This window comes from Brienomyrus brachyistius, chromosome 13, assembly GCF_023856365.1.
Source record: "Brienomyrus brachyistius isolate T26 chromosome 13, BBRACH_0.4, whole genome shotgun sequence".
Taxonomy (NCBI): Eukaryota; Metazoa; Chordata; class Actinopteri; order Osteoglossiformes; family Mormyridae; genus Brienomyrus; species Brienomyrus brachyistius.
The window spans coordinates 17,916,572-18,197,175 of record NC_064545.1 but is presented as its reverse complement, the minus strand read 5'-3'; the positions used below and the strand labels follow the sequence as shown (position 1 = coordinate 18,197,175).

The following is a 280,604-nucleotide window of genomic DNA, read 5'->3' as shown; positions in this document are numbered from 1 at the left end:
ATCAAAACACAAGCATTTAGTCTAACTTTTAGTGTCTTTCTAATAGTCTTTAATCTCAACCGAAGGAACACAAAGATCAGAGCACAGCAACCTGCAGAAAAAGCCAAGTAGAACGAAACATACACTCCACCTCAATAAAGCTGGGAGGGAACAAATCTGCAGTATTTATGTAGTATGACTATGAGAGCCTGGGCAGAACTCCATACAACAGAAATGTTTATTTTGCTTTTACTATTTTCTTGTCTATTACTTTTGAAAACTGACCTCAGTTCTAACTACCTGCCTAAAACTACAATGATCTACATACATAAGAACCAAATTGCTGACTCTAAACATTTATCAGTATAATAATTACATCCATTTTTATATTGAACCACAAACCAAGACTATTCATTAAACACTTTGCAACTTGCAATACGCGGCACAATTTCATTTCAGCTTCACCATATAAAAAGCTGCGGATAAGGAACCTTTTTAAAAGCATTTAGTCAAAACCCTGGTTCCTTTATTGTTTTCAGTCTGTCTGTTAAGGTTTTCGGTTTTGCCCTCAAAGCTAATCTTTCCTCTTAACTTTGTTGATGGGTATGTCCAGGGTTCAGCTTCGGTTTGTGGGTATGTAGGCATGATATGAAGTTGCTTTCAAATGACTTTGAAGATATTTAAATAACAATATTTTTTCAGTTTCTGTATTAGTGACTTGTGATTTGTGCTGTTCATTATAGAATTCTGTGCATATATACTGTTTTTTTTTTGCTGGCCCCACTATCCTGGAATGGTACCTCAGAGAGTTAAGTCATGATTGATCCTGTCTGCTAAATCCTCCATACCATGAAATTTGTGTACATCAACTATCTGTCAGAAACTAAGATATGGCAACAATTAGGAATCATATGGGAAATATGTAATATCATACCACACATGACCTTCATTATGAAAATATATATGGAGTGGTTTTGAAGTGGTTTTGCTTGGCTAAACAGTACAGTATGCGAGTCTCTGTCCACCAGCTCTGGAGATGCCAGTAACAGGGATGGAAAATCATGAAAGAGCCAGAAAACCAGAAGGCTGGTAGGAGCTCAAAACTCAATCTTACAGGCAGGAAATGACTCGTCTTGCATGACAACTGTGCTGCTGCTGGCCAGAACCATAATGTTGAGATCCTGCTGCCTCTCGTGGGTTTGCTGGTACCACTCTCGGGTCACCTCCGTGTCATGTGTGGGGATCAAAGTCACCTGTGTACAGAGGTTAAAGGTCATTGTGTGATTTTCCATGCAAAAGGCATCGCAAGAAAGTTTCACACGGAAAGTGAGCACGTCTGAGGAGAACATTAAAAACTGGCGATGAAAATACGACAAAGTAACAAAAAGGTACTGAAATAATAACAGCAGAACTCCTACCTGGAGGTTGGTGCCCCACTGGGCCTTGCCATCCAGCAGCGCGTCCAGAACGCTACGACTCGGCTCTCCGCAGCTAGCGTCATTCCCGGTCACTACGTAGTAAGAGGAGCGCACACGCTTGAAAAATTCTTGGTCCACGTTCTTGGCACTGCAGTGATTAGGGATGTAGGCCAGGTCCACGTAAATGGGCGAAGCAGAGGACAAACCAGAAGCCGTTTTCTGAGAGCTTGAACCTAGGATGCAAGGAATAGATTGTAGAATATAGATTTCTTAGAATCATTCATTCTTATCATTAAACCCCTAAACCTAACTCTAACCCTGAACCTAACCCTAACCATTGTGTTTCATGGTATTCTACATTGCTAAATAGCAATATAGGTGATGAGTATAAAATATATTGGTAATACTTTCTATGAATGCCATGTCTAAGAATCTATTAACACATTCATAACATATTATGATGCATTCATAAAGCATATTAAACATGGCCATATTAATAAAAAGGCATAATACATTATAGACATGTTTATTTTGCATTATGAATGCTTTATGAAGCTCTCATCTATAATGCAGTATAGATACCTTCATAAAGCTATACAAAGCATTCCATACCAATAATGCACTATAAAGGTATCCATGTCAGCGTCACTGGAGCTTATGAAGTATTATAATCAATGTTATAATGCATTATGTCAGTCAATAGAAGATGCTGTGATGCATTATTAATTCTTAGAACCGACCCTGATAACATATTAAGAAGGTATCTATAATGCGTTGTACATGACAGCTTCATATGTTACCAATATATCTTGTTGCTCCCACCTGTGCTGTTTTTCACACCATTGACCAGTCCTTTTCCTGGGTTGTGGCTGGACCTGTATGTCTCGTCCTTGTCCTCGCCTCTGGATCCTTGACTGTCATGTGTTTTGGATGGTTTTGATTTCTTTTCTGAATCTTGTTTTTTCAGTGAAGACGAACGTGGCAAAGAATCCTTAGAAACTTGCTTGATAGGGGTGAGTGATCTCTTCGCCTTTGTTTCAGTTTTACGAACTGGAGAAGCAGACTTTGGCTTTCCAAGTGACTTTCTTAAGCCTTTGTTGGTCTTTTGGTCCTTTTTGAGCAACTTGTCTGCATAATTTTGCTGATTAGACAAAACCTCTGGGTCCACCATGCATACATCAGGGTGTGGGGGATGGGGTAAGGGGTCCTTCGGGGGTACAGGTGGGGGGTCATGAACCCTATGAGAGGATCTTGGTGAGGGTAAATGGGGGTTTCCTCCACCAGTAACTGAAGATAATCTATCTACTGGGAGGTGTTCAGTGTCTTCGTCTGAGTCTAGATTGCCTTCAGCGGTGATTGATGGACATTCTTCAGTCTCAGGCGGCACATCAGAGTCTGACTGGGAGGGCAAGGATTCGCTTACTGAAGTGGGCGGAGTCTCCTCTCCAACTATGCCTATGCCAGCTGCCATAGTGCCAGGAAGGTGTTGAGATCCACTGCCATCTCCAAATCCACTGGGGACATGATGGTCTTCCTGTTTGCAGGACTTCATCATAGAAGTGTTCTTTTGGTGGTTATCATGTTCCTGTGAATGGTGGCTCCCAGGATCATCATCTTCATCTTCACTGGAAAATCCATGTGGACTTGGATTAATGAAGGAGGGTGATATCTCTCCTTTGCGGTGTTTGTACTCAGAGGATGAATAAACAGTGGAGGTTGAATAGTTGTAAGAAGAAGCCCCTGTACAGACATCCTGAGGAATTCCAGAATCCTTTCCTGATTTGCTCAGTGCTTCTGGGAAGAAGGAGGAATGAAATGTCTGATTGGTTGATGCCAAGGTTAGAGGGCGTGGTGGACAATCAGACTCTTGGTGTTTGTCCTTGGCTTCACCTTCCTCTTTGTAATGCATTGTATGAGCCCCTGGACTTGCCCCGGGCAGTTTCTGTGCTTCTGGCTCAAATCTTCTCATTTCTGTCTCCTTTTCTTCCTCCACAGTCCTCCTTGCTTCACACAAACCTGATTCATTAACACTGGGTCCTTGGGCTGTGGCTGATGGGGCAACGGGTGGGCTTAAGCTGACCTCTGTGGGCCCATTTGCTGTTGATGATTGCATGAATTGTTGGGATGGAGGTACATAAGAAATTGGTTGATGGGGGGAAGCTGATGTCATCACATCGGGGCATTCTTTTGGGCATGAAATAGTGAATTGCTGCTTTGCGAATGCATGAGTTTCTTTGCTCTTATCTCCAGCCTCCTCCAAAAGGTATTTATTATCCAAACCTTCTGGCTTCACTGATGAAACATCATGAAATACCCGTGCTGATTCCATCGCTGAAGACTGCAACAAGTTGGAGTAAGACTCTCCAGCACCAAACCGGGAATCATCAGTCCATTCAGGGTGATAGAAGATGTCAGCATGTGGTCCCTTCTCCTTTATGGTGCTTGTTGAACTCTGTTTGTTGCCATCTACAACATCAGTGATAGGTGGGAAGGCTTTCACTTCCTCAAAAGGACTAAGTGGTGAGAATTTGGTGAGGCTTGAGGTGGACTCTGCAGTTGTGGTAGCCGTCATCAGCTTTTCAGACACCTCCAGGTATTCGTCTTTCATTAAACCCCCAGAACTTGAAAACGGAGAATCCATCACAAGGGAGTGTTCATCTTTGAAAGAAGAATAGTCTAGAGCAGCGCTGTCATAATCTAGCTTGAAGGAGTCTGAGACAGTGGCAGGTGTTTCTAGCTCCTCTCCAAACTGACGACTGGTTGAAAGAGAAACTGGGGTAGAGGAGGAGTAACTGTAAGATGAGGAGGAAGAGTACGCTGTGGCAAAGGAAGTGGTGTAGGTAAAACCCAAGGGGTCAATGTCCCCTGCTTTCCTACTCTCAGGTGTCTTCTGCTTTTCAGACTCAGCATCTTTTTCATTGTGGTACTGCTTTTCTTCACATTGTTTAATTGAGTGGTCAGAGCTGTAACTTTCCAGGTCTTTGGTACCTAACTGACTGCCAAGATCAGACTCTTTGCTGTCTCCATAAAAAACATATTCTGGCCTCTCTTTAAATCCCAAGGATCCCAATTCAGTGTAGCTTCCAGTGAAGAGAGAACCAGTATCAGCTCTTCGTTTCTCTTCAGAAGCTTCAGCTTTTGTGTGTTTCATACTGCTGTCGCTGTTGGACCCAAAAAGTTCTGATGAGGAAGATTTTGGTTGAAGTTCAAAGCTGTGTTCAGGCTTGCATGAGAAAGTCTGCCTACTATCATCACCCTTCATTCCCAGGTGTGTTATTTCAGCAGATTTACCATACGGGCTTACAGATTCCTTCTCAGATCTCTCCTTGGAGCCTTTTTCGACATCGGAATCACTGGCGTCTTCTCCTGTCCTTTCTTCCTCATCGTCATCCTCCTCTTCTTCATCTTCACCCATTAGTAATCTCATGTCTCCGCTTATTGGGGCTTTTTCTTTCTCAAAGTGGTGCATCATGGACTGGCTTGAGCAAGTGTACTCGGATGCATGAACACCTACATGCTGCTCTGGGGGCTTCTGGGATGTCTTACTGGCAAGGCTGTCAAATTGAGGGTTTGGAGTGGAAAGGTTTTTTTGCCCAAGAGAAATCTGACTTGAGGAACTCATGACATCAGTATCAAATGGGTATTCTTTCCTTTTCTCTGAGTCAGTAGTTTCCTCCACTTTCACGATTTCATCCTTTCTGGATTGATTTTCACTGACACCATACTTCTGTAAAGTGTCCACTGAAGGCTGAGACTCCAAATCACGTTGTTCCCATGCTGATGATGACTGTTCTCTTTTGCTGTCCATGCCAGAGAACAATTTTTCAGTTTCATTTTTTACTTCTTGTTGCTCTGGTGAGCCGTCTACTCTTTTCACTTTGTCTAGATTTGTGGACGTGTCATCAGGGTACACTTGCTTATCAGTTAAGGCAAATGGGTATGGATCGATTTTTCCGGCTTTTTTATTTTCATACATTTCTGTGTATGTGAAGCTCTTGACAGATACATAAGGAGTATCTTGTCTGACCTCCTGTTTAGACTCTTCCTGCTTGAATATATCATAGCCATGATCTTTTTGTTCAAGTGAGGCACAAGGACTTAAATGAACACCCTCCTTAGTCTCTGCTAAGGGTGATGAGTATAAATAGTCCCTGCTAACTGATAAAGTCTCTTCTCTGGGAGAAGATGACAGAGAAAGTCCAGTCGAACTTTCAGATTTTCCCAGGATATCTGACTGTTTAAGTGTCTTGTTGTCCTCACCACCTTCTGACAGATCATGTCCACGTGGGTGCTGGCGTTCCTCCTTAAAACCAAATTCATAATCCTTCATGATAGGCTTTTCATCTGAATAATATTTTAATTCACTGTCACCCTGCTGCAAAAGTTTAAAATCACCTTTGCCTGGAGATTTTTGTGCTGTATGTGTTTCTTGGTAAAGACACAAAAACTGTGATGAAGTTTCCTGTTCAGTCCCTTTTTCAAACTTTGCCTCGTTCCCTGTTTTCTCATCTGTTTTCACAGTATCACACATTGTTTCTTTGGCACGATCTTCCCTTTTGTCTGAACCTGGTAATTTGGGTTGGGCGGTTCCTTCACTGTCCTTTTCTTCTATATATGAAAATTCTAAATCCGTAGACACAGTATCACTGAAGGTATAAGAAGTAGACTGGCGGAGTGCAGCGTCTGATGTAGCCTCTGTCGTATTAAGCAATGCACTTTGGTCTCGTTCCGCTGAATTTCCATGTGTGTATGTAAACAGTTCTTTATGATCAGCATGGAGTGACTTTTCCTTGAGTGGTGATTTAGCACAATGGTCTAGTTGACTTGTTAGGGCACTCTGGGAATAAAGATTTGACGAGGAATCATATGTTGGTAAATCTAATTGGTTGGACTCTAGTGATAATGGTCTGGACCCTGTTCCACCTGTGCATATAACTTCCTCTTCTTCATCTGAGTACAAATCCTGAGTTTCATGTTCTTTACCTATTAAAGAGGTATCCATTGTGGGTTGCAAGTAAGAAGTAACAGAGCTTTTGTCCTCTTGACTTTTTTCTGCTTCTCTCATTTTTTTGTCTTTGGTGGACTCCTTACTCTCAAGAGTGTCATCCTCATCTAGGAATCGACTCTCTCTTTCCTCAGTGTATTTAGTTTTATTGTACACTCTGAGCTCCTCATAGGAATCCCCTTCTGTCTCCTCATCACTTTCTTCAAACATTATCCTTTCCTTTATGGTGCTCTTTGGTAGAGAATGTGATGCCTTCACTTCTGCATCAGACTTTGTGTCTTTGTCTTTCTCCTGTTCGTGTGCGATAGGTGTCTGCTTTGTGTCTTTTTCCAATGCTAGCCCTTTGTCCAGACCTGGGAGTGATGAATGCTCGTATTGGTCATATTCCTGTAGGCTCTGGCCAGTCTTTCCATTCTGATCACCACTCTCATATGTTGTGGTGACCCGTTGTTCACATTCTGTCTCCTGCTTTGTGTGCTGTTGCTCGAATGGCGATTTAATCTTCTCCCCTTCAGGGAACTTCTGGAAAGATATGGGACCTGGACTGGTTGGTCCAGACTGTGATGGGGAGGCCATTTTTATGGTGCTGTCCTCTGGGCTGAGGCATCTTTCCTCAGTCTCCGGGAAAGGAATGGACTCTTTGATTGATGAGGCAAAGGAGGGTGGAGGAGATATCCTTGAGGAAATTGCCATAGCATCAGCTTTGGAAAAAGGAGCTTGAATATCAATTGGAGAAGAAATAGGTTTTAGCTCAGCTGCAGCTACTGCAACTGGTTGTGTCAAGGATGATGCAGAAGCTTCAAAATCTTTCTCTGTATTGTTAAACAACAGTGGGGATGCATATCCTTCTTGGAGCTTGCTAAGTGGAATGTCCACATTAGGAGTTTGGTCCTCTTCTTCCTCCTCCTCTTCATCTTCCTCATCATGTACATGTATGGTATTTCCTCCACTCTCTGCCCCATGCACAAAGGGTTGGTATTCCTCAGTAGGTGGTGATTTAAAACATTTATCCTCTTCTAAGGAGGAAGTAGGAGAAATAGTCCCTGCAGAGTGTAAGTACTCTTTTCCCTGGGTAGCTTCGGTGTGAGCAGATGATGGAATGCTGTTGACCACATCCAGAAGTGATGAGCTTTTGCCAGTTTCAGTTTCCGTTTGGGTTGCTGTTACAGATGCCACAGATTGATCCTCAGCAACAGAGGTAGCAAAAGATGACAGCTTATCACACTCTGTGATGGAAGCAGCCAAAGAGACATGCTCCTCTTCTGCTAGGGGTGCTGCAACAATGCTGGTACAGTAGATTGCTAATGCAGGATCTGGACCTCCCATAAAACTCTTTGCTGATAAATTCCCTGCCACGGGCCCAGCTGTTGCTTTAATCTCTCTCATGCCATGGATGGCATCATAGGAACCTGGCTGATCAGGAACAGAAATGTCATAGGTGCTCATTTCATAGTGCAGATGTGGTATTCTGTCTTCGGTCTCCTCATGAATTTCCTCATCGGAAAGAGTCTGTTCAGTTTCAGAATATCCTGGAATGGTCTCATCCTGTATAAAGGAGACATGGTCTCCTGCAGTTGTCACACCGCCTATGTCAGGCAGATACAGAGTCTCGTCCTCCTTTCTGGCTGTATAATGCTCCTCTGGAGGAGGCGGAATATTCCAGTCTTTGTCAAAATCCTCCTCGTCTTCATTGTTAATTTTCAGCGCTTTATCACTTGTATTTATATTCTCTATCTTTTTAGCTTCTGCTTGTCCAACTGCCGTCGTCTTGTCCTCTAAATCTTCCTCAAGTTTAGCCTTCTTCAATGACTCTTTGGTTGTTTGAAATTCATATTTTTGTATTTCTTTATCCTCATTAATTTTCCCCAGTTTCATGTCATCTACCTCAGCTACCCTGACACTTTCCTCTGGTTCCCCTACCTTCATATCACTCTTTACTTTCTCAGACTTCATGGTTGCATCCACATTCTCATATTTCTCTTCATCTTTTGATGGCTGCTTGTGTGAAGGCTGCTTTGCCTCAGATAGGGATTCTGCCGCATGTGTGAAATCAGACTGAGGGACAATTTGCTCTTTTCCGGTCTCGGTAGGAAGGCTTGTAATTTCAGCATCATTTACAACAGCCTTATCGTGAACTGATTCGGCTTCCTGTTTTGAAATTTCATCTCTCTTAAGTTCCTCAAAGTCCCTGGTCAGATCTTCTGGAGAGGAGACAATGGAACGACTCTCCACTGTGGCTGGCATTTCTGATAGTGATGGTGTCTCTTCAGCAGTTAATGCTTGATCAGTGGCTTGTTCCTGAACTGGTTTACCTTTGGTTTTATCGGTCTTGGGTTTCGTATGACCCTTAGCCTTGTGCAGAGTCTTCCTGACTTCCGGGGTGAAGGGCTTTAGATCAGGCTTGGTGAGCTTCCTAAGCTCAGTCTTAGCAGTGTCCTTCTTTTTGTCTTCCTTTACCTTGACGTCTTTTTTCTCATCTTTTTTAGACGTGTCATCTCTCTTAACTTCACGCCTTTCCTTCTTGATCTCCTTTTTTTCTTTTTCCTTCTTCTCATCTATCTTAGACACCCTCTCCTTAGTTGGCTTTTTAATTGACTTCTCTTTCAGTAGTTTCTTTTTTTCCAGCTTTCCCGGGTCAGATGTTTTCAGGGGTTTAGTAATTTTATCAGACTCTTTCAATTTCTTCTCTTTCTTTTCAATTTTGTTTTCCTTTGCGGAGTCACTCTTGGTTTCTGATGCATCCTCCTCAGCTTCTTTCTTAGAAACCTTAGCATGTATCTTAGGGGATGATTTAAGGCTCTCTTTGCTATCAGTTCTGTGCTTAACCTTTGTCTGCTTTATTACTGGTAAAGGAGCCACAGAAGATAGGTCCTTTTGGGTGGCAACTGGGTATCTCAAAAAATCCAAGTGCTTTAGCTTTTCAAGTCCCTCAAATATTTTGTTTTGTGGGGCATTGCCAGGAAACAAGACTCTAACAATCTTTTCTGTGGGGCAGGCAGGGAGCCACACGACAAGAGCAGTGACCGATGTCAGGTAGGGAACAGATATCTCTGCCTCCTTCCCAGTGGGAAGCACAATGCCGGTCTTTGCCTTACTATTCCCTGCCCATTTTTGCATTAGAAACTGCATTTCCTTGCTGTCCTTCACTGGGTTCAAAACGTACATGTCTAGTCTACCTACACCCAGTTTGTGGAAAAGTGTAATGGGCTCAATCGTATTGCTGACCACTCTGAAGAGAGGTTCGGGCTTAATTCCCAGTTTAGTGAGGTACTGAAGTGTGAGTGAAGCCTCTTCGATGCTCCGCTTCACCTTTAATGTTGACTCAGACATTCGTAGCTTCTCTGGTACATTGAAGAACACCACTCCTAGCTCTGGTGAGATCATATTCTTCATCCAGTCCCTATAGGTAGCAGAGCCTTGAGAGTGCTCCTCATCCTTCTCGGCTATCTTTCTCTGGAGGAGTCCATTAATCCCTGGTAGATTGTCTGCACCAATGTGGGTAAGAAGAATGGAGTCAATGCGGTCCAGGTGTCTGACAAGCTTCCAGAAGCATGCCTTCCGTTCAGATCCTCCGTCTATCAAAATGTTGAAGCCATTTACAGCAAACAACGCAGAGTCTCCTCGTCCTCCAGGGAAGATGTAGCAACATGGCTTGGAGAGCTTCAGAAACCCTCCAGAAGTGGGTGGCTCTAGGAGGTCAAAGGGTGACGGGACATCCACCGTCTCCGAGATGTACTCCGTGAACTCAGTAACGCCCTCCATCACTGGCAACACTGGTTCCGGGTTCAGTCTGTAGTCCAAGAACTCTGGGATGAGCGAGCTGTGTTGCTTTAGCGAGCTCCAGCTCCCCTCTCCTTGACAGGACAGTGTGAGCTGGGCCCGCTGCTCTGGGTCTGAACTAGTCAGTAGGCCACTAACCTTCAAGGTGGAATGAAGAAAAGAAAAAAAACATAATCAGTTCAGCATACCATTTCAAGAGTTTGTCTTTTTTGTTGTTGTCTATATTACCATTTAATTTAAACACTCATTCCAGACTGCTCTTAAAGATGTGTACAATTAGCAGTGCTTCAGATTTAGAGGCTACATTCTGTCTAAGCTTGGAGCAAAAGCACGTCGGTATTACCTAAAATACTGAACAAATACATTTGAGTTAGTTGCGTCTCACCCCAAGATAAGAGAATATGGCAGAGAAGCGCTGAAAGGTGAACGGCCCACTTTGCAAGATGAGGTCACCAGTTGAGTCTGAGCTCTGGCCACTTAGAATCAGTAACTTGTGAGCAGATGAATCACAGATCAGGGAATGAACCTGTGTTGGTGGTAGGCAAGAGTTGAGAGGGACGAGATTGTGAAGAAAATAGCAGATCGAGCCACTAAATCTTTTAATCTATTAAACGGCTTTGTGCATTTTAATTAACTAGTACTTTCACTGACGATTTCCAGCAATAAAACATACCTCAGAAACAACTGTATCTTCTGATGGGTTCACTAAGACAACAGTTTCAAGAGCATCTCCTTTATGATGTAGCGTTCTTTGGCCTGCAAGAAATACAAAGACAGTCAGACAAAAAAAAAACTTGTGTCCCATGTCGTCTACCTAGTCAGTGGTGAGTACCTTGTACTACCATTCGGTTTGGTGAACGCCCCCACCATTTTTCAGCAATATGTCAGCATGTTCTTAGAGATGTGCTGAACATGTGATAAAATACCTTTATTCCCCAGATAAGATCTATCAGGCAAAGCTAAAAATATGTTTTGTAGAACTTGAGAAATGTAAATTCTATATGAATCAATTTCTTTTATAGACCAGCCCTACTTCAGTAAAGGAATAACTATATTTCTTGGTTTTTGCATTTTTTTTTATTCCCTCCTATAATTGTTCTTCCTAAAGGAGCACCACTGCAGGTTATCTGGTCCACACATGTTCTGAAGGCATCTGAGGTGCTCAAATAGATGGTTCACGTCTGCTCCTATTTTTACACATCCTGATCCTTCTTAACCCTTTGTAGTGTTGATGTATCTGACATCAGCACTGAGGCAGTCTTATCTCAAAGAACAGGCACTGCACCTAAGTTAGACCCTTGAAGTCAGCCTTGGAAGAATAGAGACACCAACTTGAAAAGAGTGGTTTGTACCTTCAAGTCCTTACCAATCATAAAGTCTGTAGTCTCTGAAAAACCCAAACGGTTAAAACCTTGCCGGACCCTCGTCTTTTCAGAGTTAGCTATTGCAATTTCTAATTACAGAAATTAGTTTTTAAAAATGCTATGGCTATTGCCTTATCCTGGATACGGAAGGGCTCCATTATCTGAACCCCAAGGGAGGAGACAACTTATTACCATGTTTTATCTAGTGTTTTAGCCTTCGGTTGCAATTAGGCAAAGCAGGATAATCCGCCTCCACAAAATGTGCCAAGTCACAAATTATGTGTCTGAAAGGAACACAGAGGTTCTCAGCTTGAGTAGTTTAATGTCTCTGGATTTCCAGTGCATCCAGGGGTACCCAATAGCAGATTCAGGACCATTTTTGATAGCCAGAGTGGAAAAGGGACACAAAGGCCTTTGTCCTGGGCTGCTTTTGCCACCCACCAGCTCGGTCCTTACAACCCCTTACTATTCCATACCAGCTATGGTATTACGTTGCCTTTGATTTTATTATGGATATGCCTTCCTCTACAGACCACATAGTGATGCGGTGGATCAATTTTCAAAAGCCTGTAGACTAATTCTATTACCCACGCTATTCTCGACAATGGAAGCGACTGAAGTTCTGTTCCATTGGGTTTCATCTATATAGGATCTGATTTGACATTATTGTTGCTGGTAGGAAAGAGCCAATGGCCAAGCGCAATGGCAGTGACTTATGTGATATAAATAGTGTTGGCCCAGTAAGGAGTACTATGGCCACAGATTTGATTCTATGTGTACCGAGTCTGCACCAGCCACTCGAGGGGGAGGGGAGCTAGGGTCCTGCTTTGTGTGCATAAGCTTCGGAAAACAGCAAAGCGTTTTCACAGTGTCAGGAGCATCTGCTGATGTGAGCTCTGTAAAGAGAGACTTGCTAAATGAGCCACAGTTCTTCCCAACACATCTATCAGTTAAATGGTGTGTGAAGACAAGCTTTCAATTTTCTCAGCTTTAATGCCACAACGCATGAGAGCACACGAGGTTAAATTCCAGAGCGACGTCTGTGTCATAGTTAGCTCCAGTTCCAGAGCGTGTAGCGATATTTACTTTGTGTGACCTTTGCATCTGCACTGCCCATCAGCTGATTAGACGGAAATAACTCCACAGAGAACAAAAGACTTGAAGGACGACGTGCATCTCAGATGACAGAATATGTTCTATATGATCACTGTAGTTACAGGAATAGTCAGGAACACATGGAGAAGAATGAACATGGAGGACGACAGTGAGCAGATTAAGCAGATTTTGCCCTTTTACTTTTTATGATAGGGTGTGTCATGTATATTAAAATGGTGGCCATTTTATTTGCAGATTGTAGTGTTTAACAAAGGGAAGATGTAGTTATTTTTAAATCGGTTTCAATCATTTATTTAGAAACAGAATAAAGTCACAGCACTTTTCCATGGCTCCCAGTCTGCCAGGAAGGTTTGTTTTCTCCAAAAGTTTGATGTGCAGCAGTAAACCTTGGTGGGGGGTATGGGGAGGGGGGGGTGACAGTGGAGCCCTGTGATTAGTGAGATCCCTAATCCACTGTCCAGGGAGAGAGTGCACAATGACAGATGAGTATCGAACCATTGTGACTAACCTGCCACAGCATAAGGGAACTAATGGTCTTCTTTGGACCTGAGGAGTGACATCACCGTGGTGGGACACGCCATGCCCTATACGATAGCTACTAGGGCTGACTGTGCTACTGTTCCATGGGGAAGCCATGAGATAAAAATGGCCCGTTTGATGGCAAAAAGGGTTCCTGAAATTCCTGGAGAGCGACCTGGAGAGGCCATCCTCTCCCTCTTCCCTCTTCACATCGCCAGTTAAGAGACAAGTTCATAAAGGAGAATCAATGTGTCTGGCATTACCTGGACCAATTTGAGGTCATTTTCCTTTATTTTAACACGGCTGGCTTTTAGAAGACTTCTACCAGAATTCAGTCCATTCTGCACAAGAACTTGGCAGCTGTAGTTTTCTTTCCAAGCAACATCCAAATTAACACAACAGCAGGTGCTGTCCAACATGTCTTCTTAAAGTTCATATCTGCTCCTCATATTTGAGCAGGTGGTCTACTGCCATTTACAGAGATCTCTTGTTTGCAGATTTCACCAGCTCAGTTAGCTCTGCACACAGTTCTTGCAACAGCACCGCCTCTTTCCAGCTAGAGAACGGAGCTCTTTCATTGGTTGTTGCCATAGGGACGGTTGCCGCCAGCCCCGTCACACTGACCCAGTCTCCGTGCTGTCAGACGCATTGCAGCATTTCTGTGCAGGCGGAAAACAGCTCGCTCCACGCCTGTGGAGAACAGCATGCTGCTAGCGCATCAGCTGACAGGCCGGTAGCACCCACATCCCAACCAGACAAACTAAATTAAGCATGATATGCCAGTGAACTATGTTTAACTGCAAAAATCAGAGCAGTCTGGCCAATGGGGGGCAGGTCATTCTCTCCACAGCCTTCAGGGAACCTTAGTAGTGAAGGAATAGAGTAAAAACAAGGGAAAAGAGGAGGGCATCTACTGTAGGGAAATTATCCAGCTAGAACTCCCCCACCCTGAACTGTACCTGCATTTAACCAGGGCCTCATTGGCCGGCTGAGACCCTGAACTGCACCCAGCCGTGACTCCACCTTGCTGTGACTCTGCCCATCTGAGTCACAGAACCTGTACTGCCTGCAGATGTAAGCCTTACAGTGAGGTGTTAATGAGCTATAGTGCAGTATGCCTTCGCTAACTACCCCCAGTAGGGGTAATTCCCAAGATGCACCAGGGCACCACAAGAGCACTATGGTGATTCGGGACTCACCAGGTAGCTGAACCAGACTGGAAATAATCGCCGTTTACTTGGTGAGTAACAAGAAAGTGCAGCTTGTTAGATGTGCAAAGCTCATTCATATGACCTGTGCCTGTCCAGTATGAGGAAGCCTGAGAGGTTCTCATTTATGTCTGAGACACCTACAGCTGTGCCTGTGCTTACGCTCTCATTAAAGCAGCCCTGTCGACATGAAGCCCTCAGGAAGGGCCCTTTCCCTGAGTTATGACTCCATGTCTCCTTGTGGGTAAACTCCATATTAGCTTTCCGTCATATCGTGATATCAAGGTAGAGTATGGAAGCGGTATCATTTGTGCGAACGACTCCTTTATAGCTAAACATCAGTTTATTAACACTTGCACAGCCTGAAGCTAAAAACGTAACGCTGTCTGGCAGAGAAAATAAGAAATGCCCTAGAATATCCTCGGTGTTCATGCCTTTCCAAACTTCCCTGGGACTGAGTGGATGTGTTTTATTAGCTGACCTCTGCCATCCATCTGATCTCAAGGACACGCCGACGAGCCGCCCTGCCATGTAATAAGGGGGGGGCTGGCAGTCACATCTTTCAGGGCTCCGCCAAGTCCTGGGCGACGAGGGAATCTCTGACTTCGGTCCAGTCAGAGATGCTGAATGGTCAAAATGTTACTTTGACAAGACGGCTCATTTCCTCGGGAAACTCTGTCAGCGAAACAGACAAGGTCCCGATACATTTCAAACATTACATGGTGTCATTTTACCAGAGATTTTCCATGTTACAGCAATGGAAACAGGTGCTGACTACTTATTATCTGAGAGAGATTTGGAGATATTCTAGAGATGGGGCCACATGCAAAATCATGCCAATTAATTAAAAATAAATGTACATATAAGGCAGGGGTTATATGATTAACAATCAGTATGTATTTTCGTGACACGGCTGGCTCTCACCCCACATACACATTTGGCCCTCATGTACCAACCCTCAATCACATTTTGGCTAACGCTGGAGATTCAGAACAGCCCCAATATGGATACAACGATTCCTTTAGATGTTCTGATGAATCCCACGGGTTGCCACACATACAGTATGACGAACCTCAAGCCATTTTCTTGAGAGCGCTTGAGTGCATATCCTCCAAGCTAACCCCCAAAAAAACACAACGGAATACCAACATAACTTTAGCATCTAAAGAGCAAATATTACATAATTAATTAATGAGTTAGTTTGAACAGATTAATATCACAATTACATTTTTTGCAGTGCCTTTACGCACATTAAAACAGTGATTGCTCTATGGTGCCATTCAGTTACAGCACACTCATAACTAGATCTGGTGCTGTCAGAAATGACAGTGTTGTATTCCCCGGACAGCCCAATCATTTGGTCCAGCTATCTAAGCCATAGTCATCCCAAACCCACTAACCTGTAGAATTTCTAGAATGCCTGGAAGGATCACCTGGAAATGTCAAAGGTAATATGTCAGTAATACTTTCTGTCAACACCATGCCTATGAGAATTTATGAACACAGTTATGACACATTACAATGCATTGATAAAGCATTATAAACATAGCGCTAAATATTTATAAGAAGGCATGTGATAGCCATGTGTTTCATGCATTATGAATGCTTTATGAAGCTCTCATCTATTGAAAAAGCAAACTTAACATTTGATAACACCATAAGCATTGTTTCATTTCAGATCTAGTGGCCAGTGTAGTTTTTACGCCGTTTCTATTAATTTATTTACAATGCAAAGCTTTGAGGAATGCCATTTTTAACCGTTTTTTCCATCTTGGTCTTTTGCTCTCGCAGATAAGCCCACACATTGCCTGCTTTATCAAACTCTGCCATACCATACATTTTACTTTTAAATTAGAGAAAGACCTATACTTAGCAAATATGTTTTTCTAACTGCCTTGCTCGCAAAAAGAAACCGAAGTGATATATTGGATAATATAGCTGAGTTTTGCTGTTTTTATATATGCAATACACATTTTTGTCCAAAATACACACTGGGGCTGCCTGAGCTTGAAGGTGGAATTCATTAAGCATTTCATTATTCTGCAGAGCTTTCAGTGGCTTGTGCCTCTATACATCTTGTAGTCAGGCACATAGTCACACAGCTAAATTATGGGTTTGATTACCCCCCACCCTGAACTGAGGGGACCCCCCCAGTCAGCGAAATCTACTTCAGGGGCGAAGTTAAAGCACCTGCTACAGTATAAGTAATCTAGCTCCTCCATAACAGCTGCAACATTAAATCGATGGCGCCGTTAAACTGAACAAGGCGGCTCCATTTCTGTCAGAGTTGATGCCATAGGCTGCATCTTCCAGTTTAATTCATATGTAGTTTTTGGCCCCCCAGTGCTAACAGGAATGGCTTGGAGGGAAGCCGTCACTGAGAAGGGAGCTTAACCCGGCAGCCCTGGACTGGACTCCTAGCTGTAAAACAACTCAATTTCCTCCTGTTCAGAGGCGTGGAGCTCTGGCTGCGTTCACTTCTGCAAAACGCCGGGTCACACACATGAAACGAAAAGAGCCATTTGCACGCCATTTGACACCAGGCGATGGGTGATTTTCACCTGCTCATGCGCCCATTTCACACCAGCTCGGCAGTCAGAGAATTAGCTGTCATTGATGTTGCCCTATCGTTATTCCGCAGTTTAATTTAGTCACACGTTTGCCTAATTAGGCATACATTAATGACCCTCATTTTTGGAGGGTTTGCATTAATTAGTAAACTACCTCCCCTGCAGAAAAATTAATGCATTAATCAGTACCTTCATGAATGCCTATGATACCCATTCACTCATACGGCAAAAAATTTCCCTGTTACTCATTAAAAAGTAAACAATGGGGCAAAGTGATGTTTGCAATTAGACACAAAGGGCCCAATTTAAACAATCTAAAGCACCTGGTCTGAAGCACATTGGGCAGGTTCCACTTTTGCAATTTTTTTTCCTTTTTTTCTTTTTTTCCTTTTTTTCTCCTTTTTTTCCTTTTTTTCTTTGCTAGTTTAACGGCAGAAAAATAGTTGCTGTGTCAAGCACATGATCCAAAAGGGTTATACTAATTCTCCTAATTAGTCATACTATCAACCAATCAGGCATCTCCCACTCCCTTTAAAAGCCAGGTGTGCTTGGACCTTGGCAGATTGCTATTATAACAGCAGCTTTGTAAGGCAGCTGACTGATATCATCTGGAACAGGAAAAAGAATTCAATAAATATTGCTCAAATATGCTTTTGATTATTTTCTAAAACTATTATTTATGTTATTGAATGCTATAGAAATTTTCACCAAATGAGTTTTACACAGCCAGCGTATCCTGGAATTTTCAGAAGGACGTTAGCATTTTGAAAGTCTATCGTTTACTGCTCAAAAGTGCAACCACTTGCCTGAAAACAGCAATGCATAAAGAACGGCCCTGACTTTTTAAGACTGACACATCCATGGGCACTCAGATGGGCGCATACATTTGCTATTTAAACGCCATGGGCGACGGACAGGAAAACGACAACTGCATCAGGTTCATGCTGGCAAAGACATTAGTTTCATGCCACTTTGTGCCTGATGCAAATCAGGGCCCAGGAGTTGTATAAAAGGCATTAATTTTCCTAAAATAGACATATTTACACTAAGATATAAAGGAAACAAATTTACATATATGTAACAGTTTTATTACTTTGCAAATAATCTGTAGGGTTTGCAAAATACTTCAAAGCTTCTGATGCGGCTAATTTTAGGTTTATAATAGATTAATATAGATTTGCTGTAAGATTTCTTGCGTGAGCGGGAGAGTCTGAAAGTGTGAGTGTCACGGCGGATGCGTGAGAGCTGGCAGGCCTGTTATATACATGTCTTGTTCTGACAGCATTTCACTTGTTTTGATACAGCAACAATAGAGACCGCGAGCGGCACTGCTTGCAGGGCTGACACTGCACACGAGGCATGCAGTACACACTGTAAATCTGACTTTCCACAGCTGGTACAGCTGGCATGTTCCTCCAGGTATTTTTTATTCAGGACTTTTAGAGAATATCTACAGACTCCAACATGACAGTTCCGTATGTAGTTCTGAACAGCAGCTCACAAGTAGTTTACAATCCAGGTAAATGTTTTACAGTTTGAAAGATATATTTGTAGGATTTGCTTTGTAACTTGAGTCTTACATGCTTACAAAATACTATATATACTATATTTATAATAATCTAATTATTCTACTATTAATAATTTTAGTCCAATTAATAGCGTAATAATAAATTACTAATTAACTAAACCCATGTACTGTATGGGATGATTAATTAACTGACCAATAATATTATCATCATATATCTAACAAGAATATTACAGAATAGTAATATATAAGATATAGTTCTGAGATCAATCAGACACGATGTTACAGATCCTGTGGTATTTCTGAATCGGTTGCCTCATTTTCCTCAGCTGCAGAAATTTCTCAGCTTCATTCCTTCCCGCAAAGATAGCGGCCCAGTTTTTTTCCTCCTGTAATCCAGGTCATATGAGCTGGGAAGGACCATAAGCTTCCGCTTCTAATCTCCACCAAGCTTCACTGCTAATTGAGGTCACGCCTAAGGGTGTCGTCTCTGCTGGGGCCTGGCCATCTCTGGCTCCTTGCTGGCCCAGTTGGAATTGCCAGTGTACATATGCAGATATATGCCGACTCTTTACTTGAAGAGACAATGGTAACACTTTACTTATAGCTGTCATTTAAATGCATTATTGATACCTTCGTAATGCGTTATAACGGTTGGTATAAGAATTAATAAAGCATTACAGCATCATCTTTTGACAGACATAAGGCATCATAGCGTTGATTATAATACTTCATAAGCTCCAATGAAGCTCTCATCTATAATGCAGTATAGATACCTTCATAATGCTGCACACAGCATCCTTAATGCTTATACTGACTACATGCATTATGAAGGTATCTATAGTGCATTATGGATGAGAACTTCATAAAGCATTCATAATGCACAATACACATGGCAATAATTTATTTATACAATAGTAATATTTACATATTTATAGCCATGTTTAAAATGCTTTATAAATGCATTAATATGTGTGGTGAATGTGTTCATAGATTCATATCCACACTGCATTCATAGAAAGTGTTACTGAGACATTTAATTCCAAAGCTCCTGAATTAGGGTCTAGTTCGATGCCCTAATTCTAGAACACAGAGGCTGATGACTCTTTGTTGCTAATCGCAAGAGAGAGAAGGAGCTGCGACTGAACTGGATAAAACCCAAACAGGACAGTAAGTCAGACCTGTGGGCTGCTGCCAATGAATATTCACTGGGGGAGAAGAGTCAAGGAGCGAGGCTATGAATAGGCCACAGAACCATTTAACTGCAGTGATGTCATTACGCCAGAGAAGCAGGCTGCTGTCTGGGCCGGTAATGAACTCGGAGCTTTGCTGCTGGGGGGCCCACAAGCCGCCCAGGGGATCTGCAGTCAGATGGGACCAATCGCCATGGTGATGCTACTGGATCCTGTATCTGTTATGTTCAGTTAGGGAGGATTAAGTTTTACAGTAACACCTCACTTGACGGTGCACAAATACTTAGCAATAACTCCATTACTACGGAAGCACAAATCATGAATAAATATAGTAGCTACTGGAGATAAAAGATGCATCAAGATTCATTAATAACGAACATGAGATCAGTGTTTCTCATGTTACTCTTGTTCCTTCAGTAGTTCAAAAAGATTTAACAGATATAGTAACAAATATAGCAACTGCTTGAGATAAAGGACGTTACAATCCATTAATGATGAATAAATATGAGATCAGTATGTAACTAATACTTACTTTGTGGTTAATTGATACTTAAGTAATATCATAACACATTATTTGTGTCCTCAAAAAAGCTGTAGATGGCAGCTGGAAATATGTCACTGTGTAAATTGGCAGTACAGCAGATGATTAAGAATTGCAGGTTTGGTATGATGGATACAGCCAAACATTTTCATGAAGTACGTCTGGGTGTGGCTCAGAAACAGTAGGCAGGCCTGAGGCTGGACTGCTGACGCCTGGAGCAGAGCTGCCACATCTCACGTTACATGTCTGAAAGCTCTGAGCTCCACAGCCCGCAGGCTTGGGCTCCATCAGCAATCCATCCCCAGTGCTCAGCCGAGCTCATTTAATGGGAAAGATGCAGCGCAATTAGAAGCTCGGAGTCGCTGCTTGATCAATGACCATCCATCAGGATGTCAGAAGTGCAAAACCGGGATATATTTAGGTCAGAGGTGAAACCCGGGGGGGTCATCTGCAAATTAAAAATAACAGTAACAAACAATTAAAAAACTGTCAGTCAAAAGGCTCATGCAGATGCAGAAAGTGGCCTTCAGGAATCAGTATTTATTTATCAATAAATGCATGCATAAAGAAACGCAGGTGCAATCAGATAATTCGAAGATACAGTCAAACTTAGAGTAGCTTTTTAAAGCCCGAGCTGCACATGATGTCACAAGAATCACTAAAAATATATTGCCTTCCAATCTTGCTTATGTAGCATAATGCAAGCAGGAAGCATTCGTTAAAATGGTGCAGTGTAATATTAATAATAATATTGTCAAAATGATGACAAAGTGAAAAAGGACCACGAGCTTAGTTGCTGCCTTTGGACTAGGATGAAAGTGTAGAGGGTTAGGGTGTGGCGTTACATGGGCTTTCAGGTAGCTCATGTCAGCCCTATTTTACACTTACTGGCTGTTTGAAATACTGGCTCAATTAATTCAAGCGCAGTAAAAGACATCACACTCAAATGTGGTGGATAATCAGGCTTGTCCAAATAATCTAAGTCATGCAGAATATGTGCATGTTACGGTGTCAGGTTTATTACTGCGGAGGGAACACACCTGCTCCACACAAGTGTTCTGTTTTTTAAAGGCACAGAACAGACGTGAGCGCGCCAGAACAGTCCGCTTAGAGCAGGCAGATTCTAGAGCTCGCATATCACCTGATTGCACAGTGGAGGTGAGTGACCACAGCAATGGAACAGCACTGTGTCAGCCGCACTCCTCTACATGCAGGCAATCAATAAAAGTAGCCCTGTGATTTATGGTAAGCATTGTTATGATATTATGCATTTAACCTTAACATGTAATGCATGTCATGTGATGCAGAATTCTTCCATGCTAATGGCTTGATGTATCTGCCTAGATCAGTCAAAACCCAGGCCTACCCACAATCCCTTGATTCCTCATCTATTACATTCTGACTTTAGTACCTCCCCCAGATGAAGATCCCCACCCACGGTGTGTCAGGGTGACCGCCGTTCACAAAGGACACCTCCCGCTACACACACTCCACATCTGCGCACCTCGGCAAGGTTGTGCTGCTGGGCAGGGATCCCAAGTGGATATAAAAGATGCAAATCTCAAGCATGGGCTTCCAGAGGGGAGAGACTGGTTCTAAGGATATTTGACGGGGTTTTAGCATATCTGTGATGTTGACCTATTGCAGGCAGCTCATAACAGCTGAAATTCCTATTTTTAGAGATGTTTGGTACAGCGACAGCAGTGATTATAACATGCCAGTAATTCCCACATTTCCAAAAGGCACAGTAATGTGTGCGTACGTGCACGTGTGTGTGTGTGCCTGTGTGTGTGTGTGCGTACGTGCGTGTGCATTTCCTGTCATCGAGAGTCAAATTTGATCTGCAGCTGACAATTGGCTCTGCATTTTTTTTTCATTTTATAGGAAAAACAAGGCAACGACCCTCCTTTTATGTTTTATGACATTCAAAACGCATAACATGATTCTTTTCTTTCATGGAGTATCGTTCAAGCAAAGTAATGCTGATCGGAAACTTAAACAGCAAATAGGTTAACTGGACTGTCACAAAGCTTATATATTGTTAGAGAACAGTAAGCGTATACGTACAGAACCAGAGATTTTATAAGGCATACAGTGTTTTATTGATAATATTATATTTCCCATACAAAGCCAGCACCACACAAATTGATTACAGGCAAGAGAATAAAGCGATATCTCATAAAATACCAAACACCCCAAGCAAAAACTCAGCCGACAGAAATCTCAGCTACCTGATTACATTATCCACATTCCATACGCCTGCAGATATGACTGATCAATACAGGGATTTATGCGAGCTTGGCTTGCCAGTTCCCTCACTGGGACTTCATGGAAAGCTCATATTTAAAATGAGGTCATGTACCCCAGCCTAATCTGAGTGCCCCCTGGGTATAGTGGAAGGGACCCTTTCGCACAAAAGGCGTCATATAACTGACTGATGCCCAATATTTGCGGACGAGTTGTGTTTCCTTTGCCACCCTGTCGGGTTCACGTCCTCATATCCATCTGGTGAGTACTGTCGCCATAAAGGCTACGTTCACTCGCTTTTCCGTATACGTAACCCTGTCTGATGCTTTTACTCCACAACAGCATCACTCTTTACAACCTTAATCTGGATCATTTAAAGCAAAATATAAGTCTAAATATAGTCTAAGTTTCAACCGTATCTTGGTCGGCATTAGATAGGCTCGACTAGCTATCTGATTATTTGATTAATAGTTGCACAATAATGCACACTAGTCTCCCCGTTTAACCCAAAAACGAATCGCATCTAAAAGCACCAAAACAACACGTCAATAAAAAAAAATGTCAACATATAATACGAACATGGTAAACAGAATATATATTATGTCCCTAAAAGAAAATGCATAAAAAGCCAAGGATTACGCTACACCTGCCATCATGCTACTCCCGACAGCCTGACAGCTTCAAAATTGCATAAGAAACAGCAAAACGCAAATAATTCATCACAACGAGGGATGCAGCAGCGCTGTCAGGGACATGTCATCGACTTTGCCGGCGGTCATGATGCAGCGCGGAGCGGCTTCAGCGAGCCTGCGATGCATCGGTACGTACCGTGACTGATGGCGAAGCGCCTTTCCAACGCGCAGTCGGACGCTGGGAGAGACCCGTGAGATGCTCGGATCGCGTCAGCCTCTCGCCGAGGGAGGGCGGGGCCCCGGAAGGTCGCAGCCGAGGATGATCGGACGGACAGACCGGGATGCGCAGGCAGCGCCGCCACGAAGCGCCGTCTGCAGGCGAATTCCAGTTGCGGTCCGGGGCGGGGCCGCGCTAGCGCTCTGCGCCTGTTAACCCCATCAGGCTCGCATCTAAAGACTCATTCACCCCTGTTTTCCCGAAACATTGCCAATGCAGAAGACAGACTCGACCTGATAGTGAATCACTGCGATGGAATATTAACATCCACGCATCTATTAGTTAAAAAATTAAGTGTATTGGTATTTTATATATAGGCAAACACGCCCGCATCTTATTTCTCATATATATCATATATAAGCGCAGCACATTTTGAATGAGGTCAAAATTATTGCTCCTTTCTCTAATGGAGATTAAATAGTGAGACTTTGGCACCATATGAAGGCCAGTCTCAAACTGACAGAGCCCTTCAAGCCCAAAATGAGGAAATGAGAAGTAAAATACTCCACAGATGATCCATGCTCCAAGACACCCAGCTTTTACTGATAAGGGGGAGATGCTGCTTTGCACTGGAGCCCACCTGATTTTTACAAATATCTACTTCAATCTGTGGCACGTCTCACACGACCACTGAACAGTGTCCGCCCCTCTAATGTACATCCTGCTGTCATGAGGTCCCCCCCGCGTAGATTAATATGCTTATATACTGCACAGTAAACGTTTCTGCAGTGTGATGCATATGTACTCGACCAATGAGATGCTTTTTCACTTCCTGATCACTTCCTCCTTTTTTATAAAGGAAGTGACATCATACTTCCACACAGGGGTACTTTCAGATGAAAAATGGCGTACGTTTAGGGATGAGCCGCAGCCAGGCCATCTCCTATCCTGTGAAGTAGATATCGGATTTTTTCTGCCAAATGATGATTCAGATTGATAGTGGGTGTGTAGAGGCCAGGGCACGGCAGAAATGGAGAGGCTGTCCGAGGCTTTGTGACCAGTTGTCTCTCTCTCAGCAGCTGTGGGGCGGGGCCACACGTCAAAATAGCATCTTACAAAATAGCAAGTTACATATTTTAATGTTTTGCTTGTCAGTGAGGCACTATTACAGAGACTAATGTATAAGAGTGACTATTACAATGATACAGGAATGATTTACAGGAACCACGACTGCCTTATCAATTCAAACTCAGAATTGAAAGTATTCTTGTCGTTATTCTCCAGGATTTGCTCATTTTCACGACGAAGCCCAATATTTGTGTTTGTTTCTCCTACTAGTACTAATATTACATCTTTAGAAGCATATTTCTCACTTAAACATTGTCCAGATTTATGCCCCCTGGTGCTGTTTTGGTATTTCTTTGTTCCTGTGCCCGAGCCGATTCCTGGACAGCTCAGAGACAGCTTTGCGTACGCCTCCAGTGCCCCACCTTTCCAGCCTGTTGGCCACGACACTGCACCAAGTGGAGGAGCTCGCTCTGATTGGAGGAACCGTATGTCAATCAGTAGCTGGAACCTAAAAACCCTTGGTTGACCTCGGTGAGCCCGCCCACAGTGAAGTGATGCTAATTATGGAATTCCCAGTCAGCCAGATAACAAGGCAGATGCTCAAATCCTTGGCCTAAGCTATACAACAAAGACTCAGGCTTTGAAGAAAGGCTACACGTTTCGAGGCTCAACCCAACATGAACAGAAGCCAAAAAGGGTTTAAGTATCTGTTTCTTTAGCGTGTATCATCAAAGATCCATTGTTTCTGCTCCACATCTTTCCCGAGGCTGAACTGTGCTTTGGGCTGTAAACACATGCCGCCACACCCATTTCCCCCCCCCCCCCCCCCATGCATTTAAAAACATCCCAGCTATTTTGCCATGTCTCACTCCCAAACAGCAGGTGACTCTGGTCACGTGACTTGTCTGAAGGGAGAGTGTCGTGTTTCCCAAGGAGGCTGCTCAGCCTTGTGGAGTCTCAGCTGGCCCCTGACCTCTAGCCTCGAACCCATTAATGAGCCAGCCCACCGCCCCCCTGCCCCACCCCCGACTCTGACTCTGCAAACCCACGTTCTCCATCCTGCACTGTTCCTCTCCTCCTCCAGCCCTCTTACAGGCATGTTTGTTTGAAAGAGGAGGGTCTTTGGGGGGGTGGGGGGCAGGAAGAGTATGTCCCTCACCCTCTCTCCTCTTTATTCTTTCAAACGTTGCAAATCCAGCAGACATGCAGCCCTGTTACACTGAGCTGACGCACACAGAGTGCTGCGGCCGTTTGCATTACACTCACGCAGCCACTTTCCCACACAGTGCAGGGACCGGGATCAATACCACGCTCTCAATTATTAATAAACCTCAATAATGCGTGTAACTGACCTACCTCCCTAATGTAGCCGCTGCTTAGACCACATGCAGCTACATGCACCGGCTCCAGTCAGAACACAGAATTATCATCCCTTATTATAAAAAAATGTGTCAAATAATAACGATTAATTTGTGAGGGCATTAAAGAGATCTCAGTTTACTAACATTATAAATAACATTATACCAAATGACGATCATGAAAGCTTATTGTTTTCCCGTCTCCAGATTCGGACCTTCCCCTGGAAGAAATGGTCGCATCATTACAGCTCAGGATGGTCAGTTTACCTCAGTATCCATCCAACTAGACTTGCGGTCAGAGACGTTCGTTAGTGCGGCAAAGCCCAGGCTGCAGTGGGAGGTGATACTGCACCCCAGACCTTCATGGCCAGGTGGTTCCTCTCATCTCTGAACCCAAACCTCTCAACCTCCCTGCCGAAGCAGAATCTAACAGAGGTAACGTGGGATAATGTGAAGTCCGCTGCAGCCCTGCCCCACTGTGAGAGAGCTCTTCCTGCCGTTCCTTACCAAAAGGGTGCAGGGTCTCCATTCTTCTCACTTCCACATTTGTGCTTCATGTTCACACCGCTGACATAAGCCCAGGCAACAAAGAATGACCAGCATAATTAACGCGTCTACTTCCGGCTGAACGCTGTCTGTCTGACGGGTACCAGCTACGTGCGCATTGGAAGGTGACCTTCTGTTACCATAGGAATGACCTTTAGCGCAGCAAAACCAACACAAATGATGTCACTGATCAGACAGTGAGCAACCCTCTAATATATTCAGATGCTTAACTTTCACCCAGATGTCACGCACTGTGACATCACTGAATATTCATTTACAATTTGAGGCTATTAAAAAAATGTCTCCCAGCACTTTTTACAATATCATTTTATAATAGCATTTATTCAGTTCCATCCAGTGTGGTAGAAGATTGATCCCAGACCTCTAGGCCGCTAATCTTGTCTTATTCTGACACTGATCGCTGAGCTTCGCGAATGAGCTTTTTAAAGTTATCAGCTGTTTTCCGACACATGGGTAGCGCGAATGAAGAGGGAGACGCACTTGCGGATGTCACCCACCAGAGGGTGCTGTGCTGCCTAGTTCGTCCCATCCGCTGCTATCTCGTATTTGTTAATGGTCATTTACCATATGCTAATTCGATCCATTTTCCCTCGTAAATACATGTAGTTTAATAATGAAGAAGGGCTGAATTTCTAAATTCCAGTTGACATACATGTGTATGCTGATGCTATGTAAACTGCAGTTAACATCCTTGACCAAGTTCCAGTTGATGTTGGTATTTACCTGAGAACAGGTGCGGCTCATCATAAGCCACGTAGGACAGAAAACCTACTGGACAGGAGCCCTCCAGGATCAGAGTTCCCTGATCTACATGTTAAAGAACTCACAACAAAACTGGAATATTCATTAATGCATGTATCAATCTGTTGTGCTATTTCTCAACAGTTTGGCTGAACTGGACAAACAAGCTTGATTAGTTGATTGTCCTTTGCCTGATTCTATTAGCTACCAGCAGGGGGGTGCTACTAAAAAAGCTGGGCCCCCAAATCATATGATTTTGGCCCCCCAACCAAACCAATCAAATTATGTTCCAAATTTTTTAGGGTCGCTGTACTAACCTTACGTTGCCCCCAGTTGCAGGTCAGAATCAAGCAGATAATATGAATTTTGACGCCATGAAAGTTTCTAGTTTAAGTCCCTGTGGATTTTTTTCTTCTTTCTGGGGGGGCTGATTGTCCTGTGCAAAGGAATGTTCAGCTGTGTAAATTGGAAAACGTGTTGGGCTGCATGAAATCATCGGCAAAGCAAATTACAAATAAAGGCTTGTGTGTTTATGTGTTTATGCCAAGGTTTCACAAAAGCACAGAAAACAATTGATAGGAAGTCGCTCAGCCGGACTATGCTTAGTGATTGACGATGCTGTTTTACTGAAGCTGCTGTTCGGAGATTTTTCACTTGATTCATTCTCTGTACCTTCGTAGCCAATAGGAAAGCGTCTGTGAACCGTGTGAGGGGCGGGTCTTAACATCACACTTGGCCCTAGCCTGAGTGTTTCGGGAGCTTGAGATGTACTTTGCAGGATTTCTGCACGCTGCTAATGTGTTTAGGGAGAAAGTGCTTGCGGTTTGAAATAAACAGATCTGTCTGTTAGATCAGCTTCCAAAGCCAGTGTATCAAACTGTGAATAATTCACTGAATCGTCAGTTATGAGTAACTTTCGCAGCAAACAAAGCCTGTTTACATCCTGCCTGCGAGGCAGAGGCTGGCAGTGACGTGCTTATCGTGTTTGGTCATGGTGAAATCGGGCCTGTTCAGAGAGCATCTCTGAGGCACACAGCACAGGCTGTGCAAAATGGAAGGAGGGTTTTTACTTCACTGGGTAGCGGTGGGGGGGGGGAGGGGGGTTTAATTGAGTTTGTGGCGGGAGGTTAATGCTGCATTCTATTTACCTTGGAGCTGGGGGCTTAAGTCAGATCTGGGAATGACGTCACACCCCAGTGAACCTCGTTCCAGCACAAGAAGTGTGGAACAGAGCCACTGGTTCCGCATTTCAGCCATAACTGCCATTAGGGTGTGAAAAACAGTGAGATTTTGCCCTTGATGATAAAAATGTGCAGATGACCTCAGCAGTCAGGCGCTGAAATGTTCACCTGTGATTGGTTCTGTGCCGGTGCCGTGCAAATGTCAAACTCCTCCCCATACGGTCCAACTCAGCAGCGCCTCTTATCGGGCCTTTTATCCTTCTCTCCGGTGCACTCGCGCTCTTCTTCAAACCTCATTTCCAGCCACATTTATGGTGTGATTTAGATATTAAGAGGCAAGGCGAGGGGAGTACGGCAGTGATGGCTCTTTGAGAGGATGTGGCAGAGGTGAGTCACTGTCCACGATGAACATGGACCCTCACCCCCTACTGCTTTGTTGGGTCTTTTAAGATAACTCAGTGACTCATTCACTTTTCCTTGATTAACAAAGACTTGTTTTTATACCCAATTTTTTTAAATAAATATTTCTTGCTATTGGTTCTAGGGTATGATTTCACTCTGCTGCACAACCTAATCATGCAGGCCCATTCTGTGCGGCTGTACCACAATGTGACATGTGGCTTGGTGCTGACCCTGTCCCAAAGAGGTGACGTTATCTGAGAAGCCATAGAACTGCGGGGGGGGGGGGGGGGGCGCCAGAGCCCCAAGTCAATGCAATCTGATCTTCTAAGATCATGCCCTTCATAGGTCCTGGCTGCAGACCTGCTGGAGACAAAACAGCTGAGATCTGATGCTGCATACACCTGCACCCCCCACCTCAGATGTTATTTTCCTTATTATTCTTTATGCACCAAGGTGTTTTTAAATAGGATGCTGTAATTCGTAGCTCTCGTGGCACTTATCATTAGTAACCCTGGGCAGCCATCTGCTCTGATCACTGAGAGGGGACAGAAGACTCAAGCAGACCCACGAACGTCCAAGAATGTTCTCTGAGGCCATTGTTGCCCAAAACATGGTCTCACATCTTGCTAGCACCACATCTCAGACGTCACTCAACTGCAGCCCTAAACATCCTTTACCAGGCAAGATACCTTTGAGCCCACATAATCTTATCTAATAATCTCTGCATAGTAACCAGAGCTGCTCAGGCAGGAATCCTCACAGCCTCCTGTGTTTTCACACAAGGCTGCCAGCGCTTGGCGCCACCGTCAATGGTGATGCAATTTAAGGACACGTTTCTGTCAGTTTGCGCTCCACAGCCGATGGATTGAAAGCCAGGGCGACTCACCTCTGACCTCCGCGGAGAAGTGGGCAGAATGCCGTGTCACAAAGAGCTGCAAGTGCTGGTCCAGGTCACAGGAGGCCAGGCTGATGCCCCACGAGCGGATTCCTGTAGGAGTCACAGAGTCAGTACAGTGGAAGCCAATGTCACAGACACAGCCAGTTCTAATAGACATGTGGTCAAGACACTAGGCTGGTGTATGTGTGTGTGTGTGTGTGTGTGTGTGTATGCATGCATGTGTGTGTGTATGTGTGGGTTTGCAAGTTGTCCTCAAAGTGCAGTAAAACCTGAAATTTCCCTACTTTCGGGGACATCTTTTGAGGTACCCATTTGGATAAACTCAGTTTTATAAAAATCTGTGAATGCAATCCAAAAAGTAAAAATGCCAAAAGTCTTGTATTTGGGTTGGTTACTTATGGTTAAGGTTAGGGATGGGTAGAGGTTAAGGGTGTCGTGATTGGGATTAGGGTTTTTCCCATAGAAATGAATGGATGGTCCCCATTTAGATAGGTACACCAACTTGAGTGTGTGTGTGTGTGTGTGTGTGTGTGTGTGTGTGTGTCTCTGCAAGTTGTGAGGGGTGTGAAGGACAGTCAGCTGAGTTAAACTCAGCATTCCAAGCCTTACAGGTGCCCTTGCCAGCTGCACAGTTTGTGTTACGGGTTTTTTTTTCCATTAAGTCAATTTATACTACGGGACCGTTGAATGCTTGAATCTGATTGGCTGACGAACGTTCTGAGGTGTGCAATTATTTTCAGAGAAACGCACGGCGAACGTAGTTCCAGGCAGCTCTCTTGACCGCATTACAGTTCTATATCACTTCGCATAGTTAACTGTAATAATATTGCAATAAATAGAAAAATGCAACGAACGAATAAATAATTAAATGAATAAATATACATGCACAAGCTTTTCTGTCTCATTACTGCAATCACACGTCCTTGCACACGCACACTACGGTTACACACTCACACAAAAACGTGTTGTCAGCGCTGCCCTGACGATTTTATCAGTTAGCCTAGTGTACCAACTTAAAGGCTACACATGACATTTCTCACTAGCGAGGTAATAACAGCGCTGCATCTTAAAGCAGACTTACAGTTTAGAGACGGTACTTCAGAACACTGTTTAGGGACACACAGAGGTAGCCTAATTCATACAAGCTCTCTCTCTCTCTCTGTTTCTCTTTCTCTGTCTCTCTCGCTCTCTTTTTAATAACTTCATTATTAACTGCATTAGTCTGCTATCAACGGCTCAAGCCTCCATTGCCAGCTTTAAAATTACGTTTTGGAACTAGCAAAAGAGTCGTTGGATGAGATGCGGAAGAAACAATCCTACTCACAATAGCGATTTAAGTAGAAAACCCGGACGGATCCCTTGAAATATATCATCTGATCGATGTCTTGAGGTGTGGCAACCGTAGTATAAGCGGAATAATTGACTCCGGACCGTTGAATTATTAGAAAAATAATGCACACCCGACGCTTCGCGTCGTGGCCGCATCACCACCTCGGGTGTGCATTATTTTTCTAATAATTCAACGGCCCGTCGTCAATTATTCCTTACTTAAAATGTAGCCTTAAACTTTATCCTGCAGGCTAACCTGTGCTACAACAAAAGGACTCATTCTCTTTGCATAAATTGTATACGTTGTGAACTTGAAATGCGTAAATGAAGTGAATAATTTAAGTCAGAGAAGTCGCTAAAGCGAAAGTTATGCATATTACGATTTCAAAAGTAGTTTAAATTTTATGCTATAAATCAGCCTCAACGATAGTTGTAAACATTTCTATAGTGACTTATATGTTTATCACACCCTTGGAAGCTGTTGCTGTTGTGAAGTCCTTTGAGCGTTCTAATGAGGATCCATTAGCTAAAGTGGGGGGGTCCCCTGAGATGTGACTGTGCGGTGTGGGTGGATGGTCAGCATGTGCACTGGGTTGTTATGAAGCAGCCGCAGAGGGGATGCCAGCCAATGAACAGCTGTGCTCGGTGCACTGGGACACATGAGTGGGCTGCTGTGCGATGTGGGCGGGGCTTAGACTGGGGAGCTCAAAGGGTGCTAAACTGTCCTTGTTGAAAGTTTGTGGCAACGTGCAAATGAGGTCAGAGAGCCGGCCGATGTTAAAATGAAACCACAGCAGTGGGCAGGAATGGGAGACAAGGCTCTGAAAGTGGGGCACTGAGTCGGATGCCACATCTGTAACATGTGTCTTTGATTTCGCCATAAGCCTCTAAAATGGACGCCAAACACCCACAGGGATTTTACACAAATTTCGGAAATCTGGCACATTTGCCCAGGGAATTTGCTCATAAATCCTATGGTTGTAAAGATTTATTGCCTTCCGATTTGAATACAGACGTAACCATTTACTGTGTCACATTACAGGTTTATATAATCTATATTATATTCTTATATAATATACTTATGTAAACTTATATAATGGAATTTCATCAGACAGGATTGAGAAGATAGCCTTAGTCAGACATTGATTTTTCAGTGCAATAGTGAATTAAATTAGAAATTGATCCCCCCCCCCCCCCTTTTTTATGGTGATATCAACTTTAAAACACCCTGGACTCACACTCAGGTCTTCTGGAGCCTGGAGACCCATCCTGGAAGCACAAGGGGCTTCTTTTCAGTGAAAGAACCTTCTCACTCAGCATTGTCACTCCCTCACGGTTTGAAACCCACAGCCCCGGCTGCGATGCAAGAAAAGTTTGTGCCAGGTTGCACAGCTTGACCCCATCGCATGACGTGTCATCGCTAACGTCAATGAAAAACGGTTATTTGAGCAATTAACAAATATTTGTCATACCTGACCAAGGACTAGTTGGTTAAAATGTATGTATTGATCAGGTTACGCATCTTAGATTGATTTATGCAGCGTATTTTAATTAACGTTTAACTCTTGGCTTCGTGGTGCATGTGATGTAGGCAAACTGCGCTACGGAAAACCCTTTAGATGATGAAGCTCTGATGAAAGAATCGAGGAAGCTCTGTAACTCTGCTGCAACACACGTATCACACTCACCCTTGTGCAGCTCACCATAACAGAGAGCTCCGTTATAAACACAACATGGACTATATAACCGCTGCTGTTTATGATCCACAATTGCAGATAATGTTTATAGGGCGGCTTGGAACCAGAATTAAGTTTCTGTGAGCTGATGCATAAATTTCACCTGTTTCAAAATAATTTCATGCGCATACACTGTACCACGTCAGTACTGTTGTCAGTGGAGCTATTAATGCAACGCAAGCATAACATTCAGTCTGCTTATATTAGCGCAACTTTGTTCTGCAACGCAATGTCTTTTAATTACAAAAGATGGTTAAAATCTGACTTCATTTTCGCCCAGCACTAGCAGTAAACGCCTGACATAACTTACTACATGATGCACCTTCAGAATAAAATGTGTCGCAGTTCGCTTTTAAGCAAGATTGGGTGATTCCAGTCCAACACCATTCTTCCTCATAGCAAAAAACACAGATTAAGTCATACCTTCATAAACGTGTTATCATATGCACACATTAAAAAACATAGTTAACTTGTAGTTACATATAAGCGACATTTTATAGGTGCCGGGAAATGTGGTTTGCATGAATTCCAAACAAAATAAGTAAATCTGTTTTGAATCTTAAAAGTCTCAATAAAACTTCGTATATACGAATGTCTTAATCTTAACAAGTATTCATTTATTTCATTAGTGCAATGACACCCCCTTCCTGCAGCAGTGCCCCATCTCGATAGGGTATCAGGAGGCCCGCTTCCGAATTTCACACGACAGGTTCAACGGATCGAATGTTTTGGTAGTTGCTTCGACAGTAATACCTGCCAGTTGTTTTATTGCATTTATTCCAGTCACGTTTTAAGATGTCAGAGAGCGCACTTACCCTGTTTAATGTGCTCTTTCACTGCCTGTAGCTGATGGTCGGTCGCGATCTCCCCGATAACGATAAGCATGCAATAGCTCCCTTCGCAGAACGGCGGTCCACGGCGTCGCTGCTGTCCAGGGTTCTGATCGGGATTCTGCGGTTCCTCGCTATCCAGCCGCGCAATGCCTTCGCTCTCTTTCACATCCTTCGCCGCAGCTTCGGAATGAATCTCCATGGCAACAGCACCGGGAGCCGACGCCGGGCCCACATCTATTTCCATGACAACTGCTGCCACGAGTACGGCGAACGAGGCGAGATCGGGGTGGAACCTATGGGAGGGACGCTCACATTTGGTGCTAATAGACTCCTCTTGATTGGCCGAAAGCCCGTGCCGGTGCTTGATGTCATTGTCAGCCAATCGGGTTCCCAAAGAGGAGGTGAAAAATCCTGCAACTGTACCATTCTGCAGATGAACTGCGTCTGTAATACCGGCAAAAAATGTTTTCAGAATTTTGGGGGTTTATGACATTTGTTACTCTGGAAGATGTTTATAGTTACTGACGTTTTAGGTATTTGGTTATAGAATCTCATTAACATACTGATTACAGTAAGCTGGTATTGATCAGTGTAGAGATAAGTTAGGACTTACTGTGTTTGTCACAGCAGTTCTCCTTAGTATTCTACTTACAGTAGTCATTCGGCACATTGGCTGCAGATGCCACGCATGCAGATCACCCATTCTGATCTGTTACAGTGTATGAATTTAAATCAGTGAAAGGTGACACATTGTTGCTAGATTTCCAAGGCCGGGCATCACTGAGAGCCTAAATAAGGTAGGGTGTCATTCCTATGATACAGCCCTGTGGTTCTCCTCCCTTATCCTGGAGATAATGGCCCTACACTGCAGCTCTCATGCTAGGTTGGGCATCTATCCAGCAGGGGGAGAGGTGTAATGGGCAAGGAGCATGAAGTGGAGAGTGAAACTGTAAAGATTCACGGTCTTCACTGGGTGGTATCTAAGCTACAGAAAGTCAGACATTTGAAGGAAACATTTACTAGTGAACCACAGGCAAGAATTTCTATATAATTTTGTTCTTTTTGGTTACAAACTCCTTAAAGTTAACAATGACATCATTAAAACATGCTACCAACATGCCTAAGTTTTATACTTACACAGATGATGCCACAAAACCAGCAGTTGTATGGTTCAGAAAGGACGTTTCGGAACCAATGGTGGGTGGGATTACTGTGACCTCTTGAATGAATTAGCCAATGTGGGTTCAGTTTATTGATGATTGACAGCACAGTTCACAGCATAATTTTTTTGCATTGCTTATGTATGTGCATAGTATGGCAAACAGAAATGCACAGCAAGCACATCTTCTCCCATAGCATTGATTAATACCTCTGTATTTTCCGGCTGGCTGACCTGCAGCAATATTAGTTACTGTTGTAACTGATAGCTGTGACCCATGCTATGGTGCACAGCATGCTGCAGCTATGCAGCCACATCCTGCTCCTCCATGAATCAGCACTTCTGATCAAACACACAAGCCCCTTTGACTCCCCCTGGTGGGTGAACTGTCACACTGTCTGAAAGTATTTTTTTAGCACAGAGGTGCAGGAAGTAAGATCAGGGCTGAATTTAGGGGACTGGGGCCCCCCAGACTACCTACTGCATAAAATGCTGTAGTAACAAGCAGAAATGAAATGTGGATCTTTACAACTGGGGGGTCTGGGCAATTGGGGGGGGGGGGGGACAAATTTGATCCGGTCATATGAAGCCCTGGAGATCATTGTGCATGCGTGATATAATATGGATATGACATCACCCAGCCCTATTTTTAACCAGATAAATTAGTATTACATTATAAGGAAAAACCCTTCTTGTTTAAACGAGATACATTTATTGCTTAGATTGGCAAGTCTTAGGTGAGCAGAGCGTCTCAAGCCTCATGTTGTTTTTCTAGTTTTGGCTAATTCTTTTGGCTCAAAGCCACCGTGAGGATGGTTCCCGGCTGCTCACTACAACCACGTCCCCTCACCCGAACCAGCTCTCCAGTTTTCAAAGAGCCGTAGTCAGACTCTGCAAATTTCCTTGTGCATGAAGTTGGTAGGACCGGTCTGGTTGGTGTGAGGTGTCATCTTGGTATGCAAGGCTAGTGCTGACCTGCCCCAGCTCTCCTTGGTTGTTTGTCATACAAATTCTAAGTGTGGCGTGTTCAATTTGGGTAGTTACTGCAACTATTGTGGCCTCTAACTGTATACGCCGTTCCTGTCTCCCAAGCAGAGATGTGATTGGATGGTTAGCTGACATTTTAGAAAGCGGCTTGAGGTTCCAAGATACTTAAGCAAAAGCGTGTTGCATGGCAAGGGCCCTCCAGGAATTGGCAGCGTCTCGCTTGGTTGGGGAGTTCAAGTGTGTGAAAGTAAGACACAACTGACTCTGTGTGAGTCCAGAGATGTAAGAAAGGCAGCCCTTTGTTAAAGCGGTGTGCAGATGGGACACTGAGAGAACTGTGCAGCGAGCTGAAGCAGATTTGAAGTTAAAGGAGATGGTAGGGGGTGAAATACAGCTGAAGAGGACTGGGGTTACAAGTTAGATGACCATTCTGGAGCAAAACAAGGGAGGCAGATTAGATGGGAGGCAGATTAGATTAGAGGCGAGGCAGCATTGGGTAGGTGTGCTATGGTGGCTGCTTCACAGGGATAGGCCAGTGGTTTAACTGGGAAAAGGTCAGTGGCTTAATTGGGAAAGCCTCAATAAAATGAAACTTAGATGGAAGGAGGTTTGGAATATGCAGGAAGGTTGGCTGAGGTTTCTTATGGGATCTATCTGTGTGCAAGTGGGGGTCAACTTAGTGTGGCAAGCGACTGGAAATTCTTTGTAGACCTTAATGCTTGACTATTGGTTCCAATAGAAATTATGATATGTATTCTACTGCCTGATATGGTTTTCTGGCCATGAGTCAAATATGTAGAGTATTTTATAGATTTAACACTGCTGAGGAAAAGATCAATTAAGGAGGCATGTCAGAGAAAAATAAAAATCCAAATATGCAGTTTGGGAGGTGATGCTGCTCAAATAGTGTGGCTGTATCATGTTAGGGCAAAACAGATTTGCGTCTAGATCAGTGACGTCACTGTTTTTGACGCGCTTTGCGTTTTCTGTTAATGAGCTACAACAGGAACCTAAATTACTGATTAATGCTATGGAAGAAGCAAGGCATTGAATATGGTTTGGTGACGGGATAGGACCGCTAGGTGATCGCTCTTCCCTTTCTTTTCTCCTGCTGGCAGTGTGTTTTATGGAAATAAAGTATTTAAAGTGAAGGCAAAAGCTTGTCAGTTTTAGTATGGTTTAGCTGGTAATTGGTAAGTAGTTGTTGATCAGTTTTAATGGGTTTATTTATTCTATAGATTTTATTCTTATAGCGGGACGAATTCCATCAGGAATGAGGGTCAGACGCACTGCTGAAACTGTTCCGGCGTAGTTGGCCGCAATTTGAATAAAACGCCAGTTTATTGGGGGTGGAGTACCTGATGACCTTGGTCATTTTCTGGGTTGCAGATACTTAAGCAGAGCCACGTCTTTTCTGTAATGCAACACAGCAGTTGCATCAAAGCAGGAGATTTAGGCAGCGAATATTAAACCAGGCATTTACAGCATGTTATGTGGTTAGAGGGTAAGCGTCCCTATCCCGGTGCTGTGTGGGTGTGTGACGGCATTGCCTGATGATTTACACACGGTTCTTAAATCGGGCAAACTTTCCCTTTAGGCTTTTTAATGAACTGCCTGCTACGCGTATATATTCTGGGTATATTTCTGCCGTCGAGCGTGTAAGAAAAACGAACTTTATTAAAGTAATGTAGAGTCACCTGTACGAAGTGTAGTGTGGATGTTATATTTCAAATTAAGGCTTTCACTAAAACTGTGAAGTATGTACTCCAGGACAAAAGGCAGGGTTGTTATCGTTAACCAAAATATTTCCGTATACAAGATTAGAAAATAAAAACTACAACGAAACTATAAATATTGCTTCCTAAACTAACTGAAGTGGAATAAAAAAACAAACAACGTTTTTAAATATTTAGCTAAAGTAATTATCTTTGGGCCTCTCGTGCAATGCACTTCAACCATAGTAGTGCAATTGGCTATTTCAACATGGCATTTTGTAGTAGCTAGGAAAGTCTTCCCGTCTATCCGGAGAAATAAAATTCCTAAAACATAACTAAATAGACAAACATCTTAAATAAAAATATACCGAAAACTAAAAACAAACTGAATTTGAAAATAAAATTGAGAACAGTATTTTAAACAACTATTTTTAAAACCCCGCAGCGTCACAGTACAGCGTTTTATTTTAATTTGCAGTCACATGGGAATCTTTATAATCATGTAGCCAGGAATCATATAAATGCCAGGATTCCTGGACTTTCTAAACCACCCTATCCTCAAATGCGTTAGCTATACTTGTTTTCAATCGGAAAGTGCCCAAGCAACAATACATAGCAGCATTGTTCAAACGTTCGCGTCACCCTAAGACTATCTGATGAGCCAGAATTATTGGTTGAATCTAAATACCAAAAAAGGTGATATTTGTGGTCTTGGCAATACCGTTCTAGAGACATTTCCTTCCAAGAACGATCTCGAAAGTAGAGGGAAGGATATTTCCATCTGTGAAATATTTCTTAGTTGTATTATTTTCAATTATTTGTTTTGACAGATGCTTATCTGAATATTTTTAGATGTAGGTACTGACAAACATGCTATTATTGTGGTGGTTTATTTAATTGTGTATTTTACTGGCAATTTCAATTTAAGTCACACAAAATTCTATATAAAAACAGTAAGTGTACTGTATGTAAACGATCAGCCTCCTTATTGTATTCTGTTTTGAGAGTCGGCATACGTAGCTGAATCTAAAGATTAAGCATTCAGTGCAGCGTTGTCCCATCATTTGTTTTGCCACTGTGTATTTAATATTGTTTGTAAATGATTCTCCAAGAGCAGCAACACACAAGATGTCTGGGAGAGATGATTGTGAAGGACCTCCGGCCTCTGTCCATAGTGGAGGACCAAGGTTTCCGGGGATTTGTGAGGGCTCTAGACCCAAAATATAAACTCCCTGGACGGAGGTATCGTACTTACCACTGATATGTGGACCTCAGTGTCCACAGAGGCATATTTGAGCGTGACATGTCATCTTGTTGGAAACTGGCAAATGAGGGAATTTGATTTGGAAACCCACACTCTCCATGTGCAGCATACAGATAATATCAGCTTAGCGCAGCTAAAGCAAATCACGGAAGAATGGTGCATAACTGAGAAGGTGGTTGCAGTTGTGACAGACAATGGTGCAAATACGGTTGCTGCAGTGCACAAGGCTGGATGGAGGCATCATCCATGTTTTGCACATACACTGAATTTAGTAGTAAAGGACAGTGTAGAAGCGGTCCCAGAAGTGGTGCTGGAAAAATACAGTGCGATCGTATCCTTTTTTCACCACAGCACAAAGGCCACAGAGAAGTTTGGGGATATTCAGCAAAAGTTAAAAGTGGCAGAACACAAGCTAATTCAGTCAGTAGATACCTGCTGAAACTTTGTTTTTTTACATGCTGGAGAGGTTCTGTGAGGAAAATGAAGCTGTGAGCAGAGCCCTCTGTCTTTTAGGGAAAAGTGCACTGTGCTTAAATGTGGGAGAATTATCCCTCATCTTGCAAACAGCTGATGCACTATGTTTCGGTCTCCAAAGTGATTCCACTCGTGTCACTCATTCACAGGGCTACAGCAGCCTGTGAACGTCAGGGCAGCTCCCTTGCCACACAACTGGCACAGCAATGCCAGCGCAGATTCAGGAGTAAAGACAATGTTGAGGTAATGAAAAAGCGTCTCCACACTGAAATGCAAGAAGTCTCAGACAGGACAGTCAGCTCCAACTTCAGGCTCAACACCTACTGTTAGTTCTACCTCAGGGCCTTCTACCGCAGGGTCTGACCAGAGTCCTGCACCCTCAGGTTCAGCTGCAACAAAAGTGTGGATACGGACAGATTTTGACATGGCCAACATCACCGGTCAGCTGCCAGTGATGTACTCATTGAAATACGCCGGTACTCAGAGGAAGAATTGAGTCCCTGAGATAAGCATCCACTGGTTTGGTGGCAAGAACATGAACAAACCTTCCCATCCCTAAGCAGACTTGCAGTGTGATACCTGGGAATTGTTGCTTCTTCTGTACCTGTGGAGAGAATCTTTTCAAAGGCAGGAGAGGTTATGAGCAAAAAAACGCAGTGGACTTAAAGGGAAAAATGTAAATATGCTGCTGTTCCTAAACAAAAACCTGTGGATGGGGGAAAGTGTTTTACATTTTTTTATTGAAATGTTCATGCAAGTTAAATGGTAAGATATACATGTTCAAATAACTTCAATTAACAATTTTTCAGTTTTTTCTTGTATGAAAACATTTTTTCATTTCACAATTAACACTATAATGCATGTAAATCATTAAATTATTTATTCTAGTTAAATGGCAAGTTGTAATTATTACACGTTTTGTCTTCTGACTGCCGGTGTCATGTGACTATTTTGGTCATAATTAAACAAGAACAGGTACAGTGTATTCATTATGAAGCTATAATTTGAAATACATTTTTTATTTTGACTTTACAAACACATTAAACTTCATCGATACCAACCTGAGTTTTACTTGGTATCGGATCGGAAAGGATATCAGTGGTATTTGCACATCACTACTCAAAAGAACATGGACAAGGAACGCACCAATTTGGATTGAGACAGATGTGTACTTGCTGTTCCACTATTATACGCCCAGCTGATTACTCCTGCTGTAATTTTCTTAGCTTTTTTGTAGTATATAATTACGGAGGGGACCCTGCGCAAATTTTTTTTTAAAAAAGTGAAAATATCTCGTGCTCACGCAAAAGAGCATTTTATTTTTTTGCACAGGGTCCCTTCAGGAGCTCTATATGTAACAAATGACACATAATCGAAATATCCAGTATACGTGACTAATTATTCCTGGTATGATTACATGTGCTTAATTTTTAAATCAAATAGTTTTTCAACAAATGCTATATCAGGTGTTAACCAGTACAGTTCAACACGAGCCAAAAAAGAAGTGAAAAACAGCAGGAAAATCCTGTATGACAGGAACAATGGAAACATTACTCTGATTAAGGTAGTTGAGTTATACTTTGCACCTTCTTCCTCTGCCATAGTAACAGCATGCAATGAATCATGGGATTGTGTGGAGTTTTATCGTCCTCTGTAGTGCGGTTCTTTTAGTATTGGAGCTACACTTCGGCAATGGAAGATGACGTAAGACGGTTGCACAAGAACACAAGTACGGTCAAGCAAGCAAAGCAAGCAAGCAAATTTATTTTTATATAGCGCATTATCACAACATTACATTGTCTCAAAGCGCTTTACAGCATCCTCACCCAAAGCCCCCAGTGAGTAAGCCATAGGCGACAGTGGCAAGGAAAAACTCCCTAGAAGGAAGAAACCTTGGGAGGGACCAGACTCAAAGGGGGAGCCCATCCTCCAGGGGCCGGCAGGGATAGTCAAATAGAGAGATGGTTAAGTGCCAGAGATGGGCCAAGTCACATTGTCCCCAATAAGATTTGGGAAATAACTGGAGAGCAAGGAAGATGACAAGCCAATGCCGATGCCGAGTCTTCTTCCAATTGCCAGGCAACCAGAGGTAAGGCAGCGGGTCATACATGGAAGATCAGAACGGCGAGCTGGATGCAGGGACGTCACTGGTGGTGGCGACGTCACATGTGGCCGGGTGTGCTGGATATCTTGATAGATTGAGGTCTCCAGGCATCACCCCCCAGGAGGAGTAGGGGAAATAAAATGTACAATTAAGCATAGTAGAGGAGGCTATTGGCAGTGCTAAAAGCTAGGTGAGTACAATATGAAGTGCAATCTGCAAGCTCCGGCAGATATGGCTATGGCAGCATCAGTAGGAGGGAGAGGCAAGTGGGAATGCAGGCATGGGGAGTCCCTGAAATGTCAGCACTCCAGTTCCACAAGAGATTGCGAAGCTAGAGTGACAGCACTGACAATCCAGTTCATCCAAAGCCAATGGCACCGATCCCCACCCAGCTCTACACCTCACACTACAGGTCTGACTGGGAGTGAAGAGTTAGCTAGGGCTAGAACTAGTGTCCCTACGCTAAACTAAACAGGTGTGTTTTTAGTCTGGACTTGAATATTGAGAGTGAACCTGAAACCCGCACATCCGGTGGAAGACCATTCCAGAGCTGAGGAGCTGTGTAGGAGAAAGCTCTGCAGCCTGCCGTAGCTCTTTCTACCCTAGGCACTAACAGATATCCCATGGCTTGAGAGCGAAGCAAGCGTGGAGGGTTGTATGTGGTCAGCAGATCACTAAGGTATTCTGGTGCTAGGCCATTTAGTGCTTTATAAGTTAATAGCAGTATTTTATAGTCAATTCGAGACTTAACTGGCAGCCAATGAAGAGAGGATAAGACCGGTGTAATATGATCAAATTTTTGATCTCTGGCTGCAGCATTCTGTACCATCTGAAGTTTATGCAAGGATCCAGACGGGCAACCCGATAAGAGGGCATTACAGTAATCCAGTCTGGAACTTACGAAGGCATGTATTAGTTTTTCTGCATCATTAAGTGAGAGCATCTTACGAAGCTTGACTATGTTCCGTAGATGATAAAATGCAGTTCTAGTAATACTTCTTATGTGAGCATCAAAGCATAGATCTGAATCGACAAGAACGCCAAGATTTCTAACTACCATGTTAGGTTGTGTAGGAAGGTTACCAACGTTGAGGTGGTGAAACTTATTTCTAGCAGCCTTGGGACCAATTACCAGAACTTCTGTTTTTTCTGTGTTTAACATAAGGAAATTTTTTGCCACCCAGCACTGGATATCTAATAGACAGTCTTCTAACCGAGATAGCAGTGATATATCATCAGGGTTAACAGATATGTACAACTGTGTATCATCTGCATAACAATGAAACCCAATACCATGATTTCTAATAATGTTACCAAGAGGTAGCATGTATAGGGTAAACAGTAGCGGGCCCAGGACTGATCCCTGTGGGACACCATATTCAACTTTTGTGGCCTTGGATGATTCATTGTTCACATGGGCATACTGATAGCGATCAGACAAATATGAGCGGAACCAAGAAAGTGCTGTCCCTGTAATGCCAACTACACCTTCTAACCGGTCCAAGAGGATATTATGGTCAAGTATGTATATTGAGATCACCCCCTATGTCTTGCAAGGTACTTATTTTCTGAGCAATACACCTAATATGTAGAGTACTCCACCGCTCAATTATAAGGTGTTAATCAATCTTTATATTGTACCGCCGGCGAGACGGCCCCTTATAGTTGGTAGCCATTGGTATTTCCCGGCATGTTTTGTGTAATGTTATTGTAAACATTTGTGTTTTTCACTTTTGTTGTGTGTGTCATGTGTGAATACTGTCCGAACCTCGCGTGTCTCTGGCCATTAGGTAACTAACCAGCATGTGTTTGCCTTCCCATCCAGCATCAGACCTCCCTGCGTTTCCCTGTTATGTCGGTCGGCGTGGTGGTTGTTGCTCTTGTTCATTTTAAGGACTGTAATTTAGCGGGCTTGCTCTTTATTTAAAGTCGTCTCCTCTTGTTTCTGCCTCTGTGTTGCATGGGTCTACCAATAATGAGTAAATACAGCGTAACGGTTTTGAAACCGAGACTGAAACCGCGATATAAATGCTCCAGAACCGCAAGTTCCCCCCCCCCCCCAAAGCTGCTGCTACTGAGCTCTCATTACGTTCCTAATGAACATTTTTTTCATTTCACAATTAACACTATAATGCATGTAAATCATTAAATTATTTATTCTAGTTAAATGGCAAGTTGTAGTTATTACACGTTTTGTCTTCCAACTGCCGGTGTCATGTGACTATTTTAGTCCAATCATCATAAACTATCGTGGTAACCGACTGCAGGCACCTTTTTGAGCGATGTTGCTAACCAGGTGACACTCATCTGGATCTGGTTGATTGCGAAAAGTTGTTCATGGCCGGTCAAAATTTTTTAAAATACATTTGTTGACCAATATCAACGGGAAAGTGTCCAAGCTGCATTGGTCACCAACACCTGCGGGACAGCATTGCTGAAAAAGTTGCCCTTTATGTCGTCACCGTAGGACTATGTAATGCGCCACAGTTACTGAGTGAATCTGAATACCAAGAACGCAAAGACTGTACTTGAGGTCTTGGCAGGACTGGTCTTGCGACCTTGCCTTCCGAGAACAATCTCGCAAGAACATGAGGACAAAGAAAGCACCAATTTGGATTGAGACAAATGCGTACATTATGACTATTTATGGAATGTTGCCAAGATTTCCGACACCAGTTCCTTTTATGATTGTGAAAATATGTAAATATAATCTGTCTTCTGGATTAGACAACTGCAGCGCTCTCTTACCAGGCCTAAGAGCGCTATTAAAAGCTAATATCGTAATCCTACTACTAGAGTATTGACTTCCCATTTCACCAGTCCTCCAAACTACCCATTGGTAAGTTTTACCTTTTTAATGTAACATATTTAAAAATTCTTATTAAGTTTGTTTTCTTTTGTCAGCAGAAAGACTCACGTGTCACTAAGCTTCATTAGGTTTCTCCCAACACCATCATGTACTAGGATTTTTTGAGAAAATCTCTTTTTTTTCATTTGTTAGTGTCAGAAAAATGCATCTTTCAGATATTGTAAATGACTACTTGAATTTAACATGCGAGAATAAGAGACCCGTCAGAAAGATTCGTTAGAAAGTCTATGAAACAGAACTATGATCAGGCGGAACATTCTGGTCTGAAACCTTCAGCTACATCAGTAGCTCTCCGTTGTCGTTTTGGCTCCCTACCCTTAATGTGTTTCTGTTCCGGAGCCTGCGTTAGACTTGCTGTTTGTACTGATTAAGGAATGCTTGCATTCAGTAGTACTGGTATCCCATCGGGAGCGTGTGTCGGCTTTGTGCCGTCTGCTGCCTGGCATTGACTGGAGGACCCCACCTGTCGCAACCCTGAACACGATATGCAGTGGGATTACGGAGGGACATTATTAGTTTAGTAGAATAGAAAGCAGAGATTCAAAAAAGCAAATATTTTGTAATCTCATTTTGGAATGAGATGCTATGTGAGGTCATGTATAGTTATAAATGGGGAAAACTGGACCACATAACTCTCGCGTGTATTGCGCGTCTACTCTCATAGTGCTCACGAAAGTATATATCAAGTGTGGTTCATAACAAATCCACTAGATGGAGCTCTCGACCTCTGTCTATCGCCTTCCCAGTGGGGGGAGTGCCGAATTCCATAAAAATAAATAAAGCACGGCGTTATTGTGAAAAGAAGCTTCATTCTCTAAACTGAGTGTATGAATGATAAATAATAAATAAATCATGCAATTTAATATTAATTTGTTCACTTTTTGCTTGTCTTTACAGATAATATCACAAAGTAAGTTAGGGTATATCCACTAGTGCTGTCATTAGAAACAGGGCAGAAATAATTTTAAACCTTTGGTTATTTCTTTGTTCTGCTCTTATTTGCGTCAGTGTGTTGCCACCCTCTTGTTTTGTGATGTTTGTGAATGCAGTGAGATTTTTTTTGCTTTGTTTACCTAGACATCTGTATGGAACAACTACTGCCTTTCACCCTTTTGGAGCAGAAATTATTACAAACTATGGGATAAGTGATATTGGCATTGTGGTGCTTCTAAACTTTTCTTCTCTCTGAGCTTTTCATAATTTTTGGGTCATGCAGTCTCAGGCTGTCATAAACTTCTGCTGAAGTTCCTCTGCCTCTGACCTTGAGCTCTGGACCATCAGCTCGAGAGACCGCACTGACGCAGCGTTTCAGTTCTTGTCATGATTTCTCTGCTATGGTTCTCTCTGTCCATGTGAAGGAACCAAACATGTGTGTTACCTGGGTGAAACCAGTAGAAACTGGAATATAATTCATTAATGATCACATAATTAGTATCATAAGTTCCTGAATTGATCCCCGATCTGCTTCCCTTGTCTCTTGAGAGGGACGCTGAAAGATGAGATGTGAGGACGCTGGATCAGGAACCTTCCTAGCAACAATGCAAAGCTTGAGCTCAGCCAATCAAGACGGTTCTTCTCTTGCCCCTAGCAACCTAGGATTAGCTGCACTATGAATATTAGCAAATGCCTTCAGTAATGTTTCCACATCATACATGCCCCTTAGAAATGCATATGATCTGCTACATTAAAGTGTATTTCTGTATTTTTTATAATCAAAATGTTTGCTAAAAAATATTGGCTCAAATTGCCAAGAAATGGCTGTTTAATGGTGTAGAATTTAATAGGTATTTTAGTAAGTCATACCTGAACATTGGTCTTTGCTCGCCGATCTAGATATTGACCTCACTCTCGATTGTACTTCCCCCTTTCCTGCTCGGTATGCTGGCCAGTGCGTTTCTGTCCCCCAAGTCTGCTAATCTCCTCTCAAGCCGCACGCCATTTTCCAGAAAGCTTTGCTCCTTTACAAAGATTTGAAAGAAGGGAACCATCAAGTGTGGTGGATGTGCGGCTTTTGTTTTAACACCTGTTCCTTTTCTGGGAACTCCGTGAAATCAGTTCGTTTTTATATAACTTGAAGTTGAATGACAATAACTAGCTGACAGCTGTGAGAGGATAAGAGGCTGGTTCATGTTTGAAAGTCTCACAGGCTGCGGACCTTGTGAAATTTTCTGAATTAATGATGTACGGTTGGCTGCAGTCTTCCAGCAGGAAGTAGATTCTTTAAATTGGATGCAGCTGAGCTAAATGCAGAAGTAGGATGAGGAAGGTCTCCAAGTGAATGGGTGACCCCTCGTCAGTGTGGTTGGTAGCCATTTAGGTACCGTGGTACTTGAAATGTTCCTCTCCTTCATATTCTTTGCTTCTACTTCTGCTACCATCTCTGTCCTGCACTCTCTCTTTTGCGTAAGGGAATTTGTCTGGAATTTGTCCTGCTGGAATTCTGAAATCATCCAGTCGTCCTTTATGGGAAACGTCCAATGCTGCAAACATCCGAGTGTATCTCAGTGTGACTGCAGTATGCATGGCTCTGCTAGGTTTCCGTGTGTGTAGTTTGCATGTTCTACCTGTGTTATCGTGGGGGTGTCCTCCAGGTACTCCAGTTTCCCCCCCCCCACAGTCCAAAAACTCGCTGAGGCTAATTGGAGTTTCCAAATTGCCCATAGATGTGCATGTGTAAGTGAATGGTGTGTGAGTGTGGCCTGCGATGGGTTGGCGCGCCATCCTGGGTTATTCCCTGCCTTGTGACCGTCGCCTCTGGGATATTCCCTGAACCTCTATGACCCTGAATAGGACAAGCGGTTTCAGAACATGAATGGATGGATGGATTTCTGCAGATGTTTTAGTTTGACTGCAGTTAATCTAGACATTTACAGATCTGAGATGTCATGATTCTGTTGTGGATGTTGTCCCTGCAGTCAGTGAAGGTATTTGTGGACGGTAGTCATGCAGTATGTGGTGGTGGTGTTGTTGTCGTCACACTGACTTGACTGACAAGCAGGCAGCGATATGTCACCTTTTTGTGCGTGAGATTGGTGAGTAAATGTGTTGAGTGCCCTTTAAATTGCTTCCTGGCCGGCGTGAGTCACCTAGCTATTAAACAGAGTGCTGCGGAGCTGGACCCACCTGCTTCCAGGGTCCGTGAGAGCTGTCAACTCTCATTAGCAGATTAGCTTGTTTTCCGTGCTTCTGGTGCTCAGGTTCTGGGCTTATTCTCGCTAGACAAACACACATCCCGTGTAGCTTTGCGACTCATTCTTCAACACTGCACAGGAAGGATACTTTGCTTGGCCACGAGGACCACAATTAATTCTCAGTGTCTTGAGTTGGTGTTAGATGGGTATGAAGCTCATTACGTGGATATTTTTCACCGCTGTCACATTAAGGATCATTGCTCGTGTATATCTCTCTCATGGAGTTTCAACCCAGACCTGTACTGTAACCACTGGGGTTTTTTACATGTCCTCCAAGATTCTGAGCTGACATTGAGTACTGGTGACATAAAATGATATTGAAATAATTCTGTGTGAAATAAATGACCACAACTGTTAATAATGGGTTTGTGCATGCATATGCATGCAGTCTCGCTTGAGTTTTTTATTTATTTGTTTTTTTTAATATGCATTTGATTGTCTTGAAACTCTGCACTGATTAAGGGGTAGAAGATGGATGACATTCGTTTGTATAAGTGAGTTACGGTAATTATTAACAAATGTTGCACTTAGATTGTTGGCACAGTTGACTGACAGCTTGATAAACAGGGACACGAGTCCCTGTGATTGGCTGAGGGTCAGGGTTCTATATACTGAGAGTCCCCTCTGATGCACCTGGGAACGGAGCAGGCGAAGAATCTTATTTGCAGCTAATGGTACCGAAATTCCTTCACATTTCTGATTGGAGATGAAGCTGTCTGTGTCAAGCACTGGGACTCTCACGACGACTTTGTTTAATTTGATAGACAGTAGAGAGGGAGGTGACAGGGTCTTGGGCTGAATTTCCACACAGAAAATGAGTCAGCGGAGCTCCTGGGACGGATTGCACCCATGCACTCATTTGTTAGTACTTCAAAAAAGGGGAGATTGACTTGACCACCTATTAAAGGTAAATGAGCGCCACATCAATATGTGTATCTGATCAGATGAGCACATTCATTCTGCTTTTTATCATAAGACACTTCCTTTAAGTGAAGGGGAGCGAATGACATCAAACGATGGCTGCCCATTTTTTGGAGGTAGTAATTGCCTCTGACTTTTAATTAAACACACGAACTTCCTGTAGATTACCTTCAAGGCAAATGCTTCATTTTCTGAATTCACTGCAGAAATGATTTTGCTACTGCTGAAGAGCGATATGCAAAGCAAAGTAAGTTACTTGCCCGACAGATACTGATAGCTACACTGGCAGTAGCAATATCACTAAGATTGCAGTTAATAAATAAAAAATATTTTGAGTTAGGGCTGGTTCTAGCCTTTGTGGCGCCCTAGGCAAACTTATCTAGGATATTATTATTATTATTATTATTAGAAAATTCCTACCGGCTGTTGAACAGTGGAATTACAGATTTCCATGACATTGTACGTCATTCGCAGGTGTCAGGGAGCTGTTGTTAAGTTTTGGGAAACTCCCAGAACTTCCAGAAGAAGTGAGACATCTGGCTTCAAGAGGCACGAGCACTTTGTCTCGGAGGGTGACACTAGGCTGCTGCCTCTGTTGCCCATACGATTAACCGGCCATATTATCAGCGGCAGTAAATACGGCTAAATGCTCTTTAAGTGGGATGCTTGCATGACTTGTGTTTTTTGCCTGATCGCAGATTGGCTGCTGTTGTAATATATTAAGCAAAAACCTTAAGATCAAACCATTACTTCTAGGCAGGATTTACATTTATGGAGGAACTACCCAGCCGCTGGAACCGTACATATAGAAAATCCACAACCATTCTGTGACCCGGGGATAAAGGAATATTAAATTAACCACCTTAAGGACAAATAAAACAAGAAAGCACAGATTTAGATTATGCGCAAACGCAAGCCTCTTGCTCTTAGGATCTACCAGCCTTGCCGCCCCCTGGGAAACAGCCATAAATAGCAGATGCGCGTAACCATATTGATATCAATTCGCTGTAACATTTAACCCAAACCAAAGCCAATCCACCAGATTTTCCCATTCGGAATATCATTGATGTAAATTAGGAACGATAATGGTCTCCCTTCTTTCTGTCCCTGTTCTCTCATCACACTAAAACCACCATCTTTTAAAATCCTCCATCTTACTGAAGCACAGAAACTGAACCATCTGTCATTATTTATGCAGTGCACCTGTTGCCAGAACTTCCAGCACCTTGATAACTTTCACTTCTTTTCTTACAGACACACTTTAACATATCAATTCATACCTATACCTCATGTCTGGTTTATTTCTATTGGGGTTAAATGCAACCTGCATATAATTCATATATATTTTGACATGGGGGGGTGGTCTCCCAGAAATTCCCATCTCGGGAAAAGCAGGATCCCAATAATGTTGACGGATCAAACCCACGTCAGATGGAACTTTTTATCTCCTGAGTTCCAAGTTATTTTTCGTGTGTCTGGGATGCTTCCCATCCATATAAACATATAATTGTGGCCAGTGTCTATAGGACAGGGATAGCAGAGATTTATGCCGTGAAGATGCATAAAATAAGGTCATATTTAATGTTTGAGTAATGAGCTGCTCATATTGTGCGACATTTGTATAAACTGGGTCGAATGAAATGGAAATGTATGCCTTATTCTTCAAAACAGGTTATGTCCAGTACTCTCTGACTTGTGACTCTTTATGCTCAACTGGTTGGTTGAAACAAAATCCTGGTCTGGATTTGTACTCTCTGGACCTGAAATCTCCACCTCTAGTTATGTCACATTTCTGAAGTGCTGCGCCTACTTTTTATTTCAGAAGTGTGCTGAAGGTCAGACACAGTTTTTGAACTAAGCCTACTGGCAAAGATATCAAATTTAATCTAATTGCATTTACTTGGTCATCATTAACTCAAGCCGTTAATGAGGCCTCTTTCGTAGACACTCGGTACAGATGAAAACGTTTCCGATTCATAGCGAACAGCACGAAATGAGTGATTTTAACAGATGTTAAGAACGGTAAAATCTGTGAAAATTAAAACTGAAAGCTTATCATTATAATGATAACATTTTACCGGATTGTTTGAAGTGTGTGCAGGAAGGCTATACATAAAAGGTGAATAGGCTGTGTTGCGTACAATGTAATAGTGTATAATACGCATGGCCGGTCAACTTATGAGGGGGCGCCGACTTGACAACCAATTTCACTTTGCTTTGGATGCAGGGCGTACCTGTTACACCATATTGTGACCGTCGTAATGTGTGACACTAGGAGCGCTGTTTCACATACTGATGACGAGCCCTCTATGCAAAATACACAAAATAAAACTTTCTGATTTGTTTCTTTGGCGTAAGATAAGAACATTTAAAAAGATAGCTATCCTGTCGTTTTAAAACATTAATTTATTTTCGATCTGGGTACATGAATATATCCTTTGTCGATACTTGTATAAAAGCGAACGATCGTGGAAATTGGTCGCAACATCGGCTATATGTTTTACAGCTCAGAATTAGCCATTCTTTTAGCCACCTATATAATTCGCGAATGCTGATTTTGAAAGAACATTTAGAAGAGATATTTGCAATCAGATCCAGAGACAACGCTAAGACACACAAATAAGAGGACGGACCAGAAAGTGGAAACGCTGCTGCCTTGAGAAAGTAAAATTAATTGCGGTACATTGAATGAAAAAGGTAAAATAGTAACGGTACGTGAAATGCGCAGATGGCTCGTTAATGTGAACAGTTACCTTGTGTTCATTTCCAACAATATGTGAAACAGCGTCCCCTGGAGTCACACATCACGACGGTCACAGAACATGGTGTTACACCTGCAGTGGTGCTCGCCTGGGGCGCACGTCGGTTAGGACGGTTCTTCTGAATTGGCAGATCAAAACAACTCATTTCTCTGCGTAAAATTCACCGAACCGTTTCGTCATATTAAACGAAATGTTGTATTCTCTCATTTCTGTTTTTGCAGCATGAGTTTTATATTAATACCATACATCTGTGTTTTATTCACGAATATGTATTTTTAGTAGTAGTCCCACCATTTCAACCCTCATCCAATACTCGTCTCTCTGTACACCGGTTATTATATATTATATTGTTCTGAATTGTTCTGAATTTTGTTTACTCCGATGAATTCAGTGACGACACAGACTGTTTTACAAAACAAGGTATCACATAGTTTAATACGTATATTTTTGTTAACTGATTTTTCCAGCAGTTTATCTGAGGCTGCTAGGCGTCTGACGGCTGCAATATCAAACGCGTCAGCATCACTATAGCCATGTTTATGTAACCTAAAATATTGATATAAACAATGATTTAATATATAGATATATTTTTAAAATACAATTAAGGCGCATTCCAGCTTAATCTTTCTCACAAACACTTAAGCAAGAAAAAATTGCAGAACGCCCCCCGTGGACAGTCGCACATCTTTCCGATCCTCGATCCCTTTCTCACCGCGCACTGCTCACCCACGTGGCACTGAGGGATGCAGAGGAAACAACGTGAAAAAGAAAGAAAAAACTGTTGTTAATAATCAACCGTATTCTCTGCTGCAGTTCTTTCCGTTATTCCGGTGCCTGAAGCTATTAAACGTACACTACTGGAATGACACCTGTGTATTCAACCTGTTTAGCAAAACATACATGTTTATGCAAACTCATGTTCATACCGTGGGAACTTGTCCGAATTTCTTTTCCCACGGTGAAATGCGTTGGCTCTGTAGTTTTTCCAGAACTTCTTGTAGAGCTCCGAGCTGTTCAAATAATAACCAATGCTTAAATTAACGATTTAAAAAGACACTTTAGTAAACCACTTAACGAAAAAGCATTTTACATTCACATAGAATCAAAGCATATATGCCGTATATAGCTTGGCAAGATAATGGTACCGAAAACTTACAAGCTGCTTTTCGTTGGTCAGATTCGGACTTTTTGGGTAAAAATCCATTAAAGCTCTAGTATCAACTTCTAATTCCTGATCCGAGTCGTTCGTTTCAGCAGCGCTGGCGACGGACAGCAACACTGCGCAGACAGCAACGCCCGTCCATAGTCTGGACCTCTCCATGGTCCTGCACGATAAATGGTTTAATGCCGAGGTGCGAGAAGTTCTGCTCTTCTCTAAGGATCTCACTTGAAATACCCGGTCTTCACGGTCCCGTTCCCTTTTATCCGCTCCACATGTTTTGTCTTCTTATTGAATTGGTCGCCCCTCCTCAAGCACTGTTTATTTTCTACGTAAGAAAGGCTGAATGACTCATTGGGTAAAGTTTTTTTTTTTTTTTTTTAATGGTTGACGTATGTATGTTTGGGAAAATGTTTTTCAAATCCTTGCCATTCACAAAAACCATAAAAGACACATGTGACAATCAGTATTGACAATCAACGTTTTTTTTTAAACCAAGGATCCCAAAATGTACTGTAAATACAAGCAAGTGACACCCTGCCGCAAATGAAGGACCCCTTAAAAACCTAAGATTTGGTCTGGTGGAATGTCCCCCTTTAGCTCTGTCAATGAGATGATGATGCCAACTGATGACAAAACGCAGCTCAGTATCACCCCTGGTGAGTGACCAGCAAGAGTGGAAGGTTTAAGATGACACCTGGGTCAGATTATAGCTTCTTATGCAAACCTGTCCTTGCTATCCTAACCAAACCAAATCTGATTTTTCTGTAAATGAACGCCAAATTCGTGAGCTTATACATACAAGCATAGGTCTATCTATCTGTATGTCTGTCCGTCTGTCTTATCTATCTAATCTATCACCTGTTAATTGATCAAGCCAGCTGACTTTTCCCTGTAAATCTTAAATATCCCTCCAGTCCAGTGTCCCGATGTGAGGCATTTCAGTTTCTCCAAACTGAGTGTTTTCCCATTTTTCTTATTGCTGACATTCAGTTGTGTTTGAGGATCCCTTGCTCAAATTCCCAGCTCCTGAGTTTCGTCATTTGAACGTACTGTTCCTGATACATGTAGTATCGAATTCTGCCTGTCATTTTGTTTTACTATTTTCTGATTGTGTGTCGGGCTCCGGCGCAATAAACGGGTATGGATTGTCTCGCACATGGACCTCAGTCTGATGCATCGCACCATCTGCCTTTCGCCTGACTGACTCCATCTCCCTTTTTATTCTCACTGCCACTTTCTTGTCTCAATGAGGATGCCAAGTTTTTAAAAGGGGAACGGGTGGCTTTAGGAAAGTGTTACTATATGATTATTTGCTGATTTTTTATTTATTTATTTATTTATTTATTTATTTATTTATTTATTTTTGGGGGGGGGGGGGGGGGGGGGCGGGGCACTGTGTCTGTGGGAGAAGTGCCTCATCATCACCGGCAAGGGAATTCGACCAAATGTCTTTTTGCAGAGGTTTGTTTCCAGGGAAATATTCGAAGTAACCATGCATGACTAACACTACAGAACATTGGTGCAAGCTCACCAGTGTCAGAAGGCAAATGAGTTGGGGAATTCCCTGCTCTGGGGCCTTGTTTCTCCCACAGCCAGAAGTTGCACTGCATTCCTGCTGATCATTGCGAGACCACCTGCTTGCTTCTGCCGCAGAGCAGATTCGAGAACGAGTGCTTCTGTAGCCTGTCCAGTAAACAGGGAGTAATGTAATGTGTACAGAGGTGGCACACATCTCTGAAGACAGCAGTTCATGTTTTTAACCGACTAATATGACGGAGAATTCCTCACGTACAATATGCATTTATGCTTGCTGCAGTCTGCGTGTCTCGCACAGCCACGGTATCCTTTACTCTTAAAGTACCTCGCCTCTCCTGGTTCAGCACTGTGATCGATGAGACTGTCTGCAGTGCCTTCCAGTGCTATTTCTGCTAGTCTTCAGAGAGGTGTATATAACGTTCGAAAGCTTCACGGAGGATCCAGGGAGATGCAGCTTCCAGTGCATCCAAGGAGGAAATTTAAAGTGTGTTTCTGTTGTACCACAGAGCAAAGTCTGCTCCGTAACTCATTCTAACAAGGGCTTAGGGTACTGAAGGTAATTTAATCAGTGGAATTATGAGAATTTGTATCATTGTCTTATTGACTCGGGCATTGCCGTTGACTGAGCATTAGACAATTAATCTTGACATTTGTTTTTGACTCTGAATATATGGTTGGACTTATCCTTGTATTGCCACCAAAGGAAAATTGTCTTAAAAAAACATTTGAAGGGGAATAGTATGCAATACTAAGCGTCAACTATGCAATATCTGTTAGATCTCTTTGAATGACTTTATGACAAAATCTGAAAACCAAATTCACATAATGGAAGCATTTTCTTCCTTCGTTTCTGTAATTGTGATCTATCCTGGGAAGCGGTCAGAAAGGCAAACATTCTTTAACGGGCAATAATGTTTTCTTAATTAATTTAATTAATTAATTGTTTTAATTAATGTTTTTTTGCCTTCTGTGGGACACTGTGGACAAAGCAGTAGAGCTCTGTCATCCTGTGTGGTTCAGGAAGTGACTGAGCAGATTGGGAGTCTGTGTAAAGCTTGAGAAGAGCAGGTCTTTGAAGTCCGTACCCACGAGACAGGGGCCCTGTTGTGCTGCATGTGCTTAAAATTTATTTTCTCCTTTAATTCTCCATCTAAGATCACAGCTGTTTCAGGAATTTAGTCCCTCTTTCACCCAGAGACAGTTCGGGGGGCACAGTGCCCCTGTGACAACATGCATGGCCCACTGCAACCCCCTAAACACATATGCTACTTGCGTCTGAAATAAATGTATTATTCTTGCTGTTATTATCATTGGCGTTTATATATGTGGGCTAGAATTGTGTGCCCTGCGAATTGGCGAAAGACAAACGTAATTATGCTTGTTGACTTGAAGGACTGTTAACGTGGGTGTGCCGGGTGGTCGAGGCGCTTCAGGTGGTGAAAAGCGAAGTTAACGACAGAAAAAATAATCAAGCTTGGGGAAGAAAGACAGTCTAAGCAAGAAATCGGAGTGAGTTACGTATTTGTAAAAACAGTATAATGTAACAGCAAAGCGTTGGATAAATAAGTTACCAGTTTCAAAATTGTCTTTCGCTTCTTAATGCTGGCAATCTAGTGTAAATAATACTCTTGTTAATACTTGACATTAAGGTCAAATGCATCTGCCCCCTCCCCAAACAGAACAACTGGTGTTGGGCTCAGCCTAGGTGTTGAACCCCTGCTGGGTGACCAGTCTCTGGATACAAAGCAAGACGCCACACCGGTGATCTATTCATCTCGCTGCAGGGAAGCTCGGTCCGGTCACAGAGACTTGTCTCTTGACTCGACTCAGCCGACTTCGGAGGGGGGATCTTCCCTTTCAGCTTCTTTTATTTTGCACTTCTAGCTAGAGAACAGGGGAAGGATCACATGATACAGTTTGATTTCCTTTAATACCATATATAGTTGATAAAACATTGAGTGTATCTATTAGTACCTGCTGTTGCAAAGCGGAACAAGACAATTGGACGTATAGGCACATATGATTTCGCAACATCTATTTCGCAAGAGTTTCAACTGAAACTCTGCTGTTAATATGTCAGCAAGAAACATGTTCATGCACTTTAGCCTGCACTCTTTCCTGAGCGATCTAAGTGCCACTCTGCAGACTTGCAGGCGATACATAAATGGCAACAAGCATCATTTCCAACACTGGCTTCAGTCTAGAACCACCCTCTCCGATCACATTACCCAGACTGAGTAACTGTACCATAATCATCCAAACTGATTGCATGGGCCTGGATTCACCAGACGGACAATACTTCTCCCACCATCTAGCCAGGAATTCATTGAGGCTGGGCTCTCAAAAGACTAAGGACATTATTAACAAGGAGGTGGATGCATACAGTAGGTAACTCTGCTGTCTGTTCAATAAATGATTTTTAAGGAAATACAGCTATACTAATTATTAACTGAGAAGGAAGTGGTGTGGTTTTTATTTCAGCAGAAATGAACCACTCTTGTGAGCCATGAGTCATACCAAAAATCACCCAGTTTCACCTCAGTCAGCTCAGACTTATCTGCACTTTACCCATGCAGGACTAACTGCAAAACCAGCAATAAAAATTCCAACTTAGATGGAGGGCTTTGGGGTAGCGGAATGGGGAATATTCACTATTTAAGCGAGGAACTGGAAACCAGACTGAACATAGGTGTAGGAGCGTTAATATGCTTGTGATAATTTTGAGTTACGTGTTGATTTGGGTTTATGGATTGAAAGTGTAGTCTTATGTTGATGATGGAGACTATAACTAATTAATAAGTCAATGGAGGATGGATCCACACAGTCTTCTCTCTCACACTATTGCCCTTTGTTAAACAGAAAACTTTGCATATACTGCCGTATCATTTAATTTAGTAAATAGTATTAAGTTAAGCGAGTGGTCTCGTGTATTTTCCCCTTTTTTGTTCTGTGGATCGGATGAGAGAGAGAGAGTAAAAGAGTCAATCCAAGACTGTATTTTCAAGATTACAACCTGCAGTAGGAGCAAACAAATGATGCTGGTAAAAGTGTGTGTTGATGATTACTGTGTAGAACAATGATTCACAGAGCAGGAAGTGGCCCTGTGTGTGTGTTTCTCCTCTGTTTTTTAGAGGTAGCACTTACTGGTCCACCGTCAGACCGAACACACACCATCATTCGCCGGGAAGACATGGATGTTTCTCAGCTCCACTGGAGTCCGCTGGAATACAGCCTTCCAGACTTTGCCCACAGGTTTCAGAATTTCCTGCCCATGGTCGTCAAGGTGACTGCAGGCTTTCTGGGAAAGCAGGAGCTGGACAGCATCAGCCGGGACACGGTGAGTCCCGGAGACTCGATCGCTCTGGGCAGAGACGCAGCCCTGGGACCCTCCTGCGCTGTCCTGTCCTCCTATAACACAAACTAATCAAGTTGGTAATTCAAAAATGGGTCTTTAAATTAGTTAAATTTGCCATTTTTCTCAAGTTATTAACACCATTATCAGAGTTATAGATATTAATGGGTCCTTCATGGAATTGTTCAGGTTTATCTTCTGAACTATGCAAACATGCAACAACAAGCTATTTAAATTTATGTAGAAAATAAACCAACAAAGTGGTTCTTTTGATCTAAGTAGCTAGGCCCAATAATGCAGTAACCATGATGGATCGCTAACAATAGCGGAATGTAGAAAAATCAGCTTCAGGCTATAAAAATTGATTTTTTTTTTCCAGCAAAAAATATCTTTTCTTTGCCCTCTAGCCAGAAGATGCACATCGCAACAAAATTTTAAACATTACTGGAAGAAACAAAATGTAGACATAATTAAAATGCTAAAAAAAAAAAAAACTACTTCTAGGAGGTCAAACATAATCAAATCTTCTGTTAATGTTCATGCAAACAGAGTTTCACATTTCCTGAGACAAACATGTCATTTGAATATCGGGAGGTTTTAAAGCTATAACAAACAACTCTCTTCAGGTAATACAGGTGCACTCCTTACAGTCGCAGAAAAGGGCTGTTCTGGAAGCGAAGTCTGGAAGAATTCTCTCCATCCCTGTCTCCATCGCCTCTGTTTTATTCTACGTCGTCAAGCAGAATTGCCAGTGTGGTGAGTTACGCAGTGCAGCTCTTTCAGAAGCTGGGGGGCCTGGGATCAGTAAAGACATCAATTGCTTCACCCCCCCTTGGAAGTAAAAGCGTTTTGCACGATGGTCCCAGAAGTCGTGACACGTTGGTGTTTTTCGTTGTGGTTTTGGGGATCATTTAGCTCCTCATTTAACAACTCGGCTTCATCTTGTTTGGCAGATGTATTAGCTTGCAGTACCAGTCAAAAGTCTGGACACACCTACTGAAAATCATTTGTATTTCAAAAAGATAGTGACCCTAAGCACACCTTGAGGTTATGTAGTAAGTGTTACCTTCTGACCAGGGAGAGAGATGGAGTACTGTGACGGATGCCCTGGCCCCCGTAATCCTCCAGCCAAACCTTCAATACTATCCAGACGTTTATTTTCGCTCACAATTTGTTAAGCAGATTTGTAGTACGGCTAAAATATTGATGAGATGCGTTTTGTGACACACAACAGTTAGTAAACTGTATAAACTTGGTAAATCTTTGTTTATTAAATTTGATTAGCGGGGCACAGCATATAATACTGTTCTGGTATACTATAATTTGGTATACTTCAGTGCCATGTGTACTGTGGCGGAGCACACAACATGATAGTTTTGGTATACTTCAGTGTGATATGCACTGGAGCAGGGAACACCACATTATACAGTTTTTGTATACTATGGTTTGGTAGAGGGGTGGCATGGTGGTGCAGTGGTTAGCACTGTTGCCTCACACCTCTGGGACCCAGGTTTGAGTTGTGGGATTTCCTCCGGGTACTCTGGTTTCCCCCCACAGTCCAACGACATGCTGAGGCTAATTGGAGTTGCTAAATTGCCCAATAGGTGTGCATGTGTGAGTAAATGGTGTGTGAGTGTGCCCTGCGATGGGCTGGCCCCCCATCCTGGGCTGTTCCCTGCCTCGTGCCCATTGCTTTCAGGATAGGCTCCAGACTCCCGCGACCCAGTAGGATAAGTGGTTTGGAAAATGGATGGATGGAATTATCTGTCCTACTGCTTTAAAATACATAGTCCTGCTGAAATCCATGCGTAGTGATTGGCTGATTGTTGCACACGGCACACTTTTACGTGCACATGCCCAGGAAGTAGTCTTGGTTTTGGCTGAATCTTATCTCCTAAAACTGACTTTGTTAAACCAGTTTTGTGATGTAGGCTCCAGATGGCTACATCTGGAAGCTGGATGAAGAAATGTCAAGAGTTTGCAATGCTGCCGTCAAAGCAAAAGGGGGTTATTTTTAAAGAGTCTAAAATTTGAGAAAATTTCAAGATGTTAAACAATTCTTTTACTTATTGCAATATTTGATATGTATTACTTCATTGCTGCGAGGCCTTTTACTTTAAGGTGAATCATATAGCTAGGATCACTGTCTTCCACACTTTTATCCTCTACGCTATCAAGTTCCTGTCCACTGAGCTAATGAACTCTCCTACACTGCTGTCCTCTGAGCAAATCGCATCCCTCCTTCTACCCTCTGAGCCAATGAGCTCTCAGTCACACTGTTGTCTCCTGACCTAAGGCATAACTGAGGTTCCCCTTGGTTACTGACAGCTGCTCTCTCCGGCAGATGGACCACTCAGCCTGCAGGCAGTGCTATCGTCCCATAGTCTGCCTGTGGTTGTTCAGCCGGTGACTCCCCTCAGGCTCCCTGCCTCTTTCGCGACCTGCTACGGCAACCAGTTGCAGACACTGACTCTCTCAATAACCTATGAGGAAAAATTTCTCCTAGGTCATCCGCTGGACATGACAGGTAGGTTGCACTGAATCTCCAAAACCAAAAGCATCATAGCATAATAACCAGAGTCCATTGATTAATTGTTAAGAAACACACAATTTTGGCAAACATCCGACTACCTACAGAAGCATGCCCACTATTCAAACTGCACTGTTTAAACATTTATTTAAACCAATTTGACTTAACGACAGCTTAAATCCGTCTTTGTCTGGCCATGATTTCAATTCAAGATTCAATTCCAACAAATCACCCATACGATAATTGATGGAATAAATGGGGGGTGGTAAGAGTGTTGAGTAAACTATGAAACAAACAACAACAACAAAAACGATGCCTCCCTTAATTGCCTTCTCTTGGTCCAGCTTGAGCTGTGATGCAGCTCACACACTTTTAGCATTTCGCTGCTTCTCTAGCCCCTAACAAACTCATCCACATGTCAGCACATGAAAACAGGCACAGATTAGTTATTTATGAGTAAGAGGACTTCTGTGGGTGCCACTACTCAAGGCTACTGATAACACTGTGTTCTGACCCAGACCGGAGCTCTGTCCTGTCCCTGCTAACACTAATGATGTCTTCTGATCCAGACCGGAGCTCAATCCTATCTCTGCTAACACTAATGATGTCTTCTGACCCAGACCGGAGCTCTATCCTGTCCCTGCTAACGCTGTGTTCTGACCCAGACCGGAGCTCTATCCTGTCCCCGCTAACGCTGTGTTCTGACCCAGACCGAAGCACTATCCTGTCCCCGCTAACGCTGTGTTCTGACCCAGACCGGAGCACTATCCTATCTCCGCTAATGCTGTGTTCTGACCCAGACCGGAGCTCTATTCTGTAACTGCTAACGCTGCGTCCTGACCCAGACCGGAGCTCTATCCTGTCCCCGCTAACGCTGTGTCCTGACCAGACCGGAGCTCAATCCTGTCCCTGCTAACGCTTTGTTCTTACCCAGACCGGAGCTCTATCCTGTCCCCGCTAACGCTGTGTCCTGACCCAGACCGGAGCTCTATCCTGTCCGCGCTAACGCTGTGTCCTGACCCAGACCGGAGCTCTATCCTGTCCCCGCTAACGCTTTGTTCTGACCCAGACCGGAGCTCTATCCTGTCCCCGCTAACGCTGTGTCCTGACCCAGACCGGAGCTCTATCTTGTCCCGGCTAACTCTGTGTTCTGACCCAGGCTCCCTGCTGACACAGACCCCGCTGGTGCTGCCCATGTACATGAAGGAGGTGTGTGTCTCTCTAGCAGAGCAGCTGAACCCCCAGCAGCAGGAGCAGTTTTTTTCCAACTGTGCAGCACAGGAGTCTGTTATAGAGAGTCTGAGCCACAATCATCACTTCATCTTCCAAGGTGCGCCAACACTCACAGACATGCAGGCAGACAAATTGGACTCCTTATTGACAAATCGGACTTCTTTTGTCTTTGTCGCCAAAGAAAATAAAAGCAGGAAAAGATGTTAAAAGGCTGTATTTTTAGGAATTTTTCCTACAGTGTAAGCATTTTTCCAGGGGTTTGGTCTAATCTGGATGCTTTATCAACACCTTTGGCCACTGAGAAAAACGTGTTCACACAACTACCTGAAAGGCCTGTATATTTTACATTCTCACACTACATCGAATTCCCCTGTAACTATGTCCAATCTCTTTTAGATATAACTTTCCTGGAGAAGTGTCAGCTTATTGAAAATGGTGGCATATATACTGAAGTGGAACCGATTTACATGAACCTGGATGTGCAAGAGGAAAGCATCGCCCTTTACCAACATCTGGTGGATTTCTCCCCACTGCAGAACCCACCAAAGCCCCCTGTCCCTTTGCGAAAAGCAAAGCCCTCACTATAGGCTGAGAGGCATCGCTGACACCAGAAGGTACGCTGTGTGTCAGTCAGTGCCAGCCCTTGGCATGTGATGTTTCTGTTTTGCATGTTCTTCTGAGATGTACATATGTTCTTCTGAAATGAGGTTGCCTTGCACCTCTGGGATCAGGGTTTGAGTCTCTGCCAGGGTTCCATGTGTGTGGAGTTTGCATGTTCTCCCTGTGTCATCATGGGGTTTCCTCTGGGTACACCGGTTTCCCCCCACAGTACAAAAACATTGAGGCTAATTGGAGTTACCAAATTGCTCCTCGGTGTCCATGTCTGAGTGATGGTTGGTGCTCCATCTTGGGTTGTTCCCTGCATTGCGCCCATAGCCTCCAGGATAGGACCCTGAGTACGATAAGGGGAACATGGATGTATGGATTGAATATATTCTTCCTTGAAAAGGGCTATATCCGTCATTAGTGTTTGAATTGAGCCTCATTTTCTCTGTACCTCGGGCTCTATATGTCTTATATATTAACAATGAACTATCCTCCTTTGGTACATCTTCAGTGCTTTTTATCAATGGCTTACGAGTTGTTCATCGGGAAAGAAGCACGGCTTAGTCCATAGAGATTGGCCCCAGGAGGGCCACCCCAATGTCTCCTCTCGAATTTTACGCTGCGAGATGTTTTCTGAGTGGGCCGGCCCACACCGTAACCATGACGAATGTGAGCCCAGAGCCAATTGGGGAAGCCTCCAGTTTTCTCTGCTCCGCCAACTCCCTGTCCGGCACTCGCTCCCAATAAGGATGGAAATAACCGTGTTTGTGACCCTCATCCGTGTTCGATTTGTGAATAAAAATATAAAAATATAATATAAAAATACAGCTGCCTTTGCCCCTCTGAACCATATTTTATTTATCTCCCAAGAAATGCAGCCATAACAATGAATCTCACGCCCATTGTCTACTGCTCATTAACAAAAATAGCTGTAATGACATTTTCTGCACTGGCTGTGCTGAGTTTTATTTGAGGAAGCGCTCAGTCTGGTAATTAAGGCTGCGAGGGGCTCATTAGAGTGGTTATTAAATGCAAACCGTCTGTGGTGTTGACTTCCCGCCCGTGGAGCTGAAATGTCACATGCTGTGTCAGAAAGTCGTGTCACCGTGTGGTGGACACACAATAGAAACCACACTCTATTTTTGTTGTACTGTTTTTCAGTAAACTTTGCTTCTCTTGAATCTGAGATGGACTTTTCTGCAGTCTGACTAAATGCAGTACATATAAACTTAAAGGTGGGGGAGCTTGTACTTGTTTGTTCACAGTTTTCTTAGAAACTATTAAACTTCCTGCTCATGGTTATATATCCAGCTGTACAAGTATAATTTGTTTAGTATTACTTGGCAGCACTACAATAAGGCCAGAGTCCATTCCAGAACACAACCTGAACACAATTCCAGTCAGTCATGTTCGCATTATTTCACAATGTAGAGGCCTCGGTCCCCATAAACTGCCTGTCTATTTACTATATAAAGAAACATGAATACCCAGAAGAGACCCACACAAATGCAGAGAGAAAGTGCAAACTCCCATGCAAAGGAATAGATCCCACTTTCTTAAAGGTGCAAGGCCACAGGATCATCTACTGAGCGATCATATCACTCTCTCATAACTTCATATAAATCTATTGTCAGTGGCCATTTGTCCAACCTGGGCTGTCTATCTCAGTCATCAAAAAAATGGCATCGAACATTTCTGGAGAGGGTCCGAGGCCATAATGATGTAGCTACGTTGTAGGAATGTACATTTTCTTAGCATTTTTGGTAGGTGGCATGATTAGGTTGCAGAAATCTTATCAGTTAATACACTGTAGTTGGATAGGGGTGGCAGTACGGTCAAATGAACTTAATGGGTGTCATGATTAAACTAATTTGTCTAACCTCAGACCTTCAGATTGTTTGCTTGTTTTTTTGTTTTCCAGTTTATTTCTTCAGTTTCGGTGGGAATTTTCAGCAAAAACATAAGAAGACATTTTTCTCTTTCATCCACCCAGCGTATCATGGAAAGAAAATAAACGAGACGACATTTATGACAAAGGCTTGCCGTCAACTTCGCAAAATATCCGCCGGGATTAAAAAAAAATGCTTTGTGCATGAATATAACTTAATAAGCTTCAGAAACTATCCCTACATGAGAGCAAAGTGTGACCTTTCATTTTTTTACACTTTTTTTTTTTATTCATTTATTTTCATCAAGCAAGCACTGAATTGGGAAGGTGATGTGTGGCATGTCACATGTTATGTTATCGGAATGACCAGGATGCATCTGTTCTCTAATAAGTAAATGTTACAGCATGACTGCTCAGACGTAGGGGCTGTTTCGCTGCATGTAGGGAGTGTAATTATGTATATCTTCCTATAATTGAATAATCTATCATTACTATAAGTTCTCATTAATTAGGCATTCATTTTTTTCCTTTATGTATTTGGATGGACCAGAATATGCAGTTGAATGGATGTAAATAATGAAATCATTCTGATTTGAAAAATTGCCTGTGAAGAACTTGTAATGAATGAAAGTTACATTTACATAGCACTTTTTCAAACACCCAGTGCTTTACAGAACCAGTAGGAAGCCGCTTCTGCCACCACCACTGAGTGGCCCCCACCTGGATGATGTGACAGCAATCATTCTGCACCAGGACACTCACCCCACAGTAGCTAAGGGGGCAGGAGGAAATTCACCAATTAGATATGAGAGATGATTTGGAGGCCAGATTTGATAGGGCCACAGTGGGCAATTTTAGCCAGGAAATCAGGGTGTTACCTCTACTCTTACGCAAGATGCTCAGGGATCTTTTATGACCTCAGAGAATCTGGACCTCGGTTTTATGTCTCATCTGGCCAGGTCCAAACCCGCTCAGCTTCAGGTGGATTGCCTAGTCTGAATTGCAGGTGGTATGGCTGCTAGCTAGAAAGCACTGAGTCCATGAAGTCCAGCTCTACTGAAGGCTCCGAGGCTCGTTGCTCATTTTTGCAGAACTCAGGGATTTCCAGCTGGGTGAAGCAGATTTCCATAGACTGAGGGAAGGCATATCATGATGCCATGAGTCAGCCCACAGTTCAAGCATCCCTGGGATCTCCAACTGCTCCCAGCCAGCCTCACGCATTCCTGGGCTAGGCCAGTACTGTTAACTTGATCCCTTGAGAAAGACTCTGCTTTGACTCCACGCCCTCATCGGTAGACCTCGTTGACAGATTGACACAGTTGTACATCCATCTCTTGCATAACGCTGAGCCACCAGCCAAGGCTCTGCTTGCAGACTCAGGGCTGCTACAGCCTCAAATGCTCACATAACATCTCGAATGGTGTGGAAGAATTGAGCCGGTAAGTTTGTGTGGTCTGTGGGAGGCTGCTATATTGAGCTGAATGACTAAAGCTTGTTTGACACCAGTGTGGGTTCCCAAGACCCCTGAAATCCCTGCTCTCTCGGAACACGCCAGCTGCTCGGAAGCCGCTTTTCCGTGGCGGCTGAACAGCTTAGTGCGGGAGTGACTCTGGGGGTTTTATTAAGCAGGCTGATCCCGGCAAGCAGGGTGGCAGTGGACCGGAGGAGACAGCCAGCCAGGGACTAAACACGACCTCCTGATTCTGAAGCATGACATCGGTCAGCTCCACTAATCTAGGAATGGTACACACATTGGCAGGAAGGATAAATGGATTGGAGATGACTTTTTGCATCCATTCTAAAATAATGCTTTGCAATCCATACTCGTCACTCTTCAGGACCACCTCTATGTTCTGTTGTTTTGTTCCTGAACGTATACATTTGCTCCAGCACCATCAACCAAGCTCATGCTTCTTCTCAGTATAGCTCTGTTGTTATTGAGAGAACTTGGTCACAAGAGAATCCAGCCCACTGCCACCTGTAGATTTGCACATGTTACACATGAACAACACAGCATATCAAGACGTGCACTGCCGTCTCTCTGGGATGGGGATGGGGATGGGGGGGGGCAATAATCATCTCACAGTGCGTGGGAGATAGGTGTGCACTGCCATCTCTCTGGGATGGGGGGGCGGCCTGTAACCGTGTCACAGGGCAAGGGAGATACTGCTATACACCAGGATTGGGATCTATAGGGAAAAGATGCTAAGAGCTCTCCGTAGAGGCATTTATGTAAAAAACTTGAACATGAAGGTTAAATTCAGTTTCTCGAATGCTGGATTTTTTTCTGAATTATTTCATCTAGTTTTTCAAATTCAGGGCCGTGTTGCTTTATTCAAATTGCAGCTACAAAGATAAACATCTGTGCAGTATGCTTATTTTGGCCCTGTAAGTGACATCTGTGATGGACTGCCTTCATTAATGACACCATACCCAGAGGCTGCGCACTTGAGAGGGGAGATTTAACATGTTGATGGTGGGAGTGCAGACGGGGATTTGGGGCTGGAAGCTGAGACAATGCCGACTTTCTCCAGTCTTCTCATGCGCCTTCAGGTATATTATGGTTCTCAGGCCAGGTTTGGGCAGATACCTTGTTTTCACTTCTTTTCTATGCCCACAGGAAAATGCTGTAGTTTTCTTGTGCATAATACTTAAGGCCCATTATATGTTAGCATATGTAACAGGGAAAAGAAAGGGACATTTTTATATTTTCTTTACTTTCTGTTTTATTTGACTGATGTGGTGTGTATATTTCACCAAAATCCCTCCTATGTTTTCTTATTTTAAAACTGGCCCTAGTATTGGTAGTTTTACAGTTGGTGTAATAGCGCCCCCTGAGGGTCAAAAGGGTTTGCACCACGTTATTCACGTACTCCCCCCAGTCTGCGTTCTACCTGGCTGGGAGAGGCTTGGTCTGCACCAGAACACAAGCCAGTGTGGCCGAATTGCAGAGCGGTACTAACACAACTGCAGAGCGGTACTAACACAACTGCAGAGTGGTACTAATACAACTACAGAGCGGTACTAACACAACTGCAGAGCAGACCGGCTGCGTATGTCCAGTATTTCAACCATCCACTCATCAGTCCATCCATCCTGGAGACAGAGCTGACACAGAAAGCACAAGACAGCATCAACTGAGCCGCTGAGTGTGTGCAAGTGTGTGCCCTGGGTGAGCCGCTGAGTGTGTGCAAGTGTGTGCCCTGGGTGAGCCGCTGAGTGTGTGCAAGTGTGTGCCCTGGGTGAGCAGCTGAGTGTGTGTAAGTGTGTGCCCTGGGTGAGCCGCTGAGTGTGTGCAAGTGTGTGCCCTGGGTGAGCCGCTGAGTGTGTGCAAGTGTGTGCCCTGCGTGAGCAGCTGAGTGTGTGCCCTGGGTGAGCAGCTGAGTGTGTGTAAGTGTGTGCCCTGGGTGAGCAGCTGAGTGTGTGCCCTGGATGAGCAGCTGAGTGTGTGTAAGTGTGTGCCCTGGGTGAGCCGCTGAGTGTGTGCAAGTGTGTGCCCTGGGTGAGCCGCTGAGTGTGTGCAAGTGTGTGCCCTGGGTGAGCAGCTGAGTGTGTGCAAGTGTGTGCCCTGGGTGAGCCGCTGAGTGTGTGCAAGTGTGTGCCCTGGGTGAGCAGCTGAGTGTGTGTAAGTGTGTGCCCTGGGTGAGCAGCTGAGTGTGTGTAAGTGTGTGCCCTGGGTGAGCAGCTGAGTGTGTGTAAGTGTGTGCCCTGGGCCAGACCAGCACTCCAGCAGTACTTGCATGTTAATCTAAACACCACTCCATGTAGCCTATAACCTTTTACATTGCACTGCTGGCTTGTTATACAGGGCTGGTGTTTCAGGCATATGTCATTGTTAATCTTCTTTGCTTCTCAATACCATTTTATGTTCCTCAAGTCCCCGATACGTTTTCCACAGAACTATGAGCCCAAAGCTGATCAAAGGACTCATGTTTTATCCTGCTCAAATACTTCATGAGAAGTTCAAGAAGTTGGCATCTTTGAAAGCAACTAAAATCTACTGATGAAAATTTAATCTCCAGAAGACTTTATTCGGGGAAACTCTTCTAAAAAGGGCTTCCAAGTTTCATCAACAATTTTTCGCTAAAATGTATCAGATGAGCGCAACACAGTCTCACAGAAGTCTATTGCAGCCAGACAGACAACCATAATACCGACATCAATAGATGTGTAGTCTATCATTTCTGGAGCAGAGTTTCAGTGTGGAAAGTAGTAATTGGTGATTATGTAATTACACCATCTGATCATTTATTTCCACTGGGAACCTAAGCCTGGAAGATCATGGACGGGACACCACAAAAGCCTAGATGGGGCATTCATGTCCACAGAACCACTCACCTTAAACTTATCGCTCCCTGAACTGCGACATCATCCTTGAAAGTGGCAGGAAATTAGAGAAACCAGAGGGAACCTCGCATACGTCATGCTGTCCTTCCTGTTAATCACCGCAAATTAATTTGCAGTAACAACGCTCAACAGGCAACCCAGCATTCAATAGAAGTGCGTCCGGCTATTTGCACTGAAGGGGGGGGATGCATCAGAACTTAGCCTAGATTCCGTGGAGGAGACGCCACTCTGTGCACCTTCTGTGTTAATGCATTAGTCATTATGATTCAAGTCTGACATTTTGCTATAGTTACTGAGGCATAATGAGATACACAGGCATTCTAAACTAATGCTTCGTAATCCATACATAGTTCAGCGTCTGATGTTCTTTAGGTGTTTTTTTAGTTTAACACACGCTGTTTACTTCAACCAAGGCAAAACACGCATGCTGTTTGGGGATAGTGTTCACAGTGCTGTTGGCGATGTGCAGCTATTTGCTCCGTAAATTACATTCTTTTGCTTCGACATCTTGCTTCTCTCTTGATGCTTGGCTTGCAACAGACGCCTCGATGCTTCCTGGGGCTAATTACTTCTGGGACTGAGGATGATGGATTCCACACATATTTCCATTGCGATCTGCAACCGTTTTTTTTCAAGCTGCTCATTCTGATTTTCTTGCCACCAAAGTATGACAAAGGGGTGTTGCTGTCGGTGCCCTGTGGGCCATGCTTACGCACTTTGCTGGCTCGCTCTGTCAGAAAAGGAAGCACTGAGTTAGGCTTGATGAAATGAAGTGGCCAGACTGAGCAAGGGGTGTATTAATGACCTCGCTCACCCGCAGATTTACCTAAAAAGGTGACTGAGATGAGAAATGAAACCACGTACTTTTACTGAATGGACTGTAGTCTTTCTGCCAACACTGAGTGGAATGTGTGAGGGCTACCACTGCAATTAGGATTGGTATTAGGTTTAGGTTAGAGGAAAAACAGTTTTCCACAAGTTTCTTCTCTAGAAAAACAGGTGAAGCCAGAGCCATCTCATCTGCTTATACCAGCCCAGGTTCTGTTGCCTTTGTTGGGGTTAGGATTAGGGTTAAGGTTAGGGTTCAGGTTAGGGTTAGAATGCAGATGATAGTATATTGCCATGTTATTTATGGCTAGCTTAGCTAGCTTGGGTTGGAATCAGGGGTAAGATTAGCACTGAAGATATTGCTGACATTTAGGTACGTGTCCAGGTAACTGCTAGGGATAGATATTATGGTTAGAACTAGGGTTAATTAGGGTTTCGCTTCGAATTAGAGTTTCAACCTTTTTGAATTCTGCAGTAAGAATATAGGAGCTGATGACCTATAGTGCAAAACAAGATAAAGTATAAAAGACAGCAAACGTTGTGCAGACTAGTAAACGCCATGCAGACAGTTCTTTAAAAGTACACATCGTACACAAACAGAACATCATAAAATAGAATGTTACCTTAATAATTAGATCAAATTTAAAATTAACTGTAAAAAAAAATGCGCACAAAAATTGTGCCAGACGTTTATTACAGCAAAGATGGGGGGGGGGGGGGACTTCCTGACGTGCTGTGACCGGGGGAGGTGGGGGTGACGTCAGGAGGAGCCGTTGTCGTGCCTGATGACAGTCAGGGAAGATCCCCAGTAGCGATTCGTAGCACACTATGGAGGAATGAGCCATTGGCTAACAGCGCTCCAACATAGCGCCCCCTGGAGGGGATGGCCAGATTGGTTGCTGTTAAATTTTGCCACCATGTTCTACTCCATTACTGCCTCTAGCAGGTCCAGGGTCAGTCCTGTGATGGAGCTGCCTTTCCTGATGAGTTTGTTCAAACATTTGGCATCACTTGAATTGATCTTACTTTTTCAGCACATCACAGCATGGAAAAGTACACTGCTCACTACGGACCTAGTAAAACATCCTCGGCATCCCACTACACACATCCTCCTCAGAAAGCAGAGTCTGCTCTGGCCTTTCCTGTAAAGCGCCACTGTGCCGTTCGCCCAGCCCTGTCTGCTCTTCAGGTGGAGCCCCAGAGCCTTGTAGGTCTGCACCACCGTCTCCTCCTCCCCCTCATTGGTGACACATTTGAGGGGCCCTTTGTGACGTCAGAGGTCCACACCAGCTCCTGTGTCTCACCGATGTTCTCCATGCAGGTTGTTCTCCCTGCACCACAAGACGAAGTCCTCCTCTAGTCGCCAGTACTCTGACTCACCTCCATACGTCATACAATGCAAGAGTCGCCCAAGAGCGTCTATGGATGGCAAGAGCCGTGATACACGTCGGCCCCAAAATTCCAGGAAGATTTCTATAGACTCCAACCAATATGGTGTGACTGTGGTGCAACTGGCATCTTGTCCAGGGTTTGCCCCAACCTTGTGCTGCTTGGGATTGGATCCAAGCCCCCACAAACCTGTCCTGAACTGTGAGGATTCTGGGAACTGAAGCTCATTAAGTTTGAATTTAATCAAAATCTGTCCGTACATTATTAGAAATTTCTAAATAGTAAAATTAAATACTAATTGCTATATGGAAGAAGAGCTTAAAATACGCCTAACAAATATTGAATCCCTTCACAGAAACTTCTAGAAGCCTTTCAGCTTTTTGTCAGAACTTCAGTCTCCAGCATCTATCAGATTTAAATGACATCTTGGAAGAATCATTAATAATTTGTAGTCTTTGCTAATGAAAGGAATCATTGGACAGCAGCTTCATGTTTTACTTTATTGTGAGGTGGAGGTTATAGCTGCAAGAAGGAATCACAACATGAAGAGGTGAACAATGTGTGAAGAAGCCAGCAATGAAAGATAGGTGAAAATACCCAAAGCAAACCATCAATCTATCTATAGCAGTGTGTCTCAATCTGGTCCTCAGGAAGTCACAGTCCATGTTTCTGCACTGGGAGCTGGGAGGGAGCGAAAATGTGGACCGACTGTGGGTGTCCAAGGACCAGATTGGGAAGCACTGATGTATAGGAATGGGTAAGAGGCAATGGCTTCATCAAAGAATACATTGATACTCAACACATTTACCTGAAAGTCAGTCGCTGAAGGATTCAGAAATCTAAATTAGAACAGTATTTTAAGAGATTTTGCTGAGATAAACATGCACAATCTTCCAGCAACAGCCGGGAACAATGATTTGCCTTCCAGATGCCGCAAGGATTAGACTCCACCTGTGTTCAGGTATATTTATCATGATCATTCAGGAGATGGCAGCTGCTCCTGTTAGCCTCCTTCAAACTGTCATGCATCTGAAAGCAGAGTCGAAAAAGCACAGCAAGGAAATTTCAGAAGACCCTTAGAATGGTGTTGCAAAAAGTCATGGATCCTCAGATGGGGGCTTCTGGGGTCTGTGGAGCAGTTGTAGGGGGTCCCTAGTAATATAAGGGGCACCTAACTTTGGTTTGTTTTCATTTGGGGATACCTAGTATAAAATGTCATATAGGAATGGTTGGTATTGGGGTTCGGATTAGGGTTAGGATTGTGGTTAGAATGAGGGTTAGGATTGTGGTTAGAATTAGGGTTAGGATTAAGGTTAGGATTAGGGAGAACCAGCGCTGTAGCTAGAAATTCTGGGCCCCTTGACAATATGTTAGCTTGGGTTGTATAATGTCAAGGTCCCATGTATATATATAATTTGCTTTTGGGGGGGAATCCTAGCAGACCTTTAAGCGGACCCCCGGCAGTGGGTTACCATGGTCCCCCCACTCCAGGGTATCCACCCCCCTCTGATGCACCTGTGCGGTACCACTAAGACCATGCCTAGGCTGTGCTTTGTCTCCATCCCGGAGGGAAACATCCCAAAGCGCTCCACCCCGAGTCTGGTACGGAGCAGATTCCGGAAAACCGGGAAGAGAGTCTGCCTGACTGAGCTAGAAGAGGAAAATATTCAAAAATTTTCTAAAATGGTAGCATTTCACTCTGTCAATTTCTAAACAAAAGTGGTGCAGAATCTCAGTCCATTTACTTAGAATGTTCTGGCCCGGTGCCTGTCTGTTTATGCAACCAGCCATTTCCTGTTAGGTTATTCTGAACTGGGTCACAAGGTGGAGGACGTAACCACTATTGATTTCCACGCTGACAAATTTTAATGAATAATTTTAGAAACTGTTACCGGTTGCTGTAGTGGTTCTGGTGTTGCTTTTGATCAAACATGCCCCAGATCGAGTGAAAGGCAGCCGACGAGGAAATCGACATGACATGAAAGGGGCAACGCTCCGGGGTGATTGTGGCGTGATCAGAGAGATCAGCTCGCCTTCAAATGTGCTTCTTTGCCTGGTGAACATACTGCCATGATGTGTACACACATCTAAATGACCTTGCATGAACACCTGTAGGTGGAGGAGACATTTCTGGTCATACCCACGCGATTCATTTCTAATGTTCTGCTCCAGTTACACGGTAACATCCCCATTAAAGGAGGGGGGGTCGTCTTTATTGGTATACAAATGTGTATGACAAAAAAAACATATTAAAACAAAAAAAAGAGTAGGCCAGATACTAACTTTGGTTCAGCAGCGATAACAATACAACAAAAAGGGAGGGGTTTGCAGGACTCACTTCAGATGCAAGTGTGACTTTCATCTTCTGCACCACAGTAAAATCAAGTCACACCTCTCAGTTTAACGCGTCGCACACTGTCCCGGCGGCAGAGCTGTGATGCACAGCAAACCAGCTTAAATACTGACCACACTTTCCCATTTTGTTTTTTATTGTTTCCTAACGAGCCTTCCTGCAGCAGGGCCTACAGTCATAAATACATTTTGGGGTGGGGGGGGTCCTCCTCCTCGTTAGATTTCACCAACCGGGGGGGGGGGGGGGACAAATTCGGACATAATTTCAGTAACTGGCCACATGCCTGATCAGCCACAAACACATTTCTGGGGGATTCAAGGCCATCGTTTTCACTTGGTGACCGTGCGCCTGGCCCCCATCCACACCTGCATCCTACTACTACCGCTACACACCACTGAGCAGCCGGTTATAATAACATAACAAACCGCTAACTATACTTAAAAGCCATTGGGCAGGAATTACAAACAAAAATCACAACTTCACAGATTTAAGATACTTGTATTAAATTGTGCAAAGTATACATATTTATCCAAAGGTACGCAAATAGCCACTACTTTCCAAGGCAGTGACAGATGACAAATACACTAAGATGCATAACTTTACATTATTGTTTGCACAGCTTTTATGTGCTGAGGTTCTAACCAGTCGCCACATATTTCTCCTGTTCCCAGAATCCTCTAGCACTCGTTTCTGACCAAACACAGGAAGCTTATCCTAACAGGACTTAACCAAACTGACTCCTTGACAGCTTCTTAAGTACTACCTGCTTCACTTAAACGTTCTTGTAGACAAACGTGTTAAATAAATGTAAATGTTACCACTGACTAATCAACAGTCAAACCACAGAGGGGCCATAGTTACACAATGCCATCTAGTGTCTATTAAGAGTTACTGCATCTGTATTCGTCTGCAGAATCAATTATGCATTATGTTTTTTGATGCTTGTTTCAAAAGCAATGCTTAAGCAGATTACAAGTCACATTGCTTAGAGAACAGCAAAAGAGGGACATTACGCTGGAGCAAGCAATTTTAGTGGCTGATTTTAAGTATGGCTAAAGAATAATGTTAATAATGAATTTAATTAAGACACTGTGTGTGGAGTTTGCATGTTCTCCCCATGTCCCGTGGGTTTCCACCAGGTACTCCTATTTCAACGCACAGTTTTGCCTCTTCTCCCCTTTCTAGCTACCTGCCGTCTGGCATGTACATCTCCTAACCAACTTAGTGATGGACCCCTGACTTTGGATCCATCTGTCTCTCATTCCATCCAAGGCAGCAGCCTCTCGATTTGATCATCGCAGCCCAAGTTCCTTAAGCCAGGCAGTCTCAGAGAGGACATAAATGTCTAATTAATAAGCAATCACAAGCCAAGGTGTGGTCAAATGTCAGGATGATGTAAGACTTCGCTGTACCTGTCAGAAGTGGATGTAAGACTGCAGAGTTTGGGTTTGGGGACAAGAGGTGTCTCACATCAGGCCAGGTCATGCTAAGGGACTCCAGCAAGAAAATGTGCAATTAAATAAATATTTTTGCTTGTTGCACCTGAATAGTGGCAGAATGGCCCAGGTGTGTACAAATCATGCTTGACAGGATTTCTGGCCCTGTGGTTTTGCGTGACATTGCACTTTGGTTCCTCTGTCATGAACCTTAAGTCGTGTCCATGAGGATGCAGCAGGCGGGGGCGGACCCCTGACTTCCTGAATGATGTTATTACAGGACACCTCCAAGTAAATAATACCAAAGGAAACAATGAAGCACTTTTGACTTGTGCTCCAGGAGAGAAGGGAATTCATCCCACACAGTTAGCCCACACACAGGAAGCCAGACAGCAGCACAAAGGCAGGGTTCAGCGCTGCTGTCAGACGCCGATGCTGATAAACAGCCTAACTTCACTTGCAGGGGAAAACAAGCTTTTCCATTAAATCATCTGAAGCGTGTCCTGATATCTAAACCAGCCCAGAACACCAGGACAATGGTAAAGCTGGGGGGTTCTGTAAATCTGCTGGGTGTCTTATGGGTGAATCCCAAATGTTTGACCTCCCAAATATGTACTTCAAACAATATCCCCCTACCCCAGCTCATCCACCCCCACCCAATCTGATCACTATAACTGAATTAATTTCACTCCCAAACCTGCTTTGAGAAGAACATCCCCCAGATCACAAGCTAGACAAACATGTCCGAGTCAGGCCTGTCCCTTCTTGATGCTGAGAACCAAGACAAGGCTTTCCACCAGGACCAGGGCTGCTTGTATCACTACTACAAGCACATCCTTCTGTTAATAAAGGAGCCCCGGTCTTTTGTGTTCCTCGTGTCGTGGAGTAATCAGTGCTAATTGGAATGAGATCCCAAAAGCACTGGGCTTCTGCTGAACCCTGTGCAAAATCTGATGCTCTCATATAACATATAATACCTCCCCCAAAGCTGATGTTTCCACTCCGAGACGAGGTCACGGGGAGCGTCACCTGTGCTCATTGTCGGCGTGATAGAATGTCTGGATGTCGAATCCCGTGACGTTTTCTGAGTCATGTCTGCTGAGCAACAACACTGAGCTCCTCTGAGTCCAGAAAACCAAAACAAATAACTCGGATAATGCGGGAGCCTCTCTTAGTGATGATACGCCATGTTTCATTCATTAAAACTGAATCAGAATGTGACCTTATCCTGCGCAGGGTAAATGAGAATGAATCCTGTGACTGAAAGAGCGAAGGGCATCCAGAACAAAACCATGGCAAAGCTGTGCTGAAGCAGACTGAGCTCCAATACTATTTTGTTTTGGGAGACACACTGCAATGGGTGGCAGTTCGCTTTGAGTGTGAATGAGGGTATTTCAGCGGCGAGTACGATTATATTGTTTACTGACCGAAGGAGTCACTTATCGAACAAAACTGGAATCCAGCATGTGAGCACAATGATCCAATTCAGTGATTTAAAAACAGACGTTCCCAGAAAGAGGGGATGGGGGGGGGGGGAGGGGGGGTCGTTAGTAGCAAGGGGACAATGTCATAGCAATTACATCTACAGCTGACTGTCAACAAGCAAGATGAATTAATGAAAGGAACAAATCAAGTGACCAAGATTATTTTGTCCGCTTAAAACAACTAATACTTCTGAAATGGCAAAGGTTTAGTGATTAAGGGAGGGGAATTGCATGTTGGGATACTATGCGTCCGGGTTTCCTTGGACACGTCCTCTTTTTGGGCTCCCGTCCAGGCATCCGAGCGGTTTTTCAAAAAACGGTGGTTTGTCCAGGTTTAACACTATAACCCGTATGACCCAGTGTTGCAAGTCACACTGGAGTATCAAGTGAAGGAAAAAGCACCAATTGTCAATGTACGGCAGCTACTCAGTATCATCACAGTGTTTACAAGGCTCGTGCACACGTTTGCTTTATAAAGTAAATGATATGCACGGCCCTACCTGTCACACTGCACAGTGACGTCACCTTCCGGAAAGCACTGCCACTGTGACTCTTCATTTTTTGTTTTCATGTGAGCGGTGAATCGTTTGCTTGAAGTTTAACAAACTTTAGCTTAGCGTTCTGAAACTTTTGTTGAAAAAGACTTGTATATGTGTTGTGTCAATTGTGTGTAGATTGTATAACAAGAGTTAACTGTAGGGTTACTGTACGTCCAGGTTTTGCCAAGCGGGAATTTCCGTTTTACAGGAACTCGTTAATAGATAAACTCATTAATACACTCATTAATAATCCCTGGACATGTCCTCTTTTTCATCCCACCAAATATAGTAACTATAATATTGAGCACATTGGTATTGGTGTGGCGCACTTATGTCCTGGAGATACATCATTTTTAATACCGTTTGAGCTAAACATCTGATGTGACTTATTATTAACCTGATCTGGAGTCAGCATTCCTCGCACTATGTGAACTTTGACTCTCTACTACTATCTTGGGATTCTTGACTACAGAGCTAATTAACTGAGACCGTTTATTCTTCATGTGTTTTGCTGTCTGCCTCTGACCTTGCTGAGTCCCCCGGTGTCTCTGGAGCATTTGCCGTCTCTGAAGGTGGGGGCTCCCAGCCCCTGGAGTCGCTTCGGCCTGTAAGCGATGACTCACGGGCAGACCCTGAAGTTCGGCTAACTCTCTCCAAGCGGCCGCAACTTTTAAAAGGTTCTTTTCAGTTCTGGTCAGCACATCATTTTCTTCAGCACACTGGAGCGAGAGGTGAGAATGAACTGGAGGATGTTGGATCTCACCTCCTGTGCTGTGACGTCAGGAGTACTTCAGATACGTTCGAACGGACAGTCAGGGGTCCCTTAGGGTGGTTCAGTACAGAATCCATGATGTCCGTTACCAGGGCTGGCTAAGTGCAGAAGTTTTTATCTGTGCCAGTTGCATTTTTCCTCAAGTATATTGCTGGATATTTTTTCTGGAGCAGTTCAGTTTAGGTACCAAGGCTAAAAGTGCTTCTGATAGTCCAAACAGCAACCTTCAAGCCCTTATAGCTATACTACCAGCTGCCCAAATAGCTTACAGCATGCATGTGGAGCTTTCAGTGATCTTCAGGGAGGGAAGTTTTTAGACTCTCCCTGGACTGCTAATTAACACTGAGCGTAAGAAACTCCTCAAAGCCGCCATGCCACCTCCTCCCCACCTCCTCCACTTCCCAACAGCCCAGGTGCGGCTCCCTTCTTGGAGCTCAAAGTCAAATCTCTCAATGGTCTATCTACTTGAAGCACAGATTAACTCACATTTTGAGAATTCTTCCTTATTCAGTTACTAATGCCTGTCTGTTCTTTGTGGACTGTGTCAGACTGCTTTATCTGTAAAAATGTGTGAACACATGAGTACAAAATGAGTGTGTGCTATATCGATGGGAGGCTTTGGATTGGGAGGTGTCGTTCGAGTTATGACTCGTCTCCCACGCGTCTCTTAGGCAGATTATATCGATACCCTGGAGTGACGGGGTGTTTTATTCATGTCTATGTGTTTCTGAGAGTGCGTGTCCTGCATTTCCATACATTGTGGCTGTGTAGCTGTACCATGTTTCCCTGAAAGGGAGTGGAGGCCCAGTGATCGCTCGCCCACCTCGTGGTTACGGCTCCTGTCGTGCCCATCACACGCTGAGAGCTATTCTCGCCGCCTGACTGTTACTTCCTGTCCCAGCACTCAGTGTCAGGCTTATGCTGACTTGCTAATACTGTAGCAATGTGCTAAAAGTGCTCTCTCTCTCTCTGTTGTTGTGAAACAACATGACAATCATGAAGACTTCTGCACAGTTCTGTACATTATCAACTAGGAGGTCCCCTTGGATGCAGGTCAGCTCTCATTTATCTGATCTATAGATGCACTGAAAGATAAGAAAACCCACAGAACCAAGTGGACTTCAGGTCTTCACCGCATTGCTGCGTCTGGAGTTCTCCCAGGATCCGTGGATTTCCAGGAGTTGAAGTTCACTGCCGTAAGCATCTCGCGCCGCTCATCTATCAATGCCCTTTTTCTTGAGCTTTCCAGCAATGTACCCATTTCTTTCTTTTGGCATTTGCCTGTTGTGACTGTGTAAGATGGATGGCTAAACACAACTGCAGTTTTTTGAGTGGCACGGCATGCATTGCTGCCCCCTGCTGGAGGAAGGCCGCCAGTACTTGCCGATCGCTTGGCCCCACACCATTCTAGAGCGCATGCTTAGTCACGTCCTCCTGGAGCCTGATGCTAAGCTTTCTTGCCCAGGAAGAAGAGTCTTGTTGCGCTGCCTTGTGGCAATTTGGGGCAACAGCCAGAAAAAGAAGGCTAGATTCTGCGATCTGGCCACCCATTACTCTCTTTAAAAAGCTCTCATACCTTCTAAAACCCGAGATGAACAGCTTATAGTTCAGAAACAGACACTGGTGCCTCAAATGAACTTGCTACAGTAACATTTTTATATAGTAAGAATTAAAATGAGATAGGTTAGCACTCCATCTTGGGTTGTTCCCTGCCTTGTGCCCCTTGGCCCCCGGGATAGGCTCCGGACCCAAGTAGTTCCAGAAAATCGATGGATGGATGGATGGAATTAAAATGAAGAACTTTTAATATGACCAACTGCAGTAGGGGAGGCAGTTTCTGTAGCAAATAATACAGCAGACTGGGTCACTATTACAGCCAATCGGAAGACAGCTAAACAGGAAACAGCCAATCAGAAGACATCCAATCAGAAAAACAATGAGTCTGAAAGATCATTACTGTTATACCTCCGACATTCTACTCCCTTTATTTAAGACACATGTTTCGTCATGTATTTATAATTTCACAGGATTAATGTAATCTTTTTCATATTTACATTCAAGTTTAATAGTTTTCTGACAATCGATATCTAATTTTTAAACATTAGTAATGTTTAAAAAAATTCACCTCCTGAAAGGCAAAGTTTAGGGGATACACAGTGCACAGTGGAGCTACTTTGTAACTGTTTGTGTCAGAGTAAATCACTGCGGAGATACAGTTTATAACAGTGATATGAGTGTAACACAGCAGCAGCGATTATCAGTGAGCGATAAACACATTAATGTCATGTGATTCCTCAGGTCTGTGCGCCGTACAGCGGTCGGTGGCCCAGAGCTGCACACAGCCCTCAGTAGGACTGACCCAGCAGCTCCATCATACGACATCCATCTCTGCTTCAGCTGCGCAGCGACCGCAGTTTCTGCGCAGTGCCCTTGGGTGTGCGCAGACACCCTGCATCCCACCCACTGGCTTTTTCCCTCGCCGCATGTGGTCCTCGCCACGCGCGCCCTGTGTGACTCCGTGGCGTTACCTCCGCACCCGCCGCCCGCCGCCTGCATATTCACACGCTGACTGCTATGTGGCACCGGGCCGCGGAGCGCCCGCAGATCCGTGCGCGGCGAGGCCGTGAGGCCGACCCCGGCTGGCCGCAGCACACAGGACCCAGCAGCAGTCCCAGGTACAGCAGAACGCAGGCCCAACAGGAGCTCAGCTTCACGCAGAAGGTGGACCAGCTGCCCTGGGTGAAAGTGGTCTCCAGCACAGCCGACTCGTAGCTGTGGGGGTAAGACGAGGCGTGGCTTTTACCCAAAACCTGCACCCAGAGTTCCACCAGCCTGGTATTTAACAAGAACAATTAAGGTCAAAGGCTAATGCACACCAAGTCCATATTTTCTGTATGTGTGTATTTAATCCATCATCTGATAAATATCGTTATACATAGAAACCTTGCCCACTGAGCCTGCTGCATTTTATTGTTCTAAAATAGCGAAAATTCGCAATATGAGACAAAATAGACTCCTCTAGCAGTGAGGATAATTTTGTGGTCCTTTCACATCTTCTGAGAGGGAAAAATGAGGAAAAAAAATGGGTCCATCTGGCCAGAAGGCATCAAGAGCATGGAGAATTTGAGCATGGAGAATCGATACAAGCTGAGGTCAGATTTATTTTTAAACATGCAACACTTTCAGTCGAAAAATACAGACTTGGTATGCAATGGCCTTAAGTGTGCTGCTCTCTTGTGAAACAGAAGATCTTTTCATAGGGATCTTCAGTCCATGTCTGCAACCACTGCACTCAACTTACTAACGGGACTCTACATCCATCCACGTGTCGTCCAGACTGCTCATCCAGTACAACATTAAAGTCAGAGGTGGGTAGTGGGTACAGAGAGTAAAAGTCTTGATCTGGCCCTTTTACTCTCTGGACCTGAATTGTCCACCTCTGGTCACAGTGAACTTGGAACCAGACAGGGTCACCATGGATGGGAAGCCAATCCATCACAAAGCACACATTCACATACAATAATCACACATCGTGGGCAACTTAGAGACCCTTCAGAATGCATGGTTTCCGACTGCAGGAGAAAATGTACATGAACAAACAGAGAACATTACAGACACAACCAGGGGCACCAGTAATATACAGTCAACAGAAAATAGTTTTTGGGCTGTATCCTTACATACCAATGGTACCTGTTTCACACCTAAATCCCATAAAAATTGGCAGGATAACCCTTCAAACTGAGTCAATAAAAGAACCTTGAATTATCCAGGTTTTCGCTTGAGTGCCAGGCCTCACAGCCTGAGGGACATACCCACCTGAACCAGTTGGTGAGGGTCATCATCACATAGAGAGATGCCAGGAAGAACACAAAGTGGAAAAAGAAGTAGCTGTAGGTGACCCGTTGATTCTCGTTGTGAATGACCCTCTGGCTTCCTTGAAAACCTTCATGCACCTCAAGCACCACAGCTGCAGGGAAGCGAGAGAGCAGCCCTTTAGGCCAGGACATAGCGGTGGAATACTGTAGACAGGCAATAAAACAAACCATAGAGCAAGCAATTCCAGAAATGTCTACAAATGCCTGTTCTTACCTGATTCCTGAGCTACTGGTTCTTCTAGGTAGCAGAAACAGCAAGTGGCCTTCTATAACGGGCGGAGGATTTATGACATTAGGAGGATGTCCCCATGGCCTGCAGGCGGAATGACAGTGACCACTTGCCGAGGGTGTTTACCTTGAACTCGTAACGATAAACTTTGATCATCCAGAAAGGCCCGAACATCTGAGCCAGGTAGGAGGCTTCGTTGCTGAAGGGATGACAGGGGTAAAATTGGTTTCATGGGACACATCAGCCTTTGAGTCAGACTAACCCTGCTTCACTGTGTGTCGGGGGACCCACCAGGCAAACAGCACACAGCAGTACATGATAGCCGCCCCAATAATGGCGACAGCATTGCCCTCCTTCTGGATGCCATCTTGGTTCACGTTCGGGTGACACACGGTGATATTTGTACCCTCGTACACCACTACAGACACAGAATACAAATACATCTCAATCGGTTCTTGCTCTCTCAAATGCAAGCAGTCGACGGGAAGGGGGGAAGCCTGCCGGGAGTGAATATCTTCCCAGGCCTTGGTACCTGTGTCTGGGGGGCGACTGGAGAGTGCCGAGAAGGTCAGGTACATGACGTAGCAGCTGATGATGGACGCCTGCAGCAGGCCGGAGCGAGGCTGCCCTGGCGATACCAGAGATGGGGGGGGGGCAGGTCAGCAGGCGAGGGGGTGCAATGGGATTCAGGGTCTGTGATAGTGAATGACTCTGAGGCGTAGAAACAGTGGAACGGGGGAACACTGTGGGATTAATGAACCTCATTAGCAGATGTGGCCCTCAGAAGTACGTCAGGAATACAAAGTTAGGTGGGATGTTTAAGTGGCTTGGACATGGAATGGAATTATTAACTGATATGTGGAGAGTAAAAGGATGTAATGTGGAGCTTCTAGTGCCGTCCACCCAAACGAATGGGCCACATAAGTCCCCATTATGGCTGAATGTATGTAAATGCATAAACAGGTTTTAATGCCTTTGTAGAAACTATATCTCGTAAACTACCGAAAACAGTTTCAGGCGCATGAACACAAAATAAATATGAGTTTTCACAAGTGTCTACATAAGACCACAATGTTTTTCAGTTTTTCGCGTTCGATTTTTGAACGGCTGCAAATTCTTCATTTCTGTAAAATGAGAGTCCTTAGGAAGTCCATTGGCATGTGTGTGTAGAGACAGCAGGGGGCGCTCACTCCTCTGTACGCAGGGCGTGACGGCGAGGAAGGACATGAGGCTGCAGAGGCCCAGGTTGGTCCACAGCAGGGCCTTGTTGAGATAGCAGGCGGCCGGGTGCGTGTAGTACTGGTACATGAAGTTGAAGGCGGAGACGGCTATAGTGTAGAAGAGCAGGGTGGCCAGCATGATGGCTACATACCAGCACTTGTTCTTGGCAGCACCCGTTAACCTGGGAGGGGGGGCAGCAGGTGACACGTTAGCTGTGAGCATCTCGCAGTGCAGGCATAGGAACAGAGACCCTTAATATTATCAGGGTTCTGCTCATATATACACACACACATACATGCATGTATTGTGTATTTTACCTATGCCTTCCCACAAACCCACAAGCTAGCCCCCACCTCATAAACACCCCTCCCAAACTAGCCGAGCCCAAGCACCTGCACCCGCAGCTGTGCCCTTAAACCCCTCACCAGTTCTTATTCCAGGTGTGAGCGAAAGCTGTGATGAGGATGAGCTGGATAATGATGAAGGCCAACCCCCCCACCACTCCAATGTAGTGCCAAGCTGAGCGGGGGAACAAGAACGGAGAGACACTGAGAGGTAGGCTGAGAACCGCCGGGCAACAGGCTCCGCCTCAGCATCATTACATTCCACGTTCTAACACTCTAGAACCTTACATGGAGTGACCCATTGCGAGCAACAGCTATCATTCATTCAATAACGAGAGTTGCATCTGTATAGCAGAACCTCTTTGAGACAGAACCACTAATGACTATCAAAAGAAACCAAAATAAGCTTATGAGCACTAACCCTTCCCCAACATTGAAAAACCTTTTTTAAAGCATGATTTCGCGTAATATGTTTGGTTATATCAGTAGTTCTCATACTTCTTTCGGAAATCCCAAGCAATTCCCCATTTTCATTAAACTCATCTTCAAGTGCACAATTAGCCAGAAGTATAACGATTATGTATGTAGAGCCTCAAGGACTGGCCTGCTGTCCCACGAAGGTTAGGCTTTCGTTAATGAAGGATACCGGCAGTCTGACTTTAATAATTGTAAAGATGTTCTTTAGTGGCTGATAAGCTTTAGCATTTGAAAAAAACTGCTGAAAATATTAAAAGAGATGCAGCTTAATGAATCTGTCGAGTTCCTTTCATGTCTTAAGAAAGTCTCCTCTTTATAAGCTTCACACTAAAAAGGCAGGTTTGGAATTAGGAACAGAGGTGTGGATCTGGGCATTGCTGTGATGTATGTCTTGTGTGAGTGTGCGTGTGCATGTGGGTTATGTATGTATTACATTGTCGGAAACAACCGTCCTCACAATGTGATTAATATCTGTTGTTTTGACATTGTGGGGACCACTTTTTCAGTCCCCAAAAGGGGAGACTCAGTTTTATAAATTGACAGCAATCACCCATCCATGTAAATGCTCATCCTATTCAGGGTTGGGGGGGCAGAGTCTATGGGAAGAAGGCAGGGGTCAATCCAGGATGGGGCACCAACCCATCACACACTCACACGCACTAACACACTCACACGCACTCACACACCATCCACTCGCACGCCAGTCACTCACACGCCAGGGCCTCACACACGCACACCTACGGGCAATATGGTAACTCCGATAAACCTCAGTATGCTTTGGGACTGTGGGGGGAAACTTGCACACCTAGAGGAAACTCCACAATCACACGGGAAAGACATGCAAGCTCGACACACATGGAGCCATGGCGGGGGCTAAACACCAGGCCCTAGAAGTGTGAGGCGACAGTGCAAACCACTTCATCACCACGCCACCATCTGACAGTACTCAAAGAATGCCAAAAGTCCTTATGGTTAAGGTCAGGGCTGGGTAGGGTTGTCATTGCTGGGATTAAGGTTTTTCCCATAAAAACAAATGTATGGTCCCCACAAAGATATGAATACAAACGTGTGTGTGTGTGTGTGTGTGTGTGTGTGTGTGTGTGTGTCACTCACCATGCAAGAATGAGTCTGTGGGGATGAAGAAGGCAGCAGTGCACATAGCCACCAGGATGAAGAACTTCAAAAGCCAGAAGCTGAAGGTGATGGAAATTAAGATCAAACTCAGTGAGGAGTAAGACCCAGTCCTGACAAGACGAGGGATGGGGGGGGGGGAATCAACTGAGAACAACGTTCTGCATTTTGATAGAATAACCTCCAGCCCCATCCATCGGAGCACAAACAAAAGCTTCAAGATGGATAATGAGGTTGTCCCAGTAACTGCTCCTAAGTCCTTAAAAAGCCAAGTGACTGACATGAACATGCCGAGGTGTGGGGTGCTACTCAGGGATGCATTTTCCCTGTCAGGCAAACACTTTTCACTTGACTTTTCCTGATGTGCTTAAAGTTCCTGTTACTTACTAATGTTCTCTTCACACGTTTGTAAATAACTTTTAGATGAATGTCAGACAAAAAAATCCAGAATTCAAGGAGAACTGCACACCAATAATAATAATACATTTTATTTAAAGGCGCCTCTCCAGCACAAAGAAAAGTAAAACCACACACGATTAAAACAGCAGGTTAAGTTAGGGACTAGGAAAATCGCAGGGTGAAAACAATCTTAAACAGATGGGTTTTGAGCGCCGTGTGTAATGAACTCCTGGGATCTGTGGACACTGTCGAGTTTGATTTTAGAGCTGAAGCAGAAGGTCAAGTGCACATAGGAAACGATGCTGTTTGTTATCCTCGATCTATAGAAATGTGACTGTAGAAGCTGTGTGAAGTTGCCCATTGCTAAATGGACTGGGAGCTGGCGATGGTACTGACCCGTTCTGGATGAGGGCACGGTAGCTTTGGCTGGACCTGACGTCGATGAGGAAGAGCGCCATGAGGAGATGGAAGCAGGCGGTTCCGAAGCAGACCCTGTATACCGCCGAGTATCCCACCAGAATCTGACAGTCCTCGCTCCCGTGGGCACGGCCGCACAGCAGGGTGAAAAAAGGCACCTATAACACACACACACACACACGGACACACACACAACCCTTACTTACTGCTGCATATTCAGATTCCAGTATATGTCTCCCATTTTATCTTTTATTACAGCAAAGATAGTTTGCACGAGGGACGGTAGCTACAGTATGTGTGACTCCTTGGGCTGCACCACTGTGGGTGGAAGGTCGCTGGTTCCAGCTCAGCAGTGACAGAACAGTCACACATTGGTGGCCCTTGAGCGAGGCCTTTAACCCCCCTGCTCTCTGGGTGCTGCAAGCCCCCTTCCCCATGGAGATTAATAAAGTGTTGCTATTCTCTAGCCTAAGCATTTAGTTACCAGCAGAAACAGCCAGGACACAGTAAATGAATGAGAATACTTCAGTTCAAACACCTGCATGCTACACGAATTAAGCCATTTATTCTAAAGTAAGAGAAACGCTGTTTATCTCTGCTTGCCGTTGTGTTCCGAGGGCGTTGCTCCCATATCGAGCCTTAGTGCTACCTGTGATTGAGGGAATCCTGTCGCAGGAGAGGAATTAGTTGGATCATTACTGAAGGTGACTCGCCGCAATGAACGAGACATTTTAATATTCACATCTGCGGCCTGCAATGGGACAGTAATGACGACGGAGTCGTGGCTGATATTCAGATGAAGAGCTTGCAACTCTGTATGCCAGCATTACGTGTTCAGTGAGGGGATTTAATCCGAGCCACAATGGTGCACTCAACCAGTCGATCACGATCGTCAACATGATCTCACAGATTTTTGTAGTCGATTTGGATAATCCCACCAGAAAAGACCAAGGGGGGCACCCCCAGTCTCAAATGTAACCTCCAGTATTTGGTAGCCCCCCCAGATGTACAACACTGTACAAAAATCTTAGCCAAAGAAAATGTGTAAAGCTATTTACCTGGGTTGTAGGTGTATTTGTGCTCAGAACAAAAACACAATTTAACAGAACTTGTATAAATTTACAGTAACACCATAAAACCTAACAAGAATTTGTTCTCCAGAAAGTCAATGACATCTTCTTGGTTGGCTAGATGAACACCACACCGCTTCAGTTCCCAAACCTCTCCTCAGGGGCACCTCAGCCATCCCATGTCTTCGTTAAATTTCGTTACAGCTCACTAAATTAACTTAATTAGTTAAATAACTTAATGAGGTATTGATTAAGTAAATTGGGTTGGGGTAGTGATCAAGTCAAAAAATACAGTTTTGCACAGTTGCAGCAAATACTGGGGTGGTTTTGAAATGGCCAAGCTGACACACTCTGACAGACTAATATCATAGTTTTGCACCAACATGAAGATCATTTAAATATAATTTTCTTTGACTGCCTAAGACTTTTGCACAGTGCTATTGCTCTAACTGTGAAGACGGTTGGAGACCACTGTACTCAAATCACTTTCCTTCCCTTTTCACTGAATCTGCTGGTATCTGCTGCTGCTGATGACTGTTTCACTTAAGCCACCTTTTGAAGCTAAAAACAGGAACTCACGTTCTGGCTCACTGCCTCTGAGACGGTCTTGGAGAACATGAGGCAGGAGACGGTGCAGGCCAGGACGTGGAACAGGGTGTACATGAGGCGTGTGCTGGTGGAGGACTTGATGGGGGGGCAGCAGGAACAGCACAGAGAGCAGGGGGCCGGTCCACAGCAGCAACATATCTGAAGAGCAGACAGAGGGTCGAGGCTCAAACCCACAGAGCATGGAACCTGGGGTCCACCCAGACCCCCGCCCAGGTATCTTCCGGAACATTGTTAAGAATGCAGTGATGACCAATCATGAACAAATCATCTACATATAATTTAAAGCAAATAAAATTTTATTAGTAAAAATTGAATTATATACATCTTAGATTAAAATCAAAAATGTGATATTTTTTTTAGGCAAATTGATTGATTACTCACTGAGTGACGCAATCTCATAGCTACCAGTCAATTGTAATTTTAGACTGTATTTAACGTAATGTAATCTCTGGCATCAGTTAAATCCCAGCATGCTACCTGAAGCAAAATAGTGTTTTGTGAGGTGAGCAGGTATTCAGAATTTACAGTAATAATGAAGAAGCAGACAGTTATATCTGCATTTTGTTTTAAATCAAACACACAAGTAGAGATGATTTTAGCTACCTAGAGTTAAACTAGAAGGAATATGATGGGTAAGCATGAAGAAAATGAGCTCAATCCATTAGTATGTAGCTCTGTATGACTTCTGGAATTTCTGCAATCAGATGCTAGTTTATATTTATATTTAAATGCATCACTTTGCAGGATCTGCTCTGTATCTGTCTTCCACGGCCCGTGAGCATAACTAAACCTGACCAGAAATCTGTATGGTCCTCTTTTACACCTGTAGAAGCGAGTGATTTTAGGGGAGGAGTCTGCATGTATAAACATACATGTAAGCCACTCAGTTTCTGGACAGCTGGGCTAAATCTAAAAACCACAGGACGCAAACCTTCAGTCGAGACATTAGCCAGATCAATATTGGTCCATGCAAAGCAAGTCTAGGACTGGACCAGTCTCTCACCTGATAGGCCACCATGTGGAGCATGTAGTTGTAAACACCACTGCGCTGGTGCACCAGAAAGGAGGACATCGTCATCCACAGGAACAGTCGTTTGTGACCCCCCCCCCCCCTTAGGTAAGGTGTGAGCAGGTGGGTTGCATCACCAAACGAAACGGACATCAGTCAGCATCTCCGATCCAGATCCAAAATATGGTCCCTCACATTATCCATAAATGATGTTGTCCAGCAGATTTTGGAAGATAGCTGGATTGTGAGGACGTCATACTCGTCTTCCCCTCCCTGGCAGATTAACAGCCTCTGCAGGAAAACTGGACTTCAGGTGTCACTCGCTCCGTGCATCCGGGAAGACCTTAACCAAAAATCCGGAACGAACACAAGCCTGGCCTCCCTGCCCCACCCATTCTCCTCCCCCAAGGAAGATTAGCCAGCTATGGCCTGAGCATCATGTCTGCCCATCTGTCCCCCAAAGCCCCTCCCCCACAAGCACTGCTACCTTATTGGCAGATACAAAATCTCAGTGAGTGTTGACAAAGTTTTAGTACCACTTTGGTAAAACAACATAACTGCCAATTAGGAGATTCTGCACAGTATTCAAAAGAGGTAGTAGTCAAAAGAGGAGCCCCACTGTTTGTCAACAATAGGCCAAATTTCAGCCTCTGCATCCAAAAATCACAGAAAAAACTCCTTACTATAACTTATTTTCCAGTGACCATGTAGAGTGTCTGATTATTTTGTTTATATGTGCCCCAAGGTGTTATGGACAGAGGTGTCCTGTTGTGTGACCACACTGCACTGACTAGGGACTGTGCAGGACACCGGATTAAATATGGGTCAGTGTACAGGGAAGCCTGTAGGATAATCCCACTTTTTTCTCCTCGGTCTTTTCCTGGATGACCCGTGTTCCAGTCTGACGCACTAATCCATCTAGTAGATGCGAGGGTGTGGGTACGCCTTGCTCACACATTCACCCAGAGCTGGACATATGCTGACCAAGAATGTGCAAACACGCACCTATTTTCTCAAGGCTTCTCCGCTGCTGCCTCTCACTGTTTCACACAGCTCGAAGCACTAGACCCTGTCGTTCGCTCACTGGGTTTGTCGTCAATGAGTTCAAACATTTGTGACGCTAAACTTAGGACCTAGCTACTGTGTGCTCCTGACTCTCAAGTTCTAAAAGCCAATTAACAGATATCAATTATTGAATTATTCAAATAAATTCTATTAATCATTAATATGTATTCTTAAACTTGTACATCACTTTAGACAAATAAAATAAATGTAAATACCACCACCCTTAATAATCCTGAACAGGAAGCAGTAGCGCCGCATTAAAGAACTTCCCAAACACACCATGTATCTGTCTTTCTGACCCTTGCATTGAGCTGACATTTATGTACGATAAAACAAAATGAATGGCTTACAAATACACCATGAGACCATATACTCCTACTGTTCGGCCCAGGATTTAATATTAGACCGGTAATCTTCTGACAGTTAAACCACTACAGCCATGAATTCAAATAAACCAATTAAGGGTCTAAGTAGCCACACATGACATCAGTTTGTTGTGAGACAGAATAGAGTAGAATAGAATGGAACCTTTATAATAAAGCTAAGAAAGAAAAAATAAATTGTGTATATATATATATATATATATATATATATATATAGTTAGTTGAAACAAATGCTTGGTCTGGATTTTTATATTCTACCTATAAACAGCCAAAGTCACTGGCTGTAGGGCAACACGATGGTCAGTGAAACAAATAACAGCATTGCTAATGAATCTGCAAATTGCAAGAGACAATCAGTCTGTAATTACTATTAGAAACCTAAAACAATCTTCAAGCAAAATCACAAGATCAAGTGTCTGTAGCTGTGGTGTATTTGAATGATTTGCAAAAAGTGTCTTTCATGAAGATCAAATTGAAGCTTAAGCAAGCCAGACACGACCAAGTCAGAGATTCAGTTAATTCACGTAACAAATATGCAATACTGGTAGTTAATGGTATTGTGCTTTGTAAGTTGCTAACAGCGTTAACAACTACGCTTTTGGGTAACGGGCCCCTGACCGCACATACACCATTCGGTTCTGGATCGTGAGAGCACACGATAACGGTGTTCCCCACATTTCTTTCCGAGTTCCCGCTCAGCCGGCGATAAACAGTTCCGCATTTCCACATGCAACGTGGCTGAGGAGGGGGACGTAGAGTTAGACCTGGACGTGGAGGAAAACTGCACTGGAAAACCAGTGGGAAAACCCCGAAAACATGACAGTGGGGCTGCCAATTTGGAGCGAGTCACAGACTATGCATAAGAAAAAGAAATATCCAGCTCCGATCTACAAACGGTAGACGCCAGTTTTGTGGCACTAGAAACAGTGGTATTTCGATTGTGATCGCCAGAGTAAATAAGAAATGGTCTAGAAAGTAATGCAATGTTTTGTATTTAATAGTAAAAAGGATTTACAGTAGTTTTTTTTTTTTAAGTTTTCAGATTTCCCCCTACAATCAGTAATATCCGCTATTACATTTTAGATTATATTGTTAGTGTTTGGTTGATTCATGAATATGTAAATCACAATATGAAATTAAGAGTGCCTTTTCGTCGTCAGGCCATGTCAGTGATCGGTGACAGACGATCGAGAGAACAGAAATCAAAACAGGACCGGTTAGTCGTTTTTAATGTTTTTACCTATTACTTTTTACACTAGGTATTTTTAGAGAATGTAGTGCCCCGCCTGCCGTAGAGTTATACAATTTGCGAACGTTTTGTTGCTTTTATAACATTCCAGGGAGAAAGAGCTAGCCAACGTAATCATTAAGAAGGAAGACGTAGAACTAATCGTAAGCACACCACATATTTATATACTTGTTTAGTCTGCGGAAAGAGACACCCAATGTAATCCTTAAACGTGATCTCATATGCACTTCTTTGCACCGAATCTCGATTAACAACACGCCTTTTGCCGGTGTTATGCCCTAAACTGCCCCCTGCCACGGATTGCCTCCCCTGACGTTATCGCTCCATTTAAAGGCACAGTCGCTGTCAACCGCAAGAAGGGACTGATTTAGTTGCTAGATATTTTTGATACTTTGCTGGATCCATTTTACTGAAAATTTTCTTCTATTCTGTCGTCGTATAATATAATACGGCGTTTAACTTCATACTCTGCACCGTCACGCTTGGAAATGAACTGTCATCGATCCACAGACCAAAAGTCACCAAAATTTCACCACTCACTCTAAACCCCATGTGTGCAATACAGCTAACAAGTCGTTTTGCAAGTCGTCCAGCCATTCTAGCTGAGGGGGCATCTTAGAGCAGGCCACCTTGCCACAGAATGCCCTCCCCCCCCCCCCCCCCCCGTCTAACTCTGGCTGGGAAAATCCCACATGCGCCAAACTTGCACCAGTTACTCATATTTGTCCCTTATTTGTGCTGTAGAAATTACTTTGGGCAGGGTTTTCCACAGTATGTAGATGTGATTTATGGTAATGACCATTGAATGCAGCCCTTATAATGTTCTATCTGTAATCCAGCCTCAGTCATGATGAATCAGGCGTAGGAGGTCGCTGCCAGATACCCCAACACTACCACCGTGATGCTGGATGTCACGAGCCAGCAGAGCCTCCTTGAGTCTCTGGTCAAGGACCATGATGTTGTTATCAGGTACTGGAGGTACCTTGAGACTGAATACATAGGCTTCGGAAGTCGCATGTATGAAGATGTTGGAGATGATGGGTCTTCTGTAGTCTGCTTCCTTACCAGCATCACACCATGATTGCTGAACATTGCATGAGGAAGAAGGTGAATCTGATGACTGCCAGCTATGTTTGTCCTGCCTTGAGAGAGCTTCAGAGTCAGTAGGATGAATGAAATTTCCATAAAAATAAAAATGCATAAATGTTGTTTTTTGCATGAAGGAGTGTAATTGGCTTTAAAATCTATGCATTATGATTGGGTACTTATCACCATGTGACCATGCTGCAGTCCCCTTGTCGTTCCACCTGTCTTTTTGCAGTGCAGAAGAGGCTGGCATCACCGTGGTGTGTGAGATGGGGTTGGACCCGGGCATTGACCACATGCTGGCCATGGAGTGCATCAACCAGGCCAAGGAGGAAGGGTGCACTGTGCGTGATGTCTCTGGTCCTAACAACTATTGGTGTCCCTGAATGTTTTTTATATGAGCAAAGCTTCATGCAGAGTTGGCTTCAGCTGTCTGGCGCATTGCCAACATGGTTGAGTAATACAGAGATGTACAAACCAGAGAGATCGATGCCTTGTGTGTTCCTCCATTTCTGCAAAGTGTCCTTCATGCCCTAGTAAAACCTAATATGTGTGCTAGTTGTATGCTGTTGCCTCTGACTTTGACATGCTTGGAGACGACCCCATCCCTTGAAGCTGTCACGAAGCATTTGGAAGCCAAGCTCCATTTTGGTAAGGGTGGGAGGGGGTTGTCGCTCAGCGTTTGCATGCTACTTTGTGTGCTAGTGCTTTAAGAGTTGGATTTAAGGCGTGTCCATGTTGCGCGCCCAGGATAGGAGCAAAGTACCAGAGGTCTGAAATATGGAGACGTGTCATTTATTTTTGTGTGTGATGCCTTGCAAACGATGACCCTCAGAGATCACTGACCGAACTGACACTGTGCAATATGTAAAACGTTTTAGAATCTGTAATGCCTGGTCTTCAGAGGAGGTATTTGTGTTAAGTCTCAGATTAATTTGAAAATGTTAATAAATGGAATGTGTATATCTTTGTGTACATCTATCATGTTTTTAATCTATTTTGTTAATTTTACTTGTTATAAAGATATCAACCTTTAGTACAACAGATGAATTTATGTGCTTTAGTCAGACTGTCGTATACTTAGTGTTATTTCATAAAGCATAATAGGTCACACTGAGTGACCGTGCCTGAGATCGAGGAGGTTGTTAGTTCAAGCCTCAGGCGGAGTAGTATCTGTAATGTCTTCGTCATTACATTTGCACTGAACGCAGCATTAAGCGCATTTTTTTAGTAGAATTTGGAGACAAGTGCCGTCTGTTTATGTCTGTTCTTTTGATCTATTACATTAATATTCACATGCCTGTAGTAGATAACCTTTCAGAGCTGCAGTCTGTTTTATTTGTATTGTGGTGCCAGACAGGCATAGTAAGGAGGCGCGAACTGACACAAAGTTGCTCCTTTAATGTTGTCCTTAAAAGGATCATACTTAAGGAACAGAACAGCGACACACACAGCAGGCAAACGGGGGGAGACCACACACAGTAGCATAGTTACACAATGGCTAGGGACGCAATAGGATGACGTACAACAGTGGTAAGGATACACATGACAATATGGAAATACACTATATTGCCAAAAGTATTGGGACACCCCTCCAAATAATTGAATTCAGGTGGTCCAATCACTTCCATAGCCACAGGTGCATGAAATCAAGCACCTAAGCATGCAGACTGCTGCTACAAACATTTCTGAAAGAATGGGTCCCTCTCAGGAGCTCAGTGAATTCGTGATAGGATACCACCAGTGGAATAACTCCATTTGTGAAATTTTGCTACTAAGTATTCCATGGTGAACTAATACTGGCATTATAACAAAGTGGAAGAATAACAGCAACTCAGCCACAAAGTGGTAGGCCACGTAAAATCACAGAGCGGGACAACACATGCTGAGGCACACAGTGTGCAGAAGTCACCAACTGTCTGCAGAGTCAGTAGCTGCAGACCTACAAACTTCATGTGGTCTTCAGATTAGCTCAAGAACAGTGCGTAGAGAACTTCATGGAACGGATGTCCATGGCCAAGCAGCTGCATCCAAGCCTTACATCACCAAGTGCAATGCAAAGCGTCAGATGCAGTGATGGAAAACACGCTGCTACATGGTTGTTTCTCAAAGATTGGGCTTGGCCCCTTAGTTCCAGTGATAGGAACTCTTTATGCTGCAGCATTCAAAGCCATTCTGGACAATTTCATGCTCCCAACATTGTGAGGACAGTTTGGGGATGGCCCCTTCCTAATCCAACATTGACTGCGCACCAGTGCACAAAAGTCCATAAGGACATGGATGAGTGAGTCTGGTGTGGAGGAACTTGACTGGCCTGCACAGAGCCCTGACCTCAATCTGACAGAACACCTTTGGGATGAATCAGTGCGGGGACCCCGAGCCAGGCCTTCTCATCCAACATCAGTGCCTGACCTCACAAATGCTCTCCTGGAAGAATAGTCAAAAATTCCCATAAACACACTTTGTGAACAGCCTTCCCAGAAGAGTTGAAGCTGTTATATCTGCAAAGGGTGGGCCAACTCCATATTAAAGCCTATGTATTAAGAATGGGATGTCATTAAAGTTCATGTGTGTGTAAAGGCAGGTGTCCCAATTCTGAGGGGGCACATAGCAAGTTGAGTCTGAATCGGATCCGGGTAAAAAGTTGCTCAGAAATCGCCACAGATGCGTAAACCACATGTGCTCTGACCCGTACGTGTATGAGAGTCAAAATTACGAAAAGATTAGTTCTAACTGGGAATGGTGAGTGGCTCAGTGGGCTAAGTCGCTGTGCTTGTGATCGGAGAGTTGAGGTTGGAGGTTCAAGCCCGCCTTCAGCAGGATGGTTACAGGATGGGTCCTTGGATGCGCTGGCTGACCCTGCAGTGTGGAGGAGTGTGGTGTGTGTGACAGAGAGTGTGTGTGTGTGTGTGTGTGTGAGAGAGAGAGAGAGCGCAGGATCAGTCAGTGTGCTCAAGGGCCTATCCCGCTGAGGGCAGGCTTGAGCACGCTGACCTGATCACAAGCAGAGAGATTAGCCACTCACCAACCATTTTGAAAAAAAAAAAGCTATTTTTTTGGTGAATCACATTCCCATCTGTCTCACTGTGGTCCCTCCTCCATCTCTACAGCCCCACCTCCATCTCTGCAGCCCCTCCTCCATCTCTGTGGCAACTCTACCAAGGCTGGATTTGAACCTGCAACCTTCTGATCACAGATACAGAGGCTTAGCCTGCAGCACCACTCACCAGCTCTACTTGCATGCTGTTTTTCGTATATATGTTTTTTATTTCCTTATCTTGCCAAATAAAGAATTCACACACATGTACCACCTACCTCTTCTGCCAAGGCTGGGTTTGAACCAGCAACCTTCTGATCACCGATACAGAGGCTTAACCTGCAGCGCCACTCATCACCCCTGCTTGTGCATGCTGATTTTCGTATATATGTTTTTTAGTTCCTTATCTTGCCAAATAAAGAATTCACACACATGTACCACCTGCCTCTTCCGCCAAGGCTGGGTTTGAACCAGCAACCTTCTGATCACCGATACAGAGGCTTATCCTGCAGCACCACTCATCACCCCTGCTTGTGCATACTGATTTTCGTATATATGTTTTTTAGTTCCTTATCTTGCCAAATAAAGAATTCACACACATGTACCACCTACCTCTTCCGCCAAGGCTGGGCTTGAACCAGCAACCTTCTGATCACAGTTACAGAGGCTTAGCCTGCAGCACCACTGGCCACCTCTGCTAGTATGTACTGATTTTCGTATATATGATTTTTTTTTTCCCTATCTGACCAAATACTGTCTCATACATGTAGCACCTGTCTTTGCGAGGCTCGAACCAGGGACTTTCTTGACAGCAGGCACAGTCGCTCAGTGTACCGCGCCACCCTCCATCTTCTGACCGACCACCCTTAAGGCTTCAAGATAATAATCTGCCGGGGAACGCGACGGCCATAAAATATGCTACTCTGCCGAGGCTCGAACCAGGGACCTTCTCGACAGCAGGCACGGTCGCTCAGTGTGTCGCACCACCCTCCATCCTCTGACCGACCACGGGTTCATGATGATGATCTGCCAAGTGACGTGATGCAAAAACAGACACTGGAATGTCTGACGACCTTCTGATCGCAGGCACGGTCACTCAGCGTGTTGCGCCACCATCCATCCATCGACTGACTACCATTAAGGGTTCATGAGGATGATCAGCCGAGTGACGTGACGCAAAACCAGTTACTGCCCTACCCGAGGTTTGAACCAGGCACCAGTCGGTTGCAGGCACGGTCACTCAGTGCATCGCACCACCATCCATTCATCGACCAATCACTGTTAAGGGTTCATGATGATGGACTGCCGAGTGATGTGATGCACAAATTGATACTGCCCTGCCCTGGGCTCGGCAGAGTAGTGTCTTCTATTGCTGTCATGTCACCCGGCACATCATTATCTTGAACCCTTAAGGGTTGGTTGGTCATAGGATGGATGGTGGCACGACGCGCTGAGTGGCCGTACTTACAATGGAAGAGGTCCCTGCTTCAAGCCTCGGGCAGGGCAGTAACTGTCTGTGTGTCGCGTCACCCGGCAGATCATCATGAACCCTTAACGGTGATGGATGGATGGTGGCGTGATGCTCTGAGTGACCGTGTTTGCAATGCAGGAGGTCCCCAGTTCGAGCCTCGGCAGTGTAGTATCTTCTATTTCCGTCGCGTTACCCGGCAGATCATTACGATGAAGCCTTAAGGGCTGTTTGGTCAGAGGGTGGCGTGACTCACAGAGTGGCCATGTTCGCGATGTAGAAGGTTTCTGGTTCGAGCCTCGGCAGAGTATTATCTTTTATTTCTCTTGCGTTACCCGGCAGATCATTATAATGAAGCCTGAAGGGTTTTTTGGTTGGAGGATGGAGGGTGGCATGACAGACAGAGTGACCGTACCTGCAATCAGAAAGTTCGAGCTTCAGCGGAGTAGCATCTTTTATTGAGAGTCAAACTTACGAATATATATGAAATTTACGTATATATGTCTTTTTTTCCCTATCTTGCCAAATAAAGGACGCTCACACATGTACCACCTATCTCTTCTGCCAAGGCTGGGCTTGAACCAGCAACCTTCTGATCACAGATACAGAGGCTTAGCCTGCAGCACCACTCACCATCCCTACTTGTATGCTGTTTTTCGTATATGTTTTTTTTCCCCTACATTGCCAAATAAAGGAATCACAGACACGTACCACCTATCTCTTCTGCCAAGGTTCGGACCAGGGAACACCGGCATTGCCAGCACAGACGCTCTGTGTATCGTGCCACCGTCCATCCTCTGACACAGGAAACCTTAAGGCTTCATTGTAATGATCTGCCGGGTAACGCGATGGAAATAAAGGCTACTACTCAGCCGAGGCTTGAACTGGGGACCTCCTGCATCACAAATATGGTCGCTCAGTGTGCCGTGCCAACCTCCATCCTCCTACCCATCAACCCTTAAGGCTTCATGATAATGACCAGCCAGGTGACGTGACACAAAAACAGATACTGCTCTGCCCAGGGCTCGAACTGAGAACCTCCTGATTGCAGGCATGGTCGCTCAGCGTGTCGCACCACCCCCCATCCTCCGACCAACGAACCCTTAAGGCTTCATTATAATGATCTGCCGGGTGACACAATGGAAATAATAGATACTACTCTGTGAGGCTTGAACCGGGGTCCGGGGAAATTTTGCTGACTTTTGGTCTGTGGATCGATGTCAGATCATTTACAAGCGTGACGGTGCAGAGTATGAAGTTAAACACCGTATTATATTATACGACAGAAGGAAATTTTCAGCAGAATGGATTCCACAAAGCATCAAAAATATCTTTCAACTAAATCAGTCCCTTCTTGCCACTGAAAGCGACTGTATTTGCACAGACGAGTATTGTCAAGAAGCATTACTGTAGCGTTTTAATGGGAAAAAGTCAGGTTGTGAATGATAACTTAAGGTTGAAATGTAAAAAGGCATGATAAACAACTACTTTGAGTTTTTTCAGTCGGTTTAGGGCAAGAAAATGAATTTACAGCGAACGTGCGCTTCTGCTGCGCTGGAGAAGCGACTTTGCCTTTAAATGGAGCGAAGACGTCAGGGGAGGCAATCCGTGGCAGGGGGGCAGTTTAGGGCACAACACCGGTCCACAGATGAGCGTGCTGGAGATTTGAGGGAGTACATGGGCAACATGGTGGAGGCGCTGATAGCCCTGACGAGCACGGACCTCACTCAAAGCAGGATGCGACTCGTGGGCCAAGGTGTTTTAGGACTGCAAATAAAGCATTTTGGGATTTTTTTCTCTCCTTTTCCTCATTGAAGAAAAACGATTCCTTACCTGTTGGACACTTCACATTAAAGGTTACTGCCTCCCAACCCTAATGTACAAAAGACAGGCTACAACTGGAATTACTGGATTTAATCAATCTATAAAAGCTGCGAACACTCCAGACCACGGTTAACAATACAAGAATTAAGTTATTTACACAATTTCATAAAGAAATGAGAAAATGGAATAAAACTCTTAGCCTAGAAAAAAACAATGCCTTTATGTTTTACTTACACAGAAAACTGACAGATTAAACTGATAATGTACGTAGACTGACAAATGGCATTCCCTGGGAAAAAAGTGAGCACCCATGCTATCCCCATATCAGGAAAATAGAACATATCCAAAATAATCACTTAGGAGAAATGCGTGTGTATCCATGGGCTCCCACTGTGCTATGAACAGAAAGTCCTGTCTGACACACAGCTGTTCCTGTGGTGGGTGGTCTAGGGCGAGCGTCAGTCTGGGTCTATCAGTTGAATGTACATCTTCCCCAACCCCACTCGTCTGCCCCATTGGGGACAAGTTCAGGTCTTCCTCTTCTGTACAGTGGGACGCTCAAACACATCTCTCACACCCCCTGCTTTCTGTTTAAAGAACTTGCTGTTCTGGGCACTCTCCTGAGCCCACGGGGAGTCGAAGGAGGTGGTGTCCTGGTCCACCAAGTGCGTGTACTTAGTGCGTCCGGAGCGTCCAAAGTTTTTGACCTGAAATTCACAATAGGAGAAGTTACATAGTTAATTGTAAAAGGCCAGTCTTTTGCAGGCATTAATTCAATACGTTATGCAATGCAACTTAAAGGACACGCAGCAGCGAATCCTGCCCTGACCTGCATGACTTTGGGAAGGATCGTCTTGTTGAAATGGTCCTCCAAGGTGGGGGCACTGAAGTCTCTCTTGAATACGTCCTGCTCTTCGTCCTGCGTGGGAGGTGGGAGTGTAGGGTTGAAAAATGTTAAACCAGAAAGAACTCCCTTCTGCGCACATATCATACAGTTCTCCATGTCTGCTCACCATGAAGAAGGCTCCTCTGTGGTAATACTTCTGGAGGAACTTGTATTTCCCTTTAATGGCCTTGTTGGTAACCTGTCTGCCACTGTTCCGGAGCTCAGCCCTGCGCTCCTCGTCTGTGAGGTTGTGGAACCTGTCAATTTCAGTCTTTTCCTTCTCCATGCTGTGCAACAACACAGTACAGAGAGTCAGGACCAATTCAGTAGGAAGACCCAGCTCAGCCAATTTATGCCTTGGTAGAATTAATGAAAAATAACAGTAAGAACTTTAAAAAAAATAATAAATTTAAAGACTCACGCTTCTCGCGATTCACGGTCCCGCTTGATGCGCTTGAGCTCACGGACCTTCCAGGCCTCGTACTCCTCCTCCTCGTTCTCTCCATCCGTGTCCAACGCTTCCAGGGCGGCCAGCGTGCGTCGATTCTCCTCAAACTCTTTCTTTGCCTCCTCCTCCACGATCTTGAGGGTGTAGCGCCTTCGTTCCTCCGCCTGTCTCTTGGCTTCAGCCTCCAGCTCCTTCTGCCTCAGCTCCTCTGCCTCGCGCTCAGCCACAGTCACCCTGTCCTTCCTGGAAGAAATGGGCAAATAACAGGCTTTAAAAAAAAATTACATGAGAATTAAGCAGGTGAATGAATCGTTGACATTACAACAAGACTTACAGTTATCTGTAAACAATGGGAGAGGACGCTCTTGCCATGAGAAAGAGCCTCTTACTTGCGGATGAAGACGGGTTTGAGCCGTGGTTCTGTCTCGTCTTCGCTGTCTGTGTATTCCTCATACTCTGACTCCGACTCTGACTCCTCCCCAGATTTGCCCTCTTCTTCCACCTCCATGATCTCCATTTCTTCATTCTTGCGCTCATGAGCTCGCTGACGCATCATCGCCCTACGCCTCTCGATTTCCTGTGCAACAGCACCAAAGACCCAGCTGGCTATAATGTCCCAGTCCCCCAACTTGCTAAGAAAAGAGTAAAACAACTGCCACCCTCTTTACCTCATCATCGACTTCCTCTTCCTCCTCCTCGTCTTCCTCGCTGCTCTCGTCGCGTTCAGGTTGCCATGTTCCTTCGTCTGACTCCTCACTGGCCTCTGCCATCAGCTCTGGCTCAGCAATCTGTCTATGTCGTGCCAACCTGGGGGAGGGAGAGGAAACCCACTCAACATGTTCAGGATACTCAGGGCATCCCAGATTTCACAGACGCATGAGGGAAGAGGCCAAGGTCAACTGGTACCTTTCCTCCACATCCTCTGAGACACGGTTCATCAGACGCTTCAGCCGAGGGTCGGACACCTCTTCTTCCTCCAGCTCCACCTCAGGTTCTGCCTCCTTGCCCTTCTTCACAAACTGGAAATCTTCCTCTTCCTCGTCCGAGGATTCCATAGGGGCGTAATCGGGCCGCTTACCTGATACGTAGCGCTTCACCTTCACCTTCTCCATAGAGATCTCACCTGTAGAGTGATGGCATTGAAAATATATTGTCTGTTAAACTGTTTCGCCATTGCTGTGAACTGATACTTAGCACTCGAATGCCATCAAAACGGCAACTTTTCACGTTAACGATTAACTGTGCTTAAGTTATCAGATGTCGGTGTATAATATTTTTTTGGAAACTGGAGATACTGCATGTCAGTCGATTTAAACTATGAACAAACATCAGAGCCGACATGTTTCAGAAATGCTCTGCGTGCGCTTGCGGTCTTGGCTGTCTTTTGCCGTGGCCTCTCCATACCTTTTTCATTTCGCACCGGCACGGCTCCAGCCGTCGACTGGATCGGCGGCTGCTTCATGTTGAGAGCGTTCTGTCCCGACATGATGGATCAGGTATGCGAATACACACTATTATACGTATTATTTTCTTTATCCAAAGACACTCTTTTCCTGCGCCGTCTCCTCTTAGGAACAGGAAGTGAACGTTAGCAACCGGATGTTGATGCTATCCGACCACTGCAGCATAACGTGATCACAAAGGTTCCGAGGATCGACTTCCGGTTTTGGCGAGGGAGCTGCATCTATCCCTAGTGCTGTTCAAGTTTATAGTAAAAATAAGAAATACTGCGTATTAAAACATAAAGCCATAAATAAAATATTAACCTCAAATGCAATTTTTTAGATGTAAATTGTGCTCAAGTTATGCTTAGTAGTTCCTTTACAGGAGTCACCATTGTCAAGATGTTAAATATATGAAGACATGGCATTATGAAACGTACAGAAATTCTTAATTCTAGTTATCTCCTGGTGACATGGTAACTTGCACCTAAATGGTTCTACTTGTATATACAAAAAAGTAAGCGTCCTTGCGTCGATATAACAAGGCGCATGCGCAGTTTTAACAGTAGCCCTTTATTTCCATACTGTGACGTTGTGTCTGTCCGAGCCAATAGGATACGCGCTTACGCTCAGACTCAGGGATTTGAATTCGATCGAAACTGTCAGTGGGAGAGCGAGAGGTGCGGCGAGGTTTTTCTGATTAAAAAATATACTCATATATATTTATCGCTGGACAAAGAACTGCGAAAGGTTCTTTGGAACGTTGGTACCATGAGAAAGAGGTAAGTGTGATTTGGCCAGTTTTCCTTCTATGAAACTGTTAACTCGGCAGTTCAGTGCGGCGCTGCCTCTGGTTCCTATTCTTTTTGCGGTTCTGCTTCGTCACAGATTTGTCTTTGTGTGACTAGCACTTTATATCCTCATATAGCTCAATGCTATTATTGTAACTACTAAACTAGATAATCCCGGTTAAATCAAACAGCCGATTATTATCCGAGAACCCGCCAGGCTCCTTATTCAGGGTTGCCGCATACAAACAGGTGTCTGCCAGTTTGCCCAAGACGTTACCTTAACTTTACTAGAATATAATCCACCCAATCTGTCGAGACGTATTTAACAATCACACGACACCTGCCTGCTCGGTGGTTTGTTTTATTTACGCAGGCTGACTCCTTTAGTCGCTTAGCCTTTTGAGATGGACCGTAGGCTGAACCCAAAACGCAACACTTGGTCGTTCCTGTGTCGGTACTTATCTTATTTATTTCAAAGCAGCCAGTACCCCGGGTGTGTCCCCATTCAGGGTCGCTAAAGGACGATCATGGTACTGGGAATCGTCCTTTCTTAATACGGACAAGGTTTGTTTCTCGTACTGGCTCACTGAGTGTAGTTGGGGTGTCAGTCGAGAATAGGTGTGGCTAGTTCTGCTTCTGAGCAGAATTAATGGAGCCTGGCTGCTTGTATCAGGGGTGTGGTGTCCTAACGTCTGCAAAGTGCTCATTTAGATTGTGGTCCTCTTGACAGTGAGGTCCTTGCCGCTGAATCTGTGGCATGCCTAAATAAAGCCCTGTGCCGCCTGAAAGACATCTGGGAGGAAATCGGGATCCCAGAGGACCAGCGGCTACAGAGGACAGAGGTGGTGAAGAAGCATGTCAGAGTGAGTGCTTATGCGGGACATGGTTTAATGGTTTAGGATTGTGCCTCCCTGCCTTTCTATCTGTGCTGCGTGGGACTCATTAGACTGCTACTCTGGCTGCAGGGTTTGCTGGACATGATGATCTCCGAAGAAGAGAACCTGAAGCAGCGATTGATGAACAGCATCGCAACGTGTCGCAAGGAGCTGGACGACTTGTGCAAGGAGCTGCAGCTGTCGCCGTTCGAGGTGAGCCGGCGTCCTGAGGCCTCACCTCTGGCTTCCTTGTGGACGGCCTGGTGTCTTGTGTTTAAGAGCACACTTGTGGTGGCAGTTCGTAGGGCCTGGGAGGTGCCCTTATATAATATAAGGTTCCAGTGCAACACATTAAAACAGCATTACTCCAACATAGATGTTCACTGCTATATTCGTGTCAGAATGCTCCTGTTTCTTCTTAAACGTTTGGCTAAAGTATCAGTTGAATAATCGCATGTTAATAATCATGTGACTCAGCAGTTTTTAAATCCCTGGAGAGAGAATTGTTATGCTCAGGTAAACTTGTAAGGTGTTTGGCTTGGTAGGACGAGGATGGGAGCACCATGCTTCAGCTGGAGAAGGACATCCGCACCCGCCTGGAGGTGATGTTAAAGCAGAAGAATCAGCGCATGCAGGAGCTCAAAGGCCTTCAGGACCAGGAACGTGACCTGTGCGATGTCCTGTGCACGGGTGCCTACAGCATCGACCCCGCATGCGTGCCCACCCTGGAGCAGCTGGAGGCCTACCGACAACACATCGCCGGCCTCGTTGCGGAGAAGGTCCTGCTCTGCTCCCGCCTACGACCGTTTGTTCTTTATAAACCTTTTTTTTAAGAAGTGTATATGAATATATGTATTACTGTTTGACAAAGCTTTACAGTGGGGAATGTGTGTGATCTGAATGGTTTTTAATGGTCTAGGATTGTGCCAAATGTGGAAGTTCTGTGATTTTCACTCACTGCAGTGTCCTGAGTTTACAAAACATGGTGCTATAAACAAAAAAGATCCAGTGGGAAAAGTCTTCATGACCAGTCTCAGGGAAATAGTCAGACAAGTTTCCAGTGTCTTGTTAAGTCCGTTCAGGCTGTTCTGTGGGTGAAGGGCGTCCTACCTCGTTTTAGGCAGGAGTAAGTGATAGACTGGCTAGAGAGTGTATGTACTGCGTATTGTGTGTACAGGTGTGGAATAGTGTTTGCCACATTGTGAGAACCAAATGTCTCCACCGTCTGGTAAAACCAATTATCTTCAGCTAGAGGGGTCTTTTTTTCAGCTCCCCACAATATAAACCTCAATTGTATGAGAATCTGTGAATGCAATCAAAAAACTAAAGCAGTCAAAAGTCTTGAGTTTATTCTAGTTATATATGGTTAAGGTTAGGGCTGGGTTATTATAGTTAGGATTATGGTTATGGCCACAGAAATGAATGGAGAGTCCCCACAGTGATAGGTATGAATGAACTCTGTGTGTTTTCAGTCCATAAACCATAGAGCTAGTTTATTTGGACTGATGCTGAGACTCTGACTGTGCAGATGATGGTAGATTTTGCAGCTGTACTAATAATGTTTGTGTAATCTGCAGGAGCGGAGGCATGCAGAGTTTGTTGACATCAAGAAGCAGATCATACTGTGCATGGAGGACCTGGAGCAGGTGCCCGATACCAGCTTCGAGAGGGACGTCGTCTACGAAGAAGAGGAGGCCTTCTGCCTCTCCAAGGAGAACATCAAAACTCTCAAGCTGCTCTTGGCTCAGGTCAGTGGCTGCTTGGGGGGGGGGGGATGGTGGTGACTCTTCACACCATCAGCAAGCTCTGCTGGTATTTATTTTCCTGGTGCAGGTGCATTCTGTAAAATTCAATATGTTTTTTGGCAGTAATTGCAGATGTTTATAATCCTGTAGATGCAGTCCATATTTATCTAGGTCATTGGCTTTGCTAACAATAGGTGCTTTTATGATCCCAGAATCTGGTCCCGAGTTACAGGTCCCTGGGCCGCCTGGATCGGGGACTTTCCTAACTCCTGGCCACTTTCAAGTGTCACATATTCTGCTAATAAGCCAGTGCCGGCAAAATTAACCTAAAGTATATTGGTCATAGATATTTATTTATTTAAATCAGTCAGACACTGTTTCCTTGAACAGCTGTAGTCCTGTTTCCTTGAACAGCTGGAGGAACGTAAGGCTGAGAATGAGGCTCTATGCAGCTCCTACCGCAGACAGATCCAGGAGCTGTGGGATCGGCTGCAGGTCCCACAGGTGGAGAGAGATCAGTTTTCTGAGCATATGGTCATGTGCAAGAAGAGGAACATGGAAGCGGTAAGAGGCGCCCAAATCCCGGCAGAGCAGGGCTCTCGATGTGGCACCTGCATTTACAAAAAAAGCCTCAGTGACTGCACTGATATCAACATGAAGTGATGGTGTGATGGAAATGACTGATATGCTCTCCTCAAATCTGCTGATTGGCAGCATTTTGTCCCGATTGACCAAAAACTGGCCATTAAACGCTGGAAGGGGCTAAAAGGAGTAGGTTAGAAAGGGACTGGACAGAGCTTCTGTAGCAGAAAATATTGCTTCTGTTTAGAATGAGTTGCAGTAAAGTGAAGTTTCTTTAAAAAATTATTTGAGCTTAGTTCTTTTAATTGTACATTCTGGTGTCCTTCAAACATATAAGGCTTGTCTGGAGATGAATACAGTGACACAGTTTCCCTGGAGGATCCTGCTTCAGTGTGAATGGTTATAGCTGTGGCTGCGTACAGAGACGGTGACACCCCGGTGTGTTCTCCCCTCTGTCAGCTGGCGGCCGAGCTCCAGCGCCTGGACCAGTTGAAGATGGAGAACATCCGTGAGGTTACGGAGGCCGTCCGGGCTGAGCTCGCCTCCTACTGGGAGAAGTGCTTCTTCAGCGCCGAGCAGCGGCAGGCCTTCGTGCCGTACCACCACGGTAAATGGGAGGATCTGAGCCGACTCGGTCGCCCGGGGGGGTCTCAGCTTGGTGATGTCAGCGGGTCACATGGTTCTCTGTGTGTAGAGGAGTTTAGTGAGGAGCTGCTGCAGCTGCATGAGGATGAGCTCCAGAGGCTGAGGCAGCACTTTGAAGATCACCAGGAGCTGTACGAGGGGGTGCACCAGTGGCAGGAGAACTGGCTGCTCTTCCTGGAGCTCGAGGTGAGCAGGGCAGGAGGCTTCGGCGTGCCACTCGAGTCTGTTATTACATCTTAGCGCCACTGATTCTATATTAATAATCCACTCCAGAAAAAAGCGACAGATCCCTCAAGGTTCACCAACAGAGGAGGAAACCTTCTCAAGGAGGAAAAGCAGAGAGCCGACCTGCAGAAGAACCTGCCCAAGGTGAAGCCTGCTCAGATAGCCGTCGCCTGCCGCCGGCCTGGCGGAGCCCGCCCTCTAACCCTCCCCTGCCGTTTGTGCCCTGAAGCTGGAGAAGAAGCTGAAGGCCCAGATCGACGTCTGGGAACAGGAGCAGGGCCGCGAGTTCCTGATCGACGGCAAGAAGTTCCTGCAGTTCGTGGAGGAGCAGTGGGAGCTTCACAGGACGGAGAAGGAGAGGGAGAGGGTGGAGCGGGTCAGAAAAGCTGCCTTTGGTCCTGGAGCAGCATGCTAGCATCATGTCAGTAATGTTGTAATGGCTACTAAGATATTTGTTTTGAAACAGCAACTGAAAAAAAGCAAGCAGACGGAAGAGGACATGCTGTATGGCACTGCTGTACGGACTCCGTCAAAACGGCGGCTCCCGGGAAGCACCACCCCTGGGAAAACGAGAAAGGTAGATTATTTTATTACTCGCATGTGTGGCGAGAGCGTCACGCCTGTCACTATCTATTAGATGAGATCGACCTGTCATATTGACCTGCTTGTGATTGGCCTTTAACCTCTACCATAGGCTAACATAGCCTGTGATTACGCTGCTGTCAGCCACTGGTTGTTTAAGCTCGTACCAGTTGATGCTGGGAGGATGTTAACATGAAAGCTGCCACACGCAACTAACTGTCCCCGCCTCTTCCCCAGCTCAACGCCACCTCCAGCATCTCTAGCGCCACTCCTAATAGCACGATGCGCTCTGTATTTGGAGGAACCATCTGCCATTCACCCATGTCCCACCCACCACTCTCTGCAGCTAAGGTTTGTGTAGAAACTGGGTGGGCTCTAGGACCCAGCATTCTTGCCTCAGTGAACCGCCAGTGGATGATTCTGATTGGGTGGAATTTCTGTCCGTCTCCCTGTCTCTTCCCCAGCCTGGGCTTACATCACGAACGCCGGGACATGGCAGGCCTCCACGCGGTGCCCTCATGGAGCGTAACAAGGAGAACATCACTCAGGCCCCGGGGTCTCTCCTGAGAGGTGTGCTGAGGACCCCTGCCAGTCCACAGCGTAACTACAGCATAAACTCTATCGCCAGCACCTATTCTGAGTTTGCGGTAATTCTCTATTTTAAAAATACTAACTCTTTTTCCCTGGATCTCTTCAGCAACACATAGTCTAGGCAGAGGAATTCCCTTCAAATGGCATTTAATTGGAGTGCGTTAATAATTTGGCATGTAACATGAGTAAACAGACGCATCAGTGATTGCCAAAGTGAAGCCTTTTAAATGTATAAATACGACGCATTGCTCTGATGCAGTAAATTCCCTTTAAATCTATGTAGTCGTCGCTGTAGTTCCTTGCAGTTCTGGTCGGGTGCATTTCTGATTCTTCATTCTGTTTTAGAAAGAATTTGTCAGCCCTGACCTCTGCATCCCTCCCAGGTACTTGCAAGCAAGCCCCCCCCACACTTGCTGAGTGCATGAGCTGTTAACTACACCCCTGTAAATGCCTAACATTTTAGGTTTTATTGCCTGTGACCAGCCCCCTTTTCTCAGCCTTCCAAGTTCCTAATTAGGCTTGACTCTGTGACATCAGCCTTATTAGTGTGTGTATATATGTATATTTATAAGAACATATTGTAATTTTTAAGGTCCTATAGAGTATTGAGCAGTCATTAATAAATGTCTGAGTATATATCTTAAGAGTTATAAATAAGCAGAAAGATTTGTTAAAACTCTTTCCAATCCAAACTGTGTCACGAAGGTCGAGCCGTCGTTTTCAGCCGGCGGGTTCCTGTGATTTCATTAAGAGCAGAAGCTGTATATTGAGGGTGCCCCTAGGACCAGGGCAGGATGCTGCTGGGCTGGGCTGTGTGTTGCTGTTTTTACTCTGTCTCCATACTGAGGGTTTCTGGTTAGCCGGTCTATCATACTTACACTCCAGCAGTCTAACTACCTGTGTGACTTACCTACCAGCTCAGGCTCATGGGTTACAGGCAGCCTGCTGTAGACTAATTCATCTGATACTTTTCAGTGTTTCTCTAGCCTCTGAGCTCAGAACCAGACTGCTAACTAGTGTTGGGATTGGTAAAGCAAAAAGCTGGCGACTGGAATCAATCACCTGTTCTCTGTCTGATTCTGCCTCATCTATTTAAATTTGTGTATTTATGTAAATTAGTACTATATTTCATTATACACCCATAAAGTGACTAATTTAATGGTGATTTGCCAAACAGATTAATAATTCTAGTATATTTGTTGGTCCTCTAAGTGTGATATGGGGGAGGTGCACCATGTTTTGGTGTACAAATCATGCGTTGATCTCGATTCACATTCTTTTCTTTTTCCTCCTCAGCGTGAACTCTCAAAGGCTTCCAAATCTAACTGCAAGACAGGTGCCCTGAACTCCACCATCACTCATCGGTGACCTGGGGGGGTGGGGGTGCATTTCCTGTCACTACGGTTATGAGACATACATGAAGGTAAATCTGACCTTAGGATGGACACTATAGAGACAAGCTTATGTAATGACATGTATTTTTTTAATAAATTTACACTTTTAATTAATTATTTTTGCACATACCAAAACATGTCTCTGATAATTAAGCTGGCATGTCTCTTGTATATTAAGCTTAGTCAAGCTCGAAATGCTGTGTCATAACTGAGTCCTCTTAGTAGAGATGAATGTAGGTGGTGGTTTAGCTATGAAGTAAGAATCAGTGAAATGGTGTTTAGTGCGCAGGCGAGGCTGTGGGCTCCCCCCTCTGAAAGCGTGCCATTCTGCATTTTCTTCTCCATTAATATTTTGCACATTACAAATAGTTTCACTCAGCATTACTCCTTGTATTTATTCATGGTGCTTTACTGTTTATATTTGGACACTTCCTTGATTTGATTTTGCTTTATGAATGGGTAACTCTTCTGAGCTGTTCCAGCAGCCCTCCTGTACACTGTAGTTTACACATGCTGAGAGTTTTTACCCGTGGTCCCCCCCTACCTTACCTGTCTCTTGTAAATAAATGTTTAATTTTTTGCGCTTTTTCTGATGGCCCTGTTGTCATATTAAGTAAAGGAACAAAAACTTAAAATCTGCTTGTACTGTCTGAAGTTTAATTTACTGTAAATACGCTACCTGTGTGAAATGATCATGGAATTGTGTGACAAAACGGTTGCGATTAACATGTAAAAGCATTTTCAGCTTCAGTAGCGACACTTGCCGTGACAGACATGGATCTGATTTGTGAATGTTTGTCACTTGATCTTGTTGTTCAGCTCCTTTATGAACAGCTGAAGGAAAACGGAACACACAGATGAAGAGCCACTGTATTTTCAGTCCCAAAAGCCATGCAGGGCAAATGGGGAGAAAGACCAAAAAAGTGACCTGAAAACTTCTTTAAGATGGGGGGGCGGGGGGGGGGTAGACTTCTCGGCAGCTTCTTTCCTGGACAAATACTAAACAAACACAAGACTGATTCCAGTACATGTATGCATTTGTTGGTGTGTAATCGGAGTGTTGCAGAATGATAGTCCTTAAAAAAATGGCTACAAAGATATTCTTTATTCATGCACGGTCTAACACCCCAAGTGGCACTGGCAGCAAACACACCTAGAAATACTACAACACAGATCAGCCATGTGATGTAGCAATCTTCTGTTACAATGCATGGATTTTCTCTGAAGTAAATTGCCATTTATATGAAATAGCACCTCAACTAGCGCTACTAAAACTCAGAACTTCCCAGTTCTCCTTCATCTGTTCTAGGTTTAAGTTTTCCATTACTAAGTCCCTCAGTCACAGTATTCATTGTCTTTGTGTTTTTCTGAATTTTTCTTGAACCATTTCCACTCCTGCAGGGGGAATGAGGGCCAGTTGTAGTGTATTAATTGCCCGAGTGTATGACTACCTCACTCCATGTCACCGTTTCAATATAACAATCCTTATTTCATTAATATACTATACTGCCAAAACTATTGTGGCACCCCACATTGAATTCAGGTGGTCCAATCACTTCCATAGCCACAGGTGTAATAAATCAAGTATCTGCAAGCAGACTGCTTCTACAAACATTTGTGAAAAAATGGGTCACTCAGGAGCACCGTGAATTCAAGCGTGGTGCCGTGATAGGATACCACCTGTGCAATAAGTCCATTCGTGAAATTTCTTTGCTACTAAATATTCCATGGTTGACTGTTAGTGGTATTATAACAAAGTGAACGCAATTGAGAACAACAGCCACGAAGTGGTAGGCAACACATGCTGAGGCACACAGTGCAGAAGTGTCTGCAGAGTCAATAGTTACAGACCTCCAAACTTTGTATGCTCTTCAAGATTAGCTGAAGAACAGTGCATAGAGAACTTCATTGAATGGGTTTCCATGGCCGAGCAGCTGCATCCAAGCCTTACATGACCAAATGCAATGCAAAGCGTCCCTCAGATGCAGTGGCGTAAACCACGCCGCCACTGGACTCCAGCACAGTGGAGACTTGTTCTCTGGAGTGACGAATCACCCTTTTCTCATAGGCAATCCGAAGGACAAGTTTGGGTTTGGTGGTTGCCAGGAGAATGGTACTTGCCTGTAGAGCTGCAGCGATTCATCGAATAACTCGATTACAAAAAATCCTCGACGCAAATTCTTTGCTTCGATGCCCCGTGTAATCCGCTTGACTATGTACTTAGTGTACATAGTTTCACTCGGAGGATTATTACTGTCGCATAATGTGCTTACGCTGCATAACGTAAAGCAGGTTTGACTTGATGACGCGATGGAGGAAGACAGGGGAAATAGCGATAAAAGACGAAAAATGTCTAAAGTTTGGGACCATTTCAAACAAAAGAAAAGCGAAAATACTGTACAGTGTGTCCATTGTAAATACGAATTAGCTTACCACAATAGCACAACGTTAATGATTCAACATCTCACTAGAAAGCATCCAGTCCACAGAGCGGAGCCAGTATACGAAGTAAGCGCGAGCGCTTCACTCACATTCGCGGCTAAAATAGACCTGCGATAGAAACGTATTTATGGGCATGTGTGTGAATAAAAAAAGTGCAAGGAGCAGCCCCTATTTTTCCTCAATGAAAACACTGATAACAACAGCAGTGAAAACGATGCTGTCGTAGTTAATTAACATGGAGCTGGAGCCTGTCTATACACTAACAGCAAAGAGACGGTTCCGTTACAGAGATGGTGAACTCAGGTGGAGTGACGGAAAACAACAGCATTGCTTGTAATCGCTACTAAACCTTTACTGGTAAAGAGCTGGCGAGAGTCCTTAATCAAAGCAGCTGTTCAACAAGCTGAAAGGTAAAGAAAAGTGATGTTTTCAGCTGTTCCCATTCACCGCCGTTTGTCTTCCACAGCAGCAAAGCTACAGTAAAGCTGTACAAGTTAAAATAGAAGCTGTTTGTATGCAGCTAAACTGTTAGTTTAGTTTGACACAGTATTTAGATTTGGAAACTTGCAGCAGGCTGACAGCAGCCGTTACACTTTTTCTCAGTGATATCTGCAGCATGCAGGGGTGAGTCTAAAGGGGAGCATGGGGTGTACTCAACTAGATCTATTTCAAGGCTTTAGTGATATTATTCTGCAGATTTAGATTCATATGAATAATATTACATAATTATAATAATATAATTAATATATTATAAATATAACATAAACATTTCCCACCCCCCCTCCCCCAACAGCCTTGGGCCAGTGAAACTCAGACACTGAATTATCCAACCGCCACATATGCTCCTTTAAAGGCTTACACACACACACTCATTCTCTAACACACTTACACACACTCTCACTCACATTCACTTACACACATGAATATGCACATAGCATTTCTACCTCATCCAGGAGATACAATCCTGTCAGACCTTTTTTTATGCCTCCTATAAAGAACACAGAGAGTAAAGGCCTGTGAGCCAGGCCTTCTAGTCCAACATCAGTGCCTAACCTCACAAATGCTCTCCTGGAAGAACGGTCAAAAATTCCCATAAACACATAAGGTCAGCCTTCCCAGAAGACTTGAAGCTGTAATAGCTGCAAATGGTGGGCCAACTCCATATTAGAGCCTATATATTAAGAATGGAATGTCATTAAAGTTCATGTGTGTATAAAGGCATGTGTCCCAATACTTTTGGCAGTACAGTGTATCTGCACGAGCTGTGGTCTGTGGAAGCCGAACTGATTATTTTACTTCAGGTTTCTTGGACCTGTCCTTAAAAAGGTGTTTGATAACCGTTACCATGGAAGTTTTCTAAGGATTTCATACAAGCCTAATCCACATTCCAGTCCATCTCAGGATGTACAATATAAACAGTCTGGTCTCTAATCTCCTATAAGTAACGTTTCAGCGAAAGGTGGCTTTCTGTCTAGATACTTTGTCTTTTAGGTGGTGACTAACTAATAAATCCAGAATTGTTCTCTGTTCCTGAACATCTCTGGCTGTAGTGCGAGGGTCATTCACCTCTCCCGGTGTGCAGTGATCTCACCATAAAGGAATAAAGTCATCACATCACGCTAGTTAAACAGACACACTCCAGCTTACAGGCGCACCTGCATGTTCGCCCCTCTTAGTCTCGAAAGGTTTAACTCTAAGGGATCCTTTTCTTAAAAGCCTTAGATTCAGAGTGGATCTAATCAAAGGATGAGCAGAAAGGGACATTTTTTTAGGAACGAAGGGAGATGTCTTCTAAGCAAGAAGTACATTTTGGAAAATTGTGTAACACACCTTTGATCTGTGCCTTGTAACCTCAGGAATATCCGCAGCCCTTTGAAATGAAAGCTTATTTATTTAGTTAGTTCTTGTAATCATTATGTACGCAGTAAGATTGCATTGTCTGAGCCTTCATTTCGTGATGTTTTTTTCTCTTCCTTATGAACATGTTGCCAAGTACAATGTTCTCAGGAAGGAGAGAACTTGTTCCCACCCACAAGAGTGTTGGAAGTCCTCTTCCTGTGAGAAACTTGTCCTGGAGGTAGAAGACTACGAAGAAAGAGGTATGTTTCACTGTACTGGCATTAAGACTTTAATGAATATTTGATCTCGAAAAAGAAATTGTTTTTTTGCTAAATTTCAGATCTGCAGACGGGTTTATATTCTCCTTTGCATACAGATATTTAGATGATGTCACAAGCGAAATAAGCGCAGAAATAATATTTGATGGGCATACTGAGATGCCTTTCGGTACAGATCCGAACAGGAACGCACTGCACTAGGTCATTGGGCCTCTGTTAGGAAGCAGAACCCAGGCTAAACGCAGAGGACTCTTGTGTTTCAGCCAATCCAGTGAGGCAGACAGGATGATGCTGGAAGTGTTTGTGCTGTTACTGCTACAAGGTAAAAGAGACTTTGGTTAACCACAGAAAGGGAGTGTGTGTGTGTGTGTGTGTGGGTTAAGTATATATTACATTGAGGGGACTAAATTTCCCCACAGTGTGATAAAAACCTGTGACTGTAATGAAAAAAAAGTAAAAATGCCAAAAGTCTTGTATTTTGTTTGCTTACTTACGGATAAGGTTAGGGCTGGGTGGGGGTTAAGGGTGTCATTGTTGGGATTATGTTTTTTTCCATAGGAATGAAAGGAGAGTCCCCACAAAGATATGAATACAAACGTGTGTTTGTATGTGTGTGTGTGTGTGTGTGTGTTTTCTTAAGGGTTTTGTAACTGAAAAGTATTAATGGCAACATCGCTTAAACTCAAAATGTCTCACATTCTGTCTGCTTCTGTCACCATCATCCATCCATTTAATATCACCGTTTATCCTATTTCAGGTTGTTCATGTGACCCGGACTCCGGTCCTCCGTCAGCAGCTGCTGCGGAAGCTCAGCTCCTGGTTCTCCGTGGTACGGGGCGGCCCCTGACCACACAGCCACCGGGCCCTTGCAGCTATGATCCCAAGACCCATGGAAAGCAGAGCCCATCCCCACGGATCTGCCCTGGCAGTGCTCTGCCGCTGGCTTCCGACAGCCGGGACGTCACGCGAAAGTTGCTTCTCTGGGAGGGCAAATTCAGCGAGGGGGATCAGCGTGAGTACTGCTCTCCAGCCCTGTCACAGGTTCACATGGCGGTTATGTGGCATGCAGTTCATCGCTGTGTACTTATTCAGTTTTCTTTGTTGTTGTGTCAGATTGTGGACTGTGTCTGTGGGAATTTTTGCCCATTCATCCAGAAGAGCATTTGTGAGGTCAGGCACTGATGTTAGACATGAAGGCTTGGCTCACAATCTCCATTCTAGTTCATACTAAATATGTTTGATGGGGTTGAGGTCAGGTTCTCTGGCCAGTCAAGTTCTACCATTCCAGACTCACCCGATCATGCATTCCAAACCCCGCTCTGTTACATTACGTTGCCACTTCATGGCTGAGTTTCTGTTGTTCCTAAACACTTCCACTTTACAGTAATACCACTTATAGTTGACCGTGGAATATCTAGCAGGGAAGAAATTTTACAAACTGACTTGTTGCACAGGTGGTATACTATTACAGTACCACATCTGAATTCATTGAGCTTTTCAGAACGACCCATTCTTTGAGAAATGTTTGTAAACTTGACTGCATGGCTGGGTGCCTGCTTTTATACGCCTGTGACGATGGGTGTGAATGAAATTCTTGAATTTGATGATTAAGGTGTTTTCTTTGAAATGTGACAATGTATTGGTCACGGTCTTGTTACTGTTTATCTCTTTATATCTTTGTAGTTTCTCGGTCTTTATCTTTAAGTTACACAGTTTATCTCTGTGCAGTTATTTTTTTTTGCTTTTTCTGTTTTCTTTGTATACTTACTCTGTGTTGATCTCAGTGTTGTTATTCTGTGTTAGTGCAGCGATATAGAGGGACAGTCTCTGACTTTATCTGTAAGGTACACAGTATATCTCTGCGCAGTTACTGTGTGTGTATCTCTACATGCCCGGTCTGTGTTCCCATTATGCAGATTCTGGCTCTAACACAGACTCGCTGTATTTCAGGTTACAGGAGGGCTTTTGACGATGGGGATGATTCTGAGGGAGGGTCAGGGGATGCAGACGAAAACGACCCAACGCAGGAACAGAGGGAGTACTTAAGATGGTATTACCGCACGGAGGACTGTGAGTGGCTTTGCGGCCTGTCATTTACTATTGAATGCACTTTATCTCTAAACTTCCCAGCAGGCAGCATACAGGGGTCATGGGAAGCAAATCACTAAATTACCAAATACAAACAGCAAACGAGACATTTTCCTGAGAAAAATGTGGTGATTGTCTTTAAATACTTTCAGCTTTACAGTATACTAAAGCAGTGTTTAGCAGCCAGTTCTTCGCTGGGCAAAAACATGGGCTTTCTGGGGCTTCCCCTGGGACCAGGTTGGGATAGACTGTACTACAGCATCATGATACCTTGTAGTCTTCATCCAGTAGCGGCTCCTTAAGGGCATTCCTTTCTGAGCCCCTTCACGTCACCAAAAAGAGGCTGACGACATTGACGGTACTTAGGGCTTTGCGCTGTATTGCCGTCACATTGAGGATTTCCTGAAGAGGGGCACGTAAATATTGGAAGTGTGCTTGTATCTCAGCTTGGCCTCTCTCTGACTGTGTCGCAGCCTCTTCCTGGAAGTACGCCATGCTGGTTCTGTCCTTTGTAGCCCTCCTGCTGGGCTGTTTACTCTTTGGCCTGGGCATCATGGCTGACAGGTGAGCGGTTAGGGTCCAGCGCTCTGGTGTGGCCTTTCTTCCCGAGATGCACAGGGTAGCCATTTTGGGATGCTGACCCCCCCCTCCAAACTCCCTTTCAGGAACAGGAAGGCCATCGCCATGTACAAGCCTGCGATCCACGTGTTAGAAATGGAGAAGCTGGACAGTGGGAACCAGAATAGAGGGTCCTCAGATGCTTCGCCCCAGGGAGACCGGGCCACAGTCACTGCCCTTGTGAACCGCGATGAGGTAGATGGGATGAAACCAGGAGACATTGTGTTAAAGTGGAAGGACGGCAGCGTGTCAGTGCTGTAGCCAGAAACCCAGAGCCCTGGTTCCACTGCCAAGCGACTGCTCCCTCTCAGCTGGGGGATCAGGGGCCACCTCAGCAGTGCTCTCCAGCTACTCCTCAGGACCGCCTTCACTGTGACTGCCAAGTCTCACCTCACTGCACAGCCCTACATATGAAGAACAGCTGAGTCACTGCATTGCAGTTCAGGGTCATGCAGTGCTGAACTTGCCAGTCTTTGCAGCAGGGCTGGGGGTATACAGTCACACTGAAGTCAATTCATAAATAATCACCTTTATTTTCCTCATTTTGAATTTACTTTAGATGCTCCTCCAATTAAACAGAATTCTCTTTCCAGTGAATACTTCCCCGTAAATATAATGACAAATTTAGACAATCAATACATTTCTTTGATAGCTTCTCTACTGAAGATGAAATATTTTATCAGTTATATTTTTGGTGTACTTTATATATGGTCTGCAAAAACAACATGACTTATGCCTGAGACAATCTGAAGAGAATAAAAATGAAGAAAATATCAATTAAAAATCCATCTGCCGGGCGGGGGGCGCTCTGTATATGTTACACTGACCGCTGGCTGAACTGGAACCACAGGCTTTTAAATGGATTAAACAGTAACAGGGTTTCAAACAGAACGATCTTTACTCTTCCTGTAGTTATTGTCCTGGACCACTAGAGGGTACTCAAAATCTGTTCTTTTGGGGCATCACTAACAGTGCGCATCAGTCCGCACAGCTGGAGCAAACTAAAAAGAAACACTTTGGGTGGTGTGTCTCCAGCAGTCTTTTTTTTTTCTTAAATCGCAGATTCTTTTGCTTGTATGTCCTGTCCCTCAAAGGTAAACGCCATCCGTGGCTCTCTCATCACCTTTACCCCCCTCCCCCGGCCAGCTCAGAAGATCCTGAAGCCTTTTAGCAGAGTAAGGGTGGGCGCCCGGCGTTTGCTCTGCGCCCGTGACGACTTGACGGGGACGACCCTGGCACTGGCGGGTGTCGGCAGCTCTCCGGGGCCGGGTCCTTGCAGCAGGGTAGTGGCCGGGCTGGCGGGGGGCCTGTCCTCGCTGATAAAGAGGGGGCTTGTGGGCCGACCCCTTTCAGCATCCCGCCGCGCCTCTCGCACGGCCTCGTGGAAAACTCGCTGCACCGAAACGAAGTCCTGGCAGGCGGACACTTCGTAGAACAGGCAGTCGTAGTGGGAGGCCAGGGTGCGTCCGTCGGACTCGCTGACCTGCCTGTGACGGAAAACGGCAGAGCAGGATGCACTGACCACCGGCAGCACCGCGTTCGACTAGCCGAGTACAACACCCACACGCTTACACACGCGTTCTCACATGGCCCACTGACACTCATGTCAGCTTATTGTCTCAGCGCCTGTATCAGCATGCGTGACACCTGTTAGCCACTTTAGCATGATAATGACTTTGTAAGCCAGTGTGCACACTTACATTCAAATCGGTTAGGGGAACTACATTTATAATGCCCAAAACATTACAAACTCTATGTTACAAATATATAAAATACATCCATATAATAACTAATTATCCTGGTCTTGAATGTGCGAAGGAAAGGTGGGTTTTGAACCCCAGCTTGCACAGAGCCAAGGTGGGATTCAAACCCCAACCTCTGGAGGTCTGAGGCTATAGTGCTACTCACTGATATTTACCATGCTGCCTACTTGATGTAATATGTTGATATATGTATTGTGTATGTAGGTATGTGTGTATATATAATATACACACACACATACACTCAATATATTATTGGTATATATGAAGGAACAAAGAGTCGATAAATTGAAATATGACAAAAACCCAAGTTGATGAGTTAGGTGAAGTCCAGCAGTCCAAAGCTGACCGGTAACGCTCCATGTCCAGCTTGTTCCCCAGCAGGAGGACGGGCAAATCCACCTGCAGCAACTTGGCATGGGCCGTCACAACGTCTAGGTACCGCTGGCAGCCCTCGAAAGTACGCCGGTCATCGATGCTGTAGACCACCAGGAAGGCGCTGGCCCAGCTCAGGTATCGCTCACAGTTCAGCGGTCCGTCCTGCAGTTACCAGGCGGGATTTAAAGTCTCAGAGTCTAGCTGGGTTATGCAAAGAACAAACTCAAAATAGTTTCTGGTCAGTAGTGAGAAGTGTAACAAAGCTACAGAGCTTGTGAATGCTTTGCAAGAAGCTTGTTAACATTTGTAAGTTTTTTAATCCTGTCTTTATAGTAAAAGAGCTTTATACAGCTGCAGGGATCTACCTTACTCAATGCTTTACAGGCCTTAAACATCCATTCATCTTCATATCTGCTTAACCAGTCTATAGGTCACAGTGAGACAGTCTGTCTCAGGATGCCAGTTCATTACAGGGCAGTCACACACTATGGGCATTTGAAATTACATAGTTTGGGACTGTAGGAGGAAATCTACCAGCTTTAACTAATTATAATTAATAAAGATGGTGACTGAGAGAAACCTTATTTTACCTGCACTAGACTGGAAACCTAAAGTCAGTTAGACATCTGGTCAAACAGATTTCATCTCTTCGATTGTATATGTACCTGGTCAGCAGTGTCCATAACCTTTATAAGAACTGGCTGTTGGTCGACAATCTCTTCCGAACTATATATATCCTCTAAAATACAAATACGTTAAACAAAAATGTTAACATTTTTAGAAACATCGTTGTTCTTTTTTATTGTAATTTTCTAGTTTCATAAGGACTTCTAGAATGTTTAGTTATTAAATCAAACCCCCATATTTTCCCCGTGCACTTAGCGTTAAATTAGCTTAAAATGCCTTTTCAGTCTCACTGTATGATCTTCATGTATCTTCATCTGAATTTCCATAATTCTTTTAAACGATCGTTATCACTTCAGACGCAAGGCGATCGAGGCACAGCGGTAACGTGCGCTCGGGTGCGGCGTTTGCTCCAGCCCCGTATCTGTGATCGCTGTGACCCGCCCCCCCCACCCCACCCCCGGTCCAGCCATCGCCGCGCGCCTTTTGGAGATCAAATCACACTGCGGGTCCCCCAGGGAAGCTCGTGTTGGGAATTGCAATGTTAGATAGGCTTTCAAACATACGTATGTATTAATGTGAGCAGTTCGCAGTGTCCTATCTACTGAAGATGAAAGCATTCCTGTCACCTCTTTTGGGGAGGGGGGACTTACCCAGGTAGGGGTCATATTCACTGATGAATCGCCTTGTGAGAAACTTCACGGTCAGAGCTGGAGAAGAGACGCGTCCTGTTTACACTGAGCAAAATGACGATGCAGGCTGTACATCTGAGACCTGCGGGGGCTTCGGGGGCATGAGAAACTCCCGCTTTACACAAGCAGCAGCATTTAAAGCACCGCTCACTCACGCATTGCTTTAGCTATATATTATGTCTTATGTTTATTTTAATGATTGTTGAGTGAGGAAACTTTAAACGACTATATCGTTTCTTCTCTTGCGAAATCTATCACGTAAATGATTTAAAATGGTAAGTTATATTACCTGATTTGCCCGAACCCCGTATTCCTAACACAGCAACATTGCACTCAGCTCGGTCCGGCATAGTCGAGGTCCTAGTTTTCCCAAACATCGAAGACATTCTAGATTACTGGAATATACAGATATATAAAATAGGTTAGTTAGACGTTATCATATGGTGTACGCGTCCGTTTATAAATTATAAGTTTATAATGGGCACAGTGTTTAATGGCTTTACTTACTGTACTGACCAGCACACTATTCTGTGCATGTTGTAAGTTGCTAGCGCACCGCTACTTTGCTCCTTTAGTTCAGATTTAGGGTTAAATACAGTTACTGTCTTGCTCCAAGTAAAAATGAATTAATTACCGATGCTTACCTTCTCACCTCCGCTCATTCGAAAATGCAAATAAATAAAACCTTTTTCTTTGTGTCAAAATCGATATAGGCTATTCAGTTAAATTCCCTCAAACGACAATTGCATTTCCCGTTAGATTAATGCGTAATTATATTAATTAAAAATGCGTCCCGTGTGAGGTGATTCCGAAATGTCCGCGAGCACTTTGCTCCCTTCGCGAGGAGATGGACGGTTTTAAAGGGCTGATTTGCTGTTAATGGTGCCGGATGCGTGTCTGACTAAATGCCAAGTTCCTTGTGAAAAGCTCTTCGTTTTTTTCTGAAATGTGCATGCAGGGAGACGACCTTCCCTCTCCTCTCATGGGAGGTCTTTCTTAGAGAAACTGATATTGACGGGATACACTGAAAAGCAACAGTTTATACTGCAGCATGTGTAATAAGAAATACTATCGGTTTGATCCTATATAAATCATGTTGGATTATAATATCGTATTTGTATTTGTCGTGATTTAAGCAGTTTGTTAATTGATGGTAGACAGAGGGATCGATCATTTTTAGTAAAGTACATTATACTTGGATATAGGTAACATATACGAAACACGGAGATGTACACTTTCGTAAATGTGTTTTGACGTTATATCGTACTTTAATTTAGATGAAGATTACTCTGAACTCTACACTCTACTATTAATGTAGATTAATTAAATCAACCGCAACGACCAGCGGCATCGCAGCGCTCATTGATTGACTGTCGTGTTTGTTGGATTCTGGGAAATATTGCGGTTTTTGCCAGTTTTATTTTTAGTTTTGCATAGTATTCACCCTTAACCAGGGGAGTTTATCGATATTGAAAAGAAGAGGGGTGAAGTCAGAAATACTGAGCTAAGCTTAAAATAATATTGAGCCCTGACTGCTAGACAGCATAGGAACCTCAATGTATGTGGCAAGCAATGCATTTCAAGACAGGGATGTCTGTTCATAGTCATAATTTTATTCATATTTATTGAAATAGTTTCTCAAGCTGAACTGGATTTTTTTTTCTGACCCCTAAGGCATATTGAAGCAGAAATGTAATGTAAATGTCAAATGTAATCTTGAAAACACCCAAAGTAGCAGATGGCAACTGGGAAAGTAGAAACGTCCCAGAATATCTACAATGTCAGCTACGGAAAGTTCCAACTATATCCGATGGCCAAAATGCTGGAAGGATTCGATTTGCTAGATTTGCTAGTCAGGAGGCATCGGAGGAGTTGGGACAGTTATGGTTTGCGAAAGAGACAAATTGGTCAGCTGTGGTTCATTTTGGTTACTTTACCTTGAGCTCAGGTCTCAGTTATATATGTTCAATCAAGTAAATGTCAATGAATAAAGCAGGTTATGTCATGAACACTTCATCGTCTGAAGGTTGCTGGTCCAAGTTCTTGGAGGGACTGTCCATATAGACTGTTAGAAAAGGTATGTAACCTGAAATCCTCCAGTAAAATATCCAGCTGTATAAATGAGCAAAGTCACATTGAATGAAAGCAAATGGACCGGTGAGGAAGCGGGGCAGTACGGGGAAGGCAGGCAGGTCAAACCGGGGAGACAAAAGACAGAGCAATTGCTTGGTAATGTGCATTCGGAAATGGCAACAATACTTTGCACCAACTTCTGGGAGAAGTCGGTTTAAATAGTAGCGCTAGTGGCTGGCGATTGTTCACTGGTGCTCGTCCCTGCCCTTGTGGGCATGACAATTGTGATGCAATGCATTTGAACCTGGAACCTAAACCTGTTTTTTCAAAGCTCTGAACTTCTAGCGATGATGTCATTTCACGGGTGGATTTGGGTTCTCATTGGTCAGCCTGCTTGTGTCATTAGCTCCTCCAGGGCCCGCTCCCTGTCGTTCTCGTGGACGAGCAATGCCTCTTTGATCACATTCTGCTGGAAGCCCATCTCCTTGAACTGGGTGAGGAGATGCAGGAACTCAGCAGCCTGTAGTGGCAACAGGAGAGAAGACCCTGATTAAATCTGTTGTTTTCTGCTGTGGAATGTGGGGAGTTTTGTGGGATGTCATTCAACCCATAAAAACAGCATGTTCAGATGAAGGCTCCTCAGCTTCAATCGGAGACTAGAAATAAGGGAATCCAATTGTTGCAATGATCAAGGTGAGACCAAGATTAATGATACATGCATGGAAGGAGAACAGCTTGGAAGTGTGGTATGAGACCACTGGTGGCAGTAAAACCTGAGAGGTGACTCACCTTTGCCTCACAGTTCTGGAACATCTCAAGGGCCTCCTCTACCTGCGTCTCATCGTAGCCAAGTTTGCAGAGACGGTCATGGGCCAGCAGGTAGCCCCGGATCTGGGGATGGGCACATATAGGGGGTGAGAGGAGGTAGGAGCTGCTCTCTGAAGCAGATTTCTCCATAAAGCATTGTTCAGAGGTGGGGGCATCTTCACCGAAGATCCGCTGGTGCAGACCTAACCCCTGTGTTCAGTATGGCACTAAGGGTGAATAAATTTAGTCTTACACAGGACTATTTTATTATTTATAATTGTCAACAATACAAAATGTGGATGGGTTTGACTTCTGCGGTTTGGCAATATGGTGTAAGAGGCTTATGTTTGGTAAAGTTCCATGGAAGGAAGTCAGACCTGGTGGTGGGATGAGATTGTTGAGCCCCCCCAGCAGAAAACGTAATCTGGGAGAATAGGGTTGGAGTTTAAGTAGACTTTCCATAAACAGCTGGATTATAGAGACTAGGTTTGATTAATAATAAAGTCAAAACCTGGTGTAAACACGTTAATGCAGAGAAACAGATGACTGATTTGACACCTGTGCTGAAGTGACGTAGAGGATGTGGGGAGGCCTTATTTTAAGAGATCCTCCTCAAACAGGATGCACTGACATGGCACCGGCTGCCGTGTGTAACTGTGTACTGCTGAGAGCATGATAATGACCTAACAGCAGGCTGCGGAGAAGCAGGAATCTGCTGGCTGTTTTCCATTCCGGCTTCACATCCAAGGCAGTCAGCAGTAGGTTTGTGAAGATGGAACCGGATGTTTCTCCTTAAGCGAAAACCACAGCTGCTTTAAGTGTGGGCCAGATCTGAGAGGCGCGCAGCCGCGTCATGCTACAGCCAGGACGCGGACTTTTGTAAGTCTCATAAAATAAGATGAACAAACATATGGAAAATGTATCCATGTGACAGGAAATTAAGAATAAATAGAGGAACATTTGAGTCTTTTAGAGGGGGAGATCTCCGGGAGTCCGGCTGCCTCTGAGCTGGGCCCCCCCCTCTGGGCTGTGCTGCTGTGCTGGTAAGGGGGGTGTTTGCCAACTGGTGGGGGGGGTCCCATCAGCCAACTACAACAAATTTGATTGTAGATGATCCAAAATAGACAGTCAGGCCTCAAAAGGGAGACATTTTCAATCTTTCGGAAAAAAAGGGGCCCCCACAATCCCCCCAAACCCCCCCCTCCCCACCCCGTCCCTGCCTAATGGGTGAGGCACTGTGCTCCATCCTCCTCTACTCCATGTCTTATGCAGTATCGGGCTACACCAGCACTGCTCTGCTCACTTTCCGTCAGTGAGGGCAGTACCTCACACAGACGTGTGCAGAGCTCACCCGCTCAGCACTCTGACAACCCGTCTTCTGCAAGGCGATGATGGCCGTGTGTAGTGGGTAGCCTTGGTCAGTGATGGCGTCCAGGAGATCCCTCTCATCCTGACTCAGGGCCGACAGCAGCTCCGCCGACGAGTCCGGGAGCGTTGCGTGGGAATCGTGGACCCGACGCACCGAGCGGGGTGGTGGCAGCTGGGAATAGCGGCTCAGGGACTGCAGAGGAAACAAGGCAGGGTCACGACCTCTGACCTGGAGCAGGGAGCATCCTGGGAACACCGCTGCAGGGCTCAGTTTAAAATCCTCATTATAAATCAAGCTAAATTTCCCCCCAGGGAAATAGAAAATGTGGACAAAGCTAATTCTACAATCTGCTAAAGGCATCTGGTAACATGGCTTTTTTTAATCAAAGAGGAGCAAAATCTAAGCAATTTTTAAATGTGTTTGAATACGTCGACAGTTCACATCACACGACTGGCTGGATGTAGTAGCCCTAAGACACAGGCCCTCGAGCTGAGTAGTTTTGGAACATTCACCAACTATAGAAATAGGTTGAATCATATTACCCTGGATAAACCAATTGAAAAAATCCCCCAAACAGATTAACTAACACAATAACATTTACAGCTATATTAATCCTAACATTTTCCATGAGTTTGTGTTTTTGGTGATCAAAACAGGTTCCTAAGTGTCTGTGATTCACTCCAGGTACCATGAGGGATCCAATAGGAGCTGCTGTTACATCAAGTGTGCAGATTTCTGATTGGGTGTTAGTGTGCCGAGTGACTTTTCAGGGTTGGAAGTACATCTACACTCTGATGGTCCTGTGTCAACTGAGCTTAATGGACTCATGTATGGCAGTTTGCAATTTGGAAAGTTTATTTTAGGGAAATGTATTGCACTATAGCTATACCATAGTAAATAGATTCCTGGAGGTGCTCATTTGTAGTGATAGACAAATGAAGCTTCATGAACCATTTGCTATATTTTCTGACCCCACTAGATGGTGCTCTCGATACATAAAAGGGCTCACAGCATGCTCCAAAGAAAACCAAGAGCACCATCTAGTGGGGTCAAAAATACAGCAATTAGTTCATGAAGCACCATTTTCCCTTCACTGCCAGTTTGTAGATGCCTGACGTTAAAAGCGAAGAAATTCAAGATATGCAGTTGAATCAGCTGCTTCATTACAAAACAAACAAAACCTTCCTGAAACCTTCATGTACCTTTAATAGCCATGCCCTAGGGGTGTACTTCCAAATGTACTGCAGTGTGGTGTAGCGAAGTCATACCAGTACCGAGGGTTTGTACTCTGCGGTTGAGGGCCTGGGTGGTGGCCGACTCCTGGGCGGAGAGGAACATGGTGGCTGGGGCGTTAGGGAACGTCTGCGGCTGATGTGGCCCAGTGCGGGTAGCCTCCTCTTGGGGTGCCGCTGGGTCGTGAGCTGCAGGATGCTCTCACTCTGTATGGGCTGCCCGGAGTCTTGGGAGTCCAGTGGGGGGGCGGTCCTGCGCCGGCTGTGCTGACACGGTGATTGCTGACGCCGCAGGTGTGGCGAGGAGCTGCGGCGACACTCCCTCGGTGTCCTCGATCTGTGCCACTGTGCCTCCCTGCCCCGTGGAGACACCCCGTCTTCCTCCATGGAGGACGATTCGTCGTCCTCAGAATATCCGCCCTCGCCCTCCGAATCAGAGATGAGAAGCTTGACACGGGGGTGCATGCAGTGGCCTTCAGTGGCTGGCAGGCTGCGGCTCCGCTGTCTCGGCAGCGCCTCCCACAGGTCGCTGCTCCTGAGTCTGGCCAGGCGGTTCTCCTGTGGGCTGCTGAACATCAGCCAGTACGGAGGACAGGAGGGCCGGGGCTCAGAGGATGGCCGTGGGCAGGCCGAGCCCTCCTGGGTCCCAGTCAGCACCCAGTTCTCCAAACAAAACTCATACTGCCGTATGCAAAGAAAACACAAAGACCGACCATGATGAACATCCCTGTATAATAATGCTAATTCTGAGGAAACATCCAGTTAGAGAACAAATTCTGCATCTTCAGATTTCCTGTCATATGTCTTAGCTTCCAAATTAGTGTAGCGTCTAAATTACTGCTCTGTACCTTGTTTCCTGAGATCAGCCCTAGGATCTCTGCTACACTGGCTAAACGGTCAAGGAGGATACAAAAATGGATTTTATTTCTATTCATAATAAATGTATGATGATTGAAATGAGTGATGCTGACCCTTACTGTGACAGCAAACTCAGGTAGAAGCTGCAGGGTTCTTGCCTAGAATTCTAAAGAGCAAGATGCAGATTAACCATGCAGCAAACGTAGGTTCTCACGGGGTCCTGACCTTCGTTTCTAGGAGGATCTTCTCACGGTCCAACATGGTGAGTTCCGGGGCAGTGACAAGCTCCACTTTGTCCTGGGGGCCCTCCAGAGGGCCCTGTGGGATCTTGAAGGGCACCTCATCCAACACATTCATTCTGCTCGCCGGATGGGGTGATGGAGCGCAGTGACTGTTGAGATCCAAAGGCCCTGTTACAGATGACACAGAGAACAATACAGAATAACCAATTAACCTTCTACCTTCCTCTCCCTGTTGTCCTGTTTAGTAGAATGGATTTAATAGTAAATTATGGAGTGCAAATCTTTCCAGGCAGATGTAATAAATAGCGGATTTGTTCTCCTGGCTCTCAGTACCCAACTGCTGGCTCTCATGCCTGGCTAAATTTGTCCCCAGTGTTACGTGACGTAAGAGCAGCCTGCAGAGTGGATTAGGGATTATGCCGCCCAAGTACGTGGGGGCCGCATGCCACATGCTGGGGGAGGGCAGTGCCCTGGAAGTATCCAGGTAAATCTGTGGCTCTAAATTTGGCCACTCCTCATTGGTGTGAAGGAGAGCTGATTAAGCGCTGATGCACCGTTTGCAGTGAGATCTCTGAAAATGGTTTTTCCATTTTGATTTTTAATTTCTTCCTTCTCGCTCCTTGTTCACATGCCGCGCAGGAATTCTTCTGGCCAGGCACCATCATGCTTCCCTCGCGATCCACATGCCTTCAGAGATCCTGCTTCTACTACAACCCCCCCCAGATGTGTTTCAGGGCACAGCTGCTATGTACAGCTGGGAGCTTAACTTTGAAGCCAAAACTCTAGACGCTGACGCTTGTCTGGGGTCTCTCCTACTTGGTGCCACATATTCTAGTTTATGACAATCTCTACGAATATTGCATCAGTGTTTCTTTTATTATCTAACGATTATGGCAGACGTACAGTTGACAACACTTTGGTGAGTTGAGGCACTGATCAGACTCCATAAGACCAGTTCTTTGCATTACACTCCTGTGCTTGTATGCCCCCTTGTGGATAGTTTCATGCTGCAGTTACACACTGGTTTAAATCTGACAGTGATCCAGCTATGAATGATTTCAATCCCATGTCACCACAGAAATGCAAAGGAGGTTTGCTGGAAGTTTCCCCTCACAACCACCCCTGTGCATGAACCTTTGTGTCATCACAGGACTGCTTACTGCGTTCCAGAAAGGCGAGTCGTTCAAGCTAATCTCTCTTAATCCAGTGATGTAACTTGCTTAGATCCAGTGTTTACCCAGCGTTTCCTAGCAGGAATGGAAGAGTGATGAAAACGATCATGCAGACGCTGACAAAGAAAAACTTCGGATGAATCATTCAAGGAAAGACGGTGGACTTTGGAATACTGAGCAGAATGCTGCTGTGAAAATCAACTTTATCTCACATGGACAGTAAGAAGGGGCTGAGAAGGAGGATGGACACACAGTCCAGCAGAAAAGGAGAATAAAATAGGTGCAGTACAGCAGCTGGAGATGCACTGATCACTTCTCCGCTAATTTGTCACAGATTCATAGAAAGCTTTAATTTCTAACAGTTTGACTTTAGTTGGCTTCATCTTGCTTCTGAGAACATCACTGAATGCACCAGTCACTTCTAATCCAGACCAGGAGGCCTGTGCGTAGCTAAGACAGAATGGGTCAGCAGCCCAAAATCCCTTATCAGAACCTGTAATGGGAAACATACCAGGCAATTTAAATGTCAGACATCATCTATAATCAGATTGTCGCGTACAATCATGTGAAAATATTTAGTTCTTTATTAAGAAATATCAACATATCAGTATTAAATCTTGTTTCAAATTATATTTGTAGATAAAGGTGATGTAATTACATCATCTATGCAAAACCAAGAAACAAATTCATTTATTTACAAAAAGAAATGAACTAAGATGCTAATTTCCACTGAGGAAATTCATTCACTATTTAAAATGCCTAGAATTAGATTTAGGTGCCCCACATCAGGTGAAAATGATTAGATCCTCGTTACAGAGTTTTTTTGCTGGAACCTCTCTTATTTAAACCGTAGACATTTAGTTTGGTTTGCTCTTGATTGTTGAACTGAGTGGTATTGCATGGTGAGAGCCAAAGACCTCTTTTAGGCCTTCAGAGAGACGCATGTCAGTTTAGGAAGGATATAAAAATATCTCAGGAGAGTTTGGAATCAGCCATTCCACTGTCCTGAAAATTATTTACAAGTGGAGAACATTTAAAACTACTGCCAGCATGGTCAGGTCAGGCCAGGCCATCCTAGCAAGTTCAGCTAAGTTTGATTTACAAGGGAGCTGTGCAAAGAGGAAACCTATCTGTCAAAAGTCATCTGGGCAACACTTAAGTTTGCCGGAGACCCACCCAGACAAAGACTGGGACTTTTGGAACAAAGAGTTTTGGAGAGATGAATCTCGGGCGCAGTAACAGAGGACATGTTTGGTGTAAACCAAAGACAGCTTTTAAGCAAAAGAACCCCATACCAGCTGTGAAGCATGGGGGTGGAAATGTCATGGTTTGGGGCTGCTTTGCTAGAGCAGGACCTGGCCAGCTCACCATCATAGAATCCACTATGAAGTCTTCATCTCATAAGAGGGTGTTTTTGCATAGGTGATGCAATTTCATCACCTTTTATCTATAGATTATAATTTGAAAGATTTAATATTTTATATATAGATATTTCTTAATAAACAAATATTTAATTGGGTGTCCTAAATTTCACATGACTGTAAGTTCATTCATTCATCTTCTATACCGTTTGTCCTATACAGAGTTTTGTGGAAGTCTGGAGCAAGGCAGGGAATAATCCAGGGTGGAGGGTCAGCCTATCGCAGGGCACACTCACTGTATAGTAATGCAGCTTGTTGCTGAATTTAGCCCCGGTGGCACTGAGAATCGGTACTGAGTAATTGTTTACCCCACTGTGCCTGCTTTCAGCAGTTAGTTACGGTGCTATTTTTGGTCACAGGCATTTGAAAGCGCTGAGCTCATGGGAAACGGTGGGGATTTCAGTAGGCACAGGGATTACACACACGCAGAGGGAACGAGCCACGCTCCGCTGCAGAGGGGATCTGCTTTACAGCGGTATGTTGGTGCTCTGCAGCCAGCTTGAGGTGCACTGGATCCATTTCCTGTTTTGTCGATTATCATGTAAAACTGTTTATGAAAAATGTGCTTATTTGAACAGGAGATTTGATCACAGCCTTATCTATTTGGTTCAATGCCTTTTTCAAGACAATCACATAAAAAATATAGAATCACACAAAACGCAAGGATGGCTGCAAGGTTGGTTGTTGATAGTGGTGACATTTGTGCACTCAATCACATTGTTACATGAAATTGACCTGTTACCAGCTAGTGTGGGAGACAAGAGCATCCTCTGCTGGTCAAAGAAGAAACGGACAGGGTACCTGCAACTAGGGACTCCCTTGTCCTTAAATGCTGTGGTGTTGCATTTTGTTTCAGTTGCTCTTAAAAACACCAGTAGCACACCAACGATAGATCTGACCCAGGATCTGTGAACTATCTCTGTAGGAAAGTTAAACCCATAATGCTTATGTCATACTCCCAGTACACAGCAGATTCACCACCAAGTTGATATTTGGCTCTGCAGATTCAGACTTTCTAACTGTGATCAGAAGGCTGCTGGTTCAAATCCCCTGGCCGGCAGAGTGATTGTGTCATTAGGCCTTTGATCGGGACCCTAAACCATAGCGGTGCTGGCTCACCCTGCACTCTGCTGTCAAGCTTAGCTCTCACCTGGGTCTGTGCGCCTCTCAGGACATTAACATGCGATATCCCATCTCCCGCTCATTCACTTAAAATGCATTTCACATTCATCCTGGCAACAGGTTCTAAGCAGAGAAGCATCAGTTTCTAGTGCTTCACCAGCTTATAAATCACACTTTAAAGAAAGTTTCTCTGTGACAAAATGCTCCTTCATCCCCACAGCCATGGGTGACAACTTCCCACAAATCAGTCTTATCCCAATTTTTTTACAGTAACGAACTACATGCATGTGTGTATTCAACATTATACAAGATTACTTTGTGTGGATACATCATTTTTATTTAAACAGGTACAGTTGCAAATCTATTCGGATTTCATGAACAAAACAGATTATTTTCAGCTGCAGAGCAAATGCTTTCCTTCAAATCAGCTCCAGACCCAGAGAAGGACGTAGGAGGACGATGAGCGTGGTGTGAGGATGGTCTGAATGTCCCAAGGGCAGTAGGCTTGTTAGCTGTATGCAGCTCTAAGTGTCCTATAAGGAACTTAAACCACCAGGAAACGAACACATTCCATCTCCACTAGCACCCGCGTTTCAGGGCTTCTTCAGGCCCGTGCCACTGAATCACAGACCAGGCCAACGTCCGTCCAGACGTGCCTCTCACAGGGGAATGTGGGCGATGTCTTATACCCCCCGAAATACAGCAGCAACTCGACTGTAACAGTTAAAAACTTTAGTCAGCCTTTAAATGTGTTCTATAAAATGTGCTGGTTTCAATGATTGTAATTGTATCACTTTTCATTTTTCGGGGCTGTGCTCAAGAAAAGAATCATCTGACATTTTGGCTCAACTCTCAGCGAAAAAGTACTTCACGTTGTAAGCCAATACAATCGCTACAGAAACACTGGAATAACTATGTGACCAGAGTTCATGTCGTAGTTTAACACTGGCTTAGCCTTGTTAACATGAACCCCTTCAACTTACCAAACCATTTGCACTCTATCATTTTCAAAATAAAATTTCGCATTTCAATTTTTAACCAAACAATAAACACCCCCTTTACAGACTTAACCCCCCCCCAAGTTAATATATAGTAGATTTTAACCTGGTAAAGACTGGTGGTAACTCAATGCCTAGTGTCCAGGATATAGGAGCATGAAAGGGCCCCCAGAGAGTGTGACTCGGCTGTCCAGGGTGTTCACTCCAGCAACAGAGAGGCAGCCTAGGTCTGCATTCTAGGTCACGGATCAGCTCTCTCAGGCCGGTCCCGAGCTTCCCCTACGAAGAGGGATACCCAAGCTCCATGTCAGCGACTCCACGTCAGTTATTGGCGGCGTCTGCCTGCCTGGGCCAGTTCTCTTCATCAATTCCAGAATCAAAGTCCTCCTCATTGGAGTCCTTTGCGGGGGCTCTGAGGGGCAGAATGATAGTCATAAAATTTTATGAAATACATGAACCTGAATCCCCGCTATGTATCGTTATACCCCACGGAGCTTCAAGCCTCATTCTGAGGGTGAAAACTCACATCCTAACCTCAAAGACTCATATCAGACCCTCGAGGTTCCGGTACTTGCCTTATGTACCGAGGTTCTGATAGGCCATAAACCACATCTTTAGTAAGTTCCACGGCCATGATATCTGAATGTGGGACTTCGAACATAGGTTCCAGCAGCAGTTTCTCCTACAAAGACAACGGCAGGTCACGCACATGAAGTCAAACAAGCAAGACAGGTATGTCAATGGGTCTAGATGTCATTACCATGATGGATCTAAGGCCACGAGCTCCAGTCTTCCTCTCAAGTGCCAGTCTAGCTATGGCCCGCAAGGCATCCGGGGTCACAGAGAGCTCACACTGCAAAGAGGAGTCCAGCTCACATCACTCTTCGACGCGTATCATTGTTGACGGTGTGAATTATCAAAAAAATATTGCTGGGGCTTAGAAACCCGTGACATGATGACCAAAGTGGTTTAAACCAACCACTATGGATGGATAGATGAATGTAGCAGGTGATGACCAAGTGTACCATTACCAAGAGCGTAGTACGATACCTTGTCCATGCTGAAGAGCGCTTGGTACTGAGGCACCACTGCGTTCCGCGGCTCCGTCAGGATGCGGACCAGCGTGTCCTCGTCCAGGCTGTGTAGAGGCACCACCACGGGCAGCCGGCCCACGAACTCGGGGATCATGCCGAACTCAATGAGGTCACGGGCTTCCACATGCCGGAGGAGCCGGTCCCGCTCCTCCATTTCCTGCACGGTGTCCACCTCACCGCCGCTGCTGTTAGCCAGGTCGGCTGCTGCCGCCGCTCGCCGTCCCTGGCCCAGGTTGGACGGGCTGCCGAAGCCCAAGTACTGTCGGGGATTGGGAAACAAGTCTTTGTTTTAGCTCATTAACTCTAGACACCCACACCAATTCAATTCATACCCTTCACATGGGTCCCACCTTCTCATTTTTCCTTCGGCTGATTATCCTATCCAGCCCGTTGAAGGCTCCAGATGCTACAAAGAGGATGTTTGTCGTGTCCACCTGCACCGTCTCACCCCTCAGTTTTCTGGAGTTCTTCTCAGGGACGTTGACGATGGTGCCCTCCAGCAGCTTGAGTAAACCCTGCAGCACATGGGTGAAAACCGACACAACCGTTTAACGCTGAAGAAGAAAGACATCAAGAGTCAAGCTCTACTGCAATATCTTTAACATCTTGTGATTCTTGCCTCATAAAAATGGTCTAGCTACAGGAAGTCAATGAGGGAGCATTGCAGAATCCACAGACTGCATCTCAAATTTCGTAAGACATAACGTTCACAATCCCTTGGCCACACAAGTCAGAACTGTGATGACACCGAACTGTCAAACTAACCTGCTGCACTCCTTCCCCACCCACATCACGCAGCTGGTGGATTCCAGGAACGCTGCCAATCTTGTCTACCTCATCCAGAAAGACGATGCCTGCAAAAAAACGTCAGCACTGACATCTGCGAGGTGTCACAGAGCTCACAGGCAACGAGGAACCTAAATGAAGGTTCCTCAGCTCCAGCAGATGGGTATAAACGACTCGTAAAGGCATAGACCCAAGATGCCCCACCTTGCTGTGCCTTCTCCACTACGTAGTTGGCATCCTGAAGCAGTTTCGCGATCACAGACTCAATGTCCTCTCCCACATACCCTGCCTGAGTCAGCGTGGTACAGTCGCAGATGGCAAAGGGAACATCCAGACATTTCGCAAGAGTCTGAGCCAAAAGTGTTTTACCTGGAAATACCACAATATTAGTACAACATCTTTGAGATAAACTAGTACCCCAGTTGACTTCCTGCTGACTGACCTGACCCGGTGGGACCTAATAGCACAATGTTGCTCTTCTCCAACTTGATGTCACTGTGTGGGGAATCCAGCACCTCCCCTCCTCGCTTCTCCTGAGGCGGGTGTTGGTTCACCTGCTGTTGCATGGAGGCCCCCAAGGCATTACCATGGGGACTAATCCCTGCAATCTGGAGCAGCTCTGAAATGAAAGGGGACCAATCTCTGGGGATGGGAATATGACTGAGGGGTGGGGGCTATATCATGCTGCAGTTTCAGGCAAACATCAAGCAAGGAACACAACCTCTAGGGATTATTTCATTCATGTTTCACATGGAGCCTGCTTGTGTCGTTTTCGTGAAAAACTGTTACCCTTCGAGTATCCAAGAAATGTGAGCCTAGCGCTACACTCCTGTAGAGGAACGTATATTGCTGAAATGACAAGCACCACCCTCACCAAATGCATTACATAACTATACTTGTATTCAAAATCTTTCAATTTGTTCCCTGTCATACCACCAATTACCAGGTACAAGAGGAAGTTGGCCAGCGCAGTACCTGTTTCAGACAGACGAGCTACATGGAGATAACCAGAAGCTATTGAATGTTGCTATGCTATTGACCGAATGTCCTCAATCTGTTATTGTACAGTATTTGTGGGGGAAAAAATGAATCCTTCCTTCCGCCTTGGAGCACTGATACCCTTAAAAGAGAAGAACCCCATTGCTTACTGGAGGAGACCAGCCTCAAAAAATTTCAGGTAGGTCAAGAGAGGATAAACTGGGACAATATACAACCAAACTCATCAGACTAGGGCGTTGTAACAGTGTAAAAAAAAACAAAAAAAAACATGTATGACAGGATACTACATGACGATTTTAGAAAAGAATTCCTGGCATTAATGTTTGCGAAGTCGACAGGTGTGTTTCAGTGTGAAGTGGGATTTTTGGCATTTGTACAATTCTGTCAAACTTCTAGGAGCATAAAAGTCATTGCACATAGTCAAATTATCCAACATCTACCTCTGCATGTCAGGGCTGAATATGTAGGTGGAATTGTCACTTACTTGTGAATCTGTACTCATCCTCCCGTCTTCGTATCTCAAGCTCTAAAGAGAGAGGATGAAAGTCATGACATCAGGAGCCTCCGCCAAAGCTGTGACCTAAAGCATGCATCCCTTTAGCATCCACCATAAGTGCTAGCCTTTAGCATCCAATCTTAGTGTTTGCCCATTAAAATTTGCCCTACAGTGTCCACCCATATCTCTTGCCCATTCGAATTTTCCACCGTACCAAGTACCGTACTTTTAACACTGAGAAAATACCGAAAGGTGCTGATTTTACACTGCTGTATAAACTGGTATCGCCCACTTCTGTCCGCCGAAAGACGGTTTTTAATCCAGTCTGACATGTTGTCAACTCAATGCTGGATTCCAGCTCACCACACAAGAATGATCATTAATATACTGAAAGATGACTGATTACTAAAATAGACCGTGATGTCCCGAGCCAATATCAAAGATTAGAATCAGGCATTTTTATTGATATCGGCTACCTCAGCCCACGCGGCCCAATTTACATCAGCTGCCATGTGGAAATTCTTCAAATTGGAAACTCAAAGTAGCCCTAAAGCCACCTGCAGTGTTTGCAAAGCCGTCCTTTCAAGAGGACGTAGTAACAGAGCATTGCTTAATACAGCTGACCTAATTATGTACAGTACTGTGCAAAAGTCTTAGGCAGACAAAGAAAATGATGTTTAGATTATCCTTGTGTTGGTGTAAAACTATGATATTTTGCCTGTCAAAATGTGTCAGCTTAGCCATTTCAGAACCTCTGCTAAAATCATCCTAGTATTTGCAGTGACCGTCCAGTGCAGCCATGTATTGTTTGACTTGGCCACTAGCACACCTCATACAGCTAGTCAATCTGTCACTGACTTTTTAAACCAATATATTTAATTATTTGATTGAACTGCTGGTGAAATAAAAAAAAAAATCGTGGAACGGCTGAGGTGCCCCTGAGGAGAAGTTTGGGAACTGAAGCGGTGTTCATCCAGCCATCCAACTAGATATCAGTAACTTTTTAGAAAACAGAAGAAATTTATTACTAGTTTTTATTGTGTTATTCTTAATTTGCACATGTTCTAATGTTAAACTGTTTTTTTTTTTTGTTCTAAGCCAAAGTACACTTGCTACCCAGATAAACAGCTTTAAACATTGCTTTGGACTGCCTAAGACTTTTGCACAGTACTGTACTTGCAGAAACATCCTTAGGAAGTAAACTGTGAAATCGCCAGGCTTACTCAGATGAAGAATGAACCAAACCCTACTGTATATGTATGTATATTTAAACATTTATTAAAATATCAGCTTGGGACTGGAAATCAGCAGATATAAATACTAGAACAAAAACTGGCACATCCCTAACTGTAGATTTTGAAAAGCAAATAACAGGAGGGCATTATTGTCTGCTTTTTCCTCTCCATGATTAATGCACTCACACCCTTTTCTCTGCCCTCACTCCCTGGTGACACAAGACTGGGCGCAGCATAGAGATTGTGGTACTAGCTGACAAATGACTCTGCATGCTGAATTCCATGCGTTTCTGACACATGATACTTACCCAGAACCGGAAAACAGCCTAGAGCTGTTAGATACAGAGTGTGATTCATTGGCTGTAAAATCATTCCTTAAATACAGGACTTTTTTTTTCTACAGGTTTTGGGGGACTAATTTAATCTGCACTACCAAGCCCGCCTAACCTACAATCACCCAACCTGTAAGCAAGCAGCTCAGTTTGCTGTAAGCTGTAAGGCCTTCAATGTGGACGGAAGGCAGCCCCTCTGCTACAGGCACATGGAGCCCAATCAGGAGCAAGCCGCCCTCACCTCTGGGAGTCAGACTGGCCTGCTTGTCCACTTCCACTTGCGGCCTAGAGCTGGCAGGGATATTGTTGTAGATACGCTTGTAATGGTTGTACACAGCCACTGACAGCACCTTCTTTGCATGAGACTGGCCCACCACGTACTTATCCAGGTAGGCATAAATCTGCAATGAAATAACAGCAAGCCTTTGTTTGGCTGAAACAGGACACACGACGTCTGGAGTATGGGGTTCTTCCCCTACTCAGTTCACAGGTCCCTTAAAATCAACCTCATTCACACCCAGTAAAAGAACCCCTACATTAGATTTCCTTAATATCCACAAATGCAGCCCGTGTCAGACAGGCAGGATTAAAGACCGAGGACGGTTGAACGGCTGCCCAGACGCGGCTCACCTTCTTTGGGGGCGGGGGGGGCTTCTGCTGGAAGGCCAGCTTAACGGCATCGGCAGCCGATTCCGGGTCCCTGTTCGGACTTTTCTTGGAGTCGGTGTCGGAGAGCACCACGAAGAAGTGCTGGCATTTCTCACATTTCACGAAGCGCGTCGACGCTGACGAGTCGGAGGGGAGGGGATATATAAATTTATCTACATCTTTGTGGGGACTCTCCATTCATTTCTATGGGCATAACCCTAATTCCAACATGGCAACCTTAACCCTAACCCTGCCCTCACCTTAACCATGAGTCACTGAACAAAATACTTTTGGCATTTTTGGTTTTTTGACTGCCATCACAGATTTTTATAAAACTGAGTCCAGAAAAATGGTTCCCACAACATCAAAATAGCAGGTTGGGATTCCCCCAATGTAATATACATATATAACCCCCCCCCACCCGGCCCACACACAAACACACACTTACAGACAAACGTCTCCACATGAGTGCAGGGGTCCCCACATTTGGGGCAGCGCAGGTGGGCTCCCCCCTTCCCGCTACCTCCCGAACTCGCTGATCTCTTCCCACCAGCGTCGCTGATCGTCTTCTGCACATGAAGAGAACACATAACACATGGAACATTGGAGAGAAAAAAAAACAAAATGAGGCGTTCTTGGTACCTTTGACAATTCAGAGTACATCATGGCACCAAAAAGGAAGACTTTTACATTAACCTGACCCTTTTATCCAAAGAGATCCTAGGATGTGAACCCACAACCATTGTCCTATTATCACAGTACTATACTTGTTGAGCTACATGAACTATTCAACTCAGAAAATAAGCATAAATTGATGTACCTTTCCACCATCACCATCTTTAGACATTCCATCTTTCGAGGCATAATAGACCGGCGTCACTGAGAATAATCTGACAGGCACTCGACATGTCAAGGTGCCATCATGTGGCACCACTCTGCCCAGGGCCAACAGCTGAGCGCGAGTGCAGGAGATCCCTGCCAATTAGGAGAATAGGAACAGACTTATCAAAATGCACACACACTTATCAGGTGCCTATCTAATTTGAAAGACATGAAGTTAACCACTAACTGACACGTACGTCTAAGGGCGACAGTAAAATTAAATATTAAATAATCTTCCAATCTGATGCCCACGTCTGTAATGCTTTGGGTCCGGGTTCGGTTCGCCATTAAAGGTCCTCCAGGATTGACAGGCAAAAACAGCCTTCGTCACCCCCAGCAGAAAAAGTCACGTTCCCCCCCACCCACGGGTTCGGGAAAGCTAGTCTGATTTTATCAATACTTTAGGTCTCCTTTCCTCAAAAGAAATGGGTTTTCGGTCAAACTGTACTTACACCTAAAGGTAAACTAAAAACAAGATCAACAACAAAACAACAACAATAATAATAATGAGCCTGTTTACTGCTTGTTGACAGCTCGTGCCATGGGCAATGTCCGCGATAAAACAAATCGATCCACAACATGCCGCTAGCAATCCGGCCACTTAGCAATTAAGTCAACTTTTATTAAAACAAACAACTAATCACTTTCTACTATTAAATAACAAGAGAAAAACACACACGACATTAAATCGCACTTACCCCTTTGCGCCGAGCTTATTAACAATCTTGCTGCCGAAGTGCAAGTACAGGACATTTTGTCCTAAAGGTTCTGCCAACAAAAACAAATACAAGAGTCTTTTTTTTAAAGGCACCAGATTCCTGCTGCAAGGCGATCAAGCGAGAAAACGGGGCTAAGTGAAGCAGGGCCGATCGGGCTATTCGGGGGTAGGCCGAGGCCCGTCAGCAGAAAACGGGAAAACGATCAAGCCGGATTAATAGCCAGCCATGCAGAAAAAGATGATTATAGTGCGCAAACATGACCAAGTTCACGGCACGGTCGCCTTTCGAGGCCCTTTAGCGGACATCGGCCGTGATCCCGCTCCAAAAAGCCCCCAGCTTTAAACCCGACAATAAGAGTTTTAAGCGAGACAGCAGCAGGAAAGTGGCAGCGGACAGTGGCGGATCCCTCCGAGCCAGGCCGTTCGCGGCCGCCCCCCAGCACCCCCCGGGTTACGTCGCTCTCTCACTCAGGTGGGCTTCTGCGGACGGGGCCGGTCAGCGTTAGTACGGGCGGCTTATGGACCTGAGGCTCCGGCGTCGCACCGCTACGGGTTATTCCGCGCAGGTCTGTTTTCATCACGTGTCACGAAGAAAAGGGGGGGAGGACGCGAGGAAGGCTGCACATTTTCTTTAGTGGAAATTACAATGATGTAAAGAAAAGTCAAAAGATTACATTTCGAAAAAAGGACTCTCAGCTTTTTCAAAGAAAACGCATAAAAACACTCGATCACCAGTACAGGAAGGATAATGTGTGTGCAACAGCTACCGATCGATATAACAAAAGACTATGTCACTATCAATTACAGGTTTAGACATCCGGACCGGAAGCCAAACAGCAATAATAATGATGGCGAATAATGACTCGTTTGCATGCTAGAATCCCAGTCAACGTATCTTTAATGTTTTATTTCTGAATTTAAGTGTAATTAGTCATTTCGGTGCTCAGCTATTACTGCCTGGTTGAGCCCCCCCGTTCCTGCGCAGATCTGCAAGCAACAGCTCGCGCTCGTGGTTATCCGTGACGCAACGAGGGCGCACCCCCCCACACCTTGTGCTCAATGCGGAAGTACAGGCGCGAGCTTGTCACCCTGTCGCGAGCGAAGCACGCGGAGCTCGAGGGGCGCAAAGGGGTAAATGCGATCTTGTGACAGCGGCTGCTTCAAATAAGGGCGAATGGCGTCTTAGTTACAAACGGTAATGAGTGATTGTAATTGTTTTTTAAACTTTGTTGCGGAGTAAAGATCGGGCTTTCTGTCGGACTTTCCCGTCGTAAAGCGAGTTAGAATTAGGTTTGCTTAACTTTCGCTTTGTTACTCACTCTTGTGCAATTCTTTGGTGTTATGTGAGGCGCTTTTCAGCTGACCCTTGTGATATGTGCATCGCCGATATTAACGTATGGCACGCCGCAATAGAGGGCGAGTTATAGCACCACATTATCTTTCTGTCACCTTTTCGATAGATTTTATTGTTGCTACATTTTTGTTATGTTTCTGTGATTTAAATTTTTCTTCATAAAAACGAATGTAAATTCCCTTGCAGCAGATATGGATGAAATAAGTCAATCTCCTGATTATATCTGGTTCCGAAGCACAGTTCCGCTCAAACGAGTAAGTCATTTTTTCCTCATAGTAACACTCCAATATATCTGGACTACGTTGTATTATGCTGCTAACTACATAGTTACGGTGGGTTTTAATTGATATTTAAAGAAGTAAAGGAGCCCACTTTACTTGCAATATGCAATGTTTCGCTCTTGGTCTCGCAACAGACGTAGTTGATCCTCTTGTAGATTGTTGTGGATGACGATGACAGTAAGGTATGGTCGCTGTACGACGCTGGTCCCAAGAACATTCGCTGCCCCGTCGTCTTACTTCCGCCCGTCAGCGGAACGGCCGATATCTTCTTCCAGCAGGTTCTGGCCCTGACAGGCTGGGGCTGCAGAGTAATCGCGGTGAGCACCACTTTCCAGACGTCGCACTCTTATACTACAATCGCTGCTTTTTGGATGGTCATTTAGATGACTTACATATCACTGTATTCGACTATAATATTGGATTACTTACGATTAATCGTGTTTCCCGCAGCTCCAGTATCCAATTTACTGGGATCTACTAGAATTTTGTGATGGATTCAGGAAGCTTCTCGATCATTTACAGTTGGACAAGGTTTTGCAGACCTCATTGCTTTGTAAAAAAAAAAGTTTCCGTCAGTGCATTCATGCTTATTGTGTTTGATGGTAAAATAAGCCTTTCATTTTTCTGTGTTTTAGATACATCTGTTTGGAGCGTCCCTAGGTGGTTTCCTGGCTCAGAAATTTGCAGAATATACTCACAAATCCCCCCGCGTTCACTCCCTCATCCTCTGCAACTCCTTCAGTGATACTTCCATCTTTAATCAGACTTGGATGGCAAACAGGTGATCGAGTCCCATCCTCCTGACTGCATGTCATTTGGAGGCCAGGCCTCGTTGCTGGCTGGTGAGCCCTTCATAACAATCTCCTCTCCTTGCACAGTTTTTGGTTGATGCCGGCCTTCATGTTGAAGAAGATTGTCCTTGGGAACTTTGGGAGTGGACCTGTAGATCCGGAAATCGCTGATGCCATAGACTTTATGGTAGATCGGGTAAGGCAGATGGGCCAGGATGCCCTGTGAGTGGTGAATTTTCCATCTCGTGTCCTGTCTGGATTCCGTCTATTTGTTTAATAAACATTGAATTTTCTATTTCATTCAGTAAAGAATCTGCCATGTACACATTTTAATACATATATGTATAGGTATTCCTATAAGAATATTTTATAGATGAGACTTCAGTAGCTCAACTCAAACTGCACTGGCTAATTTTTGGGTTAGAGTATCTGTGGGAGTCTTTTATTATTACTACTATTTTTTTAAATACCTCATTGGCATTTGGAAAAAGGCATGTGTATTCCCATGATGCATTGCGCCGGTGCATGCATGTGTATGGGATGCATTTTGGATATAACCACAGTGAGATTTTCTGTGCCTTTACAAGCTGGAGGGCCTGAAACAGAGTGAACTGGCCTCACGACTGACCCTGAATTGCCAGAATTCCTACGTGGAGCCCCATAAACTGAGGGACGTCACGGTGACCATAATAGACGTAAGCTCTGTGTTGTATGTTGGCTGTTTTGGCAATGGCTGCCCGGTCTCACACAGGTAGGCTTACAGCTCTGCACATGTCCGTTTTTCTCCGAGGTCTTCGATCAGAGCGCGCTCTCCCAGGAAGCTAAGGAGGAGATGTACAAGCTGTATCCGGATGCGAAACGAGCTCACCTCAAAACGGGCGGAAACTTCCCTTACCTTTCACGCAGTGCGGAGGTCAATCTGCACATCCAGGTATGGCCTCAGTCCTCAGTCATGGGGGGGGGGGCATTTTCCTGGATTGCATCACTATAACTGTCCCATCAGCCCCAGAGTGTATGCGGTAGTTATCCACTTTAGTGCTTTTTACCTCAATACAGTGTGCTTTGTCATTACATCAAGGTGGGGGTGGGGGGGGGGGGGGGGTGCAATCCTGGACCATGCCCCTAAATGAGCCATTGTGCCTCCCTCCAAACGCCACTCACTAAGCACACCGTTTCATTATTTATTTTTTATTTTTAAAGAAGGCTGTTCATCTGAACAGCCTTCGAAAACATCTTGAATATTTAATGTTTGAATATTTAATATTTAATCATTTGGTGTGTGTTTAAAAAAAAAAAAAAAAGTCAAGATGCCCCTTCAAATGTATTTATAACATTTATGATCTCGTACGTGGTTTAAGTACAAAGTTTTGACAAAGAAACTATGGAGTTTGAGAACTAGGGAGATTTGCGTACCGTTACAGAGGAACTGAAAGCCAAATTCTGACAGGTGCAAAGGATTTTTTTTTTTTAATTTAAGATAATTTTCATGTCTCTGTGTTTTGCATTAAAAGAACAATGGTAATTATTCGTTATCCAAAATGAACTTTCTTACTTTTCTATTAATAAAACAATTTCATCCATGGAGACCTAGGCTACAGTGTGTTCAGGCTTTATGTAATGCTCATATAAGTGGCTGGGTTTGACCTCTGACCTCTGGACTCAGATTCACATGCGGCAGTTCCACGAGACGAGGTACGCAGCTCTCGACCAGGCCTTGGTGAGCGCAGACGAGGTGCAACCACAAGCCCCCCACTGTAACAGGACCGGCCAGTGAAAAGAGGACGGGCGACACTGCTTCTCCATTCCGTGGCTGGGACTGGCTCACTGCGCTGTCAGGAAAGCTACTACGGTCTGAATGCAGTTCATAGTGGCCCCCACCGGTCTGTAAACTCAGAGTCGTCAGGGAGGTGTTCCACAAAGCAAGATGTCTCAGTTAGCTGGGTTACCTTAAGCTAGAAATCATGATCATCCAATAGGAATGCTTCTTACCTGAACTCTTATTGGGCAGTCGTGCCTTCATGAAGTTAACCCAGCTAACTGAGAAATCCGGCATCGTGGACCACCCACCTGGCCTGGTCTTAGAATCCTTTTTACTTCAAGATACTGTTCGTGACCATTCAATCGCAAAATGACATGTGAAAGGGCATACTGCTGCCTTGCCGGAATCTATTTTTGTAAGCACCGCTACTGTATATAACCGTAAATTGCCTAAAAGCCTTTGTTTTAAGAGACTTTTCTATTTTTTCTATGTCAATTCTTTAAAGACTCTTTTGACTTGGTTATTATGTTTAAATGCTGCCGTTTTATTGAGCGAATGAGGACTGTGCTTCAGTGTCAGGAAAACACTTGCAGAAAACACTGTTTCTGGAGCTAATATTTAATTTCCTTATTAAATAAAACACGCTTCATTGCAGATAGCTTGTGATTAGCTATATTAAAGTAACCTCTGTCAACAATAATCAGTAACCTAGGAATAATTAATCTTTAAATTCCATTGTGCAGGTTGAAAATCAGATTTAATCTTGAACAAAAGTCCTTGTTTAGATACAGTGCTGTGTTTCTGTTTAATCTTTAATCCATCATTTGGGACTGCGGCTGGGTGAAGACTCTTGAGCATTCTTTGGATCCAGGATTGACCAGCCATTGTTTTTCAGTGTTTTGGACCCGGGGCCTGTTTCAGAAAGCAGGATTTCTTGTTTAACTGGATAACTTGTTGGATTTAAGGTAGTATGGGCTAAAATGTAAGTGAATGAAGCTAAAGTCCTTTCAGACTGGGATATCTAACTTCTGTTTAGAATCTCCATTCTGGTATGGCATAGGTAGCCGTGTTCCCTACGCTGTAGCCTGACGCACCTCCCCAGAAGTGTAACTACATGTCATGCAGACCCAGATCTCAAGCTGATCGAACATCTGTGGGAGGCGCTGGACAAATAAGTCCGATCCATGGAGGCCCCACCTCACAACTTACAGGATCTGCTGCTAGCGTCTTAGATCCAGATGCAACAGGACACCTTCAGAGGTCTCGTGGAGTCCATGCTTCTGTGGGTCAGAGCTGCAGTGGCGGCACGAGGGGGACCGACACAATATTAGGCAGGTGGTTTTAATGTTATGGCTGATCGGTGTAGATTTATAATGACGATTTTTTATGAGCTGGTTTGGAAGCATGATTATTATGTGTACAGATATGGTATTACATTTTTTATTTAAGTTTTATTTAAGTTGCAGCCGCATGATTCTCTGCTTGAAGTGGTTGCTTGTTTGCGTTGGTAAGCAACCATACCTAATAAATTGGCCAAAGAGAGCATGTTGTCTGAGAAATGGTAGCTGTTAGGCAATGTCTATCCGTCTATCTGTCCATTTGTTTGTCTGTCCATCTGTCTGTCCGTCCATCCATCTGTCTGTCCATTCGTCCATCCATTTTGTATGTCCACTTCTCCAATGTGGCTTCACTGGAGTCCGGATGCTAGGCAACACAACGGGAATATTTTCTCAAGCTCTTTAGTCAGTTTGTTTCTCTGTTCAGCCCTTTTCAAGTCTGCCAGATCCAGCGGAGGCGATGAAACGGCCCTCTGTGTTCCTCTGGAGTAATTCAGTCACACGACGCTGCCTTTATTCTCACTGCCCAAATCACGGTTCATTTTAAGCGTCTTACTATGGAAATTACACAAAGAAGCGTTACATAAGGTAAAATGCAGTGAATCCACAGCTGCACATGAACACAAGCTGGCCCCGCAGATGCATCACTGCAGTTTGTTCCTATTATTTAAATGAGTTTCTTTGTTAGAAATCACCGTTGTGCTGTTTCACCAACTACGGGTTTCAGCTGTGTGTTGCTTTTATAAATACCTCATGAATACTTTGAACAAGAAGGACTGCAGTGGGCTGTGCAGTAGGGATGTGTGTCTCGCTAAAGATGTGAATATGTGACGTGCATATAGTTTAAGGACCAGACCTGATAAACCACAGACAACAACAAAAAGACAGATGTCATCAGCAGGCACAGAGTGCCTTGGCTTTAAGAACGATGTGTCTCTGTGGCAGCTTCACATGCCCTCCACACAGCAGGTCTGCATAATTCACTGTAAATTGATATGATAGGAGCTTGATAGGGCAGTCAGTCACATATAGCATCATATAGATATTTAAATCTTACAAATACAGGAATAATTTATTTTGGTGTAATGTTACCCAGCACAAACATATTCTGGGTTTAAATGGCTACATACAACACATATAGTGTAAGTGGGAAATTAAAAAACAAACCCCCTCTCCTGCTTTCTGGCAGAAAGTGCTGCTGTAATATGTTATGAAAATGCATGATATGTGTTGGGGTGGCATGGTGGTGCAGTGGTTAGCACTGGTGCCTCACACCTCTGGGAAGTGAATCTCCGCCTGCGTCGCATGTGTATGGAGTTTGCATGTTCTTCCCATGTCGTCGTGGGGTTTCCTCCGGGTACTCTGGTTTCCCCCCACAGTCCAAAAACATGCTGAGGCTAATTGGTGTGTGAGTGTGCCCTGCGATGGGCTGACCCCCCATCCGGGGTTGTTCCCTGCCTCGTGCCCATTGCTTCCGGGATAGGCTCCGGACCCCCCGCGACCCAGTAGGGTAAGCGGTTTAGAAAATGGATAGATGGATGATATGTGTTACTTTATTACTTACTTTATTGTTACTTTAAGTTTTCTTTTTCCTGTTACTATTAAAGGTATGGAATGGACATGTATTCCAGACAGCTCCCTCTGCTGTACTTTGCAAGCACTGCATCGAGCTTTATCCAAAATGCAAGGTTTACCTTAGGCTGCCGAAATCCACTTTACCATCCAAACATTACTTCTACAATAGGTCCGCCGTTTTATTTTTAATTTTTTTTTTAATGCACCGCAGATTTCCATCTTGTTGGACAGGTGGGGGGCAGGGAGGGACTAAGCTGCAGTGCCATTTGGTACACTGGTTTAGGGACCGTGGACCGTTACCTTTCTGATGGGAAGGAACCTGAGCTAACAGGGAGGGAGGTATCAGCTAGATTTCATTGGCCTTACCTGCAGGCACAGTGGGGGCCCTGGATCCAGACGTCTTGGCCCCTCCCAGGAAAGGCTTCAGGCTGAGCATTGGGCAACTGGAGCTGTTCCCACTGGAAAAGATGGCTGCCTTGATGCAACTGCAAGCTGCAGGTGGGGGAACCATGTCTGTAGTTTATGTGTCTGCCAGTACCCAGGCTTTTTAAAATGGGTGGGGGGCGGGAAATGGTCCTGTCAGCGTACTTTGTTTTCCTGCTGGGGGCTATCAACACATATCTGGGGAATAGGGGTAATACCTGGCGATACATTAACTGGAAGAGTTAAACCCAAGTGGTGAACTGGTATTGGTTTCTGTGCAAGCTATCAATTGTGTATTGCACACACCTTGTCTGAACATAGGCATGTTCAAAAGTGAATATGGTACCAGCGTACCCTAGGGGAACAGTCTGCGTTTTGGACACAGATTGTCTAGGAATGGAGATTAATTTTCTAGAGAGGACAATTGATTACTATGAAAGCAATTCCACAAAACCTATCATTTAAAAGAACGTAATTGTGCCAAATGAGATGTATTCGTATTCTATTTTTTAACCTGGAATGAAATCAAAATGTAAAATTAGCTTAAAGCTTTTTCACCGTATATATTTGAAAATGCGCAACGTTTGTGTAATTCTCAAGTTTAGATATGCACCATGTAATATTTTGAAATGTCCATCAGAGGGAGCATGTGAGCTATTTGTCAGGTTAGCAAGATGGGTTCTTATGTCAGCTAAATGTCTGTGCTGACTAATTTCACTGCCTTCGAGTCAAAAGGTGGAAAAAAATGGTAGTTGCGGCAAAAATAACTCAGTAGAGATTAGAAAGTGAAGAAGCAGCATTCTCTGTTGGGGCATGTAGTCATTTCTGCATATGCTATTTTGGGTGCCAATAAAACTAGAAATTAATTGCATGAAATAAGAGGTTAAATACCTGGTGAAAACTGTGGTGTAGGATGTTTATACATTTATGAAGGACCATTAGCTAGATGTCCTGAAATGCCAGCTGGCTCAGGCTGGGTGCCCTAGGTTAGCTTGTTGCAGTGTTCCATGCTGTATCAGTCTTGGGGGCTTCTCACCATTATCCTGAAAGTGAAAGCACGGCATCCGGTGGATGATTGTCATCATGACGTCACAGAGTGCAGGCTGTACCGGGGCAGCTGTTCAGAAACCACCACAGTGTGTCATCTTATCCTGGTGCTTTGTACTCAGCACTTAAATGCACCATCTTTAGGCCTTTTTGACAGGGAAATAAACACAGGCCCTGGGTGTCATCCATCCATTTCTTAAGTGCTTGTACAATGCAAGGTCACGGTGATATTGAAGCCTGTTTGGGGAAGCAGTACCCATGCAATGCTAGTCCATTTCCAGGAATGCACAGCATGGGCAATGTAGAGAGACAAAATCAGCAAACTTACAGCCCCGTGGGAGGAAACTGCTGTACCCGAAGCAAACCAACGCAAGCATAAAAAGTCCACGAAATTAAACCTCTACACACAGTGCCCGCCACAAGGCGTTCAACTGCACGCCTCTTTCATCAGTTCTTAATCTTACTCCCGATGCCATGTTAATTCTCAGTCAGGGTCTTCTTTAGATATCTTGAGTTTTCAGTGGATGAATGGAGAGGTACTAGCACATATTGAAAGAGAATGGACAACACAGACAGCCTTGTAGTTGCTCTGGTAAAAGCCAGTCAGCTGACTGTTACAACCTGTGGATGTGTCTGTATCTGGGAACTGGCTGCATACACACACATTTATACATGGTCTCAACAGGGTGCAAACATTTATGGTGACCTTTGACCTCAAGTCTACTGACCTGTTGTTTTTTTCCAGTTATTTGTGCTCCTCCTTGCATTTGCGCAACTTTTGAGTCATTTGCTGGCCTCCTCACTGTTAACCTCATTCTTACGGTGGCTAAATATGGACAAAAAGACCTACCCCTCTTTCAGCAAGGTCAGCTGTATGCTGAGACTGTGGTAACTCACAGCTGTGAGTCACTACTCTCCCCTTAATAAAATGTCTGATATAGTTCGCCCCAACATATTTTGTTGCATCAGTGTTTTGCTGTTTGCCAATGCCGAGTAGCTCCTTTTAACACCAGAAAGATAGCAGGTGATAAAGATGGCAGCGTAGTAAATGCTTTTGTGCAAGGGGGCAAATGAGGGTCAGAGAGAAGGGCAAGCCGGTGCTCAAGAAGCAATTGTGGGTTAAGGCAGTGTTTCCCAAGCCAGTCCTCAGGGACCCCAGACAGTCCATGTTTTTCCTTCCTGAATACCAGCTAAATATCTTAGCAATAAGAACAAGCAGGCCTACCTGACGGAGGTGAAGAAGCTGTCAGTTTGGGTGTAAAACAATAGCCTCTTCCTCAATGAAAATAAGACAAAGGAGTTGATAGTGAACTTTATGTGGAAGAAGCAGAGCAACTGCCACCACATCAGCATCAATGTTTTGCTTCCAAAACACAGCTGTCAACCTGCCAGTTTCATTATTAGCCTATTTCGGACCACAGGAAACTGATTAAGAATGAAAACATTCTGGCAGGGGATACTCCAGGAACTGGGTTGAGAACCACCTCTTTAGTGGCCTGGGTGGGCGTCAGGTCCCTCGGTGTTCACATACCCGAGGACCTGCACACTGAGACCTTAGTGAGGAAGCCTCACCAATGCCTGTACGACCTCAGGCGTCTCAGGGATTCAGGCTGCAAAGAATTTCTACACTGACCACCTGGTCCAGGAACAGCACACAGCAGAGGGTTGCGTGGTCAGACGCACGCACATGCGCTCCCCAACCTCCCAAACATTTACATCGGCCGATGCAGGTGCAGGGCGGTGGAGATTAAGGTCCCCAGTCATTGCAGAAATGGCCTCTCATGTGTGCCTGGAGGCCAGCTCAGAAAGGCTGAAGAAGAGCTTCTCTCCAGAGCCGAGACTGATCCTAAATGAGGACAGTGTTTAGGACACACACGCCAACATTGTCACACCCTACTTAAACCACACAGACAAATATAAATACTTATTCCTGGACTCTCACCCTACCTCTGCTTACGGCCAGTTTTGCATGCCATAGATATTTATGATTACTATTTAATGTTTGTAATACATCATGTCTCTGATTTCCCCACAGTCTGGGGCTACGGAAACATGCGTTTGCACACTGAACTCAGTATAATTATGTATGTGACAAATTAAGCGACAAATAATACTTTGAAGCTTGAAACTCACACAAGGACTATAGTGTCAATTTGTGAGATTAAGGGAGGCCGCTGACTGGAGTGTGATACCAACACCTGAAAAAAGAACAACTACAGGAAAGAAAAGCCTGACACTCATAAATAACCTGATACTAGATAAGTTGATAAGATAAAAATATATTTGCTACTTGCTGATTATCCAGTAGGGGCGGCATGGTGGTGCAGTGGTTAGCTCTGTCACCTCACACCTCTGGGACCCGGGTTCGAGTCTCCGCCTGGGTCACATGTGTGTGGAGTTTGCATGTTCTCCCCATGTCGTCGTGGGGTTTCCTCCGGGTACTCCGGTTTCCCCCCACAGTCCAGAAACATGTTGAGGCTGATTGGAGTTGCTAAATTGCCCATAGGTGTGCATGTGTGAGTGAATGGTGTGTGAGTGTGCCCTGCGATGGGCTGCCCCCCCCCATCCTGGGTTGTTCCCTGCCTCGTGCCCATTGCTTCCGGGATAGGCTCCGGACCCCCCGCGACCCAGCAGGATAAGCGGTTTGGAAAATGGATGGATGGGTGATTATCCAGTAAAGCTACTGGAAGCTGGGCCAGACGGTATCCTTAGTCAACCAAGGTTTACAGCCCAAGAATAATCAGTGATTCCTAAATGAAGGAACAAACTGCAATTCTAGGTTTGCTGTCATTAAAATTATTTTAAATCAATTACAACATACATTGCTGCATGAATAAGGCGCTTTATTTAAAACTCATTTACATAGCATCTTTAAAAACCTTCCACGCAAAATAATAAAGGACATTAAATTCATAATTGCTCTTTTTAATACATTTCGATAGTACGGCTAACATTTTCAGTTAGAGAAATGTAACTTTGAGATCAGTTTGGAGGAGGTTATTGCTGGACACAGTTAGGCACCGTACCCTTACTAAAACCAAGCTAATACCTGAAATAACAGTGAAATAAATGCCTTTACGTCCCAGATTCACTGCCAGGTATCCGGACGAGTTAACAACCTTGCAGAAATGGCTGGTTTTCACTTTGTCATTTGATGGCTGTAGCCCTCAGTAAGACAATAACATTTGGTTTGTATTTTGAATATATTTCTGCTCCTTCTGGCTATCTGGATTATCTGCACTTTCACCAGACAACATTATTTATAAAAAGTTAAGCAGGTGTAATGCACCATTTCACATGTTGTACCCAGCGCTGCCAACTCTCACGCATCTGGCGTGACTCTCACGCTTTCCGACTCTCGCACTCATGCAAGAAAACTTACGGCAAATCTTTATTATTCCATTATAAACCTAAAATTGGTTACATTAAAAGCTTTGGGGTAATTTGCAAACCCTACCGACTATTTACAAGTTACAAGGCAATAAAACTGTTACTTATTTAACACGCATATAAAATGTGTGTGTTTGTGTCTGCATTCTTGTCTCAAACTGAAAATCTCACGCCCGCAAGCTGACCAAAGTTGCCGACCCTGTACAGTATGTCATGCTATAGAAACATTTCATGAACGTGTTCACTACGCATGGTGCACATGGGAAAGTCCTGTTACTGTGACGGCAGTGACCTGGCATCCAATCATCCACCACAACGCCAGCAACAGCCCTAAACCTTCTTAACTAACAGAGAGCAGCATGACACCATGTAGAAAGATCGGTTCCCCTTTTCTGTCCCAGCAAAAGGAGAGATCAGTGTTGTGCAGCACTCAGGAAACGTGTAGTTCCTGTGCACTATTTATACACCGCATGTGCGGTTGCCAAGCTGCGAGTTATTTGTAATTCTACAAGTAAAAGGTGAGCAAATGGTGAGTGACAGTCATCAGGACGCCATCAGCTGTGTCGGATATGCTGTCAGTCCTGGAGGGGGCTACGTTTCACAAGCACAGTAAGGTTTAAAGTGATTCATGCTACACGTGAGACTCTACACAATCATGCAGTTGTTTCTGAAACGGACTCAAATCTAACAGCTCCAAAAATATACTCCCAAGTGCGAACTGTACACCACTTAAAATAATTATGATGTCCCCCTCTGCTTGTTTTTTTTGAGCAGAGCTTCTATGATGGGCATCTAACCTTAGACGCTTTCATTTTACAGTTCAGATCGATTCGTTGAATTATACACTGCTATTTCTGTCATGTTTATTTATAACAATCAATTTGACGGTCGACTGTGGTCTACAGAAGGGCCTCGGTCGCCTGTGGGTTTCCTGGAGTGTCTTCTGCCGTTCATTTCAACAGAACGCAACAGTAGACCGGACATCATCATGTCTTTTACCATTAAAATACTGTAATATTTAATTAAACATGACATTCAGGTGTATATATACATAATACACTTGTATACATTATAATAAACTTACAATGTGCACAAGAAATTGCAGGTTTATCCATTCACCTGAGCAGTAAATTCTCTTTACTTACATTAAATGTCAAACCCATCATACCTCTCAGTCTAACTGCAATATCCAATCCTCAAGGCACAGTAGCTTTGAAAGTAATCTGTCTGCTTCATTCAAAGTAATCATAAGTGGAATTAATTATACTTAATCCTGATAAGATCTCTTGCATATGTAATTTGGGTCGAGGTAACTAGGTTGTTTTGGAAGATCTCATTGTCTCCGTTTGTGAAAGAGGCACAGGGATGTGACATTGTAGAAACTCCATGTTGTCATTCTGATCCAGCTACCAGCTCTGTCGCCTAGTTGTGTGAGCTTTGAAGATTCTGGCTTTTTGGTGTCTCTTCGAAGTTTCATCCAGCTGGTCCTGTTCCGTTGGCTTTAAGGCTGAGGTGCTCATTTTTCCCTTCCCTTCAGACACTTTGTCAAAGGGCTCCCCTGTGGCTGTCAGATTTGGGGACGCTTTGCCTTGTAGCTCATGAGCATCATTTCTCACAGATGGTTTTGGCCCAGACTGGCTGGTGGACAGCAGGTCTCCCACAGATAGGCACTTCCTTGTCACAAAAGGTATGAATGCAGGGGAGAAGCTTTCGCTAAGCTCAGGAATCAAGGCTCTTTTCATTAAGTCATGCAGGTTCTCAACATTTCCTGACAGAGAGAGTAGGCCGTGGTTGTCCATGGAATCTGCGCCGTCTTCACAGATCTCCTCTTCCAAGCGAGTCCGGCTACCACTCAGAGCTATAGTAGAAGCTCTGATGTTGTCACCACTTTCCATTTCTTCATCAGAGTGTTGGCCACTGTCGCTTGACCTCATCTCATCTCGATCGATTTTCTCCAAGGACAGATTTAAGTTTCCCCCTGAATCATAGCTAGTGAGGACTATGACCACACCATCTTTCTTGGGCTCAAGGGACACCTCATCATCTACTTTTGGTGGGTCTTCCTTTGACTCCGCAATGGTTATTGTTGAGGGAACGATCTGACCATCTGGAACCGTACTTTTAATGTTTACAGACTCATTCTCCGCTTCCATGCTTGAAATAGTTGGTAGAATCACGCTATTAGTATCCGTGGAACAGCTGATCGCCTCAAGGTTAGTTTCCATAGAAACTGTTTCCACGGGTTTAATCACAGTCTGATTTCCACTCTCCACAGATGGAACATTGGCAGGACTGGCTTTGACGTTACACTGTCCAGCAATGACAAGGGGAGGCTTCACTGGTTTCTTTTTGGGAGGAGCAGGGGGGGCAGGACCCTTTTTGACACGTTCGGGAATTTGTTCTGGGGGCTTTGTGTTTGACGCACAAGGTTCCAGGTCAATTACCTTTGGTTCATCCTCTTCTTTCATGACACTGCTGCTTGTAACAAGCTCTTGTTGTTCCATAGAAATTGCAGTTAAATTGTTAGGCTCTGGTTCTTTGGCAGCCAGAACAAAATCTTCCTTGTCAGCTGCACTGGAGACCTCCTTTGAGGGTGTTACAGTTGCTTCAGCACTGGAAGTGGTGTCCTTTCCAGAAGCTGTTTCTTCTGGGGATGTGCTTGGATGATCCTCAGATGTTGGTTCCACAGGCCTTTCATCCTTGTTACCTTCCACAGACAAAGGCTGTTCCGGAACTGCATCTTCTCGTTTTAAAATGGGCTTCTTGTCCTTAGATGGTGGCATAGGAGGTTGCAGGTTCTTGCTGGGTGGTGATGGATCGTCAGCAGAAGGCGTCTCGTCACTTTCTGCTTTTTCTGAGGATGTGCTGGTCATGTCAGCAGGTGAGGAACTAGGAACATACTGTATCTCACTACTGCAATTATCATCTGCGGGCTCCTTGACAGGTGAGGCAGTGGGTTTGCTGTCAATGGAGGGAGGCATAGGGGGTTTGATGGCCGCTTTCTGTGGACCGTCTTCCTCACCGGAGTCCTGTGGAGAAGCCTCCTTGGGTTTGCTGTCACTTGAGGGAGGCATGGGGGGTTTGATGGCCGATTTCTGTAGACCGTCTTCCTCACCGGAGTCCTGTGGAGAAGCCTCCTTGGGTTTGCTGTCACTTGAGGGAGGCATGGGGGGTTTGATGGCCGATTTCTGTAGACCGTCTTCCTCACCGGAGTCCTGTGGAGGAGCCTCACTGGGTTTGTTTGGTGGCATCGGTGGCTTGATAGTCTCCTTCGGAGCCTCTGTCTCGGCTTTGACCTCACACGATCCATTGGGCATAGTGTCCACAGCAACAAGATCCAGATCCAGTCTGAGAATCCCATCTGATGAAGTGTTAGCAGCCTAAAGGAGAACATCTCATGTCAGACAACAAACATTTCATGCTGGACCTCAGGGCTCCAGCCTAAAGAGGGAGACACTTTTACTGGAAGCAGTGATGTAATCTTTTCATGAAATAGTCATACGGACCTCCTTCATGTGAATCCTAGTGGGTGGTCTTCGACTCCGATTCCCTTTGGGTCTCGTGCGTGTCACATGTTCCAAAGAACTGCTTTCATCAACTTTTACCTAAGGAATTAAACAAGAAATATTTCCTTAGAAATATTTTTCCAGGAGCTGACTGAAAAAAAACAAGAAATTGCCGGGTGAATTTCTCAGGCATGAACAATGCCACAGACTTGGATGGACGTCCTCCATCCTCCAAAACAACGTGAATGAGATTACAGTGGATTACAGGGCACCCACACTCACACATACATTCACACACATTCGGGATGATTTTGAGACCCTGATTAACTTAATTAAATTTTTGAACGCTGGGGGAAAACTGTACTGGAGTTATGCAGTACAGTGGCTGAATGGGCCATACTATATCCTCACACCTTCGGGGGGGTTTAATTCTGCCTGAGGCGCTTTGAAGTTTGTGTCTTCTCATTTAAAAAGGGAAAACAATGTAAAACAAATAAATACCTCATCAAAAATTTTGTTTTTCGCCCTGTTGATGGCATCGCTAATAGCCATGAGCCAGGCATCCTTCTGACCGGGATCAGTCACCTGAAGCTTGACCTCATGGACCTGTAAAATCATGTTGGAGAGAGAGAGCGAGAGAGAGAGAGACTCAGTGAGCTATCCTGCTGTGTCCACAGAGACAATGGAAGCAGAACTCTAAGCTGCTGATCGGCCCAGTGTAACCCATTCTTGGTGAAATAATGCAGCAAGGACAATCTCAATGCTAATCTCCTCGGTACTCCTTCCTTAAATGGTGATTTACTCCTCGGTACTCCTTCCTTAAATACTGATTCACCCCTCTGTACTCCTTCCTTAAATGCTGATTCACCCCTGGGTACTCCTTCCTTAAATGCTGATTCACCCCTTACTACTCCTCAGTCACTATCAGCAAAGATATACACCACACACTGGCGTTAGACTGATAAAGGTTTAAACCAGAGCTGTTCAGATCCTGATATCACATACACTTTAATAATTCATTCATTCATCTTCCACATTACATAGCCATGTTTATTACACCTAATAATGTTTTTTTATTATTCCAGAAAAATACGATGATTTGTAAAGTACCAGTATACATACTTCTAAGCAAAACTGAATAGCTCTTAAAAAACTTTAATTGTAGAAAACCTAATAATTTCCTGATAAGCAAGGTACCAGCTGTGCAAAACACTTTGAAGATCGACAACATTATCCAGCAAGGGCATCCCCAGGATACAATAGGATATTAAATCAACAAACTGTATATCCTGTAATACATTTACACAGGGAATAGTCTCTCTTTGCAAAAAGGGCTGTGTGTCTAGCATTGATGATACGCATGTGTTTCGTTAGAAGAAGCTTACACTCCTTAACTCGCATTAGAATCAACATTCCCATCTGGCTTTCATGAATTCCTGGGTGTGTTTAAGTTTTTCAGTTTATAGTTTTTAGTGGTGACGTATCCAGGCAGCCTGCATCTAATTCCACGTTTTATCTCTCTGTAGTTCATGCACGTGCTCCACAGCTGTCAGATGAGGGCTGACCCGGACTATCTGATTTACAGAGAAGCCATGAACTCATGGTAAAAAGCTTTAAGGAACCGATGTAGCACAATCATGTGGTTGGGTAGTAATCTTAATTGACATGAAAGCCGGCATGAGGTGTCTTTGACCTTGTTGACGGAAAGGTTGTTTACTCTTCAGGAAGAGCTAAGCAATAATAGCAAAGAGAACAGCTGTATTGTGAGATTATGAGTGCTGTGTGCTGTGATGCTGTGAGTGTGCGAACCCCAGGATGATGGCAAAAGGCTTTCCTTTTGGCCTACCACCGTCGCAATGAACATAAACATAAGCATCCGGACACTGCGTGTCTAAAATGTGATGGATTTCACACCTATGTAACACCCACTTTTTGGCCACGTTTAACTTCAGCTAGAACCTGTGATAGCAGAGCACTGATAAGTGACATTTGTGCTCACTGCACTCTGGTAACACTGCCAGAGGAGGCCGTCTGCTTGTCATTTCTGAGCCTCGAATCTTAAGACGGCGGTGAGATGCGATGAAGCAATTAGCCGCTGTCGAAATTCACTGGAGGACGACTACAAGCTGCCGCATTTCCACAGGAAAGCACATCGGTAGAAGCTTCAGAAAATGCAACTGAAGGCTGCAGCCCCATCGACCAGCTACAGTCATCACCACAGAGGCATTGTGGGTATCTGCCTACCTTACTTTTAGGGGCCGGTATCAAGACCAGCCGGTTTTTCTTCTGGAAAGGACCTCTGGATGTACAACATTTGTCATACTTTTCCAGGTCCACCCTTTCAATGCATTTCTCCAAATCCTACAAGGAAAAGGGATCAGAAGGCTTAGGGTCATAAGATCAAATCCCACTGTGGGCTACCTATTTTTCAATTAGGGTTAGGATCAAATCCCACTCTGTGGGCTACCTACTTTAAAATAAAGTTATTAACGTCCACGTGTCATGGTAAAGATTACCTCAAATGACAAATAGAACAATCTTCAAAGACTCTAAGTAGAGCGTAACGTATGGCTAAAATGGCTGAGAATTCAAGCATTACATCATTCAGGAAAAAACCCAACTGAAACATGCTAGAACTGAGTAATGAGCGTAATGAGCTTTTGCAGGTTCCAAAAACACTGAGAAACATTTTGGAGTCTTACACTCCCATATTGCAGGGCATTTTACACCCCGTAGTATGTGTCCTTCCTAACACGAGGCTTTCTGGCCTGTTATTGTGAATATTTACCTCATTCTCATACACCACTATCTCCGTCCTCTCCACTGAGATATAGCGGTCCTTGTAGCTTCCCAGGAATCTTCCTGAAGACTTCTTCAACCAGCCGGCCATGCTGACGGACGTGGTTTCTGCGGGCTGGACCTTTCCGTCTTTCGCACCCTGCCACACAGTGGTGAACATAAGGCAGAGCAATCACAGGCAGACTGACTGTTTCTGACACTCTCCATAGGAACGCTGACGACACCGACACAGACCCCCCCCCCCCCCCCCCCCCCTGAGGAGTCAGACGCACAGACTCACCGTGCATCGGTGGCACTTAATGCCCAGAAATGCCTTTAGTGGCACTGACATGCCTGTTCTACCTGATGTATTCATCACTCAGTTAGTTATTCTGTCATGTAAAGCATTAGCATTAGTATTGAAAACAGAATCTATGACCTGGTCCAATTGAAAAGTCATCTGAAAATAACGAGACAGTTATAATGATCATGACATTTTCAAACAATTTAACCCTTTAATTCCAAAATTCATCTATACAGTAAAATCCAGTTATAACGGACTTCAAGGGACCTGGCAAAACAGTCTGTTATACCCAAAGTCCGTTATATCCAGAGTTGCTGTATGCCCAGAACACAACTACAGGACACCATTTACTCATGCCACACCCCAGCAGACACACTTGTGCTATAGATTATTATATTCTACATGTAGTAATCCAGCTTCACCTGACAAGATGCATGACTATTAACAATCCCGACTCCGTATCTGCGCTGGATATCACCATTATAGCGAACAAAACTACAGCTAAAAGCGGCCCTGGGGACCAAATTGTTTGTCCATTATTAGCGAAATTCCGTTATAAGCAAGTCCACTATATCGGGGTTTTACTGTATTATAAAATGGACACTAAAAAATAATCCTGTAAGTTGCTTAGATATATGTTAAGCAACGTTCACGAACATTAATAGACACAAAATAATTAAAATGGTAAAAAGAAGCGCTATAGTGGATAAATAGAGAATACAGCTGGCAGGGCGAAGGACGTGTTCGCAGAGAATGCGAGCAGGCTGTGGAAGATGAGGTCACCTCGTGGAGTTAAGCATCGACCCAGCCTGAGTACCCGTGGTGAGGGCCTCATGTGCTACGGAGGAGTGCAGAGTGCACACATATTACAAACCTCCCAGCCTGTACATCACGCCGAAGCCGGGCGAAACCGGATCTCGAGGAGAAGAGGAGGGGAGCGGCGGAGCTCACAGAAGACACTGAGCAGAACTAGGATAAAAAGGTGCCCCCCCCCCAAAAGATATATAACGGGTGATCCGTGCGAGATATACGGAGGCGTCACGTGACACGAATCAACCCTTCCTGCACCTCCGCTGCTGACGACCGGCTCACATACCTTTAGACACTTGGCCTTCTGCCCAGAATCTCTGAACTATAGAAGGAAATTCCACTGGGTGCCCTTGTACGGGTCAGCTGCTTCTTTTTCTACTTTCACTGTGTCTGCCGCCCATATCCAGCCTATCTGTACTTCTATTCAGAGCGGAGCTCCGACAAGTTCAGCTACTCGACAGCCCTGCTGGCCTCCAGTCACATGACAGCTGGGAAGCTCACAAAAGCCCTCTGCCAGGGGTCTGATGAGATGCGAGAGGCATTGGTTGCGTTTAAATTCCTTTCGGGTAGGGCAGAGAACAGAAGACCCATGGCAGCAACACTAAAGCAGTTGTTCGCAGCCTCATAAGACCAGTTGCATTCTGGGATGCTAGCACGATGTTCAGTTAGCCTGATGGCTAACAGATTGCATCCTTAGATGGTAAATCAGGCAGTCTGCTTGCTTAACAAACTGCCAGGAAGGCTTGTTAATGCGGCTGATAACAGAGGATTTATGGATTTCAGGTTTGAATTCAGTTTTTGATTAATTAGTATTTCTTTGCTCCTCTGTTAACCTTAAATTGTTTCCTGTTTTTAATCAAGGCAAGGTTGGAATGGAATGGAACAGAAATGGAATGATATGATGATTTGGATACATTTCCAGTGATCCTTGATTACTGCTGCATAACAACGATTTTAAAAAGTATTAATGAATATAGTTCTCTCAGTCTATTCCTGAAACTGTTTTGATAGGCAGGTCAGCGCTCAGCTGAAATGGAAGGAATAGGATGTGGATCCGGGTGGCCCTCAGTGGGACACACCTTACAGAACATGTGTTCTGAATCAAGGCCGCAGGCCGCATCTGGCTTGAATTAACAGCCTCTACGCAATGACCTCTAACGGTGCCGTGCGGCTCCGCTAAGGGCGCGCCGCCCCGCCAGGGCGAGGGGAGAGTGGCCAGGGGGCAGTGGGAGGGACGCGAGGTTTTTGCAGATCCACACCCATGTATGCCTGTTAAAAAAAACAGCCCCACAACAGCTCTGACGAGGAAGCGCACGCTCTCGTATGTGGTTTCAGTGAGACTGAAGACCACCCGTTTTGAATGGCAGAATACGGACGCAAAATCTGCGCAGTGGTCAGGCGGAATGAGCAAGAGGGGGCCAGACCAGAGTCATCCTGGAGGAACAGACAACAATCCGCAAAACACTGCAGCCTAAAGTACTGTAACTGTACATTTCTTAACAGATTCCATTTAACACCCATTCATGGTGACAAAGTCTATCGACAGAAATCCAGTCAACGTGCGAATCATCCATTTCAATTTCGTCTTTTCTGAAAGTGCAAAAGTCCTGGAAAACTAATGAATTCCATTAGTGAAGAAATGTCAGGGATTCCGTTGTCATGGTGTAGTACCTTTCGAAATATAATTCAGACGTAACTTTAGTCTGAACATCCAAACTTTAAACTTCTATGCTGGCCTATTGGAAAATGAAATGAAATGTTCCTCTTGATTGGGCCAGTCCCAAAAATCCTTCTGTTAGGATGCAGACTTCTCACATGACCTCCATACTGACACACAACCTTGGTAACAGAGCTGAGAGGTTCTGCTCGCCACTGTGGCACTACACTAAAGATCTCTGTTTAAATTTCTATTTTATTACATTTATAAACGTCTGTGTCCCACAAACCATGCCCAGTGATTTGTAGGTGCTATGAATAATTGATCTGCAGGAAAGCTGAACAAACACAAAGTAAGATATAGTTACAAAAACATTATGTGCCAAGCTGAATTCTTGTTGGTGACAGAGATGCTGCAATACAGATGCAGGCATTTAAACAAGCAGGCACTGTATACCACTGGTATAGGTGGCCAGGCTGAGGGAGCCTGTATTTTTACAGTGATCAATACCCCCCCCCCCAGCCTTTGCTACATGCGAAACAGACTAAGTAACGTCTGTCAGCCCAGCTGTTACTTCGATAGCCTGCGCCACTGCCCTTCCTCACCAGGATTAATGGTGATGGTGTAACCAACTCACCAGGATGGAGAAGTTGGATGGAGAAGCACCAGTTCAATTTCTCAACTTTTGTATAATTTATTATTTAAGGATTGCATATTAGGTCATTTAACAATCAGTTTAAGACAATTCATAAATGTATTTGTTCATAAGGGATGATCAGTGATCGTAATCACACTGTCCCTCAAAATGAACAAGGGCAGAATGGTACCTCCAAAAATGCACAGAACCACGTCCCTGTACTGTCGTACAAGGCAGTCAGAACTTCATGCAACTACACAGTACGACCCACAGACAAAACTCCCAGACCTTAATCTAAACCTTTTTCTTGTGCATGATGCTAAACTTGCGACGACTGCCAGTGCATATTTGAATTTGCAATGCAGTTTGATTTATTGCACAGGGAGGGAAGTTGATGGTGTAATACGAAAAGGCCTCCCGTGCTTTGCAAACTGCATCTCCGCACGGCCATGGGCGGTCCACGGGGTCACCTAGGCACCCAGCTGAGAATCTCCTGGAGAGTCTGCGTCGCCAAGGCTTCCAGGTTGACAGGTGCCGTGAACTAGCCGCTCCATCAAAGTCAAACATATACCATCTAGTGTTCTACAAAAGTGTAACTTAAATATATAATCGGTAATAACTAAAACTGCAAGTTGATTCAGATCAAACCATTCAAAAACACATCCAAGTCATCTCATAATTTCTTTAAATCGAATTTACGTGTTTTTCCATTTGCCGCTTTCCTTTAATTTAAGGCTGACTCCGAGGATGCTGCCAGAAAAGCATTTCGTCATCATCCAGCAGCAGTGGAAAACTTGTAGAATTACGACTTAAAGCCTTAAGATGGTTAAAGATTTGTCTCATTAACGAAAACTAATTCATAAAACGACTACTGTCCAAATGTGCAGAATGAAAAGTGCAGCCTGCTCTTCCTGTAAATAGCTACATCTATAATTTGTTTTAGTGTCCGGCTAAGACTACCCGCTATGAACCGAAAAATTCGCAAACTTATACTCACATCTTCCATGATAAGAAGAAGACAAGATCCGCTATGTCAATACGGGAACAGGCAGGTCGATCTTAGTACAAAACGCGTAGAAGCGCTATTTTTCTGTTCACGAAGCGCCTTTTCATGATAAACGGAACTGCATAAGTTGGACCAAGTGTCTTCTCTCCGTTTTCCTCTTTTCACTCAATGCTACGAAGTAAGTTTGAAAAAAAGTTTGGTTTCCGGAAAGGCTGAAGCGATCTGCAGCCCGTCACTGCGAAGAAGCGGAGATCGGTGCCGCCTGTAGGCTTTTCGATTGTGTTGTTTCCGTATTAAAGACACTTTAATTAATCGGCTAAGTCGGATCTTACCTAATAGCGTAAACTTGATTCTGTCACTAGACAAAGTAACCACCCACCGATAAAATGTAGCCTAGGCTCATTTAAAACGTTTAAAGCGGTTGCTATTCGATAGTGTATAGAAATAAAATGTATTAAAAATTGATTCGTGACAAAGTTCCTATTCCTGCCAAGTTCCATTTGTAGCCTAAATATTCAACGCTAGATTAAAATCGGCAGCATCGTGATCTCACCAATCCAAATAACGCGCGCTGTTGGTGCACAACTATATGAATATACTACAGATGGACTTTAATATAATTAAAATGATTAAATAGACCACACGCGTTAATTAGAACATAACTAAAAGCATTCAGCATGCTCTAAATGCGTGATAATGCATGCTTGTTGATGCAGTGTGAAGGGGAAAAAGAAAATATATTATTTACTATCTAATTATATTGTGTGAGTCAAGAATGACTATTTGCACAAATGATACTCGATATGTTACTGATCTTGTAAAATTAATTGTTTACTTTATTTGTCGTGCAGCTTATATTAACTCACCGTGGCACGGTGCTTTAAATAGCACTGGCAGTGCAGCTGCTTTAGGCGGCTTCCTGCGGGGGGTTTTGTCGGTCTCCTATGCAAGCGGCCTGTCATTCACTAAGAACCGATGACAAATAAGGTAATGAGATCTTTGGGTGAGATGATAAGATTATGATACCTTGACTCATGAAACAGTGAAGCCTATACCGTTTTTCCTCTAGTCCATATTAACATGCTAAAATACCAAGCCTAAACTAATTCAGGATTTTATTATCATGCTTTTTGCACCCAGAATGGGGGATTTTATATATATTATAGAATATGATGGGGTGGGACAGTAGCTTCACACCATATGGAATAAGGGTTCAGTTGCTAGCCTGTAGTTCTGCATGTGATTATGTCTGTGATTATGCAGGTCTCCTCCGGGTCCACTGCTTTTACAGTTCAAAAACATGTGGGTTGAATTAATTAGTGACTCTGATTTGCCCTTAATATGCAAGCTTGTGCCCAGCAATGGACTGGGATCCCATCAATTTCATCCTCTACTTTGTGTTTTCTGCGGTATACACCAGGATGGCTGCAACCGTTTTATTAGACGAGCAGTTATGACAGATGCATTACTGAAACAATTTGGGGTTCTACTCAGTTTGTGTTGTTATTTTACAAGGAGAAGGGCGTATAAGAACATAAACTGATGGGAAATTATCTTTCTTATGTGGGATGCTTCTTTGAGGGTTCAGTTGCAAGATGGCACTTAGGAAGAATCTAGTCGACTCAACCATGGGAAAAACCATGTACATTTTTTGGTTTCTTCTGCAGTGGCGGTTCTAGACCATTTCTACTGGGGGGATGCGAGTGGAGCCAGTTGTTCTGTTTTGGCGAGCTGATGCTTTTGAAGCGAAAGATTGCTGTTACATTATACTGTTTTTACAAATACGTAACTCACTCCGATTTCTTGCTAAGACTGTCTTGCTTCCCCAAGCTTGATTTTTTTTTCTGTCAACTTCGCTTTTCACCGCCTGAATCGCCTTGACCACCCGGCACACCCACGTTAACAGTCCTTCAAGTCAACAAGCTTAATTACGTTTCTCTTTCGCCAATTCGCAGGGCACACAATTCTAGCCCACATATATAAACGCCAATGATAATAACAGCAATAATAATACATTTATTTCAGACGCAAGCAGCATATATATTTGGGGGGGAGGGGCATGCATGTTGTTACGAGAGCACTGCCGCCCCCCCGGCCCGGCACACAGCATGCAAGCAGAGCGAAGCGAAGCAGAAAGATAAAAGAAACGCGAGATACAAAGATCACTGCGAGATATCACGCGAGACGTATCACGCCTGGTGTCCCTGTAAACCAGGCTATTAAACTTTGTGTGTGTCATCTGCATTTCTCAAAAACTACTAGAAGTTTCCATTTAACTTCCTGTGCCGACCCTTGCGATATATCAAAACCACGATGGGAAAATCACGATGCAAAAGGTACAACTGTATCTCTGAACTTGCTCCTGTACGTACAAATATGTCTGTAGCACCGGTTGGATGATCGGAGGACAAACAGTTGGTTGCTGAGTGCTGAGTTAGAATTTGGTTTTAATGATGCTGGTCTGTGATTCACTGGGTTTTCCTGATAATAATTATAATGACACTTTATTGATGCCAATAAGCCAATTCTCTTTTTGCTTAGTCCATCTTGCTCTCTGTGACACTCAGACAGGTGTCAGACAGCTGCAGCGGCACCCATGGAGCTGGGGCTCAAGGGCCTCGCTCAAGGGCCTCGCTCAAGGGCCTCGCTCAAGGGCCCACAGACATGGTTGTTCTGCCGAACTGGCGACCTTCTGATCACAAGCTCTTGATAACTCGCTTTAGAGATCTCTGGCCATCCTTTGTGCAGTAAGCATAGAAGGCTGTGATGCAGCATGTCAGAGGGCTCTCTGTACCATACCTGTCAGAAGGCTCTCTGTAACATACCTGTAGAAGATGACCAGGAGTTTCATCAATGGGTTTGCTCTCCTCAACCGCCTCAATCAGTAGAGTAGTTGCTGTGCTTTCCCTACAATGGAGGACGTCTTGGCCAGGGACAATCCTCAGTAACATCCATAAATTCAAGGCTGGCCACTCTTTTCATTGATTTGTCTCTGGTCAGTACAGATGTATGTGTTCTGTCCTCTGAGTTTTTCTAAAGTCCATGTTTATTTATCTTGTCTTTTCCATGTTGTGAGCCTGGTCGTTGTCATCAAATGCAGCTGAGCTACATAAATTACAACATCGGCTTTCTATCTAGTTGCCAGGGTGTGGTCCTCAACATTGACACCCCTGAATCTCTCATTGCATGACTCTAGCGCAGTGTTTCCTACTCCGGTCCTCGGGGACCTGCAGGCAAACCATGGTTATCCTCCCTTCCTGTTGCCGGTAGGGACCTGAGAGGGAGCACAAATGTGGACTGTCTGGCAGGGAGCAAAAACATGGATTGTCTGTGGGTCCCTGAGCACAGGGTTGGGAACGACTGCTCTAGCTGATGTAGACACACTGTGCCTCTGACCTTGTCAGAGTTTAACCAAACTATTAATAGTCAAGGTAACAAATGGATGACTGTATTGTGATTCAGTATCAATTGTTAAACCTACAGGAACTATGTTGTGACAAGGCAGTGGTGGGTTCGATGAAGTAATCAATGCACCTTTACAGGGATTCTCAACCAGTCCATACAAAGACAGACAAGTTTAGGGCAAGGCTCAACTGTGTCTGTGGTAATTACTTTGTAGGGTGTCACAACGTGGACTGGGGAAGCAGGAGCGGGGGGAGTTATTAAGGATCAATCCTACACAGGACAGAGCTAGTGAAACATACTCGAACGTGGACTGAAATACATAGGACTAATTAACAGCAACAAGAAACAGCTGGTAAACATGGCGATTCCACACGGGGTAGATGAGGGGGCGTGGCACATGGGAGGATCGGATGAATAGGCATGACATAGGGTATGTTTTTACATATTATGTCTGCGATGAAAATTGCATTTTGATCACAGTGTCCATAAGAATTTGCCATGGTGTTGACCCATGCACCTGCATCTCAGCAGATAAGTGACAGAAAGATAATGAAAGGTTTGGTTTTGCTGTTGACAGCCTTTTCTGGCATAGCTGCGCAGTCGCTGACATAAAAATGACTAGAAACATCATTAATTTCTCCACTTCTACAGGTAGCTTTTTGTCAGTCCTACAAGAAACAAAACACTTTTCACTTTTGCTCCGTTGGACAACCATTCGATTTAAATGGATACGGAAATTTGGTTGGTAGAATTAAGTAAAGTTATCATTTGGTGCAGATTTCAGCTTCTGTGAGAATGAAGAGCAGTTTTTAGGGCGGGGTATAGCTGTGCTGGTTAGGAGTCTCTGCCCATGATCAGGCGGTTGATGGTTCTGTAGTTGGCAGAGTGACAGTATCGAAGGGGCCTTGATAAAGTCCTCAGGCGATGTTAACTGAAATTGCTGCCTGACCTCACTTATATGTTTGGAAAAACCATCTACTAAATAAATAAAAATGAATAATTGAAATGTGGAAATTTCTATGTAAACATTTCAATCATTTCAATAAGCTTGTGCAATTTAGTTATGGAGTCTCAATAGGCAGCATTGCATCCTGGCTGTAAGGCAGAGGTAGCAATGGACAAAACGATGCTTCATGAACCATTCGCTGTATTATCTGACCCCACTAGATGGTGCTCTTTGTTCAAAAAAGGGAACAAAGCAAGCCGCAAAGCAAACCAAGGGCACCATCTAATGGGGGCAGAAAATACAGCAAATGGTTCATCGGGCGACATTTTGTCCATCACTAGATAGAGATTAGTACAAGCTCATGTCTGCCTGTGGGTGGCATGCTCTTCCTAGATGTTTGCTGCTGATGCTTCAAAGACATGTGGCTCCTGTGAGCTTGCCATTAGCGTCTAAGCAAATGCAAACACATTGGGATGAGTGAAGATCCCATTTGCACGGTACTCTGGAGCTGCATCCATGAACATCCAGGTACTGAAAAGCATTGTTTCTTTATATGTAGATTTATATAAATGCATGTTGGATAGATTATTTGCTAAGGTACAGTGGGTGGGTCATATATTGGAGCTTATGGATGAGGTACTTGAGCAGAAATAGTAGCCAAGATCCTTCTGCTGCTAAACAGTGAGGTCACCCTGTAAACACCCTGCTGTTTGGACACAGATTTTCCAGCGGTTTTCCACCAGGAACTGGAGAGCAGACCAGTGTTACTCCCATTCATCTGCAGAATGTCACAATATTAGTGCATTAGTGTACTATTGGTGCATTAGTGTGTACACATAAGTAGGGTAGAAGGACGTGATAAGAGAAAAATCTGCCAGAAAAAGATGCTTATCGCTAATTCTGTTTCCTGAATTCAGCATGTTTGTATCCAACCCAGTAAACAAAGTTTGGGAAATATGAATACATACATGCATCCATCTTCCTTAATCAATTATCCAGTGCAGAAATGCAGTGAGCTGGGAGCCTATCCTAGGAAGCACAGGGCACAAGGCAGAGCACAGCCTAAACAGGAATATGAATGTATGTTAACTGGAGTATAGTCACTCTATGCACTCAGATCCACTATCACTGGTTACTGACCAGTCTCTGTCAAAGCCCCTGATTGACTCAGTGCATGTTATGCACTGTTTTTCCTGGGGAGCAACTGAGCACCGAGCATCTGCAATCAGAGAGGCTGGGGCCTGGCTGTTTCAGGGAAATGGGGCCGCCATCTTTAGCTCGACAGCGCGCAGTTTCACAAGAGCTTCCTGGTTTTGCTGAAAAAAAAAATGCACACGGCCACCAAACGAGCGCCTGCCTCCAGGCTTCCTGTCAGACAGCGGAGAGGCACCATCTGCAGGTAGCCCTCAGCAACGTTGTTGACATCCTGTCTGTCACTGGCTTTTATCCAGTTCACTAGGGCTGCGAAGGAAATGCCTGAATAGGTCACACCAGAGGAGTTCTGCCCCTTGTAGTATTTATACAGCCTGACCATACATCTCCATTCTTTGATTAATCTGATATGGCATCTGTTATTAGGTTTGAACCACTGCGGTCAGGTACGTGTAATCTTACTCACAGCTACTACAACCTAATTACTGGGAAACATAAACGGCCAAATAATAACAAACCATTTACAGAGGATGCCCATCTGAAAAGCTGCACATGTAACAGCAGACACTCCCATACTCTCTACAGTTCAGCCATAAAACTTGAATTATCTGCCATTTCGCTTCCCAGAAAATAATAGCCAAACATACACAAATTTTCTGGGATTGATTTTGCTTCATCTAACAAAACAGCCAGATAAAGAGCCACACCAATATTACAGGTCGAATTCGGGAAGTTGAAAGTGGTACACCCAGTCATTGGCAAATGCGTAAAGTTGCACTTCACTTTTATAGCTTTCTGAGTAATGAGACTTTCCCATACAACATGTTTGCTTACAACGGTTCAGTGTTACTAGCAGCCTACTTGACTGAGATATGAAAACACAAATATTTTTTAAAAGAATGCATAGCTGGTATGACAAGCACTCATTCCCTAAAATGTATTTCACTGCATTGCTGCTTGATTTTTGTATAGTCAACCTTCTTCTCCTTTTCCGAATTAGACCTTGTTTCAACCACATCTCCTTCACCACAACCACTTCTGTTTGAAGTTGCTTTCCTCTTTAACCCTCACAGTTGTTATCTCACTGCTGGGGTTTAGACGGCCCCCTTTTTCATTCTGCTAGTCCATTTGCTCGCACTGTTTCTATGGCGACTGCAAACTTTAGGTTTCTCGGTCTGTTTTTGTTTACATGTCAGTCGTGAAGACAAATAACTTGGGCAAGGTCCCTAACGTGGGAGCCTTGATAGTACAGGGTCAGATTTAAAAGTATTCCAGTAGAAACTAGACTTAAACTCAAACTGCTAAATTTGCAGTGAAACTATTTTCACACAAATTAAGGCTCACAGCTAAAATCTTGATATATAACGAGAGACACGGAGAGTGTAGGTTCAGTTTAGCTGGCTGCTATACAAACTTCTTTGCTGAATTAAGCTCTGCTGTAACCCTCGCATGGCAGTGTGTCAAAGTCTCCCGTCCATTTCGAATTTCAGCTGTAAAGTTCATTAGCTTTATCAAACTACTTCGGCTGCCCTGGTTGGCTGAATAGTTGGCAGCGACTTCATCGAGAGCTAATCCTTCCGGAACAAAACGGTAAATGCACAAGCATCGCTGAATGAGGATTGTGTGACCCGATTTGCACTGTATCTGATGCATGCTAATTAAACGTGTGAGTCTGAAAGCCGAGAAAGACCCCTGAAAGTGTCCTTCTGCCATAACATGCTACGACCACTAGAGGTGCCATCGTGCACCCGTGAACATAACACACTCCTTCATGACAATACGATATAAAACCTTAGATATTAGCATGGTCACATGAAGCGGCTAATGAGACCAAATCTGTACAAACCGCTCAGTTTTTCATTACCGGGGACGGGGCACTAATAACGTTAAATCTGTTTTATACATCTGCAGACTGAATAACTGAAAGCAGTAGTTATTTTGTTTAAAGAAGATATACTGAAAAGAACAAAACTCTCTTTACACAAGACGCTTCCACAGCTATAGAGATGCAAGTCTCTTGTGTGTACATAGGCCTATACATGCCTCCACTTTGGCTTCTTTTTACCGTCCTGCAATTTGAGGAAATTACTCTCTTAAATTAACCGCTGGTGCGCATATTCCTTGCAATTGATTAACAGGACGCCCCCCCCCCAGTATCGTGATCCCTATAGAGACCAAGCTGACCGTGACCATGTACTACTTCACAGATGATGATAAGTGCTTCGTAGTATCTACCGCGAATTGCCGGTACTTTTAGTGAGATGCTATATGACATTAGCGGCAGCAGATGGCAGCATTATCACGAAAATCTTTTTTTAAATGTTCCGAAACGCTATCATCATTTCAGTGTCATGGTGGACAAGCATACTGCTTTTACTGATATTCACAAACAAGTCTCATCTGTTGGATACAACATTGTGGGAAAAGAAAAAAAAACTAATTTTCCAGTTCCTTCTTTCCAAACTGCCGTATTATACTACGTGACATTGACAGCGAGCCACCTATATAGTGTTCGTGAAGAAAACTCGCGAGAAGAATCTTCTACAGCCTTTTGTATCTTCAGACCGGTTTGCAAGACGCAGCGCATCAGTGAGTTTAATGGAGGTGCATTCTGTCCCACGCAGCCCATTTTACAGACTATGATATTAGCCTTGCGCACGAAGCATTCCTGGAGTCTAAGGCTGTTAAGAGTGTATTTGTTTTCATACGCACTCAAAACACGTTATCTTATAACAAATTAGGTTCCAGGGTTGTGAATCCTCTTCTTGGTGCTCAGCGTTGAAATATCATACTTTGCAGTAAACATATCCGATCACATTTATAACCTGCACGCTCGAATTTGTATAGACACGAAGCATTCATGGGAAAACGTGTATTGCTTCATATTAATATATATTTATTTGACTCAAAGTGTTGCACTAATGGAGTTTTTACTGACGATATCTTCGCAATTTGCCGGTGGTGGATTCTTTACCGTGATTAAAACAGCAGTATGACTTCGGGTCACAGAAATGCGCGTCTTTAAAGGCGACATGTAAAAGGCATTTAAATACAGGTATGATATTCATTGCCTGCTCTCTCACTGCTGGCAGTATCATCATGAAACTCTGCAAAGTGCGCAATAGGTGCAGTTTGATTTGCAGTAATCGGCTTCATACAACCATGACGAAATCTAAGGTTTTACGAGGCACTTCCAGTTGGTATATGCACAGTTGGGCTGCGGGTTGTTATTGGTTGTCTTATTGGGAGAGTCGCCACTGGCTATTACTTTACAGTTCATTTGACTGGTTCGTGCAGTTTTTCGTTTTTTTTCGCGAATAGTAAACGGGTGCTAGATGTCAAGAAACATAAAATTCAGAAACTGCGTGATATTTTCTTATATGTGAAATACATATTTTGCTTCTGAAAACCATATTATAATTTGATTATAAAGACTTTATTAGGACGGTCTCTTATTTGGCCAATATAGTAGGCTAACAGTATGTATTCGCGTGTATTGCTTTTATTTTTAACTTTTCTGGTCTGCCAGTCGTTACCTTTTCGAGACGTGTACACAAACCACTGGGCTTTGCGGATTTCTGGGGGACGTGAAGAAGCAGATGAACTTGCCTCAAAATATGGATATAACAATTTGGGTCAGGTAAGAGAATTTATTTATCTGGTTAAGTTGAACTTTTTGGCAGCAGGCAACCGAGACTGTCCGCTTTAACGCAAATAATATCGCCAAATGTTCTAACAGTTAGTCCAGAAATTATTTGCAAGAAGAGATACTGGTTCAGGTTTCAATATCTTGCTTTTGTAAGAGCAACAAAACAGTGCTTTCTGAGCGATTTATTGTTAGAGAGATTGAATACTTGTTATAATAAAGACGAAAACCAGAAAAAACGTACAAAAATATTACGTTGTTTTGATATAGGACTTTATTAATCGACAGTGTCTAATTTTAAAGTAATTAATACCTTCTACCCTTAAAAGTTTGCTCATTATGTAACCGGTCTCAGGCACACGTGCGCGTGTGTATTTCTGCAAGAAAGACAGTGATCGTGCAGCGCATGCGTGCATATATGTGTATTGTTAAAATATTCATTTCGAGCGGTTCAGGTAATTTTTTTAGGGGGGGGCATACTCAATGTTCATGCATTAGATTTATTCTTCTAGTCATTTTACACCAGAACAAGTTACATATTGCGGTTATATATAGATTCTCTACACTACGTATCATATCCATTCGGTGCTGGTGCGTTTGCAGTATGACGTTGTTCCAGGGCTCCGGATAAATGGCCTGATCCTGCACTTCGACCCAAAGCTTCGTCTCACCTGTACGTGTGTGTGTGTGTGTGTGTGTGCCTCAAAGGACAGCAGCATAGGATATGGGAAGAGAAGCATTGCAATGGAACTATACGTCTACTCGTACTACTAACAAATAATGTATCATTTAGTCGAATTTCATGGAAACAACATATCATATTATCGTTGTCAATAATTACACAAGATAACATATTTTTTTTATTAAAGCGGAAAGTCAAAATTAGGAAATATGAAAACGATAGAAATAATTGCTGGATACGTATACTGCAGAGGAGTCTCGCCACGAGGTTAAAACGTTGGGAGATGAATGGATACAATGATGGGAGTCGGGAGTTAATTTATTTATGAATGGGTTTGATTAGTCCAGAATAACACCAGTAGCTGCTGTTATTCCGAATACCATCGCTACAAGATGGTCGATCAGAGAGTGACAAAAAACTTAAAGAAGCTCTTCCGATTAAACTCATGAAAAGGCACAGAGCAGAACATATAGAAATCCACTATCCAGACCATCCTTAAGAATTGGAAGGCATGCTGTACCACCAGGGCCATAGGAGTAGATTTAGGGGGGGGGGGAGGCACGTCCCCCCAGTGTTGAGATGGAGGGACTGTCCCACTCAATAATATCATATACAAAATACACCTAATGCTTGTTTACAAAAAAGCACACACAAACATCTCATCACATAACTGAAAGTTTTTATTCTGACAGCTTACACGTAGAGAACCCCTACCCTCCGTTAAAATGGTTTAGTATGAACTCCAGCTCCAGGATGCATTTCCCAAAAGCATATGTACTATAGTCAGTTCACGTAAACTCATTTACCAGAAGTTCAGGGTCATTTAGTTCACAAACACTGCTGGCAGAAAGTCCTATTTATCGCTAAGAAGAGATTCAATAAATCCCCTATATTTACTTCTATGGGTCTGCAGGAAAAGATCTTCTACTCGCTGTTTTATGTGGTTTGTGTATCTTTCCGGAAAGTTGGGATGTGTTTGTGAGAGAGACATGGTGCAGGAGAGAGACAGGGGCATCATAGTGGACCCTGTAGTGAGGTCATTCTTCCACAATGCATGGCCTGACATTCCTGGCGGAATCTCGCGATTTGTGCATAAATGTAATAATTCCCGCAAAATCAACGCACATAATGCGGGACAGTATCGCACTTTATATTAGAGAAGATGAATTTCGCTTTATATATTGTAACTGGAACAGCAATAGCTGACGAACTGTATACAGCACAAGAAAATCACCCTCTAATGCGCCCTCTGACCCGGCATATAAAATAGGCATAGGACAACCTAAATGATCCCACCAATCCTGTACTGAGTGAGGTTAGACCCGCCCACCTTATTAACATACAGAGACAGAAAATAAATGTAGAAATACAGAAAAGTAGAAATAGATCAAATACACCCCGACCAGGACAATGCCTAGACGTTACATTCCTTCCACAAAAACAGAAGATCAGGAGGAGACTGAAGAGAGATGCCACCACAAGTCCTGCAGGAATTTTGTTGTCAAGCATTCTAGGTGTTTTGGACCTTTGTGGGAAAAGGTCTTGTGGCCTGATGGAATGAGCACTTTTTTTAGTCTCAATGCAAAACACATCTGGCAAAAACAGCATGTCACTCAGACCACGATTCCTGCTTTAGATGATTCAGGGGCATTCTCCTTTACTGGGAGCGTGTCTCCGCATCAGACACTGGAGCACTTGTGGAGATAGATGGGAATCTGGACGGTGTCAAATGAAGGTTGATTCTTCAAGAGAACCTGCAGTTGTTTGCCAGAATACTGAAATTGGGGGGTGGGAAAGCTAACCTTTGCATACAGTGACCGAAAGCACAGTACCAGAGTGAGAATGGAGTGCGCAAAGAGCAGGTAAACATTCCGGAGCGGCCTGGGCAGAAGCCTGACCTCAGTAGAATTTAAAATCCTCTAGAAGAGGGCAGTCCACCAGCGGCCTCAGCAACATGCGATGATGCCTGAATGGCGTCTTAAAGAGGAATGGGGAAAAACTCACAAATCTAGTTCACTGCGCAGTTGGACGTCTACCCCAAGTTCAAGAAAACGCTGCTTCTGCCAAGTACTAATTCAGGGGTGTGGACACTTACCTATGATAGTATTTTTCAATCTGGTCTTCGGAGACCCTCAGACAGTCCACTTTTACTGGGAGCTGGGAGGGAGCAAAAACATGGACCATCTGTGGGTCCCCGAGGACTGGGGTGGGAAACAATGTTCTGGGGAGCTTAGCTGTATGTTAAACTGTGCAGATAAAGGCGGAAAATAATACAGTGTAGCGCCGGCGGGATTTGTATATTCCAGCACGCTTGTGGACAATTGTAAATAGCCCCTGTCTGTGCACTGTAAATAGCCCTTGTTGTACTGTTGTTAATAGTTGTACTTCCCGATTGTGGCATGCATGTTTGCCCGTGACCTCCTTGTGTTTCTGCTGTTGTATTTGCTTCAGTGCTCATTGGGTGCTTGTCATAGTCATGTTAAGGACTGTGATAAAAAGAGTGTGTTCTTCTTGGCAAGCAAGTCTCCTTCGTTCTTTGTTGCTCTCGCAGTGGTACAATGTATTTTTGTCTTGAAGAAGTCAATTTTAAAGAGATTCAAAGAGTTTACAACACGTATAAAAATGCTTGAACAACAAAACCTATATATATCAATGCAGACAGATGGGTTTTTTTTAAAAAAAAAAGAATTACATTTGGCAAATTCTTGACTAGAGTGTATTGATTGACTTGTTGCTTTAAAGAGGGAAGGTCAATTTAAACACTTTTACCTCACTCACAGACGTAATCGGGTCTCTTACTGAGGTTACCTTTGCATTTCTGCTCATGTTTCAGATAGGAGCCTTGAAGGACTATTATCATTTTCATCACAGCAAGGTCGTCAGAAGGTCAACCTTCACTGCAAGGGGCGATCACACCTTTATCCGCATGGACCCAAAGGTGAGTGTAGCTAGTCCCTAACCCTGGGCTGCCTATGCTATTGCTGCAGTAAAGAGCCTTTAAAGAATGTAGAGCGAAAAGCTCAGTACTGCAGCTTATTGATGTGTGCTGAACTCATGTGAAGGTAAAGTCTCTATCCTCTCTGTATAGGGGTGGGGGTGGGTTTGGTTTTATCATTCGTTTTGTTTGAGAGAATTAGAGTAGAGTGATAGGGAATTGATAGATTGCTAGGACACACCACCCAAGTTTAACGCTTTAAATCTCACCTTTACTCATATATTTGTTCACTGTGTGCCGCGTCTTTTCCGCTGGGTAATCCGGATTCCTTTCGGAATACGTGCAGTTAGGATAACTGCTATCTCTAAGTTGCCTGTACTGTGTGCACTCTGTGGCTGACTGGCCTTGTCCATGCTCTTCCCCTGCCGTCAGTCCTCTGCCACCTCATGGAGCTCCACAACCCCGTGACACTGCTCAGGTTAAGCAACTGGAAGACGGATGGCTTTTTTGCAGATTTTTATTCAAAAATGTATTTAATAATTGTGCATTTCACTGCAAGTGGAAAATGTCAGGGTATATCCAACCTTTTTTCTTAGATGAACTCCGATGACGTATGAGTGTGGTTTTCTGTAACGCGAGACAATTGTTTCTGTTGGCCTGTAGTGAAGATTCCCATTGCAGTGGGCACTGTACGCCTCTTTGCAGGTCAACTGGATTCAACAACAGGTGATTAAGAAGCGAGTGAAGAGGGATGCTGCAAGCGATCAAGACGATTTCACCTTTAATGATCCTAGGTGGTCCGACATGTGGTACATTGTAAGTACAGGTAGCTGAGCAGCCTGAGCTTCTTGATTTAGGATCCAAGCCCCTCTTTGGTAATGATTCAGTTCAATCTAGGGTACTTTACCACTGCACCAGGTACCATATTTTTGGTACTTCAAAAAAAGTACCAAAGTCAGTGGTAATTCTTGTGATCATTTTTCACTGTTTTGAAAAACTGGTACCAGCTCAAAATGAAATCATCACAGCGTGAGGCAGGGTATTTAGTACCAAACTGACTAAACTGGCTGTAGTATATTATATGACTGGGCAACGTGCAATGATAATATCAACATTGCCTGTTATACACCTGCGTTGAGATCCATTTTTATGCCTTCATATTGTCTCAACATTATAACATGGGGGATTTAAGTTTCACAAAAACATTTGCACTCTGTCATCGGAAACAAAACGTACTCAGTGCAGTGCAGTTTTTTGCACCTGTGGGACCTGGGTTCGAGTCTCTGCCAGGGTTCCTTGTGTGTGCAGCTTGTATGTTCTCACCCTGTCATCGTGGGGTTTCCTCCACCAGGTACTCTGCCCCACCCCCCACCCGCAGTCCAAAAATGGATGGATGGAAATATCAAATATTTATTGCAACAAAATCACACTGCAATTTTTACATTTATTTTTTTCTATACGGTGCAGTTCTAGGAGAACTTGTTGAATTTGTTCTTCTGACCCGATGGCAATTAAAACCTGGATCTCTCCATTTGGCCACACATCCGTTATTATTCCTGTTGCTGCAAGGCTGATTCAGGGTTTTGTGAGAAGGTTATGCTCTCGCTGACCAACAGCAATGTGAAAATGCGAGTCAGCAGTGCAGCTCAGAGATGAATATTCTGGGAGCATGGAGGAGAGGCTTCACAGGCAGGAACGTGGTGGTCACCATCCTGGATGACGGCATTGAGAAGAATCACCCTGACCTCGCTGCAAATTATGTAAGTATAGGTCGAACTTATAATGGAGGCTACGGTCACATGTGAATTACACTGCAAACCTGGGTTCCGACGTTAAACCAGGATCATGCTGAGCCTTTGATTGGCATATTGGAAGAATTTACTGCATTGTAGTAGGTATACTTTTAGAGAGGCTGGCTTTGTTGCAGTAGATGAACGTGGCTGTGAATGATAGGTGGCTGGACCTTATTTGTGGCTTGGAGCTCCTCGGGTGGGTGGGAGGGGGGGTGGGGGAGGGGGGGTGGGGGAGGGGGGAGTCCGCAGGGGTGAACATTTCATGTCCAGAAAGTAAAAATCCAGACCAAGATTTTGTTTTAACTAACCAGTTGAGTATAGCCAGTTACCGTCACATAGTACTCAACTAGTTGGTTGAAACAAAATCTTGGTCTGGATTTTACTCTCCGGACCTGAAATGTCCCCCTCTGGGAGTCATAGTTGTTGGGGTTGTTGATCCCCCATCAGGAAATCATGGAGCAGATGGGCTGGAGGTAGGATGCCCTCAACTGCTATCACCCAACACAGCAGTGACATGGGTTGCACCGTTTCTGTACTCATGGACTAGGGGAAGTTAGTAGCCCATTTTCCACCCTAAGACATTACTGAAAGCTCCACGACTTTCGGCTTCTTCTAGTTCGGTAAGACAGAGAGCTGCGGCCTACTGTGATCTCATCAGTTTTCTCCCCTCCATCCAGGATCCGCTGGCCAGTTATGACATCAATGGGAACGACCGCGACCCCACACCACGCTATGACCCCAGCAACGAGAACAAGTGGGTGCCACTTAATGGAACGGTTGGGTTGCTTAACTGGGGTATTCCTTACTTGGGGGAGGTCTCCTAGGTCTTATTCTACTAGTAGTCCTGTTTACACTTGGTCTCTATCATCTTGTGATAGGATCTCAAGTAGACAACCGAGACACATCACTGTTTAGATCTGCACTGTCGTGTAGCTCTAAGGTGTCCAGCTGCCCAATTGTGTTTAAATGTTGGTACTGCCTACATCACTTTTACTAGAAGGTCAAATGGCCCCACACACAGTTATTGTGATGCTTTCGGACAAATTAACGTCTACACCCCAAAACATATGCTATCAAATGCATCCTGGACCACCCGGGCAAATGGTTAGAGTGATCAGATCACTATTGATCTTGGTGATTGTTTACACTCGTCTTTATGCGCTTGTCCACTTATGATCCGATCACCCAACCCACATTTTACAACCAAGTGTAAACAGAGCCTGCCCTAATTTTTTTTATTGGTAGGTCTCTGTTTCATTCCATTTGCAGTAAATCCGCAATTTAAAATAAGGCGATTTAAAGGATTTTAGATTTAATGGGTGTTTGTGAGGAATGTCTGGTGGAGAAACAAACTGTCAGATATCCAAAAGCAAACTTTTTTCTTTTCTTTTTTTTTTTAATTATGTGCAAAATTATTTTAATGCGCAAAGCGGATGCTTCATGGAAGCCAAGGACACTTATGGAAGTGGCACTTGTGAGCATATAGAGAGATTATTATCCATATTCCGCAGTCTTCCAAACCTCACTTCAAGCTGGCACCTCCATGGAAAATGGAGGCGGTCGTTCCTCAGACAGGACCAGAGCCTCCTCTGCGGAGAAGCCTACAGAATGCTCAGTGTGGTCTTCCTCTTAATGGAGGCTCGTAATGTGATCATTTATTGCTGTCTTTTAACGTATGATATGGTTACTTAAATACAGCTGTCAATGTGTCTCAGTGTATTTGTTATTTAACTCACTATTCGTTTTATGTAGACGCTATTTTATGGATTTTCGGATTCAGCAGACATACGGCGATATCAGACACGCCTTGATTTGTCAGTGAAATGTAGGATGCGGTATGAGGCCCTGTATATTTTTCTTTCAGTAGAGGCATTTGTGCACTAACACTGCTCTGACATGCGATTAGGGCACCCTGTATATAGAGGACTCAAATTGTGCTTGGCTCGCTGCACTATGGATGCTAGGACTCTTGGACTTGTAGGGCTGTAGGTCTCAAATGTAGGTCTCGACTTTTCTTCCCTGTCCCTCCCAATCACACATACAAGGATATCAAATGTGGGCAGCAGACTCTCAGGTATGGGCACCAACCCCATCCTCCTCTCTGCCCACCCCTAGGCACGGCACCCGCTGCGCAGGCGAAGTGGCAGCCGTGGCCAACAACTCCCATTGCGTTGTGGGCATCGCGTACCACGCTCGGATCGGAGGTAGGGTGCTGCTCTTCTGTACATATTCTCGGTCTGGGTGGACTCCACTGAAAAGGGGTAATCCGTGCGTGTGGCGCATGCCCCGTCTGCTCAGAGTTTTTCCAGTCCGCAGCTGTGCCTTCGAGACTGCGAGGAATCTTTCCTGTTCCTCTCCAAAGCTGGAATGACTTTTGGCTTGATGCAGTTGTGGGCCGATGGGATCCTCTGCAAAGCCCTGCATAAATGGGGAGAAGGTCACTCATGCTTCCCCCGCCTCGAAGATCACATCTGTCTGACCTTTGAACCGGCCGCCACCTCCTCAGTTCAAACCCAGTATCCATGCTGTGACTGCGTTCAGGCTGAGATCAGTCCAGACTGTGCACAGCTGTGCAGATTGAATCGCTCTGCTCGTTTTTATAGCCGTTCACAGACCGCAAAGCCGATTGGATATCCAAATGATCGCTAGTATTTAATTTTTGTTATTTTATTATTACTGAATATACAGTCTGGTGAAGTTTAATATGAGTTAAATAGAAACAATGGAAATGAACTCAAGATATTCTGCATCTTGTGTTTATTTTTTAATCGCATTTCCCCCCAGTGGCTCCGATATCTGCCCCTGAATGTGAGTGCAGTGCAGGATAGCCGCAGAACCACTATGAAACAGTTAACCTGAGGATCCCCCTGTTGGGCATGGGAGCTCCTGTACAATCCCTGACGCCCAGCAGACGTGTGCTACATTAAGCACTTCTGAGCAGAAGCAGCCTTGTTTTTTCACAATCTCTTTAAGCTCTTTAAAAAATGCAGAAAATGTTTCCCAATATGCGTGGATGTTGTGTAAGAGGGACTGGCAGTCTGTGTGGGGCTTTCACAGGAATTTTAGGGTTGTGGGGAACATGAGATATATTGCACAATGCAATGGTTTTAAGATTTAACAACGGGAAGCTGAAGTAAACGAAGATGAAAGACTGTTCCTAGGTAAAGACGCCATGCTTGTCAATGGTTTAGATGTGGGGTCTCCGCATGCATATATATTTGTATAAACCTTTCTTCCACACATGCAAAACAATCTGCATTCAGGTGGGCTTATTTTCAGTAAATCCTGCTTAATGAATTACTAGTTTAAAAACCAGCAGGAAAGATGCTGTAAAGTAATGCGTTTGCTTTTCTGAGTGACTGCTACGTGGTCAAAACGCCCCCCTAATACACAGGAGCTCGCATGCTCCGTTTTGACCAGTCTCTCAGCCTTTCGGAGTTTTGGTTAGGGCTCGGCTTCAAATGCCCAAGCAGAACAGGCGATCGCCGCCCTTGATGGCGGCCCAGGGATTCAGGGCACCTGTCTGCTGCTCAGCGCCTCATCAGGTTTGTTTCAGTGCATCACAAATTTCTTTCTGACGCCAACTATTTTGAGAGAAACACGAGATGGACTCTGGGAGTAAATGGTTGTAATTTGGCCAACTTTCCTGTAGAACGGTGTGTGTTTTTTTTCCTTCACCTGGCTAGATTTCCGGCTAGATTGCTGCTGTGCTGCGGCAGACATCCGCAGGATTCTGTCAAATGGATCCGTAATAACCTACAGATGGCAGAATGCTCCATGCCTTGTCTCTTGAATATTGCTAACAGCCAAATGTTGCATTGCTGTTCCAGCATTTTAAAGACCTCACGTCCCAGGGCAGTAGCTAGGTTAGACGTTCTGGCTTCTGCATTTTCCACTTCCAGGCGTTCGGATGCTGGATGGGGATGTGACGGATTTGGTGGAAGCCAAGTCTTTGGGAGTCAGGCCGAACCACATTGACATCTATAGCGCCAGCTGGGGGCCAGATGATGATGGGAAGACAGTGGACGGGCCCGGCCCTCTTACCAAGCACGCCTTCAGAGAGGCCATCAAGAAGGTGTGGCTGATGGGAAGCTTTGGTCACTGCTGAATTCAAAAGTATCTTTAGGCCTGTGATGGTCAACAACATATCTGATAGTGATGGACAAAATAACGCTTCATGAACCATTTGCTGTATTTTTTGACTCCACTAGATGGTGCTCTGTTCAAAAAAGGACACAAAGCATGCCCCAAAGCAAACCAAGAGCACCATCTAGTGGGGTCAAAAAATATAGCAAGTAGTTCATGAAGCGTCGTTTTGTCCATCACTAATATCTGGGTAGGAGTGTGGGTGGATCTTGCACGTTATGTGGCACACTTAGAGCTTCTGCTGGCTGTGAGGTCGTGTAGATCTGTTCAAAAGCCTCTCTCCTGGACCGACAGCAGATAGATGATGGTTTTTCTGGGTTACACAGGGTCGTAAAGGGCGGGGCTCCATATTCGTATGGGCATCGGGCAACGGGGGCAGGGCAGGCGACCATTGCTCCTGCGACGGCTACATCAACAGCATCTACACCATCTCCGTCAGCAGCACCACAGAATCCGGCACCAGGCCCTGGTACTTGGAGCCCTGCGCCTCTACGCTCACCTCTACCTACAGTAGCGGGGAGAGCTACCACGGGAAGATTGTGAGTGCTGGTGCACTGCGTTTAGCGGGGTCACTCGCTCACGGGGACATCTGGGCCTCATGCACTCTTCCTGTCAGGTGACCACTGACCTACGACAGCGCTGCACGGAGGGGCACACCGGCACCTCAGCCTCCGCCCCCATGTTGGCAGGGATCATTGCTTTGGCACTGGAGGCCAAGTGAGTACAGTTTCTGTAACTTAGTCTTGCCATATGGGAGCTTTGGGTCTGTTCTCACTGTACTTAAAATGTCCTCTACCCATCCACTGCTTCCCGTTTATCACCAGTAGGGGTCTCAGATTTGTACCTCCAGCCTGTCTCCACTAGATGTCTCTGTACTGCCAGCCTCCTTTCGTTCCATCCCAAATGGCACACTTCCCCAGCCTTGCATTCTCACATGTTTCAGACACACATCCCAGCCTGTCCCGTACCATTAGTCCGAAACTGTATGAGGGCTCAGCCATGTACTTAGTGAGTCCCAGAAGTGCACATCTGTACAGACTATGCTTTTTGTGCCAGAGGTCTTAGCGCCCATGCTGTGACTCTGCAGACTGATCAGTGCGTAGTCTGATGCAGACTCCCTAAAGATACTAAAAATGTTCTGCTGCAATAGTAGAGTAACTTTAAGTTGAAGGTCACCCAGGTTCCATTTGGTTTCAAAGGTTTCAGAATGGAGATAGCCTCAGAGAATGTATGTAGGTAAAAAACGGTTGAAAACCATATATTCCATATATCATTTATTATGGAAAACATCTTGTGTTGCCAAGAAAACAAAGTTGATTCCCAAAAAGATGGTTTATGAAAACAGATCACAAGCGTAATAGAGCTGTTTTTGCAATTCGTTGTTTGTACTTCTTCACAGTGCTGTCATGAAATGCCAGAGTTATTGAGCTGTGATTAGATAACAGGCCTGTGAACAGAGGAGTGAGTCACTGCTGTTCCTGTCAGGCACAGGAAACACTGTTTTCTGTAAATATTTCACTTGGAGAAAAGAACACATTTTGGCTCGATATTCTATTTCGAAATGTTGTGTAAACAGATTTGAATTTGAAGTGGAACAAATACACACATTGGATCATCTGTTCTGCTTTGAATTAGTACAAGCAGTATCATTTTTGGAAATGTACCTTTGTGTACAGTACTGTGCAAAAGTCTTAGACAGTTAGAGAAGGTAATGTTTAAATGATCTTCATATTGATGTAAATCGGTGATATTAAATCTGTCAAAGTGTGTCAGCTTGTGCCATTTCGAAACCTCTCCTAAGGTCACTCCAGTATGTTCAACAACCATCCGAGACACACGTGTATTTTTGCATTCAATATATTAATATATTTCCTATCATTTCCTTTTAGTAAATTAACAGTAAATTCAAAGAATGTTAACTGTTGTTTATTTGTGAAAGTGGCATGTCTTCTGTGTTGAATACACTGTTGTATGGTATTGTATGGTTGTATAGTATAGCGTATAATCTAGCTCCTTGAATAAGTGTTTTCCATAACCAATTCACCACAACAAATTCCTCGGATATGCCGTGTCCCTGGCGAATTGTCCGATTCGGATTCGGATTGTGATGTTTTACAAAAGAGAAAGTAAGTGGTTTGTGACTTTTATCTGGGGTCCGTTGTTGTTTTGCAGCCCGCTGCTCACCTGGAGAGACGTGCAGCACCTCCTGGTGAGGACATCTCGTCCAGTCCGCTTGAAGGCCAATGACTGGAAGACCAACGCTGCAGGCCACAGAGGTCAGCGTAACGCAGGTCTCAGGCCAGGCTGTGCAGTGTCAGAAAGTTCCATGGAGCGATGACTGGTTTAATATTTGCCCGCCTTCCTTCCGCTCATGGTGTGCAGAGCCATAGCAAGGCGGTGCAGGCTGTGGGGCAGAGGGACACAGGGCTCACACCAACACTCAATGCGCGGGTAATTCAGAGATGCCAGCCGAACAACCAGCTTGTTATAAACTATTGGAGATAATCGGAGTCCCCACAGGAAGTACAGACAAGCAGAGGGAATGTGCAAATTTCACATTTACATATCAGGGGCAGGATTCAGACCCTCGACACTTATCCAGCTGCCACTTTCCATTGCAAACTTAGTGCCTTCCTCAGATGGCTGTTTTTGATAAGCAGATACAGCCAGATGAAGCTTCACCTGTGGGTCTCTTATGGTGTGGGGGTGGGGGTGGGTCGGCTTAGTGGCTTACCCTGGGTGGCCATCCGATTTTCTAATTGTTGTATTGCTCCAGATGGTCCTGGCTAGTGATAGACAAGATGATGCTTCATGGATCATTTGGTATATTGTTTGGCCTCATTAGATGGTGCTCTCCTTAAAGAAAAGGCACAAAGCAAGCCAAGAGCACCATCTAGTGGGGGGCAAAAAATACAGCAAATGATTCATGAAGTGTCATGAATAGTCCTATCTGAATCTGGGGATCCATGCAACTTTTGAGTCCAGCCTACTTGGGGAAGGGATTATGTGGCCAACTAACATGATGGGATAGCTTGCTTCTGTAGGAGTCATGGGGTGTTTCTCAGTATATGTACTTGACCGTACTTGTGTTCTCGGTTGTATCCTTGCCAAACGAGACCAATCCCATGATTTACTTCAGCCCAAGTCTTGGGAGGAAAGTAAGAAAGACCACAAGAATGATCTTTGCATCCTTGACATTGAGAAATACTCATGGAGGTATTTCTGCCTTTTTAGTGAGCCATCTTTATGGTTTCGGGCTGGTGAATGCTGAGGCTTTGGTCCTGGAAGCTCAGACATGGAGGAATGTTCCCCCCCAGCACTTCTGCATCGAGACCCCCGACAACACGACCAGGTGAGAGCAGAGCTCATGGTGGCCACACCGAATCCCACTTCTTCCAGCATCACTCCCTTCTCTGGCCTTGGAGTGTCTGTCCATTCCAGATAGCGGATGTCAAACGCTCTGTTGCCTAAAATGGTCACATTAAAATTAAACATGGCACAAAGTATAGGCAAGCCTCATGGGGTGGCCTAGTACGCAGGCCTCGTGGAGTTGCTCTGTATGCAGGTCTCATGGGGTGGCCCTGTAGGCAGGCCTCGTGGGATGGCTCTGTAAGCAGGTCTCGTGGGCTGGCCCTGTAGGCAGGCCTTGTGGGGTTGCTCTGTATGTGGGACTCATGGGGTGGCCCTGTAGGCAGGCCTCGTGGAGTTGCTCTGTAGGCGGCCCTCGTGGGATGGCTCTGTAAGCAGGTCTCGTGGGCTGGCCCTTTAGGCAGGCCTTGTGGGGTTGCTCTGTATGTGGGTCTCATGGGGTGGCCCTGTAGGCAGGCCTCGTGGAGTTGCTCTGTAGGCGGCCCTCGTGGGATGGCTCTGTAAGCAGGTCTCGTGGGCTGGCCCTGTAGGCAGGCCTCGTGGAGTTGTTCTGTAGGCGGGCCTCGTGGGCTGGCCCTGTAGGCTGGCCTTGTGGGGTTGCTCTGTAGGTGGGTCTCATGGGGTGGCTCTCTAGGCAGGCCTCGTGGAGTTGTTCTGTAGGCGGGCCTCGTGGGATGGCTCTGTAAGTAGGTCTCGTGGGCTGGTCCTGTAGGCAGGCCTTGTGGAGTTGTTCTGTAGGCGGGCCTCGTGGGATGGCTCTGTAAGCAGGTCTCGTGGGCTGGCCCTGCAGCCTTGTGGGGTAAAGGAAATAATCAGACATCGCCATACGTAAAATGTTTTTTTCTGTTACATTCAGGACTTACTCCTGCCATTTTACATTTCAGAAAGCTTGTGTTCTGTTTGAATATGAAAGGGTCTTTGGTCTGATCGAGAGGGCTGACTAACGTGAAATCTGCCATAATGAGGTCACCTTGGACCTGGTGCATTTCTCTGTGAGCACAGCTGATCTTCAGTGTTATCAACGTCGAACTCAGATGCTGTCCAAACCACAACTCAGCTCGTTTGATATTGTGGGAGCTGAATTTGGCCCGGTGGGTGGGGGGGGGGGGTTAAGATGTATATTGCGACATTGCGATAAGCACACATGCAACAGCCACATTGTGAAAGGATGGGATGTAAGATTTTTTTTTTTTATCATTTTAATCATAATTTAAAATGAGAATAGGGTGCAGTTTCACAACTAAACTGATTCATATGATAAATTGAATCAGTCTGATGCAGGACTATGATCTCCGTTAAGTCTATTTTTCTCCGAATGTGCATGGAATTGGTCTGAGTAACATGTGGATTTATACTAAAGATCAGGAATGCGCTCTTCATTCATCTGTTTCATCTGCATCATGGCAGAAGTGCATCACATAGCAAAAGGGGGCGTTATGAACAGTGATCACAGAACAGAAATATATGACATTATGATATTTTCCGCAGCCCTGTTCATGTGATATTGTGCAGGATGTGGTGAAAGCTATGGAGGGCAGAGGTCAAACTGAAGCTTTGCGGAGAATAACATGTGCTTTTAACTGAGATGCACGATAGGGAGGGGTCTGCTGATCCTGGGATGGATGTGCCCCCCCCCCCCGATTTCTGATACTACTTGCGGATAAGGACAAACTGACTGAAATAATATTATGACTGAACACGTTACCATTTTATGCCTTTTAAGTGAAGGATCTGCAGAGATGATGGATTAAATGTTTTTAACATTAATATTCATTTAATGTCCTGCGTGTTTAAGAGAAAGGCTGTTCTCTGGGAAGGCTTGTTGCTGTCCTTCAGCTATGAACATGACAGAAAAGGGAATTTTTGGATGCATTGGATGAAGACTTTCTAGTTTAAAGGCATTAAGTTTTGCGTTTAGCAGCAGGTTCCTCTGGCAGGGATGGATGTGTGTGTGTGTGTGTGTGTGTGTGTGTGTGTGTGTGTGTGTGTGTGTCTGTGATTCAGTTTATATCACATTATGCAGGGTACTCCTTGTCTACCGGCAGGTTATTCGTTAGCTCCCTGTAGCTTAAGGTCGATGCCTTGGCAACCAGTCCGTTAGTGTGTCTGGCATGCCGCTTACCCAGTACTCATCAGCATGTCGAGCTCAGCGCAGAAGAATTCCACTTTCAGATGGAGGCTTCAATCTCACAGCGAGATTTTCATTGTAAGAGAGTTTGGTGGATACAACCTTTACTCCATCCTGACAAAACAGTCACTGTCTAAGTCTAGAAGACATATTAAGTATGTTTGGCTTTTTATTAGACACTGGGATTTGCTTATTATACCTGAATATTCGTCTGCTCTAATACTGCGTCATCCGTGCCTAAGATGGGATGGATGTCATGGACCTTGCTGATGGAGACTCCTTTCCTTCTGGGCTTTATCTACAGGTACATCCATACTGGCCAGGTCCTGAACGTCAGCATTAGCTCCACGGCCTGCATGCAGCAGCCAAACCACCAAGTGCAGTACCTGGAGCATGTGGTGGTAAAGGTCACAATTCTGCACCCACGGCGAGGAGACCTGGACATCAGCCTGGTGTCGCCGTCAGGAACGCGCTCGCAGCTGCTGGTCAATCGGTATGCAGCCTCAGGCTCCCAGACCTGCTTCTCTAAGATTCTCCAGCCTGAAACCTTCTGGTCCCGGATCCCATCTCCCAGATTTATCCATCTCCAAACTCGCTGGATGCAGAACGTTCCCTCTAATAAGAACTAAGACCAGGACCTACCAGGTGGTACGTCCATCATAAACAGAACCAGAACGTATATAAAATATAACATTTAAACCACTATTTTATGTTTCTCCGAGAGCACATATGTACAAGTCCGCAATCCTCAGATTGGAAGGCCAGCAGGACTGCAGGCTGACATGGCCTCAGCTTTAAGGAATAAATCTATTCGTTTTCACAGAGTTTCATGAGTAAAAGAAACTAGGATTTTTTTGTTTTGGGATAAAATAATTTCAGGTTATTTCATTTTTATTAGGGGAAGCTGACAGACAGGGGCTACTAGAAAACAAAAAAGAATGTAAGATTGAATCTCATATTACGTTCACTGGGCTGGTGAATCATCATCCATGGAGCCTGATGTCTCACCGACTTCTGTGTAGTTTGCAGGGTCGGATGGAGCTGAGGAAGGCGCTGAGTCAACAGTGGGTGGCCGTAGGCGGTGCTCGATGTGAATTAGCAACAGGGGAGCAGTAATGAGGAACTCACTGAGCCCATTCACTGCCACTGTGACCAGAAACTAGATTTATAGGTTAATTTTTTTCCATAATGGTACAATATTCTATAAAAGAAAGACTGGCAGTGTGTACTACTGTAGGTACTGTGTGACAGGTAACCACAAGGGCTAATTTTCGGCAAGGGCCTGGTTCTTACAGATGTCGTGACCTGCTCGTACGATCCTCCAGTGTGCCACGCCCCCTCATTTACCTCACGTGAAACCCCCATTGTGACCAGCTGTTTTCTGTTATTTCGGCTTGTCTTGTGTATTTCAGTCCGCGTTCAAGTCTGTTCCGCCAGGTCTGTCATTGACGTTTTGTGCCGTGTTGCTCATTCGCCGTCAGTAAACCTGTTTGCCCGTATTCACGGCCCACCTTGCCTGTTTGCTCGCGTGATTGTCTTTTTTTAACAGGGTGAGAGTTCAAAGCAATGGTTCCCTCACAAGACTCAGCTTGGAGAGGCTGGTGTTCAATGAACGTAATGTTTTACACTTCAACCAAAGTGAAATTGAAGAATAGGTGGCGGTGATGTTCAGGGCTTGGAATCGACGTCCAGGGCCACTTTGTGCTTGAGGATGTAGAGACTTTATTTTGCAGTTTTATTTTTCACCAGGATCATTCACACCCCACCCCCTCACACACTTGTGTACATATCTCTGTAAATTTGTGCATATCTCTGTAAATGTGTGCATGTCTCTGTAAATTTGTGCATGTCTCTGTAAATTTGTTTCTTGTAAAAAAAAAAATTTTTTATTTTGCATATAGACAACTGACCCACCTGTTCTGTTCTTCTATATTCCTTTCGTATAAGATCTCTGTAACACTTAAATTTCTCATTCGTGGGATAATAAAGGTTTATTCTATTCTAAAAAAAGTTTGAACATGAACATGATCATGGTCATCCAGAGATACAACATTCTATGCAGTACTTCCAGTTGTTTGGAAACATAAGACCAAACTCTTTAAATGTCATTTGGTAGGGAAACGATCTTTATTTGCATATTTGAGTGAATCAGAGAGTGTGAAAGCTCCGGTTTAGCATTCCACAGATCCTAAACATGACGTGTCCCTGTGAATGCGTCCAAACCTACAGGCAACAAGACTGGTCCAAAAACGGCTTCAGGAACTGGGAGTTCATGACAGTCCACTGCTGGGGGGAGAAGGCAGAGGGCCTGTGGACGCTGGAAATCATAGACTCACCTTCACAGCAACGTACCACAAAGAGTCCGGGTAAAGAAGCCTACTGTGCCTGCAGAAAGTTGTGACATAGTTTCCAGTATTATTACCAAATACGTCTCAGTACATGCAGATGGGATGCCATTGCTGACTTCATGAGCAGAACCACATTAAATCACGGCATAATTAAATCTACCACTGATTTTGTGAATTATCTGCAGTGCTTGTTGATGCTGTTTCTAGTGAAGCCTTGAGATCAACAGATCGTATGTTTTTAATCCTTTGACAGGATATATAGTCATTCAGATTGTTTCATTTGAAGAAAACCTGACTTCCTTTCCTCCTGCCAGGTAAACTGATGGAATGGACATTGATCCTTTTTGGAACCTCAGAGCACCCTTACCGCTCCGTCTCCTCGCTCCAAGTCATACCGGAGACACCCATCCCAGAGCAGCAGGGGGGGGACGAAGGGGAGGATGAGTATGACGGTAACCGCTGAGGCTGAGAAAATGATGAGCAACACCTTCCCAGAATAGGAGCCTGCTAACCTGTGTGCAGCCTGCCCTAGGGCCCTCCCGACCTGTGTCTGGCCTGCCCTAGGGCCCTGCTGACCTGTGTCTGGCCTGCCCTAGGGCCCTGCCGACCTGTGTCTGGCCTGCCCTATGGCCCTGCCGACCTGTGTCTGGCCTGCCCTATGGCCCTGCTGACCTGTGTCTGGCCTGCCCTAGGGCCCTGCCGACCTGTGTCTGGCCTGCCCTAGGGCCCTGCCGACCTGTGTGCGGCCTGCCCTAGGGCCCTCCCGACCTGTGTCTGGCCTGCCCTAGGGCCCTGCCGACCTGTGTCTGGCCTGCCCTATGGCCCTGCTGACCTATGTCTGGCCTGCCCTAGGGCCCTGCCGACCTGTGTCTGGCCTGCCCTAGGGCCCTGCCGACCTGTGTCTGGCCTGCCCTAGGACCCTGCTGACCTGTGTCTGGCCTGCCCTAGGACCCTGCCACCCGGAGTGTGGGGAGAGCGGCTGCGACGGGCCCTCTGTCAACCACTGCCTCAACTACGTGCATTTCAGCCTGGGCAGCCTGCGGACAGGCAGGTAAAGGAAGAGCTGAGTTGGATGCGGATGTATCCCTCACGCAGTCCCTACCTCACACACACACTACAGGCAGTCCCTACCTCACACACACACACACACACACATCAGCTTAATGATATAATCTGTAATCAGTTACATTCATGTGGCTGAAGCTCTCTGCTGCACCTGGGATTATGCAGGGAGACTCTTTCGGGCTGATATGTGGGTAAAAGGCCCAGGTTTTTGCTACCACGCGCATGTGGGGGGGGGGAATGCTCTGTCAGACTGTCCCACCATCAGAGCAGCACCTGCTCCCCGTGTGCAGGACATGCGTCAGCCACTGTCCTGTGGGCTACTACGAGGACAAAGCGGCTCGGAGATGCAGACGCTGCAGGCATGACTGCGAGCGCTGCCAGGGCGGGGCGCCTGACCACTGTCACTCCTGCCGCAGAGGACTCTACCTGCAGCCCGAGAGCCACAAATGCGTGCTCAGCTGTCCCCTCAGTCATTACGCCAACAACGGTTAGTGGGCCTCACCGCCTTCTGGAAGCTGGGCTGCTAAGGAGGTCTATTCTATTGTGCTGGACTCCATTATGATTTGATCTGTTGTGGTAGTGACAGACTCATCTGTGATTCATTGCTTTGTGTTGGTGACAGTCCCATTGTGACAGATCCCATTATGTTAGTGACAGACTCCATTGTTATAGATTCCATTGTGATAGTGACAAGCTACATTATGATTAATTAAATTTGAATAGTGATAGAATCCATGGTGATTGATTCCATTGTAGGAGTACCAGATTCCATTAAGATAGATACCATTGTGGCAGTAGCAGACTCTTAGTAACACATGTACCACGATCGCTCACAGCTTACTCTCTGTACATGCGTGTGTGTGTGGCTTTCAAGTTCAAACCGTAGTGTCCCTGACTTCCTGTCACCAGTTCACAGGCAGTGTGAAAGATGCCACGATAACTGCAGGACGTGTTGGCATGACTTTGACACGTGTACAAGCTGCAAGTGGGGTTACAGGTAATGGGTAACCAAACCGAGCGAAGAATCCTTAATAACATGTTGTGCTTGCTTTGCTTTTAAACCCAATTCATTCAGTTAGCACAGAGGTAAAATATATACAAAATCTATGCCAATGTTGGTCTTTTGTAGTTTGTTTACTGACTTAAACACTGACTTACAGTTGAAACCAAAAGTTTACATACACTGTATAAAAAGACATATAACTTTTTTTTTCTTACTGTCTGATATGAAATCATACAAAACCCTTTCAGTGTTAGGCCTGTTCGGATTCCCAAAATAATTTATATTTGCTAAATGTCAAGATAATGTGTGAGAGAATTTTTCAGAGATTTTTTAGTACTTTCTTCAAAGTCAAAAGTTTACATACATTTGCTTAGTATTTGGTAGAATTGCCTTTAAACTAAATGACTTGACGCAAACGCTTTGGGTATCCGTCCACAAGCTTCTCACAACAGTTTAATGGAATTTTGGCCCATTCCTCCTGACGGAACTGGTGTAATTGAGTCAGGTTTGTAGGCCGCCTTGCTCTCACACGTCTTTTCAGCTCTGACCACAAATTTTCTATGGGATTGAGATCAGGGCTTTGTGATGGCCACTCCAAAACATTGACTTTGTTGCCCTTAAGCCACTTTGTAACCAATTTTGCAGTATGCTTAGGGTCATTGTCCATTTGGAAGACCCATTTGCGCCCAAGCTTTAACTTCCTGGCTGATGTCTTGAGATGCTGCTTCAATATTTCAACATACTGTTCTTTCTTCATGATGCCATCTATTTTGTGAAGTGCACCAGTCCCTCCTGCAGCAAAACACCCCCACAACATGATGCTGCCACCTCCGTACTTCACAGTTGGGATGGTGTTCTCAGGCTTGAAGGCTTCCCCCTTTTTCCTCCAAATATGACGATGGTCATTATGGCCAAACAGTTCAATTTTTGTTTCGTCAGACCACAGGACATGTCTCCAGAAATTAGGGTCTTTGTCCCTGTGTGTATTTGCAAAGTGTAATCTGGCTTTTTTATGTCGCTTTTGGAGTAATGGCTTTTTCCTCGCTGAGTAGCCTTTCAGCGCATGTCGGTACAGGACTCGTTTCACTGTGGATAGTGATACACTCTTACCAGCTTCAGCCAGCATCCTCACAAGGTCTTTTGCTTTTGTTCTGGGATTGATACGCACATTCCGCACCAAAACACGTTCATCTCTTGGACTCAGGAGCCGTCTTCTTCCTGAGCGGTATGATGGCTGGACATTCCCATGTTGTTTATACTTGCGTATAATTGTTTGAACAGATGAACGTTGCACCTTCATATATCTGGAAATTGCTCCCAAGGTTGAACCAGTCTTGTGGAGGTCCACAAATCTCTTCCTGATGTCTTGGCTGATTTGTTTAGACTTTCCCATGGTGTCACAAAAGGAAGCAGTGTGTTGAGGTGTGCCTTTACATACATCCACAGGTGTGCCTCCAATCAACTCAAGTGGTGTCAGTTAACCTATCAGACGCTTCCAAAGCTATGACATCATCATCTGGGCTTTCCCAATTAGTTTTAAGACATAGTAACCTTAGTGTATGTAAACTTTTGACTTTGAAGAGAGTACTAAAAAAATCTCTAAAAAATTTTCTCACACTTTTTCTTGAAATTTAGCAAAAATAAATTATTTTGGGAATCCGAACGGGCCTAAAACTGAAAGGGTTTTGTATGATTTAATATCAGACAGTAAGAAAAAAAAGTTATATGTCTTTTTATACAGTGTATGTAAACTTTTGGTTTCAACTGTATTTCATTTCTGTGTGTTCAGTCTGTCACGTACCACCTGTGTGCTTCATTGTGATGATGGGACCTTCTTAAACCCAGAGATGAAATGTGATTCTTGTCACCAGTCCTGTTCCACCTGCAAAGGTAAATACTCTTGTACTTTTCTACAACCCAAAACAGATGCTCTATGTCTTCATGGCTTTCAAAGGATCATTAATGCATGAGTTCATGCATGGCTGAGTAACAGGAAGGGTGTAAGTGTTTTTGTTACGTGTTAGTAGGAATGTGTTAATTGGGTGGGTTGGGAACATGTTAATCTAGTATAGCAGAAGAAGGGCACGTTGAGTAGGAGTAAGAGCATGTTAATTATGAGGAGAAGTAAAGAGCAGACCAACCCAGTGAATACTACACTGGAGTATTTCAAAATCCAGTTATATGGATAATGACAGTAAAGGACGTGTTTGCCCAGTTCTAGCTGTTGGCTTCTTCCTCAGGACCAGGAAAAGAAGACTGTATTCAGTGCCCCCCAGGATTCCTGAAGGAGGAGTCGCTGTGTGTGTCTTCGTGCAGCCCAGGCTACTACTCTCAGACCACCGCTACAGGTTCAATGATGTGCAAAAAGTGAGCATCTGTAACTCACCAGTGCCTAGATGGAGTAGAAAAAGCAGAAATGATACTGTAGCCAGTGATAATGGTAGTTATAGGTGCTGTTCTAATAGCAGTGATGGGAGTAAATGTGGGTGGCATTCCCTGATTCACAAAATTCTATATCATACTTGTTACATTGTTTCCATTTAAGTTGAAGCAGGCAGCCCCACAGCAGCCCCACCCATCATGCAGTTCGTTGTTTATTATAAGCTGTAAGTTATGAACAATAGTGGTAACAGCGAGATTTAATGCGATTTTGTGATTTATGCTCAAGTCTGAGCCCAAAGGCAATTTAAAGAGAATTGTTTTCCAGTTCTACCTGCACACAGCACAGTGTGCAGGGTCCACAACTGAAAACCACGTCTCTAAAAGCAGTAGGGATAGACCTGCTGTTATTTACCCACAGAGCACTTGTGCCAGTGGAAGCCAGCTTTGAGACGGAGCTGACAGCGGGTGAGGGTCCCTTTAGGATGCTGTGCAGCTGAATGTCACTGATGAGCTATTTCCTTCAGAGTGTTTACTCTGCTTCCCTCGCCGTCTCCTGTCTGCTTTTCAAGTTTCATTGTTTCTCCACTTTTGTTTGCTCTTTTTCCATTTTCCATTTCCATGATTTCCTATAAATGAAGGCTATTCTAGCAGAAAGGACTCATCTGAATCGCTCACCTGCACTGTGTGCATTGCATAATTTAGGGATGCCCTGAAGCGCAGTACATCGCTCTTTCATTTTTCCAAAAAAGTGTTTCATCTTTTATTAACAATAATAACATAAATCATTATTTATGACACGTCCGCTACTCCGTGTGCGGAGGGAGTGTGAACCATACCTGCTATTTGTGACAGCCGGAGAATGTTTGTTAAGAATAGAAGGTTTTTCTAGGACCAGGCAGGGATGTGTTCAATTTAACTGGAAAAAATAAACACAAAAAGGGGGGTTATAGAAACACAAATTATGTCACGCAATTTGGGGGCCAAAAAAGATTTCTGTTGGTTTCTACAATAATAATATTCTGTCGCTATCAGAATGTCAGTATTTAGTACTGAACTTAACTGAGACACCTGGAACAAGGGCTAGTGAACCATTCATCTGACTCTGCAGACACTGCACCGCTGTAGGTGTTAGCTGATATGGAATATATTGACCATTTTTATTCTGCGTGCAATATTAAAATTTTAAACTGCGGAAGACATTTGACATAGTGAACATGACAACTCAAAAATATTTGATGGATGTTATTAGCGCATTACAATAAATTATATGGATGAAGATCTACACCTAATTTAATTTTGAGACAAATCCCTCCAAAACTGAAGCAAACCCACTAGGTGGCGCATAGTTGTCGACTGCAGAAGATGCTTTTACAAATTAACGCAGCAACTCTAAAAGTATTTGCTGGATCTTTTTCAGATTTCCCAGAAACATTGTATTAGTGATGCTCTGTGACCTATTTCGTGTTGAGACAATTCTGCACCAAAATTGAAACAGTATCATTTAGTGTTGATTATCTGATGAGCCTAATTATATTGAGACAAGCCATACAAAGTTTGGCTTTTAATAAAGATTTTTTGGAGAGGTGGGGAGATTGTAGGGGGATTAGAGACTGTAGAGGTTGGGGAGTGTGGAAGGAGTAGGGATTAGATGGGGGGAGCAGTGACGAGGCCGTCCTTGAAATAAATTGATGGCATTCCGATAGCATCTAGCTTATAGATGCCCATACGCTGCTCTTCCATTTTGTGGAATAAATTTTTTTTAACAAACTTGGGTTGCATGTTAGTAGCAACATACAGTCTTTGCTTTTGTGCAGCAGGTTTGTGTACAGGGACGCTCGCTTGATGAACAGCAAAGTTCTCAAACGAACCTGGACCCTGTGCTGAGCCCGAGGCTCAGAACAGGATGTCTGGAAAGAAGTCGGTGAGCCAGCTGGACTGTTATTCTCCATAGTACCTCACAAATGCCTGAATGAGAAGGGATGACACCATAGCACAGCAGTGCCCTGCGATGGTTCATCAAGTCTGTGCAGGTTGTCCAGGAGGACGAAGCCAGTGTGCCAGGTGAACGGTGTTATCTGTGGTTGCCAGGTGTCAGGAGCAGTGCCTGAGCTGCAGCTCACCTGGGATTGCCTGTTCCAGGTGCAAAGAGGGCTACAGCCTCCTGGGTGGAATCTGCATTATCAGTAACATCTGTAGCAATGGTAAGATCAGTGAGAGCAAGCTTCCTGTGGTGCAGGAGTACTGCTCTAACAATGGAGTTCTGAGTGGGGATACCTGGGATAGGGGGGTGTGGCCATAGGTCATGTGACCGGACTATTGAGAAAATTCAATGGACCCTACAGTTTAGTGTTCAGGCCAATGAAGGTCACCCTGAAGCATCAGTGCAGCAGTAACGGACTGACAGAAGCTTTGCTTAATATCTTAATCTTTTAAGGATCTTCTGTTGCTTCTTGCTGGGCTTCTTTGCTTGCTGTAGGCTGTCACTGCCCAGTACTTTCCCAAGGGAGGAATTTGGGTCCAGCAGGCTGGGGCTGGGGTCTTGGCAGATGAGGGGCCCATATCTCATTTGCACCTAACGAACCTAATGTTTCACCCCTGCTCTGCAGCGGACGAGGTCTTCTGCGAGATGGTGAGGTCTAACAGACTTTGTGAGAAGAAGCCCTTCCGGCAATTCTGTTGTAAGACGTGCCACATGGGCTGAGGAAGAGGAGGAACTCCACGTCACACGCCAGCTCCATAGCCTGTTGTACGTTTTCTCCACCGTTAGACTTTGATGAATCGTGCTGTGTGCTACCACATTTGCATAATCACAGGAGTCACACCTTCATGTCACATGATCACAGTGTGACTGATAATGATACTCACACATCAAGGTTTTCACAAAACCAGCACGTCAGGTGAACCCGTTCACGGGGCTTTACGCAATCTAAGGTACTGGGTGGACTGACGAACTGATTTTTTGATTTTACAATCAATTATTAATTCTTAAGAAGAAAACATTGGAATTGTTTGCAGTTTTTTTTGTAAGAAAAAGCCAAACTCATCAAAGATCACATTCAGTAGTTTAGATGTATTCTTGTACATTTAGTGGGATTGTAGGGTTACGAGTTTCTGAAACTATCCATCACATTTATTATGCTTTTGATTTCTTTACATGTTCTCAAGACCAAATAAAAAAAAAAGTAAAACATTTTTTTCCCGAGATTTTCTTACTCTCGCAGGAGCATGCACATACACTGTGGCTTAGAATTGAGGACACACTTACTTTGAACCTATTTTTTTTAATTGAAATGTTTTTTTTTAATCGACCAGTCATTTAGCCTGATTGATGTCATTCGAATTCTGCCTAATGGTAATATTTTTTATTATACTAATGTATTCCTATATACTATTGTGATATATAATTATGTAATTATCCAAATCGTTCACGTGCATTTTGGATTGTAACATTTATTTCTAAATGTATAATAAATTTCAAAAGTTTCACTTTGTTACATTCGGGTTTGGGTTTCTGTTTCATGGGCACCCCCTGCTGTGTGCATGTCGAGAAGTGGTCGGATCGAAGGTATCCCAGTTATTCACTTTGTTCACTTTTGTTTAGCCTACAAGAAGCCTTGCTACTGACAGCAAGAACAAGCAACGTGCAGTCAAAATGCAAAAGATCAAAGACTAATTAGTAGCATTTTTGTCTATACATGGAAAGCGAAACAGCAATGACGAAATTTATTCAGGGTAGGAATTTAACGGAGAGAAAAGACGGAGGAAAAAAAGCAAATCAAAGAAAAAAATGAGACACAATCAAGCTTCGCCCACTTTTTGCCCTCCTGGCCAGCAGATGGCAGCACATCCCCGGCGAGGACCTTAGATTTTCTGTTCTCACGGCGTTGAATTCTGTGGCAGCCTTTCAATGCATGCTGGGATGTGACTCTATATCCGGTCAGTGGCGTGTGAGAAGTTCGGCGCGTTTCTGTCTGGGGGTTTGTTACGTCTGTGTAATTTACAATTTTCAGCATGGTAAAATTGTCGGCGGAGCTCATCGAGCAAGCGGCTCAGTATACCAACCCCATCCGGGACCGGGAGCTGGACCTCCGAGGTGCGCCGATGCGATTGTTTAGCATCTATAAAAAGCGCGGTAGTTCAGGCCCGCTACTATTCCTAGAGTTGCTGCTTTGTGTCTTTAGTCTAAATCCAGTAAAATAATGCTGTCTGTTTCCATCTAGGTTATAAAATACCAGTACTTGAAAATCTCGGAGCAACTTTGGACCAGTTTGACACCATCGATTTCTCTGAAAATGAAATCCGAAAGCTGGACGGCTTCCCTTTGCTAAAGAGACTGAAGACGCTTCTGATGAATAATAATAGGATATGGTAAATACTCTTAACTCTTTTCTATTTACTTATAGTTTTTGGTAGTGTTTAAAGCCTAATTTCCTCTTCCCTCTTAAAGTCGGATAGGCGAAGACCTCGAACAGTCGCTGCCCTATTTGAAGGAATTAATTCTCACCAACAACAGCATCCAGGAGTTGGTATGTCAGAAGCCCCGTTTTTCGCTGAAAACTGTATTGTAGGCGGGGAAGGAGCTTATGTCGTTTGTGTTGGCATGTTCCTGAAATGTTTAAATGCACGGATTTTTTTATATTTCTAAAGGGAGACCTGGATCCTCTGGCATCCATAAAAAGCTTAACTTTGCTCAGGTAACAACATCTTCGTTTATCGCACGAAATTGCGACACTTTGGATGATTAAAATGTTTCAATTATTTTTTTTTTGTTCATCTTGTTTCCCCTTGTCTCCTCAGCCTACTGAGGAACCCAGTGACCAATAAGAAGCACTACCGCCTTTACGTCATCAACAAAATTCCTCAGTTGCGGGTGCTCGATTTCCAAAAAGTCAAATTAAAGGTAAAGTGGGAGATGAACTGAGCATGCTATAAGGGACTTTGTCAATGTCAAACCCATGGTCCGAGAGGGTCAAGATAAAGGTAAGCTGATGGAGAAACTCGGCAAGTTCTGGTGTGGTAGTTGGTGTTCTGTTTCTGGATAATCATGGTAGTTTACAATCTGCATATAAAAAAACATAAATGGGGGATGCTGCATGTATGTTGTGTAATTGGGACGTTTCTTGGGATTGCGTGCTTCCCGACAGCAGTGGGAAGCACGGTGCCCTGGAAGTGCAGCTGGTTGGAAACAATGCTCTGTAACTGTGTGACGTATCGCCATAGGAGCGTCAAGAGGCGGAGAAAATGTTCAAAGGCAAACGGGGTGCACAGCTTGCAAAGGATATTGCCAAGCGAACAAAAACGTAAGATGACGGCTCTTGCCTGCTCACTGACCTTCAGAAACACTGAGAATTGGCCTGTGGATTGGAGTGACCAAAATGAGCCAGAGGGGAGATCAGAGGCTTTTAAGAAATTGCTGATTGGATATTAATTCTCAGGACAGATTTTTGCAAAAACAAAAACCTGTATGTCAGTGTTTCTAAGAGGGTTTTTTTTTTTTGGAAGTGTTCCCTGTTGTATCAGTATATTGACAAAGATGAGATACTACACTGATGGCACGGTCCAGCCGAGGGCAGACCGGGGAAGCTTTGCTGAGGAAGGTGGTGTGACCGCGTGCTGTCTTTCAGGTTCACCCCTGGAGCAAATCTACAGGTTGAAAAGAGAAAGACGGGTCCCTCGCCCGCTGACGTGGAGGCTATCAAGGTAACAGCTGACCCGCGAATGCCCTTTGGGCTCCGGAGTGTAGGTTATGGGCCTGTCTGGTCGTAGAGACGCATGACCTAACAGGTGTCCCGTCCTCCTGCAGAATGCCATTGCCAGTGCCACCTCATTGGCAGAGGTGGAGAGACTGAAAGGGCTGCTGCAGGCCGGCCAGATCCCTGGGAGGGAGCTGAGGCAAGGTACGTGTCAGGCTGGCACGGCAGCGAGGTGTTTAAGGAGGAACTGGAGGTCTCGAGCTACCCTGCTGTAGGAGCAGTGGACACGATGATTAGCCGTTTGTGTTCGCTTACCGGTGTCTGTGAACCTTCTCCGCTTCAGACCCTACAGGCATGGTGGAGGAAGAGGAGGAAGAAGAAATGGAAGACGGCGCGCACGGTGGCGCCGAAATGTCGATGGAGGGAGAAGCCATGGGTGATGGTGGAGAGGATGAGGAAGGAGGGGATGAAGAGGAAATGGAGGATGACGGCCAGGCCAATGGATCTGTGTAGTGTGCAGAGGGTTGGGTGCTGATGGTGGTTCTAGGGTCCGCCTTCCAGGCTTTTAGTTTAGGTGGCTTTTTGTTTTTTATGTTGTAAAATAATTTAAAATGCATTAAACTTTTCTATACAAATAGCCGTCCTCTGGTTTTTGGCTGTGTTGTGCACAGCTCTGCACTCTGAACTAATCTAATTTGGTGCATTCACTTTGAGTGCAGTCACAGGCTTAAGGCGTGTTCACACTTTATGGTGTGACATAACCATAAATAGCAGGTTTCTGTGGATTCATGGTAGCTGATAGTGTGTAAAGTGACTGAAGAGAAGCTTCAGTACGTGTCAGAAACAACTGCAGATAGTTTTACAGGGTTTAAGTTCTAAGTAGGGCTTTCGCATAGCGAAAGTGGGTGTGTTAAAGGTGTTTGCTGAAACATTTTGGATGTCTTCATCAAAATGATTCACTGCCTTGACTGCAAGGATGTAGCTCAGCATCTGTCATGGATATTTTAGCAAATAATTTGCTCTAATAGTAACTACATTTAACCTTCAGTGCTGATATTACTAAAGTTCCCTTAGATTAATTTCCCACCACAGCACTAAATGTAACAGTTTTAGGCTTGAGGTCCCATTTGAGGATTGGAAGGCAGGGATTTCTAACAGGAGTTTAGTAACAGGAATTATTGTTACGCTCAAGTTACAGTCATGGTCCACATCTAGGACACATTTAGATTTTAGTGGGTGAGGGTGTCCGAAGCTAGAAAGTAAATTTAGGCTTATTTTCTATTTAATGTTTTTTTCCATCTAAGTTTTATGTGTGATGAAAACGTAATGGAGCATAACTCCCTGAAGACACGCGGGGGCCACAGCACCCCAAAAAGCTGCTTCTTTGGTCGGAACAAGGAAACGTCAGCATAGAAGGATGTATCTGCATGCAGAGAAATTGCTGATAGAACCGGTATCATGCTGGAAGACAGTGAAATAAAGTCCAGGAACAAACATTATTAGAGTGCCTTAAAATGGTGCTCCCCAATCTGGCCCTTGGACCCACAACTAGTCCATGTTTTTGCTCCCTCTGAGCCCCCGCCCAGCTCCCAACCAAAAATGTGGACTGTCTGTGGGTCCCCGAGGACCGGATTAGGAAACACTTCCATAACACCAAGAAAAGAAGCGTCTTAGAGCATTGAAACTGTACCATGTCTTGTGCATGGCTATTCAATAGTCCCATCTATGCATCTTCAAGCTGCTTATCCAGTGCAGGGTCACTGGGGGACTTATTTCAAATATTTCCAATAAATTACTGACATACTACAAATACTTAGCTAAACACTCAATATCTTTCGTAAAAAAATATACATACGTTGAATGTATGTTCCCCTTCATGTATGCATAAGCTGGCCACCTGCCTAATTTTATGTCCCCCTCAAGCCACCAAAACAGCTCTGACTCGTCGAGGCCTGGACTCCGCGAGACCTCTGAAGGTGTCCTGTGGGTTCTGGCACCAAGACGTTATCAGCAGATACTTTAAGTCCTGTAAATTGCAAGGGAGGTTCTCCATGGATCGGTCTTGTTTGTCCAGAACATCCCAAAATTGGATTTTGATCTGGGGAATTTGGAAGCCAAGTCAACACCTTAAACTATTTTTCTAGAACCGTTCCTGAACAATTTTTGCAGTGTGGCAGGGCACATTATCCTCTGACGTTATCGCCATCGGGGAATACTGTTGTCATGAAGGGATGTACTTGGTCTGCAACAATGTTTAGGTAGGTAGTACGTGTCAAACCAACATCCACATGAATGGCAGGACCCAAGGTTTCGCAGCAGAACATTGCCCAGAGCACCACAGTGCCTCTTCCCGTTTGTGTAATCTCTTCCCCAGGCAAACAAGGCACACATCCAGCCATCCTATCACGAGTTAAAAGCCAAGCAACAAAAGTGTTTTTCAAACGTGTGACTTCAGTGTTCAGACACTTTCAGCATGGGCTCTCTGACCGCACTGACACCTTCTATCATGCGCAGAATTAACTTTTTCAGAAACTTGTGGTACGGTAGTTCTTCTGTGGTATCGGAGCAGATGGACTATCCTTCACTCTCCACACAAATCAATGAGCCTTGGGCACCTATGACCCCATCGCTGGTTCATCTTCCTTGGACCACTTTTGTTAGGTACTGACCACTGCAGACTGGGAACACCCCACAAGACCTGCTGTTTGGAGATCTTCTGACCCAGTTTCCTACCCATCATAATTTGGCCCTTGCTCAGATCCTTTTTTGCCTATTTTTCCCGACAGTTCACTTGATTTGAATGTTCTGGCTGATCGGTGTAGATCAATTATGTCATTTAAAATCCAAAATTGTAAAGACTATCCGCCAGATGGCGCTTCTGTGAGGCCTAGTTTTCTATTCAGATTAATGTGAGTTTGACAGATGCTCATCTTTGCAAACAACGCAAAAATTTTTTTAATTTACTGCATCTAATCTATGTTTTGGCATTTTTTTGCAATATTCTTCGATGGTGATGATGTTTAATTCAGTTTTGAAATGCTTTTCAGTTCGGAAAGTGCAAATCATAAAATTTAAAAATGAAGAATTTCATTTAGTTTTTCTTTTTAGATTTTTTTTTTCTTTTAGCATTTAATATTTAAAAATCTCTTCACAATCTTCACAAAGTTTTCAGTTTAACACGTAGCACTATGCAGCCGACGTGACCAATCAGAGCCCCCCTACGGAAACACGGCGGGGCCAAACCATGCAGTTAGAGTCGCACGTTTGAACTCTCGGCACATTCTTACAATGGCGAGACGGACGTGGAGGTTGAAGCTCCTCGGGGAAAATAAGAAACCTATCATTTCGGAGAAGCTTCTTTATTCCCAATGACTGCCAAAAGAACGTGTGCTGGATGATCGACGGGGTAACGTGAGGAAGGCGCTTTGTACGGTGGCTCGTGGATGGATGTGAGGCGGCGTGTCCTGGGGGAGCCCCTTTTTTAACCATGAAAGAGTGTGATCGGGGTACCTGTACGGTGCTGTGATCTGGTGTGAAAGGCTGCCGTGGAGGCTGGCCAGCCAGGGCGATCGCTGGGACGGGATGGCACCCCGAAGCCGGAGAGCATGGTGCAGCGTTCTCCTGGGCTTGGTGGTCGGATTCACCCTGGCTTCCAGATTTATTCTGCCAAGGGCCAGCGAGTTCAGGAAAGGTGGCCAGAAGGGCTCATCGAGCCCGGGGGGTTGCACGCTGTACAGGGCGTCCAGGAAAGAGCCAGCCGTTGCGCTGCCTTGGCGGCGACATGGCAGCAGATTGTCGGCGACTGACAAGCCCGTGCCCCCGTCCAAGAGCTTCCTTTTTGTCGGTGTTATGACGGCGCAGAAGTACCTGAACAACCGCGCAGTGGCTGCATACAGGTAACCGAAAAGCAAACCTCTTACTTTGACAGCTGTCACTTTTATTTCCGCACATTTCCGTTTTTATGCACGGGGCGGAGTGGCGGGTTCCCCTCTCTCTGCCGTATTTTAGTTCCTCAATTTATTTGCACTGTTCTGTATGAAGAACTATATTTAATACATTTGATTAGATTCAACTGTCTAATTGCAGGTTGCACAAGTAGTCAGAGAGCGAAATTTAGCTGGCATATAATCCGAAAGTGCAAAAGTGCCGCGAGAAAGTTGCCGGAGTTAGACGAGTGTTGCCCGAAAGCAGCAAAGACTCGCAGGAAGGAGCCCGATCTGGGGGCAGATATCTGCCTTTACCTGCCCGGATCTGCGGAAAACCTTGCGGGCATGAGCTTTGTGCTGGTGTTTGATCGCCGGCGTGAATGACTAACACTGAATCAGCTTTCCGTAATGTCTTAAACTGATATCACTGCATGCCTCGGTGGTGTGACATTTTTGGGACTAAAACCGCTTCATCTGGGGGTAGGAAGGGCGTTCTGGTCGCTTCTTTAAAAAGACATTGGAAACCCTGGAAATAGAATTTTCCCTTCTATGAAGTCGGTTAATTAGGCTGTATGTGCGGACCTGTGTGTCAGGTTATAAATTGTGCTGTTATCTGAAAGCAAATGTGGAGTGAAATAAGTTTATATCAGCGGCTCCGCTTTGCTATCTCTCCCCATAGGGGATGTGGGGAATCTAAACTGAATCTCACTAAATTGGCAGAATTAGGTTGTTTCAATCCGATCACCGTCCCTTCCCTAATAAAATGATGTCACTAATGAGCTGTGAAAGTCATAGGTGGATTGCTGTCTGCTAGAAACTTTCTGACGGATTCATCTAGACTTCTCTTTTCTGCGCCATCAGAGCTCACCGTTCAGGAAGAGGCGTAGCATGACCCGGCTGATATTATCGCACATAGGATTTGTTTATACTGCCAGCAGAGGCTCGATTTTATCCTTATCATAGTTGTCCATCTGTTACCAGCCTTGTCTGTGCATATACCCATAATATTGCACCAAAGTTTGGACATACTTACCCATAGAAAGGTCTATTTGTACTATTCTCTACAATGTAGAATAATTATATAGACTTGGCCAGTTCTATGTACTATGGGACTCATATTTCTTCAGGTAGTTCCAACCCAAGCAGGGGACCCCCATTGTGTCATGGGGCCTAGAATTTTTAGTTATGCCTGTGGGTGAACTGGCTAGAGCTGATCTCCAGTCTGCACTCGGCTGTTGTATCGGCAGGACCTGGGCCCAAACCATTCCAGGCCAGGTGGAGTTCTTCTCCAGTGAGGGCTCCGACACCTCCGTGCCCGTCCCCGTCGTGGCATTGAAGAACGTGGACGACTCGTACCCGCCGCAGAAGAAGTCCTTCATGATGCTCAAGTACATGCACGACCACTACCTGGAGCAGTTCGAGTGGTTCATGCGGGCGGACGACGACGTCTACGTCAAGGGTGACCGGCTGGAGGCCTTCCTGCGGAGCCTGAACAGCAGCGAGGCTATTCTCCTGGGCCAGACGGGCATGGGTGCCCGTGACGAGCTGGGCAAGCTGGCCCTGGAGCCCGGAGAGAACTTCTGCATGGGCGGCCCAGGGGTGATCATGAGCCGCGAGGTGCTGCGGCGGGTGGCGCCCCACATCCGCCAGTGCCTGCAGGAGATGTACACCACCCACGAGGACGTGGAGGTGGGACGCTGCGTTCGCCGCTTTGCCGGGGTCCAGTGCGTCTGGTCCTACGAGGTGAGTCGCCTTCCGTGGGTGGAAGCCTGATTACAGTAGGCGTCAGAACTGGGTGGGGTGCCGTTGGACCCCCGGTCTCCTCATGTCATTTTTAAACCTGGGGGGGGTGAATGCTATTAGGCACAAATCCAGTGGGGAAAAATCCCATCGGAGCCAATGTGAAAGCTCAGACGCCAACTCATCTTCTCCCTGCTTCTCTTGCTTGTATTTAAAGTGGCCAGCCGGAAGGGAGGCTGTCACTTATGTTATCACCGTGTAATGGGACTCCGTGCCCCCCCGTTACCGCAGGGACACTGAGGCACTGCTGTTATTGCTCACGCGGCGCGGCCCGTTTCTGCAGTGCCCGTGGGGCGGCGCGGCCCGTTTCTGCAGTGCCCGTGGGGCGGCGCGGCCCGTTTCTGCAGTGCCCGTGGGGCGGCGCGGCCCGTTTCTGCAGTGCCCGTGGGGCGGCGCGGCCCGTTTCTGCAGTGCCCGTGGGGCGGCGCGGCCCGTTTCTGCAGTGCCCGTGGGGCGGCGCGGCCCGTTTCTGCAGTGCCCGTGGGGCGGCGCGGCCCGTTTCTGCAGTGCACGGTGGCTCTCTATCCCCCTTCCCCCACTGGGGGGTCACCATGTCCCTCTCCAAGGCCACGGTCGTGAGGCAGCCTTGTGAAAACCCACAGCTTTCCAGCGGTTCACTGCATTCGTGCTAAATTTATCAGCGTCTATTTATACCCGGGCCTGGGACCACATCCATGGTGAGCAAAGGGCTCGCCTAGGAGTGGATGTGTGCATGATGTTTATCCTGCCGTCTGCCACGGTCCTGCTTTCTCCTGGAGGCGTCTTCCGTTAAGAGGCCGCCCCGTAAGCTGTGAGTGTGTGCAGAGATGTGCGTGAGATGCGTGCACGGAGGGGACCTCCATTTTTGTGATTCTGTCTGTGAGAAAGACCTGAAGCAGAATCGGATTCATGGTTCAAGATTACTTTTTGTGTCACGTACATAGTTAGACAAGTACAACATGCAGTGAAATGTACCCCTGGCCAGGAATTGGGAGGTATATAAGGTATGCAGTGTGCATATGTTAAAGTATGTATTCGTTTATATTAAAGTGCAGTGTGCAGTTGTGCTGTGTTCTGAACCGCAGTTCTGAGGCTAGTGAGTGTCAGCATGTCATGAATCATGTTATGACTTCAGTTCGTATTCTGAGACGGCGTTAAAGGCTTTGATGTCCTGGTGAAGACGACTTATGGCCTGACCTTCGCATCTCCTTGGAAAGCTCATCCAACTTAGAATTTATTTTCTTTATATTTGCTTTTATTTATATACGTTTCATGAACAACGACACTTGAAACCCACACGGAATGTTCCGGGAGCTTGCAGAGAGCTCTGCGGTCGCTTATCGCCCTCTTGGTACAGCGTCTGAGTGACAAGCTTCCTGCCAACGTCAAGCCCAGACCTGGGCCCCTACTGCTCTCCCATCCTCACGGCCGCCGGAAACCCACGTTGACTTGACCCTCGAGGGTCTTGGAGGGCATGGAGCCACAGTTCGGTCCTGTTTCAGGATGTTGAATTCGGGAAGGGTAGGTCTGTTCCTCTGTGGCCTGTCTGTCTGGTGGCTACCCCCCCCGACCCGTCTCCCAGGCGATTACTCGGCTGTGTCGGCGTAGCCAAGGCCGCCCTCTGCACGCCGCTCTGTCGCTGAGTGTTGGCGTTGCGGTTCTGACCGCGGCCCTGGTTCTGCCCGGCCTTGCGGTCGGACATGGGCCTGCTGTCAGAGGAGCTGACCAGCCAGTATGCGTGTATAAAATAGCGGATTCTTTTGTTTAAAAAGTTATTTTTTTTTCTCCTCTCTTTTGTCTAGGACTGCATTACTAGTGGTTATCCTGACTTGCGTAGTGATTTCCTGTGTGTGTGTGTGTGTGTGTGTGTGTGTGTGTGTGTGTGTGTGTGTGTGTGTGTGTGTGTGTGTGTGTGTGTGTGTGTGTGTGTGTGTGTGTGTGTGTGTGTGTGTGTGTGTGTGTGTGTGGGGGGGGGGGGGCCCTCATGTGTATGATACATTGTGGGAACAAATGGATAAAAAAATCTGCCATTTTTAGTTTAAGTCCAGTATTTTGTTTGCTTGCTTATGATTAAGGTTAGGGTTGGCTAGGGGTTAAGGTTGTCATTGCTTTATTTCAGGATGACAGATGCACATTTTATTGGATTAAAGTCGACATAAGTACACAGAAACCATGGACCGCAAGCTGATTTCTGTCTAAGGTTTAGGGTGGGGGTGCGGTGCTACTGGGATTTCTGTGTTGCCCAGTGTAAGGCTCAGTACTGGGAGCAGCAGACTGGTTGTCCCAGAACCATAACACAATCTCACAATCTTGGAATTTCCCTATTTCGTCTTGCTGAATAATTGCATCTTTTTTTGTAGGTTTTAGCAGGTGTTTGTGTGTCTGTGTGTGAGCAGGTATACCGTACCTTATGGGGACACAACGTAATGAATACTTGTTTTTTTTACCTTATGGGGACTAGTTTCCCCATAAAGGAGAAACTCTATTTTATAAAAATCTGTGACTGCAACAAAAAAACTAAAAATGCAAAAATAATTTGTGTTTTGTTTGGTTACTTAAGGTCATTTTTCCCATTGAAATAAATGAGCGGTCCCCACAAAGATGTGATTACACGTCTGTGTGTGTGTCTGTGTGTGTGTCTATGTGTGTGTGTGTGTGTGTGTCTGTGTGTGTGTGTGTCTGTGTGTGTCTATGTGTGTGTGTGTCCTTCTCCCCATTTTACTTCCACTCTGACTGAGGTTCCTGCTGTAATTATACCCATGGAGGTGCCCACACACACACACAGCGCACAGCCCATCTGCACTCTCTGGTCCTGCTCTCCCCGCCATCTCATCCTCGCTCACACTTGGCTTTCTGTCACTGCGCAGGCAGGGCCGGACACTCAGCTGATTCCCATTGGCCACGGGTCGAGCGAATGACATGCCGCATCTCGGCAGAGCATCTGCTGACGTGAACCTCGCTTCCCCTGAGTGCAGATGGCCTCCCGGACGTCCGAAAGGGGTTTACGGTTTCAGTCTGGATCGGCTGTGTCTCAGTTTCATACGCCTGCCTTAAGCACTTTGCTTCAGTTGATCTGTTTGTGGCAGCATCTCCTAACCCACCCTGTTTGTGTGACGTCGATTCGGTTCCTCCTTCCTGTGACCAGAGTAACAGTCTCGTGCTGGGTTCTGGGATTGTGTCCACCTTGTTCTCGTGTTGGGCGAGTTCTCCGTCCCCGTGACCACTCGGCGTTCTCTCCCAGTGTGCTTCTTCTCCAGTGCCTTGGCTGGGAGGGGATGAGGTTCACAGCCTTTTCTGCTGGCCTATCCTAAGCCCACTTGTCGCACAGCAACGGCCGCTTTTAAGCAATTTTTATAAAAATCCGTGAATGCAATCAGAAAACTGAAAATGACAAAAGTCTTCTATTTTGTTTGGTTCCTCATGCTTAAGGTCAGGGCTGGGTGGGGGTTACGGTCGTCATTGTTGGGATTAGGGTTTTCCCATAGAAGTGAATGTTCTCCATGCTGATTAGGATACGCATGCACACTTTGTTTGTGTAGTGATCATTCCAGGACAATGAACCCCCTTTTTCCGCTGGCTGACATGCTTCTCCTTCGTCACTGACACACACCCTCCATGGGGTGACGGGGAGGGGAAGGAGTTTATGAAAAGTCCGCTGATGTCGGGCTTGAGAGGAAGGTCCATCTCCGATTCAGCTCCACTGCCACGGTGCTGCTGTGCCTGGCTGGGCCTCCCCCGCCCTGCTCCCACCTGGACCCGGCTCCCACAGCACCCCCATGCACTTTCTGCACACAAGACTGGACGTTTTTCTGAACGCTACTTGTACTTTTAGCAGATAACTCATCACACCTGTTTTTTTTTCCCAACAGACACTCAAACGGGGCTCCACTGTTGGAGCTTGTCTGTCTGTCTGTCTGTCTGTCTGTCTGTCTGTCTGTCTCTCTGTCTGTCTCTCTGCCTGCCTCTCTGCCTGCCTGACTGTGTCGAGGCTCCTGCACATGCTGTTGGCATACCCCCACCCTCCACCCCACCCGACCTTCATAATACTCTTCACCTATTTCTGTTTCTCTCTCAGGGGGTTTGCTGAATCCTTACATCCAGTTACCTAAGATTAAGCACTAATAACCTTTGCCAACACCAGCCTTTTCTGTAATGTGGATGTCTTCCTGACCTTTGGCCAGAGGACTGAAGCAATCTTGGTCCCCATGGTAACAGGAGCCCTGCAGCAGCCTGGGAGGCCAGCCTCCTGCTCGAACCGGGCGGGATGCGGGTCCTGCTGCTCTCAGGTGCCCCACATACGCTGAATCGGCGCGGTAAACCTCTCTTATGAATGGGCCCCTTTGTGAGTCTCCTTCTGAATCAGAGTCCTTCCTCATCTAGCACGTTCTGTCCTCACGCCGGTGGAAAAGTGCTGTCTCACCAAATCCCAGGATATTACACTGGGGCTGTGAGACACTGGAAATGGTCTGAGAATGTGTGGCATCCCAGAATTCCTCAGCTTTCCCATGCGTCCGTTTCCTGGTTCTGGGCCAGGCTGACATTCCCAGGGCGGATTGCAGCCTCGCGTCCGCAGTGCGCCACCTTGTGGACTCGACAGCTACGGTTCCTCAGTGCTGATTGAGTTCACTGGGTTTGTTTTAACCCTGGTTAACTGCCACGTTTTGCCCAGTAAGCTTCCTGCCGTTGGTGAGCAGGATCGTGGAGACCCCCTTTCCCCCAACCCTCTCGTTGTATGGGGTGCAGTGGCAGAGTGACTCGGTATGTAGTGCTGTAGTCTCACAATTCTAGGGTCGCAGGTTCGAGTCTTGCCTCAGTTTTGTCCGCGTGAAGTTCACATGTTCTCGTTATGTTGTGTACAATCCGCATTCGTGCAGTTATTTGTTTTTGCATACATACACATGTGCTCTGCGTTTCCCTGGATCGCTTCCAAGCTCCCAATGACCTTGGACTGGATAAGCCATTGGAATATGGATAGCTGGGCTTTCATGGAGCGTGTCACTTACACCTTTTCAGCCTCCAGACTGCCCCTCGTGCTCATTTTGGCTTCGTTTCCACTCTGCTCACACTTTTGGGAGTGCCGCTGACAGGCTGTTCACGAGCAAGGTCTCGATTTTGTCCTTTTATGGTCATTAAAACACAAAGGGCCTTAATTCTTAGGCTCTTGCCGGGCCAAGTGGAAATCATCAGTCGTATGTAAGAAGGGTTGGTTCTGCGCTGACATGCCTACCTTTTCCCTTTTGTTTTGTTTTTGTTGTGTTTGTTTTTCTGCCGCTGGGGTTGCGGAAGTTGGATGAGCCACACCTTCCCAGCGGGTTTCCCGTCACCCAGGGAATTCTCCTTGTTGGCACTCATCAAATTCCAGGCCAACTGAAAACCCAGTTGCCACAGGGTGGGCGGTCTTCTGCCAGACAGCTGGAAGTGACTGGTCTGCCTGGTGTCTCCTTCCCGGGTGCTTAGTGCTCTCTGCTTCCCCTCCTTCTCCTTAGTCACTCTTTTTTTTCACAAATGCATTGTGCTCCAGGTGCTTTTTTTGTTGTTTATATTTAGGTAGATGGTTTTTAAGGTGGTCCCTGTTATCCCCACTGTCCTGCAGTGTCTCCATAAATCTCCTGCCACCTTAAAACGCTGGGGCTGTCCTGCCTCCCAGAAGCTTCCCTGCCTTTATGTTGCTGACTTGCAGGAAAATGCCCTGTTTGATGGCAGACAGCTGTGCCAGCCTTAGTGGATGCTAATGTGCTGCTGCCTTTCGCTCCTCCCTCGCCGGCGGACGTCGAGCAAACGCCTGGCAGACGGGCCAGCTCACACGCCTCACCCTCGTCCGGCGCGAAGCCCTGCGGCATCCAGCAGCCTCCTCCTCTCGGTTTGGCCCGCCTCTGGGGTGAATCAGTGCTGGCAGTACCCTTTAGGAAGGAGGAAACGGCCGCCCTTTGTCAGAGATTCCCTCATTGTGGGAATGTTCAGCAAAGCTACTCCAGGACAGAGCACAGGCATTGTGACGTGTCGCGTGATGAGGATTTCTTGATCTGTCTAGACTAGTGTTTTCCAACCCGGTCCTCGGGGACCCACAGACGGTCCATGTTTTTGCTCCCTCCCAGCCACCTGCCAGACAGTCCACATTTTTTTTCCTGCTGGGAGGGAGCAGAAACACGGACTGTCTGTGGGTCCCCGAGGACCGGAATGGAAAACACTGATCTAGATGGAGCTTCTCATGGAAACCATTCTGTTGTTGTAGTTGTTTCCCCTCCTTAGCTGCCCTCCTGCTCTGCCTGTGCTCTCTAGGTTGGTGGTTCGTAGATGGTAGTGGATCTGCAGTTAGCTCTCGGCTCTCTGACGTAAACGCTGTGCTGTGCCCAAGGTCCTGGGGACTGTCTCCAGGCTGTCCTGTGGGTGGGGGGAATTGCAGAATACCCCGATTCCTTTAGTAACTCTTTTCCTTACGAATGCACTTTGCTCCTGCCTTCATCAAACCCATTGATTACACTTGCATTAAATTAGCTTAACTGATGCTTTTATCCAAAGGGACAGACATTTATTTTGAGAAACAGGGTCACCAAGCAATTGGGGGTTAATTGCCTTGTTCAAGGAATCACTCTGCTGATTTTCTGAATCGCTTCTGGGATTTGACCCGACGACCTTCCGATCACAGGCGCCGCATTCTAACTCGCTGAGCCTCGCACTGCCTCTCGATGTGAATGGCTTCTCCCTGAGCTGGTCCGCTTTCCCGAAAGTCCTACAGCCACAGAAACAGGTGGATGGTGTCAGGGTCGCGTCTGTACAGCTGTACATTGTAGCTGTATGCCGGCCTTCATCGTGTTGCTGCTTATCGGTGCGGTTCGATTCGGGTAGGTTTGATCTGAGACCTCCTGGCAGGAGATGAGCAGACCATGTTGTCAGTACTGTGTCGTTACGGAGAGTGTGTGTATCTCACTGGAGGGAATTTGGAGAAATTTTATGTTAAATGCCCTCAGAAAGACTCCTGGAATTGAGATGAAACAAAGATTCTTTTTCAAAATCTTTTTATCTTAAAAAAAACTGAATGCATTTTATTCTCAAATTTAGTTTCACGGAAGAGCCGGGCCTCAGGTGTGGCTTGGTAACCGTCTCCCTTGGTAACCGTCTCTCTTATAAGCCTCTGTTTCTCTTCCCATTCTGGTCTCCGGTCTCCGTCCTGCCCGGGGATGTAACGTCTGTGCTGCCTGCGCCAAGCTGCCGCTTCTTACCTCTTCCAGCCTCACGTGAGAATTGTTACCTGAGTGGCTGGCGAGACTGAGACGACCTCGGGTGACTCTGCCCCCACGAGGCAGTAAAGTGAACAGCTCTGCTTTGATGGTTAACCGCCGTGGCGGCTTCTGTTAAAATGAGCTCACCGAAATGTTTGCCGCTGTGGGGAAGGAGAAAAGGAAAAGGAGGCGTCATCCAGCAAATCTGCGCCTCCCAAGAGAACCCGGTGACCCGGGAGCTGCGGAGGCTGTGTGGGGGCTTGGAGCCGCCCCGCGGGCTCGTGCACGTGAGGCTTCCTCACTTCCCCCTCTGACTCGTGGCTTTGGGCTCGGCTCCGCCGCAGTCCCGGTGCCAGGCCTTGGAAACGCGAGAGCCACCTTCCGCATGGCAGCTGTCATTGCCGCCGACCCAGAGAGCCCTGCCTGCCCCCCCCCCCCCCCCCCCCCCAGCACAAGTGGGTCGTTATGGGGAAATGGCAGGAAGACAAAGAGCCCTTTGCTTCTTAATTTTAGGGCCGGTGGGGGTTTGTTGTCATTCTGTGTGGCTGCCCTGAATCACACACACCCCCAGCCCCCCCCCGGACGAAAGAGCCCAGCCTAAATGAGGTGGAATATCCACCCTGTAATTGCTGTATATCTGAATTATATTTGGCTGTATAATTGTATACTGTTAGTGTTTATACCTCATTTCAAGCTATGCTTCCGTTAAATGGAGATTCATTCCATAGGAGCTAATCGCAGTCTTTTTTAATATTCATCCTTTTACGGTTCTTTTAAACCTTCAGGGCTTTGTGTGTGTTTGTGTGTGTTTGTGTGTGTGTGTGTGTGTGTGTGTGTGTGTGTGTGTGTGAGATAAAGAATCTAGAAAATCCAGGAGGATTCTTTTGCAATAACTGAGCATTTTGTGAATGACTTGCCAGTGGTTTATGCATGGAGTCCCTGATTGATGTCGTAAAACACCCATGTCACGAAGCACAATGTCAAATACAATGTACATGGGGTAAATGAATCCCTTATTCATAGGCCTGGTAATTAGGGGCCTTGTCGGCAAAGGTTTATCACTGAATCCCAAACCCGATGTTGGTTGTCTTCCCATAACTTATCCTAATGAAGCTGCTAATCCCCCTTCTGGCTTGGCTTGACAAGCCCTCCCCTGAGGATGCTTTGAGCTTCTGCTCCAGGGACCCCACCCTTCCTGCTCTGACCTTGTCCCCGAATGATCTTGCGCTGTGACAGAGCATCCCTGCCCGAACGCTTAAGGCTCAGGCTGCTCAGTCGTGTGTTTCTGAACAGCGTAGCAGCAAAACCGCTGGTGGGTCTGAGTCAGAGATGGCAGCAGGGCACGGAGCCCAAGGATTCAGGCTTTCGGGAAACGTGAGGCAGACCAGAAGTCGGCCGTTTGCCAGACAGCCCTGGCCAGCGCGGGGCCTGCAGAGCCCAGAATTGGGCCTGGCAGTGCCAGGATTCCACATGTCCACATGGCACGGTCAGGCAGGCGTGGGCAGAGACAGCACTGTCCCGGTTTAGCTCCGTCTACAGAGGGCCAGAGGTGCAGATGTGTCTGAGAAAGTGAGAGGCCACCTCCAAAAGGGGGCTCTGAAAAGGCACAATCACCGTTTGTCCTCCAGGCAGGCCGAGAAATGTTAATGACGTGAAAATTGTGACTCCAAATTGTGAAAATAGGTCTTTACTTTTCCGTTTTCCCCCCTCCTTATTTAGTCCTGATTGGTAATGATGCGTATTTGTTCTCCATGTCGGCAGCAGCCAGGTAGGCATCATGTGCCATGTGGTTACCAGCCACGGGGTTCCCGATCGTCAGTCTGCTTCTGCTGCATCATGACCTTTGACCCTTCACGCATCACTTCCTGTCCAATGCCATAGTAATCATCCTAGAATTACCGATTAGCTTAATTAGACTGTGTGTATTGATGAATATATGTCAGATTCCTCTGTTCATTAAGCAACAAGGCTGTGCTTTGAGTGCAGTGTCTTAGGAGTGCAGTGTCTTAGGAGTGCAGTGTCTTAGGAGTGCAGTGTCTTAGGAGTGCAGTGTCTTAGGAGTGCAGTGTCTTAGGAGTGCAGTGTCTTAGGAGTGCAGTGCTTTAAGAAATAAATGCATGTTTTTTTCTGGCCCGGACACATTGCAGACAGAGGCCTGGCAGTCTGTTATTAGCTTTCCGTTTGGATGACTTCTCTACTCCTGAGGCTGCTTTCATGGATCTGATGAGAAGGTGACGGTTGCTCAGCTGTGGCAGGGTGGAGGAAGGATGGGGGCTGGAAAGAGTGTAGGAGGAGGTGGACAGGACTGCCGGCAGTCAGGTGTATAGCAAGGAGCTGGAGGTTTTTGAGGGAAGAGGACATTAGCTTACTTGGCTTTTTAGCTTTTCATTAGCTTTACTTTTAGCTGTACTTTTAGCCTGCAACAGTTTTAGCTTTACATTAGCATCACATTGGCTGTACTTTCAGCTTTACATTAGTTTTAGCTTCCCTCCTGCCTGCACTGCTCAAGAACCAAAGGAAATTGAGCCCAGGGGCCTTAGTCAGGTATCTGGTTGGCTTTGGCCCGAGGGCCCCGCATTGCCCTGTGATCTCACCGTGCCGAATTCCGCACTGGACCGCCGCCTTGTTTCCAATCTCTGATCTCTACAGGTGACCGACTGCCTGAAACAGCAGGACGTGATTCATATGAAGTGGACCTGTCGGCTCTTTGTGTACGGCTGCTGTAAGTCGATACTGGAGGGACATCCGCTCGACCTTATCTTTCTCTGGAAGGTTCCGTGTTTAAAGTGGGAGACTACTGAAAAGGGTCTATTTGGAGGAATCGACGTCCTGGCATTCGGGTCCAGGGAGCTGTGGTTCGCCTGGGTGTGAGGACCTGGGTCTTCTGGACATGGTTCCTCGGGGATGAGGAGGACACACATGGATAAAAAGGGTTTTAGGCCGAAGGTTTTTAAGCCACCAGTATCTTAGGAAGAGGAATGTGTGAGTCCTGGTCATCTATTAAAAGCACCTGTGAAGTGACTGTGGACAAGGAGCAGGGATAAATGAAGGGTGTCAGCCTCTTGCCTCGTTTGAGTTAAACGAGGAATCCAGATTCTTTTCCCTTAAATATCTCCAAGAAAAAAATGCCGCTGGGGTGGATGCGAAACGTAAAAGACAGCGAGTGCTTTTGTGTCACATCATTCATATCACTGTTCTGTTTGGTTTTGCTTTTTTTGGTTCTGTGAGCCCCCTCCCCCCCCCCCCACTAGCTGTCGCGTCCTTTGCCATGAGGAGGCAAGTGCCTTTATTAAATATTTTAAGGGTGCCCATTAATTTGTGCCTGATAAATATGAGCTCCATAAATCTAGATGAGCACAGGGAGTCCTGCTGAATTGCATAAGGTTACTTTTTCACTGGGCTTTTCTTCTGGATTATTCCCAATGTGGAAACCTGGGGTATGTGGGGCCCGTGTGTGTGTTACATTGTGGGGACATTTGTGGTGATAACTTATTTTGAGATTGTAGGGACATTTTTCACTCTCCACAAGGGGAAACTCAATTTTATAAAAATCTGTCAATGCATTCAAAAAAACAATAATTGTCAAAAGTCTTATATTTATTCAGTTTGGTTGTTTATGGTTAAGGTTTCGGCTGGGTAGGGGTTAAGGTTGTCATAGTTTGGATTAGAGATTTTTCCTTAAAAATGAATGGATGGCCCACACAATGATATGAAGACAAACCTGGCTGCCGGTAGCTCTGACTACCACATTACCCAGCCTGCTTTGCATTAATTCCCTCCATTTTCTAAGCAATTTTATCTCTCTCTTTTACTAACATTGCTGTCCACAGGCTTTATTCCTGCTCCTGTGCTAAATGAACACTCTGGTAACCAGACGTTGGTATGACTTACCCCAGATATTAAAGGCAGTTGGAGTGACATTCCTTTATATAATTAAAATATTTAAATCACGTTAGAAACAACAGGCAGTTCACATTTTTGCTCTCAGTTCCCGGGAGCAAAAACATGGACCGTCTATGGGTCCCCAAGGACCAGGTTGGGAACCACTGGACGAGATTGACAGTGTTGTGTAGGCTGCTGAAACCTTCCTTCTTGTTGACTCAACCATGGAACCTGAGAATTGAGACGTAGTTTGCTTAATAATCTCTTTTTGTTTTTCCTACCCCCGACTCCCCAGATGCAGCAACTGTTCTACGAAAACTACGAGCCCAACAAGAAGGGCTACCTCAGCGACCTGCACAACAGCAAGATCCACCGGGCCATCACGCTTCACCCCAACAAGAGCCCACCTCACCAATACCGGCTGCACAGCTACCTGCTTAGCCAGCAGATTGCTGAGCTGCGACACCGCACTGTGCGGCTGCACCGCGAGATCGTTCAGGCCAGCCGCTACAGTGGCAGCGCCGGTGACTTGCGCAAGGAGGACCTGCAGTTGGGCGCCGCCCCCTCCTTCATGCGCTTCCAGCCCCGCCGGCGGCAGGACGTCCTGGAGTGGGACTTCCTGACGGGCCGCTATGTCTGCTCAGCAGCCGAAGGGCAACCACCGCGCCGCGGCATGGAAGCTCCGCAGAAGGCGGCCCTGGAGGACATTGTCATGCAGTTGATGGAGATGATCAATGCTAACGCCAAGACGCGTGGCCGTATCATCGACTTCAAGGAGATCCAGTATGGTTATCGGCGAGTGAACCCCCTCTATGGGGCGGAGTATGTGCTGGACCTGCTGCTGCTCTACAAGAAGCAGAAGGGGAAGACCATGATGGTCCCCGTCAGGAGGCATGCTTACCTCCAACAGACGTTCAGCAGGATCCAGTTCTGTGAGGAGGAGGAGCTTGATGCCCAAGCTCTGGCCGGCAGGATCAATCATGAGTCGGGCTCCCTCACCTTCCTCTCCAACTCCCTCAAGATGTTAGTGCCTTTCAACCTGGGCGGCACCGGCTCCGACCACAAGGAGCCGAGGGAAGAGAGGATCAACATTCTGGTACCGTTGGCAGGTCGATATGAGATCTTCGTCCGATTCATGGCAAATTTCGAGAAGGTTTGTCTGATTCCTAACCAGAATGTCAAGCTGCTTGTGCTGTTATTCAGTGAGGACAGCGACATGGAGCGGGTGAAACAAGTTGAGCTGATGAGGGAGTACCACATCCGATACCCTAAGGCCGAGCTGGAGGTCCAACCTGTGCCGGGTCCGTTCTCCCGGGCTGTGGCTTTAGAGGTGGGCTCTTCCCGCTTTTCCAACGACTCGCTGCTCTTCTACTGTGATGTTGACCTGCTTTTTACCGTCGACTTCTTGAACCGGTGTAGGAGTAACACGATACTGGGGCAGCAGACGTACTTTCCCGTCATTTTCAGCCAGTTTGACCCCAAGGTTGTCTACGCAGGGATGGTTCCAAGCGACAACCATTACGTCTTCACCTCCAAAACAGGACTGTGGAGACATTTCGGTTTCGGCATCGTCTGTGTCTACAAGCGGGACCTGGTTCGGGCTGGGGGGTTTGACGTGTCCATCCAGGGCTGGGGTCTGGAAGATGTGGACCTTTTTAATAAATTCGTCCAATCAGGGATCAGACTTTTCCGGAGTACAGAAACTGGTATAGTGCACGTACATCACCCCGTCTTGTGCGACCCCAACCTGGACGCCAGGCAGTATAAGATGTGCCTGGGCTCCAAGGCGTCGTCATATGGGTCGGCACAGCAGCTGGCTGAGATCTGGCTGGAGAAGAATCATCTGGGCTTTGGAAGAGCCAGCAATAGTGCCAATAGGTCAAGGACGGCATGAACAGGCCAGTTTGGGCTCCACTTTTTAGCAACTTAATTTATTTTGTACACAAGGATAGATTGTGGATATATTTTTGGAAATGTTTTTTAAAAACACTGATTTTTCATGTGGGTAGTAATGCACGGAAGGTTCTTCTTGTGGCTGAGCCTAAGAGGGCTGAGACCTAAACGACCATCCTGGTGGATTTCGTGCCGCGGCAGTTATCTGCTACGCTTTGGCGCTCTGACAGAATCAAACAAAAAGTCAGTGCCAATTACTTGAGTCAGATATGGGATTTTTCGAGTTACTGCTACTAAATTATTTGCTTTTTCATCCAACTGTTTTATATAAAGGTATGCACAGCAAAAAAAAAAAGTTTTTAAATGTACTTCAAGATGGAATAAAAATTTCAAGCTGCACGTGATTGTTAGGGCATCAATGAGGCGGGCACAACAGGATTGTGGTCCAATAAGATTACGTGCCTCAGTGATGGACACACTGCAGGCCTATGAATGCGACGTTTCCACAGAGCAAATCAATGTTTTAGGATATTCTTTTGTTTTTTTTGTTTCTCCTTAACTCCAGCCTGCATGTAGGTAATGATGAAGCTTGACACCTAGTTTTAATTAAACACCATAGATTTTTTTTCGTATCCGTGCAATTAAATGTCTGCTTCTATCATCTGAAATGCTGGATCTGGTATCTTCCATTTCTTCATCCGTATGTCTAATTTATTAAATGTTTGTTTGCTTTTTATAATATATGAGCTTTGTACAGTGTCGATTGGAAAGGATGTAACGCTTTTTTCACCAATGGTTTGTTACCGAAGACTGTTTGCTAGCGTGTGTGTGTGTGTGTGTGTGTGGGGCATGTGTGCATGCATTTTGGTAATTATTACATTGTGGGGACTGTAACTTTTTACCTTGTGGGGACATTTTTTTGGTCCCCTCAAGAGGAAACTGTTTTATAAAAATCTGTGACTGCAATCAAACATCTAAAGGTCTTAATTGTATTTTGTGTGGTTACTTATGGTTAAGGTAGTTGGAATTAAAATTTTTTCCCATAGAAATGAATGGAGTCCCCATAAAGATATGAATATATGCACTGTGTGTCTGTGTGTGTACATGCGTGCACAAGATGGTATGTGTACACATCTCCGTGAGCCACCATGTCTTCCTGTGGTCTGTTTGTGTCTGCACCCACACTTGTGTTCAGTGACTGTTTTCAGCTGGAGGTTGTAGATGCAGTGGGGTCCACCTCACTGTGTTTGGTATGTCGCCCTGGCAGGGAACCGCTGTCCCTTCATTTTGGTGCTCCCTCCCTGGGAGGGTGTTCCAGCGGGCGGTAGGGCTGAACGTGGCTGTGTTTAACAGAAGTGTCTGGCATTATGTGTTTTGCACTTAAGGGTCCGTGTCCAATAAAGCTAACTAATGGCGCTTTTCCACTGGCGTACAGGAACCAAGCTGTACCAAGCCGTACAGGAAAGAGAGACTAATTACAGCGGGGTTACAGCTCGCCTCGGTATTTCACTGCAGAGCGGTCGGCTCAGTGAAGGTCGTGCCGGTGGTATCATTATTATTATTATTGTTATTATTCCAATCCACATTTTTCATTTCCGATCTGATTCCGATACACAACTGCCGATACCAATACAGATTGTGATACAAGAGCCCTTTTTACTTAAAATACTGTGTGTGTGTGTGTGTGTATATGTGTATATATATATATATATATATATATATATATATATATATATATATATATATATATATATATATATATATATATATATATATATATATATATATATATATATATATATATATGTACTTTATATATGTACTTTATATATTATTAATATTTTTAAACTTGTAAATCCTCATAAAATGTATGCCAAAACATCTTTAATTAGGCTACTGCAAACATACATTACGTACAACCGAGGTGGAACAGTACATGTTATTTTAAGTGCTTTTGAGGAATTTTCAGTTCATTTTCTATAAACCGCAAAGGAGGATAGGCAAGTAGCGAATACCTAAACCGCCCCACCACCTAACTGAGGTGAGCGTCACTTACACGAGGGCCGCTATGGCAAGGAAGTGTATCACAAGCTGTAGCAGGTGCGAAAAAACAGCCCAAGCGAGCGATTTCCAAATCTTCCATTGCTTTTCATATTACTCGCGTTGACTCGGACAATTCGTGCACTTTTTTAGTTGGATTTTCCACTAAACGCTACTCTTACCTCTCAAAACTCTGTGCTACTAGTTTTTGTTAAAAGCGTAAACTGCTTCCAGATCGTCACCCCCTTATTTGGACTTTCTTACGCTCCTCGTACTGCTTAGGGTATGCGCATGACGTCGCAGCAGGCGCTCATATCACTGAGTGGCAAACGGACTGAGCGTTCAGCTTGCATGCTGCAAAAAACATCTAAAATGTTAAAGAATTGTGGTGTGATTGTACAAATAAATTTAACACGAAATAGAAGACATCTTTTTAGAGACCAAAAACAAAATAAGTAAGTATCGCACGTGAATTGGTCACGTTTCACCGATACCCGATCCGTCAAATATTCTGGAATATCGGATCAGTCATCTCTAAAATGTATTATTATTATTATTATTATTATTATTATTATTTTACTGTATGCTAATTTCTGCTAGTTTGTCTGTGAGAATCGTCGTGTTATGCAAGTATCAAACGCTAGCAGAAATAGTATTTGAATGCATAAACTTGCTTTACGAACATTCCGTTCAGCTGTTCTATAGTACTTTTTTAAAGTAGTAGATTTCTAGAATGTACAAGTACACTACTAATAATGAATGAAATATAGAATATACGTTTTTCCTTCATTTTATCTACGTGCGGAGCGCCGACATCGCTATGCATTTTGACCAATCAGATGGTGGTGACGCTACCAGCTTGGCCGGGTTGGGTACGGCTCGGTTCTTGGTGGCAGAGGAAAAGCGCCACCTACCTTCCGATTACGCTGCGTGTGTTATGGTGAATGTAAAGCTAAACTGTGGATGAAGCCAGAGCAGAGAGATTGCGTCCGCCAGCAACACTGGCTGTGAGGGTTAGGTGAGTCCTATAGCAACCCCCCCACCCCGAAGATCAGATAAGAGAGATGGGCCCTATACAGTCTCCTGGAGGTACCACACCTCTGTGACGTATGAGTTTTTATCTTTTTATGCTGAAATGCAAAGTGAGTATTAATAGTGTACGTAGGTCTATATAAGTCTGTCATATGTGATATATGTGTTCATACACACAAACGGCAGAACTTTAATATATACAGATCTGAAGTCATTCTACATACTGTCTGTTACTTGAATCACCATCTTCCTCCCTCTGCTCCTCTCTTCCCTCCCTCCAAATTCTGCCCAAATCTGTCGTCTGGGGCCCACATGGCCTCTGTGATCTCTAACAGAACCAGCATTTCCATTTTTTTCTTTACTTTTTAAAACTGGCTGGGATTTGGGTACCAGTTGAAATGTGCATCCTGATGTTTGACCGCGGAAAGCGTTTACATGGGTTACGAAAATAAGTTCACTTACGCGTCACCCTGTGCTCTTTTTCTGGGTTTGCATTTATTTTCGTAAACGAGTGAAAATGATTTTCTGTGGTTTCTCTTGGAACACTGCTTTCCCCCCCAGATTTCCTCAGAATAAAGTTAGAGCTGAAATACATTTAGGTTTTGATGACACCTCATTTGCGGTCTTTGTCTTATTTACTTGCTTGTACGCTGATGCTGATTGACTCACAAGGTTGGGTTGATAATTATCAATAGCATCTGTAATTTCACTGATATTCACTTGTGTAGTACTGTTCATGGATACCATGGGATTCAAACTGGTTACCTTCTGGTGAAAATCCACACAACAGCCCTAGTGCATAAGAGTCCCTACAGGAGCTTGTAAAGCTGCCTGCCCTTACTGGTACTGACCATGTGACCAAGGCAGAGGGCCAGCCTATCGCTGTCTGCACGCGTCTCCTGTGTTCTGTTGTTGGGGGCTTATTCTGCGGAAACTGGGGGGCTGCAGTCGCACAGCTGCTTGTTTTCCTTCCTCTGTGCCCCCCCCCTTCTCCTCCCATGGGGGTTCATCAATTCAGAATCCTTTTGATCCATTTTGGATGAAAAAGCTCTTTGGATGGAGATCAGAGGACTGCTCTTTCAGTTTGGTCCTTCCTGGTCAGGCCTCCGCTTCAGGCCAGACGCGGCCCCCGAGGGAGCAGAACTTAGCTTCTGCACCCCCCTACCTGACCAGTATTACCCAGGCAGAGAGAGAACAGGGCAGACGCTTCTGCAATGAAACAAACATGTAGGAAAGGAGGGAAGGGAGGGAGGTCAATCAGGAGAACCAAGGCTTTACTCTGGTAATCACATGACTTCGTGTAATTCTCCCCTCAGCTTGTTAAATATAAAAGCGTCTCATTTTTCCACCCCGAAACACAGCAGAGACCTGCTCTCCTGTTTTGCTCGATTCTCCCGCTTTGTTGTGTAGTCGCGCTTCCTTGGGCTCCGTGATCGAGGCCCCGGCTGCGTAGCCCGTCTGGTGACGCTCTGTTTGTCTCCTCCTTCCCCTTCACCAAAGCTGCCAGAAGCATCTTTCATTGCCTAGAGTCTTTTTTTGGGAGAAACACAGTGTCTTATTTCATTTTACACTCCATAAAATACCTCTCATTATTCGTCATAAACTAGCTATTGGAGTGATAAACAGCTTTGGAATTCCAATGCAATTCCAAATAAAGACCTTATGATACACTGAAGTGGAAATTTTGAACCTGAGATTATATATTGATCTCATTTCTATACGTCCTGAGATGTTTGTGGGGTGGAGATCAAGCTAACCTTTTTTAGGAAAACGCAGAGATCTACTTTTGCAGATCCAGAGGCCCTTCACGTAGAGTTCCTCATGGTTTAATGAAGTTCTCACTTCTGTGAGGAGAACGACACAAACAACAGACATATATCATGGCATTTAATCTCCGCATTGAGACCTCGGTTTTGAAGCAGTGAACAAATTGTATTAACATTATATGTGAGCCAGATAAATAGAAAAAAATAAGATTGATAAAGGACCAGAAAGATTGAGACTTTCTGCTCACACAAGCCCAATAAGGCATCAGAAACATTCCCAGTCAGTCCACGGGTTCCCACAATGCAATGCTTCCATGGCCGTCATATTATCACACTGTCGTGGAATGCCTTTACCATCATGCCCACCCAGCCTTCTGCGGGAGGCGTGTGCTGCAGCAGATCATCATCTCCGGGCAGAACCAGGAGCTGTAATCCCTGAAGCTCTCAGGGCGTCTCAGCTTGTTGTTACCGAGTGGGTAAAGTGGAACTGGGGAAAAACATTTTTTTTGTCTTAAATCGTAAATTTAAATTGTAAAGTAATTTTTTTTCTGTTTCAAGTGTCAAATTGAAAGAAAAGAATCAACAAAGACAGTAGACCTAAGAAACCAATATAATAAGTTATCAGATGGCTTTGTGGAGCTGTAATTGTTTAGCACAAGTCAATTAAATGCTTTCTCTCTCTCTGGGGTTGCAAAATAGGCCCCCCCTGGGCAATTCTGGCCATCTTTGGCTCCTTGGGATTACCCCACAGAGCAGGCAGCCCCCCTGCAGGCGATTAACAGCCCTCACGCTGACTTTAAACTCATTCCGTGCCCAGGCCCCGCGTGCGAGCGAGCGAGCGAGCAGCGGTGCTGTCTGTCAGCTCAGCCGCATGTGGCTACAACTACAGAGCGAAGGCACTGGAGGAGGGGGGTGGAAAGGTGTGACCATTAACTGGCAAATACACCCAAGTAACATAATTTTTAAGAACAACAGTAATCTGAAATCGTGAGTTTGCCAGAGTACACTGCGGTTAGCGATGCAGAAGAAAACATGTAGGTTTAGGAACACAGGAGGGAGAGAGAATGAGGGAGAGCGTGTGTGTGTGTGTGTGTGTGTGTGTGTGTGTGTGTGTGTGTGTGTGTGTGTGTGTGTGTGTGTGTGTGTGTGTGTGTGTGTGTGTTTGTGGTTTTACAGGGCATAACAATCCCTCAGTCTGTTTGTGTTGATGCTTAGGAGACTGTGATCTGCTGACATCTGCTGACAAGGTCAGGCTCTTGGATGGAGCTGCTCTCTGATTGGCTAAGAGTAAGCATCCGCTAAGGCTTTTGGATGGAGCTGCTCTCTGATTGGTTAAGAGTAAACGTGTGCATGAACAGTTATAGACCACTCCCCGACCATTGGTCTGCATTACACTTCACCTACTAGTATTGACGACCCTTCAGTCTGTTTGAGTCTTTCTGACTGGTTGGCGGTTTGAAAAGCCTAGTTGGTGAAAATTCTGTCGTGGTGTGTTTCCTTTTAACGAGGCCCTGAGTAGCAGTGGGCTCTCGCTGGAGAGGCAGACTCCGATTATGGGGTTATTAAAGGAAATAATGCTGGGCTTTATGTCAGTGCTTATGGCTTTGGGACAGACATGCACGTCACTAATAAACATTTTCATTCGTTCGTTGTATGTTCAGCCTTGCTAGCTTTGCACATTAGTCTCAGTCCGGCAAGAAGCTCTTCTTAAATGTTACTACAAATATTTCACTACACAGGCGTATGTGACAAATAAAACAAATAAAAATAAATGACTTCAGTAGAAGCACAAGATCTTAGAGCAGAGCAAAAGTAGGAGGAAGGCCTGTGACAGGGAGAAAACCAGAACACTTCAGTTGGTTCTGGTGCAAATCACAAAAAAATCATCCCTCTTATCCATTTGTGATGCTGTAGTTCTTGATCTTATACCTCCTGGCTTTTACAGTGAGGAACTGGTATCCAAAGTGTTCTTGGGACTGCAGCATTCGCAGAAATAAGGTGCAGGACTTGGCTGACTTTAGGTTCTCTGTACTTCAGCTTCTGCTCAGGGAAGTCAGACGCAGGAGAGTCTACAGCATGTCATCCAGGCCTGATTCAACACAGAAGGTAATGTATGCACCCCCACCCCCCCCCACCCCCCCCCCCCCCCCCCCGGCTATGTGGCTTCCAAGACCCTCATGGTTGGTGCCTGCACTGAGCCTTTCCTCTACACGTGGTACCGGGCCACTAATTGACTAAAATTGATGCTCTGGGTAATGGTATTAACAGCCAGAGTCATTGTAAAGGCCCTCATGACTGTGTAAGTGCGTTCCTACTCTTTCATGGTACAATAAATATTCCTCAGTAGGCATTTGAACTGACTGGAAAAGCAGTGTTTATCTTCTGACGTATAAATCAAAGTGACACTTGGGTTCTCTTGCCGGTGTCCTTGAAGCATTCTTTTACTTTCTGTGGAGTTTCACTTAGCAAGTCACTACTAGTCTCTGTGAGCTAGCGAGGCGAACGCATAACAAAGGTATAGGACAGCAGAGGGTCTTGTGGGGTGGGGGCAATAATTAATGTTTGCTGTGGGGAGGGAGTAACACCCTGTGAGTAACATTATCTATCACTTTTCTGTAATGGAATGTGGTACGGTAATTCAGCTAAATCTGATTGGATAACCCCCGATTTGACTCAAACCTAAAGTAATCTGAGTCATTACATGCTTCTTGCATTGCAGTGAAACTGGCCTTAAATGTATAATATAAGGAGGAGTAAGAAGTCTTAAATTTTACTTGCCTATAGCTGCAGACGCCCTGTAGGAGGCGCACTCTAGCTGTCCCCAGTGTAGCCTTTCTCCCCCATTATAGCGGGCACTGTCTGTCCCCTGACACTCCGGAATGTTAGTCGCCACCCAGCTACATAGCCACACCCCCTCGCACATGCTCAGTGCCACCCTGGGCCAGACAGCCAGGAGTCAGGATGCACAAAACTACAGCACACACAGAGCATAAAACCATAACAGCTTTGTGGTGGGGGGGGGGGGGGGTTAGTACAATCCCTGAGTGACAGGGGCCTTTGGGACATAATTTGATTGATTTGGGTTGGGGGCCCAATAAAATATGCTTTCATGGGACCCAGAATTTCATGGAGCCTTACCAGCTGTGCTGTGAAGATGGAGTCACCTGTGCAGCTGTCCACTTTTCCTAAAGTGTGTGTGTCCGGAACTTTCTGCCGCCTTCCTTCCTCCCTCCCTTCCAGAAGGCAGTGCCCTGTCTGATGGTTGCTGTGGCAGGATGCAGACGTTACCAGCGACCAGGGCCCAGCTCTGGGATGACTGTTTGCAGCCTAACGTCGCCCTCCTGCGCGTCTCGGAACAAAAGTCCCTTCTGACGGGCCACAGCTGCAGATCCCTTTATAGGAATAATTATAGAGTAGAGGAGACTATTAAGTGCACGATGAATCATCTTAGTCTACTTTACTCCAGCTGAATCGGCAAATTAATCGCTTTTTTTTTCTTCACTGAGCAGCAAAAAAAGTTGTTTAACAGATCTGTGGTATTACACAATGGCCAAGGCTGTCCTGGTACTGGGAGAACGTCAAGGGGGAAGCATATGGTGAAACACACAGCTTTCCGACTTAACAACTTTGTTCCCTAGAATTTCAGATGAAAATCTGGCTGTTTCTTGACTGCCAGTTGATGATTTTGGCTGCCTGGTACCAGTACAGAAGGTGCTGGAGAATCCGGCTCAGTGAAGAAATGTGAAGGGTGTGTGAACAGGAGGTGTTGCTTTGGAGGAGGACGTCTCCTGAACTTTCGCTCTGGGATTGTGAGGTCCTGTGCCGACGATGATCAGAACCTCTGGGTCTTGCCTTTAAAGGGTCAGCATCGACCCTCCTGACCAGACGGATCCGAGTCGCCAGCACCAACCCGGAGCAGCCCGGCCTTCATCGGCCACATTTCCTTCTGAAGCACATGCTGCTGATTCCAGAACATTCAGCAAGGTAGTGGGCAACCTTTAGCTACAGAGACTTCAAGTCGAGTGGCTTTTTACTGTCATTTCAGCCACATACACTTAGTACAGGACACAGTGAAACGCAGCAGGACCAGGGTGCTGCATACATCCTCTTTTATCGAAAAGAGGAACTAATTTGCATGTTCTCCATTCAGCAGAATCTTAAATGCTGCAGATCTGTGCAAAACAAGAGCAAAATTTTAATGATTTATACAATAAAAACAGACCAGGTTTATTATAGTATGACAAGCTGATACAAAGACGGCTTCTGTTGCTAATGTTTCTTCCCCTTTCTATCCCCATCAGATTGAAAACCAACATAATCAGATCTGGCTGTACGAGTCCGGCCAGAAGAAGGGATGGTCTCCCTGTGTGGGCCTGGACCAACAACAAAGTCACCTCAGAACCTGAAAGGAGGTAATGATACCCAGAGCACAGCCAGATAGCTGGACGCTTCCCCAAAACATGCATATGTGCTATTTCCGTGTCACGCTGAGTCTTTCTGGAACTTACCGTTACTGGAACTAAACGGCAACCTATGTGAGAGAAATCGTGTAAATCAATGAGGTTTTTGACCTGCTCTGTGACAGAAGCAGTTTCTGTGATAAGATCAGTCATCACACAGCCAGGGGGAGAATATTTATCACGCTGCTCATTTTAAGTGTTGGACTTTTCAATTAATTATTGAAAAATCAATACATCCATTCATTCATCTATCACTTGCTTACCTTGGGCAGGATTGCTGGGGTGAAAGTAAGACTGTTTTTAGTATTTATGACCAAAAATGTATCCCTCTTTCAGTGGCGATTTGTCCAGTGGGACTTAGAGACATTCGTTCATTTCTTAGTGCTGATACGGCTTGTTGCTGTTGTCATGTGACCGTGTCTTGGGAGATGACAGCAGCTAAGCAGACTGTCTCGACTGTCCCCGTAGCTGCCAGGTTATTCAGGGGAGTAAGCGGCCTGCCCTGTGCTGCAGATTGTAAATGGTTCGGCTTTTGTGATCAGTATAAAATCCGTGAAATGGACAATGTGTGAGGACGTCCGGGGGAGGAACAGGGCTAGATCGGGATTAAAAATCAGCCCTGGACTTAGAGGTGTCCTGCGATGTTTGCCGGGGGGGGGGGGGGGGGGGGGGTGCATGATCGCTTTTGGCAAGTGATAAATTTTTGCTGACAAGAGGGGACACCAATTCTGCGCAAGTTGTCGCAAATGACAACCAACCCTCGTAATGACATCACCCTACTCTTCCCCCGATCACCACGTACCTTGGATCTGTTCACCATCACCAGGCATCAGGCGCCGCTCGGGATGCTCTTTGACTCCCGACGTCGACGTCCCGTCCACGTCAGCCAGTGTTCCTGACGGACACACATGACGACTGGAGTTTAATCCGATTCTCTGGAACTGCAGTGTCTCTGTAGTCCTCTTTGCTATGCAAACCTCTCACCACAAGTCAGTGAAACAAACGGCAAACGTAGTTCTTTTATGATTCTCCTCTCAGCCTGTGTATACAGACTGTACTCTACAAACATTGTCGAGTAAACTTGTGTCAAGGATTTTCCCAGAACACTAGAAGGCAGACTTCTGGCGATTTCTGGATGGTTTCCTTCTCCAGGTTAGGCTCTTTCTCTGATTTGGAAGCGTGTCTCGTTTCCCCATGATGGGAAGTGGATGGTCCACCATACAGGTACCATAGCCTTTCTGAAGCAGGTAAGAACAACGCCTCAAAGCCCGCAGTGGGTGGGATTGCCATACCTGCATCTTGGCAGTAAGCAGCAAAGTGTGTTATAGGTAGTGGGTGAATCCAGCATGTTCCTGATGGTTTATGGGGGCTAATGCTGGCCAGACTTCCTAAGGACCAGTCCTCCTACCAGGCACCACAATACGGAGTAAGGCTTAGCAGAGCCCACTCACCCCTCTGCTTTCCAAGGCAGCATCCCAGGCAGTCAGCGGGTGGTACTGGGGCTCCTCGCAAGCCAAAAGAAGCTTGATTTCCTCTTGGCTTGAAAGAAGCGTTGGCCTTCTCTTTCCCCGAGGGAGAAGTCAACGTCGGTAATTACAACAACCTGTGCTTGAAACCTGGTTTTACAATGTCGAGATCGTGACCGAGTACCCAGCAATAGTGCGTAGTTGCGAAGCGGTAATTGCTTCCAGCACCATGGGAGTGTCCCCTGGGAGCTGGGCGAGGGATACCCAGTGCTTTGAAGAGCCATCCTGGGCCAGCTGGCTGTATTATTCATCGGAATGACTGTACACGTCTGCAGAGAGGTCTAAACCAACAGGGGACATTTAAACTCTCACCGCATGTAGTTTAGACATTAGTGGTGGGGACTGGGCCACATTAAGCACTTGTGGGATTTTTCACTTACACAAAAATGTTCTGAGGGCAGAACGAAAAAAATGATTGGTTCAGAGAGAGAACCAATCAGATTGCAGAGGAGGCGGGTCCAAGCATCTGATTGGTTGGTCTGACATCTGACCAAGATCTGACTGGTTATTTCTCTGAATTGATAATTTTTCGTTCTGCCCTCAGAACATTTTTGTGTAATTAAAACTTCCATGAACGCTTTAAGCCGATGTTATGCATGGCATTACATACAGAACCATGGTTCTGTGTTCGTTGGCACTGTGGCTGCCTGTGGCAAAGGAAGAGAACCGCCTGGCCGGGCTCATCCACTGACATATCCGGAAGATGGCAGCCTTCCCACGTTCCCATGGAGATCGCATGAAAGTGACATCATCTTCTGGGATGTTCGTGTTAATCAGGAACATGTCTCATTTACAGAAAGACGCTGTGGGAGAGAGAGGTATGGTTACTGGGAGGCTGTGGTACCTGGGAGGCTGTGTTCCGTTATTTGCTGCACAGAATGTAACATCTGAGATATACTCTATACTGATGTATAGAGTCTTGCTCTTTAGACAGTGTGAACACTAGGGGAAGCTGTAGTGGCTGGTGGGGTCTATGCAGTAGCTTTATTGGGCAGCTCATTCACTCACACACACACGCGCGTGCACACACACACACACACACACTAACGTTTGTATCCATATCTTTGCGGGGACCGTACATTCATTTCTATGAGTATAACCCTAGTCTCAGCAGTGATGAGCTTAACCCCTACCCAGCCCTAACCTTAACCATAAGCGACCAAAGTAACCAAAAGGCTTTTCAGGTTAACATTGTGGGGATCAAAAAATTGTAAAGGTCAAAAGTTGCAGGTTTTTATCATAATGTGGGGAAATCTGGTCCTCACAATGTAATAATTACAAAAACGCACACGCACGCACACACGCACACGCATGCACACACGCACGCACACACGCACAAGCACGGACACACGCACACATGCACACGCACGCACGTACACATAAACACGCACGCACGCGCACACGCACGTACACATGCACACGCACACACACATGCACACGCACGCACGTACACATAAACACGCACGCACACACGCACACATGCACACGCACACACACGTACACACGCGCACATGCACATACACATAAACATGCACGCACGCATGCACAAGCATGCACGCACACAAGCACACGCACGCACATGCACGTACACATAAACATGCACGCACGCATGCACAAGCATGCACGCACACAAGCACACGCACGCACACATGAACACGCACACACGCACACATGAACACGCACACACGCACACATGCACACGCACGCATGCATGTACACATAAACATGCACGCACACATGCGCACGCACGCACACATGCACACGCACGTACGTACACATAAACACGCACGCACACATGCACACGGACGCACACACGCACGCACACATGTACACGCACGTACGTACACATAAACACGCACACATGCACACGCACACACGCACGCACACATGCACACGGATGCACAAACGCACGCACACACGCATGCACACGCACGCACACACGCACATGCACACACATGCACACGCACGTACATACACATAAACACGCATGCACGCACACATGCACACGGACGCACACACGCACACGCATGCACACATGCACACGCACACACGTATGCACACGCACACATGCACACGTACAGCTTCCATTAGGGATGAAGCTCTCGCTTGCACATGTGAGTTATGAGTGTAACATCACATATTTTAGCTTCAGGTGTGGAGAATGACAGACAGTCCAATACTGCAGAATGAATTCAGGCTTGGCAGAACATGCAGCCAGTAACAATGCAGGAGCTCGTCTCTGTCACTTCTCTTTGAGTCGGGATTTCTTGAGGTCATCCCTGGCTGCTGAACAAAACACGGCAGGGGGGGGGGGTGTATGTGCACTCACACCCCAGAGTCAGTGGGAGACCATCAACACCATTCAGGCTGATCAAGATGATCCAATGATGCTGATTGTCCGGCACCCCCCCCCCCCCCAAAACTGTACATTAATGCATTTCTGGAAGTGAAAAGTTGGGGCACCCTGATGAATTTCAGAGGAGGGTGTAAGTGTGCACCCCCCAGGACTGAGGTCCAAAGTCCGAAGACGTGCAGCTGGCTCCTCTAAATTACCCATAATGTGTGTATTTATGTGCCTGTAATGGACAAGAATCCCACCCAGGATGTTCTGCATCCTTAAATCCTCTCCTGCCTGGGACTGACTCCCAACAATCCAGCACAGCCTAAGTGGTTCAAAGATGGAAGCGCGTTTGCTAGGATTTAACAAAAATATTTTGCTTTAGCTTCGAGTGCTTTGTGCGAGCTCAGTGCGTAGTGCGTGATTTTGGAACAATCTGCAGCATTTGATTGATTGAATTTTGTTGGTCTGTTAAATTTTTAAAGATCTCTGTGCTGGTTACAAATAAAATTGGAATGTATTCTTCTGGAAAACAACACAATAAAATACCCCCCCCCCCCCCCAAAAAAAAATACAACCATTACGAGCCTGGAACAGGAACACACAGGAGTTATGTATGTCCCATCAGTTCCTTTGCATCTAAGGAATGGCACCTTATTGACCAACGTAGACCAGCTCCCATCATGCTCAGCTCCTACCCTCTGTATTTTATACTCCTGTTCACTCTATAGGCTGTTCTGCACATACCCCACCACTGTCTGTACCCTACTTTTTGTTGTCACACCCTTGATGTGACAAGACGTCACCTTTGGCCCCCTGCTTGGGTTAGCACTTTCATACTGAACAAATACAGGTCCCTTCAGCACATAGAATTTCCCGGTGTAAATTTTTGGGTCCACTATAGAGCGTGTCTGCACTCCCGCTCAGTTTGTCCATGCCAATCCTGCCCAGGCCCCAGCAGTGAGGAAGCAGGAACCGCATGCTGACCAAAAGGAGAGGCTACAAGGTCCAGTGTGGGGCTGGTGGTACACTGCACTGCACTGCACTGCTTTTCCACTGCCCCAGGCACCAAAAGAAAAGTACCACAGTAGACTACATCAAGGTGTTGGTTTTACTGTGATGTGGAAAACTGATACTGGTGCTGAATGACAGCACAATGCAAGGTGGGCTGTTTTGTACTGAATTCAAAAAATGGCTGTAGTACGACTGGATGACATGCTATATTAATACCAACATTGCATGTGATGCACATCCAATTACATCTCAAGAACCAGGAAAGTGAGCTAGGCTGAGAACAGGTTTTTCGTACGAACCTTACAGGCTGCACAGACATTACAAGTCCAGGGGGTTTAAGTTTTAGTAAAATATTTTTTCTTTGTCATAAGAAAAATATTAGCAGTTTTAATTTAGCAATTTTCATACATGTCGTCTAAATCACTCCTAGACAGATTTGAGAGAATTTTTTTATTATAACAAAATCAAGTTGCGATGTTCGAAAATTTCTCGTTCGGTCACGGCTTTTTTATTTCGTTGTGCCGTCCTGATCTTGTATATGTTCTTCCAACCAGATTGCAATTAAAGTTTGTAACTGTCTTCACGGTGCCGTTTGAATTGCGTTTCAGAAGCAGGTTATTCACATAACCAATCAACAAAGACAGTGTTTCAAGTTCATCCATCCATCCATTTTCCAAACCGCTTATCCTACTGGGTCGCGGAGGGTCCGGAGCCTATCCCGGAAGCAATGTGCACGAGGCAGGGAACAACCCAGGATGGGGGGCCGGCCCATCGCAGCAGTGTTTCAAGTCCCACCCCAAAGTACCAAAGAAGTAGCCCTGCTGGTTTAGTGCTTTAAGTACTGGAACTTTTGGTACTGGAACTTTTGGTACTGGAACTTTTGGTACTGGTACTTGACCGGAAGTCAATGGAAAAGGGAAAGTAACATACCAAAAGTACGGCACCTGGTGACTGAGGTTTAGCCTGGAAGGGGCCAGAGGCACTCAGGTGGGGGCCACAAAGGCCCAGTGGCTTGTCGGCAATGTGGCACGCTCTGACTCGCCACGCGCCGTCTGCCCGCTGCCGATTAAAGGCCGGGGTGCCCCAGACACGCGCCCTTTTATCAGACCGGCGGGGGCGTCTCCTCCACCCTCCCTGTACTTATCTGCCGCAGCTCTCTGTAATTAGCATGCCCTTTAAGCTATCGGGACACCGAGTTGTCCATGGCCGTGGGTTCTTACGACGGGGCCGCAGACAGAAAACGCTGACTCACCGCGCCGTGAGAAACGTCCCGGGCGCATGACCCACGGCTGTTTAATCTCTCAATAAGGCGCCATAAAAAGCCCAGGGCCTGCCCGCCCGCCTCTCATTTGGACGCCACGGAAGACTCCGGTCTTTTTCATCTCTCATTGTAATTATCATGATAGGGGACCTTCGTCTGCTTCCAGCCACACAGCGATGATGGAGGCAGAGGCTTTAGGCCCCAAGCTGCTCCCGAACGATTTGACATGTTGGCAGGGCAACGGTCAAGGCCAACAGAGCAGCTCCTGGTAATCAAACGGTAATGAGCAACGGGTCGGGATATTACATCCGCCAGAGTAAAAGTCACATGGTAACGGACCCTGTGTCAGCTTGATGCGGTACATCCTCCATCTGAGTTTTGGGGGACGGGTTCAAAATGGCCATGTGACTGATACTGGCGGGGGGGTGAAGACCAGGACACAAATGCAAAATGGTCGCTAACAGTAATTTTCCAAATGTTTAGCTGCACTGTCTAATGCCCTGGCATCCTGTGCAGGGTGAACCTCAGCCTAGTGCTCTGTGCTGAGATAGCCCAGGCCCACCATAGCCCAAGCCCACCATAGCCCAGGCCCACCATAGCCCAAGCCCACCATAGCCCAAGCCCACCATAGCCCAGGCCCACCATAGCCCAAGCCCACCATAGCCCAGGCCCACCATAGCCCAAGCCCACCATAGCCCAGGCCCACCATAGCCCAGGCCCACCATAGCCCAAGCCCACCATAGCCCAGGCCCACCATAGCCCAAGCCCATCATAGCCCAGGCCCACCATAGCCCAGGCCCACCATAGCCCAAGCCCACCATAGCCTAGGTCCACCATAGCCCAAGCCCACCATAGCCCAAGATGGATAAGCATGATGGATGGATGGATTTTTACAGCATTGTTGTGAAGCCTGGTGAAATATTTAGGTTCTTGTGATCCATACTCCTCTGCACCTAGGGTGAACCCCAACCCTGTACCTCATGCTGCCAGGGATAGCCCCCCTCCCCCCCCCCCCAACCTTCAAGAGGTTGGAAAACAGATGGATGGATGGATGGATGGATGGATGGATGGACGGATGGATGTCTGGATGGTTGGTCTCTGTGATAAATCCTGTCAATCTCTGGAGAAGTCTGCAGACACCAAGGAACGATTCCAAACCTCTGAGCACCAAATGCTTTCCTGTGACACCGATAAACAGGGTCACCAGGCCGTGCGGTAAATCCAAGGCAAGAGAAAGTGTGTCTGACTGGGCTGCCCCAGCCCTGATTGGGCACAGCCTTGGAGGGTCTGCGCTGGTCTTTGGGCCGTTATGCTGAGGTCCGGTTTCCATACCAGGAGAACATCTGACTGTACAGCTGCGGTCAGATAATGAGAGGCAGAGCTGAGATGTGCTCTCTGACATGACCACACACATAAAAGTACCACCGCTAGCCCGTCTGTCTCTGTCTAATCCCTTTCTTCAGCTGGGACTGGGGTTGCCAATCACACAACACACACCATTAATGGCTAAGACTCTTTCTCTCGCTGAAGTGCATCAGCAGTTGCATTTACTGCTTGCCTGCTTAGCAGGTCTGCAACAGACCTTGTTTTCAGTAAATTGTCTGCAGGCCTGGCAGAGTTTCCCAGCCAGACTTTGATGGTTTCTGGTCCTTGTTCTCCTTTCATATGCATTTGAATTTGTATTTGTAGTAATAATCCTTAAGGGAGGAAGTCCAAAGTGCATCTTGCGAGTGAGGCTGCAGGACCACGTTGCATTTACGGTTCGTCCAGAGCAACATACAAGCAAGGCCAATGGCACATTGAAAATGACCATGATGTCAAGGAGTCAAATAGGCACAAGTGCAGCTATGCTGAGCTTCCAGTGAATGTTCAGGTACAGGTGTAGACAGGAGCTAGAGAAAAACTACACAACAACTAATAACAGTGTAAGAACCTAAGTAGACTGTTCTAGGAGTAAAAGCACAACATAAGAGCATTCAAAAAAACATGAAGAGGAATCAGATTAGTAGAAGAATTCATGGGACAGATGGATCTTGAGGCCTGGTGGAATCTCTTAAAGTGAGTGTATTTACAAAAATTTGGTTTTCCAAGATATTTTAAGCAGCAAGTCACTTCCTTTCTAGCCCATCTGCAACAATTCCCAGAATTGTAGGGAGCTGGGGGCTGGGGGCTGGGGGCTGGGGGCTGGGGGCCGGGTGGCCAGGTCATTCTGAAGTGTGTTTGTAGCGTTGTTGTAGCACTGATAGCCATGCTGGTTGAGCTGGGTAATACTACTTGACTGGGCACAAATACTAGTGATGACTCAGTTACTACTGAAGTACAAATTATGAACAAATATAGTGGCTGTTTGAGATAAAAGATGCGTCGTGATTCATTAACTATGAAAAAACGTGAGTTCAGCATTTAACTTGCATTATTCCTGACTTGTTCCTTCAGTAGATCACAAAGGTTTACAGAATTAACAGACATAGTAACAAATATAACTGCTTGAGATAAAACATGCGTCACGCTTCATTAAAAATGAACAAACATAAGATCAGTATGTAACTAAGACTTTGTCTGTGGTTAATTAATACAATTAATAGCATAATACTATAGTATTTGTGCCCTTTCAAGTAAAGGGTTACCAGGGTATGGTCATCAGCAAAGCATCCCCACACTGCCTCCCGCAGGCTCGGCAGGGAAGCACATGGCGTAAACCTCTCCACATCATTCAAATGAGAATGTTTTTAATGTACCATGTGTTGGTAACAAGGCTCCAGCTGCTGAATTTCCTTTGTGTGAATGAGAGCAGATTTACTACCAAGTGATGTACTAAACTGTTCTGGGTGTAGGACAGCAGGGGTGGAGCTGAAGGCCGTGTCCACAAGTGCCCGAGGGCCTGCTGGAGTCACAGCGAGGGCCAGCTAACTCCTCCCTCCATCAGGACGAAAGCAGCTTCCTGGGAACTCCGTTCACCCCGGGAGACCCAACAAGCAGTCACCGAAAAACATTTCCAAGGAACTGCAGCACTTTTTCTGTAAGTCAGACATGCGGGCAGCCAAACATTTGTTTGAGAGTGACCTGATACGTGGCTTATTATAACCTCTTGATATTTCTGGCTAATCTGGCTCATTTTCACAAAATATTCTTATAATGATTCATGTTTGAATTACAGCATTAGTTAGAACATTAACGCGTTTATCTGAGTCTGCTTCAGGTGTGGGAACAGGGTCCTCATGTTCCATTGGTTGATTGTTCACACCTGTTATGCCTAGATGTGCATGCTTGGTAGCTGACATTAACTTAGCAGATACTAAAGTGATGCAGAAGTGAGAGACACTGGGCCTTACTTAGTGGCCGGATGGTAATAGCATTCTGCCAGACACAGGATTAGAAGCAGAGAGTTCAGGGCACCTGGCCACGCCCACCGTCCGCAGGATGAGTTGGCATCGTACCCACCTCGCTTACCATGTGAGTTCCAAAGCAGCAGCACCGTTTGCCTCCTCTTCAGTCGTGTCGTGGTCGTCCTCCATGACCAGGACGGTGCATCTACTGATAAACGGCTCAAGTGTGAGCTGGGTGTGTGTAGCATCATATTCCGAGGTTGGCTGCTAAGTTTTTCCGTGTCCCCCCCCCCCCCCCCCCCACCAGTGATGGAGGATTCCAAAAGGTGGCTCCCCCCGAGCATGCTGTGATGGAAGCTGCCCAATCAATGTGCTGTTAGCAGTTCTTGCTTGGCTGGCCCATGTGACCTGAATCTGAAACCCCGTCTATCTGCCCCCCCATTTGCCATAAACAATAAAGCAGTGGGAAGCTGGATAGTGGGAAGGCCACTCCTCCTCCCCCACAGAGATGGCCTCCTCGTTACCTGCCTAAAGGCCGTTTGGCAGGTAGAGCACTGGCCAGACACTGGCTGAGCCATTGTGCTGCATTGCTCTCCTTAATCACGTGTAGAGTGCCCCTTGGTGTGGAGCCTGCCTCCTCAGCTCCCCCTGCTGGCCACCATGGCCCATGACAGCTTACTGGCAGTTTCTGCTGGCTGGGAGCTGGTTCCGCTTGTGTGGAAGCAAAGTGGCAGTTGGGGAGGGTTTTATCATGGAGCCCCCTCGGGGCCTCTGCTGATGGGGGCTGCTGGGCTGACTTTGGGCCCTGGGAAATAGGTTTTCCAGGAAAACAGTGTGGTGCTGATTATGGCTTCCCTCCAAACATGCACGATTCCTGAAAAGATGTATGTACCCAGGAGAATTCCAGGAAAAAGTGAGAAGTATCAATTATACCGTAGAGGAAATTACATGTGTGTTACTGGGAGCCAGAACAGGGGGTTTCCAGAGGCTCTGTAGGCTCAAGTGCTCTGTTTGTTATTTCAGCGTTTGCAGACAGTTGCAACATCGCCACCTTGTGGCGGATAAGAGTAAATGCTAAGACCATCTCACTATGTTTGGTTCATTTGAATCGTCAGATGAGGAAATTCATGAAGTTAGAATTAACAAATGGTGGATCAGTGGGTAGCACTTGCCTCACACCACAGATATGGGTTTGAAACTTGTTCAACTGCGTTTATTATAGATTTAATTGAACTATCTGCAAATGGCAACTCTGAGTTACCCATAGTCAAGGGCATTACTTTGGGTTGAGTATTGGGAGGTAGATGTCCCCCCCAATTTATGGGGGTCCAATGGGTTGAATTGACTGTTTTATTTTGGGGAGGGGGGGGGGGGGGTTGTAACCCCCCCACCCACCGCCCATAATTTGCAGCCATGCCCATAGTGGACTGACTGGAATTCTGCCCAGGGTGCACCCCAGCCTTGTGCCCTACACTGCCTGGCATAGGCTTCTACTAGCCTGACCAGGATTAGCCATGGGATGGGATGCAAGATGCAGTCTGATCTTTGACTTGGATTAAGTACAACACCGTCGCAACCCTTTGATTTCTGTCCCAATTAATCAGAGGAATTTCTACACAAATGCAAGCCGGGGGGGGGTCTGCGAGATGGGTTACCCCAACGCCGCTGCATGCAGAGCTCACTAAGAATGATGTCTTAATATTGCAGATGCGAAACGGCCAGCTGGTCATCGTTAGTCGCAACTCATCCCTCTTTGTCATGTTCCACTCACATTGCACATGTTTTATCAGACCTAAGATGCATAAATCAACAGACACAGCATCTCTGTATATAGAGCTTTTATTTAAAAGGCATACATATTTTATGGAGTTAAAATGCACTCTTTAAAAACTGAGTACAAAACAGATTGATACAACCTCTTGGCTACAATTAATAGAAGCGTCTGGCTATCATCCTGACTTTCCCAGCTCCGTGTCTGTCCGGGGGGGGGGGGGGTGAGGTGTGTCTTGTCTTTAATATATTATTCAAGTCAAACTCACCAATTACTATTTCCAATATTCTAAAAACATTTGAGTTCCCTGTTATGTTTCTTTGCTACAAACATAAAAACATTTGAATTTACATGTTTAAGTTTGTACAAGAACTATTTTTCATACAACATACAGTTTTATAGCCCACGTTCCCATCAGCGTAAAATGAGACTTTTATGAATCCCCTCAGTGACCAGACAGTCTAACACTTTAGGACACAGTCACACCAGACGAGAACCGATTCTTGTTCCTCACGGAAGCTGAGGTCCAAATGTCCAACAATGACTCTACGACGTCAGACATTTGTCAGTCAACCTTCAGCTGACGAGTGCTGGGTGCTAACAGCTTCTCCACACTGAGCATAGCAAATGCAGTGCGGAATTCACTGGATGTTATAGCAAGCTTATGAGGCCTGACATAAGGATCCACATACTGGAATTCCCTAAGTGCAACATACTAAGGAAAATAACAGGAAAGTCATTCAGTATATAAGAATAATAGTAGTGATGCTTAAGGCCCCTCATGAGCTTCCAGCCTGTCTCTGATTGGATGTAAATGCTACCCCTGTGATCATATGACACACAGCATTCCTTTGACATAGAAGGTATTAGGACAAGTGTAATGTAGCTTAAGGAAATTGACATTTTCCCCCAGATTACCGACAGAAAGAGCTTGGGATCATTATAAGTGCCACCTGGCAGTCTGGGCTGAGATACCGCTGGGAGAATAGCCAGGCTGGGTCCCAGTGACAACTCTGGTGGGTAGTGTTTCCAAGGCAACCCTCCTCCCCCCCCCCCCCCCCCCCCAATCATGGTCCCCTGCTACAGGGGCAGTGTGTCTCTGCTGATCTCCCCCGGCGTCTCCTTCAGTTTGATGGTCACTGCTTTAACCTCGGTGTACTCTCTCAGTGCGTACTCACCCCTGCAGAGGCAAGAAACGGCCCTTACTCCTTAGTTACTAAAACATGTCACAGAAAGTCAGCAATATCTGTTTATTCGCTTCTGACTAAGAGGTTTCTGTGGCTGCTGTGTGTCAGTCATGAGAAACGTTGGCCCTTAATGTGACTTACTGTGCAAAAAGTTGCATCATTAGAGTGAAGAGCACTTACTTTTGGAGCATGAAGATTACTCATCTCTGCTGCAAACTCCCGATGTTGAGTGGGTTTGTACTTATTTCTGCTCTGTTACCCTACCGTTACTGTCTAGTTCCTGTAAAAATGGCTCTGAAAATTCTGATTTTGTCTAGACGACGCTGTATAAATGTATTACTGACTAGTGAGTCGAAAAATACGGTGCATAGCCGTATAGCATGTGTGGGTCAGCGGGCTGAGCCTCTGTGCCTGTGAGCGGAAGGTTGTTTGGTCCGAGCTCGGCCTGTGTGAGAGTGAGGAGGAGGAGGGCGGCCTTACAGCTCTCGCCCGAAGCCGGACATCTTGTAGCCGCCGAAGGGAGTCTGGGCGTGCAGAGCATTGTAGCAGTTCACCCTGTGGGACAGGAGGGTGGTGGGGGAGGTGAGGCAGAGTGGGGAGGGTTGCCAGACTCTCGGAGAACAAAGGAGACTTTATAGCAGGCCGGACATCTGCAGCCTGCAGCCAAGCCTTGGCTTTTACTTCACTGCTTATCTGTTCTGTTCATTTTCATTTTGTGTTGACGTTGTGAGCTAATGTTGGGTGTTAGCATTGGGGGTCTTTAGTTTTGGTCAATGGTGACGTGTCATTCTGATCACCAGAAGGTGAAAGACGTTTTACCATTTTAAGTAACACTATTTCATTTTAGTGCACAGAAAAGCTGAACAGCCAAAATTCCTTGTTTTCTTTAGATGTTGTGACGTCATGTATGGATGTACAGATACTGTATAACCTACCAGACAGTCCCACACTGCAGGGCACTGGACAAGCAAAGCGCCTGGTCCACGCTCTCTGTAAATACCGCGGCGACCAGCCCGTATTCTGTGCTGTTTGCCCTCTGGATCACTTCCTCCAGGGTTTTAAACTTGAGTATGCACTGCACAGGGCCGAAGATCTGAGGAGCACAAGCCCACCGTTAAGTGTTCGTAACACGTGATTCCACATGCAGAGCTACACACAAATCCAGCAGGTGGCACTGTTGTGCCTGTTACTAGACCTACAGTACGCATCTGACTACAAACAACTAACAAGGTTGGCCAACCCTGACCCTAGTTCTGCATTCCTGAAGGACTTGGAGAATACATGTTAATCAGCACCACCTGTCCAGTAGAAAGTAGCTACTGTAATGGTAACACACGGCGTGGCCCTTGGGATCCAGGTCCTGCCCCCCCAACTCAGTTTATGTCATGTTATGAAATCAGCAGGCCTGCGTTCTGCTGCAGCACCTCTTCCTTTGCGATGCGCATGTGATCCTGGACCTCGGAGAACACGGTGGGCTGGATGTAGAGGCCCTGGTTTCGGACAGCGACGCCCCCACACTCCAGCTTGGCCCCCTCCCGCTTGCCGCTCTTGATCATCTCCATGATCTTGTCGAACTGCTCCTGGTCAATCTTGGACGAAACACCTCTGTCAGCACGGGCTGGGGGGGGGGGGGATGAGGACGTCGGCGGTCAGTGGAGGGACATGCACCTGCGGCCCATGCGATGTCCGTGGGTCCATGGGATCCCCCGGCACCACGCGCTTGGCGCGTTCCACACTGAGGCGCACAAACTCCTGGTAGACGTCCTCCTGCACGAAGATGCGCGAGGCGGCAGTGCAGCACTGGCCCTGGTTGAAGAACGCCCCCTGCTGGGCCTCCTCCACAGCCTTCTGCACTGCAGAGCGCAGACAGCACTGTCACGCTCTGTACTCTGCTCAATACCCCCTTCCCCCAAATCGAGGGCCCCCTGGCCCCCCGCCATGCCGCGGGGGGGGGGTGTAATCCCCCAGCACTCACGATCAGCGTCGGCCAGAACGATGCAGGGGTTCTTCCCTCCCAGCTCCAGTGTCACTCTCTTCAAATTGCCTCTTCCCGCTGCCTGCTGGATCAGCTTCCCGACCTGTGGCGTGAAAGACCGCCACATGCAGGGGGCGCCGGTGAGCTTCAGAGCACCGTTCCAAGTGTTGCAGCCTGAGACCCGCTCTGCTAACCCTCATCTCTCAGCATGAATGAGCAGAGACGGCGCCCCCACACTGGAAAGTCACACTGGAAAGGCTCACCTCAGTGGACCCTGTGAAGGCCACCTTCTCCACGTCCATGTGGCAGGCCAGGGCACCCCCTGCAGTGGGTCCGAAGCCAGGCAGGATGTTTACGACCCCTGGGGGGAATCCAGCCTTCCAGGAACATACATGGGGGGTAAATGATGGTCAGCAAGATAAATTCCTCTGCAGAACGATAAGTGTACAACAGAAATTGAGCAAGGCGGAGATTTTCCAGTGCGATAGATAAGTACAGTCAACATGTGAGTGATTCTCTCCGAGTAGGACGGTCCTGCTTTGTGTTAAAGGGTGGGCTGTGTTCTCACCTCCTTGATCAGCGCCCCCATGTGGAGGGCTGTGAGCGGCGTCTGCTCGGCCGGCTTCAGGACTACGGTGTTGCCGCAGCTCAGCGCCGGGGCGATCTTCCACATGAACATCAGCAGGGGGAAATTCCACTAACGGACAAGTCAGTGGAAAGTGGAGTCAGAACGCAGTCATGGAAACGGGGAAGGCAGCGCATAGTGTGACTCAAAACAAAGACTCGCATCCCAGTAAAGACCCCTGAGAGTGCATGCAGAGTCAGGCAGCAAATGTAAGAGACTCACTGACCCAACGTGATTGTAAAACTCTGATCTCAGCTTGGCCGCAGGTCTTTGGTTTCTGGAACCGAGCTCCCTGCCTCTTTCACGTTATGACTCACCAGCTTTGTGTCTCACGGCTGATTCCAACAACGTCACTCTGCCACTATGATGTAATTCCCTGAGTCTGACAGCTGGGGACGGTTTTTGTGTTGTTTCAAAGGGGATCGAGGAGCCAACAGCCAATTTTAACTGATAATCTTCTAAGACTGTACATCCTACTAGTGTAAAATGTTTTTTCTATTAGTGCAACACAATAGATTTAATAACAGCCATTACAGTGACTGTTAGCACATGTGAACTTCTGCATTTCCTGTATTGCTTTATTTGCTAACAAAAACAATGATTAGATCACCCCCAAAGTATTCCTGCTGTAAAAGCATCCTCCACCTGACAGATTTCTCTCTGATCTTAGTAATATTACCCTTCAGAGAGATTACAGTTTGGCCCAGTTATGACTAGAGAGTGATAAGATTAAGATTACATTTCCTGCAGAGTTCAGTTTCCCTTTAAACCTGAGCATTCGCTTGGATGGCAAGCGCTGTGTCTGTGACTGTGAGCCAAATCGCTTCCGTAGTCCTGCCATTTGGAAGTAAGGATTTGGAGTAAATCTGATTCTAAATAGCCGTTAATTGATTGGACGCTGTGGGGGAAAGACAGGCTCACATGGGCAGATTTCTGTCACGCAGAATTCAAGGGATGCTGCAAATACAGCTATGCCTGCGCTCATCGCTGAACAAAAGTCTGCACGTTCATCAAGATACGTGCACTGAGAGGCGACGAGTGTCTTCAGTTTTTATCTGAGTTCACAGCTTCTACGTGTCACTGTGCAGCGTAAGAGATGCAACCAGCACCGGACGCCAAGGCGGGATGGAAAATCGAGGTGTTTTTTGTTACTTACTGGAATAATTGCCCCGCAGACGCCGATTGGTTCATGTCTAGTGAAGCACAGAAAGCTGTCATCTGCAAAATGTCAGAAAGGGTGTGAATCAGAGACCATGAATCAGGGGCCTTGTGTTCAGCTGGTCCGGGATTAAGTTTTCAAAAACCAAGCGCTACACACAGGACGTCTCGGCAAGGCTCGCAGGGTAACTGCAGGTCCACAGCCTGCCACAATAGGGAGAATAATACAGTGAGAAAAGAATGTGGCTTCAAAAGGGGGCGTGGCCACATGGGGAGTGGGTCGTGGCTATATCTAAAGGGCGAAAACAAAGTGAGGCTTTGCGAAAATGAGGGCCGGGTTGTTATTCATCAACACTCAAATCGTGACAGCCCCTCCGCCTCTGGGTAGACATGTGCCCCAGTTCAGATGTCGTCTCCATTACCGGCACATAGGGACATTGTGTGTCAAAAGAGATCTAAGCTACCTGAGGTATCGCTGTCTGTGTGATCAAGGTTGCCAGTGGGTATCACAGGATTACAGAAGGGAACTTGTCACTAGGAGGCTGGTTCAAATTCCGGAAGCGGAATGGTGTTTACCTTTCGAGAAGGGAACCCAGTTCCATTTAAGTATTCAGCTCTTAGTCGGCTACGCAATTTCAAATCTGCATAAACATTATAATACAATAATAATAATAATAATAATAATAAAATAATATTAACAATAATGGTCCCTAGCCATACCTGCTTTGGACCCTTAAAAAGGCCTATCGGAATCATGTATGTCTGTAATTGATCTTACTATTGTCCTATAATCTTGATGACGGTCATTTTAAGTCCCTATGATGTCAGTCATCCATCCACAGGGACAGCGAGCAGGTGACCCGCGCTGCAGACTCCTCGGTGAATATTCAATCCGGCTTCTGCCTTAATGCTTTCCTGTCTCCAGGGCTGCTCTTTGGCTGTGTGTGCAGACCGCGGGTCTCCTCCACATCAAGGCAGCCGCCGGCTCTCAGCTTTCCCTGATCTACTCCCGCAATCCCGCATGTAAAATCTGCAAGCCAGATAATGCGTGGCTGCTTTGGTTGGCTATCACAGGTGAAATTTGCATAGTGAACGGTGCGATTTGCGGGAAGAGTTGCTGTAAGCTGCAGTGAGGCTGATAAGGATTATCTGAGCATGGAAATAGCAGTCTTACTCTGAGCCCCAGTGTGGCTTCATTAATTGGCTGTTCTAAATTAGAATACATTATAAAGGACTTTTTTATACGAAAGACTTTTTTATATTGTTACTGATATAGACACAAATCCCTCACTTGAAAGATTTAGCCAGCCAGGAGTCAGAAGGAGAATCTTCTGATCCGTAATCAGACACATTTTCCATTGTGCCAGCAGCCCGACTCTATGGGCATTTAGTCTAATTACTCCCATAATGAGTCTAATTAAGGAAGGTCAGCATCTGCGAGCTGTCCCTGGGGCGGGGATTATGACACGTTCCCTGACAGTTGGCCCTAATTGGTTACAGACAGCACCCCTCCCCTTCGCACCCACAGCTATGGATTTGAATTTAAACACCAGAAAACTAGGAGACCAGCTCTGGTAAATATACCCCCCAGATCAGCTGGAACGCTGCACTGTCGACTTGGGGGGGTGGAGAATGAACTCTGGGGGAGAGCCCACGCACACTTAAGAAAAGGGCACCTGAACGCACTCGGACGTGCATTGACGTGACGTGAGATAGGCGGGCACAGGACCCACTGGACATTGGTGGTTATTTATATGCAATCAATACGCGTCAGAAGAGGCTCACTCACCCACGGGCATCGTCCTGCCCTGGATTTTGTCGGCCCATCCAGCAAAGTATCGCAGCGTTTTGATGCTGCCATCCAGGTCGATGAAAAAGGAGTGTAAGAAGGGCTTTCCCGTGTCCATCGACTCCATGGTCTGAGGCGAAACAAAGACACAAACTGTACGGTGAATTAGCAAGGCGCTGTTTGGTCCATCAGTCCATCAGTGAAATCCTGATAGGTAGCCTGCTGCTTTCTGCGTGCCTGCATTGTGGAACTGAGGATGTAGTCATGCAGAAACATCACAGGCTATTAGGAAGTTTTATGAAAACCTGGAAAAAGCTCTGCGTGTGTTATAGCTACTTATATGAATTCTAGGTTCATTATCTTAACCATGCAGCAAAAAAAAAAAAAACATAAAAAAAAAAAAAAACAACTCATTTCAGGTGAGAGTGCAGAACTGAGTGGCGATTTATCAAAATGTCACCGGTGCCATTAAGCTGTAAGAAGGTCCCAGTGTAGCCCAAAGTACTGACAAGAAACGTATAAGGCACCGGACGCGGTCAGGCTCGCGGTACACGCAGTGCCTTTTCCAGGCACGCGCAACTCTTTGGCACACGCGACGCTTAGCGCTCACATGCTATCGCAGCTTTCGCTGATGCCCCGATCTATTTACAAATGCATCTCCTAATGCGATCTAGCAGGTCAGTTAAGGGGATACGTTAAACAGGGCTCTGATTACACAAATTAGTGCCCGATTTAAAGAAAAACGACACTCGGGTAAAAGAGCCAGGGGGATTTAAATGATGTCACCCCTGTTCTAATAAAACAAAATTCTGGCATGACTGACACCGATAGGGCCAGAGGGTGCATTTTGCGTGGTGGGGTACAACTTATTCCCCAACACTAATTATTCCCAAAAGTGTGATAAGTGTGTTGTAACCATCCTGGTTATCCTGCATGCTTCAGCAAATTAGGAGTAAAATTATTTCCGTCCTACACTAAATAAGTACAAGAACATGATATATATCAAACTTATGACATCACTCGTGCTTATTGTGATGAATATGAAATGTTTATACCAAAAATGACTCTTTTACTCCATATCATGAAGAATATTAAATCATCCTGGCGCTTAAGATATGATAAACTGCATGTAATCTCCTCCTCCATCGCGGGGAAGCTGCTGGGCTGCCAGTAAACATGATTTTCCACATAGGCTGTTTGTGAAATCTCAGGTTTGATATTATGCGGCATGCGGCTGCTGCTGGTTAAAAATCGATTCACTGCGGTTGTTTGCCAAGCAGGCAGCCCCCGTCCCTCTTGAGCGCTTGTTCGCCCGGCGTGTAGCAACTCACGGCCAGTAGGTGGCGGTCTCTTTCCAAAAGATCGGCCAGCTTATTCAGCAGGTTCCCTCGGCTGGACGCGTCCATCCTTCTCCAGGTAGACCCCCTCTGGCCAGCCACCTTGGCCGCCTCCACTGCCTTCTCCACATCGGCCTGGGGACACATGATCAGTCCATTTAACAAGACCGTTAGTGCGCTGAAACTTTCTCGTGTGACAGTAAAGAAAATGTGAGAACCTTCCGTTTTAGTCATTCCATTTTTTTGTTCAGCCTTGCCATTTTTCGTTCTCAATAACCTTAAAGCGAAATTAGTCACGGACATCTGTGAAAGCCTTCTTCCCGGTAGGGTTAGGCCATTTCATGATTTCACGAGTTATTCTCACCTTATCGGCCTCCTCCACGTCGCAGATCTTCGCACCTGTTGCAGGGTTATATGTGGAGAACTTCTTCCCACTAACAGAGCAGTGCCATTCATTATTGATAAAAATCTGGAATGGAAAAGACAGCGGCAAGAAATTGCAGTATTCTTGCGTAACGGTACATCGTTTAACAAATCATTACCGAAATGACGCCATTATGATGTTCAGGATAAAAAAAAAACCTTAGTGTCAAACCAGTCGCGTTATACTTTTTTCCATACAGAAGATACGGTGAAATATATATATATATAACAGACTTGTATATAAACTTCATGTTTTAAGTTGCGCACCTTCACTTGGCACGATTTAAAAAACTTTTTAAAAGTTTCTTTTATATTACATTTCAACGTACATACAGGATCCAGTAGGTATACATTAATCTCCGTACTTACAACAATTGCACATAAATAGGGCGAGACGTAACGAACAAGCGAAGGACTGACAAACGTAACGAAGCGGCTCAGCCTGTTGAATTAGTATCAAATCAGTGCTAAACCGTAAACATTTCCCTGCCTCCACCTGTTGCACGTTATTATAAACGCGTCCAGCAGCGCGCTTGGTATTTAGCTCAATTGCAGATGTTTTTGGACCCTCCCGGCACTTACTCTGCATCGCACTAAAATATGGGCACTTCATCTTCATTAAATCGACGTCCTACCTTAGTATGTCTGACTTCCACATCCTTCAGCGGACGTGGGCAAACCTTCTCCTCTGGCAGCCTATTCGCTTTAGTCCCGTTCTGGGTCATGATCTTTCTCTGGAAATGAGTTTTCAGGGTCGCGCCAGGTCCCAGCACTCCGGTGTGTAATCTCCTAACCAATACAACGGGCTTTATACGGCTTATTTAAGATCCTCCCTCGTATTGGATGACTGATAAGAATAAAACAGCCCCACCCCTCCTTTTCTGTGGGCATCCACACCCCCTCCTCTCAATTCCACTTACAGTTAAAACAGTAATATTTGTCTGGAATGTCCATGCTGACTACTTCTTAAGCTATTCATCACCGCAGACTGTTCTCACTCATCCAGATGGATAATGTGGCTTCACTATAATAAGACCCCCCCCCCCCATCACACATAGTATAATTTAACACTCTCTCAGGGTGGGGACAGGTTCTTTGATTCTCACCTAAATGCACTCACACATCAAGAAGGATGACCGTGCCTGTTGCCGGTCAACACCGAATTGGAGTAGAATTTGTGAATGTTTTTTATTACGATATTTATACCATTATGGGCACCTGAGGCCTCCTCTGCCCCCCCCCCCCCCCCAGATTGTGCATCTGGTTCTGATGGAGACTGACACACCTGAAATCATGGAGACCAGCTCTGTTGTCGCTGGGGGACCTGTACTCTGGTCCCGTTCATGTGTATAGATTCTACATGTCCGGTATCTGCCATTGAAGGCCAGCAGGGACAACTGTTGTCTGCTCCCCCCCCCCCCCCGTCTAACACACCTTAATGAGTCAGGGTTTTGGGTGGCTGTTGTGGTGGGTGAAGGGAGGAAATGATGCAGTGAAAGGTCACGGTGGGAAAAGGTGGGTGAGGAAGCACAGGGAGATGGAGAGATGGAGGACGTGCTCTTGATAATGCCGTTATGGAAATGACAGAGCGAATTACAGAGCGAAACCCAATTACACCGGCGGAACCAGTCACGCAAAGTGGCCTGTTCCATCGCCCGTTATCTGCTGTCCTGTTCCCCCAAACGCACGGTCAACATTTGTATACCAAATGGGCCTCGTATCACGGAAAGGGTGACTCCAGATTAGCAGGCGTTACACGGCGCTATCGCTTTCGTCATTGTCACATGCGTGACAAAAAAATGCCGGGATTGTGTGACCTTACTGAGTGACGGCAGAATGCGAGCCTGAAAATCCTCCATGTCATCAGCGCTTCCGGCGATCTCAGCGAGGGTTAATTATTGAGCAGATTCTCGACGTGGACCTACTGACTAATAAAAGGCAGGGAGACTAAAGTGTTTTAAAAGAGGCAGGAACTGCAGTCCAGACAGATGATGAAAAGGGATATTTTCAATACAAATTATTTTAAAATATTTGAATGGACAATGAAAAGAAAGGGCAATTGGATGTGAACTTTGTGCCGCTTTGCATGCTCAGGTCGAGATAAACGCCGTTCTGCCCCTTATCTCTATCATTTCTCACCGATTCAGCTTACACCGATGATTCCGATACTCAGCAGAGTCAGAGGACGCTTTGTGCTTAAGATCAGAGCAATTTGCAGGCTTATTGAGGGATGCTTTCAAATAAAAGGACCTCAGATGCGGAATCCATCATCGCCAGCCCTCGATGTCGGAAGATCGACTTTCAGTTTTGATGAAAGCGACCCAGGTGGGGTCCAGATGGATGGAACACTGTGCTGGACTGAACCCCAGGTGGCAAAAATGTAGCAGTCGACCCCAAAAAAAACCTTTCAAGCTACATTTATTATATTTACTAACGTGGTGAGGTGGGATGCACAGGAGGGGAAGCATGAAGTTTTCATGGATGAAATGAACATAAAAACTTTTGCCGTATTTGCCAACAATTAATCCCGGCGCCTTTATCAAACAACAGCAAAATGGATTTCAGATTCAGATTATGATGCGTATCAAAATCACAGATGTTTCTCCTCATCGGAGGAAAACAGTCTCAGACTTAAGATTTTCTTATTCAGATCTTTAAAGCTTCTGGGAGGGAGCAAAAACATGGAGCATCTGGCAGGGGGGGGGGTCACTGAGGAACTTTTAGACGTCATGTGAAGGTAACTTTTCAGCTGGGGAATGGAAAGTGAGTGACATGCTCTAGAAAAGCTTAAGTTCCTCAAAGACCAGCCCTCTAAGTCCCTACTTTCCCCAGGCTGTTTTACATGCATGTATATTTAGCAATAGGTCAAACACAAAGTTTTTTTTAAAAAAGTGGGCCGTTTTCGATGCACTTCCTGCCTTCCTGTCTTTCAAACGTGTGTGTGACTATTGTGCAGCAGAATGAATAAAGAAACTACACCTTCTACAATGTTCAGCAGTTAAACGAAGGTCCCCCAGATATCTTGTCATGAGTGGGATTTGGCTTCTGCACCGTAAAGCAAAACATTTAAGAATGAAATGGATATAATAAAAATGTTTGGAAGAAACGTCTTAGACCAGGAGCACTTACCCTAGTTCTCTAAGGCAGTAATTCCCAACCCGGTCCTCAGGGACCCTCAGACGGTCCATGTTTTTGCTCCCTCCCAGCTTCCTTACATTTTTGCTCCCTACCAGCTGGCAGTCCCTGAGGACCGAGCTGGGAAACGCTGCACTAAGGCATGGGTTCCCAAACTTTTCAACCCACGACCCCCATTTGGCTGATTGAGGGGGGCACTATAAATTTTTTTTCATGTTTTTAAAATTCATCTCACTACCGCCCGCCAGTGTCGACCCCCACATTGGGATTGGTCTGTATGTAGGTGGTCCATCCATCCATATATCCAGTTCATCCAGTACGTGATTGCTGTGAGCCTGGAGCACATTCTGGATGAGATGCCTGTCCGTCGCAGGGCACTCACCCCCACACAAACACAGCCACGTGGGTATGGGTAACTTGGGGACAGCCGTTACCTAACCGCATGCTTTCTTACTCCAGGAGGAAACAGGAGACACTGACGATTCAATTTCAATCAATAAATGACTTGATGTGACAATTTGAGGCGGACGCATTATTGAATAGTAAAATGGGAAACAATGCAGGTGAAATATTATGTCCAAGTTTACATCTTTAACCTCCTCCAGTAACTAAATCCAAGATCATATTGGTTAAATGCATTATATTTAATTACACCAATTTTATTACATCATTGTAAGGATGCAGGTGAATAGTAGTAATTAGGATGATGAAGCATTCATTCTGTGCTGTTTTAATTAGCTATAAGTATTTATTTAATTACATGGCTTAATAATTACCGCGCCAGCCGCGCAGGATTGCAGCCCAGCTTCCTCCGCCTACCGGCTGCCTCCTTCTTCTTCGACACCTGACTACGGGACTCATACAACGCAGCAGATTCGGCTGTGAAACAATAAGGTAACACGCTGTTCCTTTGTTATAAAATTAGATTAGATTCACTTTTTCATTTTCGACACGCTTTCTTGGTCTTTCGATATTAAAACAGTTGCGGTAAGGTGTGTACGACTCCAGAAAGACATTTTTTCCATGCATGGTAAGGTTTGGTTGCGGGGAGGCGACCTTGACATTTTGTGAGCTGATTTAATCAATTTCCAGTAACTTTGTGCCAAATGCCCTTTTCCGAGCTGTCACGTGATTAGAACTAACAGCTAGCGGCCGCTAACGGGGGGGCCGCACTGACTATAGCAGCTTCCGCGCAGCCCCTGCGCCCAGTCCGCCTGTGTGGGGCGGCACTGGGAGGGAGCTTGGGGCCAGTGGGGGCCGCTGCCGGGATGATCGCCAGACTGGGGGGTTTGGCTGCCTCCTACTTTGTTACCCATCACCGCTGCCCCTGCATCTGGCTGATAAACTGGGGGATTTCTGTATAAATAGTAAATGATAAAAGATCCTCGCAATCAGTGACATTCCTACGAAAGATTCGGTCTGACAGGAATCGCCCAGAGAGAGCAGTGATGTGATTTTCCCCGGCTAGGCTATGGAAGCCCCAAGTCCTGTATAACTCCTTTTAATTTTTGACTCCCTCGTAACTTGGATGCAGCTTAAGCAGGGGGGCGCAGGGCGCTCGGCTCCCTGTTTATTTGCTTCGTCGTAAAATCACCATGAAACACCACTGATTTCCCCTGCTTCACTTGTTAACTACTTTGGGTCAGCGAATTGGTTATGATCCCTGCTTGACTTCACCATGCATTCATCCGAAACGTGCTGTATGCCCACTAGCGGCGATTCCAGGACGTGACTCTTCTGGGGGCTCAGCCCCCAAGAAATCGGTAAATAAATTATTCTACAACAAATATTTCAGGGGGACAGGGACAAAAAAATAGGGCCTGGAATCATGCCGCCCAACATGACATAGTTATATACCCAGAAGGAAATTATTGAATATATGAAAATCGCGATTCCATAAAATATGTATAGAATGACAAATCAGGCGTTAATAATTAACTTAATAAGCAATATAAAGGTGCCCGTGTAGACATGCTTATGACAGGATAACTGGCAGCTGATCGGGTGTTTTATGATAAATGCCGGGGCTTTCTTAGTAGTGACAGGGAGCGAAAGGTTGGATATATGATACCAGAAAGTAAAACCTGACGCAATCGTCTGGGAAATGGCTTATCAAGCTTTCTAAAAAATGCTCTAATATAACATTTTAAGCACAATACGAGGTGTGATGGAATTAAGTTATATTCGTAATTTATAGATTCCTAATTATAGCTGTATATGAGCGGTGGATATCATCTTCGGTATGGTTATCGCATAATCAGTTTAATTACCTTAAATCATCTAAGGCTTTGAAACCACACGCTGTTCATTCTGTGCAGCTCCAGGGCAGATCGTGCCGCTCAGTCCGCAGACTTGGCAGCTCCCACAACTGGGCGCCTAATGTGAGCCTACTACAAGGACAGCAGATTTCCTCCAAAGCAAATCAGATCACCACAATAGTAGCATTGTTCCGTCCGTCTGGCGAGGCTATGCGATCGCAGAGAAATGCTATTGTTTTATAACGTAACGTTAGCTGTGATTCCCTCTCTGAAAGCACCTCGTGTTTTGTAAAGTAATACATAAATGCACCTTGGCGGCCTGGCTGGTGCTGGGCTGCGCTTTGGCGCTGGGTCTGAGACGCGAAGCAGGGTCCGCTTTGTTCCTCGCTGCATTCTTGAGAAGAGGACAGAAAGAGACACCCATTGTAAAGTCAACGATACACGGCTTATGACAAAGTGCCAATCTTTGTAATTCTAGGTGCGCCTGCTTAGAAATCTATATGCTTCTATTGAGATTACATGACACATCTGATGGGATTTTTTTTTGAGCGCGGGCAAAAAATAAAGAGAAAGCTGTATTCTAGCTGTTCTCTGCTGCCTGACTCACTGGATACTTCTGAAACTGAAGTAGGTGGCAACCTTTCAGCTTCCGAGAGCTGCCGCGGTAAAGGTCGCATCAGCATCCCGAGGAAAATAAAGATCTGATTCTTTGTAGAATCACCCAGATAAAACACAAGAATGAAAGGGGGATTTAATATTCGTGGCTTTACAAATGACAGAAAGATGTAAATGTTTATTTACTTGGAACATAATAGACACTTGCGCTCCTCTTCCTCAACAAGTACATTGCTCCACAATAACATAGTGGGAAGCAGGTCAGTGATCACATTGTCACCCATTAGCTGATGCTGCGAGGAATTATGGGAGAATGTGAGGAACAAGTGCCTTGCCTGTGGAATAGGAGTATTTTATATTTATATATACAAGGTTTAATGTACAATAATTAATCTTCATATAATATATACTGCAGTGTAACTGATCATCAAATGACATTAATCTGGTTTCAGATATTGTTCGTCCAAGAATCAGTTTTTCTTGATCAATATCAATATTCCACATGATGCTTTGTGCGTCCTTGAATAGGCCCGTTGAGACCCTGCGGCCAGGGACAGATTACGGACCGGGCCAATGGGGCCGCTGCCCAGGGGCCCTTGGGGTGCAGGGGGCCCATGGGGCCCCTAGCCCAAAACAACTTGCAACGCTTATCAACAATGTATTTTCGTTTGTCTATTTTAGCGGGCCTACATTCTTTGATCCTCTGCCTACAAGGGCCCCTGACCCTATAGGGAGGGCGTTTGGCTGCCAAGGGCCCTTGAATTGTGGTGGTTTTGGTGCTGGTGGTGGGGGGGGCCCTCGCGAACGTTTTGCCCAGGGGCCCACACAACCCATAATCCGTCCCTGCCTGCAGCAGAAGATAAGTGGAAGATCTTTGTTTTGTTGACTGAATTAAGGAAAAGGGGGACACATATTTAACTGATTAATCAGCAGGATCTTCACAAAATTTTCTGTAGAGTAGAAACAATTTCCTGCAAGTATCAATAAATACACGGGAGTCTGGGAGCCGTCATGTCCCAGATTAGTTGGCAAAGCTGTAAACGCACATGACCTTGTGCACGTGAACTTCTCAGAGACACTTCGCACATCTGAACATTCCTATATACCAAACCAGTTCCGTTCGCAAAGCGAAATATCGCATAAGCTTTTGCCATTTCGCATCACTCTGTTAGTACGTTTGTCCTCAAGATGGTCTCAGAATGATCAAGGAGATAAAAGCCTGGCAGACCGGGGCTATACCCAGCCATATTCAGCTCTCCGTACGCGAAGAGCAGCGCTTGTTAAAATAAGAGCTGCGAGGAAAGGATCACGGCGTGCTGGCAGGTAACGGAGCGGTTAAGCACCTCAGTTTGTAATTAAGCGCTTCCAAGCTTTAATCAGTAGGACACAACATGCTTAATATATTGAGTAATGTAGAAATATATCAATTTTGGATTTAGCTATATACTGTATACTTATGTAACTGTGTTCTACTTTAATGTGAAAGTAATGCGAGGCAAATAACAAAGTAATGGTGTTGTAAAAGGGAGGACTTCTTCACAGGAAACTAAATCACTGGGGATTTCTCGGGGGAAATTCCTATCTCAGTGTTTGTTTGTATGACCTTCGACTTGAGCCAGCAAATTCTTGGATTGCTTAAGCGGTGGCCGGGTGGATGAGGGTGACTGACTGAATTTGCCCACTGCTAGTTGCTCCTCAATAGGTGATGGAAGCTGCCCTTCGCCAAACCTTTGACTTCAGGTGGAAAACTTTAAATAAAAGGGGGGGGGGGTCCAAGGCCTCTAGTGGTAATGGGGAAGAGGGGCCTTGCTGAAATTTTCTATAGTTTCCACAGGCTGCTAGGATCAATTTGTATTTCACACTTGGTTACCTCCCAGATATATTTATCTGGCACAAATGACGCAGTAATTTTGATTTAGTAAGGAGGGCTGCTAGGTGCTATAGAATGATACTTTAGTAAAGGATTTCAAAGGCTGCAAATATTGGGGCTAAACCAGGATTGAACCTGCAACCTTCTGGTCTTTAATTGCTACACCAGAGTGCACTTATTCTAGCATAACTGCTGCAAGTTGTCATGTAGTAATCAAATGCACAGCAAAAACAGCCGTTTTGAAGGCCATTCAAAAAAACGGGTTAGATTGTAGACAATCCACTTGAAATGGAAACTAAAGTCACATAAATTCTTCCTCGCAACTGTGACTCTACAGCATTATCACGCAGCTGGTCTTTGGCAATGTCAAGGCTCACAATGTTTGGTGCCCCCCAGCGGTCAGTCAGCTTCTGCCCCGAGGCTTCACCTTCTAACAGAAGGAGTCCAGGACACGCAACGTCGATGAACCCCCATCAGGAGGAAATAGCTAGTGCATTAAAATTATTATGATCGGTGAGAAGCAGACAGCATAGGTCCCAGCTGTTATAATTAGACCGGCGGTCATCGTGTCATAACCGGCTTAATAAATATCTGCGGAAGTGTAGAAAAAAAAAACAATATATAAGCAAACGATTCAATGCAACCTGACTTTGATGCTGAGCTTTGCGGCAGGTGTGCTGATGTTTCACATTCTGGGTAGAATTTGATTTGTTTTTTATAAATCATACTATTCAAAAAGGGAAACCAGGGAAGACCCCGCTTACCATTTCAATATAACAATATCACGCACTTTGAATACATTTCCTATTGTCTTCTGTGGCTAAATCTTTTCTTCTATCCCCGAGGGCTTAATCCTGGTTCAGTGCTGCCATCTTCTGGATTACACTGAAGTTTATTTTTTAACTAATTTTGATTAATTACGTATGACGCATTATTCCTACAATTTACATTTCAGTTTCTTTTCGCTTTTCGATACGTGTACGTACATATGTCTGTATGCGTTGTTATATATATATATATATATATATATACACAACGTCCTCAGATGACTGGCCTACATAAGACGTAGTATTTCTTTTATGTAGCAATAGTCCTTTTTGGCGATAACTTCCAATAAGATTTCGTTTCTTTCGGAACAGAATACTTTTGTGTTCTGTTTTTAATTAGTTGAATTTATCGCTAGTTTCGGTTTGAGTTGTATTTAACAGTGATGATAACCTCACCAAAGTGAGGCAAATGGATTCGCTGGAATGAGGGGGGGGGCAGGGGGTCATTGTGCCTTTATCACAGCGTCCTGGTGTCACCGACACGGTCTTGGTCACAGTGCTCCTCCGTTCCGGCGCGGCGACCAGGGCAAGACCGGCATCCTACGGCGCAAAGTCCTCAAAGTGTCGTTTTGTCTTTTCCACGTCTAGGTGTCGGAGAAAGTAAAGGGTTCACTGTGGTATTTGTCACATAACACGTTTGCTTTTCCGGCTTCATTGCTCCTCCTGAACACCGCTGTTTTTTGTACAGCTCAACCCACTGCAGCTGTTGTGGCGTAATAATATTTCAATGTATGAAATTGTAATACAGAAACCTTCAGATAACTTGATAAAACAACGGAAACTCGTGCTTAGCGCCTTTTAGCACAAATTACTAACCAGGCGACATACGGAGCTGTCAGGCTTTATACAGTTTATCCCGACACAGTAATATAATGTACAGGCTTTGTGGTTGCTGACATGATGTACAGTGTATCGCCTTACAGGGAAGCTCCTCACAATGTCTGCGCTTTCCTTGGTCTGCTTCGTTTATTTTAACATTGAAACCTCCCACGAATGGGACCTTAAGAGGCTTTGTCAATGACGCTGGCGTGTAATTAATCCCTCTGTCATCTCCTCCTTTTACTGGGGCGGGACAATGACATGCAGCCCAGACAAAGTGCGTTTGCCTGCGGCTTTTTTCGCTGCCGGTGAGGTATCGCCCAGCTCAGTCCCTCGTCTACATCCTTGAAGGTGCCTCTCTCGCGGTTCAGGTGTGGCCGTGAAGAGAAGATGCCCTCCGGGGGAGGCGACAGGGTCTGAGATCCGGGGCTTGCCGAGGCTGCCGCAGACAGCCCTGAATCCTCCTCTGAGGCCATCCCCAAATGGGCTACCGTGGGAGAGTACCTTGGGTGGAGGGTTTTATCGCGCAGAAGCTTTTACGGAGCGAGGCTGCCTACGTGACTTGACATTTTGTGCCTTTTTGTGATTGCAAGGGCAGCTGAGTGACGGAAGCCGACTGAAGTTTCCGCTGACCGCTGAGCTGTACTTTCCCTTCACATATGTTTTATGCAAAATGAGTACAGCAGTGATGATTTATGTACTTTTAAATATGCTCAAGAACCCTCTGAGTAGTGATTACACATCAGCACAGTTGGGAAGGGGGGTGGTGGTTATTATGGAGATTTTGCTTATGAAACACTTTTATTTCCAGCCATTTATTAGTTGTGGTGAAATCTTACCTCACGTGCTAGTTGCAGGTATAAAAACAGTCCATGCATTTGGCAGTAATGTTTACTCGCTTGTTCTGCTCCAGTGCGCCCCCTTCCCCTGTGGTGGTACGAAGGCTTGGTGGTCTGTTCCCTTCCTTTACGCTTCATTTTCAATCCCAACCCTATTCTCACCGCCGTTACTCCTTGTCCGCTCAGTCTGCTGTGATCAAGCCTCCACCTTCATCCCTCTTCTACACCGATGGCCGCCCAGGTGTTCTGACATTGGTCTGCTTCCTAAAGTCACCACAGGAGTGTAGTCTCTCCGTATTAATCCAATCCAGCCTCTTGTGGGGGGAGCTTTTGCACATTCAGCAGTAAAAAGGCGCTAATATATTGTCAGACATCTGCAGATAATCTAATGTTTAAATCCGCGTTTGTTTGGCCTTCAGGTCTAGGAGATCGACTCCTTTTGGTTGGACCTCCGATGATGCTCAGCCAATTGGAGCGAAATCAATCAGTCTTCAGTTTAAAATCCTGCTGACCTTGCTGACGTGAGCACCCATGAGATGAATCGACGTCCGCTACAGCTGATTTGCGCCACTGCTTTTCCCGTTTGTCCTCTGCTTCTCGACCATTTTCTAGGCTCTTGAACACTGTTTCCCTGCAATACCTACTTGGTCTGACCTGGACCACATGACAGTGTTTGCATCAAAGAAAGACAATTTCATACTGTGTTGGCAGGTAAGATGTACAGTCATAAGGACATTTTGGTGAACGACGGACCATATATATCACATGGGTGCCATAAGATTATGACAGCTGAAAAATTCCTAACGCCTAGTTACGTCGTAGCCGTGGTGACGTCGTAGCACAGCACGCTACTCTCACGTGCAGTATGTGGTGATATTGGTGTAAACAAACCTGAGCTGTCAGTCGTGTTAAAGGATAACATACAATTATGTACGGTATATAATAGTCAATAATGATGAACAACTATGTTATTGGTTTATGTATTTACTACACTACCTTTTATGGTCATTTAGACATTTACACCATATAGGTTTGTGTATGCACACGCTACGATGTTTGCACAGCAACCAAAACGCCTAACGACCTCATCATTCAGCGAAGCATGACTGTACTCATATATTCTTACTTTTTTCACTTATGTAAAGATTCACAGACAAAACCAAATAATTAAATCGAATAAAAGAAGGCCAACTACATATGGATTTAAGGTTATACATCATCCGTCCTGAAGAGGGCGTCAGATGAATGTGAGTCAGCTTTGTCACTGCGCTGTCTGACCTGAAGACTGGGCTCAGTACTGGATTTCTATAACTCATCTGAGTTATTTTTTTTTCAGTCCCAGGTCTACAAAATCTCCATATTCATCCAACAAAAGGCAAAATAAGAAAGCTCTGAATATCAGGACGCAGTTAGAGCCAGCAATGCTTTCAGATGAGAACTTTCCACGCTGACCAGCTATCTATAGCATGGGGTCTGCTGGTAGTCTGATGATGATCTGGACGTATCTCCAGCAGCCCACACTAAGCAGCTAATGGGGGAGCTTAAAGGAAATAAATCAGCTATTAGATTTATTGGTAACATTTTACTTGACAGGGCACAAATAATAATATAATATGCTGTTAATTTGTGGTTAATTAATACATAAGTAAGTCTTAGTTACATACTGATCTCCTGATGTTATGATGTTAATTCATCATTAATGGACCGTGATGCATATTTCACCTGAAGCAGTTGCTATATGTTACTGTATCTGTCCTGTAAACCTTTGTAAACAACTGATGGAACAAGTCATGAATAACACACGTTAAATAGCAACTATATTTGTTCATGATTTGTTCACGATTTGTACTTCAAATGAGTCATTACTAAGTATTAGTGTCCCCAGAAGTAAAGTCTTACTGCCTCATTCCTCAGACCTGAGCTAAGCTCTCAGGAGACACTTTGCACAAGTCAGTCCGTCTCTGGAAGCTGATAGAGCAGGCAGAGCCTCCTGGGAAGCACTAAATATCGTATTTTGTTGTGCTTTAATCCCTTTTCTGTGAGATGCTCACGAATTATTCCTGCATTAGTGCTTTATATAGAGTGCATCTGTCTGTATCTATGTACCTAGTGTTTCCGCCCGTGTGCGTGTCTGTGTGTCCGTACAGAATAGAGCGTGTTCGCCTGCGAGTGTGAGTGTGCTCTTGTGGTGTCTCGTCACTTTCTTTTCGAATGTACTTCTCGGCTTTGAAGTGTAAGATTGTCTGAGTAAATGGAATCGGAGCTTTCTGACACTCGAGCGCATAACAGGACGTGGCACCATCCAGCAGGAAGCATCACTGTCCCTGATTTTTAAGCTTCCAGGCCTCAATACAGCATCAGTGAGTGTTTAGGCTCATTCACTCAGTCAACCCAGAGTACATGACACCAGCTCTGGTTCTGAACTCTGTCTCTCCCTGCGTCGTCTTCAGTGCAGTGCAGTTTAATTGTCATCTTACCTGACACAAGTGTGCAGTGATGGCCTTCACGTAGGTCATGTCGCCTCATTTAACTAAAGTCACAAAGCAGTGATATTTACTGTATTAAACAGTGCATGACAGCGCAAAACATAATGCAACATGAAACCAAAGGCAGGGTGACAGTGTCGCATAAAATGCATTACATAGTGTAATAGTATATTAAAGTCAGTAACTAGCTTGAGGCGGATTGGCAGAAAGTCAAGTTTCGAAAGGTGTTCAGAGGTGTATGAAGTGTTAAGCATATTTTGCAGTCCTGTGTTCAGTACATCACCGTTGCATGTGGGACTCTAATAGCAGTGCTTGCCAACCTGGCCCTGGGAGACCCCCAGACATTCCCCATTTTTGCACCCTCCTGGGGTGCACAGAGTGGTGGCTTTGAGGCTAGGGATCTGTGCCAGTGACTGGAAGGTTGCTGGTTCAAATCTCATGAATGCCCAGAATGATTCTACTCCGTTGGGCCTTTGAGCGAGACTCTTAACCTGCTTTGTCCTGGGTATGATGTTAATCTACATCCAGCCTTTATAAGGAGGTCTTCCAACCTACAGGGGAAAAATTTGGGGGTTGGTAACAGGATTGACACACCAGCCACTAGGAAAAACCTCATGATGGTCCATCTGCTGCACTCAGGTTCTCATCCCTGAGGTGGTTTGTCATGTGGTGGGTGTGGCAATGAACTGTATTCAGTGCAAGCTCCTTACCTCTGGGTCCTTGGAGACCCCCAGTCAAGTCCACATTTTCCCTCCCTACTGGGAGGGAGCACAAACGCAGACTCTCTGGGGTTCCCTGAGAACCAGATTGGGAAACACTGTATTGTAGGTCAGATCCCTGGTGGTCTAGGAGTTGAAGCTGTTTTTATGTCTGCTGTTAACAAGCTGAATGTTTCCGTAGCGTTTTGCAGATGGCAGGGGAACGAGAAGTCCACGCCTTAGCTGGTGTTCTACTCAGGAGGCTGTGAGCGGTTCCTCTCACACCCCAAGCGCTAAATGTCCTGTAGGGGCGGGAGTGAGGAGCCAGTCATGAACTGGACAGTCAGAGGCTGTGCTGCCCTCATGCCAGCTATTGTGCATGTGCAGAAGTCAATGAAGTCGAAGCCTCCTTTAGCAGAGAAGAGGTATTTTTTGTCCATATGAGGTCCTCAATGATGCGAACCCATCATCAAGGGTGGCCACAAATCCTGCCCATCTGAGGCCAGTCGGTCAGAAAATCAAAGATCCAGAGGTATTTAATTCACATGTGTTCTGTTCTGTTATTGGATTCTGTCTATCCAGTCTACAAACAGCCTTCGTACAGTGTTCTGTTTCTCCGTGTGAGTCCAGGCCACGCAGGTAGTGATGGACAAGCATCCTTGGTAGAGTGCAAAGCAGTGAAGGCTCATTCGTGTGCCGGTTCATGACTGCTGCAATGGTGCAATATCTCTGCGACATATTGCATTGTTCTTTGGACCTGGGAAAATGCAGCAAACAGATGGAGATTGGAGTCTGGACAAGCGACTAGTTGATGAGGTCCACAAAGACGCCTGCCAGTTGGTCAGTGCCTGTGTGGAACATGCGGCTGGGGACTGGATCTGCTCCTGCAGCTTTGCTGGGGGTGTTTCAGGGTTTTCCTTACAGCACTTTGGTCTTTTAGGGCATCCAACTGACCGTGCAGCCTTGTTTTAATGTATTGCTTCATTCTGCCTCCATTACCCTGAGCAGGAATAGTCGCTAGGAGATGTGAAAATGCCGTTGATTTCTGATGGAGGGTATATACCGGCCCTGGTATGTTGGTGGGCCACGCAGTCAACCTGCTTCTTTGTGCTTCTGCTTTAGTTCTGCTGCAGCACTGGAAACGTGGACTGAAAAAAGCTATCATTCTTTTTCCTGAGAGGTTGGAAATTATCAGTGGCGGGTCAGAAGTGGATGAGAAGATTGGAGCGAAGCATCGTTCAGAGGTAAAATTATAGGGGAGGGGGAGAAATCGGGCTGAGAGAGAGGGGCACTGTGTAGCCAAGACGCCCAGCCATGATGGGTGCGGCATGTGAAAGTGCTTTGGGGACTGGCTCTGCTCAGTGGGCCGCCTGGTCACCCAGCCGCACCAGAGTGTTCTTGTTTCTTGGTGGCAGGTTCCCGCAGACACACGGAGTGACAGTGACACGGTAAGACTAATTTCCCAGACTGCATTTAGACTGACAACAAACATACACTTTAGAGAGTCTTAGTCACATTAATTATGTCTCATCAATGCGACCATAGCGGAACATGGCGGTAGAAGTCAAGGCAAACTTTAAAGCAAAGTCCTTTGAGGGGAACAGCGTGGAGCGGGACCGGGAGTTGCTTTCAGCGACTCTCATGGCTGCTCCCTCTCGCATTGAACCTCCAGGTTCCATTTGTGGAAAACCACACATTCTATTCATCTGCTGGTTCATTATTTTGGGGTTCTAATCTAGTCTCCCTCACTGATCCTAACTGGCTGCAGATGAGAGAAGTGCCCTCTAGGATGTCGGTGAGAGAGTGTGACAGGGCGAGCTAGGGCCAGGTAACCATGTGACTCCAGCCAGCCAACCATCTTCTAGCGTGGCCAGACGGGTGACCCGCGACTGGAGAGAACCCGCCAGGCCCGTGTGGCGATGTGCTGCGGCTTTAGCAGACGGAGGCTAAGGAAAAAAAGCGATTAGCAAGAAACACATGAATGCATCAATAGACAGACGGAGGCGCGCATGCACGCGCCCGCCCACACGTTCACAAGTACTTTGGCGAGCTCCTTGTGAAGAAGGCTGTCTGCAGCTTCACGTGGCGGTATGGCCGTCTCTTAACGGCCCGAGGGCTCCAGCCCCATAGCAACGGGCCGGAGTGAGGCCTGCAGCTGGGGTATTCATCACATGTGCTAATCATGCCCGTTAATTTATTCCTTACTGGAGACAACGAAATGCCACGTTCCGGTTGTTTCCGTGGCATCCCTTCCTCGACGCAGCAGCTGCATGAGTGGCTCCTGCGCTTTTAAATTGCCATTTAGACGAGGATGTTTACAGGCTGAAGGCATGAACTGCTTCAATTTGAAGTACATTAAAAAACGTATCACCTTGGGGTATGCAAACACCCCACACGAGCTTGGCAGACATCGGGTGGGCAAATGGGTTTCCTTCTGCTTCTCATTTTAGTCCACAGTATGTAATTTCAGATGTATTCAGCGGAACCAGTGAAAAGCAGGATCTGTAGATCATCAACCATCTACCTCTCATTTGTTTTTTGTTTTTCCTCCATCAGTCTGACGTTTCAGCCTCTCCTGTGCTGAATGTCCAGCCATGTTCCGGCTAGTAATGAGGACACCTACGCAGTCCATCAGGGTGCTAGTTTGCCACTGTGGACTGGATTTGGCCAGCTGGAGAATGTCATTACTGTGACCTCAAACCTTTGGCTTGGAAGTTGGGCAGAAAGTATTGACCTGAAGTCAGTCAGGAGGTGGTTATGACTCTGAGACACTCAGGGTTTAATCACTGATTCTTTAATCGCTTGTGTATCGGAACCTTTGTATCTCTGTGAGCGGTGTAAATGGTTGTAATCCCGCTGTATCCTAGTTCAGCCCCTAGAGGGAGCTCTTAACCACAATAGTCAAAGGGGAAGGCAGATTGGGGCTTCGATGAATGCTGTGCCTGTTCATAGGATGTTCCTAAAGAAGAGTGAAATGTTAAATTAGTAACTGATGTCCTATGACGTCCTGCACCGCAGGAAACAAACGGATGCGATGGGGATGCGGGAGAAGTCAGTTAAACCATGATTTTCACATCTGTGAGATGCCATAATATGCACACAAACCTAATAAACCCAGGAGAAGGATTTTAATCTGGACTGTGTCCCCCTCCCCCCTTTCAGAAGCTGCCATCCTGTTGCCAGCCAGTGGGGCGGCACCAGCAGCAACATGAAAAGCCCTCTGCCTGCGACAGCGTCCCTGAGCTGTCACGGGCCACGGACCTGCCCACTCTGCCTACCCTTGGTGCGTCATGCGCTGCCCGGAGGTCGAGCGCTACAGAGCCCATTCTAAAGTACACGTCTGAAGCTCGGCAGTTACCACGCAGAAAGAAATCCCACGCAGAGGGTCTGGACTGCCGCGGCGGAGCAGTGCCTCTCAGCGCTTTCATTTATCTCATTTGCATACTAAAACGTCTCCTCTCCTCTCATGAACACCCTCCATACTTTCCCCATCTTAATATTTATAGCCCCGCAGCTCTCAGCGGTGCCCTGCTTGCCGCTAAGACGCAGCCCTGACCCTTCCTGTCTTCCCGGGCATCCGCTTCTGTCAATAAACAGCTCGTTGAATAAACTTCTCGCACGTTCTGACCGAAACTGCAAAGCAGGTAGGCCTATACAATCATTTGAAGCATCATTACTGTCATCATCTGAGGAGCTGCCAGTGTCAAGCTGCACTTACGTTCATTCGGTAGAATCTATAAACCTAAAATAATGGGTATATGAATGCAGCTGCTCTAAAGAACTGCAATAATCAGATAAGAGTTTCTTCAGTATTTTCAGATTTGGGGATTTAAATGTCTAATTGTATCCATGATTTCCGTCCGGATTTTGGTGTCCTGAAATGGAAAAATCCTGGGCTGTGAGCTCGACTGCACATCTCACAGCTGCATGACTGCATGATCTGCGCAGATATCTGTGAGCGGTCTCCTGGTACGCCGTTAAACCCAGATGGGTGTTAGCACAGCTGCGCAGAGTCTGGCACAGGCCTCCTTCATAAAGGCAGTGCTGCTCTGCTCATTGTGTGCTGCTCTGCTCATTGTGTGCTGCTCCAACACAATTATTGTTACTGTTCTTTTCTCTGACTAAAGCTGGTTCCTGTCAGCTTTCCATTCAAATTATCCCTTCATTTTCAGGTGGGGGGTATCTTTAAAAAAAAAAAAAAATCCCCCTTTTTCATCCAACCACCCCCACTGAAACAGTTTAACCAGAAAGCGATTGCAGCATCTCTGTATAGCTGCCATCTTCTTTGTGATTTAAGATCCTTTAAAAGTGAAGGATGAGCGTCATGAGCCAATCCAGTCACCCGCTCTGCCCCCCAGTGGCCGCCGTGATGGACGTGGTGGCGGCTAATCTGGATGGAGCACAGAAGATCCACCTCCTGTAGCTGAGCGCCTCTGGGGGGCTCGCAAGGATCTCTCAAGTGTGTGGATGAAAGCGTCTCACTGATGCCTTGAATGTTATTCCTGGAATGAAAACGCTCCTCTTAGGAGGAGCCCTGAATGCTGCCATTGGGAGCCCAACTCCCCGTACCCGGCCGAGGACACCGCGCTCCGCCAGCGAGTGCCTCTCCTGCGCCTCCCCGCACCTCAGCTCCCAGCCCCCATGGCTGAGTCCTCCAGCTCTGTTAGGAGTTAAACTGGGGTGGATGTGTATTTAAGGTAAACCCCATTTGAGGTGATATTTCCTCCTCCCTCTTCTCCCCTGCTATTGCCCCCAGCAGCTCCGCAGTGAGCTCCGGGTGTAATTACTGCATCGCTGGCACTCATCCTGTTGCCTCGCTAAGGTTTAGATTTGAATAGATGATGCTGAAGCAGTGACACGCGTGGTGAAGCCTGCAGCCCCCCCCCCCCCCCCCCCCCCCCAAGGACATTGGGCTTTCAGCTACATCCTATATGTTCACTGGGGTGGTGAGAGGCTCCGTGGGCTCTCTGTGTCTGTGATTCAAAGATTGCCGATTCAAGCCTCAGCCTTGGCAGACCTATCTCAGGGTCCCCCCCTAACCCCCGCAATGGATAGCAAAATGGGATAGGCAAAGAGAAGAACTCCAACGTACCTGTACTCGTACTTGGATAAATGCAAAGGGTTTGGGAGGATTTGTGAAACAGCCTGATCTGAAAACCCTTTCATTCAGCTTAGAGATCAGCCATAACTGACTCTTGCCAGCAGCAACCTTCACCCAGGAAGTGCATTCTGCCCAGCCTACAGGCGAGAGCAGCAATTCATTTAAGCTCTTTCATTGCTTTTCATTTTATTTTATCACCAAAAGCGGAGTACTTGGTTTGTCCATTGATTTATGTAACATAATGATACACTGTGCATGACGCATTTCTACTCAGCCTTGTTCAGAATTGGAGATGAGCAGGTGGCCAGTGACAGGGCCACCGCAGTGACCATGGTGCCGCCTTAGCCGCTCCCCCAGTGACAGGACCACCGCAGTGACCATGGTGCCGCCTTAGCCGCTCCCCCAGTGACAGGACCACCGCAGTGACCATGGTGCCGCCTTAGCCGTCCCCCAGTGACAGGGCCACCGCAGTGACCATGGTGCCGCCTTAGCCGTCCCCCAGTGACAGGGCCACCGCAGTGACCATGGTGCCGCCTTAGCCGTCCCCCAGTGACAGGGCCACCGCAGTGACCATGGTGCCGCCTTAGCCGTCCCCCAGTGACAGGGCCACCGCAGTGACCATGGTGCCGCCTTAGCCGTCCCCCAGTGACAGGGCCACCGCAGTGACCATGGTGCCGCCTTAGCCGTCCCCCAGTGACAGGGCCACCGCAGTGACCATGGTGCCGCCTTAGCCGCTCCCCCAGTGACAGGGCCACGCAGTGACCATGGTGCCGCCTTAGCCGTCCCCCAGTGACAGGGCCACCGCAGTGACCATGGTGCCGCCTTAGCCGTCCCCCAGTGACAGGGCCACCGCAGTGACCATGGTGCCGCCTTAGCCGTCCCCCAGTGACAGGACCACCGCAGTGACCATGGTGCCGCCTTAGCCGTCCCCCAGTGACAGGGCCACCGCAGTGACCATGGTGCCGCCTTAGCCGCTCTCCCAGTGACAGGGCCACGCAGTGACCATGGTGCCGCCTTAGCCGTCCCCCAGTGACAGGGCCACGCAGTGACCATGGTGCCGCCTTAGCCGTCCCCCTGTGACAGGGCCACGCAGTGACCATGGTGCCGCCTTAGCCGTCCCCCTGTGACAGGGCCACGCAGTGACCATGGTGCCGCCTTAGCCGTCCCCCAGTGACAGGGCCACCGCAGTGACCATGGTGCCGCCTTAGCCGCTCCCCCAGTGACAGGGCCACGCAGTGACCATGGTGCCGCCTTAGCCGCTCCCCCAGTGACAGGGCCACGCAGTGACCATGGTGCCGCCTTAGCCGCTCCCCCAGTGACAGGGCCACGCAGTGACCATGGTGCCGCCTTAGCCATCCCCCAGTGACAGGGCCACGCAGTGACCATGGTGCCGCCTTAGCCGCTCCCCCAGTGACAGGGCCACCGCAGTGACCATGGTGCCGCCTTAGCCGCTCCCCCAGTGACAGGGCCACCGCAGTGACCATGGTGCCGCCTAAGCCGCTCCCCCAGTGACAGGGCCACCGCAGTGACCATGGTGCCGCCTAAGCCGCTCCCCCAGTGACAGGGCCACCGCAGTGACCATGGTGCCGCCTAAGCCGCTCCCCCAGTGACAGGGCCACCGCAGTGACCATGGTGCCACCTTAGCCGCTCCCCCAGTGACAGGGTTACTGGCATATGGCTGCATGTGGACCGACCTTCATGCACAACCACCCTGCACTCTCCTGAATGGAGTGATATCTACAGCTAATGGGCAGGAACAAGTGGTACGGCCCTGTGGAGACCAATGTGGGACACGTCAGCAATGGAGGGTGTGGCAAGGTCTAACCGGTGCCACTTAAGGTGCCCTTGTGAACATTCCCTTCCCCGACAGACATGTAGCCCTGATTTACCTGAGTGCCGTTGAACTCCGTGCCCCCACATCTACTCCATCCCCTCCAGTCCCAAATTGACCTGTCTTCCGTCATCAGCAGAGATGAAGACGACTTGTGCTGAGCGTGCCGTTCCTTGTTTGGCCGTAATTGAAACGGCATAGGGACACTAAATCGTTATCAGCCTGCTTGCTCTCTGTGCGTTACGCCCCAGTGTGCATTTTTTGCTAAGGAGTCATCCTCACACCTGTATGCAGAACACACGGGATAAATCAAACTGTGAGTCCACCAAGCCCCTGGAAGATAAGACTGGGGCTGCAGGGACGAGGACGAATCTCTCCAGACTCTGGTGGAGGGGTCTGTTGGAAAGCGTCTTGTGTTTGTGGTCGGTGAAATCGCCCTCAGCAAGGTGATGCCCTGAGGATCACAGCCTCAAGCTTTTGCTCGTATGTGGCTGGAAAACTACCCCCCTCCCCAGGGAATGCAGTTTGTCTATTAACTTGAAACAGACGGAACAAAGCTGTTATGACAAGATGCAGTGACTCTCAGCCCTGTCTATTGGGTCTGAGTCATAAAGTGACTCGGCCCTTTTGTACGTTACTTAGAGCACAGCAGGAAGCAGAAGAGAAGATGCTCTCTGCCACATATCTTGCGCCGAAAAGAACCGGCCAGTTATTCAACTCATTTTACTCGCTAGTAATGTTCTTCAGCAGGGTCAAGGTAGGGTTGTGTGTCCTCTCAGAGTTCCGAAAGCATGCAGGGCTGCAGTAAATATCTCACCTTGTCTTCGGCACCCCCTTCGGACGGCTTTGTTTTGAGTTAACCCTCCTCTTTGCGTGGACATGAAACAGGTGCCGGCAATGTGTGTCAGCGACGAGAATGGAATGCCGCTGTCCTTGCTTTGTCAGGTGACAATGTCCAGAAACTCCTTGTCCTGCCATAATGAGGACAAATCCACAGATGCGGCTGATTGTCAGAGTTGCTTACGCTCGCTCTCTGCCATTGGAATTGACACCCATTGTTAGCTTAGTAGTTTGGCACTATTAAATTATGTAATGTACTTTATAGCATTGTCGCATCTCTGGTCTGACTACACTTAGCGCCTTATTAACATGCTATTACGTGGTATTTTTATTGAGTCGAGTTTGGTGATAGCCAGCTTTTTTTGCTATACGTATGGCTGTATTACAGTGTTTGCGAGAAGGACCGTACATAGGGTACATGGGCATTGATGTCGGCAAAATGATCAAATTGTCTGTTGGCTTCGCTTGTTTATCAAATTTGTCTAATTTTATTCTGCTTTTTCTTAATTTTCTTTATTCAGTTGTTATATATTTTAAGGCTTCTGCAGGATGGCCCAAACGTCATTTCATTGTAGTTGTACGGTGACAACGAAGATATCTTGTATTTCGTATGTCACAGAATTGCAATTGCATAGATAAGAACCACAGTGGAAGGAGACCCTGGTTCATTCGCCATATCGCCGCCCCGGGAAGCGTGAAGCGACCGAGCGCAGGCCGTTCCTGTAAAAGTGCCACTGCTGCAGTGAAATCTAAAATTAATCCTGGATCTGATGAAGGTAAGCAGTGGGGAGCAAAGCAGTGGGAAGGAGGAAAGGAGGCTGGCTGCCTCTGACCTGCCTCAGAAGGCGAGGCTCATGAATGCTTGTATCTGAGGCTCCCTGCCCAGCGTGTTTCTCCCCCCCCCCCCCACCCCCAACATAGACGTGCATGTATTTCTAAGGCTTGGCATTTTAAGTCTGGAATGTGTTGTTCAATTTGCAGAAGAAACCGGGGAGGCAAAATTCAAAGGTGTTCCCAGCGAGCTCCTGGTGTCTGACGCTCAACGAGGTCGCATTTTCACTAAGAAATGGGGCTTTCATTTTAACAGGCTGATTTAAGCACAGAAACACAGCAGCACTGTGCAAATGGGAGACGATTAAAAGTCTAAACAAAAGTTGATTTGTGCTCTTTGGGAAACGGCTCCATACAGCCTGGACCAGCGCAGAAGTGCCTGTTGTTGGATCATGCCGACACAACTATAGATCCTTAATGCGCAGGTGACATGCGTCCTCTGTCTAATGTAGCACAGGGTGTCACTGCAGGATCTGAGTCAACTGTGGATTTAAGTCACGCAAGTCCTGCTGATCTGAGGCAACTGTGTTGAATAGTTTAATACTTCAATAGTTTAAGTAATACAGGATTTTAGACCATCTGCCAAACCTGCACAATTACCAATTATAAACAGTTAAGGCTCATCGCATGATTTGCATAAATTTTCAATAAATGGCTGATGACTTTTAGTTAGTTTTCAGTTTGAGTTGTTTTTTTAGGTAGTTTCACTTCGTTTTTAGTTGCTTTTTTACTTGGCTTTCAATGCTGGCACATAGGCGACTCGCATCCGCAGCTGACTCGGGTCCTGTGGTGACACAGGGAACTGGTGGTGTGGTTCTCGACTTCTCCGCGGTCGGACAATAATGAGCATCCCTGGAGTGATGTGCTGCGACGGCAGGCTGTCCGAAGGCAGACTGAGGAGGAGACAGGGTGAGAGAGAGAAGGGGGGTCTTTCAAGGAGCGGAGAGATGTGGGCAGTGGGAGAAAAATGGTAGGGTCTGAGTTTTAGTCCCGTATGTGTGTGAGCGTGTACTTCCACGAGACATGGCACGGAACCAGCTTTGGTGGCTGGTGTGATTAGTGCTGTGGCGCTGTTACCCTCCGCGTTCCTGGCGGGCGAAAATTTTCAGGTGGCCAACAAGCCCGACCATGTGACCCCCAGCCAATGAGGGAGCCGTCTCCTCGTCCTCTCCCGCCCGCACCCACGCTTGCCCTGCGGGCGTCGTCTTAATCAACAGCGTGCCCCCTCAGTGGGTGCTGCGCGCTTTCATTCACATGCCTCCGGGTGTTTGGACGGACTCCACCCCACTGAGTGAGCTGATTGCATCCGCCGTGCTTCCAGTCAAAAGCTCACAGAGGCAGGTGGAACGTGAAATGAGTCTGACCGTGATCACCATTCTCACCCATATTCACTGTTCACTGGTACATAGCGTACCCACCACTTTATTTTGGTTATGCTCACAAACAGTTAACTGTTTAGCTGAAATGACAGTCAGCCTCTGGACCCTAGGAGTACCTAACAAGGGTTTATATGTTTATGAGTATTAAGGTTTAGATCAATTAGCCTTTAGTGTTGTCTTTCTATATATTTCTTAATTAAGAAGAGGAATTCTCTGGGCTTTGGGGAGGCCCAGCACAATAAAGATTATTTCTGTCTCTGTATGCAGGCCAGTATGTCCTAGACTCAGTGCTTAGCATATGGGACACAAGATGCCAAGTAGCACATTTTAAAATGTGCTCCCCACCCTCCGAGAAAAAAAAGGACTGGAAAATTCGTGACATTCTGACATATTTGCGCTGATGGGCCATAGATGTCCGGTTATTTTCTGTCTGAGTCGCAAGCTGACGTTAATGCCTCTTTAAGCCTATGCCACACCGTACCGTTTGATTAAGCTAATAGAGGATGGCTGACAGACCCCCTTTTTTCTGTGACATATATTGCTGCTTCAGTAATAAACTCCATTAATTTGTAATCACTGTTTCACAGATAGTATTCTCGATATAGTCTGCAATCAAAGCAAAAGTCCGCCGGTCTATTCTCCTTTCCTGGCTGTCCTATCTTTTTAAACCGCAAATTAAGAAGTAAATTCGCGTGTTTTATAAAGACTTTTCTAAAACCTCGCACGTTGCGGTTGCAAGATCACCGAGTCGTTTTTAAAACTAAAAATGTACAAAGATGTGGCTTTGAAATATAACGAAGGGTTTGCAATTGTGTGACAGTGATTAACATGAAAACCGGGATAGTTATGATGTTACGTGGAATTTAGAATCGACTATAAAACAGAAATCGACTGCGCTCGCATTTGCAAATACGACACGTTACTGTAATAGGATACCGAAACCGGTCTTAGCAAATCGGACACTACTACCATGACAGAAGTTTAGCCGAGTACATCTGTCCATATGTCTGTTCTGACAAAACAGTATCTGCTTGTCTGTGTGAAATAAAAAATAACCGACGAATGAACGAAGCCCGTACATCGTTATCTGATGCTTTCGCATTGCATATAAATGCGTACATATCATATGCCTTGTTGCAATGTCTCAAACGTGACTCAGACGTGTCAGTCCGATCATACTTGCCGATGTACGAGGAAAAACGTATAATTAGTTGGGTGACTAAGCGAGAAAATGTTAAGATGAAAACATTCGAAACCCTCCGCAAAGGCTTACAGAAAGCGCGCGGGAGTCCGGCTCTCTCTGGCACGCTCTGCTCCTCACATAGGAGAAAAGGAGGTGCACCACACACTGTACATATAGGCTAATTACTGTAACTAACGTGCGGCCTTGATTAATTTTAGGTTGTGCATTTGTTCTTTTCTCCCCTGCCCTTTCATTAAGCGAGAGTTTTCAGAATAAAACAAGATATTTTCCGATAAAATAGGTTTTTCACCATAATGTACAAAATAGAGTATTCTGGCATGATTGGGTCGTCTGAAAAATACACTTTATGCGAAAAGGCTTAATGTGATAAATGCAACAACTAGTTTTTTATATAAATGTATAAAATGTATGGGTATCATCCTCAGTAGTATACTTAGGTGAAAACAGTATAGCACTTTGATTAGTCAGCAAAACGCACGCTATGTTATAGCGGTCCAGATAAATGAAGGCAGCTTAACTTCCCCGCAGTTGGTCTAAAGGTTTAATTACGTCATTCTCGGTAGAGACAAAGCCGCCCGCCTCCATCCAGAAGCAGAGTCGGATCAGACCGCGGACAGCTCCGTTTTCCGGGTGGATGTTAAAGGCGAGAGGAGGAAAACATCCGAAAATAACGCGCAGCGCATCAACAGTCCGGGACACAAACTGGATATAAAATATGTGTGTAAACTCTGCCACGTTCTGCGATTCACCAGCTATGCTCAGCTTTGGAATAGTGGGCTCGTTAACTTTGCTTTGGCGGTTTGTTAGTTTGCCACAGATAGGAGTTTATTAATTATAACATGGATGACTGCGAATTGGACCGTATTCGAGGTATGTTGATGGATATGAACATGATTACAAAACGCAAAGCATGATTACTTGCTTTTGATTTCTTAATAATTAAACATTTTGTACAAGTGCTTATTCGTGCAAAAACTCGCGCAGGTATTCATCTGCCGAATTCTCTTACGCCTGCCAAGAGCTTTAGTTTTTTCAGTTCTCCGAATGCTTTCTTCGCTTTTTATACATATTTAAATCGTTTGAAATTATTGTTCTATACATATATATTGAATTTGAAACCCGGCTGTAAAACTACGAATCTCTTGTCACTCATTTAGGAACAGGAAAATAAGATGTTGTTTTTGTGGTTGGCCCTATTCGTGAAAATGAGACTATAATATTATAATAATGCGTGTATGAAGCAAATGTGCAGATAGCAACTTTTCACTAATATTTCCTGCAGGGTAACAGCTGTCTGATAGGATAAGTCGTCTGAGAGATCAGGTTAGCTATGGACCCCATGCCGGAGTATTCCCATTTCCTGGGAAGGATCCTGGAGGAGCTGGATGCTAAGCACAATGCCATGTCCTACCAGGACCTCTGCAAGTCGCTGTGTGCCAGATTTGACCTGGTCCATCTAGTGAAGCTGCGGAGTCTCCTTTTTTACACTGCCTGCATGGACCCCTGCTTTCCTGCCACCTTGTTCCGGGACAAGATGCGAAACACCTCAGAGGACCAGCAGTCCAGGAAGCTGATGGCAGCAGCCGACATCGTCACCATGTTCAACTTGATCCAGATGAACAGTGGTACTGCAAAAGACAGGCTGCCCATAGCCCAACGCCCCAAGTTTCAAAAGAACCAGTCGTTTGAGTCGTGTCGGTCAGATTCTGACATGTATAAGCAGTCTGACTATAGCAGGGCCTACGACGTGTCGTACAAGCCGACTTCGCGGGTTTCGCCGTGTTCGAAATCGGATTTTGGTGACTGCCAGCCGTTCGTGCCAGCCTCCAACCCGTCCCGTCTCCTGGGGGTCAGCAGGGATTTTAAATGCAGAGCAGCCTCACTGGAGAAGCTTCAGCATCTCCCACAGTACCCACACAGCAGCTCGCCGTCCTGCGACATGCAGAGCACCTACTTTCCAATGGAGATAGACAGCGAATCCACCACCGATCAAGAGTCTTTGCAGCTAAAGTCCGGGCTAAAAAACAGGTTTCCCTCAACAGCCGGACCATTTTCTGTGCACTCCTGTGTGGAGAAGAGAAATATCTTTAAGGAGGACTTCCACAATTTCGTGGCCTTCTCTCCCCAAGTGATCACCACGGAATCCAAGTCCAGGGATGACTTGAGCGGGGTGTTCCAGCGTAAGGACTCACAGAAACATGCCTTCTTCAATCACAGCTTTGAGCTGCCTTATAATAACCCTTATTTTGATTCAGCAAGTCCCCCTTTCCAAGAAAAGAAACGGTCGAAGCACGAAAGTCTGGATGACCTACAGGCTTCCACCTATTTTGGGCCAACGACCATCACAGAGAGTGTAAGCACCAGGAGGACACTGGGGCGACACAGCAGGCCATCCCCCTGGCCTGTGAAGAGCCTGAGCCTGAATACAGATGAGGGACCAGATTTTGAAGACACTTTTCTAAATTCCAAGCGGTCTAAAGAATGCCATCTCCATGACATGGGCAGTGTGGAGAGTGAGCAGAACTACCGAGAAGTCAAAGAGGATTTGGAAGGTTCCCCATCGGGATTTAGTGTAAAGTCTAATGAATCGAAGTCACAGGACATGGGACCTGTGGGTAATGGAGTGATTGTAGACCACAGAGAAGGTGTGAAGAGATTTAAAGACAAAAGCATCAACTGTCCCTCTATCCAGGTAGGTGGCGTAGACATTCCCCTGAGCGTGAGCACACAGACTGATCAATCTGAAAAGAGGAAGGTTAAAGACCTCCCTGCCTTCAGCAAATATGGGGAAAGACATTCATATAAGCTCTCTGAAGAGGACTCTGAGATTGTCAGTGATGACATCAGTGACATCTTCCGCTTTCTGGATGACATGAGCATGTCTGACTCTCTGGGAATCCTTCAAGCATCACAGTACAATAGCATCGGATCCCTCACTTGTGCCCAGAAGTCAGATGAAGACAGTTCTCCAGAGACTAATGCTGCAAAGCTCAGCAAAGCAGGTCTCAAGCTTGACCGTCTCTTCCAGTCACTGGAGAACACCGATGGAGAGTTGAAGGCCAGCGTTTGTAAGCTGGTCCTCCGGATTGGAGAGATCGAGAAGAAGCTGGAGTCCCTGTCCGGGGTACGTGGGGAGATCTCTCAGGTTCTGTCCAAACTGAACAAGCTGGATGAAAAGATACAGGAGCCAGAGGTCAGTGTCAGGCCAAGTGAGTCAAACACAGCCAATGAGACTCACCCAGAGAGCAGCTCTTCTCCTGGCATTCCTCGGTGCCAGCCCCCTGGAAACACCAGTGGAATTGGTGGTCCAGACTGGTGCTGCTCGGACGCCAGTGGCAGCAATACTGACAGTCTGCGAGTCAAAGCCCTAAAAAAGACTGTTTGCACCAGGAGGTCATCGAGATCCTTGGCTGAAGAAAATGGAGCCATCGAGACGAAGATCTGTAGCATGTCCAACTCCCCTAGGAATTGGAGGTCCTCTTGTGCCAGTCACGTTGGAGAAGATGGAAAGGAGAAGGATCGTGGTAGCAAGGACCGCCACCGAAAATCCAAAGAGGTAACTGACCGGGTTAAATTTGCTAAAATAATCTGTTTGTTATGTTAGTAGGGACACAGAGTAAGTGTAAGTTGTGCAGTATAGTTCCTTTGCATCAGTGGTTCTCAACCCTTTTTGCACCGCAACCCAATTTTTGCCATGCTGGCTTAGACGCGACAATTTAAACCTATACTTGATATAAACGCTACAGTATGATCAAGCGCCTAGTGCACTCTGCAGTTTACGCCAATCAATGTCTATCGCACAAATCTGATTGGATGTGCCAGGGAGCAAGCATCTGTGGTTTGGCTTCTTGGATTGATTAAATGTTTACTAGTGTTGCGCTAATCTTTTGCAGACCCAAAACCTGTTTATATGAGTTAATTCTAGGATAGGGGCTAGGGAATCTGATCGTGGATCAGCATAGGAGCTTGCTGGGTTTAAAATGCTTACATTTACAACTCTGCCTCGCGACCCTTTCAGAACTTGCTGGCCATGGGTTAAGAACCGCTGCATTAAAGTATTGTAAAGAGTTTGACCTTTATTTATTAGTTCACATCTACTTCTATGTAAACATGATAAGGTGTAAACTATGATTAGGTGTGAACTTCACGTGAAGAGTAGCCCTGTGTCCGCACAGTAAGTCCAAATGCGCAGGTAAGAGCCAAAGCTATTTTTGGGTTTGCGCTGTTTGGTACCACACCCAGAATGTGAAGAGCCATGATCCAGCTGGGATGATTCATCATGTTCCCTGATCCTCCTCTACGCATGGATAAATCCACTTCCACAGCTGTGCAGGGAAGCGACTGGCATGGCAACAGGATTTCACACTATTTCTGGAATTGCAGATGTCAGTGGCGGAAAGCGTTCCAAGCCCCGTGCTCCGGCTTACTGAGTAACGAGGCATTTTTTCAGAAGGCCACACAGAGATTAATATCCTTGAATTAGATGTACAAATAAGGGGAGGGGATGTGGGTGAATGAACTTCGCTGGAAAGCATAAGTTATGTAAGACTGATTAATTACATGTCAAGTTTGTCACAAAATGAAATTGTTGACTTTTGCAAAAGGTACAGAAAGGATATAACAGAGGATGGTCTTCCTAGCCTGCTAATTTTGCCCTTTAGGTTGCCATCTCCTGGGGTACTGACACACTTCCCTGACATTAAACGTGTTGAAATGTCATTTACCCTCAGCAGGGGTTACCCTGATGAGTCCTCTCCACTGACCTCTCCCGGAGCTGCCAGATGGAGCTGGTATAGGCTAAGCATCTGCAGGACGACCTTTAGCTCCATAGGTGTCTCCATGGACGCCTGAGGCCGCAGTAATTCATTTAATTCATTATTTATTTGCTCAGCAAACACGTTTATCCAAAGAAGCCAGTGTAGTGTAGTTAACCTTTTCACAGTGTTGGATATTTTGCAGTCAATTGAAACGAAAAGGTGAAGTTTTCATTGAGTCTGTCATTGGCTCGTGTTGCGAGGAATCAGAGAGGGAACTCTTTTTGGGAACGAGGCATGGGGTCAGGGCTCCTGGTGCCAAGGGAGATCTGCTGTGGGCCTTCCATGAAAGCAGCCGAGGAGCACACGGTTCCTTTACATGCAGAGGTGGATATTTCAGGTCCAGAAAGTTAAAACTCCAAACCAAGATTTTGTTTCAATCAACCATTTGAGTACTCTGTGCGACTCTTTATGTACAACTGGTTGGTTGAAACAAAGTCTTGGTCTGGATTCTCTATGGACCTGAAATGTTTCATGGATGGGAATGACACCTCTCATAACAGAAATTGGACAATAGCAGAAGATCATCTCCCTGCAACGCAACCCCAGGACCCGCTTAAATGGGTGGAGACCTCAGCTCTCTCAATGCTCAACCCAAAGTTATGCGCTTGTGCAGGATCCAATGCTATTCATGCAAGAATAAACAGCAATCTGGGAAGGGAAGAAGACTGACATGTCTCAGGGTCATAATAAAAGTCTCATCTCAGAGATGTTACCTGGTACCTTGGGTGTAGCTTGGGGGGGGGGGGGCGTATCCCTTATTCTAATTGGCCAGGTAACATCTCTCATCTCTTATAGCAAATTTATTATTATGGTAGACTTGTGGTATGGAGGACATGTCTCAGGCGACCTATTAAACCCCCAGCACCTCTGCATGTCCTCGTATTCGACTCAGTATGGTCCTTTTGACACCTACATCCCAGAGAACAAGAGAGACAGTCTTTTGTTCTAACATTGGTATTCTAGGGCCCCTTGATAGTGTCAATGTTGACAGTGTTTGTTTTAGGCAAAGCATTTTTCCCAGGTGCCTGTTTCAGGAAATAGTATTCGTTGCTTAGTCGGATAACTTGACAGATTTAATGTAATCTGGGGGTGTTCCACGAAGCAGGTGTTTCTGAGTTAGCTGGGTTAACTTAAGCTAAAAAATCACGATTGTCCAATAAGGGTTTAGGTAAGGAGCTAAATATATAAGTAAATAAATTTCCAGCTAACTGGGAAATCCAGTTTGGTGAAACACCCCCCCTGGGCTAAATGTAAGCGAACGAAGGTAAAGTTCATTTAGCCCAGACTACCTCAAATCCAACAAGCTGTCTGACTAAGCACGAAATTCTGCTCCGTGAAACAGACCTAGCCACAACAAATCATAGCATAGCCTAGATGTTTATCAAAAACTCTGGGCAAAGGCCCCCTGAGGTGTCTCAGTTAAACAGAAAATTAAAAAAGAAAACAGAGAATAATTTATCCATTTGACACACTCTGAATTGTTGTATGCTGGGATATATGTTTGTGTGTCTAACTGAGGGACATTTTGGAAACCAGGGCTGAAATTAAGTGTTTAATTGAAATTAAGTGCATTAGAAATGATCATGCAGCTGAGTGGACGAGACCGACGAATGGGATGTGACTACAGGCAGGTTTTAATTTTTGTGTTTTGTGGCTCAGAGAGGAATTACGAAGCCACTTTGTAACTACAGATTAGTGACGTTTTCCTGGGTTTAGCGGGAGGAAATAGTTGTGGAATGTGGGATCCCTGTGAACAGGAATGTTGGTCATGAAAAATTGTTTGATTAGACTTTATGGCACAATAAATGGAGAGCCAGCTATTGCTTGGCTATTTAGCATGCCCTTTGACCTCTGACCTTCGCCCACAGGCGGAGCGGCAGTGCGAAGCCCACCGGCCGTCCAAGCAGGCGAAGGAGCCATACCTGGTGGAGCAGGTGTTCACTCCTCACCGCTTCCCGCCAGCGGCCAAGTTTCCCCTGAGGAACAGCCCCGTTTATGCGGGCATGCGGCTCGTCGACCGGCCGGAGGGCAAGAGGACGCAGCCGCCTCCCTGGCCGCTGGAGGAGTACAAGCAGAGTTCTGTGGAAAAGGCCAAGCTCAGCACGTTGGAACTGCAGGCAAGTGCGGCCCGGACCCCGTGCTCCATCTGCCCCGGCTGCCGGTCCGTCACGACAATCTGCTGGGCTGTGTGATGTCCTAAGGGACCGAACTGACTCTGTAGTGCAGTTCAGTACATCTCAGTTACACACATGATGAGGCACTTGAGCACTAACAGACCCTCTTCCATAGACCAAGGTCATTTATTTTATCGATCAAGGTCAAGTAAAAAGACAACTGCAGTTTTCATTGAAGAAAAAGATCTACTTTATAGCCTTGGTAACTGGCTCTGCAGGCACACTCACAGAAACGTATCTGGGTATATAGAAGTTCCCTGAAATCTCTTTCATTGTCTTTGCTGTAATAATGAAGTTCTGTGAGCCTCTGTGAAGTGACCCAGAATGCATCTGTAGCTCTGTTTTCAAAGCTGCTTGCCTCTGTTACTCTGTGTCCTACATGCTCTTGGTTCAGTAGATGTGCAGCATTCGGACTTGCAGTATAACATTCCTACCCTTTTCCGAATGACACGCAGAGTTTGCTCAGACCATTTGTTTGCTCTCTCAGCTCACATCCGGAGCCTGGTTGTGCCGAATCGCAGTCTGTCAGGCTCAAGCTTGGAAGGGTAGCGGTTAAATTTCCACCCTCCTTAAAGTCTTTCCCGATGCAATCGCGACGCCTTTGCTGCTGGCTCAGCACACACAGCCGGGGGTGCTAGACTGCAAATCGAATGTGACAAGATCAAGGGCTGGAAGATTATCGCATCGAGGCGTTCGGCTCTGGCGTTATGATAACAACACGACTCCAAGCCATCCAGGGTTCCCAGATGACTCCATTGCGCCAGTGATTTTTTTTTGGCCTTGTTATGCACCTGAATAGACCTTTGTTTATATGAATGCTAGTGTTTGAGCTGTACTGTGAGAGACTCGCTGCTGAGGAGAGATCAGCATCTGCCTGGGTATTAACACCTGGTCGCCTTTGCATTTATGGCTCAGTTGTGTTGGGCCCCACGGAAACAGGCATGAGAGAGTCTGCAGGTCACAGCAGAAAAGTAATTGTAGGATAGTACAGCACCATACGCAGCCCAAACTGACAAGCTGTACTGCTCCATGAAATCGGCGGCACGAAGGCGACTTTTGGGTCGCACTGTAAATCTTCAGCAGCTTCACATCTTCGTGAAGGTCACGAGCGACAACGACAAAAAACAAAGATGGTGTTTCAGGCTAAACGACGATCGTGGTCCCCGGTTTGTTTTATTAACAGCTGCAGCTGGTTAAATTAACCGTTTTTTTAAACCTGACTAGTGAGTAAGCTGTGTAGCAGACTGCAGCACTGTAATGCCTCCCTGCCCTGGCTATGCTGGCATCGTGCATTAATCTACACGCATTTCCACTGGCATCCAGTTCAGATTGCTTCATTGGAACACATTACATCTCGGCATATTGCTAATGGTTTCAAAGTTGATGGTTCAATAACTGCAAACATCATTTGGCAGCAGCTGCCAAGGAAAGAATCCAGCAGAAAAAGAATGAATGTCTCCATTATAAAAATAGCCCCCCCCCCTTCTATGTCACCCTCCCTTGTCACATTTTTAGAAAAAAAAAAAAACTGACAGATGTTTTGGCAGGTCAGATGTTTTTAGACTCAGCCTTTCTCAGGACAGCGGTTTTGCAGGCATTGGACCTGCATGGCTTCAACAGTAGAGGGCGCCGTCTCCCAGATGTCTCACCTAACCACGCCCACCCTCTGTCCTGTCTCTTGCAGACACAGGAGTCCTTGAATCCCAACCACCTGGAGTACTGGATGGAGGACATTTACTCACCGGGCTACGATTCGCTGCTGAAGCGCAAGGAGGCGGAGTTCCGGAGAGCCAAGGCCTGCAAGATAGGCGTGCTGATTGCAGCGGCTGCCTGCACTGTGATCCTGGTCATCGTGGTGCCCATGTGCACCATGAAGTCATGAGTCGCTCCACCTGCCCCCCCCAATGTGTAATCCCTCATCATTCGCTGGCAATGCCCAGAGTAATGTGCATGTGTACTCATTGTGAAGCTGGGAAAGGAGTGTAACGTTTTATCTACCAATGTGTTTATTTGCACTGATGCTCAGGAGCTTCCAAGGTATTCGATAGCTGTACTGTTACCGCATTCCAAGGCTCCTCAGAGGATCTGGCGCAAATTTGTCATTCTGCTAAGGATTGTCGGAGTGCGTCGTATTGTGTGAAAACCGTGCTAGGTTTGTTTTCTAAGCATTCTGTGATCTTCTTGAGATACTCGACTGATCATTTGTACTTCTGTATTTTACTGAGAACCTTTTTTAACGGACTGAAGGAGCGCGATCAGGCGTGATCCGGCTTTTGCTTTTCTGTTGGGCTTGTCATGACGTCTTGATGAGGCTTGTGCTCTGTGTTTTCCTAATAGGCACGGCTGAGGTCATGGCGAACAGCACGAAGGCTGAAACCACATAGATGCCCTCACAGGCCTTGGCAATAGTGAATGTATGTAGTGTAGGAGCCCTGTTCGGTGGGCAGTGGGCGACAGAGAGCTCCGCTCCGCTCCGCTCCGCTCCTTGTTTTAGCTTCCTTGAAAATCTCCAACTGTTACGGGTTCATTACTCAGCCGCATCGCACACTCTACGATAACAACAGAAAAAGGACACCATCCATCCTTCTCATCGGGCAACGTCCTGACCAGAATGTCTGTGAGCTGAATCAGAGCGCCCCCTATTGGACGAGGCTGGAGGCCACACTGGGCAACCTGGACAAAATGGCTCCCTTATCCATGCCCCCTATCAGATTCGGGGTAGCTCCAGCCCCCCCCGCAACGCGACATATCTCCGCTGGCTCAGGAGTGCCTGCCCTTACACTGCCGGAGCTGTCCCAGACACACTGTTGCTCGTTTGCTGAGCTAAAATGGCTGATCTTGGACGTCAGTGTTTTTTCATAGCGATTCTCCAGCTGACTGACAGGAAAAGGGCGGCTTAACGTAAAAACACTGGAACCGAATGGGTGGAAGAGAATTTAGCATGTCAATCTGTCAATAGAAACAATGTACAAACCACGAACCTGAGTCTATGTCACACATTGCAAGGTATAACTCGACCCAGTGCCCTTACTATGATGATTAATATACAATAATTATATGTGCGTTAAATATATTAGGTGACATACAGTTTGAAGATGCGAATCTTCAGCCTTTGGTGGATGCTTTGGGGGTCCGTTTGAAGTGACAGTAGGAGAACCTTTAAAGTTGTTCTCCAAAAATGAGCAGGGACCTGATGGCTCCAGCTCCTTTGCCACCAGTACGGGTCCTGGAGCTGTGACTTAACGTAGCATTCTCAGCTTGTTACCTAAACTGCTGTAAGTGGAACAGTACAATAAAAGTTCTGACTGTTGTTGCTGAGCACATTTTCTGCTACCTGGCCTCATAAACCTGCCAGCGCTCAGCTCTTCCTGATGAGTGGCACTTTCAGCACAGGTTCAGCTGGATTCTTAAGGACGCTCATTTGAATATCACTCCCCCAGGACCCCGTTTGCTGTTTTTGGATTTTCGGTACTTTCTGATAGTAATCAAATTATGTATTTCGTTTGTCAGCTTTTGGATGGTTTTTGCTGAGTCAAAATAAAAGTTTTAAAAGCATTATGAAAACCTGTACTTGCAATCAAAGATGGAAGTATGAATTTGACATCAGACGGTATTAGCCAATCCCGCGCTGTCCTCTACTTCCTCTAGATTTCTGCTTCTGCTTAGAGACTTAAAGGGATGGTGTGCTGACAATGTCTGGGCTGTGATAGTAATGTGTCGCTTTCAACTGGTTCTGCATGCAGAAGTGGTTACGGCCAAGCAGTAGATGCACCTCCCCTTTTATTATACTACAAAAGGAAAATGATCATGACATCGCTTTATTTAAAATTCAGAAGGTCAACTTGGATGATGCTGCTTTGCGTGAAAACAGAGATCCTCGTGAAAGGTGAGGCCTCTCTGCAGGACGGGGTTAGGATGCTGACTCAGGTCCTCTGAAAGCCCTGTCCAGGGAGGCGGGTCGGACCTGCTTCTGGAACATGCCCCCCACTACCCCTATGGGCCAACCCCCCCCCCCCCCCCACTAAAGAGCAGGATCAGCCCCACCGTGGAGGACAGGAAGCTGTAAGAGGTGAGGTACAATGACCTATTTTGTGACATTAGGCCTCTTTCCCCAAAGCTCTCCTACTGGCTGTTGCTGCTGGGATGGCAGAACTCCTTTTGAATCAAAGGCGACAGAGAACTGGAAGGGAACCACCTTTGCTAAATAGCTATTGGGATAAATCACACTAAACCTGCCCTTATGAAAAGGGGGTTGATAATCGAATGTATTAGATGGCATACAAATCCTAGTGGACAGGAAATTATTGGACTAAGTCTGTTAAAAATACAAACCTTCAGGGTTCCTGTCATTAAGGGAAGATGCAGCAAATTCCACTGTCCAGAAGGCATCATATGAGGGGCTTCAGTAATGACAGCAATCTCATCATATCTTGCGAATTGCATTAATCCTCTCCTTATGTCATCTATTCAAATATACACGCACAATCCTGTTTAGTTTTGTTTACAGCTAGCGAGTGAAGATTACATTTCAGGTAATGAGATATCAGATTAAGTCTGTAACCGAAGTAACTGTAGGTGAAACTCTTCTGATCTTTTTCGCATTTACCCTCATGGCGGGTTTCAAAACAGGCCTTTTCCTAATGGCAAGACCTGGCAAAATGTAACAGCACCTTAGGAATGTGCTGAGTCAGACCCACTGTAATTCGGATTAAGGCCTGGAGTCATTTCATGTGTGTTTAATACTGGAAATTGAACTGAAGCTCTCCTGAGAGAAACTGGAACCTGATGTTCTTTTTTAAAAAAAAAACACATCTGAAGTTCTCCAGAAAGAAAGTGGAACCTGATGTTCTCTGAAGAGAAACTGGAACCTAAGCTGATCATCTGTGGGAGAGTTTTGCTGTGATGGAGATAAAACTGGCCCTGCTGACTCCCTGGTGCCCTGACACCCCGATGAAAGATGCATGAGGTCATGGAGTTTCTGGCTGGTATTATGCCTGCTGCTCCACATCCGCCGGCTTTTCAGGTCAGTGCAGACCGGCATGACACTGGCCCAAATGTAGGGCTGAAATGCCGGATTGCTCTTTAGGTAAGCAGCGCCAGAGAGATTGGACCGGACCGGCACCAAAACGCTGGCTTAGGCTGTCCCTGGGCAGAAATAGCAGATGTCCCCCTGA

General features: G+C 45.5%; 17 protein-coding genes and 2 long non-coding RNA genes across 42 annotated transcripts; 10 read left to right on the top strand and 9 right to left on the bottom strand.

Moving 5' to 3' along the window:
• Positions 1–665: 665 nt before the first annotated feature.
• Positions 666–33,711, bottom strand: LOC125705991 (microtubule-associated protein 1B-like). Of its 2 annotated transcripts, XM_048972402.1 has the most exons (7): positions 33,410–33,711; positions 29,518–29,619; positions 10,856–10,938; positions 10,568–10,708; positions 2,220–10,320; positions 1,398–1,630; positions 666–1,232 (listed from the first exon to the last, which is right to left on the bottom strand). In XM_048972402.1, exons 1-7 carry the CDS (start codon positions 33,669–33,671, stop codon positions 1,077–1,079), a joined length of 9,078 nt encoding a protein of 3,025 aa, XP_048828359.1. In that variant the 5' UTR covers positions 33,672–33,711; the 3' UTR covers positions 666–1,076. The 2 variants fall into 2 exon arrangements, with proteins under 2 accessions (XP_048828359.1, XP_048828360.1); XM_048972403.1 differs by lacking the exons at positions 29,518–29,619; positions 33,410–33,711 and adding an exon at positions 23,294–23,471.
• A 3,238-nt stretch (positions 33,712–36,949) lies between these two features.
• LOC125706643 (uncharacterized) lies at positions 36,950–39,807 on the top strand. Its single transcript, XR_007382036.1, has 3 exons — positions 36,950–37,077; positions 39,176–39,269; positions 39,410–39,807. It is a non-coding gene; the product is annotated as an uncharacterized LOC125706643 (long non-coding RNA).
• A 3,979-nt stretch (positions 39,808–43,786) lies between these two features.
• LOC125706640 (uncharacterized) lies at positions 43,787–63,824 on the top strand. 3 transcript variants are annotated; one of them, XM_048973398.1, is made up of 7 exons: positions 43,787–43,969; positions 56,703–56,908; positions 57,550–57,679; positions 59,268–59,450; positions 60,613–60,783; positions 61,083–61,300; positions 63,214–63,824. In XM_048973398.1, the coding sequence occupies exons 2-6, from the start codon at positions 56,762–56,764 to the stop codon at positions 61,271–61,273; spliced, it is 822 nt and encodes a 273-aa protein (XP_048829355.1). In that variant the 5' UTR covers positions 43,787–43,969; positions 56,703–56,761; the 3' UTR covers positions 61,274–61,300; positions 63,214–63,824. The 3 variants fall into 3 exon arrangements, with proteins under 3 accessions (XP_048829355.1, XP_048829356.1, XP_048829354.1); XM_048973399.1 differs by having other exon boundaries at positions 56,668–56,908; XM_048973397.1 differs by lacking the exon at positions 43,787–43,969 and adding an exon at positions 52,611–52,691.
• Positions 51,337–52,608, bottom strand: LOC125706642 (cocaine- and amphetamine-regulated transcript protein-like). Its single transcript, XM_048973400.1, has 4 exons — positions 52,270–52,608; positions 52,030–52,198; positions 51,800–51,883; positions 51,337–51,609 (listed from the first exon to the last, which is right to left on the bottom strand). The coding sequence occupies exons 2-4, from the start codon at positions 52,192–52,194 to the stop codon at positions 51,502–51,504; spliced, it is 357 nt and encodes a 118-aa protein (XP_048829357.1). The 5' UTR covers positions 52,195–52,198; positions 52,270–52,608; the 3' UTR covers positions 51,337–51,501.
• Positions 63,825–78,886: 15,062 nt separating the features above from the next.
• On the bottom strand, positions 78,887–87,172 carry serinc4 (serine incorporator 4). The gene is made up of 12 exons (XM_048973654.1): positions 87,104–87,172; positions 86,071–86,238; positions 84,401–84,579; positions 83,588–83,667; positions 82,079–82,172; positions 81,623–81,834; positions 80,965–81,060; positions 80,724–80,850; positions 80,559–80,631; positions 80,418–80,469; positions 80,145–80,295; positions 78,887–79,100 (listed from the first exon to the last, which is right to left on the bottom strand). The coding sequence occupies exons 1-12, from the start codon at positions 87,170–87,172 to the stop codon at positions 78,887–78,889; spliced, it is 1,515 nt and encodes a 504-aa protein (XP_048829611.1).
• Positions 87,173–89,084: 1,912 nt separating this feature from the next.
• LOC125706234 (uncharacterized) lies at positions 89,085–94,184 on the top strand. 4 transcript variants are annotated; one of them, XR_007381947.1, is made up of 4 exons: positions 89,085–89,453; positions 89,718–89,773; positions 90,646–91,543; positions 94,023–94,184. It is a non-coding gene; the product is annotated as an uncharacterized LOC125706234 (long non-coding RNA). The 4 variants fall into 4 exon arrangements; XR_007381946.1 differs by having other exon boundaries at positions 94,003–94,184; XR_007381944.1 differs by lacking the exon at positions 94,023–94,184 and having other exon boundaries at positions 90,646–90,969; positions 91,128–91,857.
• A 3,112-nt stretch (positions 94,185–97,296) lies between these two features.
• mfap1 (microfibril associated protein 1) lies at positions 97,297–100,161 on the bottom strand. Its single transcript, XM_048972818.1, has 8 exons — positions 99,960–100,161; positions 99,462–99,678; positions 99,224–99,362; positions 98,945–99,132; positions 98,529–98,798; positions 98,235–98,394; positions 98,051–98,140; positions 97,297–97,928 (listed from the first exon to the last, which is right to left on the bottom strand). The coding sequence occupies exons 1-8, from the start codon at positions 100,039–100,041 to the stop codon at positions 97,749–97,751; spliced, it is 1,326 nt and encodes a 441-aa protein (XP_048828775.1). The 5' UTR covers positions 100,042–100,161; the 3' UTR covers positions 97,297–97,748.
• Positions 100,162–100,569: 408 nt separating this feature from the next.
• Positions 100,570–108,066, top strand: LOC125706232 (protein regulator of cytokinesis 1-like). 4 transcript variants are annotated; one of them, XM_048972814.1, is made up of 15 exons: positions 100,570–100,779; positions 101,519–101,651; positions 101,754–101,876; positions 102,209–102,442; positions 103,241–103,411; positions 103,823–103,972; positions 104,450–104,597; positions 104,685–104,821; positions 104,909–105,004; positions 105,090–105,236; positions 105,327–105,437; positions 105,680–105,793; positions 105,907–106,089; positions 106,379–106,416; positions 107,330–108,066. In XM_048972814.1, exons 1-15 carry the CDS (start codon positions 100,769–100,771, stop codon positions 107,376–107,378), a joined length of 1,845 nt encoding a protein of 614 aa, XP_048828771.1. In that variant the 5' UTR covers positions 100,570–100,768; the 3' UTR covers positions 107,379–108,066. The 4 variants fall into 4 exon arrangements, with proteins under 4 accessions (XP_048828771.1, XP_048828773.1, XP_048828774.1 ...); XM_048972816.1 differs by lacking the exon at positions 106,379–106,416 and having other exon boundaries at positions 100,588–100,779; positions 105,907–106,042; XM_048972817.1 differs by lacking the exon at positions 106,379–106,416 and having other exon boundaries at positions 100,589–100,779; positions 105,907–106,012.
• A 3,218-nt stretch (positions 108,067–111,284) lies between these two features.
• Positions 111,285–115,587, top strand: LOC125706734 (uncharacterized). Its single transcript, XM_048973550.1, has 6 exons — positions 111,285–111,968; positions 112,250–112,308; positions 112,744–112,998; positions 113,937–114,056; positions 114,548–114,638; positions 114,740–115,587. The coding sequence occupies exons 2-6, from the start codon at positions 112,272–112,274 to the stop codon at positions 114,951–114,953; spliced, it is 717 nt and encodes a 238-aa protein (XP_048829507.1). The 5' UTR covers positions 111,285–111,968; positions 112,250–112,271; the 3' UTR covers positions 114,954–115,587.
• LOC125706732 (ras-like protein family member 12) lies at positions 115,206–119,074 on the bottom strand. Of its 2 annotated transcripts, none has more exons than XM_048973548.1 (6): positions 118,791–119,074; positions 118,436–118,541; positions 118,108–118,164; positions 117,496–117,569; positions 116,802–116,992; positions 115,206–116,179 (listed from the first exon to the last, which is right to left on the bottom strand). In XM_048973548.1, the coding sequence occupies exons 2-6, from the start codon at positions 118,530–118,532 to the stop codon at positions 115,840–115,842; spliced, it is 759 nt and encodes a 252-aa protein (XP_048829505.1). In that variant the 5' UTR covers positions 118,533–118,541; positions 118,791–119,074; the 3' UTR covers positions 115,206–115,839. The 2 variants fall into 2 exon arrangements, with proteins under 2 accessions (XP_048829505.1, XP_048829506.1); XM_048973549.1 differs by having other exon boundaries at positions 118,436–118,506.
• A 1,455-nt stretch (positions 119,075–120,529) lies between these two features.
• Positions 120,530–124,875, bottom strand: LOC125706813 (ubiquitin-associated protein 1-like). Its single transcript, XM_048973653.1, has 5 exons — positions 124,711–124,875; positions 123,664–124,308; positions 122,378–122,587; positions 121,009–121,110; positions 120,530–120,739 (listed from the first exon to the last, which is right to left on the bottom strand). Exons 1-5 carry the CDS (start codon positions 124,840–124,842, stop codon positions 120,605–120,607), a joined length of 1,224 nt encoding a protein of 407 aa, XP_048829610.1. The 5' UTR covers positions 124,843–124,875; the 3' UTR covers positions 120,530–120,604.
• A 3,882-nt stretch (positions 124,876–128,757) lies between these two features.
• Positions 128,758–137,275, bottom strand: LOC125706809 (ATP-dependent Clp protease ATP-binding subunit clpX-like, mitochondrial). 2 transcript variants are annotated; one of them, XM_048973647.1, is made up of 15 exons: positions 137,155–137,275; positions 136,611–136,680; positions 135,851–136,005; positions 135,479–135,599; positions 135,013–135,167; positions 134,624–134,783; positions 132,804–132,845; positions 131,763–131,939; positions 131,525–131,689; positions 131,300–131,388; positions 130,885–131,049; positions 130,491–130,793; positions 130,201–130,293; positions 130,016–130,122; positions 128,758–129,852 (listed from the first exon to the last, which is right to left on the bottom strand). In XM_048973647.1, exons 2-15 carry the CDS (start codon positions 136,663–136,665, stop codon positions 129,762–129,764), a joined length of 1,878 nt encoding a protein of 625 aa, XP_048829604.1. In that variant the 5' UTR covers positions 136,666–136,680; positions 137,155–137,275; the 3' UTR covers positions 128,758–129,761. The 2 variants fall into 2 exon arrangements, with proteins under 2 accessions (XP_048829604.1, XP_048829603.1); XM_048973646.1 differs by having other exon boundaries at positions 137,099–137,247.
• A 360-nt stretch (positions 137,276–137,635) lies between these two features.
• On the top strand, positions 137,636–142,357 carry LOC125706810 (maspardin-like). 4 transcript variants are annotated; one of them, XM_048973650.1, is made up of 9 exons: positions 137,636–137,761; positions 138,171–138,238; positions 138,421–138,582; positions 138,716–138,796; positions 138,901–139,046; positions 139,144–139,252; positions 139,644–139,751; positions 139,847–139,987; positions 140,720–142,357. In XM_048973650.1, exons 2-9 carry the CDS (start codon positions 138,176–138,178, stop codon positions 140,828–140,830), a joined length of 921 nt encoding a protein of 306 aa, XP_048829607.1. In that variant the 5' UTR covers positions 137,636–137,761; positions 138,171–138,175; the 3' UTR covers positions 140,831–142,357. The 4 variants fall into 4 exon arrangements, with proteins under 4 accessions (XP_048829607.1, XP_048829606.1, XP_048829605.1 ...); XM_048973649.1 differs by having other exon boundaries at positions 137,686–137,825; XM_048973648.1 differs by having other exon boundaries at positions 137,692–137,825; positions 138,174–138,238.
• A 1,670-nt stretch (positions 142,358–144,027) lies between these two features.
• On the top strand, positions 144,028–193,779 carry LOC125706806 (proprotein convertase subtilisin/kexin type 6-like). Of its 3 annotated transcripts, none has more exons than XM_048973643.1 (21): positions 144,028–144,225; positions 171,950–172,054; positions 172,757–172,867; positions 173,668–173,811; positions 174,522–174,598; positions 175,960–176,048; positions 177,747–177,919; positions 178,317–178,529; positions 178,607–178,707; positions 180,163–180,266; positions 181,225–181,342; positions 183,792–183,980; positions 185,717–185,853; positions 186,150–186,287; positions 186,784–186,886; positions 187,191–187,387; positions 187,810–187,897; positions 189,693–189,793; positions 190,144–190,270; positions 192,374–192,486; positions 192,892–193,779. In XM_048973643.1, exons 2-21 carry the CDS (start codon positions 172,043–172,045, stop codon positions 192,984–192,986), a joined length of 2,430 nt encoding a protein of 809 aa, XP_048829600.1. In that variant the 5' UTR covers positions 144,028–144,225; positions 171,950–172,042; the 3' UTR covers positions 192,987–193,779. The 3 variants fall into 3 exon arrangements, with proteins under 3 accessions (XP_048829600.1, XP_048829598.1, XP_048829599.1); XM_048973641.1 differs by lacking the exon at positions 144,028–144,225 and adding an exon at positions 167,135–168,428; XM_048973642.1 differs by lacking the exons at positions 144,028–144,225; positions 192,374–192,486 and adding an exon at positions 167,136–168,428.
• LOC125706808 (pleckstrin homology domain-containing family O member 2-like) lies at positions 148,020–159,662 on the bottom strand. 2 transcript variants are annotated; one of them, XM_048973644.1, is made up of 6 exons: positions 159,277–159,662; positions 154,882–155,031; positions 154,338–154,454; positions 152,595–152,699; positions 152,094–152,192; positions 148,020–151,967 (listed from the first exon to the last, which is right to left on the bottom strand). In XM_048973644.1, the coding sequence occupies exons 1-6, from the start codon at positions 159,283–159,285 to the stop codon at positions 149,994–149,996; spliced, it is 2,454 nt and encodes an 817-aa protein (XP_048829601.1). In that variant the 5' UTR covers positions 159,286–159,662; the 3' UTR covers positions 148,020–149,993. The 2 variants fall into 2 exon arrangements, with proteins under 2 accessions (XP_048829601.1, XP_048829602.1); XM_048973645.1 differs by lacking the exon at positions 159,277–159,662 and adding an exon at positions 156,272–159,270.
• Positions 193,780–194,133: 354 nt separating the features above from the next.
• On the top strand, positions 194,134–196,613 carry snrpa1 (small nuclear ribonucleoprotein polypeptide A'). Its single transcript, XM_048973652.1, has 9 exons — positions 194,134–194,378; positions 194,506–194,653; positions 194,733–194,811; positions 194,933–194,979; positions 195,083–195,185; positions 195,506–195,585; positions 195,910–195,985; positions 196,089–196,182; positions 196,322–196,613. Exons 1-9 carry the CDS (start codon positions 194,297–194,299, stop codon positions 196,489–196,491), a joined length of 879 nt encoding a protein of 292 aa, XP_048829609.1. The 5' UTR covers positions 194,134–194,296; the 3' UTR covers positions 196,492–196,613.
• A 2,586-nt stretch (positions 196,614–199,199) lies between these two features.
• LOC125706495 (chondroitin sulfate synthase 1-like) lies at positions 199,200–216,098 on the top strand. Its single transcript, XM_048973218.1, has 3 exons — positions 199,200–199,874; positions 201,152–201,647; positions 213,081–216,098. Exons 1-3 carry the CDS (start codon positions 199,561–199,563, stop codon positions 214,677–214,679), a joined length of 2,409 nt encoding a protein of 802 aa, XP_048829175.1. The 5' UTR covers positions 199,200–199,560; the 3' UTR covers positions 214,680–216,098.
• A 5,452-nt stretch (positions 216,099–221,550) lies between these two features.
• On the top strand, positions 221,551–278,956 carry LOC125706431 (major intrinsically disordered Notch2-binding receptor 1-like). 7 transcript variants are annotated; one of them, XM_048973129.1, is made up of 12 exons: positions 221,551–221,622; positions 223,377–223,500; positions 223,818–223,928; positions 232,950–233,134; positions 258,376–258,497; positions 260,416–260,638; positions 260,760–260,897; positions 265,645–265,801; positions 266,007–266,281; positions 269,722–271,995; positions 275,125–275,373; positions 277,115–278,956. In XM_048973129.1, exons 10-12 carry the CDS (start codon positions 269,770–269,772, stop codon positions 277,310–277,312), a joined length of 2,673 nt encoding a protein of 890 aa, XP_048829086.1. In that variant the 5' UTR covers positions 221,551–221,622; positions 223,377–223,500; positions 223,818–223,928; positions 232,950–233,134; positions 258,376–258,497; positions 260,416–260,638; positions 260,760–260,897; positions 265,645–265,801; positions 266,007–266,281; positions 269,722–269,769; the 3' UTR covers positions 277,313–278,956. The 7 variants fall into 7 exon arrangements, 6 of the variants coding, with proteins under 6 accessions (XP_048829086.1, XP_048829084.1, XP_048829087.1 ...); XR_007381994.1 differs by lacking the exons at positions 221,551–221,622; positions 223,377–223,500; positions 223,818–223,928; positions 232,950–233,134 and adding exons at positions 247,613–247,735; positions 254,489–254,780 and having other exon boundaries at positions 277,115–277,582; positions 277,768–278,956; XM_048973127.1 differs by lacking the exons at positions 221,551–221,622; positions 223,377–223,500; positions 223,818–223,928; positions 232,950–233,134 and adding exons at positions 247,613–247,735; positions 254,489–254,780.
• On the bottom strand, positions 236,260–244,561 carry LOC125706433 (aldehyde dehydrogenase family 1 member A3-like). The gene is made up of 13 exons (XM_048973133.1): positions 244,342–244,561; positions 243,648–243,752; positions 243,278–243,418; positions 241,947–242,076; positions 240,156–240,217; positions 238,943–239,071; positions 238,638–238,751; positions 238,375–238,477; positions 238,068–238,252; positions 237,824–237,988; positions 237,335–237,492; positions 236,880–236,954; positions 236,260–236,392 (listed from the first exon to the last, which is right to left on the bottom strand). The coding sequence occupies exons 1-13, from the start codon at positions 244,429–244,431 to the stop codon at positions 236,293–236,295; spliced, it is 1,557 nt and encodes a 518-aa protein (XP_048829090.1). The 5' UTR covers positions 244,432–244,561; the 3' UTR covers positions 236,260–236,292.
• Positions 278,957–280,604: the final 1,648 nt, after the last annotated feature.

Bases quoted from the DNA above. Each gene is read 5' to 3' on its own strand.
- LOC125705991 (XM_048972402.1), bottom strand. From the start codon at position 33,671: ATGGAAATAGATGTGGGCCCGGCGTCGGCTCCCGGTGCTGTTGCCATG. The intron at 29,620-33,409 runs GTAAGTGCGCTC...TGACTCCTACAG, and splicing joins GAAAGAGCACATTAAACAGG to GAATCCGCTCGTGGGGCATC. The intron at 1,233-1,397 runs GTAGGAGTTCTG...CTCTGTACACAG, and splicing joins AGTGGGGCACCAACCTCCAG to GTGACTTTGATCCCCACACA.
- LOC125706642 (XM_048973400.1), bottom strand. From the start codon at position 52,194: ATGGAGAGGTCCAGACTATGGACGGGCGTTGCTGTCTGCGCAGTGTTG. The intron at 51,884-52,029 runs GTAAGTTTTCGG...TTATTTGAACAG, and splicing joins TGACCAACGAAAAGCAGCTT to CTCGGAGCTCTACAAGAAGT. The intron at 51,610-51,799 runs GTATGAACATGA...TGCATCCCTCAG, and splicing joins AATTCGGACAAGTTCCCACG to TGCCACGTGGGTGAGCAGTG.
- LOC125706640 (XM_048973397.1), top strand. From the start codon at position 52,619: ATGTCCCCCTTTAGCTCTGTCAATGAGATGATGATGCCAACTGATGAC. The intron at 56,909-57,549 runs GTGAGTCCCGGA...AACTCTCTTCAG, and splicing joins ACAGCATCAGCCGGGACACG to GTAATACAGGTGCACTCCTT. The intron at 57,680-59,267 runs GTGAGTTACGCA...TCTCTCCGGCAG, and splicing joins CAAGCAGAATTGCCAGTGTG to ATGGACCACTCAGCCTGCAG.
- serinc4 (XM_048973654.1), bottom strand. From the start codon at position 87,172: ATGTCCTCCTTTCTGGTGCACCAGCGCAGTGGTGTTTACAACTACATG. The intron at 83,668-84,400 runs GTCAGTACCATC...CATCACCTTCAG, and splicing joins CGTGCCCTCATCCAGAACGG to CTTCTGGCTTTTGAAGTTCT. The intron at 80,851-80,964 runs GTACCAAGGCCT...CTGTGTCTGTAG, and splicing joins CAGTCGCCCCCCAGACACAG to TGGTGTACGAGGGTACAAAT.
- mfap1 (XM_048972818.1), bottom strand. From the start codon at position 100,041: ATGTCGGGACAGAACGCTCTCAACATGAAGCAGCCGCCGATCCAGTCG. The intron at 98,799-98,944 runs GTAAGAGGCTCT...CATTTCTTCCAG, and splicing joins AAACCCGTCTTCATCCGCAA to GAAGGACAGGGTGACTGTGG. The intron at 98,395-98,528 runs GTGAGTCTTTAA...GTTGTTGCACAG, and splicing joins GACCGTGAATCGCGAGAAGC to CATGGAGAAGGAAAAGACTG.
- LOC125706232 (XM_048972814.1), top strand. The intron at 105,005-105,089 runs GTGAAGCCTGCT...TGTGCCCTGAAG, and splicing joins TGCAGAAGAACCTGCCCAAG to CTGGAGAAGAAGCTGAAGGC. The intron at 105,237-105,326 runs GTCAGAAAAGCT...GTTTTGAAACAG, and splicing joins AGAGGGAGAGGGTGGAGCGG to CAACTGAAAAAAAGCAAGCA.
- LOC125706734 (XM_048973550.1), top strand. From the start codon at position 112,272: ATGATGCTGGAAGTGTTTGTGCTGTTACTGCTACAAG. The intron at 112,309-112,743 runs GTAAAAGAGACT...ATCCTATTTCAG, and splicing joins TGTGCTGTTACTGCTACAAG to GTTGTTCATGTGACCCGGAC. The intron at 114,057-114,547 runs GTGAGTGGCTTT...ACTGTGTCGCAG, and splicing joins GTATTACCGCACGGAGGACT to CCTCTTCCTGGAAGTACGCC.
- LOC125706732 (XM_048973548.1), bottom strand. From the start codon at position 118,532: ATGTCTTCGATGTTTGGGAAAACTAGGACCTCGACTATGCCGGACCGA. The intron at 117,570-118,107 runs GTAAGTCCCCCC...TTTGTATTTTAG, and splicing joins TGAATATGACCCCTACCTGG to AGGATATATATAGTTCGGAA. The intron at 116,180-116,801 runs GTCAGCTTTGGA...TTTCCGTCACAG, and splicing joins CTGGACATGGAGCGTTACCG to GCAGGTCAGCGAGTCCGACG.
- LOC125706813 (XM_048973653.1), bottom strand. From the start codon at position 124,842: ATGAATGTGTTGGATGAGGTGCCCTTCAAGATCCCACAGGGCCCTCTG. The intron at 121,111-122,377 runs GTGAGCTCTGCA...GCCCATCCCCAG, and splicing joins GTTGTCAGAGTGCTGAGCGG to ATCCGGGGCTACCTGCTGGC. The intron at 120,740-121,008 runs GTGAGTCACCTC...TTGCCACTACAG, and splicing joins TCCAGAACTGTGAGGCAAAG to GCTGCTGAGTTCCTGCATCT.
- LOC125706809 (XM_048973647.1), bottom strand. From the start codon at position 136,665: ATGTCCTGTACTTGCACTTCGGCAGCAAGATTGTTAATAAGCTCGGCG. The intron at 131,050-131,299 runs GTTAGTTTGACA...CATGTGCTGCAG, and splicing joins GTGGGGAAGGAGTGCAGCAG to GGTTTACTCAAGCTGCTGGA. The intron at 130,794-130,884 runs GTGGGACCCATG...AATCCCCGACAG, and splicing joins GCCGAAGGAAAAATGAGAAG to TACTTGGGCTTCGGCAGCCC.
- LOC125706810 (XM_048973650.1), top strand. From the start codon at position 138,176: ATGGATGAAATAAGTCAATCTCCTGATTATATCTGGTTCCGAAGCACA. The intron at 138,797-138,900 runs GTTTTGCAGACC...TCTGTGTTTTAG, and splicing joins ATCATTTACAGTTGGACAAG to ATACATCTGTTTGGAGCGTC. The intron at 139,988-140,719 runs GTATGGCCTCAG...CTCTGGACTCAG, and splicing joins AGGTCAATCTGCACATCCAG to ATTCACATGCGGCAGTTCCA.
- LOC125706808 (XM_048973644.1), bottom strand. The intron at 152,193-152,594 runs GTATTTATTTGT...TTAATTCCTTAG, and splicing joins AAAACAAAATTTTTGATGAG to GTAAAAGTTGATGAAAGCAG. The intron at 151,968-152,093 runs GTCCGTATGACT...GTTCTCCTTTAG, and splicing joins CTAGGATTCACATGAAGGAG to GCTGCTAACACTTCATCAGA.
- LOC125706806 (XM_048973641.1), top strand. From the start codon at position 168,270: ATGTATTCGCGTGTATTGCTTTTATTTTTAACTTTTCTGGTCTGCCAG. The intron at 186,887-187,190 runs GTAAAGGAAGAG...CCCCGTGTGCAG, and splicing joins GGCAGCCTGCGGACAGGCAG to GACATGCGTCAGCCACTGTC. The intron at 189,794-190,143 runs GTAAATACTCTT...CTTCTTCCTCAG, and splicing joins GTCCTGTTCCACCTGCAAAG to GACCAGGAAAAGAAGACTGT.
- snrpa1 (XM_048973652.1), top strand. From the start codon at position 194,297: ATGGTAAAATTGTCGGCGGAGCTCATCGAGCAAGCGGCTCAGTATACC. The intron at 194,980-195,082 runs GTAACAACATCT...TTGTCTCCTCAG, and splicing joins AAAAGCTTAACTTTGCTCAG to CCTACTGAGGAACCCAGTGA. The intron at 195,186-195,505 runs GTAAAGTGGGAG...GTATCGCCATAG, and splicing joins TCCAAAAAGTCAAATTAAAG to GAGCGTCAAGAGGCGGAGAA.
- LOC125706495 (XM_048973218.1), top strand. From the start codon at position 199,561: ATGGCACCCCGAAGCCGGAGAGCATGGTGCAGCGTTCTCCTGGGCTTG. The intron at 199,875-201,151 runs GTAACCGAAAAG...TTGTATCGGCAG, and splicing joins CGCGCAGTGGCTGCATACAG to GACCTGGGCCCAAACCATTC. The intron at 201,648-213,080 runs GTGAGTCGCCTT...CCGACTCCCCAG, and splicing joins AGTGCGTCTGGTCCTACGAG to ATGCAGCAACTGTTCTACGA.
- LOC125706433 (XM_048973133.1), bottom strand. From the start codon at position 244,431: ATGACCCAGAACGGGACTAAAGCGAATAGGCTGCCAGAGGAGAAGGTT. The intron at 238,478-238,637 runs GTGAGCCTTTCC...TTCACGCCACAG, and splicing joins CCTTCACAGGGTCCACTGAG to GTCGGGAAGCTGATCCAGCA. The intron at 237,989-238,067 runs GTGCATGTCCCT...GTTTCGTCCAAG, and splicing joins GGACATCGCATGGGCCGCAG to ATTGACCAGGAGCAGTTCGA.
- LOC125706431 (XM_048973129.1), top strand. From the start codon at position 269,770: ATGGACCCCATGCCGGAGTATTCCCATTTCCTGGGAAGGATCCTGGAG. The intron at 271,996-275,124 runs GTAACTGACCGG...CTTCGCCCACAG, and splicing joins GCCACCGAAAATCCAAAGAG to GCGGAGCGGCAGTGCGAAGC. The intron at 275,374-277,114 runs GCAAGTGCGGCC...TGTCTCTTGCAG, and splicing joins TCAGCACGTTGGAACTGCAG to ACACAGGAGTCCTTGAATCC.